The 277211-nt window shown below is 46.6% G+C and overlaps 18 protein-coding genes and 3 long non-coding RNA genes across 51 annotated transcripts; 13 read left to right on the top strand and 8 right to left on the bottom strand.

Moving 5' to 3' along the window:
- Window positions 1-2915: 2915 nt before the first annotated feature.
- Window positions 2916-22014, top strand: LOC133155338 (uncharacterized). Its single transcript, XM_061280564.1, has 4 exons — window positions 2916-3055; window positions 11336-11429; window positions 12793-12894; window positions 21778-22014. Exons 1-4 carry the CDS (start codon window positions 2916-2918, stop codon window positions 22012-22014), a joined length of 573 nt encoding a protein of 190 aa, XP_061136548.1.
- A 51685-nt stretch (window positions 22015-73699) lies between these two features.
- On the top strand, window positions 73700-81769 carry prdm10 (PR domain containing 10). 8 transcript variants are annotated; one of them, XR_009714599.1, is made up of 24 exons: window positions 73787-73910; window positions 74895-75077; window positions 75251-75424; window positions 75517-75576; window positions 75656-75760; window positions 75908-76079; window positions 76151-76392; window positions 76609-76809; window positions 76889-76961; window positions 77062-77179; window positions 77262-77385; window positions 77538-77789; window positions 78198-78542; window positions 78687-78842; window positions 78950-79129; window positions 79205-79315; window positions 79390-79590; window positions 79696-79839; window positions 79966-80136; window positions 80351-80488; window positions 80583-80626; window positions 80709-80948; window positions 81044-81141; window positions 81257-81274. XR_009714599.1 is itself a non-coding variant. In XM_061280230.1 (23 exons), the coding sequence occupies exons 2-23, from the start codon at window positions 75006-75008 to the stop codon at window positions 81440-81442; spliced, it is 3528 nt and encodes a 1175-aa protein (XP_061136214.1). In that variant the 5' UTR covers window positions 73700-73833; window positions 74895-75005; the 3' UTR covers window positions 81443-81769. The 8 variants fall into 8 exon arrangements, 4 of the variants coding, with proteins under 4 accessions (XP_061136214.1, XP_061136215.1, XP_061136213.1 ...); XM_061280230.1 differs by lacking the exon at window positions 80583-80626 and having other exon boundaries at window positions 73700-73833; window positions 75911-76079; window positions 80747-80954; window positions 81257-81769; XM_061280231.1 differs by lacking the exon at window positions 80583-80626 and having other exon boundaries at window positions 73700-73833; window positions 75911-76079; window positions 80747-80954; window positions 81041-81141; window positions 81257-81769.
- A 202-nt stretch (window positions 81770-81971) lies between these two features.
- Window positions 81972-85145, top strand: si:ch211-151h10.2 (uncharacterized protein LOC567699 homolog). Its single transcript, XM_061280247.1, has 8 exons — window positions 81972-82382; window positions 82837-83166; window positions 83422-83551; window positions 83612-83706; window positions 83804-83984; window positions 84167-84250; window positions 84312-84410; window positions 84485-85145. Exons 1-8 carry the CDS (start codon window positions 82126-82128, stop codon window positions 84770-84772), a joined length of 1464 nt encoding a protein of 487 aa, XP_061136231.1. The 5' UTR covers window positions 81972-82125; the 3' UTR covers window positions 84773-85145.
- A 314-nt stretch (window positions 85146-85459) lies between these two features.
- Window positions 85460-130928, top strand: cdon (cell adhesion associated, oncogene regulated). Of its 10 annotated transcripts, XM_061280238.1 has the most exons (26): window positions 85460-91227; window positions 91747-91819; window positions 92665-92797; window positions 96487-96558; window positions 100605-100892; window positions 103485-103593; window positions 106615-106757; window positions 109389-110406; window positions 118755-118894; window positions 118976-119254; window positions 119551-119697; window positions 119768-119911; window positions 119987-120280; window positions 120352-120621; window positions 125026-125273; window positions 125354-125528; window positions 125916-126035; window positions 126501-126704; window positions 126775-126956; window positions 127298-127403; window positions 128229-128351; window positions 128425-128616; window positions 128717-128991; window positions 129085-129164; window positions 129981-130255; window positions 130374-130928. In XM_061280238.1, exons 9-26 carry the CDS (start codon window positions 118822-118824, stop codon window positions 130517-130519), a joined length of 3333 nt encoding a protein of 1110 aa, XP_061136222.1. In that variant the 5' UTR covers window positions 85460-91227; window positions 91747-91819; window positions 92665-92797; window positions 96487-96558; window positions 100605-100892; window positions 103485-103593; window positions 106615-106757; window positions 109389-110406; window positions 118755-118821; the 3' UTR covers window positions 130520-130928. The 10 variants fall into 10 exon arrangements, 9 of the variants coding, with proteins under 9 accessions (XP_061136222.1, XP_061136217.1, XP_061136219.1 ...); XM_061280233.1 differs by having other exon boundaries at window positions 85460-91819; XM_061280235.1 differs by having other exon boundaries at window positions 85460-92311.
- On the bottom strand, window positions 91407-95384 carry LOC133155166 (uncharacterized). The gene is made up of 2 exons (XR_009714601.1): window positions 95049-95384; window positions 91407-92831 (listed from the first exon to the last, which is right to left on the bottom strand). It is a non-coding gene; the product is annotated as an uncharacterized LOC133155166 (long non-coding RNA).
- LOC133155165 (V-set and immunoglobulin domain-containing protein 10-like 2) lies at window positions 130581-131583 on the bottom strand. The gene is made up of 2 exons (XM_061280249.1): window positions 131412-131583; window positions 130581-131354 (listed from the first exon to the last, which is right to left on the bottom strand). The coding sequence occupies exons 1-2, from the start codon at window positions 131581-131583 to the stop codon at window positions 131005-131007; spliced, it is 522 nt and encodes a 173-aa protein (XP_061136233.1). The 3' UTR covers window positions 130581-131004.
- A 1077-nt stretch (window positions 131584-132660) lies between these two features.
- LOC133155167 (uncharacterized) lies at window positions 132661-137211 on the top strand. Its single transcript, XR_009714602.1, has 3 exons — window positions 132661-132749; window positions 135284-135362; window positions 137110-137211. It is a non-coding gene; the product is annotated as an uncharacterized LOC133155167 (long non-coding RNA).
- Window positions 137212-138170: 959 nt separating this feature from the next.
- On the top strand, window positions 138171-151471 carry bcl9l (bcl9 like). The gene is made up of 9 exons (XM_061280226.1): window positions 138171-138695; window positions 143908-144002; window positions 144117-144511; window positions 145877-146002; window positions 146197-146371; window positions 146460-146544; window positions 146645-148967; window positions 149047-149301; window positions 149403-151471. The coding sequence occupies exons 3-9, from the start codon at window positions 144226-144228 to the stop codon at window positions 150479-150481; spliced, it is 4329 nt and encodes a 1442-aa protein (XP_061136210.1). The 5' UTR covers window positions 138171-138695; window positions 143908-144002; window positions 144117-144225; the 3' UTR covers window positions 150482-151471.
- A 966-nt stretch (window positions 151472-152437) lies between these two features.
- Window positions 152438-158956, top strand: ddx6 (DEAD (Asp-Glu-Ala-Asp) box helicase 6). The gene is made up of 14 exons (XM_061280248.1): window positions 152438-152596; window positions 153345-153931; window positions 154030-154093; window positions 154191-154295; window positions 154377-154506; window positions 154684-154830; window positions 154912-155006; window positions 155101-155223; window positions 155311-155439; window positions 155513-155629; window positions 155729-155792; window positions 156049-156150; window positions 156231-156410; window positions 156525-158956. The coding sequence occupies exons 2-13, from the start codon at window positions 153738-153740 to the stop codon at window positions 156404-156406; spliced, it is 1446 nt and encodes a 481-aa protein (XP_061136232.1). The 5' UTR covers window positions 152438-152596; window positions 153345-153737; the 3' UTR covers window positions 156407-156410; window positions 156525-158956.
- A 578-nt stretch (window positions 158957-159534) lies between these two features.
- Window positions 159535-180551, top strand: aplp2 (amyloid beta (A4) precursor-like protein 2). 4 transcript variants are annotated; one of them, XM_061280242.1, is made up of 17 exons: window positions 159535-159852; window positions 169101-169274; window positions 169384-169513; window positions 171946-172058; window positions 172143-172357; window positions 172502-172698; window positions 172803-172970; window positions 173232-173440; window positions 173550-173708; window positions 173798-173926; window positions 174509-174608; window positions 176371-176547; window positions 176802-176837; window positions 177370-177452; window positions 178183-178260; window positions 178676-178831; window positions 178924-180551. In XM_061280242.1, exons 1-17 carry the CDS (start codon window positions 159781-159783, stop codon window positions 179023-179025), a joined length of 2298 nt encoding a protein of 765 aa, XP_061136226.1. In that variant the 5' UTR covers window positions 159535-159780; the 3' UTR covers window positions 179026-180551. The 4 variants fall into 4 exon arrangements, with proteins under 4 accessions (XP_061136226.1, XP_061136228.1, XP_061136229.1 ...); XM_061280244.1 differs by lacking the exon at window positions 178183-178260; XM_061280243.1 differs by lacking the exon at window positions 176802-176837 and having other exon boundaries at window positions 159537-159852.
- An 845-nt stretch (window positions 180552-181396) lies between these two features.
- On the top strand, window positions 181397-189070 carry st14a (ST14 transmembrane serine protease matriptase a). The gene is made up of 19 exons (XM_061280082.1): window positions 181397-181784; window positions 183308-183467; window positions 183934-184064; window positions 184149-184219; window positions 184292-184458; window positions 184538-184573; window positions 184785-185019; window positions 185235-185377; window positions 185464-185567; window positions 185784-185896; window positions 185966-186102; window positions 186216-186320; window positions 186398-186505; window positions 186608-186724; window positions 186849-186986; window positions 187104-187287; window positions 187437-187708; window positions 187830-187966; window positions 188175-189070. The coding sequence occupies exons 1-19, from the start codon at window positions 181743-181745 to the stop codon at window positions 188331-188333; spliced, it is 2559 nt and encodes an 852-aa protein (XP_061136066.1). The 5' UTR covers window positions 181397-181742; the 3' UTR covers window positions 188334-189070.
- Window positions 189071-189442: 372 nt separating this feature from the next.
- dhx34 (DEAH (Asp-Glu-Ala-His) box polypeptide 34) lies at window positions 189443-203683 on the top strand. Of its 3 annotated transcripts, XR_009714570.1 has the most exons (19): window positions 189443-190540; window positions 190627-190941; window positions 191106-191363; window positions 191786-191888; window positions 191981-192198; window positions 192317-192491; window positions 192558-192751; window positions 192916-193017; window positions 193094-193360; window positions 193446-193619; window positions 193697-193799; window positions 193934-194031; window positions 194211-194462; window positions 194539-194730; window positions 194860-195007; window positions 195127-195289; window positions 199789-199917; window positions 200252-200425; window positions 202341-203683. XR_009714570.1 is itself a non-coding variant. In XM_061280081.1 (16 exons), exons 1-16 carry the CDS (start codon window positions 189854-189856, stop codon window positions 195270-195272), a joined length of 3390 nt encoding a protein of 1129 aa, XP_061136065.1. In that variant the 5' UTR covers window positions 189443-189853; the 3' UTR covers window positions 195273-195517. The 3 variants fall into 3 exon arrangements, 2 of the variants coding, with proteins under 2 accessions (XP_061136065.1, XP_061136064.1); XM_061280081.1 differs by lacking the exons at window positions 199789-199917; window positions 200252-200425; window positions 202341-203683 and having other exon boundaries at window positions 194581-194730; window positions 195127-195517; XM_061280080.1 differs by lacking the exons at window positions 199789-199917; window positions 200252-200425; window positions 202341-203683 and having other exon boundaries at window positions 195127-195517.
- spred3 (sprouty related EVH1 domain containing 3) lies at window positions 197906-202215 on the bottom strand. The gene is made up of 6 exons (XM_061280087.1): window positions 202002-202215; window positions 200237-200393; window positions 199559-199727; window positions 199395-199456; window positions 199160-199312; window positions 197906-198907 (listed from the first exon to the last, which is right to left on the bottom strand). Exons 1-6 carry the CDS (start codon window positions 202010-202012, stop codon window positions 197906-197908), a joined length of 1554 nt encoding a protein of 517 aa, XP_061136071.1. The 5' UTR covers window positions 202013-202215.
- On the bottom strand, window positions 203097-204973 carry psmd8 (proteasome 26S subunit, non-ATPase 8). The gene is made up of 7 exons (XM_061280085.1): window positions 204841-204973; window positions 204389-204461; window positions 204205-204307; window positions 203947-204112; window positions 203762-203862; window positions 203574-203685; window positions 203097-203406 (listed from the first exon to the last, which is right to left on the bottom strand). Exons 1-7 carry the CDS (start codon window positions 204943-204945, stop codon window positions 203269-203271), a joined length of 798 nt encoding a protein of 265 aa, XP_061136069.1. The 5' UTR covers window positions 204946-204973; the 3' UTR covers window positions 203097-203268.
- Window positions 204914-208154, top strand: nup88 (nucleoporin 88). 2 transcript variants are annotated; one of them, XM_061280084.1, is made up of 4 exons: window positions 204914-205037; window positions 205718-206380; window positions 206576-207155; window positions 207393-208154. In XM_061280084.1, the coding sequence occupies exons 1-4, from the start codon at window positions 204985-204987 to the stop codon at window positions 208014-208016; spliced, it is 1920 nt and encodes a 639-aa protein (XP_061136068.1). In that variant the 5' UTR covers window positions 204914-204984; the 3' UTR covers window positions 208017-208154. The 2 variants fall into 2 exon arrangements, with proteins under 2 accessions (XP_061136068.1, XP_061136067.1); XM_061280083.1 differs by lacking the exon at window positions 204914-205037 and having other exon boundaries at window positions 205393-206380.
- Window positions 208155-210531: 2377 nt separating this feature from the next.
- Window positions 210532-216503, bottom strand: ehd2b (EH-domain containing 2b). Its single transcript, XM_061281783.1, has 7 exons — window positions 216322-216503; window positions 215101-215332; window positions 214513-214689; window positions 213104-213201; window positions 212253-212665; window positions 211999-212163; window positions 210532-211925 (listed from the first exon to the last, which is right to left on the bottom strand). The coding sequence occupies exons 2-7, from the start codon at window positions 215319-215321 to the stop codon at window positions 211365-211367; spliced, it is 1635 nt and encodes a 544-aa protein (XP_061137767.1). The 5' UTR covers window positions 215322-215332; window positions 216322-216503; the 3' UTR covers window positions 210532-211364.
- Window positions 213078-214767, top strand: LOC133156058 (uncharacterized). The gene is made up of 2 exons (XR_009714774.1): window positions 213078-214311; window positions 214442-214767. It is a non-coding gene; the product is annotated as an uncharacterized LOC133156058 (long non-coding RNA).
- Window positions 216504-216715: 212 nt separating the features above from the next.
- Window positions 216716-227326, bottom strand: bicra (BRD4 interacting chromatin remodeling complex associated protein). 5 transcript variants are annotated; one of them, XM_061281769.1, is made up of 15 exons: window positions 227020-227326; window positions 225795-225840; window positions 225660-225705; window positions 224883-224948; window positions 222572-224668; window positions 221919-222071; window positions 220924-221526; window positions 220629-220845; window positions 220453-220550; window positions 220182-220310; window positions 219953-219999; window positions 219722-219870; window positions 219557-219651; window positions 219385-219490; window positions 216716-219171 (listed from the first exon to the last, which is right to left on the bottom strand). In XM_061281769.1, the coding sequence occupies exons 2-15, from the start codon at window positions 225833-225835 to the stop codon at window positions 217712-217714; spliced, it is 5307 nt and encodes a 1768-aa protein (XP_061137753.1). In that variant the 5' UTR covers window positions 225836-225840; window positions 227020-227326; the 3' UTR covers window positions 216716-217711. The 5 variants fall into 5 exon arrangements, with proteins under 5 accessions (XP_061137753.1, XP_061137754.1, XP_061137758.1 ...); XM_061281770.1 differs by lacking the exon at window positions 227020-227326 and adding an exon at window positions 226319-227009; XM_061281774.1 differs by lacking the exon at window positions 221919-222071.
- A 4617-nt stretch (window positions 227327-231943) lies between these two features.
- napab (N-ethylmaleimide-sensitive factor attachment protein, alpha b) lies at window positions 231944-235572 on the top strand. The gene is made up of 11 exons (XM_061281800.1): window positions 231944-232177; window positions 233090-233169; window positions 233254-233370; window positions 233451-233497; window positions 233570-233647; window positions 233735-233790; window positions 233879-233963; window positions 234038-234142; window positions 234205-234273; window positions 234346-234396; window positions 234640-235572. The coding sequence occupies exons 1-11, from the start codon at window positions 232080-232082 to the stop codon at window positions 234739-234741; spliced, it is 888 nt and encodes a 295-aa protein (XP_061137784.1). The 5' UTR covers window positions 231944-232079; the 3' UTR covers window positions 234742-235572.
- Window positions 234769-239022, bottom strand: LOC133156048 (galectin-4-like). The gene is made up of 12 exons (XM_061281799.1): window positions 238335-239022; window positions 238105-238193; window positions 237665-237869; window positions 237490-237603; window positions 237399-237419; window positions 237239-237289; window positions 237023-237058; window positions 236885-236911; window positions 236768-236797; window positions 236514-236602; window positions 236100-236265; window positions 234769-235966 (listed from the first exon to the last, which is right to left on the bottom strand). Exons 1-12 carry the CDS (start codon window positions 238377-238379, stop codon window positions 235820-235822), a joined length of 1020 nt encoding a protein of 339 aa, XP_061137783.1. The 5' UTR covers window positions 238380-239022; the 3' UTR covers window positions 234769-235819.
- A 132-nt stretch (window positions 239023-239154) lies between these two features.
- ryr1b (ryanodine receptor 1b (skeletal)) lies at window positions 239155-274962 on the bottom strand. Of its 5 annotated transcripts, none has more exons than XM_061281766.1 (105): window positions 274741-274962; window positions 271397-271519; window positions 271220-271321; window positions 270070-270144; window positions 269917-269995; window positions 269680-269792; window positions 269517-269616; window positions 269336-269432; window positions 269041-269115; window positions 268780-268936; window positions 268340-268504; window positions 268155-268276; window positions 267885-268071; window positions 267689-267824; window positions 267521-267616; window positions 267304-267422; window positions 267109-267242; window positions 266784-267025; window positions 266519-266711; window positions 266222-266438; window positions 266048-266152; window positions 265796-265899; window positions 265622-265705; window positions 265380-265539; window positions 265162-265309; window positions 264894-265099; window positions 264664-264838; window positions 264344-264552; window positions 263871-264217; window positions 263652-263787; window positions 263402-263562; window positions 263169-263331; window positions 262965-263051; window positions 262661-262887; window positions 262032-262476; window positions 261398-261931; window positions 261101-261301; window positions 260923-261034; window positions 260710-260853; window positions 260224-260497; window positions 260002-260119; window positions 259747-259879; window positions 259452-259682; window positions 259207-259390; window positions 259035-259146; window positions 258845-258965; window positions 258590-258759; window positions 258301-258521; window positions 258140-258230; window positions 257498-257638; window positions 257253-257416; window positions 257100-257178; window positions 256929-257018; window positions 256722-256859; window positions 256576-256653; window positions 256437-256512; window positions 256256-256379; window positions 255818-255933; window positions 255682-255749; window positions 255414-255535; window positions 255184-255233; window positions 254454-254514; window positions 254245-254371; window positions 254070-254178; window positions 253908-253989; window positions 253692-253822; window positions 253274-253594; window positions 252962-253202; window positions 252796-252883; window positions 252590-252682; window positions 251450-251464; window positions 249611-249781; window positions 249477-249536; window positions 249165-249299; window positions 248980-249092; window positions 248822-248918; window positions 248643-248749; window positions 248511-248562; window positions 248359-248439; window positions 246899-246998; window positions 246709-246788; window positions 246502-246578; window positions 246264-246337; window positions 246128-246145; window positions 245918-245998; window positions 245614-245702; window positions 245312-245440; window positions 244976-245080; window positions 244749-244830; window positions 243379-244685; window positions 243205-243293; window positions 242939-243104; window positions 242780-242866; window positions 242449-242706; window positions 242064-242194; window positions 241891-241933; window positions 241673-241806; window positions 241537-241597; window positions 241320-241466; window positions 241117-241251; window positions 240875-241031; window positions 240656-240720; window positions 240472-240572; window positions 240210-240261; window positions 239155-240120 (listed from the first exon to the last, which is right to left on the bottom strand). In XM_061281766.1, the coding sequence occupies exons 1-105, from the start codon at window positions 274786-274788 to the stop codon at window positions 240025-240027; spliced, it is 15177 nt and encodes a 5058-aa protein (XP_061137750.1). In that variant the 5' UTR covers window positions 274789-274962; the 3' UTR covers window positions 239155-240024. The 5 variants fall into 5 exon arrangements, with proteins under 5 accessions (XP_061137750.1, XP_061137751.1, XP_061137748.1 ...); XM_061281767.1 differs by having other exon boundaries at window positions 248377-248439; XM_061281764.1 differs by having other exon boundaries at window positions 241537-241806.
- Window positions 274963-277211: the final 2249 nt, after the last annotated feature.

Here is a 277211-nt window from a genome sequence, read left to right as displayed (position 1 = left end):
GCGAGAGCTCCTACTAACGGTGACCACCTCCTGCTGGGAACGTGTAGCAGCATGGGGCTGATCAGAAAAGAAGTGGAACGGTGTGTTTGTGCTGCCTGAAATGCGGCAAATCTCTTACTCCAAAGTGGAAATACAATCATTTGAAAATGACGGCTGGCCCCCCCAACACTGATTTGACATGTTATTTCATTCTGAAAGATTTATTCATAGGCAATTTTGTATTAAGAAGTCATGCTTCCTGTTCCAGCAGCTAACTCAGTGGTCAATATTTGTGCGGGTGAGTTCTATTGCCGAGGCATTCATTCTGTGGTGACCCAACCCTGAATTCTTCTTTAGTATATTTATATTTAGATGCTTAATCGTTATGGTTGGACATGCACTACAGTTATCCAACTGTTTACATATATGGGTGGTTCTCTGGAAGTGTGGTCCGCAAATATGAGCCAAAAAGGAATCTTATTCAAAACCAGTTTTATGTCACCTTCGGCCCATAGGACTCAAACAGAATAGCAACAAGGGAGTCCCGGCGGAGTTGACGGGAAGTGAGCGGGCGCTCGGGAAGACACGGATGTTTGCCGAGCAACAATTGCTCATACATCAAGCGCGGCCGCGAATAACAGCAGGCGAGTCCGTGCGCAGCGGGATGAAGGTTGATGCCACCTTCCAGGGGGTTGCGAAAAATAATCACAGTAACTGCTGGATGCAAATTCTGTAGAAATTGAATGTGGAATGTGCGGAAATGCCCGGCCCCAGAGAAGAATCGTGAGAACGTGGGGGTTTACAATAAAAAAAAAAAATTGGAGTACATAACCTGCTCAAAGGATGAGGCTGGTGGCAAACAAGCCAAGGTCAGATGCAGCACAAGCTCGGCCGCGTCACGCTTATTGTAAATCAATTGCAATGTCTCAGCGGTCGGTGGTGGCCAGACATATTTGGACATTAGCCAGATGAAGGTATGAAGGAGTTATTTTAGACCAAACTTGCTGACATTTGAAATGAACTTGCGGGTCGCTTTTATTTGCTGCTAGCTAATAAGAGCCAATGCGGGGAGCTTGAGCTGTTTGTGTATTTGTCATTTGCTTCATCATTATTTCCAGAGCTACCGACATAAACACAATGGTGTTGTTTCGTGTCATGTCCTTGAAAAACACGGCGGTAGGAAAACAATGACCTGACTCGGTCCAGTCACGCCAGCTCACGTCCGCCTCATTGAACGTGAAGCCAAGGTGTGTGTCTTGTTGAGGAAAAAAAAAAAAATGAAGCTCTTCATCAAGAGCCCGCAGCCATATTTGTGTGAGGATTTGTGATGTCGGATGCGGTTCATGTACGCAGGATGAGGTGTTAAATTTTTGATGGCACCTGTGAAGCGCAATGGCGGCCGCCACCGCGCTCCTTCTATTCCAGGTCCAAAATTCTCCGTGCCAGCTGCCGGCGGGCTCGGCTCCATTCCGATCCAGTCGCTGCGTGCGCATGTGCGCGTTGCTTACACAACAGACTATTGTGTCTGGCATTTGCATCAGCCCACTGGCTGGCGCAGAGCGTGGCGCCGTGAGACAACAGTAGCGGCTTCGGCTGAGCTGTTGCCATGCTGCAGCTAGATCACATGCTTCAAAGCTGATCACATTTGGGGGGGGAAATAGCAGCACAAAAACAACAAGTGTGAGGTTATGAGGAAGACTTTTTGATTTGAGTTTAAGTTTACGGTCAAGTCACATCAAGTGGTTTGCCGTAAAATGGGCCAAGCCTTGCCATACAAATCAAATATTAAAAATTATGCAGAGTAAAATTGCTTATGATGCCAGGCCATATAATTGACTTTTGGGTACTTTCAAATTTTGATTCCCAGACACACACATTTCCCTCAGTCCCCTGTAGTGAACATATATTGAATCTTTAATCAGTGTTTTTTGCAGAATTTTGGGGGTTTGTTTATGTTTCGTTGTTGTTTCATAGCTCCCCAGAACACCCCGGGGAAATATCCTATCTCCGCTAGCCTGACTTTTTCTTCCTGACTGTACACACACACAGGGGGACAAAAAAGGTCTGCAATCAGGTGTCTGTGAAGATCAAAATAGGCTCAAAATGGTGAGCTCCGTGGCGGCCATTGTTGTGTCCAAGGACTCGTTATCACGGTATCATGCGCTCATATTTGAGGTAGTCCTTTGAGGATGCGCCATTATGGGCGGTGAATCAAAGCGGCGGATGAACGAGGCCTTGTATTGTCACTGCGGGGACGGATAGCCACGTAATAATGGAGTCATCACGAGGGCAGCTCTCCCTTTCGGAGTGGTGACGGTGAGAATTTGCTGCCCTCAGCCTTTGATTGGTCCCTGGCGAGCCCGCTCACACAGACAGCTTGGACACATCGTTGCAGAGCATCGCGAATCCTCGCCGATAAGCCAAGGAAACAGATGGCCGTGACCATTTCGCTCACGGCTGTAAATTGTCATTTTTATCTGCAACACATTGCGGTTCAAGAGTTCCTGTCACGTCATCTCGGGGGTTTTCCAAGCTTGGTGTGAGGCAGATCTGCTAGCGTCCAGATAAACGCAAACAACTTTTTGGTCAAATATTTTTAGCTTTGTCCTATTGTTAGCATTAGCATTGTCTTATTCTTAACATGAGCATTCATCCTATTGTTAGCATTGTCTTATCGTTACGTTATGCAAGGACGACGTGCAAAAATTGACAAATATTCTCAAACATCCCTTGATCTTAAACTCCCAATCATTTTCCTTCGACAGCAGGTGGCGAATTAGCCGCTTACATCGTCAATTTGTCGACACCGGGTATAGTTTGCCAAATTAATCTTTGAACCCTTTTCAAGTGTATCCGACAAATCCTGCCACATGTCGCTCGGCAACAATTGACAGCTGACACTGTGATTTTTCTTTCCCGCCCACGTAGAGAAACCGATGGCGCGGGGCCCCCCAGGCGGCGTTATCGGGATCCTCGGAGGCATCGTGGCCATCGGCCTCATCATCGGCGTGGCCGTCACCGTGGTCATGGTCCACCGCCGCCAGCAGAAGACCCGCACGGAGACAGATAATGACCTGTGAGTAGCGAGTGCCTTTTGCCAAAAGAGTGTTGTCGAGCAGGTGAGGTCGGCGGGAGATTAGATGTGAACTCATGTCGTCTCTCCAGAGAGACGAAGGCTTTGAAAGGCACCAAAACACCATTCGCTCTGAGTTAATAGTGCAAAAAGGCAACTGCCTGCCTCCCTCCCATTCATTCCGAGAAGCCCGCTGTTAGTCAGGCTGACGGCGGACAAAATGGACGGGCGTTTTTTTTTTGCAGGATGTAAATGAACGAGACAGCTTGTTTTTGAGGCGAGCGAGAAATCGTCCAATTTAATTGAATAATGAATTGAAATGTCGTTTTTACAAATTATGTTTCTTTGTTTTTTTGTGTATTGGATGTCAGTAAGGTGTAGCAACAGATAGATAAATTAAATGCTCATCCGCCATATAATATATTCACCTGGTACCGCATCAGGACGGCTTTGTGTTCAACAAAACATTTGTGAGTACATTGAGATGTATCATTTGAGCCAGCCAAGCAGCAGTTGGCTGATGCATGCATAAGACTTCATTCATGTGAAAACAACAATCAAGGGCACCCGGTTGAGACATGGGGAGAAAAGAAAAGAAAGTGCAGCAAAGAATTGGAGATGAGGCGCTCACGCCTGGAAAAAGATCAATATCCATCTGGACTTGATTTTCCTGATTTGTATTTTTTTATTATTATTTATTCTAAAATTGGAAATTATCAGCACGCTTATATTGTCATTTAGCCATGATTATGCTAACAGAAATGAGCATAGTGGCGCTAATGTTTCAATCAACAGTCAATCGATATTTAAATAGAAAAATATGCTTCGGTATTCCACCGAAAGGGGCATCCTCCTCTTTTTTTCTTTTGTTCTGGCACAACGTGCAACTCTGAATTTTGACCTACTTGTACAATTTAAAAATGTACAAACGGCCATTTGAAAATGTGTGAGTCAAAAAATAATACAAGCTGTTTTATTTGATCAAAGTGGCCTTAAAATCTTAAATGCGACCCTGCGTTAGAAATGCCGCCTTGACAAAGATGTATCTAATGTTGTGGAAAATTGTTTCCCAATGCAAACAGGTCTTTAAAAAGCCAACAAGTGAATCAATTTGCTATTTATCAGTAGTGTCGCGCTGTGAGACTTTTAAGACAGCCAGCTTGCTTTTAAAATTGATCAGCTAATCTGCCTCTTTACAAAGCCAGCTCCATAAACGTGGCCAGCTGCCGCACAGCCCAAGCCACCGAGTTGAAATCATTTGAAATGTCTTTGCAAAAGTGGAAGGAACAAAGAAAGCCATCTGTTGGTTGCAGGAAGAATCGCAAAAAGCCACGCTGCACATAAACGTGAGTGCCGGCGTGGCGTCCCGCTGATTCCCCCTGTCGCAGGCACCTGGTTTAGGCAGAGTGCTCGGTTGCCGAGGTTACCGCCACACTCTCGGGAAGAAAAGATGCGAAGAGCAATCGTGGAGGAAAGTGTCACGCTTGGGCGTAGGGGTCAGCCTCTCCGGGAATATTAACAAAACGAGTCACGAAACAGAAGGCTTATTAAGATAGTGGGAGAAGGAAACGAAAATGTAGTCCAGGTTGAAAATAAAAGAATCACCGAAGAGTTCAAATCTGCCGGGGATTACTCAACCTGCCGTGAGAAACGACCCAATTTTACTTAACTCATTCACTGCCCGTTGAACTTGTCAGCCATTTTGATAACCACCATTTATTCTTCATCTTCTACTCAAACTGTTTTTCATTGCAGCGCGTCCACAAAATTGAATTTGGCAGCCGTGCTGGGCGAATCGCCGAAAACGTACTTGACAAATATACAGTAGGTGACGGTGAACGGTTGGATTCCAATTAACGGATAAAATCGTCCGCGACAGTGAATGAGTTTGTGAGATTTTCTTGAGTGTCAAATATGTTTCTTGGCTCTCAACCGCGCTAGCCTCTTAACACTCCCCCCCCCTAACACACACCATTGCTTTTGGTCTCCCACCCCCCACCCTCTGCTAATCTGTCTTTCTTTCTCACTCTGACATGGAAGTAACAGCTGTCTGTCTGCCTGTCTGTCTGTCTCCCTCCCGCTCTCGCCTTCCTTCAGCATCGCCGTCGCGGCCGTAACTGACAGTTGCGTGACACAGGCTGCGGAGAAGCCAGAGTCGGCCACAAGGAAAGTAGAGGCACCCGACCCCAGTCTGTCCCCCGCCGAGCCCTGCCCCCCCGGATCCTCTATTCTCTTGCCCGCCTCCAACGGCGGCCTGCAAGTGACGTACTTGAGCACGCCGCTGTGAGGGGGATAAAAATAATTGGGTCACCTAGTCTTAAAAAAAAAAAAAAAAAAAAAGCAGCGCACGTTGGATATCAAACTTTGTTCAAATGAATCTGTCTCGTTTGATAAACTTCGATAAATCAGACTCCATTAAAAGCCTTAAGAGGGACTATCAAGTTTTTATCTGATTGGGCCAGCTCAGTGGCAAACATATCAAATCAAATTGCTAATCAGAAGCAAATCATCCGTGATCTGATAGAGGATTTGGCTGCTGTTATCATCTTCTTCTTTTCCGATAAAGTCATTTAAGAGTAGTGCAACCTCCTCTCCTTTTGTCTGCCGGTCTGAAAGCCCTTCCCGGTCACCTCCGTGCATGATTGTCGTCGCCCGCGCATGACGAGCGTTGTGTCCGTGCCGTGTAACTTGTGCATGCGCTGTCGTTAAAAATGTGACTTAGAGCTTCAAGTGTCCGCTTTGTTCAGTGTCTTAAGATGAAAATGTGTTTGGAGCTTTCATCCAGCGAATGAACGATGTTCTTTGGTTTTATCGGTGCGTACGGCGGGGACTTGATCTGGGGGATTTATGGCACCGTTATCATCTTGCAATTATAAAGCCCGTCAATACTGCAATATGGCGGCACGCAACTGTGTCAAGAACTTTATCTGGAGCGCTACAGGATCAATTTTCATTTCATAACATGACAACATTTTTGAAAATGATCAAGAATATATGATACTTCCCAGAGGTGCTGATTAGCAAATGTATTCAAGGGGGAGTTTGCAGTGTTAAAGCTGCTAGCAAGATTTAAAAGTGAGCCTCACTTCACACATATCGAGCCTGACAGGGAAGCTGCGACTCTCGCTAAGGAGCACGGGTGCGATTCACAAAAACTCATAACAGCAGACGTGATAAAAAGTCACGCAGGCCGTATGTCCTATTTCAACGTAAATAGTAGCGCTAGCAATACTAAGCTAGCCTTAGCACTGAAGACAAGCTGACGTTAGCCGTGACGGCTACATTGGAAGCGTGAATTATTTGTCAAATAAATTTGTTTTCTGATCTAATTAGAAGTAATTAGAAAAAAAGTCAGAACGAAAATAAAAAGTAACTTTAAGAAATTCAAAAAAGGACACAACTAGCATAACCATGCCAGGATTCCACATAGACTCAACAATGCTACGAAATGAAGACAATAGTCTACAATTTTATGAAAGAAAGATCAGAGTTTTGGTTGTAAATAAAGGGCAGTGCACGGATTGTGTTTAGACCATCGCTAATTTTCCAAACATCGGGATACAGAACGGAACGCTAACCGCTCAACGTCGACACAAACATTACTGATTGTTTTTGCCCCTGCCAAGCGGCACACTGCGGGACTCGCCCGTCGGTCAAGGCTAATAAATCACACGGCCGTTTAGCGGCCCCAGCGTCTAATGATTATCAAAACAGACGGGCGTTTGTCAAAAGCGATAGTCTGGCAAGAACGTGTTCATCGCTCTTGCTCACCCCCGCCGTGATTTATGACCCCCCGCCTGAAAATGCGGCCGCAATCGTAAGTGCGGTGAAGCGGCGGCGGCGCACCCCCTCGCCAAATGAATTTGTTCACTGGCGTTCCTGACATTGACACAGTTGCAAACATTCACCGGGATAAATCACTTTGGCACCGACCGCCGTCTCTTCTGATGCGGGAAACCCGTTGACGCTGGACGTCGTCAACGCCTTGCTACAATTGGGACTGAAAAGACATTTGACTTGAGCGGGAATGTTGAATATATCGTTTAAAATTTTGTGGAATAAGCAAAAGTTCTTCTGTGGAGATGTTCACACCTGGTGTAGAATTTTGCACGTGGTCTGATCGTTATCCACCGTCCCGTAGGACTTTAGTACGCCGCAAATGTTTATCATTGCCGTTATTAATAATTACCATAAATATAACATTGAAAAAATAACCTTATGTATTTCTAACTTTGCAACCCATAGAAAAGTTTTTGGGTCATTCAGCAGAGCAAAAACATGCGACAGAAGCTTTCCGCTAACAACCCAAGCTAAACTCTTCAAACTATTCAAATGTAAACCAGAGGAACAAAAAGCTTCCGCGAGTACCTTAAAATAAGTCCTGATATCGGTTCGATATCGATACCTAGTCTCGGTACTCTCTTAACCCTACTTCACTCAAAGCAAGTCATCAGAATCTTTTTAATCGAGTTCTAATCAAACTTCTAATCAGTTGCATGATTTCGACACGGTGTCTGAGAGCGCCGGTTTAAATCTGCCAATCTGTTGCCAAATGTACATTCACGCCACGGTTTCCCCGTCGTAGCGGCTTTATCGAACACAGCTGGAGTTTTCCGCTTGTGTCGCTACAGATGCTAACTTGCTAACGCCAGGTGTGAATGACCGATGCAAAGTGTGCGTCGTTGATCTCCGCTAGCTGGAAAATGTCCACCGAAGCGTCACTGTTGTTGTTTATTGCTCCTAAACTGCTTCTGGAATGTGAAATTCTGTACAATGCGGTGTTTATCGTCTTGTCGTCGCGGTGGATGTCTCATCCCTCAATGCCTGAGGTCTGGATGTATAATTGTAAAAGTGAAGTGTTCCGCGCTACCACCAGAATTATTTTTTGATAAACTTGTCCAAGAACAAAAGACATTTGTTGCATTCTTGTGTTTTCAATTTTTTTTCCCCCCCTCATCGCCATCCGCGAGACAAAACGAAAAAGTAATTGCCTCCCGAAGATCACATCGCTTTCATTCCCTGAGCGCAATTAAAAGTATCATTAGCATTTAAATTGCCAAATAAGATTGTGATCAGCGCAAATCAATGAGAGCGACGAGGGTCAAGTCCAGCGTTCCGCCGAGTTGTTTCAGACTAGTCGAACAGCGGCATTGTGATCCCAACAGGCTTCGTCCTGATTGGCTAAAAATTGCTCCTGCGGGTTTGGAAGTGACGGTCAAGAGTGGCGGTCGCCTCTTTGTGAGTGTGTCGTAGGTCCTGACCCATAAATCTCCCGCCCAGATTACTCCTCTCACTTTGGGGATTAGCAATGTTTTCCCGCTCGCTATCCCCCTTAAATCTCCCTTTAAGCTGCCCTGAGCTTTTGGTGTCCGGCTGAGCGTGCTGGGCGAAACATCCTCAAGGTGGACGCCTGAGTGCAAACCTGGTAGCTTCGCCCCCCCCTGCTCAACACATCCTTGCATCCTTGCGGGCGTGCGGCACTTGTCAGCTTCCATTAGCGTCAGTCGCCCCGAATGGCCGCCACCTTCATTACTGCATCGTGCCACAGCTGAGGTACGAAAGTTGGCCAGTGACAACGACGCCACACGCGGCACGCACGCCGGTTAGCTCGATTAGCTTTGTGACTGCAAAGACGACACATGTCCCGAATATCTAAATTCACATTTATATATTTATTTATTTATTAGCATTGCGATGGGATTTTGTCTTTAAGGAAGACGTTTTCAAAATGGAGTCTGGGAACCCACGAGTATGCAAAATACAGTCATGTCATTTAGGGAGTTTTATGGAAACTTGAACTAATTATTCCCCAGCTCAATTTTGCGACAGCAGAGCCCAAAAGGGAAGACTCGGCACATATTGCCGCAGCTGTCTCACAAGTCAAGTTTTGAGCCGGAATAATGAGGAGTGAGGTGGTCGACCCCCAAGATGTCCAAATGACCCTTGCAAAATACGAGGAGCTTCTAATGGACCATTTCCTCCCTTGATATCAAAAGGACCCAGTCTCTGTTACAGCTTTGCGTCTCAGAGGGCAGAGAATTGTTGATTTGGTCCCCGCGGCCATTCATTGTCAGTGTCGTTTTTTGAAAACCCAAATGCCATCTTGTACCGTAAAAGGGTTCCCAACTTCCCGGGATGGGACGTCCTTTAGGCAGCCTGTGAGGCAAGCATTCCCCGGAGTGATGCCGACAGCTGTCGTTTTGAAGCCTTGAGAGGCGTACAAATTGAAACTGATGACTTTTTAATCCGACAGCATCGGTTATTATATTCTCCCGTGAGCTTTTTTTTTTTTCCAAACTTGCGCAAGTTTTGCCCAAACAAATTTGCGTCGTCGACTCGTGCAAACAGCGACGTCGCGGACGTTAGCGGACGCCAGCTGTTCAACCGGGAGAGCGCAAATATTTGGCATACGTATTAACCTCTGTCTGAACCGCATCACCATTTTGAATATTAATAACTGTTTTGAACAAATTCCCAACTCCACAGAGTTTAGAGTCTTTAGAAAAATCTATTTACCCCCCCCCCCCCCTCACTCCGTCGCCTCTTTCCTTTCATTCTCTCATTTTGACATGTGATGGTCGAGGAGGAAAAGAAGATGCGACGGGAAGGAAAGAGTGGGTCTTTGCGTGCGTGCGCGCGCCCCGTGAAACGTGACCCCCCCACCCCCTCACCCCGAGCCGCCTCTGCCAATTGAATGTCATCATGAGAAGGGCCCTGCAGGTTTGGAGGAAAGATCTCACCGCAAAACGTGCGCATATTCGGGCCATTCATCCCAACATGGAGCCGGATGTTACAAAGTGTCAAACGTTAGCTGATGTTATTGAAAAGGAGCGACATGTAGGTCGGCAGCTCCTCTCGTTGCGCTTCGATGTCACGCTGCGTTGGCGGTGGCTGGAAATGAGATTTTTTTTTTTTTCCTTCCAAGGCAGCTGTCAAAGCTTTTGTGTTCATGACTGCATCAAGTGAGCGAGATCACAATGTCGTCTAATGAGCCCGCCGTCTCACCTCTGCGAGCTGATGCACGTCCTTGCGCGTTTGTTTTTTTTTCTGTAAAAATAATCCCAACATTCTTCCATCCTGCATATTCTATTCCCCACGTGTTGCTATGTTTCTTCTCACTCCTTTGCGACATTGAAAGAAGAAATTCCAAAATGTGTCAGAAGCAAAATTTATGTGCGGTGTTCTGTGTCGAGTTGTGCTATCCTGAAATATACCGCACACTCCGATAAAAACGATTTTCTTATTTTCATGTCAGTTAAAAAAAAACATGTTTCCATTTCTCCTCGTTTTATGAAGCGAAGAGAAACACGACTTTGGTGACAACGTCGTTTCAGACGCGAGCGCTCAAGTTGCTTAAGTGAGCATCGCTGTCTCGTCTCGCTCCCGTGTCAGGGCTTTTTGGCAGAGCGGAAATAATGAGCGTGAAAAAAAGAGTTAAGGGGTGCGCTCATGCACAAATTTTCTACGCATTAAAACGCCGGCTTGGCCTTGCCGAGAAAGGTCGTGTTATTCAATAAGGACGTGAACCAGCGCGAATGGGAGGTGGCGGATGGCGCAGATAAGGCCCGTCGTCTTCGTTATCCGCGACGGCTGGTGATGTCGTGTCAGGATGTGAGACGTGACTTGTGACACGGCGCGAAGGTTTTTGCACTGTGACAACCGGATGGCGGTGAACTGATTATTTCGGTATACGTTAAACACTTGGGAACTTTATATCATGACACGTTTACAGTGCTCGGTTCACCGTAATGCTCAGTCACATTTTCACTAATTAATTGTCATCCATCCAGTCGATCAAAATTTCAAAGCGGTGTGTGGTTGCTGCTTTTGAAGACGTTGCCGCTATCATCAGGGTTAAAAGTTCCTGTTCCGTTCTCGGAGGCGGCCTTGAGGTCGATGATGTCACGTCAAGCGAGCATGACAGGCCGGTCGGCCAGACTGACCTGGAGCACCTGACTCACAATTCTCCTTGCCCCCCTCATATACCCGACCCCTCTAACCCCCCCTCCATCCCACCCCCCTCACCTCAGTGTCCAATTACAGCCTACTCTCGTTAGCACAGTGTCTGTCTGCAGCCTTTGAAAGGGCAGGCCGCACGGCCGCCGCCGTCACGCAACCGCCAAGTCCCGATCTATCAAAAGCCAAGAGTGCAAAAAAAGGCAAGTGCAGGCAGGCCTTCTCGTTAGAGAGCGTTGTGGAAGGTGACGGAGATGTGACGGGGCGGCCGGCGCTGACGTTGCCCGAGTGTCACGTTGTTTTTGCGCTCTGTCTCCCTCTCAACAGGACCGACCTCCCGCCGGCCCACAAGCCCGCCCCGCCGCCGCCCAAGAAGAAGAACAACGACATGAAGGGACACTTGACATCCGATGACATCCAGGTAGGACGGCAAAAACAAACGTCTGCGATTGCTAGCATTAGCCATTAGCTCATTTAAGCGCTAGCGGTGTACACATTAGCAGGACCGCATAAACCGTAGCAAATTTGGAAAGGCCTCGTGTAGAAGAAGAGGAATGTTGAGGCCATTCAATTCATCTTGTGGAGGACGCCGCCTACAAATGTGGACACACCGTTCGCTGACCTCTGCCAGCTAGAACATATTGCAAAACCCACACCAAGTGGTGAAGGACAGATACAGCCGCCGCTGCATTTTCAATTACTTTATTGAATAGCATAATAATCACGTTCATACACTGGCTTGAGCATCCTACAAGTGAGGCTAACGGTTAGCCGTCCCTGTCGCTAACCAGAGCCTTCCATCCATCCATTCAAATGGACACTTAGGTATAACTTCATGTTCCTTGGTGGACCAAGCACATGATAGTCAAAATGTTTCTATTCTCCATGTGCTTGCATACTTTTGGACCCGGCAGCCAAAAACGGCCATATTCGGTTCACAGAGGATTCTAAATTGTCCAGAAGTGTGAACATGAGTGTGACCGGTTGTTTGTCCATAAGTGCCCTGCAATTGGCTGCGATCAGTCAAGAGCGGAGCCGGTTGCATCTCACCTAAAGTCACTTGAGAAAGGCTTCAGCGCACCCTAATGAGACTATGCGCGAAGGCAACGGATGGACGCATGCTAATAAGCGGGGCTCATTCTGCGTGTTGAATTTCTCGCTCTGCGAGCCCGACGCTTCTTTCAGCATCGGCATCTCGCTATTTCCACAGTTTGCATCATGTGGCACGCGCGAGCCGTTAATTGGATGCAAAATGCCAAGTTCAGCCGAGCGGCGAAAGTTGAAACCGCTGTCAAGCAAGCAATCCCTTCTGGAAGTTTAGACGAAAAGAAAAACACATATGAGCGTGAAAGAATCCACTTTGAAAGGACATAATTTGACATAATTTAGGACAATGATTTTTTCGTGGTTTATTACACAGTGAATGAAATTATTCAATATCTTCATAAAGAAATTGTGTGCATGTATATATGAGCCAATGTGATAAAAAAAATTATAAAAAATTATAAATTAAAAAAACATTGTGCATGTACATGATCCAATGTGATTAAAAATATTAGATTATTATTAATTACATTAATTAATATTAAAAATGACATTTTTTATTTTTTTCTAATTAACACATCGATTTTTTTTGTGGTTTATTACACAATAAATTAAATTATTCAATATTTTCATAAAAAAATGGTGTCCATTCAAACATGTACATGATCCAATGTGATTAAAAAATAGAATTCATTGTTGTGACATCATCATATGATGATGTGCTTTGTATTCTTCCACAGGTGGTCCATCTGGACAAAGACGAGGAGATGCAGAAGCTTCCTCTCCAGCCGCCTTATTACGACATGGCGCCCTCCGAGTCGACCCCCTTCACCGATAAGCCGGTGAGTACCCGTACGCGGCGAGGGCGCGTCCTCGCCTGCCGCCTTCGGCCGCTCGTAATTGCCTGTGAGAAACCGAGCGGGCTGGAGAATTGATTTTGATCGGAGGCGTGTCGGCGTGCGATGACCTCCGCCCCCGGCGGTGAAAGACAAAGGGTGAGCTGGACGAAGCGTTTTGACTCACGCTTTACATCGGTACCGCCTGTCAGGGGGTCCGTAGAACTTGAAAATGTTGGATTTTCACAAATCAAGGATTTATATAATTCAAAGTTCTGTTTCCGATGCCAGTGTAGGTTTTAGATTTGATGCAAGCGGCATTCCAAAAGGTCTTAAAAAGCCTTAATATAATTTTTCTAGGAGCCCCTTTGAGAACCCCCGCAGAGCTTCCTATGCTAACCTAGCCGCCGCGCATCTGACCCTTTGCACGCCGCCTCACCTCCACTCTGCCTTTCCACTAATCCTCCGTAATGACTTGCCGTTTGTGTGGCTGGCACGTGAAGATAAGTGTAGCATCATGGCGCCGAGTGTTGACCATGAAACGGCTGCCTTGTTGCATCAGGCGCTCCCCACCCCTGGGAACGCTCCAGTCCCCCCTCGCAGCTTTAGTTTGCTTTGGCTGCAGTCCCCGGTTTCAGTTACACAAAGTCTTTTGGGGCATTCAAACAATGAGCCTGAATTGTGTGCGTGTGTGGAGTGCGTCTCGCTGAGTTTTATGCAAATATTTGCAGGAACTATCCAACTATAGCCGAGTTCAAAGGCGCACAACGCTGATCCGCTGCCGAGGGCATTCAGCACGCAAGGGTCGGGATGTGAACAGCGTGCTAACCTACTAGCGCTTACCTTTGTTCACTGGTTCTTTTATTTTAGCTTGTTAATTTTGTTTAACGCGCAGGCTGGCTAGCTAGTTAACGCTTGCCTTTGTTTACTGGTTCTTTTTTTTTAGCTTGTTAATTTTGTTTAACGCGCGGGTTGGCTAGCTAGCTAGCTGGCTACAGTGGCCAAATATAGTCAACACACTCCTGTAGCTATTATTTACTCTCTATCCCCGTCTAACTTAGCTTTATCTTTTGCTAGCTTCATCTATGTCGCATTTTGCGTCTGCCTAGCTGCCCGGTCATAGGGGCGCTGAATATTTAAATTAGCAAAGAGCAGACAAGAAGAAGCTTGGTGTGATCATGAAGATTGACTCTGTTCCAGCGACAAACATAAGAAATATGCAGCGATGAAATGATGCTAACCGAGCTCACTCGCACGCACACATTAAATACATATTCATCACAAGCTGATGGAAGTTACCTGCCTCCGCAGCTGTTGCTTCGGAACAACTTTTTTTTTTCTTTATTTTGCACTAATATACTGTACATTATTTGTGACATATTAGCACCTCACAAACAAAGTAAAATAAGTTAAGTTATGAAGTCGAGAGAGAACATTTCCTCAATCGCAGCCTTGACGGCAGATGGTGTTGATGTGGACGCCAAAGACGATACGAGGAGAGAAAGAAATAAGTTAACCTCAACGACGCAACCCCAGAGTGACACTCAGTTCGGGCAGACCTCCTCCAAGGCCAAATAGGCTCCATCTTGACGCCCACCTGCAGCAGATGTCTGAATTCATTTCTGCGTTTGCCCTAGGAAATTTTTTTCTCAACACAGATAAACAAAATGAGCCATTGAAAAAGTTCCCGGGTCACTAAAATGAACTATGACCCATTTATTTATTCAACATTTTTTTTAGCAAGTGACCTACGGAGCTGGAAGCATACCACCTCATCCTCGAGCCATATGGCTCTTCGATAAACAGCGCAGTCTACTTGTGTGTAGAATTAAACAAGAACTATCTTTTCAGAAATTACCTTGAGCAAGAGCCCGCCGGTTACTACCAAGCAGCAGCAATAGTTCATATCTTGCTTTTTACAGTGATATGTTTACAATATTTATCATTTCGTATGTGCCTGTGGCAAAAAAAACAAAAAACAAGGTGAAGCGTGGAGAGTCTTCGATTGCTGTTAAGGATTGCTGACAGTTTCTCAAACATCTACATTCTCTGCTTTATTTCTTACCCATTTATGTTATTATTATGAAGCTGCAGGAGAAAATTTAATCGTGTTTTGGGTTCAGTATAAAATGATACATTTCAGTATAATGTTGGTATGTTTGTGGGTCGCCGACTAATTTGTTATCCAATTGGTGTCGAGTGGGCTAAACAGTCTCTCAAGCTTCTGGGCATTTGTTGTTTTTTTTTTTTTTGCAGTCAAGGCTTGCATTGGTGGAAACGTTTTCCCAATAGCGAGCATCTTTCACATTTTTTCACTTTGCTACTTTGAATAGACAACAGGGGAAAGTGCCAAGTCAAAGCTCTCGGTGCTCTCAGGCATCATCTAAAATGGAAAAGCGAGCTCCGCTGTTGATGCATTTCTCAGATGTCAGCATAGTTTATTTTTTTAACTGCTGCTTCGGCATTTTTTATTTTTTATTTTTTTAAAGGCTCGTCTGAACTTGGAGGGTTTCATTCAGTGACTAAATACTCCCTTTTTCCCTCGGAGGGCTTCACTTATGGTACACGAGTTATTGACTGTATTAAATTAAGGCCTCAGAGGAGGTAAAAAAAAGAACCTGACCATTCTTGCCTCATGTAAGATTCCATTTTGGGAAATTGTGATTTTGCCTAACGCGACTTGGGAGCAACACGGCGAGCTCCAGCTGTTGCTAATGACGATTCACCGGGGGCAAAACACTATCCGCCAATTCCCAAAGCGAAGCGGCTGTAATTTTCCCCCTGATTGCACCCTGCTCGTGACAAATATTCGAGATATTTAAATAGGCAGCCGGCGAGGAACGACAACGCGGAGGAGGAGAGAGTTGAATTATTAACATCCCTTTCTGTAAAAGCCCCCATCTTATTTTGTAATCCCGCCATGGGTGCGGATGGAGAGCAAGCGAGTTGGCATTGCATCACCTCGCCCGCCATCTAAAGACTGGATGCAAAATTCATATCTGGCTTTAATTTTATTGATCGCTTTCATAATTTATTGCATTCCTCCAACGCACTGAGGAGGCGGAAGTTGTTTTTTTTAATCAATTGTCAGAGGTTTTCCTTTTTTTCTTTTTGCACTCTGATTGCAGTTTGACAGCAAATGGAACCTGCATTTGCATTTTATTAAAACTTGTTCAGCTTTCATTGAACTTTTTTAATATGTTGACATTTCCGGCTGCACTTTGTGCAGTAACAATTATCACGGATGGATGGATGGATGGATGGATGGATGGATGGATGGATGGATGGATGGATGGATGGATGGATGGATGGATTTGTCACTTTTGCAACCCTTATTACCTCACGAGTGGCCTATTTAGGAAAAAAAAAATACATGATCCATGTTACATTTCTTTTCTATTTCAATTTTTAAGGATCATTGACAGGCCAGGCCGCCTTCAAGTGTCCACTCGAGCGACGGACGCTAATACTGCGGACGGTGGAGGGGAAAAAAAAGTCTTTTTAGAGTCAATGCTGAAGGCTTTTATTGTCCATTGATTAGCTCGCCAAAGTCATTTACGCAGTCATCCACTCGGACCAATTGCTCACCGGGTCAATTGGTGGCTCAATCACACGAACGTTAACATTCTCGTCTCAGCATCTCTGAGGACAATGAAATCAACACTTTATCGCTGCCTAAATGGGAAGCGATTTGAGGCTGTTTTCCGAAAGAAAAAAGGAAGGGCATCTTGTTATCTGCATGCAAAGAATCTGAGGTTAACTAAAAACAGCATTTTTTTTTTTGTCCACTGTTCAGGTTTATGACGATGGAAAAAAACAGTGATTCAAGCTTGCTGAAATTGTTAACATCTATCTAATATCTGCTTGTTTGTTTTTGTTTTCCATTACTTCAATTTAGCAATCCGGGCCTACATTAGTGTTTCATAAAAAGCTCGTGCCTCAATCAAGATGCATTAGTTGAGCAGCCGTCCTTGATCCCAATTGCTACTCTCCTATTAGCCTATTTGTCGTTGACATTTAAAGCAAGTAGAAAAATACAAATAGGCAGAAAAGAGCTAAGGAGCGCCATAATGGAGGTCAAGTTTTTAAAAATACCAGTGTCTACAAACAACCTCAGCATTTTTCCATCTCATCTGTCATTTGTGTTGATTTCAGCATCGGTGGTCGTGCGCCGGCCGCCGCTCTCGGTGACCCCCCCCCCCCCCCCCCCTGCGTCCACTCCTCACTCGCCTCTCGCCCTCTCTTGTCTCCAGAACTCAGGCCACAAAGACTGCGAGGTCCAGTACGCGGAGCTGGATACTGCAGCCTTGGCCTCCTCCCCCAGTCGGCGAAGCTCGGCTCACTCTGGCCCCGGGGACCTTGTCGAGTACGCAACCATCCAGCCTAGCTCACACTAGCGCATGCCATTATAGGCCTTTCCCCTCAGACTTTGGCCTCCAGGTACACAGACCGATGCACTCCTCTTTCTCATCCACCGACTACCCTTTTGAATAATACACCCCCCCCCCACCTACTTTGCCTCCAACCCCGCTATCCAGCTCCTCCTGTGGTCTTGGCCGACGATTCTTTCATGGCCTCTGCAGAGAAATGCTATTTCAGCGCTCGTGGCTCAGACGCATACTTTAGCGGCGTACAAAACGAGCCCGTTAAACTAGGCGAGAGCTCGTAAGATGTTGGTTTTGCTCGCAGGAGGTCACGCCGAAAGTATGCTGTACTTGCATAAAATCTCAAATCATAAAAAGTTTCTTTTTTAGCTTTTTTATTCTTTGTTAATCACCGGTCCGATATGGTTTCTGAGCAAAAAGCGGAGAAAACAAGCTTTTTTTTGTGAAAGGATACACGTCAAGCAGAGCATATCTTTAACACTTTTTTTTTTGTGAACAGATAACAATAGAAATTGCCTTTTAGTCTTCGGACATTGTTTTCAACACGTCTTATTTCAAAAGACTTTGCCGCTAAGCACACGTTAGCGTGCATCGTGTCTATGCGGCACTCGACAACATCCCGCCGGTGAGGAACAAAGCCGTCGATCAATTGAAGTCACTTTGGATTACGGCTACGCAGCCGAGCGGTCTTTGTTGCCAGAGCGGTCTCCATGGCAACCCCTTGCCATTTAGGTGCCGATGGGTCGAGCCAGAGTCAAGGGGCTCATTGAAACAGTGCGCCGGCGGCGGCTGTTCTGTTTACTCTTAAGTGGCATGTTTACTCGGGTATTCATGCTAGATGGATATTGATTTTATGATGTTTATTTTATTACAGCTGTACTGTCATGCTGCTCCCACTTGGAAGCTATGCAACTAGACACGACAACACCAAACCGATGGTTAAATCGATACTTATCAGACTAAATTAAGTGTTGGAATGATTTACTCAAATCGTATTAGTTTGTGCAAGTGGAAGAACATTGTGACAGGACCATCAGCCAACTCCATTTTGGTGGACGGAGGCAGGGATGCATTTGTTCCAATATTCAAATTAAGGTCAGATTAAGGTCAAAATTCCAATTTCTGAAACATTCAGAATACAGAATACGATTTAAAGCCGATAAATCGTCAAAACGATGGACGGGCTAATAGAAAATAAATCGACTGCAGTATGGTAGATATCGGCTGTTCCGTCAGCAGCTCAGGTAGTTGCGCCTGCAACATCAAAGTCCTCCCGGGAATGGCCCGTCGAAATTCCCTCCCCCCCCCCTACCAACCCCCACCCCGCGTTGCGCCGCTCGATAAATCCGCCGTCCAGCGCTTGATTGAACCTCTCGTTCATCCCGCCCGACATCTCACCGATTCTAGTAAATGCTTTTAAGTTCATCCATTTTGGGAGTCTACAATAATCTATAAAATGAATCAGTCGCCTTTTAATCGCAGCCTGTGTGTTTTCTTTTTTTTCCCGAGTGTCGCTTTGACAGAGTTATTACATTATCAGATATTTGGGGGCCCCTCGACTTTAAACTACTACAAAATGACTTCAAGGTGAGCCAGATTTCATTTAGATTAGTACCCTGGTTCAAATGTATGCGCTTGATAAAGTTCCCCTCGTCCCCCCCGGTCCTCCTGTTTGCTCAAAGTTCCAAAGAACTTTAATTGGAGTAGGGGAAGAGAGGAAGGAACTGATCGTTGAGCTCGAAAAGGCGACGTAGTGAGGATGGACTCTGCAAATATTACGATAGTTTGGTCAAGTGTTGAAGAGACGGCATTTGACCTTTATCCACACTAAACAATGCCAGGAATTTAAAAACTGAAAAATCGATTGGGGCTCCGGATTCTGGTTGCGCAATCCCGGGTCCATACAATGTTTGATCCAGATGTCTGTAAACTTGACTATGACCCAAAAAAAAAATGATCGAATGTGCAAGGCATCAAAAGTGACAGCCTAATGTTGTCGTTCAACGTGTCGCAATGTTAAAGGGTAGTCAAGGCCGGGTCGGGTTTCTGTCCACTTTTCTCTGGAAAATCGATGGCAATCAAACTCTGGCCTCCATGTTTGCCAATGTAAGTTCTTGCCTCTCAGTCCATCATTTTACTGCCAGAGAAGTAATAACCTTTGACAGCCGAGCGAGTTGCGTTGAGTTGTGTTGCTCCAGCCGCCCGCGGGAGGTGAATACACTGTAAAACGTGACATTTGCCAGAAAGATTTGAGCCACCGTTTGACCTGATCAATTCCTCCGGAGCCAATCTGGAAATATGTTTTCATCCCTGCTACACAACCAACTTTTTGTGATTTTTGGATTCCGCAACCATTTCGGGTTGACTAGCATGTGAAATCAATACAACTGTCGGTTTGGTACGGTGATGTAATCCATCAGGCGTTTTTGGAAGAATGGTGGTTGGTGATTGGTCCAAGTGGTTACTGAGTGTTTGCTGATGAGTTGGAAAAAGTAGCAGAAGAATTGAAAAGTTTGAGTGACGGGTCCTGAAAATCTAGATTAGTTGTGTATTTGTGCTTTGACGCTTTCACCTGATTGATCTGCCTAACATGAACGCTCCTTCTGTTTTGCCCTTCAAAATTAATTCTTTGCTAAGCTTTTGTGCATTTTTTTTTTTTTAATCCTCAAATGCAAACAGTTGTTGTGAGATTCATTTGAAGTCTGTTTGTGGTTTTGTCGCCAAAACCTTTTCAGAGCGGGGATCGTCGTTTTCGTAGATGTAGAGATGTGTGACGAATATTCGTAAGTTTTCTTTTTCCACTCTTATTGTTTCTTTTTTTTGATGCATGGTTGTTTGTGTAATTTGACCACTTTTTTTCCCCTCAGTGCCCCGCCCCCTCACTAGTGTTGTTTGAAATATTCTAGAAAATATATTTTATTTTTTATTTATTCATGAGACAAGTTTTTTTTGTTTTAATATTCTAGAAAATTTACTTTGCCAAAATATTTAACTAAACAAACATGTCGCATTCATGAGACAATGTTTTTTTTTTTCCAAGTTTTCATTACACGTTTTGCCAATTGGCATCAAAAATATTACATGCATGCAATTTTAAATTCAATTAATTCCAAAGGTCAAACAAACACAAAACACGTTCCCGTCAGAACAAATGTCGCTCGTCTCCTCTGATTAATGAGCTGCGGCGACTCCGAATCTCCCAAATCGGACTCACACAAATTCCTTTCTAATGGAAAACGAGTGTTTCCATGCTGTGTGTGTTTGATTTGCCAGCCACACAAATGTAAAAACGGCGGGGGACCATCGTCGCATTTCTGAAATCATTCCAGAATTTTTTCCAAGTGCCGCCAGCGACCGCAAACTTGATTTGTTTAGTCAACTTTGTTCATTTTACTTGTTCATTTTTATGCCCTTCATTACCCATTAATGGCCCCCTTGGTAGGCCCGCCCACTTCCTCCGTGTCCAACCAATCAGCTCCTTCCCTTCCAGACTCTTTCCCACCTGTCTCATTTCTTCAGTCTTATTTCTTTTCTTGTTGTGTCTAATGTTTTGCTTATCATTTGTAATTAATTAAAAGAGACGGGGGTGGGGGGTGTATTTGCTCATATGAGGGACACTTATTAGATTTATAGCATTGTTTTTGTTCACTTGAAACTTCCCATCATGAATTCAGTTTTTCCCCTTCTCACTACAGACCACGGAATGCCAAAAACATGATTGTAAACAAATGGGCCACCAAAATAATCGCCACATTGTGGCTTTTATTTGCGTAAGTGAGCACTGTAACATGATGAATTGCAGAATCTTTTTCCAATTATTTTTTTTTCCCTGCCATTGCTGGAGCGCATTTGTGTAACTTCCTGTGTTTTTATTTCAGCCCGCAATACAGGCAGGACAAAGTCTCATTTACAGGCGAACTGTCCCATGACTTTTGAGTAGACTTGTTTTCACATTACATTGCTGTTTTCCATCCGGTATGACCTCGGGCTTGCTGCTTCATAATAACTGATCCCCGTGCTGAGCAAGAATCAAGTCTTGCTCCGGTGTGGAATTGCAACCGCATTCCTCTGGTGCCAAACAAAAATGGAGGACTAATAAATCTTCCGGGCAGGTGAACGGAGATGCGCCCAGAGACGGAAAAAAATGTTATTTTAACAGTCGAGAGTGTGTGTATGTGTGTGTGAGACACTGACAAATACACTGCTCACAAAAATGTTCGCCATATTCTGCTTTGGGGTGAAAGTTCAGGATGACCCAGTGTCCATCCTGAAATTTCGGAGCGGCCCAAACTTTTAGCGAGTTTGGGAGTTTTCGTGTAGTTTATTTCTGTGCTTTTGAGTTTTGTTTCTTTACTTTAGTCTTGATGAGTTATCGAAACGGCTTTGTTGGCTTTTAGTGGTTGCATCACATCCGGGATGGCTTTCCATCTCGTTTGCCGAGTTGTCGTGGGAACATGCCCCGCCCCCTCCCGCCTGACAACCCCTCTTCTCCTCCCCTCGACAGGACTCCGGGAACCATCCGGCAGAGCCGTTGAACCCGACCGAATACATGAGCCACCAGCGTGACATGGACCTGCAGCCCGAGTGTCAGCCGGCCGCCCCCCCAACCCACCCGCCCATCAGCTTCCTGCCGCAGCACGCCTACGCCCAGCCGCCCTCCAACGAGCCCATGTACTCCAACACCGGTTTCTCGGCCACCGGCGCCCCACGAGCACAATTCCCTAAGGAGCAATCCGTGTGAACCCCCCCAAACAGCAAAACCACCTTATACCCCCACCCGCCCCCACCGGTTTCCAGCTTTGCGTCGTTTTCTACTGTGTTAAAAAAAAAGGGAAAAAAAAGTATTTTTTCTTGGCACTTGGCTAGCTTGTTGTCACTTTTTCCCTCACCGCCGTTACTTACTCCCCCCTTTGTCTGCCAATCAAATTTCTCGCTTGCTCTCCCCTCTAATACACTGCAAAAATGGGTCTGAAAAAAAAGAGGCAAACAGACATTAAATAAAGAATATATTAGTATGTTAATGAAAGTTATTTGCCAGTGCATTAGGAACATTGATTCTGTAAAAAGGAAAAATGCAAAGTCTCTTCAAAAAAATGCCATCAATGTCTTAGTAGCTCTGCACTAATAAATAAAATATCTTAGTTTGAGCTCAACTTTTTGCAGTGTATAGGGAGCATAAGTTTTCCTTGGTGAAAAGTTCCGCGAAAACCTTACGACCGCCGCAGGACCGTTACGTGATGGTGAACCTTCTCGTCGTTTTGACCTTTTGGCTTGTTAAGGGTGAACGTTAGCACGTATAGTTATGAGGAAACACACAGAATTAAATTAAAAAATAAAACAAGGGCTTGCGATACGAGAGTATGCTTTCGTATTTCTCTAGTTCCATCCGCGCAAGGCATTCTTTGTTTTTTGTAAATACATATTTGCTAGTCGTAGTTGCCAAAGACATATACAGTAACTCCATTTTTTTTTCAACGCGAGATATACAATCACTGATTGGCTACATGTGCTATTTTCACAGCTCATGAGGGTCGTTTTATTTGTTTCGATGATAAAAAGGCTTCACAAGTCACCAATCGATGCATTCTTGTTTTAAGCTAGCAGGGAAGAACAACATCCAGGTGTTCCGTGCGTTCTTGTTTTGGTCGTACTTTTAATTAGGATAGGACGACGGCTACGACATTTCACAAGGACGGACAACACTGCCGGTTGAGGAACAGCTAATGACTTTGAAATTGTTTTGCTAGTTAGGAACATAATTAGCATTAGCTTCGGGAGTATAATTGGGCTAAAACGTCATTATCGCTGTCTTTGAAATTCAACAACAATTTGAAAGGCAAATTAGCGACATGTACCAGTCAAGTTTGTGACTATTTTTACTTTTATTTCCTGACAAAACCTGCGACTGTACAAAAGCACTTAGCGTCACTTGTTTTGACGCTACATTGGAAACCATACATAAGCTAATAAATACATCACAAACAAAACACATGAACTCTCGACATGGCAAATTTTCATCGTTTTTTTTTGCTTTTATTTACAGTTTTTTTGCTCGCTCCTTTTTTTTGCCATATCGGATGTATACGAAAAATATATATATTTGTGTTTGTGCTGATGTGATAAAAAAAAAAAGGTGTTGAAAGTGAATTTTCTTTAAGTGGGTGTTCCTAAAAGAGCGAGTATGAATTCCTGCTGAGGAGCTTGTTAGCGTACCACCGAAACACATTGTTGTCTTCTATTTGTGACACAATTATTATAGCATTGATGATGATTATGTATGTATATGTAAGTATAAGGGTTAAGTCTGCTTCAAGTGGCATTTATTTGTTTGTCATTGTGTCAAAACTTTAGTTTTCTTGTCACGTTCAGTGCTCAAAACCTTTTGACTGCACTTCCCGTTGTGTGTATTTTTTTTTTGTAAGACTGTAACTTTTATTTTTCTAAATATGTATATTTATTTTTAGACCTGACACACCTTCCTCTTACTCTGTATTTTTTTTTTTTTTTTTGCATTTATGCAAGGGTAGCACCCAAGTAGCATCTTACTGGAATGATGACGTCATGTGAAGTTAAAAAGAAAAAAAAATAATCAGTTTTTCTTTTTTTATTATCATGTTTGCTGTAAATATTAACAATGTATCTGATGTGTGTAAAAAAAAAAAATACTAAAGTCATGCAGTTTAAAATTAAACCTCACAAATTACCCTATGTTTAATTTGGCGCTGGTGATTTTTCATTTTGGGAACACTTTTTGCAAAAAAAATTATTTGGAGGATTTTCTGGGCCCATGTTCAAATTGGCTTGGTGCAAATGGACAACAAGCAGTATGTAAGGGCTAAGTAGGTAATTGGGAGAAAATGGAAGCAGAGAGCAAACGGAGTGGCGCAAATGGAACAAATTCCCGATGGTGCTGCTTCTGTTCTCTTCTCGAGAGAAGCAAGCTTCCGTGCTTCCATGCTTCCATGCATCAAGCCCACGGCGACACGTTTTGGTCCTTAATGGCGAATTGCCGGCAGCGGATACGCCCGACCGGCTTCAGCTCACGTTTATTGAGGTTGTGAGTTTGCGTTTTGCAGAACAATTCATAATGTTGTGTCCCTGCTTGGCTGGGGGGAAGAGGGATTTGGGCTGGGTATTGATTAGGTGTACTTTGCCCAGCTCCAGAAAGTCAATATAGGCCAAAGATTCACATTTCATTTAGATTTAAAATCTTTTTTATATATAGAAGGAAAAACTTTTGCTGTCTTTTAAAAAAAAATAACAGTCAGAGTTTGGGGGAAATTCTCATTTTTATATATTTGTTTTTAATTACAAAAAATATAGTATATATCTTTTTTTTTTAATTCCAGAATGGTGCTAAGGAATGTTACTGTTCATATTGTTAGTGTGTGAGAAGCACAGTGTGTCAAGGTCACCCCACCATCAGACTCCAAAGTTTGGCCGCGGTGATTCCCGCTGACAACTGAGCTTTAGGGGCTGCAGAGGAAAAAGAAGAAGATGATGAGAAAGTCATTTTGGAGCAAAGCAGAAGAATGAGCCAGCGTCTCTGCGGAGCCACGATAAGCCTGCGGGATGCTGCCAGCAGCCTTGGAAACAACAAGCTGACTCCATCAACGTCCTGCGCGTGATTCACCTGCAACACACAAAACTCACAAAAGCACTCACACACAAAAATACAGTCAACATGACGCTGCCGAGTTGGCGCCAGGTTACGCAAACTTGATTAGTGTCATTCATTTGTTTGTTCTTTCGTTCACGCCAGGATGTCATGTACCAATGAAACCATCCTTCTATCTGCCGTCATCTTGCATCCATCTGTCCACAGTTATTACGTTCGTATATGTTGGATATTCTTCTCTTCCTCTGTCATCATCCATCCATCCATCCATCCATCCATCCATCCATCCATCCATCCATCCATCCATCCATCCATCCATCCATCCATCCATCCATCCATCCATCCATCCATCCATCCATCCATCCATTTGATGTGAGTGCTTTTGTGTGAGAGTTAAAAGAGTCGATTGAATTTGACTCATAGAAGTGCCGAGCGAACTCATTAAAATGAAAGAAGGCGCTATCATTACTCTTTCACTTTGACTTCACACTGCGCCTCAAAGTTTGAACACTATTCAGTCGGATTGTGTGCCGTCCCAATCAATAATTTACTAAGGAGCAAACTCAAGAAACTATCGTGATTGCCGTAAGTAACAAAAGTACCTTAGGTCCTAGCAAACATCAATCACACAACTTGTGTGCGCCAGTGTAACGGTTTACGGTGATATTGCTGCTATGCACACGTTGGCCTCTTGGGGCGGTATGGTGCATGCATGCAGGTAACACGTCGAGTATACAAAAAAAAAAAAAGAAAAAAAACACCAACGAAGAAGAAATTTATCGACTTTGGCGCGAAGAGAAATTAAAACGGAAAAAACGGAAAAAAAACGTACAAGGAAGTCGTCGGTTGTCAAATACTCAAAATTCAAACTGTTCAGTAGAATAAATATGAACAGAATCACAGCGGCGATGAAATATGAAATGAAAAATAAACAGGAACACCGAGCGAGGAGAAGAGCTTCTGAACGTAAGTGAAATGACTTGAACCGACTGCCATTAATTGAGCACGGTTGAAATATTGTACTTCCAATGGCGAGGGACTGAAACATAAAAATATTAGTGTGTTAAAGATTTGTTTGTCAGCATTTATTCGACGATATGTGTTGTATTTAAAAGTACAACGTGAGTGTAATTGTTTTTGTTGTGTTCTTCATTTTACTGATACCCTTAGGATATTTGTCCACTCGTGTTGATGAGAATATGAAAAACTTCTATCGATATTAACTTACATCAGCTAATTCAGTCGTAATTTACATTTTCCCCCAGTATGAAAAAGGCTCAAATGACTGAACCGATTTAAAATGTTTTTTTGTCGTTGTTGACCTGATGAGGTCAAAAGTGGCTTTCTGTGCTTTTTTGAAGGCTTTGTTTCCGCCCCCAGGGTGTGTTCATTTGAATGGAGGCAACCAGGGGGCCTTGGGAGAGTTCATTTGACATTTCCATAATGCCAGGCCCGTTGTGAGCTTCCTCTGGTTCTGCTCCAGGTAGGCTCCTGCCCTAATTCACACTTCTCGTTACCACCATCCACACACTTTTAAAATATGCACATGCCTGCACATTAGCAGATAATTTATGGAAGTAAGCGGTGGTGTTATTGATCACTGAGGCAATGCAGACTTTTTATGACTTGTGCGTGTTTTATTGATTAATGCGGCGTGAACATGTCGCCACTTCCATATTGAAGGTAGGTGCAAATAACAGGCTGACATCTATTTTGAGTCATGTTGACATTCATGTTATCTGTTGTACAGCTGTGTAGCACAGTGACACTATTTTCAAAAGCACTTTTATAAAAGTAGAATTGAAATCTGTTGTGAATGAAATGAAAAGTCAACAGAGAAAAGGTAAGTGTGTGGAGAGAAAAGGTAAGTGCACGGAGAGAAAAGGTAAGTGCACGGAGAGAAAAGGTAAGTGCTGGGGCGAATGCAAGGGGAAAAGTCAAAAACAAATCATGACTCATTTCAAAATTATACTGAAAAAGTAGTAAAGAATGCAAAATGAAAATAAGTTTATTTACTAGATAAAATAAGTCTACCACACACTACAATTAAAATTCTGTTATCAAATACTTTACTTGGATGATTAAAGGCTCATTTTAAAAAAGAATAATCATATTGAGAAAGACTAATACAATTTTAAAATCAATTGCATGCAACACAATTAAAAAAAACATTCATATAGATACAAATTCACCATATAACTCTTGAAATTGATTCTAAATTGAATAGACACCACCAAAGTCATGTACAAAATATTCATTTCCAACCCAAAATATGATATATATAAAATATATTATAATTATTATTATTGTACATGTAATTATGAAATATAATTATTAAAATGTGATCCCCCCCCCCATTTTAATAAAAATATTCAATATTAAAATTGAAATACCAGAGTGATCCATAGTGACTAATGTCTCATGTCTATGAGGAAAAGACTTCACAGCTCTTCGGCGCTACAATAATAAAGACCATCTCTCCCTCGTGCTCTTTCTTACGAGGCCATACATTTAATTCCTAAACACACTGTATGCATTTATTTTTATTTACCGCCACCTCCACGATGCTAACTCACGGCCACGTCCGCCAGAGCCGTGATTAATTTTTCAGCATTCCACACGCTTTCTGCTGAATAACCCGTGTCGTATTTTAGTAAAAGGGGCACTCGCCCGCACACATATATCCCGAATCAATATTTCACGGCCATTAATAATTCTGTTTGTTTCCCCGCGGCCTACTGGCCACCTCGATGGAGGCGACACGACGGGCTGCATGTCAACTACGGTGCACCGGTACAGCACAATCGGAAATATCAGGAGTGTGGCGCGACCACCCGGCCGCTCTTAGGACAAATGAATTCAATTTGGGTTAACTCCCCAGTCACATACTGTAACGGCATCAACTATCAAATATTTCATTTGCTACCTTTTTACATATTGGCCTGTTGAAGTTTTTTTGTTGGGGGGATGCTGCATTGGAAACTTCGATTTACATTGACAGCAACGCAACCTAATGTCTTAAACCTTATCAGGAAAGCAAAATAACTAGAAATAATCATCAAAACAGTGTATAGCTCCAGTGAATAATCTTCATCCTCATCCTCGTCCAAATAATAGCAAAATAAATGTGATTCCCGCAATGCCCAGCATATCAGATCTTAAATATGAAGGCAGTCTGCCAGCCAGCAGCAGCTTGAAGTCGCACACATTCCAATCATTTGTTAGGGGTAATTGCGTATTGCAAGCGCATGTGTTTTTTATTCTGATCCACCACTGGTTCCCTCAATTTTGACTAAAATAGAAAGAGCATGAGTAAATATGAAGATTAGATGGGTAGTAAGCTGCAATATCGCTTCATTCATTTGCCCGTGTTTATTGTGTTGTTATTTTCACAGTTAATCTTATTTTTTTAATATGCAACATTAAATAAATGTCGACATAGTCCACAATGAATTTATGTATGCTTGGAGTTGCTGCTGTTAGTCATACTATGGACAAATTGTGTCAAATGGGAAATTAATTATTTATTTAGCTTGCTAGTGAGATAGTTAGCTAGCTGCATATGATGCTGCCACAAACTACGAATACAATATTAATGATACGAATACATATTCCTTTTTTAATGTAATTAATAATAATAATGAAAAATCCCAGGGTAGTGTTACCATCTCTTAAAGTGCCATATGTTGGAGTATGACTTCAGTAAATTGTTCTTGTCAGAAAGAATACAAAACAAAACGGAACTGTCCTTGGTCCTGAACGCAGCCTCCACTCTCTATTGGATTTCATATACGGCTGTTTTAATGAAGAACACACTCGCACAGGCATGCACACAATAACTGAATGTCATTTGATAAAAAAATTGAATGGATCCGGCGCCTCTTGTTTTAAATTGACTTCTTTATTCATTGAAATTAGCGCCAGCTGCATCTCCAATTACACATTGTTTGCTTACAGTTATTCAAGCGCACATGTAAACATTTGCACTATATTATATCTACTCAAGATAATATGGATGTGTGCAACTGCTAGCAGGTTTTTAATGCAATTAAACAAACGTAGTAGGCCTTTAAGTGACCAAGTGTGTGAAGACCGGTAAACCATAAATGATACTAACATAGAAAATAAAATATCACAAGGCTCGAATATTTGGACTTGACTTTTTCTATGTATACAAAAAGATCCTACTCAAATCATCTTTCCCCTTTGATAAGGATGGAAAAAATAATTCATTGTATTTATAAAAGGAGGCAATTAAATGATGAATTTCACTGTTTGCGAGCTGGCTGGGACCCAATACCCCATGTGAAGCGGGGTCCATTGTATAGTTTAAAAAAAAAAAATCCAATTTTTAAGCACAGTGTTAACAAACATTCTGAGCAAACTGTCAACATTCTCTCCGACGTTCGTCACGTGGTGCCGGCCTGATTTTTCCAGGCCAGTTGCCTATCAAAATATCCTCTGTGTCTAATCTGCATCCAGTATTTGCCCGCCACTAAAGAGGCGCGGGGGCGCAGCTGGGAATGTTTAACCTGACGTTCTGGTCCAATTGTTATGCTCCGCTCCCGGTTTTCTCAGCTGTGTTTGGAGAAGAGAGATGAGCGTGGACATGCACCGTGTAGCTGCGGGCACTCATTTGCATTTTACTGCGGGGGAAACAAATCCCTTTTGTAATGGAGTCACCCTGTCTTTTTTATTTATTTTTTGCATGAAGGAATGAAGGATAAAATGCATTCCATGCGTTAGAGGTTCTCAAAGTGAGAAAAAAATGTCAAGGACCCTCTCATAATGCAAATGTCAACCAATATGTGCACCCTCTAAATGCCAGCGGGATTGGAAAGTGTTTTCCGGACAGTCCGTCTGAGATGTGCGTGTGTCACGATTAAAGTGAGGCCATTTTCAAAGATGGCAAAAATATGGCGGCTTTGCGCTCATTCGCAAAATTACCAGCACCCAGCATAACATTTGCGCGACACGTCATTCCCAATTTGTTCCAGTCAAATTTTTAACCGGGTGGCATGGTGTGTAAGTGTTTAGCACAGCTGCCTCGTGGCTCTCAGGTCTGGGTTCAGATTTCCTAGCAACATAGCAGCCGCGGCTACACCGTCTTGTTTACAGTAGATTGAAGTGAGGCCACATTCCAATCTTGCCAGTAGTTTTGAATTTATTTATTTATTTATTCCCTCCCACAGCTAAGAAAGGGTGGAGTATTTGGTTTATCATGTCGGTTTTATTCTCACATGTACGTTGGTATGCATTCTTATATAATTATATGATGTTATTTATTGCAAATTATTTTGCCGAACCCCAAGCTACACCTTGCGGCACCCCAGTTTAAGAACTGCTGATTTATGCTGCATATAAAGCGGCATGTGACACTGCACAGAGTCTCTGCTTCTTCCCGAGATTCATTCCTGAAGGGCGCATTTGCCCACAGGAGACTTTTCCACTGCAGTGGTGCGGATTTACTGCATAGAGATGGATGAGCGTCGGAATTGAGGATTGTTCCTGCTGCGCTCGGAGGAAAGCAAAAAGCAACCAGGGAGGGAGGATTTTTCTTGATTCTGCTTCCTGTCAAAGGAAGGAAGGAAGGGAGAAAGGAGAGAGTAGCAAGGGAGGAAATAAGGAAACCGGGAGGAAGGAAGAATTACACATGGAAGGATGGAAGTACAAAGAAGGATGACAGGTAGGTAGAATGGGAGGAAAAAGGAATGGAAGAAAAGGAAGAAGACGTAATCTGGGGTCCTCATTGAAGCTAACAAGCTCCAGCGTGCCGTCTCACGTGTGTCCACTCCTCAATAGCATCATGTTGTTAACGTATTGTCTTTATGCCATCCGGCCAATGAAAATGTGACATTTGCTTTGTGTCCTGCCCTCTAATGAGCCTGTTAACATTCCGTTGCTGCGCCCCTAATTGAGTCCACGGCTCGCCGGATGGAAGCGCGTAGGTCCCACCATAATTACTACACTCCCTCCATCCTCGCCGACGCCTAATGAACTTAAGCGGCATATTTACCACTCAGGCGGCCGTGTGGTGAACAGATGGCAACGAGTCAGATAAAAGTGAGGCGCACTGCTGCTTTGTTTGATACAAAAAGCTCAGTGGTGGTCACAGCTCGCTTACGTCACACTTGTTTGCAGAAGCTAACATGGTGACGCCTTCTCAGCTGCTCTCAGGCAGAAACTAAATACAATCAATTTTCTATTGTGTTTTTCAGAAATCGGTACAATTTGTCAGTCGGCGGGAAGCCAAGACGAAAGGTAGCAAGTGTGTATGAAAGGAAATAGTTGATAGTTGTCTGAACGATTGAACATATCTTGCAAGTTATTGTGTGGACCCTTAAGCTACAGCTTGCGGATGTCCAGGAGTCCAGGGACCCCAGTTTGGGAACCCATGATCTCAAGTATAAACTCCAAATGTATCACGTATGAGCATTCTACACATGCTAACGTGCAATATGGCTGTGAAAGCGCCACCCTCCCCTAGTGGAGGCCGTGTTGGAATGTGGCAGGATTCCCACCGCTAATTCCTCAGTGGATATCCACTGTACCGATCCGACTCGACCCCTCGTCCACACAAGAAGAGGTCAACAATTCCCCGCCTGACCGATGGTAGCTAAAAGCTCATTAGGTTCCCTAGAGGGCCGACTGTTATCACTTCTATTGATCCACTGCCAATTGTCGTATGTGTCAACATTGAAAAACACCTTTTGGGGAGTAAAATTATGGACTTACTCTTTGCTCATTACTATTCCAGCCAGAAAAGTACAGAGTGACGCGAGTACAGCAGAAGAGTGGCAACGTGAAGACTCTCTGTCTTCAATCACTTCTCAATGCTTCATAAACATCCTAATTTCTGCTGGATTTCAAGACAGAAAAACAACAACAAAGGGCAGTGCAGTATTTATGATAATAAAGGACTTTATGGTGAAAGGTACCAAGAAAGACTACTTCATAATTGTTAGCATTCCAGCATTTTATACAAGTGTTTGGACTTTTATATGCTCCTGAAGGCAGAGATCACTGAAATGAGAAATAATGACCTCGGAATCAACTTTTGTTGCTTAATGTATTCCCGTGGGAATGGCTTCTTCCTTATCCACGAGTTGAGTCAAACTGTTGTTTTCCTAATAGTCAAAAAGTTCAACCACAGCAGCAACAGACTTAAACAAAAAAAAAAAAAATCAATCTTACAACTATACTTGGTCCAGAATCCTGCTGCTATCTTGGATCACATCACAGTGGTCCTAAATACTCCACAACAGTTGGACCTTCAAGATAAGGCTGTATCTACCTACGTTAGCCAGTAAAGGTTACGGGTCAGACAATCGATCCCTGCGGGACTCCACGAGCAGCTTGAGATGGTTGTAATGTATTACTAGTAGCAGACAGAAAACAGGCTCCATCCTGTCATTCCAACCTAACCCTGGAGGGTTTAGAAGTCAGACACATCAAATGCTCGTCATCTGATGAAATTGACAAGACACAAGACTCTCAATCTCACTAATGGCTGCCAATTCAGACATGGGTCGATACCGGTCAGCTTTAAGGGGGAAAGCTGTGTTGTTGTCAGGCAAATTAACTTAAAAAAGGCAGAGACTCAAGGTGTTCCATTAAGACTCTGAGGAGAAATCCAATGGCGGCAAATTGAGTCATCGTCACCTGAGTGACTCTGACTGCACGTCTTCATGTGTTTAAGTGACGTGAATTTACATTCATGCTTTGCTGAATCTTCCCCCTTTTTCACTCTGCTAAAAACGGAGCAGAGTAATTACTCTGTCGGCCTAATTAAATTAATTTTGGAAGTGCTGATGAATGACTCCATCATCTGCAGCAGACTGGTTATTTTCCAAGTTAATAACATGAGACCCAGATCACTTCCTTGAATTTTTACCACAAATTTAGCAGCTTTGAAGTTGTCTGCTTCTGCGGCGAGGTTAGTTGGGTGACTTGACCCAAATGTGGTTTGCTGATTGATTGATGCTTCGAGCAGACATCTTAAACAAAACAATACTGCAAAAATATTTGAGGCCATTTAAAAACATTTTCTTTTAACACACATCATTTATACACTTGTTTATTTTCACTCATGTACTTCTACTTTGGTAGCGGGTGTGAGTACTTTTGCTGCCACCAAATGAGGTTAATCAAGGGAAAAAAAAGGTGCTAGGTATTACTTTCTGCCAAAAATCATTCCCTCACTTCATGAACCATTCGTCCTTGGTGGAGGTTTTCGCTCTTCTGTTTGTTAAATCTTTTGTCAGACGGCTCGCGGTTTTAAATCCAGATGATGTTGGGCTTAAAGCGCCGGTCGCTGAAAAGAAAAAAAGACACAAGGATCTGATTGAATCTCACTCTTTGTTAGCTTGGAGAATACGTTCCCATCGATTGTGTTCTTTTATTCCTTTGCGGCCGCTTGGAATATCTGCTAAAAGACCCCGCCAGTGTGAAATTTTGCCTTGTGCAGATTCCACAACGCAGCTCAAAGGCTCCAGCGGCTCTTTCAACAGCGACCCCGCCGTTGTCGTACTTCCAGGTCGGTCGCTAACCAAGCCGCCGCCATCTAGCAGGTTGATAGGCCAAAACTAATTGGAGAGTTGGCGGAGGCCATTAATGCGCGGTTCGGGGTGACTGCCTCTCAGTCCTGCGTGAACTTCAAATGTCATCCGCCTCCCAATTACAGCCTAAATAGCAATTTACCTCAGTTAATTACCTCAATTATTATTCAATGGAATGCCAAAAAGACTCCCCCTCGATTCGTCACGGCTTTAATTTACACATCACGGCTCATAATCCGCTCAAATATGGACGTCCTGCGCCAGAGGCCACCTTCACATTTCCTCGGGGGGTTTGGGGGGGGAGGGACACGGCGACGTAAAAAGAGAAATAAGTCAAAGCTTCTTAATGAGTACACAGAAGCACAAGGGACGTAATTTGAGCTTTAAGGGCCTTAATACATAACCACTCTTGAGACGGGCGGGGATTTAGGAGGGTTACTCTGAGATTTACAAGATTCTGATTAAAGAGCAGCACAATTGAAAGAAAATAAGGGAGGAGGTGGCCAAAGGAAAGCCAAGGCGTTTTGTGCTTTACCTTCAGCCTTTTTCATCAAAATGTATATTTAGGAATACACAAGCCAAAAAGAAAAGGAACATTTTCGATCAGGAATGTCTGATGTTGACAAATACTTAGTCTTATGTCACCCTACTTTGAGCATAATATAAAAGTTGAACGCTAGCTTTAAAAAAGTATTTTTTTTTTATCTCCGCCTTTGTATGTCAGTGTGGAAAAAAACCCAAATCAAATATCAGAAAGCCATCAAAAGAATCTTTGCCATTTGGTCCCTGGCGACTGTTCCGATCCACTGTGATGCATTGACAAGCAGTTCATTTATCGCTTTGGCATTTCAGCTCCGTGAAAAATCTTCACCGAGCGTTCTCCCGCCAGGAAATCGTCATTTCTACTTTAAAGCTTGTTGGCAGAGAGCGCCTTGTCCTCTTTCTCACTTTCACAACAAACTTCTCTCTCCGTGACGTCGGGAAATTTGTCTTTGTGCCCTGATCCTGCTCCCAACAGGGGGCGGGGCTCTCTGCTTTGCTGAAAAAGAGTCTGCGGTGTAGCAAGAATCAACTTGGCCATTATTGACGTATCTGAGTCCTGTAGTCAGCTTGGCTTGACCTTATCGGATTGTGCAAAGGAAGAAAAGCCACACAGAAAGCTTCTGGAAAGAAAAAATGATCCTTGTCTTGGTTTCACTTGGACTGACACTAAAACAGGATGAGATCTCATCTTCTAAATAAGTCATCAATTGTACGTGACCTTCGTCTCCACCGGCGACTGGCGTGTCAAACATCGTACTTGACGAGGACGCCGATCCGTAGCGGTCACCGGGCTGATCTTGAAATCGCCGTCCGCCCGTGTATACCCGCCCGAGCCGGCCGGGGCTGTCAGTCAGCTGTCGATTTCATGCCCAAGTGTGACAAAGCCAAACGTCCCATGTGGCGCCCGTTCGCTCCGCCGTGTCCTTGACCAAAGTCGAGCCAGCCGCTGAGGTGGACGGACCACAGTCATACATCTTTGGATTTTAAATCCCTATAAAATGGAGATCGAGAAATACGATTAGTCGTGACTATCAGATCCAAGTACTTTTAAATCGCTGCTTTGCTTGTGTATGTATTTTTTGGAAGTCACTTGGAAGGTGGTTGCAAAAGTATATCAAGCGTCTTGAGTAATTTCTTGTATTTTTTTTCCCCCTCTGGAATCTCTTGACGACCTTTTGTAAACGCAAACAGTAATTTGCATCGGACACTGAATGTTCCACAGCGGCAAAGATCCATCTCTGACACAAATACATTTTTTATTTTTGGATTGACATCTCTGATGGGCTTTCCACTACTTTAAAAAATTCCCTGCCGGAGTTCCAGCAAGCGCTCACGCCCACCTCTGGGAATTCTACGCCTTCTGCTAAGGGCATCTTCCTGCAGAAGGTCAGCGGGGAGGGCCTTGCGCTGAGAGAGGCGCCTCGGGGCAAAACGGGGATGATGCTGGAATATGTTGACACATGACGGACGAATTACCAAGCATAGATGGCCGTGATACCATATGGGAGTGCGATACAGCCACGCTCGGCTAGGACTAAAGTACTCACTTGTGTAAAACGAAAAGGAACAGTCCGTACTGTAAGATCATAAAGTCGGTGGCATCTCATTGATTCCAATCCACAATGGGAAGGAAAAGAAGCATTAATGAGAATCGATGCTCACCTTTTTTTTCCCCCAGTTCCTGCTTTGAGGGCTAAATAAATGAGAGCAATTAGTGAAAGAGATGCGATCCTTTAAGCAAGGCTTGACAAAAGGCCTCGTTCGCTCTAATGGCAAAAAACGCTTTCACTCCCGCTCTTTGTTCAAAACGGTGGTTTTGTGTGACTTCAGATCATCGGGTGTGCTACGGGAGATCCAGAAGCGATTATTGATTTGAAACGATGCGTCTTTGTTCGTTTATCCACGCCGGTCAATGAAATGGTTTTTGAAGGTACAATTAATCATCACATCTTTGTCTTGTTGTAAAAAAAGCCAGAATTCACCCAGAGTAAGTCAGTTGGATGGTTTCGAAGGGGGCCTAAAGTACCGCGTAGATTTGGAACTGTGATTATGGACCCTCGCCGCTCTCAACACCGCTGCCGATAACGTCCGTGTTGCTCCCGAGGACGTATCAGGACCTTCCGTCAGATTCCTGCGAATAATCTCAGCACAGACGCCGGCGAGCTCGCCACCGGGCTCCCGCGAGGGCATTTGCGTCGCCCGCGAGTGAAAACATCTTAAGCGCTTTCCATTCGCGGCTCTGCGGGGGAGAGTAAGGGATTCGTCGTCGAGGACATTCAGTCCATTCAGTCCAAGCATCAATACTGACGCCCAAGTCGCCGAAACCTTGTCATCTTTCTAATTATCAAGTGGCGAGAAGAAACTAAAGTAAAAATCCTCGAATGGATGAATGATTCATGGCGAGTGCACCGCATAAAGATTCGCCACTCGTTCAATATGATCGCATGCTTATATACTTTTTTTTTTTTTCAATGTGCAGACATGAAAGCAAAAGCAGACGTTTTAAAGTATTCCATTGAGATCCGCTCGAGTGTTTATATTCCCGTCGAGGGCCTTTCGTTTTAACATTTCAGCGTCCATTGTGTCCGAGGAGCCCGTCAAGCAGCATCCCCACGGCTTCCTTCCTCAAACATTTATCCAATACGTTTTGTCTGATATTAACAAGCTTTTATTTTTTATTTTTTCAAACGTATCGCTTCCGAGCAGACGTCTCTCGTAACAACTCTGTTCTGCATTCCTTTTTTGTCTTGACATCCCAGATGATTGCTTTTTTTTTTTTTTTTACTTCTTTCCTTGGTAAGCAACATACTTGATATGAAATTCAAATTAAGATGTTTATTGTCATTGCTCAGTTGATGACAAAATTGGGTTACGACAATTTGTAGTTCTTTCTTGCGCGCCGACGTGCAGCTGGCTAACTACGCCGAGATGTAACCACGCTCTTGACGCTAAAAGAAGGTCAGCAGCTCCTCCTCAGGTCCACTCTCTCGAGTGTCCTTGGGAAGTGAAGACGCTGTTTTATCAGCAAAGAAGTATTTAAGCCCCTCCTCCAAGGGTGTTGCCAGACGTGGAGTGTGTAAGGTGCTAGACTCACCGCAAAACATGGTTGGACGAATCCAGATTTGTTTCGGGGCTGCTGTAATCTACTGTATAGATGTTGCTGCAGGTTTTGTATTCTTCACCTTGTTGCACATTCCATGAAAATTGGGGAGGGCTGATTTTTAAATCGACGTGATTGAATTATAATGTGCAGGATGCGAGTTGCGTTGGGTGTTTGTTGCTTTTGTGTGACTCATTCATGGCAACGGTATCATTAGCAATAGGTGGTGCGAAAACGGCCGTTACCATGGCGACGCTAATCTCACCAGGCAAGCGAATGTAACAGCGTAATGGTAAATAAACATGCTTTGCATGTTACTGTAAATGGAAAAAGCTCAAGCCTGCTGCGGCAGAATCAGACTGAACTACATTCGGCATTTAACTTCATAGAGGCTCATATCATTTTTAATTAGTACTCAGTAATTGAATGATTACAGATCCAAATGGACACCGCATTGTAATCCATTCCCAGCCATACGTGTCGACGAGATACTCAGGCTTGATTTAATTCACTGTATGGTCTCGAAGGCCACGTTGCGAGCTTTGGAGATTCGCAATGAAATAAAATGGCCAAAAGGCATCGTTGAAGAGCATCCCTCTTGAAAGCAATTTCACCTCAACTGTGGCACAAACGGCCGGCATGTGGATACGCCCCGAACGGCCCTTGTTCAAATATATCAAACGCCTTACAAAATACCTTTATTTCTTTTAAAGCCACGGTGAAAATCACATTTTCAATCACTCTCGCGGGCTCTCTGTAAAGCGCACGCTCAGGTGGGATGCAGGGCAGGGGGGGGCTGATGAAAATGGCAAAAAGAGTTATCAGAAGGCTCTTGAGTACCATTTAAACTTGGTGCATTTGGCCATTGGGGGTAAACGTGGAGAAAGTCAGCTTGGTTAAAGTGTATAAAGAGAGAGCGAGAGAGACTCAGCACATGGTAACCTCATAAATTAAGTTTAGTATGGCATCAACCGCTAATGTCACCCAGTCATCCATTTTTTTTTTTTTTTAAAGCGCTCATTAGTTCTCCTCGGGGTCACGGATGGGATGAAAGCTATCCGAGCTAAAATTGGGTGAAAAGCGCTGTTGACCCTGTTACTACACTTGCAGTTACGATATTGCACCAGTTAGTGTGTGTATATATATATATATGCAATTTTAATTTACAACATAAAATCCGTTGGTTGACTCAAACCTTTTCAATCAATTTGTATACGTGTGTATGATAACCATGCGACCATATCTATCTTTTTACGGTTGCACAAATTCTATTTACCCGTCTGAATGTTGCCTCTCGGTCACAGGTTACGCGAGCTTCATCCGGAGCGCGACACACTTAAAATGTAAGCTGCTCGGCAGGTGCCCATTGGCCCGGGCGCTCGCGCTCCGGTGAAGCGAGAACAGACATCAACTCGGGCGAGTTCTGAGGGGCCACTAGCGGTGGTGGGCTTGAAAAATGAACCCTATTTGCAATGATAACGAGGGCGGCGAGGATTTTGAGCCATGAACCCCACTGAGCTCTGCTTCATACCTCGCAGCATTTCTCTGACTTCTTATGCGTTTTTTCTTGGCAACGACTTATAATTGTCAACCGTCTTAATTCGTCGAGCTTTGTAGTGTTGCGCGAGCTCTTAGCAACAATAAACAAGGCATCTTGGAGACGCTTGCAGAAATAAATTAAGCCCTGAATAAATTAAGTCTTTATGTGATCATTAAAAGCCAGCAGAAGAGTGGAAAATAGCTTAATATTTTTTTTTCCCGGTGCCCCCTGCGTCCGACTGTACAGCTCAGATAGAGAGCGCTCATGTTTGCTAGCGATGCAAACGGAATATCTTTAAAATACACAAACAAAAACACGGCTGACCGCTTTCGGGTTTCAAAGCCTTCAAATCGTAACAGCTCTCACTTTGAGAAAGTTGGTCACTCTTGATTTCAATTGTCTTTGTCGTTTGGCCACCGAGGAAGCCAAAACCATAAAAATGACATGCTGCGAGGTGAAATTTGCTTTAGATGGCGGGAAAAAAAAGCACTAACAATAAAACTCGTGTGTTGTTTTTGATGGGTTCGAGAACAATGGGATGGGCTTCGTCTTATCTCTGCTTTGCAGCATGACTCCAACTGTTCAGCTAGCACGCGCGTGCCTTCATCCTAGCTGTCCTACTCCGGCTTCATTTTTCAACAAACGGCAAAACAGTACATTGAAGCGTATCCTGAAGGGATCATTAACCGTGTGCGGTGGACAGCTTGTGGAAAAAAAAGTCCAACCACTCGCCTTGGTCATAAAATGTGAAAAAAAAAAACAGAGGCCAGGGCTACCACTACCACAGCAATTGTTTTTTTAATGGATCCCATTTGATGCCAGTTTATCAAAATTCTCCAAAACAAAATAGATTGTAGACCGCTTCGGGCATTCTGGAATATGACACGACGGGAACCTGTTTCTGTTCGAGTCTGGAAAAACGGCTGTGTTAATCGCAGACGTTGAATAAGTAATACGAGCGTTGCGGCTGAGTGACAGGCCGGTAACCTTACCTGTCCGCATCCCGGGTGTGCCGCTGCCGATCAATCGCATCAATCAGCGGTGGCCTGACACCACCCCGTCGTCGTCTAAATGGGAATCTGTCAAGAAGAGGCTCGCAGGCAGATAAAAAAGACTGAAAAGAACCATCCAAATAGGATCGGCTGCTTTTGGTTAGGTTGTGATTTTATTGTGGTCGTTTAATGAAAAGGACTCGTAAAGTTATCGGCATTCAAAAAGCAAAATAATACGGTTTATAACCTCGTTAAACTGTTTGGATTTTGAAAGACTGGCTCAGTTGTGATATCACATATGGAATCTTGGTTCTTCCTGTAATCCTGTTAGAATTTTAGCGAGTAGAGTTATGCGGAAAATATCAGTGCCACCTCGATATGTAAAATAGATCAGCGTTCCTGCTGCGCTTAACATTTAATCAAGGCCTCATTAGTGATCCATATTTCATCTGTAGCAACCGCCGCTTTGAACACGTCAGATAGCAACTGATCTTGGAATCTAAAGTCGTAGCAGGGCTGGAATTGAAGCTCTGAGTTTTTCTCTGGGAAAGAGAAATAAGTTCACGACACAAGAAGCTTTTCAAGGTCATGTCGTCAATAACACTGCGGGTGACCGCGTGTGCGCTGTTCGACCCTTCAGCCCAGCTAAAATATGATCTCACCCGCCGTAGCGTCCGCTTGAGGACTTCAGCCTCTGCAAAGTCGATTAATATCGATTGTGCGTTTGAGCGAGCATCTGCGTCTCCTCAGGTGGAACCAAATTACTCTGAAAACATCCCGGGAGGGCCGCACTTCTGGGGGAACGTTGAAGACCATTAGCTGAGTGGCGTGGCAATGTAAAATTGAATTAAGGCAAATAAACGAGAATAAAAACAGCTGGCAAAAGGAGGCAAAAGACAGAATCCCTCCGTAGTGTAACACAACGGATCGATGGCACTATTGGATTTGGCCCTGTGACTTTCACTTCAGAACATGAGCGCAATCTCTGGAAAAAGATGAATGTGACAGCACTTTTGTTCACAGAGCTGTTCGCCAACGTGTCAGTGTGTGTTCCCAAGAGTGCTGAACCAGTGCTGAAACATCACTTTGATATGCTCCATTGTTTTTATTTGGATCTTGTTATTTTGTTGTTGTTGTTGCGTGTGCTGCTAGCTGGAGTTCACTATTAGTCAGCACTTGACATGAAATCCATAGAACACAAAGATGTACATGTTCTCACCCAGAACCGAGGCTATAATTGTTTCTTTTTTCCTCAAATCTTTTATGTCGTATGCCGACTTCAGATATAGGGGTAGAAACTAGTTATTGGACTCTGCTTGGATCGAGTTAATTTTCGGACGCTTGTTATTCCGCTTCCACAAATTCGCCGCTGCATTCAACTTATCATCAAACAAGCCACAGTTTGTTGCCTGTTACGTACTCTGTGGTGTTCTGACAACAGAACTGTACTTTTGGATTTATTGATTCACTTAACCCATATTATATTACATGATTCGAACCCAATCTGACCAAGTACTATAATAAGTACCTGAAGGTCAAACGTAATCACTTCCAAAAAGGCACGTTTTATGTTCAAAGTTGTAAAAGTCAAATGCCAAAGGTACATAATCAGTTTAGTTCTCCACCCTCCAATTTTCATCCAATCTACTTGTTCAATGTCAGCGATAGATCTTGATTGATATTAAATGATATTCGAGCCAAGATATTGAAGTGCGGAGGTCTGGAACCCTGATTACAAGATGATTGGATACTTCTCTGTCTGTAGTCGTGATCATTTATAGAAGACTAAAGTGAATAATTCTTCAGGTTATACTACTATCCTCTATGGTGTACCGAGAACACCGCATATCCGGCCGGGCGCTCTTGCAATCCAAGGGCTTTTGTTGAGCGGGTTGATTGTGATTGTGTTTTGCTCGCAAGGTGACTTTGGGCTTTGGTTATAAGCTGAGGAGGAATGAAGGAATGACTTCAGGAGTCTACCTCTTTATCAGAGGCCAGACATTAGGCTCTCTCCAAATGTTGTGTGCAGAACGCCGCGGATGTTGGAACACCACCAGGGTTGTGAATCTGGATTTTCCTAAGGAACTGGAGCCACCAGATGACCAGTATTCCAAAATTTCTAGACATGTTGATTTCCATGTGTTGCTGTCCTGTTTTTTTAAACACGACAGGTGAGATAGTTCATATCTTAAGTCCAAGGCCACTTCCAGAACCTGTGCAGTAACTGGGGCCTGAACTCTGTCATGAGCAGAAACTCTTAAATGGATTCCTTGCCGCCCAGACTCTGCCCCCTTTCAACCATTTATTTATTTTTATTGATCCTGTACAGTCACTTTAGCAGCTGTCACTTGTGCTTTGCTGTTAAGCTCTTAGTATCTCTCTTTCTGGGAAAGCAGCGGGTCATCAGTAAGCACCTGGCTTTGGCACTTGGAAGGACAAGGATCGTGGACATGACCTGGGCACAAAATAAAGACATCCAACATGGACGGACACTTGTGAATATTTTTGTTTGGGGTGAGATTTCAGGATGATCCTGAAATCCAAGTACTGAAATATTCAACAATGGTTTTTGAGTCTGAGACAAAGAATTTTGGTGAAAAATCTGTAAGGACGACAGGAACCACAAAACATCCCTTCTGTGCTTGAGACACCCACATTTCTGAAAAATCTGATTTCACATCCCGCTCAGCAATTAGACGTTGCGGGTATTTACCGTCAAAACGACAGCGCTTTTTGTCCCGGTGTAATCAATGTCCGCTTTTAGACATAAATCAGACACACTTCTTCACCTAAAGCTAATGCAAGCTAAGTGCTTTTTGAGCCGGCGCTCAGATCTGATTTGGTTGAAAAGGATGGGATTTAAATGCGGTTTTGTGTGGCCCCACCAAAGGAGACGGTGCACTGAGACGGGGGAGAAAGCCGCTACTGATTGGGTTTCTTTTTTCAGACAAACTCTGCAGCATGACAGTGAGATAATGAGCTTCCTTTGATCAGAGGAGCATTGTCGTATACGGCGATGATCATCTCCGAATGTGTGTGTGTGGCAGCCCAATGAATATTAACATCGGGTATGTTGCGGTGGCGTCCCGAAGGGGCGGGTCGCTTGTCGCTACATGCTCAAAGGGCCTTGCCGTGCAACCGTGACGACCGCCACATGACGTTTGGCAATGCCGCCTGTTTTGTGGCCCTTTTAAAAAAAAATTAAAAAAATGGCAAAGCTGTTGTGTACCACAAAAGCAACGGAATAATGGAGCCCAGGCTCTCACTGGGATGTAATAGCTTAATATCACTCTGATTTGTTTTGGATGGCAGACACAGAAAATGATTGTTGCATGCTAATTGTGTAATAGTCGATCAAATCGTCATTTACGCAGCGACGGCACTCATAAACATTCTAAAACGTGCAGCGGTTAATGTTTTGTATTTGTTTGTGCTAATTGAGGAAAAATGTGTCCAATTGTGCCGCTCCTGTTTGTTTTATTAATACACTAAAGGAGCCTGCACTCATTTCTCTTGCCCTCCTCGAGGGGAGTAACGTTAGTTATCTGCTAAATGCAGCTTCTTACTTCCTTTTCTCAGGCCATCTTTATTCCCTCGTTTATTTGGGAGAAATAGAGCTACATCAAAGGTCTTGAGGTTATTTGGCCGGTCGCCGTGCAAAAGTTTCTTAATTGTGACATGAGCCTTGGCGGAAAAACAACTTTGCGGCGCGATCACGCTCCACGGATCCAATCAAAGTTTCCCGTTTATGAATACTGAATGGTCATCACTTAGGAAGACTGTGGTCCGCCGAGTCCGAGGACCAAAAGTCTTTGCTAAGCGCCAAGTCCACTCGAGCAAGACCATCCATCTCCACTTTTAATGTGCATTTAATAAGAATGAAATTGGCGGGCGCATAGATGCGGTCGGAACGGCACGATAATGACACTTTGGCTTCCCGGGGCGGTGATATGTGGATGACAGCCGCCCCCCCACCCCCCAATTCCTAATGGAGCCGTTCCACTGGCATCTGTTAAGAATGCTTCATTGACTTTACAATTAGTAAAGGCCACGCTTCGGTGGCAGTCTACGAGACCACCGAGTGGGCGAGGCCACGTTGCTTTTTATCGCGTTTAGTACGGGACAGGAAGTTTGGAAGTCTGCCTGACTTAAATTAGATAAAGAAAAAAAACGTGTTGGTTGAAAAGAACATATCCATCTCTTTGAGATCCCTGAAATTATTCAAATTATTACTGCCTGCTTTTTTTTTTATATGAATAATAAGATTGTAATGGAGTCTGAGATTACTTGTAGTGTCGTCAGATTAAGACCAAAACAAGGCGTTTTGATGGCATATTAATCCATTTGACTGGGATGGTGTCCGCTGTAGTACTTCATTAAATCCTCTCAGTCTCCATTAAGGCAAACACATCTGATAAATCTCGAGCCCGAGTGTTATGTGAAGAGCCAAGAGTGGCGCCATTACGCCGCCATTACCACTGTCCGGCATGTCTGCCTTCATTATATCACCGGCGAATGACACCGGGCTGCTGCTGCCTTGACCACACACACACATACACACACTCATTAACGCGGTGTTTCGCTGGTGGATTTTTTTTTAAAATTCCGTTCAATCTTTCCATTTCAAACTTTCTTCAGGAAAACTGCTGGCGACTTCACCGTGTGTCACATTAAAAGTTTTAATTGCAGCTTGTTTTGCAAACTTTTTGACATTTAAATTTCAGCAGGGGGGGGGGGTTAAAGATCTGCCAAATCCGCTTCGGGTGTCCCAGTAATGTTAGTCGGCAGTCGGTTCCCATCCTTCTGAAGGATGCCGTGCACCAATTAGTGGCGTTAGAATAACGTACTAAACAGTCTGACTTGCAGTCTTAAGTGTTCACTACCACAACGTCCTCTCATCTCAGCTGTTTAGTACGGCACTAATATTCTTTACAGAAGATAAGAAGTATGACTCGGAATGTTCTAGTGTCTCTTGACACCATTTCTGTTCAAGTTGCCGCTTCAGGGGTTAGCATAAAGCGCAACATACATGAATGTCCGTACTTGTATTTATTGTCTTTTATTTGTAAATTCACGCCAGAATTGCGTCAACAGAGGCGTCGTACGCAACTCATCAGCCCGTTTGTGGAAAGCGGCGCACCGGTACGTCATCGCTCAACTCAAAAATCATTATTACCTGATTAAATGTGATTAAGAGAAGATCATTAGCAGCCGCATGTCCTGTCCGTAATGATTACGCTGATGGGTGCGTTACGCCCGATGAACTTTTCCGATGCCGACGCTAATGGTGGGCGGGCGGTGCATTGTTTGGCTCCAAGATGGAAGCTTGACTTGCTCTCGTCCGCTGGAGCGGAGCGTCGTCCCACAGCTGCGCACCATAATGCGCTAAAGAACTCGACAAGAGATGACATTGGGCATGTTTAGCAACAATTCCTCTGCATTATGAACTCGTTGCAGAAGTTAATTCTATTACTTAGACTGTTCATTATCTGGTTATTTTCTCCTTAATGGGAAAAGAGACCCATTTTGATAAGTCTTAACGTCGTAATCGCTTGTCGGGCTGTGATGATGAGGCGTGACTTGACTGCGGCACGGATCTATTTTTGGAGCGCAGTCTTTTGGGCAAAAAAAAAAAAAAAAGATCTGCGGTCTGAGCTCAAACATGCAAAGACTTGGATTTTGTTTTGATTAATATACATATATTTGTTGTAATAATATGAAGGATAATTCCACAGAAATTAAAAGAAAAATATTTGGTTTGTAGTTGACTACTACTAATATGATAGTCACAGTTGTCGATGATGTCATAGATTAGCAATGTAACTAGAGATCCCAGAAAAACACAAACTTTGGTAAGAATGGTCACTTCAACCTTTTCAAAATTTAAAAAATTTGATGGAAAATTGAAAATTAGATTCGCATCCCAAAAAAAAAAGGTTCCACTATGCTAATTGAAATTATTATTATAAAGTTTTTCCTTTTTACTGCTGCGCATTGTCGTTTGTTTCAGGATATTGTCTGGGTTTTTTGTCAGGGTGTTTGTTATTCACGGGAGCAAGTTTTTTTTTCCCAGGCGGAGCAGGTTTTGTCAGATTAAATCACAAATTTCATCAAAAGCGTCTCTGAGTCTCCCGGCGGGCACAAAGAAAACGTCATTTCACATCAGCCGAGCCAACATGCAAAAAGCTCCCCTTTTTATTTTATTTTTAAATTGCTTGTAAATCCTATGTAAATGTCCTCCTAATGTTTTCTTCATATTTGTCTGAGCCCCTGCTTCTGTTCTTTTATGAAATGCAAATTTTAATGTCTGGCTTATTTACAGCACTTGTATGCAGACGCAGCAATAAAAAAAAAAAAAAACACATTTGCCTCAGCTTGCCGTGCTGTGGAAAATAAGAATTACTCAGTCCGAACTGGGGGCCTCATTCATCACTACTTTCACCGCAGTATCCAATTTAATCTCAGAGAGAGTTACTGCTAATAGATGAACACAAGACACACACACAAATGTTCAACTAATATACAAGTGGACGTGAATGTAGGAGTCCCGAATCTCCGTTCTCTTGCATTTCTCATGTTTAGGTTAGAATCGCATCCAAACCGAACATAATTTCCTTTTGAAAGGTGGCAAGTCGTGTCCAGAGTGTCATATCGCGGTCCACAAAAAGTACATCTCAGCACAATTCATAGAATTGCGCAACAGCAGCAGTATTTTGGATCTCAACCATCTCGCAATCAATCGAGGGAAAACGTCTCCAAGACCTCCCTCCCGTCAGACAAACGGAGCGAGGCGGCCGATTATTCCCACTGCCAATTAACCTCGCGAGCAGCCCCTGCCAAATTTCCTTCCCACCTGCCCGTCAAGTCGACAGCGCTGATTAAAACGGACAGAAGCACTCGGAAGGAGACAGATATTGTCCGCTAATCCACGTTGAAGCCACCCGAGGGCTGAGATGGAGAACTGACTCAACTTGAGAGAGCCACTCTTAAACAAAATGGCATTGATGTGCATTGTCTTGTTTGACCTGTCCAAAAACCCAAATACAGTAAAAAAAACAACATTTGAGTGCGAGTAACTTTGCCACGATCTAATGCAGGCGTGCGAGCGTTGTCTCTGTCGTCGTTTTGTCGTCAAAGCCGGCTAATAAAGTGATCCGGAGGCCGCGGGTGCGCCGCGATGCGACGAGAAATCAGATTTGTGCTTTTCATGCCCTAAGCCTCTTGTCACTAATCTCGCCCACTTGTCGCGTAGGTGTGTTTCAGTGTGAAATGCGCTTTTCCACGGCTTGGCCAGCGATCGGAGAACGGGCTCGGCGAGATCTGGCAACATGTTGTAAACCCCTCAGGCGCTGGCAAAGCCGCTTCCCAATAACAGATGTTGCCGTGAGAAATCGGCAGCGACGTAGGCGCCGTGACATCGCCGTTTTGCGGCCGGGGACAACGACAGAGACGACAATGGACGTTCTGTCATGCCACTTAGATAATTGTTGAGTCCCTGGGAGAAAAGAAAAAAAAAATTCAAGTCCGCTCAACACCAGTTTTCACTTAGCAATATGAAGTTTTGGTAGCATGATAGACCCACACATTTTTCTGATGGCTGACATCCATCTGGTCACACAGCATTTGCCGGCAAAAAATATTTTGATGCCCCTTGGGTGCTGAGGTTAAGTTTCACAAAGAATAAATTACAGTATCATGCAGATTGCCTTCTCTTAGATTTAATTGCAGTTCGCAACCTCCACGTGGGCGAACAGAAAGGAAGTGGCGTGCAACGTGGCTCTTAACTTCACAGGAGACATAGGAAGAAGAAAAACGCTTTGAAAGACTTTCGCCTGTTAATTTTTTTTCCTGCCTTTGTAACTTTTTGCAGCAGACTTGACAAGGATGATGGCTGCCACCAAAAGCGGAGGGAGTAAATGTTAATTTCTTTCCTATCATACTTCTCCACAGAATCCAATTTCAGTTCAGTGTCATGTTGAAGAGTAACGTGTATTTTCTTTTTTCTTGCCTTTCATATACTTTCGCACTGTAGCGGACGAAACAAATTAAACTCTGCACAGAAGCATTTCAGATTTATTTATTTTTTGCTAGCGTTGAGGTTTTCTGTTCTTTTGCGAGAACATCAGACTCTGTATAAATCACATTTTTATCAGAAATGTCCAATAAGGACTTTTCCTTTGATGGATAGCTAGATTGATAGACAATATTGACATGACGTGATTGCCCAACGGATTGGCAGGCGTGGAGGAAGAAATGGACGAGAGCAGGTGTAGCGGGTCGACAAAGATGTTAACACGAGTCAGTCAGACGCGCCGCCCACCTGTGACGGAGAGACGATTCATTACTATTTAACAAAAGTTCATCGAGCAATATTGCCGTCGAGACCAGCCAGATGGGATGACTTTTAAAAATAGCCACGCCCGGGAGGAAAAAATGAGAATTAGTAGGCAGATTGGAATACAAATAAAAGGAGCGATGCAACGATAATAAGTATGTGAGATTACTTTTGTTTAACCTTCCTTTAACCTCCGATTCAACACTTACATTTCGATTAAAAATCAAATTATCTTTGTTTTTCCCAAAAGCGTTCCGCCAAACCAATCACACATGAGATTGTCCTGGAGGCGGCGATGGTCAGTATTTAATTAACAGTGAATTAATTTCAGAGAAAAAGAGGTTATTTTTCCCAAAAATATTTTACAACAGTCTTCAACTAACATCGACGGAAAAAAGCCAATACCACAGGAGGTGCTTAAATGGCGCCTATAGAACCTTGGCTTTTGATAACTGTAAACATAATGAGCCTTTAGTTACATGCAAACGGTTCCCGTTGGATGTAAATGATGGTAATTATCGCGGCGGATTCAGCCGCTTGGAAGGATGCAGCACAATGTGCCGGTTACAATTGCCTACTAACTTGTTCCATTTGCATTCACAACTTGAAATGGCACGCGGCTCGGCATTTCAGTGAATAGTAGCTGATTAGCAGCGGAACATCGTGAACTGCTTCAGCCTGACCTGTGACCGCAGTCAACTTAAAGTTATATTGCCTCAGACTTTATTCAAAATTAATTGGCTTCTTGCTTCCTCCTTTCAGTTCTTTTGGCAAAAATAAATTGAAATTAACTTTGTGGTTTGATTTATTTCTGTGAGTCTAGACTGGACCGGGCTGTGTATCAAGATGTCTCTTCATGAAAGGTCAGCTCCTGGTTTACCAAACTACAAATATGCTTTAGGCCCTTACGGTAGAATCCAAATTCACAATCTTTGTTCACACACTGATTGAATGGCCCCTGCATTAATTTGGATGCCCCCAGGCCTCTCATTTCAATGCTCAGGGCAACCACCCCGTCGCTGCCACTTGCTAGGAAAGTGGCAGCCATCATTCAAAATAAGTCGGATTTTGACTTCCTTTATTTTGTAGTCCTGTCATGGACTACAATGACAACCAAAATAGTCCCTGGGTGTGCACAGCCACCCTCCTCACTCTTGCTTTCGCATTGTATCAGCCTAAAATCTCGTCTTGTGTTGTTATGACAGCCAGAGAAGCAAAACACCGAGTCTCTGTGTACATCTCCCTGTTTGTATAAGGGAGGAAAAAAGAACTGCAAAATCAAATCAAACAGAACTCTCAAAGCTTCTGGGAGGCGAGATGTGGACATGTGATTGCAATCACAGCCAACAGTGTTGGGGAGTAATAACTGCTTGGATAGCTTCTGTTGCTCGTAAGATGCTTCTCGGCGTGATGGAGTCTCGGTCTCGGAGATGGATGCGGGGGGGGGGGGGGAGACGAGTGTGACGTCTAACGGCACTACAGGTGACGATTAGGCTGTCATGTGGGTAAACATCAGGACTTGAGGGGCCCCGCTCTTTGTGCTGCTGATGGCAGCTTATCTGGAGTCTGCCCAAGATGGCCCAAACTGAGCTCTCCACCCGAGATTTGTCAACGGGGAGCCTGAAAGTTAGCAACGCCGAGTTGTCCGATTCACTTTTTGCAATCAGATGATGAAGACAGCTAAAACGTCGACTTCGTTTGTCGTCAACCTTTGAAATGCACACTACATTGTAGTGTCAAACTTAAAATCAGAGACTAGTAAAAACTGTTCAAATTTCTTACAAAGATTAATGGTAATAAAAATTGCAAGCAATATCTCTGTTTTTTTAAAAGTGGCCTGGAGGTTGACACCTATAGATTACATGTCACCGCGTCACTTTGCGACTCTTTCGAAGCTGCCAAAGTAAATCCGAATGAGTGAATTATGAAACGAAAAACACGTATGGGTTAATTTCCCATTCTTGACACGTTTGACCAAGGTACTGCCAATCCAAACCCCAGGAGGTGGTTTCTCAACAGGGGAGGGTTTTATATGGAGAATAAATGGCTCTGTACAAAGAACCTTTTCTCTGTTATGGAACATATGGAGGCCAATTTCGACCACTCGTACTTTGAATGTTCGGTCGCCTTCAGTGTACAATAAAAAGAAATGTCACATCAAAGTGTTTGAATGCAAACTGGTGAGAACACAAAGCTTGGTAATATAATGGTCACATAACGACCTAAACCCAAACGTCAAAGACGTTTCATTAGGTTGCGTCTGACCTTTTTTTTTTATTTAATTTTTTTATTTCCATTGTCCAACCTTTAATGCCAGCAGCGCCAGCAGCGTGTGCGCTAAGTGAACCAGTCATCGGAACAAGTGTCAACACTGCCTTTAATGTGCTTCTAAGCTTGGCACACTTCCCAATCGTCTGCATGTACTTCATTAGTTCTTGCATGGTACAATTGATTTTCACGATAATGGCTCATATACTGTCTATTTTTCCCTCGCATTCATCCAAGTATAATTAATGTGTGTAATTAAGAATCCCATTACACGCGCGCAGCTGTTGTTAGCATCACGCCGATAATGGACTCGGATCGGACGGAGATAAATTTGCTTTGTTGATTAGGTTAGAAACTGCTCAGATGTTTGGTTATGACTGCCATCCTCTTGATTTATTGAAGCAAGCCGCCAGTGTATGAAAGCCCCCGCCCCCCGGTGACAACATGACAGCAGAAGTTGTCCAACAGCCGCGCAATCGGCTAACTTCACAAGCGCAGTGACCCGGCTGACTCTTGCGATTATTGTCATCAAATAAAAACTTGACACTGCCAACTGCTCTGAAAGTGTCTGACGTTTTAGCAAAATGAAACAAAAGCAGACCCAACGAGTGACTTCCGCCTCAAAAAAAAAAACGTCACTTTTGATTGACAGCAGTGAGAAATTCGCAAAAAGCAAACATGTCAATTTGCCCTGGGGCGTGATGTCCTTTCCAAAAAAAAAAAAAAAAAAAATCAAAAGCAATAAAGCCAGTGTCAAAATGCACACACCCACACGAGTATTCTGCATGTGATGAAACATTTTCTATTTGATCGCATTCCAGCTGAACTATCCCCACAGCGCACGCCGGCCAATTGTATGCAAATCGAAAATGTTTGTGTGTGTGTCGACTCATGAAAAGGTTTGCCGGCGCTGTCGCGTTCTGCCACATCGCAGCTTACGCGCAGGAGTTTATTTCCGGCGCTGACGGCGGCCACAAATCTGCGCACGAATACAATTACGCCGACTTCGAACAGACAGCGGGAGTCGGGAATGGCGTCGTACTGTTTTCAGCGCTCTGCTCTTGCTACTGCTCAGATGCGCTCTTCATAATTGTGGCAAATGACGGGGAGTAAGATGGAAAAGATGGCAAATATTAATTGGATTGTTCTGTTCACATCTGGCAATTATTTTGAATCAAATGGCTGAGTCAGGTTGGAAGGTCGACCTGTATATAACCCGTCAAGAATTTTGAAAATTTAATCACGTGTTCCGGCAAAATTTCGACCCACCGATGAGCTCCTACGGGCTGAAATTCTGGTGGGTTCTCCAAGTCGATACGTCAGAAGCGCTTCGACATTTTCTCTCATGTACTTGTGTAATATATCGTTTTGCATGCAATTTATTCGTCAGTAAAGATTTGACAGCTTCAAAATAGTTTTATTTTAATCCCACAAAAACTGTGGCAAGTAGTCATGTTTCTAATTTAAATATTCCAAGAGCCAGCCCATATGGGAGCCAGAGACCAAAACATTTTAAGTGGTTTGTGCTGCTATCAACCATGAATCCACTAAGAAGTTAATGTCCGCATGTATTTTTTTGGAGGCGGGGGGGCGTTAAAAGTGAAATATGTGCAGGAGACGTAACATATAATCAAAGAAATGTCAGTGAAAGGCAGCTAATTAAGAGCACGTGAGATTTTCTTAATTGCACATGAAGTGCTGAGCGGCCTTGTTCGCTTATCTAAATCCCACCTGCTCTATGAATATTTGCCTTTTTTGTGAACTGCCTCTTTCTATAGAACGCTTGACAGTCGTCGGTCTTTGGAGAAACGCAACCCTGTCCTCCAGGGATGCTTACGGCGCTCGCCAAATAAAAACGTTTTCTCAGGTCTTTAAAAATTCCCTGTCATGAATCTTTGAAGAGTCTCTCCGCTGAAATATTCATTGAGTGCGTCCACTCGAATGTCTAGTAAGTAAATATTTTCACTTGACGTTACGTCGGAGTTGCCGTGTTTATATATGGACATATTTATGTGGATTAATAACGCAGAAATGGAGCAGGTTTTTTTTTTTTTGTTTAGCACTGCCCAAGTTCTAAGTTCTGTCAATAATAAAAACATATTTCCTGGAAAAAATGTTTTTTTATTACAGTAATCCTAATATTAAAAAACCCAGAGTCATTGTTGACTGGATGTAAAACTGTCCAGTGGATTCTGCAGACCTTTACGGGCGAATTATTATTTCAACAAACAGAATTTTTGAGAAAGATTCTTCCGTTAAGATCCACGGTAAAAAAACAACAACTGCTCAGGCGCTGCCATTCCAAGCCGGCCGGCCCCGAATAATTATTCCAATGACATTTGCTCTCTCCCATGAAGATAAACACTGTCGGAAGATGAGCCAATGTAAGCTCGAGGTGAGGACGAGTTTGAATGAGACCCGCAACATTCCGCCGCTGACCTTTTTCTAATTGAGTGATTCCAAACCTTATGAAGAAATAGTGACGCTGGAAGAGTCACATTTCCATATGCTACTTTTAATGGGTGAAGTGGGCACTGGCTCCAACTGCATATTGTCCGAATAGATTTCTTTTTGTCTTCAAAGCAAAGAGAAAATCACATTTGTTTTGGATATTGTAAAGCGTAAAACTTTGAGTGGACGGGTGGAGACCGCTGAAAGTTGCATTCCAGCATCAAACGGAAGCAAATTCTTATCTGCGTCAAACCTCTTGGCTATGTACTACATTTGATGGATTGCTGCATTGTCCAAAGCAAAGAGAATATTTTTTTTTTACCCAGAGAACGCTCTAATAATAACACCTAAGAATAAATGAAATGCAGTGATATTTACAGTTTACTCTAAAACTCAGACGAGATCGGAGGTTAGCGGACACCTGCAGTGCACAACGGGCTGCAACAGATCCGCTGCCTCCCCCTGATCTCATTTACAAGATTGATTCTGTGTGACGCCTGAAATTCACACTCCGACTGACACCTCCTTTTGCAGCAATCTTGTTGCGACGGCTTTCATTTTAGGAAAGTGAATGACAGCGCGGAAAATGAAAAGAGAATTCGGAACTATCACTGAGTCTGTAAAGACGTAAAGTGTGTCGTCGTGACTTTGGCTTGTTCCTCGTCGAGACACAAATGGGACTTGTTTATATTTGTCTGTTTTTACAGAAAATTTACATTTGGGTCAATGTAGGCTCAAAATTGTCTCTAAATTGGTGAAAATGTCCTGCCAATTAAAAAATACTAGAAATACAGATTTCAAGGATTATCTCTCAAATTGACTCGTGTGTGCGTGTGTGTATTTCTCAATGCGTGTATTTCCAGCTTACTTTTTCTTCCGTCTCATTTTATAGAAAATAAACGGTTTGAAGTGGAGACAATCCAATCCGCCGCAGGGCCCTCGCTTGTCTGTGACCTTTTTTTCAAGGCCTCCACTCGCAGATTGTATCGACTCCATGGGTAGCAGGGAGCTTAAATATGATGTGGAATTGTTTCAATATTGTCTCTGCGTATATAGTATATTAATATATATGCGGGTGTGTTGTGAATGTTCTATTCAAGAAGTGGAGTTGGTTTCATCAGTTTCATTTAGCGCATTGCATTTTGGGGTCAGTAATCAATGGCAAGCGGGACGTGACTCGAGACTTAAAGCTTCTTGCCGGAGCAAAAGGTTGCTGTCAAATGGAGATTTAAAGTCAAGGTAAATAAGTAAGCCGCATTTGACAATCAGACACGAAGAAGCCGATCTCCATCACGATAAGCACTACTTGAGCGCAATTAGCCGCATTATGCTCTGAGCCGTTTTGATTGTAATCGGCCCTTTTCTCTGTCTAGTGCCTCAACTTGTTGTGGATCTGGAGCGCTGGTAATATTAGCAAAGCGTGTTGACTCGATGTTGAGTTTACCATCATCGGTGTTGCTAACATAAAAGTAGCGTTAGGTCACAGAAATGTTTCACTTTAGGGAGACTGTGCATGGTCAGTGAAAGTAATGAACAGTAGGTGGCGATAATTCCGCTCACTAAATTGCTATTGAAGAAAGCGAAGAAGTAACTCTGTTTTCGTGTCTGCACTGCGTGAATTTGCCCTCATTCAAACTGCATTATTGACTACTCTGAAAGGAAGTTTTGGAGTGTGGGAAAGACAATCATAATGCTCTAAATTTGCAAAATGAGTTGGAGGAATTTATTCACAGTGTGTTTGTCAAGTCTGTGAAAGGCCAACCTACAAACACTGAATGGAATAAATTTCGCTTCGGATTCAACGTCGTTAGCGAGTAACTGGAATACAAACACGACTTTGCATTAAGGAATGATGATTTATATCATATTGTCACATTTTAAAATGCTCCTTTGGCCTCAATGTATCTACGTCAGGATGACGTGTTATAAAATAAAAAAAAGGGAGAATTCAGGCTCTGAGATGAATAAATGGCATCCATTTTTCCCCTCTCGAAGAGAACAATTTACTGTCATTGTTATCAGTTACTCCGAGTGGTTTAGTTGTGGTTTTTTTCCATTTAAATTGTAAGCAAAAGGAGGACATGAAGCAGAAAATAAGCAGCCAGATGAGAAATAAACAGCATTTGAGGAACACGCTGAAAGAAGCCCAGGGATTTTTTTTTTTCCCTGCCTCAAAGTGATTGGCTGTCTTTTGTGGCCCCAGGTTTTGATTATCCCGCCGTCTTAATCTCCCCTTTCTTTTGTGCCGAGTAAACACCTTCATTACACGGACCAGAGCGGGCCACTTCCTTATAAAAATGGAAATGAAAGGCCTAAGAGAAGCCGCGCTCGAAACAAGCGTCTCGGTGTCCGCCCATGATTGCTGTGTGGGGGATCACCTCGACACGGGCACGCTGGCTCTTATGTGGAGCTGTAGGTCAAAACGAAATTTTAGTCTTGAAAGATGCTTTTATATGTGCTGTAATTTATCCATTGTTGAATATTTCATTGCCGTGATTCTGAGCTGCAGGCTGTTTTCAAATGACTATTTGGATTGTCAACATTGGTGTCATAGGTGGAAAATGAATACATGCGGTAGGAGTATTTGTATGTAGTTGAGAATGAAAAAGTAAGCAGCAAGTGATAATGTCACGTATCTTCCGGCCTGCTCCGTAGCAAGTTGTTGTTGAGTTGTGTTTACATCCTTGTGACTCGCAAACTCTAGCAAAGCAATTAGTAAAAAAAATATTTTAAAAAGTAGCGTCTGATCATCAAACGAGAGCATAGAGCGGGTGGCATTAGTCACCATTAAGGATCGCCTCCTTTTCCACTCACGGGCCGGGCGATGCGGAACGTCGCCATCGCGCTCGGCGACTCTGCATTAATCCTCATGGAGCCGAGGCGGACTCTAATCAATATCCCGCCGATAGCCCCCCCCCCATGTGATACAGTGTCGCGCGGGATTTGATTATCAATACAAGTCGCCGGCGCGGTTCCGCTTTATTAGCGTCGCCTCCGACGCGGCGCTCGTACATCAGAAGGTGTAACGTTCAATTTGCGCTGCTCGGCTTCACGGTGAGTGGGATTAATGTTCCTGTTGCACTCTTTTTAAGGCATTGCCCGGCCCGTACAATACAAAATCCAGTCAATACAATATTATTATTCTAACGAAGAATCCTGCCACGGCAAATAACTCCCATCTGCCGACTTTATTGAAACTCACACTTATTCATATGAGATCATGCTCCGGGAAAGCATCGCTAGATAATGACCTCTTCAGAGAGCACAATCTTAACACGATTCCCACTCGTTGCACGTGTTGTTTGAAGATATCTGAAAATGAAAGACGCGGGTAGCTGAGAAATCAACCTCATCACCGTTCTTTTCTAATCTCCACCTCTGGCGGGGGAGGCCGCGTCGCTCGCTGCAAACTTTTATGAACTTTTCATAGCTCATTAAAAGCTAGCGCGGCGTTATATACACAACGCTTCCTCGAAAATTTCGCGCCGTAAGAAGCGTCAGCTGTCGTTCAGGCGCAGCGACGGAATAAATCACAGCGGCCGTGTTCGACTCCCCGAAGCTGGGAGGCTTCGTGTCCTCTTAGGGGGGGTTGGCCCATAAAGGCGGGCCCGTATTAGCTGTCTATATTCATGATGCCAACGGCTGAGTGTATTCACGGTGCTAGCGTAGCAAAGAGCAAGACACTTTAAAGAGGATCCGCTATCTCCCGGAGTCCATAACTGCCGACCGCAATGGAAGAAAGACTGTTGCATAACAGTGGAAGAAGAAAAAAAAACATACGATGTCACCATATTTGAAATTCATTTATTTAACAGAGATGCACATAGGTTCCGATGAGAGTGTGTGGGTTTGTGGGGTGCGCATGTGTGGCCGTGATGGCCCGGGAGGGGTGCGTTTATCTAAGCTGACAGAAACAATTTAGAGTAGTGCCGAATAGCAAGGGAGAGTAAAGTGGAGGGGGTAGGCGCTCACAAAAAAAAGAAAAGGAAGAGCAGCGGGGGAGAGTCCAGGTCCACTAATGCACTGGTGTGTGTGCCCTATCTGTAATCAAAATGGTGGACTGCACGCCGCCATCTTGGGCTCCAATCTGATCTGGAGTCATCGCTCATGTGACATTTATTGGCGATATCGACTTGAACCTGTCTCCGTTCAAAAAAATGTCATCATCCATTTGTTTTATTTTCGGAATTGTTTATCCTCCCAAGGGTTGTTTTAGTTATTATTATTGATATTTTTGCTCTGGGTTAGCCTTCACTTTATTAATGGCATACAAGCATGCATCACATGACTCATCTGCTTCCATTGGCGCCGCATCGTCAACACCCACTTTTTTCCTCGCCTCTTGGTCGACCCAGGCTGGAAACCCTATTTTGAACATGACCTTTGACCTTTAAACCATAACCCTGGCCTATAATTCTCTGCTTCCAAATCTTTTTCTGAATTTTAATTTACATTCTAGACATCTAAGTCTGTTTCTCACCCCCAAAAACTTGATTTTGTGGTCAAGTTGGCATGACTTACTTTGTTCCAAGCAATTCTGACAGTGTCATCGTGATTTCCATTTGAGGTGGTTATGAATATAACCACCTCCCTCAAATAAAAGCTGATGGTTTCCCATCAGGGAAGGGGTGATAGAAAATAGCTCAACAACTCGTCTCCATTCTTCCCGTCATTTTCAGACGGAGTGTTTTTTTTCAGAAAAGTGAATGTCCCTTTGCTTTGCCTCCGATAATTCTTTCTCCTTATCAGTATTTTCATTTTTTTCTGATGAAGATAACTCAGTCCTTGTTGCTCCTTGTTGATTTGAGACCAGCTTCTATCTTTGATGGTTTTCCTTTTTTTTTCCCCCTTATGTTTCATCCCAGATGTTACCCCGAGAACAGACGAGACAAACGGCACAAAAGCGAATGTAGACGTAACCCAATGTGGACTTGCTTTAACAAGGCAATTTAAGCGTCGACATTTTTGTGTTCCGCAGTGGAGATGCGGGAGGACCAGCGAGGGGAAAAGGGTTTTATTAATGCGTTTCAGTCGCACACGAGGCCTTTGGGCCGCCGCTTGGAGAACAATCTGGCAGGGATGTCGGCGGGCATCCCGACGGAGGAGCGTGAAAGATGTTTAAATGAACACTTGATGAAATCGCAAATGTGTGAGTGGCAATTTTCTCTCCTCAGTGTGTGTGAGTGTGAGAGCTGAGATTTTTCCTCCTTTTCATTGGCCTCCCTTAGCAGATGTGAATCCTTCGTTAGCGTTTGTTTATCACGAAGCCCAAGGCGGTCGCTAGCCACCACTGGGAAGTGCTGAGAAATGTCTTTTTGTGTGAGAAAGCAACAAACAGCTCTTTTTTTGTTGCAACCAACTAAGTTAGACTGTTAAATATTGTATGATTAAAATTATACACATTTATAAAATACCTCAAATCTATCCAACTGCAATCAAGGGCACTGTTGTTGCTAGGCAGAATGCAGGGGTCAGATTAAATTTTGCCCCAAAGCGCATTTTAAAACCTTTTAAGCCGCCAGTCAAGCTCACTCTCACATTTCCTCAGCAACTTAGGGTAGAGGGTCCCGTCGCCCAACGCAATGTTTACATTGCCACTTGTTGCTAGGCAGAATATGTGGGGCAGATCTATTGTTTGCCCCAAAGCTCATTTTTAGAAAGAAAAAAATGAATATGCTAGTCACAGAATTGAAAACACTTGCACGTGTCACTTGCATCCTCCAAAGGAAAGTGGGCTTGTTGCTCAAAAGCAACATTTGCAGAATGGGGAAACACAAAGCTTCCTCTTTTGCTTGGAAAACATCATACATAAATAAGTCAGTCAAAATACAGTTTTATATCAAAAGAGTGGAGCACCTTTTATTTCCCAACACATCAACACGGAATGCGGTCACGGAGATAAATGGTGGCCACCAACCACAACGGCGATGAACCCAAAGCACGCAGATGACAAACGTCCTCCTTTGTGGTCCCTTTTGGAAATGTCTTCACTCCAAGCCATGTGCTGAGTCGGCATCGCTCACGGCATGTTTATGACTTGTACAATACATCTTACAAGTGCGTTTTTCATTTCAAATCTAAGTCACTTATATCCACTGAAGATCAGCACATAATTGGGAGCCCACTTTCGGAAGCGCTGCAGGAGAACGTTCTGGAAGCACTTTGCGTCCTTTGTTCTCACGGGTGACCGTATGTTTTGATCCCCCTTCCACCTCCGTGCATCCGTTTTTGCCGCAGCGCCCATTTCTCCCTCCCTCCCCAATCTCCCTCCTCCCTCCATCACGGCGTGAGGTGATATGTGGTTGCAGTTGAAAGGTATGATCAAGACCGAGTCTGGTGGCGAGGGACCACGGCAGCCAGGCGTGTTCCATCTTTCCACAGAGCGAGCATGCCATCAACAAACTCCACCTTTTCATTGCACTTTGACTTTTGACAACATTTTTCCATCATTTCTCTGGCGGAAAAAGGGACTCGAGAATAAATAGCCAAAAATGAGACTACTTGACTTTCCACCTACGTTTTTCTGTCAGATTATTATTAAATGTACTCCAAACTATAATCCCAAAATTAGCATTTTACACTACCTGTAAAAAAATGCCAGTTTTATTTTATTTATTTATTTATTTATTTATTTATTTTTAAATGTCCGTAACGTCCACTATTGAGTTGAATCGTAACCCAGTCGAATCAAATCGTGATAATTCCACTTGAAATTATATCGTCAATGAATTGTATCGAGATATATATCAAATTTTATTTTCCCTTGACGATAGTACCATTTTTCATCCCAAACGAAATACAAAACCAAATCACTCTTGACCCTTAGCCTCATTTTATTGATCAGCCGTAACGCTCACATCTGGATCAGTCTAATTCGGCGCAATTTGTGGCTCGATTGGTTATCGAATCGGGAAACTTTTTGTGACTGAAGACATCTCAAAAAAAGGCACGCTTTTATTGACACTGATGTTTCTGCCTTGGTGGTTAAGATCAGCATCAAATAAGGAAACATTTCAAGAACAGAAGAGAGGGCGGGAGAAAAGGGGGGGCAACAGTGGCTGTGGACTTCTAATCCACGTCGACCTCCTCTTATCACACACTGCCAAGGTCAAGAGTCTAATGAGGATGTGCCGCCGTTTGAGTAATTAAGCAGAACTACCTTGTTTCGAGGGCGAGCCGGCGGGAGGGAGGAAGGGAGGGAGAGCTGGAGGATTCTAAGACACCTAAAAGCAAAAAAAAAAAAAAAAAAGGATGTTCTCTCCCTCCTCCCATCCCCGCTCAAATAAACATGCGGAGAGAACGCAAGCAACGCTGCAACAGTGACACTCGCTGGCGAAGACGCTCACACCTTCAAAACATTTTATTATTAACCGCCACTCAACTCCGGACAGTTTTGCGAGCTGAATGATTCATCAGCTCATCAAAAAGTAAGCGCTTCATTAGTATATCTTGTTCATGATTCATCGTAGTGCTAAATATCTACAAAAAAAAAAGGACCACATCAAATGAAGAGCTGCTAATCAAGTTATGCCGCATCATAAATTGTTGAGGGCCCAAACTTCGTTTAGACTAAATGGGATTTTTTTTTTATTACTTTTTTTTTCTTTTTCTATTTGTTGTTGCTTTAGATCTCAGAATTCTCCCAAATCTTTTTCCCCCCCCCTCTCTCCATTGTTGTGCCCATTGACAGATCTATTGATTGGCACCTCAGCAGCGTGTGGCCTGCCTAAATACTAACACCATTTGGAAGCTTAGCGCCTACAAATACAGCAGTTAAAATTCGAATACTTGAGTGGAATTTCAATTTGGATGCTCGCCGCTCAGAAGTATAATTTACCGCTAATCCCTTCCCGTTCTGTCAGTCAAGCTAATCAGCATGGCTCAGGTTTACCTATGAGGAGCTCACCTGGCGTCGTCGTAGCCGAGCCGATGATTTATATTTTCTATTGGTCTTTTAGTGTCGTTATCTGGTAGAACGCCACTCACCGGCGGGAAGTTCTTATTGAATGAGTTGTGGCAGAATTTAAAAGCCTCTGAAGATAAAACGCCTGAAGTAAGTCACATAGTGCAAGTCAAACGTAAGCAATTCTCAAGTTACAAGTGGCGAGATACGGCGGGAAAATCAATCAATGAAGTTGGATGTTGCAAACTTTGCATATTGCCGTTATCTTTTTTATTATTTAATCAAAAACACGATCCTTGAATCCAGATTTGATCAAATCACATCATATCCATCGTTGGTGTTTGTGGCCACTGCCATCCATCCAAACACCCGACGTCTTCCCGTCAAGGCTAACAAATGTCAACGAGCTTGTTTGGCGCTCGTCATTTCATTAAGATTCATCCGCTGGGCTTTGCGAAGGCAAAATGTCATAGTGGTCCTTGTCGCCTGTCCGACAGGGACATCATGACACTTCTTAAAGCAAAGCGGCGTCCACGCTGCTCCTAATACGAAAACAAATCGAAAAAAACAAAATTGGCGTTGTTAGCTTGTGCTTTTTAATCGCTTCCGCCGATGATCATTCACAATTGTGGGTGATAAATCAGAACAGACAGCAGATCCCCCAGCCCGGCAGCCTTCCAACATCTGTGAAGGTGTAAAAATAGGGAGTGAAATGTTCCACAAAGACGTCAGCTCCCAACTTGGAGATTTGATAGCTCAGACTTGACTTGAGCTAGCAGTGCAGTTCGCTACAATCTGGGATCCGTTTCAACACAGTAGACTTTGGTTCCGTTGGAGGTCCAAAAATAGGTCGGCCAGCCTGGATGCTGTTTAATTTGGAGAGCTTGTCCTCCATTGTTGAATGTTCCCTTCCAAAGCTTCAACTGGACCGGACCACTTTTTGGAGTTTAACTGGGTCCATGTTCCCGGAAGATTTGCACTGGCACCGTTCCAGTTTTCGACTTTTGTCTTTGTTTGCCGCTGCCCTTTTATCCGGCAGTCAGGCTTGTTTTGGCAGCTTTTTTTTTTGGGTCTCCCAACGTCACCTCATCAGAATTATACACACCGAGGCTCGCCAGCGAGCAAACAAAGCAAACCGGCACCAAACGCTCGACTAACTCTCCACGCTGCCTCGGGTCCCTTGGCGTCAACCTTGAACCAGTTTGTTAGCGACCCAAATGAGCAGCGGCAGTGTGAGGATTGAGTAAACAAATAAACAAAAGATCCAAACGAAGCCGGCGAGCCGCAGACACGCTTGTTGCGGCAACGGTGGGTCGGCGCCTGCCGCGTAATGATGTGCAAATAGCTGGCTGCCGAGATCAAATTGAAAAGGTACTTTTGCGATGGTCTGTGAGAGTCCAAGCACTTCAAGTTCAAGACCGCATGCTGACAGATGATATTCATAAAGGCCAATTATAAATATGAGCTTTTTAATGAAAGTATTGTGTGGCAGCTCAGCAGGGCGTGTAATTGATGAATGGCTTTTCTGGAGAGTCTCGAGCAGCCTTTTTATTAAACCAAGGCACATATTTTACACTGACCAATCTTACAGCGCACCAACCTTCATAAAAATATCACACAAAATATACTCGATGCGCTGAACGAGTGAGGATAATCGGTTGAGAGAATAGATGAATGGATGTCATCTCAAATTAATTTTCATTTATTTAGTATTTATTTTTATAGTTGCGGTTTGGCATTTGCCTATTTGAATATTTTTGCGGGGAAAGAACATATTGGCACCTGACTGATATATATATATTTGGTAAAAATTACGATAATTGATTAATCGGCTGATTCATTTAAAAAAATAGGTACTTTTCTGGTGGCTTACATAATGGGCAAAATCAGTATCAATAACATTGGCTCTGTCCTGTTTGGACCCAGCACCGGGTTCGTTATTCCACCCAATTTGCATTACAATCGACCCGACAGTGTTTATGGGCGTGTCAGCCCAATTTCGTGTCGATCGCTAACCTGGGGTTTTCTCATTTTCACTGAGTGAGTGTGGCGTGCGTCATGTTAGGATGTGAAAATTGCGGAGTTTCCAGGCATGTTGATACCACCCCTACCACCACCAAAAAGGCAATCAAGTCGTCGGAAGTGACAGACAGGATGAAGCAACGGTGAAAGTGACTGTAGAAATAAGCCAGCCGGTTTCAGCCGGTTTGGAACTTTTCCTCCCTAATGGTTTCCATCATTATCCGCAGCTTGTGACTCATGTCCTGTCCTTGCTGAGACCAGCCGCATGTCAGCACTTCCCCAAAGGTTGTGAAGTTGCGCTTATATAGAGCCGCTCCGTGATTGACATCTATAGCATTTTTTCCTCAGCCCCTAATGGGTTTCATGGCAAAGGTCTTGCCGATTCTATTATTTGCTCAAAACAGAATGTCAAGAAATAAAGTTATTGTGAACGGTTGCTCAAAAGTGAACTCAAAGTATATCATCTTACATTCGTCGAATGAGTCTCAAATTAAACTGGCATTAAAAAAGATTATTTTATGAGTTCCGCTCTGATTCGTAGTGACGACTCTCGTCGTTGCTCGTTTGCAAAGAGATTTATCGTGTCTTCTAATTTGAGGTGTAAAAGAAAGAGGCATCCAATCATTTCAACTGAATATTTGTGGGCTTTAATTAGCACAAAGTTGGCTGTCGGGTCACGAGTATTCTTTGGCAAATTGTGAGCATGAAATGGAGATTAAATTTTAATAAAGGTGGGGATAAGATTACGCTTTATAGCCCTGAATGAAATGAATGGAACGGAGGAATGAAACGCATCATTGTTTGATTTCCTCATCTTTCTTAGCATTGCCTCACACACTTCTTCACTCGTAGTAGAACTCAGTGCTGCCCAGGCATGTTGTGGCCAAACACGGTACTACACCGGAATTGCACACATTTAAATTCACACTTGCCTGTATCATTTAAAAAAAACACACAAACGACAATAGTTTATACTAAACGACGAATCATGACAATGTCAGCAATGAGTCGGAAGCTCTTTCAGGCCTCACAGGAAGACTCCGAGCGATTGTCCGGCCTGCACATTGACGGACACTTCTTCTCCCTCTCCTCTGTCTCACTTAATCTTTATCACCATAAAGCTGCCTGTCATTAATCTTCTTCCTCCTCACTCGCCCAGATCAATGTTTCCTTTTCCAGAGCAAAGACGGTAATTAATCCCCCGTCAGAGAGAGCCTTTCCCGACCTTAATCAATGTTTCTGGCTTCTTCTCCCTCGCCCTCAGAAAATGACAATCCTTTTTCTCTCCCTCTCTCTCAGATCATGTTCTACATTCCATCAGGGCCAATCAATGACTCTCATGAGCCACATAATGAACACTCAGGGGCATTACAGTTGCCAAACTGTTTTTTTAAGAAAACACCTTTTGGTCTCTTGGGAGCTCATAAAAGTTTGTTTGGAAGACACTTCCAACAGACTGTAAATACTGTCTTTTCTGACATTTCTTAGTGTGGAGGGGGTGAAAAGGAAAAATGGATCTTATCACTGATTAGACTCGTCAGTGAGCAAACGGTGCTGGCAAAAGACTGTTAATGGCGGAATGGAGAAGCAGTGACGGGGGTCCGCCATCTATTTATCAAGAGTAGGGTGCATGAAATTGCCTCTTAACCTCAGTTAGAAGGTTTAATTAGAAATAACACGTTTGATACGAGACAGGGTGCGGCCAGTAGCGGAGGTGGGTGTCGAAAGTGGGGGGGCTGGAGATCTGGCGGAGTGGCAGATCAAACCCCCAGAGCTGTGAGGGTGTTGTCAGCTGGGGCGTAAAAAAATAATAACACCTTGAGTTGCCCTGCAAAACAACACGGAATCCTTTTTTGAAATGTTACTTTAACGACCGGAGAGCCTCCTCAACATTGCAATTTAATATGCAAATTTTTTTTAAAGAGTATTTGTTAACAAACATAATAAACATATTTAACAAACAATCCATACAATAAGCTTTATTACGATAAATATATGTGGTATTTCCATAAATCTGTATTATTGGTCATTGAAGATTGTAATGATTATAAAATTACAAGTCGGCATCTTTAATAATTATTGTTCAATTATTGAGAACATTCTGAGGTTTTTTTTCATCATCCATCCCTTTTTGTCTAATACACCAGAGGTCTCCAGGCAAAAAAAAAAAAAAAACTATTTGCATTTTCTTATCATGTCATTTTAAAAGACTTCCCAAGTAAACTTGTCAAGGATTTCACCCGAGTAACCTGAAAAACACCTTCTGAGTCCTTTCATGGAATAACAGTGCACTGCTTTTTGACAATGAGTGCGCGAGAAGGCGGCCTCATTAGTGAGAATAACATCTTGACACGCTAATAAGCTACTCCGCAAGCCTTTCAGATGAATTTCAAGTCATTTTGAGGTGTTTTCATTTTCTGACGATTGTAATGTGATGTGAGGCTCATAAAATTACAATTAACTTTCAGTTCAAGGTATCGGTAGTCATTTATCCTCATTGACTAATATTAGCGCCGTACTGATGAGGCTGATGAAGTTTTTAGATTTTGCATTTGAAACAGAAACACAAAAGTTTCCGATCTACGGCGAAACTTTGCGCTGCCTAGAAGAAAAGAGAAAAATCAAAGTAGCAACACAGAGGCTCCGCCATGTCCGAGCCTCACTAAATTCTTGCTTGGGCTTCAGATTGCCGCGAATAGCGCCGGCTCGCGTCAAACTGATGCGCAGGAAGGGATTAAATGTCTCCTGCAGGAATATCGGAAAGGTCGGTTAAGAAGTGGGTTTTTTTCTTTTCGCATCGGCCGCTTGTTGGAGCAAACAGCTCCGTTTCTGTTGTGAAGGTGGTCAAGCATCTCGCACCGCTGGGTGCGGCTGCGACCTTTGACTCGGGAAAAGGTTGCTGTTGGAAGCGAAAAATGGTGAGGGTGAAAAGGTTACGCCAGTGGAAATGGAGTGAGGACGGGTTTTACAACGCTGCGCTGGCATTTGAACACAGGACTAAATGTGGAAGCGAATAGCACTTCTCAACGTCCACTTTGCGAGACCCGCTCGAAATTGCTTTGTCGCTATTATGCTTTGCTCGTTTAAAAAAATATGTATTCGGCAGCAATCGCTTAAAAAAAAAAAAAAACGGTGGCCTCTGAAGATACTTTTATTTATTTATTATTTTATTTATTTACTTATTTATTTTTATTTCGATTAGTCGGTGGGATTGTTTCATTAGCCAATATGAAATAAAATGGTGTATTCTTTTTTTTGTTGCAATATTCAGTATATTATTTCGCAAAAAAAGCAGAGGGGGATGGGGTGAAATGTTTTTTTTAAAAAATCTGCAATAATGTTGACTGAAACTTGACATGACTATACATTTAGCGCCACCACATGATTTGCTGAAATGCAACTTAGATTTGAAGTGTTGCGAACTTCCACCTTCGAACGATGGCAGGATTAATTAGCTGAGGTGTTATGTGACTCCAGTTAGAAGTGTTAAAGCCTTCCTGGACCGGGCCCAGCCTGTTAATTAGACCTGTGACTCACAAGGCCCGATAGGACGAGGGAACCTGAGGTCAGTTGGACATCGGCCGACCGTATCGCACCAGAGCACATGCCGCTTCCCTATCTCGTCGGGACACGGACGCTCCAGGAACAATTTCCAGCAAGTCCTCGCATGACGCCACAACTAGCAAGATTTGAATGAAGCCTCATTTCACTCCTCTCTCCTCTGGAACAGAAACGCTTCAGCTCGCTAGCACGTTAGCACATTGCTAGCCTGAATTCACGTTGAGTGTAGCTAAGAATGAAACGTTACCGCTTTCGTATTTCATTTAGTTTTTATGTACCATTAACTTCACTGTGTATAAATTAGAACATTGTCAGAATTCCACTGCATGATGATAAACATTTCTGTTCTGTGTGAATTCTCCATCGCTGCCTACCTCCGCCCTGTACAAAATTATTCGCCGCAATGAAGTGCTGCATGAGATCAAGTTCACCAGCTTGTAAGTAACCTTGTCTCGTCTTGCTGCTGGCGGAAAAGTTTAAGCAGCCCCAAAAAGAAGAAACTTGTGTGTGCAAAGTGCAAAGTTGAGAAGGGCAGCAGTCAGTCAGGTGATCAATCTGGGTTGCTTTAAAATTGAATGAGCGCTACTATAGAAGTACATGACTGGCAGCGGCTTAGTTGACTCCCCAAAGACTGTTGTCTTTCTTTCTTATGCTGATGTAAAGCTGCACTTTTAGATGTAAACATATTTTTTACCATCCTCAGAGTAATAGAAAACACAGCATTAAACCCGTATCATCCAATCCCCAAAACAAGCTGAGCTGACAGCTACGCGGCCTCCAGTCAGAACGCTCTTGGGGTGTCAAACGGCCGCAGTGCCTGGGTAGCTTTTCGACTTGATTTTGCGACGATAATCAGCCCCCTGCCGAGGCTCCCCTGATTGTTCCTGGCCGAGCACCCGCTTCTTGATGGCCCCCTCTCCGGCACACCGCAAGCTGACTCGGGTCCCTCGACCTAACCCTTTGTATGTCGCCCCAAAAGTTTTTTTTTTTTTCCTCCACTCGGTTGGAAACGACTCACGTCCATTTGAAAGTTATGAGAGGTTGTTGGAAGTAAATCACATCACGATTCTTAAAAGTAGCATCAGCTGAAATAATGGAGTTGCATAAGTGTGCACACCCGCTTATAATTGGGATGTGGCCGTGTTCAGAACGATCCCATCTCAAACTTATGTTAAATGGTAACCAGTATATGCCCGCCGCCGCCGTTGAAAGTGCCTCTGATGAACAGGGGGTGTAGACTTTTTCTATTCACCATGCGTCAACTTTATGAAGTTGAGTCTGCTGCTTTTGCATCACTTAACATCCCAATTGAGCCTCGGTTTTCGTCTGGTTTCGGGTCGACGCGTCGGTTCAAGTTGTCGTAAGCGTCTGCGTCCCTTTTCCCCCCCCTGCCGTTTGATTGGTCTCGGCTTCCCGCAACATCCCAATGTGACACCAGATAAAAACCAGTGACAGGCCATTACCGCTCATCAGCCGCTATCGTTGTAATCACGCGTGTCAGCGCCTCATCAAAGCGGCGTTCCGGCAAATTGCGACGTCTGTGTCGCCTTGTCAGATGGTAACGTGCGATCCGATGACGCGCGGCTTCTGATACATGAAATCTTTTGACACGGAAAGATGTTTTGAAAACCACCTTTCATTAGCATGCAACAAGGGCACTGCTAAAAGCTAGCTAGCTAAAATCTCCCTTCTCTCCAACTGGATTGACAGTGTAAAAACAATCCTTTGTGTATTTTGTTTGAATCATATTAGAAGACTTGAAAGCATTTTAAATCGTGGGGAGAAAAAGCCTCACTAATCAGTTTCCTTGAGTTAACAGTGTTAAGTTCACTTGCAACGTTTCTTAGTTTGACTTGCCACATTTTGGGAGCAACTTCCCCAAATGACGTTTTGGCATTTTTTTTGCTTCCGTGCGAGCGTTGTGCTCTCAAAGAGCGGCGGCAGCGTCTAATTAAACTTGACATTTTTATTCAATGGCGCTGGAAAACCAGAAGGGAGCGTGTGCGTGGATATATTACGCCGCAGATAGGATGAGTTCTTTAATCAATTGCAACTCGCGGAATCACACTTTTTTTTTCTTTATTTCCGTTCACGGTGACGTGCGGTTATTAAAATGAATGCTATTTTCCAGAAAAACGTTTGGATGTCAACTGTCACAGGAGGTCTAAGGCAAATGGCTTTGCTTTTCAATTATTCTGACAATTTGCCACCGTACATTTGCACTTTTTTTTCATTTTCATTTACATCCATTTTTTTTTTTTGTATTTTGTGACACTTGGCAAGATTTCTCACATTTACTTATTCAGTCTACTTTTTAATCGTTAATATTTTCCTGCTTTTATCTAATTTGAACGCCTAACAGTTTTTTTATTTTAAGACTTTTTTAAGTCCTTTATTTTACATTTTTACTGTAAATTTCTTTCCCACTGCCATCGTAGTGAATTTTATGTGCATTCCACCATGCTGAAATATTTAAAAAAAAAAAAAAAAAACTTGTTTGGTGAAGTGCTTGGAGTCTCTCCGAAGATGATGTGACAGTCTAGTCTGTTGAGGAAGCGTCCATTCAAGTGAACACGAGTGACCATGCATCATTCCCCTTCTGAAAAAAAAAAGAAATAAAACCTGGTCCGTCATTGGCTTCCTGTGGCGAGTTAGCCGGCAAGGCCCCCGGGGGACCGCCGGTGTGGTCGCGAGGGGGCTTCATGCATAATTCACGTGGGCAAATGATTTGATGTAGCGCGGGAAGCTTCATCTCAGGAGCAGGCGTCGGGAAGGGAGAAGCTAATGTGTTTATTATGCTGAGATAATGGCGTGAAATTGAGGCCAGGGGTGCTGGATTTCGAGGAGTGTTTATACTTTATATTCATCGCCGCCATGACGCCAAATGCCTCCTGCTCACGTGTGTGTACGTGCGTGTGTGTACACTCATTAATGAGTAAAGTAGGCATTAAAGGCTCAGCAGATGTTTTCCTGCAATGTGTATTAAGTGTAATGTACACTTTTGCATTTAGAGATCATTTTGCATTAGGAGCAGAAGGAGTAAATACTCCACCAGATGGTGCTGTACTACTTTTCTTTTCCCCACAACTAATGATTGATGGTTCATTTTCCCGAAAGGGATGGCCAAGTGGTGGCCCGGGGGCTGCATATAGGCCGTAATCAATTTTTGCCCCAAATTTAATTTTTTTTTTTTTTTTTTAAGTGCGTGGTCCTCAAATACTGCAACTTAGTCACAAACTTAATGTGTTAAATTATTGTGGCACAGAAAAAATGAATTTACTAGTGGATATTAAGAGAAGCCAAACAATTCATCCATACATTTCAAATGTTTCGTTCTTGTTCTGAATGTCGTAATGCAGGTGTACCTAATGAGATGTCCACTTAGAGAAAGCAATTGCATTGTTGAGTATTGAGTGCGTGTGCACGTACGTGCGTTTGTCACGTCACTCAACCTGACACTTGAGTCAAGTTTTTGCGTGGCGTGCTAATCATATTCATGACGACCTGCCGGTAAATTGAGGTCAGGTGGTATCAGTCACAGCAGAGCGCGTGCTGATATTCAGAGAAATATGAAATAATAATAAAAAATGTAACGAACGGGTGGGCCAGTCTCATAGCAGGAGGAAGAGGAAATGAAATTGCTTCTCCTCTGCTTCTTTTAAGAATGAAAAGTAATCAACTCAATTCACACTGCGGGATTATTTTAAGCGTACGTGCAAGTTTTTTCCTCAAAGTGAGGGGGGGGGGAGAATATAATCACTCCGTCGTGTATAAAACAAAATAAAAGCAAACAAATGCAAAATGAAATCAAGTCACCTAAAATACAGTGGGCCTATCTTTCAGGTCGAAAAAGAAGTGAAGCATTGTGGTGAGTCCGCAGAACGGAACCTTTTTGAGGCTGGCCAAACTGAAGTTTCAGGTGCAACTTTTAAACGAGCCAGAAGCGCTCTAATTCCAAATTTTGCGCATGGGCTCGTGTTAGCTGCTGTTCAGAACCCGTCCGTCAGAATATTCCCACGCCAGTGAGCTCTTTGTTGTTTTTTTGGACTTTCTTCAAGAATCTCCCCTGGTAGCTGAAGCCCTCCAAATAATTAATAACAAAGAAAATCACGCTTGATAAAGCTCAAACTATTCAACATCAAGATGGATTCAAATTAGGCTTTAAAAAAAAAAAGCAAAAGTGATCCAAAATCCAGCCAAAAAGTGAACTTAAGCCAAAAATAAAGTAAAAGCGTAGACAGCGCAGAAAAAAGGGCAAAGTAAACCAAAAATGACTGCAAAGTGATTTTTGAGGATCTGCCCCGCAGCGACGTGCACGGCCGCCACACACTGCGTGACCTCGTCTACGGCAGCGTGACGCGACACGGCGCTAACGGCGGGATGTCGGGACGGGCGCCGCACATCAAGCCACTTAGAGTGTTCCCTGTGCGCTGCGCAATAGCGGGGGGTCGCCCGGGCGTGGTAGCAAGTGTCGTCCCACGGGGTGCGTTTGCACCACTTAACAAGTCCACCCACTGTTGCCTCGGGATTCTCAACCTTCCCCCCTCTGAAGTCCTGACCTCGTGAAAGTTCGTCAAGTGTTGGAAATGAAGCGGCTTCATTAGCGAGGGAACGACTTTGCTCCAGTGTCGCTTATTTGCATTTGTATGTTTGAATATGCACGGCCAACTTTTGCCAACAAGTATTTTAGTTTTGGGTAATGTCTATTTTTTTTGAAAGTTCTGTAACTTATGGCAAAGATGGGATAGGGTTAAAAAATATCTTTTGAAATGGCTTTTTTGTCCCCCAGGTTTTTCTTCCATCCCATACTTCATTTCCTGGGAGGCTGGCAGGCTTGCCTCCGAGGGACGTTTGGGGCTGTTTGGGTCTTGGGCGGAGGAGGTGGCAGGCTGTTGATTTGACAGAGCACTTGTGACAATCCTGAGGACACCACAAGTGCCAGGCTCTCCATTCCGGAGGCCACATTGCAGGAGAGCAGATGAGCCGAGACCCTGGGTGCCAGGCGGGGTGGGGGTGAGGCTGGGGTGGGGGGGGGGCATCAATGTGGATGCACGCTGCCACCCAGAGGACGATCGATGCAATTCTTTTGCTCATTTACACGTGCAGAGGTGTTGAAAAGAGGTGCTCACACTTTTGAAAACCGCTGGTTTTCAACCCCTGCCGTCCCACCCCCGCTGACACATCAGTTTGAACCCAAAAGCAGCGTCACCTAACCTCAGCTCAGCACCACTCTTCCCCTGTGGCTCGCCGTCACGCTGGGCACCGGGCTATTTCCTCCGAGGAATTGTGGCAATAAAAGAAGGCTATTATCACAGTCACCTGGGAGGATGCCATGGCGATTGCGAGTAGCGTGACAGGAAGCCAGCTTCTGGTACTCATTATAATTCATATTCCGGCTCCCGCGCCCAGCAAACCTTTTTTAATATGACTTTGTTATCCTTTTATAGACTAAAAGATTGAAATATTTCCCGCGGCTCTTTTGTCAAAACCATCTGATGAACTTAACTAAGCCATTGACAACTTTACCCGACTGAATAAAACAATGAGTTACAATATTTGTTAACTGTCGGTTGGTTTGTTAGTCATCCAGTTGTTAGTTGATAAGTCAGTTCGTTAAGTTGCTAGTTAGTTGTCAGGCTTCCATGGCAGAACGGCGACGAAAAATAAGCAGCAACCTTACTCGCGCCCGGATCCGTTGAGTAACCTTGACGCCCTTCAAAGAACGACAAACACGTTCGTCCTAAATGCTGCGCAACGCGCCGTCCAAGAAACTTGTCGGTTCCAGTGTTGGTTTGTTCATCCATCTGTGTGTCCGTCTGTTGGTGCCATCAGCCAACTTGGACGATGTTGGGATATCTGTCCGTTTGTCACTGCGCTGACCTGACATCTGTCAATGTGACAACGCTGAGGGGAAAACCACACAATGGGAAAAGCAAAAAGTTGAATTTGTTCCTTGACAATAGTCAATACCAAATAAATTAGCCGCATTAAAATGAATGGAAATGCAGATTGTAAATGAACGGACAGCTCAGAACCTACATACCGACTAAGTGATGGCTAAAAGGAAAATTATTATAAATTGGGGCCGTTGTTTGTCAAGTATCACCTGAAAAAGCAGTCGCCTTTGCTGGGAGCTGTCCAAACAACATTTGTGGATCTTTAAAAGGAGCCAGAGAGGGCGCACCCACCATCTGTCTCTTAATTCCATTTTCTTCCCAGTTTGGAAGTTCAAGGACATCAAGACATTCCATTTGCTCTCTCCTCCTTCTTCTAGATTGGATTTTTTTTCTCTTCTTTAAATCTCCTTCTAAGCAGAAGGAATTGCACGGGAAGGACTGCTGAAGGAAAGCTATTGATTATAGCAAACCCAATGTCTCCACAAGGAGCGGGATCAATAGCGCTAAGCTGGCTCATATCTACTGCGTATATGAGGCTAACACTTCCTATTCAGAGGTCATCTGCACCCACACAAACACACAATCACCATTCTTAACTGTGCTGTCATTAATATTTAATAGACTTCTTGACTAGTGCAGTCCCAGATCTTTTTATGCCACGGACCAGTTTCTCATCAAGCAACGTTTTGAGAGACGGTCAGAGAAACAAATAAAAACAAATGGTTTCAATAATAAAAGGTCTATTTCACACTGATAGGATGGTGCAAACCAAAGCAATTAATTCCGTGTTTGTTTCTTTCTGGGGGAGGTTAAAATCTTTATATTGCCGACAGGCGCCCAGCTGCTCATACACAAACGTCACTCACGAGGCCCCTAAAAGCGCACAGCCAACATCAAGCACAACAATAAATAACTTTATAATACCAGTTTATTCCTACAAATACCAGGTTTAAACATTAACCGTGGCCCTGGGTCAGTATAGCACTGTTGGGCCACCTTTGACACTTGCCAGATTGGGCCGGTACAAATTAAAAAAATTAGATGATTCATATGTTCTATATATATATAAAATATTTTCACTGCTCACCACTCATCATTTTAATCTCAGCGAACAGTGAGCATTTACTGTAGTTTATGTCGTAATTTAAAATCTCTTAATTCTCATGACTCTTTCTAGCAGCTTCTCTTAGAAATGAGTTCAATCAGAGAACACGCACACATTAAATGAGGCATGTGGGGGTTTAAAATGGAAATGTCGCTGTGTAATATCTGCCTGCACGACTCAGCACAATCCACCACTGCAGCAAGGTGTGTGGTTTGACACTAAAATATTTCAAATGTGAAGTACACTATTGCCATCTGCAGGCCTTAGTGTGTAACACAACCTAGCAGTGCGAGTAAGTTAACCATTCTTCTTCGGTGGTCTGGTCCCGTTTGCTTTCACCAGTGCGCCACCTATTGACGATTAAGAATATAATATGGGGGGAGATGATTGGATAACGGCCGTGTTTAACTGATTTGATTGGCTGCCATTGAAGTACGTAAATTGGATCTTTTTTTACAACTGTTAAACATTTTATTGAGAAAACAATTAAGATGCAATAACCATGTTTAATATAACAATACGCAGTTTAATCTAGAGTTTTGAATCGTCCTGTGGTTACGGTTGTTGATGGGTAAATGCCCACCAATCAGAGGGCAAAGAGTGTACGTTGCTAGGCAGATTATGTTAATATATGCAATACGACCATCGCTGCAGCTACCATTCTGAGGTAAGAACAGCTTGCTTTTTTTCCATACAACGTCTTAAAACCAAGGATTTCCTCTACTGAGAAGCGCCGCGCAAGTGGCAAGTAGTCTTTCTTTTGTCGGATGTTCGTCTGCTTTCCAGTGCGTAAACGCCGATAAAGAAGATATTTGTCGCTAGCTCGCTCTTCGTCCATGTCTCCCGACGCTAATAGTCCCACCCAAAATGGAGCCCGTCTTCCTTGTTCCACACTCGCCTTGAAGGGCTGGGATAGACAAACCAACATGGGGGACGGGTGGATCGTCGGAATTAAGGCACTTATCTGCTGGTTCACCCCACGTTTTGTTCATAATGTCAGAAAGAAGTCAATGACCCGTGGAACGAGATGCTATCCGTTCCTTTTATGTCGGCTTTCCAGTGGCCCTAAAAGGCCGAAATGCTAACACCGAACGCCCGCGTTTCTACTGCGCTCTAATTTGTGGTATGGTCCGGTTGGGACCGACAACCTGCGGGGTTAACGTGGGGGGGTAAAGCTCATTTATCGATTAGGCTATTTTGACTGATTAAGTTTACCGTCGGTTCCCCCCCTCCATGCACAGTTGCTATTGCTTCGACATGAATTTGCATCGTGACACCGGTTCCCCGACGGCTTTGCCGGCAAACATTAGCCGACCTTGATGTGCTTTACCCCTGCTTCGAGTGTGCTCCATGACCGCTCTCCGTGTGTATGATGGAGCACGCTGCTGCTTGCTGTTGGTCTATTGACAACCTGTGAACATTCCCTGAACGCGTTTTTTAATTTCCCCAATGGACGTATTCAACATTTATCCTGCAAATGCGCTGCATATTTTTATATTTACGCCAAAAAAAACAACCCATTTTATTGTATGGCAAGCATATTCTTTGTATCTATTTTTAAACTTACAATACAATAACTTCAATAAACTCATCTGACACTAAATGTGACAATGTAATGGAGTCGATATAGTCACAAATATAATACAGTCACACATTTATTTTTTATGAGATCTTTAGTTGAACATGAAGCCTAAAGTTCAGTCTGGTGTTGTTTTCGAAAATTTGTAGTTGCACTTCAGTTTCTTTGTCCGCCATTAATTGATGATGAAGTTGACCGTGGTCATTTCAAGAGGACTGCGGTGACGGTCGACCACCACCACGACGACCATCTGCGTTGCCATGGAAACCAAGTCAAAACCTCCTGCCGTGTGGAGTCAGTCCACGAACACAGATTCGGCCGATGCCACACAGGTTTACACAACGCCGTTTAAACTAGTTGAATTTACCACTCAAACTAGTTTGGTTTTATAGATCACATAATGGTCATCTGCAGTACTCATAATAATATAGCCAAATTGTGCAGTCACATTTGACAAGGGGTAATAATATAGCAGGTATGGTGACTGTCTTGGTTTGAGTTGCAGGTTCACTTTGAAGGTGGCACGGTGGCCCAGATTGTGTACAGCGGTGACTCTGGCGATCAGGCGGAACGCGGGCAGCAGCAACAGGTGGTCTACACGGCCGACGGCAACTCCTACACCTCGGTGGAGTCGGCCGAGCACACGCTGGTTTACATTCACCCTGCGGATGGAACTCAAGTCAGGCTTGTTAAAAATTATAGTGTGTATATATATATTCATTATTTTTTTTATCAGGGCTTTTTTCATCTGTTCTTGTAATTTCCTCTCAGGCAGTGTTTGCAGATCAACCTCAAGTCGCGTACATCCAGCAGGATGGCACGACTCAGCAGGTGCAGATTGTCAATCCATTTTCTTATTTTGAAAGTTTGAACTCTATCATAAATTAAATCTACTGCTGCCCCTCCGCAGGTGGCGGTGTTGCTGCCGAGCGGGCAGAACATGAATGCCGCCAGTCTGCACGTCCTCAGCAATGTGGCCGAGGCACCGCAGGCCACCTTGGAACCGGCATCTCAGGTGAGGGCTTGATTCGTTGCATCATAATAATATTCTAAATGAGGTTGAAGTTTAGATCTTGCTAATTTCCTTCCATAGGCCAAAGAGTGACTGTAAATTCTAGATGTCTGTCTTGACCAACACCATTTTGGATTCCAACCTGTCCAGCAGGAGCAACTGCCCGTGTCCGATTCGCTAGCCGACATGGAGCAGCCCCCATCCAGCCCGCTCGGGGCCATGGACACCACGGATGACTCTGAAGAAGACAACGATGATGAAGACGAGGATTCGGACACAGACGACTGGGAGCCTCGTCAGCGCTTCAACCCTCACAACCTCTGTGCGTCCCTATTTTCAATGTTACCGCTCACATTACAGTTATAGCAAGAAAGTGTGCCTAACCCCTCCCAGGGTGCGAGGAGTGCAACAACACCAATCCCTCGGAGTGTTTGAACCACGGGGCCCTCCACCCGATCCCCAACCGGCCGGTGATGTCCAGGGCCCGCGCCAGTCTGCCTCTGGTCCTCTACATCGACCGCTTCCTGGGCGGGGTCTTCTCCAAGAGGCGCATCCCCAAGCGCACCCAGTTCGGCCCCGTGGACGGAGCCCTGGTGGCCCAGAGCGAGCTGCAGGACAACTACTTTCACCTGAAAGTGAGCCCTAACACGCCGAGACAGGATAGAAACTGTAAAAGACTTTGATTAACTGGACAGGCACATCATTGGAGTTAGTATTTTCTTTGTCTTAATTGAGCCAGGGCACATGTTGCACGGTACATTGCCAACACCGCCACCTACTGGCAAGTTACAGTATTTTCTCAAACAACTGCAGATCGTTTGCCACTCAGCCTTTGTCCATTGCTTCCGCAGCTTTGCGTGCTGGACTCTGAAAAAGACGGCGAGAAGTCAGAAGACACGTGGCTGGACTTGTCTGACGAAGACAGCTGCAACTGGATGATGTTTGTGCGGCCCGCCCAGAACCACCTGGAGCAGAACTTGGTGGCGTACCAGTATGGCGCCGACATCTTCTACACCACCATCAAGAACATCGAACCCAAGCAAGAGCTCAAGGTCGATGCCACGCCGTGTCTTCAGCAGAGTCAACTTTGGTGCGGACATTTGGAAACGTAATTTTTGCATCCTTTTGCAGGTGTGGTATGCAGCGTCCTATGCTGAGTTTGTCAATCAGAAGCTTCACAGCGTTACAGAAGAAGAGAGAAAAGGTGAGCGTCGGCATCATCATGTCGTAATCGTCGAGTGATGGTTTTAATGATGATGATCAATTGCCTCGTGTGCTCTTCGCTCATTCGGTTCTTCCTTCAGTTCTGCGGGAGCAGGAGAAGAACTGGCCGTGTTACGAGTGCAGCCGGCGTTTTGTGAGCTCTGAGCAGCTCCAACAGCATCTCAACCTGCACGACAACATGATCTACTCTGTTGGCAGGTAACGTTCTCCTTCCTGTTGCAGCACCTGGCTTTTGATCACAAAGGACAGATTTTTTTCATTTTGGCTCTTCCTCCTCCAGGTCCAGAGGGCGTGGCCGGGTCAGGGGCAGGAAGCGATTTGGGACAGGGAGAAGGCCGGGGCGACCGCCTAAATTCATACGTTTGGATGCGCCGCTTGAAGATGATGTGGGCAAGACGACGACGGTAAGTAGCTAGCAGTTTTAATACCGTCAGACATGCTCTGCTAGAAATATATACAAGTTGAATTGGTTTTTGTTTTATTTTGTTAAATTATTTTTTTTTTTTAGTTTTGGTTTATAATCATTTGGATTTTTTTTTTTTTACCTTCTTCTCAGGAGATGCCAGAGCTGACCGAGGCGCAGCCACCGGACGAGCCAACGGAGGCGGCTCACAACGGCGTTGAGACGACGGCGTCCGAACCTGACACCGAGGCAGACGGCCAAACGGTCTCCCCGGCGCCGGATCCCGTTTCGACCCTGCCTGCCGATGTGGACGTGCCGCTCCCGACCAAGGAGGACCCTGTGCGGAAGGAGCAGTCGGATGCTCAGCTCTCGTCACCGGAGGTGCGGCGCTTGAAAAAGATGCGGGTGAGCCACAAACGCCGATTACAAGGCGTTTGAGTGTGTGTTTGTTTGTCAACATTGTGTTTCTCTTCCTAATGCGGGCCTCTTTCAAAGACGGATGTCCAGGTAGGAGAGACACTCATGGGTGCATTTTAGCCAAACAAAAAAAGTTGACAAAGCGATTGAATCGGTTGCCTCAGTGTCGATATGCTGTATATTTATTTATTTCACAGTATGTCGCAGGATGTTAACCATAAAGATAATGCTTGTTTGTTTAAATCAAAAGACAATAAATATAATTGTTCACCTGTTAATTATATTAGCTTGTTTAAAAAAAAATAATAACAAATGAAAGCAAGTTTTGAATGATATGGTCATGTATTTGTATAAAAAAAAAAAAAAGCTCACGGGTTTTGCTGTGCGTTTTGTCAGAACGCAGCGCTGCAGCATCACTTCATCCGCAAGAGCTTCCGCCCCTTCAAGTGCAAACACTGTGACAAGGCCTTCCGCGACAAGGACAAGCTGGAGCAGCACTTGCGCGTGCACGGCCGCGACACCTTCGTCTTCCCGTGCCACCTGTGCAGCAAAACCTTTGTGACTGACACGGCACTGGACGACCACCTGCTGGTCCACACCGACAACCGCTCGTACGCTTGTCTGCTGTGCGCCGAGACCTTCGACAGGCTGGACGTGCTCAGGGACCACATCGAGATGCACTCCGTCGACGGCGTCTTCACCTGCCCGTCCTGCAAGAAGACCTTTCCCGACTTCATCCAGGTCAGTTGGTTTTCCCTCGCACGAGACCGTCAGTGTCTCTTGTGAGACTTTGGCTCAGGACTCAGTCATGGACTTTCTGAAACTCTCATCCCGGCTGGAATTTGTACCGTGTTGAGGTCTTTGATATTTTTTTTTTTCCACTAGGTGAAGAAGCACATCCGCTGCTTCCACTCCGAGAAGATCTTCCAGTGCCCCAACTGCGACAAGGCCTTCTGCCGGCCCGACAAGCTGCGCCTGCACATGCTGCGCCACTCTGATCGCAGGGACTTCCTGTGCTCCACCTGTGGCAAGCAGTTTAAGGTCAGGTCAAAGTGCAAGAGGTTTGAATATTCAATCATGGCTTGCTTCTCCAACTGACATCTGCAGTGGCTTGCTTGTTTGCAAAAGATTGTTGTACGTTCCTCCAGAGGAAAGACAAGCTGCGGGAGCACATGCAGCGGATGCACAATCCCGAACGGGAGGCCAAGAAAGCCGAGCGCAATCAGCGCTCCAAAAGCCACAAAATGAAGACGCCCACCACCGACTTTGAGAGCTTTATGTTCAAATGCAGACTATGCATGATGGGATTCCGGCGCAGAGGAATGCTGGTGAGCCCGCGAAAGCTCGCCGTCGCCCGTAATGAGAGCCGGCCGGCCGTGAATGTTGATGATATGTCGTGGCAGGTGAATCATTTGTCCAAGCGTCACCCCGAGATGCGCGTCAACGACGTCCCCGAGTTGACGCTGCCCATCATCAAGCCCAACCGGGACTACTTCTGCCAGTATTGTGACAAGGTGACCCGACCATCACACGCTAAATAATAACAAATGTTTATAAAGAAAGTGACATTCTATCAACTTGTTGGCAGGTGTACAAGAGCGCCAGTAAGAGAAAATCGCATATACTGAAGAACCACCCGGGAGCCGAGTTGCCGCCCAGCATCCGCAAGTTGCGCCCGGCCGCTCCCGGCGAGCCCGACCCCATGCTGACCACGCACACTCAACTGGCCGGCACCATCGCCTTCGCGCCCGTCTGCTGCCCGCACTGCGACAAGCAGTACAGCAGCAAGGTCAGTGTGAGGTCAAAGGATTGGAGTCATACGTTCAACAGAACTCTCTGGAAAACCTGCCAAGTCACTCATATGTCAAGGGATCGTTGCGTTTGTGTGTCTCAGACGAAGATGGTGCAGCACATCCGGAAGAAGCATCCAGAGTTTGCTCAGCTCACCAACACCATCCAAGCGCCCCTGGCAACGGCCGTCATCACCAGCACGCCTGCCGTCATCAGCACGGACAGCGCCTCCGCTGAGGCGGTCGTGGTAAGTTGTCGACGTTGCAGTATAGCAGATGACAATTTCAAATATCATAAATCTAATATTGTTGATTGTAGCACAGATGAATTGATTGCTTGTGTTTATTAAGACAAATACGTTTTTGTCTGGCAGACCACCGACTTGCTAACGCAGGCCATGACGGAGCTCTCCCAGACGCTGACTACCGACTACAGAACACCGCAAGGAGACTACCAGAGGATCCAGTACATCCCCGTGTCCCAGGCAGGAAGCACCTTGTCCCAGCCGCAGCACATTCAGCTGCAGGTGGTCCAGGTGGCGCCGGTAACAACCATGACTTTTCTTTCTCGACTTGAGTAGGTTTATAGTTAAGGGAGGAAGCTCAGTTTAGCCTCGTAGCAATTTTGAAGATCAGGAAATTTAGGTTTTGGTTTTGTTCAGTGGGACGGAAAAAAGGCTCTGGTTTCAAAGAAGTGTAACTTTCCCTCTTGGCGAGTATTGAAAGGACCCGGTGGTCACCATGTTTGTGTTTGGCCAGGCTTCCTCCCCGCACTCTCAGCAGCAGACGGTGGATGTGGGCCAACTGCACGACCCGCACGGCTACAGCCAGCACTCCATCCAGGTGCAGCACATCCAAGTCACCGAGCCCTCGGCTTCTGGGCAAGCTGTCGCCCAGGTACGAGTCCATTCAACATTTGTTCCTTCACGAAAATAAAAACATGATACTGCTGCATTGTTTGGGCTTTAATTCCAACCACATACTCGCTCAGGGCTAACTCACGGAACAATACAGATTAGACATCTATTTGAGAGGGTAAGTTAAAATAAAATGAGGTTGTGGTTCCAAAAGTGTGCACACCCTCTGATAATTTCAGATTTTTCTGTCCCGTTAAAAGGTTCATCTCCCTGCTAGACTCTCTAACTTGTCTCCCAGGTGAGTGGTCAGCCACAAAGCCCCAATTCCCAACAGACAAATCAGGAGCTGAGCCCGGCCCAGCTGACCCCTGTGACGCTGGCTCAGAACCACAGTCTTCAGGGCAGCGGGACGCCTCAGCAACAACAGCAGCAGCAGCAACAACAGCAGCAGCAGGGAGCAGTGCAGCACGCCTACATACCTGGGAACTGGAACTATCGAGGTTATCGTGAGTCCAGCCTGCTGTACACACTCGCAGCTTCCTGCCATGTGACCAATGAGCCCTTCTTTTAACTACCTGTACTTTAACCCAAGCAGCCTCCGAGATCCAAATGATGACACTGCCCCACGCTCAGTACGTCATTGCCGAGGCCGCTACGCCGGTGACTGGAGCCACCAGCAACCAGGTGAAAACGGTGAGTGGACCTCAAACCCGGCTCGAGATCCTTTGTGCATATTATGATTTGTTCTGGTATCTTTCATTTAATATTTTGACACAAATGAATGCGATTCTCCTCTGGGTCCCTCCAGACGCATTACGTCATCTCCGAAGGTCAGACGGAGCTGGACGGCAAAGCTTCAGGTGCCGTCAGCTCAGGTCCGAACCATGGCGAACACTTGGAGCCGTCGGCGCGTCAGCAAGCCTCCACACAGTATATTATCACCGCCACCACCAATGGGAGCGGCGCCAGCGAGCTCCACATCACCAAACCCTAAACCCCCCCCCCCCTGAACTTTGACCCCCTCGCTTCTAATCCACTAATCCTGCCCATTGGCAGTTTTGGAGCAAATGAAGACTCGATGAATTTAGGAGGCAAGATGAAGACCAGCACAGTTTTATGTGTTTGTAAAGTGTAATGTTGTTGTCGATGTGTCATACGCTGCTAGAAAAGTCAACAAATGACAAGTCTCAAAATTATTTTCAGCTTTCCAAACATCAACTCCCGCCTAAGTAGGGGGAAAAAAGAACTTATGTTTTTGGAATACCCCAAAAAAGTCACTTATTTGTAAACGAAAACAGAAAATGAAGACCTTCCAATTTAATAGCGCAGGCGTCACGTTTTTGTCCCCAAATGATTAACAGCGTTCGACAACCTTATGGTAGAAGCAAATGGGTTTTTACAGTACACCAGAAATATTAGTATGTAACAAAAACTAGAAAAATAAATAAAAATCCATGACCAAATAAAAGAAAATCAAAAACTTTTAATCAAACCCTTGTATAAAATAAACCAATGCTATTCACAGGGGTAGGTTAGTCTAATTGCAAAATTTCCTAAAGTTTACAGAAATTTTGACAAAGGGGCCAACTCATGTTTAATGCAAGCATTCGTAATGTTGTATTATGAGCTAATCCTTGAGAGGACAGGAAGTGGCTGTGTTGCTTTCCGAGGCGGGGCATGTCCATCAATCTCACGGTTAGTACCTGTTCTACAAGATCGGCAGGTAAATCGAAAGTCTCTCGTCATGCTGCTCTAGTGCTTTTCCCCACTTTCTCGAAGCATGTCAACTGGCCGCACATGACGCTCAGCGGTGCCGGAGGTCACGATGGCCCGGGTTCTGGCGCGAGGGTGGTTCTGGATCGGGCCCTGGACCGAGCCAGCCGCGGGGGGTGGGAAGGGGAACCTGTCCGGGAGTGTTTGGGAAAGGCACACAGGTGAGATCTGCTGACACCTCAACGATGATTTGAAGCACAAATCTTTTGTTGACACTAGCAAATATGACTTTTGTTTCAAGGAAGCAACTTTTTTGTTTGCCAAATAGCAATCCTCTGGAATGCTGTTGTTTTCCCATGCCTGATTATCTTTGACATTTTGCTCATGGTAAATGGAATGAGGTAGCTCGGATTTGCAGAATAGTGAACTCTACATAGAATTGACATGGAATATTTTTATTTGATGCCGATTTTGGTATTTGGCTGAATAAAACTGATTAATCAGGTGAGTCACAAATATAAAGTGTATATATATATTTTTTAACAATAACTGTAGGTGTAAGATTTAACAGTTTTGCGGTACTTCGTACCTTTAAAGTACTTTTAGCATTTAAATTGACAACAGAAAGAGAAATTAGTGGGGGGACAGTTTGCTGAAATTGTTTACTTTCTGCAGCTCAGAGCACCCATCACGTGATCTTCAAATGCTGTCGACCTCATCAGCCACGCAAAGGTGGAGGAAGAGAAGCTGGAAGAAGCTCTTCTCCAGCACAGGATGTGTCACATTCCCGCCAGTGGCTGCGGTGTGGTCAGTTTGCCACCTGGGGCCACCACCATCTCTAGGAGATATGTGTTGGCGAGGGGCACTCCTGTGCCTTTTGTGGGGAACCCTGGGGGCCTGCGTCTACGCGCTGCTGTGCTACTTGAAGTCGTCCCTGAGACAGGAACCCGCTCCCGTGATCAAAGAGGAAGTTGTCACTCAAATCAAGCTGATGACAAATGAGCGGTGACCTTTTTTTTTTAATTATTATTGGCTATATTCTTTATCATCTTTATCACTTATTTGTGAAACCTTTTGGTATATTATGATTATATAACACTGCCCTCTGGTGGGCAAGGAATGCATTAAGAAGGCATCACTACTACGGCCTGAGCAGAAAAAAAGTGACTATTTTCAGCCCCCAACAAAATAACCTACAGAGCGCATCTAATTTCACAAAATTAGATGCGCTCTGTTGAATATGTCACCTTGTGTCACTAGGTCCTCAAGTTCAGGTGTCCCAATACCTCTGGCTCTTGCCTTGGCTGAGAGCCTGCTACTGAGCGTCCTTCAGGAACCTCTGACAGACCCTAGCGGCCCTCACATGCAAGATCTCCTCTCCAGGTTGGAGGTGAGTCTTCATTTTCTCAGGTGACATGCGAAGGCCTCGTTCATTCTCCCCCATTCGCAGTCCTTGTTCCACACGCTTGAGAGCGTTGACCCGGGGTCAGACTTCACGGAGCTGACTGAAAAAGTGACGCTCATTCAGAGCTACTTACGGAAAAGGTCAGTGCAGGCTTTCACTGCAGAAATAGAAAGTCTGGAATCAGATTTGATTTGACATTGCCATGGACGTTTCTCAGACGCTTCTCTCCGTGTGCAGGAGCAGCTCACTGAGAAGGTTGCTTCAAATCCAGGCTGAGTTTGAAGCCGGCATAAAAGAACTGCAGGAGGGCGTGGAGGTTCGCTGGGGCCGACTGGAAGAGCTCCACACCGGAGTCACGCTTACGAAAGAGGGCGGTCAAGAGCATGAAGACGTGGCCTCGGCCCACCAGGACGCCGAGGTAAACAATATGTTGTCTGGAGGGCTTGAGTTGCTTCTCACACAACCTTTGGGAATGCTTCAAAATTCTTGCAAGTGTACATCACTGATGAAATTGTTTTTTATTAAATTAAAATGAGCTCATATTTTTTTCACAATGTTTGCTTTTTCCCTTCTCAATTAACATTTCATGCATCTGCAAAGACCTTATCTGCAGTCTTGAGCCACCACAGGAAGCAACTAGGTGACTGCCAAGCTCTCCTGAAAGACTGCACACAGCTCCTTCAGGTAAACATCATCTGAGGAACTGCCGGGATGTTATCCAGCTCAGTCTTGACTGGTCCTCTAGGAGTTGATTTGGAGTCACAGCCATGCAGGCAGCACGCTCAGAAATTGCGAGAGTGAGTCCGTGTGGCCCGAGATGCTGCTTCAGTCCAACATGGAGCAGGTAGTCATTCTTTGCGATTGTTTCTTGGTTCTTCATACAGAATTGAAAAAGGTTCGGCTTGTGTTCATTCACAGTTTGACAAGGTGCAGGAGAGCTTCCTGTCCTTGGAACAGCAGACCGCCACCTTCCAGGCTCATCTGGAGGGGCTGTCCACAGGTAAGGAAAGGGAGCATGCCAGCGGGGTCTCCTCGCCGGACCTCAACGGCGGACTCTCCAGTGAAGTTTCCTCAGAGCATCTCAACTCAGACGACGAGTCGGACGGTCGCCTCTCCTTGTGTCAGAGGTCGGCGCAGCACTTGTCATCCACGATTGGACGCTTGCGGAAATCACAAAAAAAGAAAAAAGAATTGATTGGAAATTAGAAAGAAAGGTGATGAATATTCCAAAACCCCCAAAAGTTGCAGGTAAGACTCGCCCATGGCTGAGAATGTGAATATGGATGCATGACACAAGGGGGCGCCCTAACGCCAGTTATCATCATGCATCTCAGTATTATTCTGCCATGCCTTCCAAACTGATTTCTAGTCTGTTAGCTATGTTGCTGCACTTGTCTGTTCAAATTGAGGATGCAGATGAGCAAAAAGTGGGGGATAATTTGAAAAAATAGTAGTTAGAGCTGCAGGCAGCCATGTACGTGCCTTGTTTTTCATGGCAAATATTTTAAATGATTTCTGATCTGAATTTTTTGCTGAATTAACCCAATATAGCTGCTTAAAACCATAAATGGCTGATTTACTATTTAATCCAGTGCTTCTCAAATAGTGGGGCGCGCCCCCCTTGGGGGGCGCGGTGCTATTCCTGGGGGGGCGCGTGTGACCCTGGGGAACAGGCTTTTTTTTTGGCAGTACTAGAATAAAGTGTAATTGCGCGTTTACTACAGCAGGGGGCAGTGGCGCTCTCATTGTTACTTCTGTCACGTTTGCGACAGTGCAACATTTTACGACTTACAAGACAAGTTAGGATAGTCACGGTGGGGAGGGGGGGCGCGAATAGTTTTCTTCTTGCTAGGGGGGGGCGTAACAGAAAATAATTGAGAAGCACTGATTTAATCTCAGGCATGAGTCCTTGAGACTTTTGTGGGTCCACCCTACGGAGTGTCCATCTGTGAAACTGTTGTCGGGATGTTTTTTTGTTCGAACTTTCTTACAAAGTTTGAGCCTTTGAACTAGCCCAAAATGGTTGCGCAAAACAAAAATGGCTGTCTTCCTTTTCGATAGACTACAAGCGTGTTGCGTAATCAATTTGTCATAATAATAAACTCGTACTTTTGCACTGTCCTGTATGATAAGGGTTTGTCTTTCACTCAAGATTATCCGATTTATTTATTTTTTTATGGTAGGGGGGGGCACAAGGAGCAGAATGAAGGTATCCAAAGGGGGATGGAGGTCAACGCCGGAAGTATTTTTGTTATTATTATAAACGACGCAGCCCTCTTGACCTGAACGTCTTTGATCCCAAATTCAATTACGTCTCTGAAGGTTCGCCGCGCTCCTTCTGGACAAGTTTGAAGAAAAGTCATTTGAAAGTAAACACAGATGCCATTCGACTACAGAGGTCGGCGGCATTGTCAATTTTCTTGGGTTGTGTTTGCTCCTCGGGGGGATTTGGATGAAAGGAACGTTATCGCGCAAGTCAGATGACTGAAGCACATTGGACGGAGTTCATGCAGAAATGCGTTTGTTAATGGTAAATGAAAAAAGCGTGTACATTTTGCGAGTTATACACAAAAGTAACTTTAATTTGTATTTTGGATTTCACATCGCAAAACAAAAACAGAACACAGTCGAACGGCACCTGTTTGAATGCGATCCGTGAATTAGCCTGTATTCCATTAGCATTAGCAAACATTTAGCTAGCTACTTCTTATCTTAACTCTTTTCAGTCAGGTAGCCATCAGAACAAATAACAGTTCTTGTTTTGACATCCCCGAAAGATGTATTGAGAAACTGTGACAAGTTGGCTAGCTAGTTGGACGCTAATCCTCACTGATGGCGTCCTCCACTTGCTGTTTTGTTTGTCACAGCACCTGCACTCTGTTCAATGAGAAAACAATGTTTGGAAACATCATAAAAATCAGCCAACAGCTTTTATTTCTATTCTGATATTGCGTGTTTGTTCATTAATGATGTGTTTTTGCCCGCTTGAGCACCGCTGCCAGCGGACACGTGCGTCACATCAAAAAGGCCACGCGCAGATGTACGCAATTAGCAACATGGCAGACATTTAGGGGAAGCAAAGGTCCATAAAGTGGCAGATTATTATGTTTCAACCTAATGTGGCTGGAGGGGCCGTGCGACATTAATGGAAGCGTTCCTTGAAGTCCGCGCTAAAACTTTACACCCCCCCCCCCTTTGGCGCTCGCACGAGACAATTAGCGGGGGGTAGAATAATGTTGGAGTTTTTTCGTTTAATAGTTGGCATCCCACAAGAACAAAGTCATATCTTTGCCAGAATATATGAGAGACTCAATGAAGGACTTTTATTTTACAAGCAAAAGGTCATAGGGTTTGCTTTAAGAATTGTTTTAAGTCAATCTTAAGAGATTTTTAGCAAAACTTTGGGTAGTTATCTTATAAATATAAAAGGTAGAATCAACTCGTATTTCGCCAAGAGATTAAACGGAACTAATCAAATGATAAATTGGACTTTTAAATGCAAATCTGTGACGGGCATCCCATTCAAGCTTACGGTCAAATGGACAGTTAAGCAAAACGTGGCCTGATAAACACTGATAAAGCGTCTAATCCCTTATGGAAGCTGAATGTTTTATAATGGCAGCACCTGTCTTTTATCTTTCAGTCATGCTCTTTGTGTCCTGCCAAACATGTGGAGCGCTTAATATCTCCAAATCCCTGCAAAGTAATCTTTTCTTTTCTTCATCTCTCAATGTGCAGATGTAGCTGCTGCAAAGATGCTGCTTTAGACTAATAGAAAAGTACTGTAGCCTTTCACAGTGTATGACGGAAAACCCTGAAACAAAAAGAATGAAAAATAATCAAATGAATGGACAGAAAAACATTTTAATATGCCAAAATATGAATGTAGATTCATGTAAAATGGGTTTACAGTAAAGGTCAAGTGGGTGGTAATAAACAGCCTGAAGCAAACATACTTGGCCTCTTTTTGGGAATAATAGTTGCCAAACTGTGACGGCTTGTAGTGCAAAAAAAAAATCTAAAAGTGGGGCCCTCGTAAGTCAAGGCACCGGTTTGCATACATTTTTATCTGGCGACAAACAACCCACCTGCCCCGGCGTGTGAGGCTAAACCAACACGGTGTGTCTCCTGCACAAAAGATGCCGACGTGTGGCGGCAGAAGCCCCTCAGTCCACGTCCACACCCCCAAATGGGAAAAAATGGAGGAGGAGGGGCAGAAAATTGTGATTCCCATTCAGGGAGTGTCAGCATTGCACAAAGAGCCACCGCATAACACTGGCGCTAAATCACTCTTAATGGACTTCTTTCTTTCTCACTAGATGACAGGAGAGTGCGTGTGCATGCCTTTTAAAACACAATGTTAAGTAAAAGCAAATGTAGACTATTAGTTTCATGCATTTTGTTTTCTTCCCATGAAATCGCGACATTTTCTTTTATATATGTATGTATATATATATTTTTTTCTGTCCAAAAACATGACCTCATAAAATCCAAGCGCCGCACCAAAGTTGCGTCACCCTGCTTCCTTATTGGCAATCATCATGTCGCGTGTGCCGACTATATGTTGATCATGCTCTTTTTTTTTTTTTTTTGAAGTTGTGGCTAACCCCGTTGACTCAGTCAAGTCGTGAACACCCCCCACCATCAGCCTGTCTTATTCTTGGCACGGGTCGGCCTTCAATTTGAGTTCACTGCTGCTGGGTGGAGTATGTTTATGTCGCAGCGTCAGAGTTGAAGGTGGAGGCACAGGAGGCCGATGAGATGCCTGTTTATCCTTTATTTATTTTATTCCTGGTGTGGACAATTATTTGTTGATCTGATCTAATCGAGGGGAGGCCTTTTTTAGTTGTGATTTATTTTAGTCGTCGTCTTATTTTCTGACAGGAAAAGTAAGGTTGTCTAGTTGAGAGTCATTTATTTGTCTCCCTGATATATTAGAGGGGAGACCTTGATTGTTTGTGATTCTCCAATGCGCTGTTAAAATGAGATATGAATATTTGAAACAACTGCCAGTGAGCTGCTGACTGAGCAGAGGCGTGCACTCTGTCATAATTGAAGCCAGTGTTGCGTGTTGGATGGAGGCTTGTCCTCACGGTGTCCCTCCCCGAGCGCCGTGTTGTTGTTGCGAGACCTCCCACCAGAAACCCCCTCCCCAAAAACAACAACACTAATCCAAGTAGATTATTGTCTGTGATATCATCTAAGTAAAATTGTACAAAGTCAAACTTGAAGCCCTTTTATCAAAATCGTTGTAGTTTGAAATTTCACACATCCCCGTGTCCATAAAAAACAATCTATTACTTATATACTGTCATTCCAATCAATAAAAATATTAATTATACTAGACATTAATACATTTGAAATAATGCAAGTAAATTTTTCATCGTCTCACACATGAGAGGCCAATAAATTAGCTTTTCTTTTAAAAATAAAAAAAACCTTGAATATTTTCTGTTGCCGACAAACTTCAGTTTAATCTATCAGTAATATCATAAAAGGAAGGCTAGGAAATGTGAATATTGACTTTCCAAGTTCATTTCCAGTGTGCGGCCCTAAATTTTCTACTTGAGTTAAAAAACAAAAAAAAGTAACCCCAAAACTGCTTCCCTTCTTCTGCCTCTTCTTCGCCGCTCTCCTTGTGTGGTCCACCGTCATTCCCAAACAATCGGCATTAATCCAGGGAGGCAGTGAAGGGGGGCTGGCTGGAGTGTACAGTACACACACACACACAGCCCGAGCAAGGACTTTAATGGCGCTTTATTGTCTTGTTCAAAATGTAGCATCCATCAAAGACTGCCATTAATGTGTTGAAGCCTTGGAAAAAAAACAACTTCATCACTGAAATGATTTTGCTGAGTCCACATTTGAGTCATTAAAGCTTCATATAGCAAAATGATTTTGAAAGCTTGTTGCCTCCACCAAAATCTAATTATGCTTTGCCTGGTTTTCATAAAGGCTAATCAAGCGGCCTGAGCAGCCATTAGCGAATCACCGCATACACTTTTTTGACGCCACATCTGCTAACACCCCCCTCGTCTCCCCCCCCCCTTCCGTCCGCCCTGGTGAAGTTGTGGAGAAGAAGCGGGTCACTTGCTGCCTTACGGCCATTACCGTAATGAACATTGGCATTGTTAATTGTTTTCCGTTGGGCCTAATGAGGTGAGGAGCCGTACGATGCAATTAAGGAAAGGTCGAGGAAGAAGCCCAGGGGGAGAGAAAAAAAAAAAAAAGTGCAATAAGGCGCTGGAGTGGAGAGGCTGGATTGTCAGTGCAAGTTATGATTAGGAGGCACAGAAGCAGCCATGTGAAGAAATGAATTTCATGCCTGTTGATTCCGTAAATTCTCTTGGAATGTTGGGATTCCTCTGGAAAGCGCTGGGATATGGGAGGACAGATGAGCGGGAGAAGATAAACATCATCCCCTGACGTAAATGATTTATTTTTCAAATGAAATGAGGCAAACTTTAGCAAAGAGCAAAACTCTCTCCAACAATGTCTGACATGTCAATCCAGGCTGCTTGTTGTGTTCATTGAGCGCCACCATGTTCTTTTTCCTGTTCAATGAACCAACTCAATACCAGTGCTGCCTGAGCCAACACGTCACCACAATGGCGACGAGAACGAGGCCAGGCCTCTCAAGCGACCACAAAAGCGCTGACACACAAGGAGCACACGTGGAGCGGGGGGCTGAAAGCGGGACGGCCGCGCCCTCGCCCGGGCTGCCCTCCTCGTTCGCCTTCCCCCCTCGTGCCTCCGCTGGGCTATTGTGGGCGCCGGCCATGACCTCCCCGTCTTTTCCGGCTGAGGCCGGAGTGCTCCCTGATGGCCCCAAACAGGATTAGTCCCCCCGCTCATTCTCTGTGGATTTGCTGGCGTTACCGCCGCTCGGCTGGACCGTGGTGCTTTAATTACCTCGCCACCAGGGGGCCTCGCAACGGCCCTGTGGGCAACAAGCTCAGAGCGGGGAAAAAGCTTCTGTCGGCATGGGAATAATCCTGAAATACCGCGGGGCTACACGAAAGGCCGAGAAGGTTTTGACCCTGATGTTGCTTCAGTAGCCAGCTAACATTGATCCATTTTCTATTTTACTTTTTAAAAATATCGTTGACTTGAGTTCTTGCCACTGATTTTGCGATATTGTAGCACATCATGCGGTATGAAATCATCTGATTGGTGTCACGGCGCAGTTTATTATGATGTATTGCGTCAATACGTACCGCTACGTAGATGCTAATTGTTAGCCTGTGTTAGCGGGTGACCACGCGGGGCTCCACCACAAAATATACAGTTGGCTAAATTTTTCTTTGATGTCGTGCCACTTTTTTTTTTATATGTGCCTTTGCTCCATAAATGTTGGCAAACACCTATTTAGTGCTTCCACATGCTTAACAACAGCAAACCTGTATCTTGCATTCATCTTTTTGTGCTACACCTGCCAAATATTTAATCACAAAAAAGGCAGCGATGACGTCAGCGACACCAAAGCCCAGCTGGACGAGTCCACCACTCCCATTTATACGGCACCTTTTGCCACAAAAGCTCGCTAAGTGCTTCCCGCTTACAATTCACATGCGGGGCGGCGATATTAAACGCAGCTTGAGGCCAAGCTAGACAGCGTGGGCCAGTTTTCAACATCTGGACTTGGCTTCATGACGCTGTTTGTGAGTCAGTGTATGTTGGCATATTGTGCGCGTGTGTGTGTGTGTGTGTGTGTCGGGCCCAGAGAGAGCACGGGTACACACAAAGGTAGGCCTGTGAGTGTGACGTGTGGAAAATTCCGGTGGGTGTCATGCCAAGACGTCCTGAGCTTGTGAGGCGGGCGGGATCCGCCAGGAATGTGAGATGATGCAGTGCACTGCCCACATATATAAAGATGATCTATGTTGTTTTACATCATGTTGTAAATGCAAAATAAGCTACTTGATGTGTCGCGTGAGCTGTTGAGTTATGGCTGCTATTCGGAGCATGTTAAACTTCTTCGTGCCGGTCCAAGATGCCTCATCGGGCCTGACGATGTCCTCGGGCTGTTCACCTGCTTGGCCTCTCCGTGTGACCTTTCGGAAAGATGCCAAAATAGTCGGCCCCACCTGCATTCCCTGCACAACTTCCAGGAAGTCGCTCGATTAATGATGCCCATTTTTTTCTGAATCATCAACTTGTCGTGTGCGTTTATTCAACAGGCTCAACGGCGTGTGAAAACACATTGGGGCGGCTGCCATTTTGCGCCTCACTTGGTACTTTGACGGCCACGCGGTGAGACTTGAATATTTCATTTCTTGTGGGAAGAATAGCATCTAAAAAAAAATGACAGGTTATCTCTGGCGTCTATTTGAGGGAAGCGTTTACTTCTCACAAATCTGCTCGGATCCAACAGGGCTACCGACTCTCCCACCAGGAGCTGGAGAGAGACCCCCTTTGCATCTGGTCCTGCTTAGAAGCCCCAAATACCCACCCCGGACCGGCTGCTCCCAATTCCTTATCCCCAAAAAGCAGCAATCATTAGCTTGTCTTGAGCGCCGCAAAGACAAATGGCGACTCGTTTGACGTGCAACTCGAGTGTGCAAAGAGGAAGCACATGCACAAATACATAAATAAACGGCGTACACGTTTGGAGGCATTCCTGCAGCACCTGCAGCCACTTATATTTAGCTGCGAGGGGGAAAGAAGAAAAAAATAAAGCCTGTCATGTTTGTTCACTGAAGGAAACAAGTTTGGTTTTAATTAGAGCGCCTGCCAAATGTTGAGGTAACCGCCCGCCTTTCTTTTGGCGTTGCTTTTTATTTTTGGTCATATATATTCTTTAAAGCAATCAGGAGGGGAAAAAAAAACATGAAGGATCAGTATGGACGGTGTCATGTGGCTCGGTAGTGTCATGTGATTTCAGCGCCGTTTTTGACTTTTTGTCATTAGATTAACAGCGATCTAAAAAAAAAAAAGGACAACAAATTATTTTACTTTCAAACAGTCATTAAATGCACGTCTCCCGATATTAATGTTGCTTTTTTTTGTAGGTCTTTTCATGGTAGATAGCCCCACCAAATGTTATGATGCAAAATCAATGTTGTGTTTTCATGATTGACATGCCTTTTGTTCTCCAGGATGGAGAGCCAGGATAGAGCGCTAGCGGGATGATCTTGATGAAAAGCAGAGATGGGAGAACACGATAATGTCCACGCCAACTCGACTCGGGTCCAAAGTTGAGCAGAGCTCCGGCAGAGTAATTGTGCTCAGGTGGGTGACTCAAGTTGAAATCTTGAAGAGATGACTAAAAAAAAAAGTACACAACATGCTCTCATGTCCAAAATGAGATCATTGCAGCCTTTAGCAACATTTAGAGGCAATTTTCCAAAATACTGTACAAGAAAAGAAATATGGACGACATTTGAAATATAAGCCCACTTGTTAGGGGGAAAAAAAACAAACCTCTTGCTCAACATTGACCCTAAGCTCCTTTGTGACCCTTTTGAGGACAATCGTTATTGAAAATATGCTCTCCATTTGCATTTTTCGACCTTGACCAGGTGGAGCGCAACTCTGGATTGCTGCCGTCGCCCTGATTGGCGCAGCAGAAATGTCCACAGCAGGTGTTCGCACAAATGTTTTCGCCATTTCCCGTCATATTAAATTGAAAATACAAACACACGCGGACCGCAGTCCCGGGACGCAAACGAGCGGAAAAACATTTGACAGCATCAGCGAGTCAGTCAGGGCCGTTGGGTGGGCTCCGCTCCCCGCGTAGGGGGTGGCCTGGCCTTGTGAGCCCCCGTTGTGGCGCAAATTGTAAACGGCCCCCAAAGTCCAGTGATCCCCGACCCCCTCTCTCCTGCCAAGTCCCCGGGACACAGAAGGTGAGCTGGACGGCGGCCCGGGTAAACTCCAGCTGGCTTCGGGTTGGGATCTCCCAGGAGCGCCATGCGGACAGGCCCGTCTTTGTCGCTGATTGGCCGTTTCACAGCGCTTTCAAAGTACGGCATGTTGGGGAAACAAATTTGGATTCATGATTCAAAATATTCAGATTTCCTGATTAATCTATTTGGGACAATCTTTTGATGCCTTCTGTTGCATTGTTTGATTTCCTAACCTGGTACACCCAAAAACTACTCATAGCAATTTCTTTTTTTAATGTTTCGCTACTAATACAACCATCAGCCGTCATCGCAGCACCCGGCTGTCCTCTCCTTGCACCCTTAACCAAAACAAATCATCGACTTTAAATACACTCGGAAACATTCCCTCCGCACCCGCGAGATGTTGGGATGCGCCGAGGGGGCGACCCAAAAATAGGCCCGAGTTTTTCCAAAGGGGACCTGGATGCTGCATTGCAGGGAATTCTGTTTATGAGGTGCATTCAAGTAGCGCCTGTCCAGAGCTGATTCATGGGCAGGCAGGGTCAGGCCTTGCGAGTATAGATCAGGTTCACAGTTTGCCTCTTCCAGCAGCTGCTATTACATTTAAACTCACCCAGCTGCTCCCCTCCTCCCCTCCCTGACTAGAGGTAGCGGGGTTGGGCCGGTTGCGCGATGGCATCGGGCAGAGCTGCGGGCTGCCAGGCCCAGCCGGACTTGGTGGTCCGTCCTTGTTTACCCGCTTCCAACATTTAAAAGTATTTACAACATATTCTGAAGACAAATGTGACAAACTGTGGCGTTGTTCTCATGGTGTCACCAATGGCCGTCGGAGCAGAAACGACGGGCTGACTCATTAGCTCACTCGATGGTTTATCAAAGTGTCTTTTAATGGCGGCCAGTGGAGTGAAGCGAGCGGCTCTTTGATCGCGGCCTGTTTTCCGTGGCCCCGCTGGCCTCTGGCGGCCCCCCGTGCGGCCCCGCGGGAGCCGGCCTTTGGAGGGGAAGTGGCGATCTCACATGTCTTGAAAGCTCGGGTTTGATCCCCGATGCTGACATGAAATTTTTGATCGATGATTAGCGCCCCTGACAACCGCCCCTCCCTCCCCTCGCCATCTCCTCCGTCTTCTTCCCTCTCGTCGGCCGACTCCAAATGTCAATGATGTTAGTTTAGCCATTGTACACGGCTGGCCGCATCTGAATGGGGGACTTGTACCCGGGCCAGCCCCCTACAATGGCCTCCTTTCTCACCGCGACTTGTTCTCAGCGTTAGCCTCCTCCGTGAGGACAAGGCTGTCTCTCTCTCGCTCTCATTTTCGCTCTCGCTCTGGGAGTAAATTGGAAGCCAGCAAGTCGGAGTGAGGGAGGAGGCGTGACCGAGCAGTAAGCTCTCTTTTTTTTTTTTTTTCTTCATAAGTACGATTGTTACAGTGTGAGCGGCAGCAGTGCTAAGTCTGCCTTTCACCGCAAAGCTAAGCTTGTTAGCCTCGCTAATCGGACACGAGAAGAGTGTGTCGAGCAGACTGAGGAAATGCGGATGGGATAAACCCGGGAAAAAGTCAAGTCAATTTGAATGTACCGTTGTGGCGGCGTGGCTTCGACGCTACGAGTGCCAAGTCGTCAAATTGGCGACTTACTTGGAGTCAAGTCATGTGACTGGCTGGCTGGAGTCTCCTTTGTCATCTTAAGTTCTATTTGAAAAGTGTGCCGAGTCTTTGATTGCCTGCAGGGTCTTGTGCGCTTCTGGCTCTGCTCAGACACGTCGCTGGCTCCTTCCCTGGCATTCCCTTCTTTCAGAGCGAGGTCGCAGGTCAGGGACCGCGACCCACCCCGGGGCCAGGGTGAAGGACCCCCTTCCCCTCGCCTGTGAAAGAAGGCCCGCTTGGCCTCTGCCGCCTCTTTATTTTGTACACACCTGAGTCCCTTCTTCTTGGGGCCGCAGATCCGGTGACAACGTGCAGAAAGAAAGCTGCGTCTCTCGTTACACCAAACACACACACACACACACTTTTGGATTGTTCACACGGATCAACACGTCATTGCTTTTTTTTTTTGGAGGGTGCTTCAAAAGAACACATGCTTCCAAAAATTGCTTCAAAACAATCATCTTTGTTCCCACTGTCTGTCCCTCTTGTGTTCATTTCCTGTTTTGAGTCTCCACTCAGCATAGTTGTTATTTACGGCCCCTGGGGGGGCTACCTGTCATCCTGGCTGCACCGTTGCCATTGCCATGGCGACTCCCAAATTCCACGGAGCACAGGTCCCGACCCCCCTCCCTCAGTCCCACCATCATAAAGCGATGACCCCTGACCCCCACACCTGCGGACATAGGTCACAACGATCCATTAGAGTGTGTAGGAGATAGCGCACATACTCCCCCCCACAAAAAAAATGTTTATGGGCCCAAGGTCAGCCTATAGCAGCTTTTTGCTTTTCCAAGCGCTTCATTTAACATCACAACACACTTGGCGCACCACCTATCACTCAAAGATTGCTGCTAAAATCCGGAGTTCCGCAAGGATCCATTCTTGCACCACTATAATTAGATCTCATTTATTCATTTGCCTTGCATAATGTTAGTTCAAAACAAACATGCATCCCATCCCACCGCTCTTCTAATGAGGCAGACATTTTTGTTGGCGCGTGCCAGTGAGGCTTCCATGCCAAGATGCCACTCTGGACGCGCTGCCCTCCGTCTGGACACTCCACCTGCCCATCACCGCTTGTTTGGCTTCCCTCGGGAACGCTGCCGACCTGCCAGCTCGCCCTCGGGCCAAACCACACAACCCGTCTGCCCCCGCAGACACGGATCATCCAAATGTTATTCCAGAGCAAACCTTCACAGAAGTGGAGCCCCGCAGTTTGACGCACACTCAGACTGTCTCCATGACGACAACAGGAGGGGATATTTGAAGGGAAGACGGTTTTTCCTCAGCGGGAGTCCTGGAACAGACTCTTCGGGACAATCTGTTCTTGATCAAATAATGATGAATTCATTTATTGATTGGCTCCCAATTTATTATTTTCCACGACATCCTCATTGGGTTCTCATGCATTGCATTTGTCTCCTCTTAGATGTCACCTGTCCAACTTCTCATTAGCCCCGCCCCCTCCTCTTGTGTGAACATCTCAGCAATGGAATAGAAGGTATGTGTATTTTTACTTCACACTATCCACCCAAACGTTTAAAAATCCTCGTTTGGTAAATGTTAGCGGCCATTAAACGACCAATTAGGTACGACTATGTTAATTGCGTGTGACATCACGTCACGATTAACAACGTCAATGCTACACGTTGCAGGTGGGGCAATTTTAAGCGCAAAGCAAACACAAATGTGTTTTCAGTTTTCACTCGGTGATTCGTTGGATCACCGCTTGAGCGTGAGCCATGTGACGTGTTTGGGAAAGGGAAAGAACGGAGCGCTCGTGAAGCCGCTGACAACTTGTTACAAAAAAACACTGAGTTGATTTTTGTAATGCGGCCTCTTTTAAAAACATGTGACTTTAGTGTGAAATGTGTCAAAGTGAGCTAACCTGGAACACAAAGGGAGAAATGGTCCCAAGACGTGAGTGGATGTTGGCTTCAGACAGGGTTGAGGGGGGGTCACACCCGTACATGCTCCTTGTCACTTGGCCGTCAGTCACACTGCAAACTCCATTCTGTGAAAATGTGACTTTTTAATGTGTGATGCCGTCTGCCCACTTCATTATTTGTGTTTAAGTGGTTTTAAACTGGCTTAAGTGGAGAGGATAGACAAGAGGGAGCAGTGACCCCTGTCCACCTCTCCCTCCATCAAGCCTGCCGCCCTCTTGTCTCTCTTTCTCTGGCCACTGTGACTGTACTCCTTTCTCCTCCCGGCTTTGTTTGAAAACAGCTTTCAATTTCCTGGGTAGCCATCTTCAAAGGGAGCATTGGTGAGGGGGGTCGGAGTGGGCTGCCAGAGGCGCAGTGACAGCTGGGAGGCAGAGATCACATCAGAGAAGTCCACGTTGTGAGCGCCAACTGACGCCCCCGCCGCCACGCCATCCTCCGAAAGCTGAGCGATGACCGCCTCTCGTATTCCCCTCGCACAGCAGCGCACCCTCGAGGACAAATACGCAAGAGGGAAGCCCGGGATTGGAGGATGGGAAAAATAAGACAGTTAACTGGGTAACTGGGGGGGGGGGGGGAGTCAGGGGTCTTTGCTAATCCCTCCACATCTGGCTTCTATTGGGATGCGGAGGCCGCTAAAATAATGTTTTTCACCCGACAAGCCTTTCTGTGCTATAAATTACCCGGCAGCCACTCAGTGAAAGCCATTGGGAGGAGGGGGCCACTTTGTGTTCCTGCTGAAGACAACTCAACTAACCCACCCCCCCCCCCCCTCGCCCAGCAGTTAAAATGTGCCTTCCTTCCTGTCGTCCATCAACAGACGACAACGTGCAGGCAAGAGGTGGCTTCCCCAATCAATGACTGCATTTGGACTCTGTTGATAACCAAAACAGCAGCACCTAGACACATAAAACAGACCTGAGAAGATTAATTCAAAGAATGAACGGCGAAGATTAGCGTTCCCTCCAATGACTTGCCACTCAGACAAAAATTCACATCCTAATAGATGTGGTGGCATTCCGCAAGTCTCGATACTAGGTCCCCTCTACATCAAAATGAGGTATTTGGCATTCCAGCAAAAAAGCAAGATAAGATATAGCAAAACAGGGGTCCCTGTTTTCCATCTGCAGTGGAGATGAATGCAGAAACGCAAAGCAGATTTATTACGTTTAGTCAAGCCGCTTTTGTCCCATCAGTGACCTCTCACAGCCACAAACCATAAACCAGGTCCAGATTCCTCCCCCCAACAACAACCTTCCATCTCCTCTTTTGGCAGGAGTTTTTTTTTTTTTTTATATGGACACGGCCTCGGGTATTGGAAGGTGATTGGTTCATAACAAAAACAAATATGGAATTTGTGTCCTTGAGCAAGGCAACAAATTCCCAAGTGACATCATAGATTTGCTTTAATAGACATGGAATTATTCTGGGATTCCAACGTCTCTGTCGTTCTGCGCCACATTTTATGCACACGTGTCCAAACCGCCATTATTTGTGCGATATTAGCACGGCCAGGAAGGTTGTTCGTTCAAACTGAAACGCGAGACAAGAGTTCACTTGTAGGTAAATAAAACACGTCGCTAATAGAAAGCAGCGCTAAGTCCTAATCGGAGGCAGACAACAAAAGCTTGTCAGCGTATGTGGGAAGGTCGGGAAAGAAATCAAACTCATTGTGATGTTTACTGGAGAGATTGGAGGCAAATGTCTTCTGGTAACATTTTGGCCTCTTTATGGCCCCATCATATTTCATCTTGTGCACAGCACCTGTAGGAATGCGGGCCCCCGCACCCCCAGCAGCGGTGAGACGGTCCGCCCGGCCGGGCCTGTCACCCGTGATGAGCCCAGGCTCATCATTGTCGGGGGGCAAGCCGAGTTCAACGCGCATAAAAGCGCCGCGTGGACAGTCGAGCCCTTGCCGAGGAGGGAGGTGCGAGGTCACCGCCTCTTCGCCGCTAACACCAATTAGATGAATACGAGCTGACAGGTCGTAGGATGAAAGGCAGAAGGTTGACTAATGCGACCATCCCGCCGCTAACGTCCGAGCGAGCCAACTTGATTTTACAACCATTAGGCACCTGTCGGAGGCCGGCGCAGGTGATCCCCACACTCTGGAATTACATCTGGGACGAAACTAGAGCCTTGCGGGATGCCGAGCGGCAAACGGCTTGATGGCCATCTGTCCCGGCTTTCCTCTTCTGTGTAGCTCGAGACGTTGACTGCGTGTCCGTCCGTTTTCTGTTACCGTCATGGGTGAGCCGGAACCCGTTCTGGCTGATGGTGAGGAAGAACCCAATGAAACCGGTTTTGGCCACGTCGGCCATCTCGACTATGCTATGCGAGGGCACTTCAGCATGAGAAAAATATTTTACATGTCGACTGGGGCTTCTGTTTGAAGAGAGACAACAGCAGAAGTGGGGGGGCGTTGTTGGCGCTGACATATTTCATCGCTGTGTAATTCTAGCCGGCCGTGGCCCATCATGTGTCATCCTCGTGTCAATGGGGCCTTTGCCACATACTTTCGCCTCCCCCCTCCCCAAAGTCCGTCTCACCATTACTCCATCCCATAATTACCCTGCGCTCACACAATCCTTCCCGGCCTTCCCGTTCATCCTTTTGCCCGACTGCCAACTCCTCACATGTTGTCATCGTCCTGCTGAGAAGAGGGCCGGTCCGGTGCTGATCCGCTGTCGAGACGGGTCTTACTGAGCCGTCTGCTCGCGCATCTGCTTTCACGCAAGAAAGCGACCCGACTCTGTACCGCTAAGATCACTGGGCCTTAAGGCTAACGGGCTAACGATTAGCATCAACTTGAAACGGTTTCATGAATGTTGAGCATTTATTTGATTTCCTGCACTTAAGCGGGCTGACGTCCTCCAGCGCGGTGCCAGAGTGGCCTCTGGAGTTGATCTCCACCAGGGTCAAAAAGATAAGACGTGACCCTGGAATTCCACTGAGGGAGCTTCTCCCTTCCTGATGAAGGATGGACACTTTTCATGGAGATGTTGATGTAAATCTTCCATACTTGGGGTTGTGGAACTTTCTGGAGGGTGGGGGTGGGGGGTCTTCTCCATGCAGGGGTCTAACATATCAAAGAGCAAGGATGCAGCAAGAAGCGGGGGGTGGGTGGCGCTGTTTGAAGCTCTACTTTAGGGGGGGGGTGAGTTGGCTTTTGTTCCCACTCCTCCAGCAAGATCCCCTGAAAAGATCACCGAGTGGGCCCGATTGGTCACGGACGAGATCGCCCCCCTCTGATTGGACACGGCGGAGCGGCAGATGTTGGATCTCCAGCAGGGGGGCTCGGATGCTTGTCGCCAACTCCCGTCCGTTCACGCCGCTGTCATGTTAACGGGATCGTCTGATTGGAGAAATAAATTGAGTTTCAAACGTTTCCAATCTGACAATATTTCATTCGAAACGAAAAAAGTTCAAAGCTGGTCGTCTCGTTTTTACAAACAATCGAGAAGAAGATACGGTGAAAGCTAATTACAGATGAGATTCCACGTGTGCTGATTCTGTTTCCTCTCCTCGTTTCCAGATAAGAAGAAACTCGCGTTTACACAGTCCACTAAGTAAGTTTGATTGCTTGACTTTGTCTCACCAGACGCTCTGAAAAGAAAAAACGCCTCCGTGACCGAGGAGTCCGAGGAACCAGATATGTTATCTGGAGGAATCTGGAGGGGAAAAGCATTTCCCAATCTGGCCCGCCTCGCCTTGGCCCGTCCTGCCTGCGGAGGAACGAACCATTTGGACCGCAGGCCTCTTCCTGACATCTGACAATCCCCCCAAAAAAAAGATCTGACGAAGGAAAAAGGGAGATAAGATATGCTGACGCGGCCAACTGAGTGCGAGCCACAAGAGAACAGCCGTGGTCAGCCAGAGGTTATTTCAGGTCAGGTCACTGATTCATTTCCAAACTTTTTCAACATATGCGTTGACGCAAATGATTTCTAAACGTACGTATCAGCCAAAAGTGTCATCAGGCGTGTAGCCATCATTTCAAACATGGATCATTCCAATTTCTCAACCGGCCAGGATAGTTTATTGACATGAATTCTTCAACACAACTGTGACTTGATCATGGTTTTTTTTGTGGCTCACAAAAAAAACAGCAGACCAGAATTGAAAAAGAAAAAACAGTTTTCAGTCGATGCGCAACTTCAGCAATTTTCCATTGCAAAATAGTTTTTTGTGCCTTGGTGACCAGAAGGGACCATTTAGGGACCACATCCAAAGTCCGGATGTGAGTCCAAAAGTGACACATATCCGGAAGTGGATTTGATCAAACGTCAAGTAATGAGCATCAGCTCCTATTTTGCTGGTGATGGTCCTCCTCAAGGTCATGACGCTCTGCGCCTGTGCCTGCGTCTGGATGCAGTCAGCCCGAGGCCTGCGTTTCTTCCGCACGTCCCGTTGCCCGATGGATGGATAGTGACGGCCGGCCAGTTGGTTCTCATTACGTCCTCTGCACTTCAAAACTACTCACAAATCAGCCAGACCCCCGCCCCCTTCCTCCGCTCCCCCTTCCTCACCCTGCGCCGTTAGTCTTTTTCATCTCGATGTCCAAAATTGTTCCTGAAAGTGAAAAACATTGCCAGAGGCGACTTTTTCCTAGGGTGTAATTTTTTTAATATCCTCTTCAGACTTCTTTTCAATTCTTCCATCCACTGTGACTCCTTTTCTTCTGGATAAAGTCCCACCTCCCTTCCAAGTCTTTTTAGGCATTCCTACACCCAAAGTCTGGGATAATAGGAAAGTAGTAATTGGCGTTAAGAAAATACAGTTACATTTAACACGTGGAGAGTGTTTGGGGAATCACAGTTTACTCTGAGATTCTGTCCCGCTTCCTCCTGCCCCCGCTTTGGTTTTCTTTTTCATCCCGAGGTACCGAATCGTTCCTGAAAGTGAAAAAAAGATTTGCCTCCGGAGTATTTTTCTAATATCCTCTTCAGACTGCACGTCTCCCCCTCCCTCCTTCATGCCTCCTCTCTTTTAAGTAAAAGCCTGTCATCCACCCCGCGGGGGCTCCGCTGGAATGCCGCCGCAATATAGAAGAGCCGTACCTTTGCATTCCCGCTAATGTCAGAGTGGGTCTCCAAGCGTGGGGTGAGGGAGGGGGGAGGAGACGGGGGGGCAGGCTGGATATGGAAACAAGGTGGAACTGTGCTTTGTTTGTTGCCCTCCGCGCATACCAGCGCAACATTTGAACAGCAACAAAATAAGGCACAGATGTGCTTTTCTGGCTCCCGCTTGGCTTGTCCAAGGCCCCGCATGGAGGTCACATGGTTTGGAAAGCGAGACGTTCTCCCAGGCCTCGTCCGTGCACACACACAAAAGGTATTTGTCCAGCCACGTTTTTGACTACTTTTTAGCTCAGGTTTTTCAAAAAGAATTGTATCTTAAAAAAAAAAAAAAAAAAACAGGATTCCAAATTAATTACAAAAATTATAAGGATAAAATAACTTCCTTTTTGTTCTCTTAATACTTGCAGTCATGAAAATATGGCAGAACATTTGATTGCTTTATAATAGTTTGTCCTTTAATATTCAAGTGGGTGTACGGTGACATGGCCGCCATGAAACGGGCCCCATTTTGGTACCGGCCCCTTAGTTTGAGAACCCCCGTTCTGAAGGCCAGCGCTGAGTCTTTCCAAGGCATGGTAACATCTCCACGTTGCCAAGTTTCACACGCAAAACACTCCCGTCTGCTCTCCGAAACTCCCTCGCACACTCGAGGGTTGATTATTTCAATCAGTCAGACGTGTCGGCCTTCGTGCGGCTGCTTTAAATCAAGGCCGAGATGGGAGCGCTGGAGAAAGTCATGGAAAGAGAACACACCTTGGTACTGTGGTACTCCGAGGCCCTGCCAGGCTGCTCTTCATCCACCAAGTGGCGCACGGCCAGATTTCTTCTCGTCTGGAAGGGGTTTTTTCTCAGCTCGCAGGCGCCCGATATTTCAATAAAATCCTCCCGAGGAGTCCCGGCGTGATGGACTTCCATCTGTTTTCTGTCTCCTGGACAAGAGTGAACTCAACAGAACATCAATCCCTCAGGGTGTCTGACTGCTATTTTGTTTACAACATTTTTTGGTGGGATGGCTTTGGGTTCATCTTTTTGTCCACTTGCTGGAGCCTGTAAAATATTTTGCCAGGATGAAAAAAAAAAAAAAGGAATTTCAATACCCGGTCCAATTCTTGCAGTTTTAACGAAGCGTATTCACTGATGTTGTTAGGATGAGATAAAGTATGGCAGGTTTTTGTGCAGCGCACGGCTTTTTTGACCCCTGGCGCACTTAAGCGTTAGTTAACACTCCATCCGGCCTTTTTGCTCCTCATCAGTCATTAACCAAGTGTGACAGGCTTGTCTTATTAGCCTCCGTGCTTCTCTGCACATGTTCTTGCCGGCCCCTTTAATGAGCACTTTAGACCATCTCACCTCTTCTTGATTTATGACTTTTTTTTTTTTGGTTCATATTTTTTTTGCAGCCTTGAGGCCGCCAGCGACTCGGGCAGCTGCGGGCAACATGACGAGAGGTGTGAACTCCCCCGAGCTTAATGAGCCCACGGCGCAGGCGGATTACACGGCGGGTCAAAGGTGAGGGGATGGCGGCCGGAGAGGCTGCTCCTAATATCCGTGAGGCCGATTAACCGAGAGGATTAAGTGTGTCAGTGTCCATGAGAATTCCATCTGCTCATCCGGAGAGGAGCTCAAAAAAAGAAATCAGGAATTGAAGTTGAACAAAAAATGGTTTTGGAAATTCGGATTCAAACTCCGGAACTTCAAATTCAGATGGCACAAATATACTTCAAGAGGAAAGTAGAGTACATAAAAAGTCAAGACTTTAAAAAGCCTCCCGCCCTTCCTAAGTCAAATTCCCAGAAGGAGCACAGCACAAATTATAAATCTGCAGTCAGATGCCTATGAAAGTATGAAATCAAACTCACCACAAAGGAGTCCAAGGAGCCAAGTTAGGCCATAACTCTTCCTCTCTGTCGGGGAACATTTCTCTCTCGCTCGCGCTCTCTCTCCCTATCTCTCTTCTCTTCAAATGGAATAGCAGTTGTCTTTAAAAGTCAAACTGTGCAAGGTGAGGTTGCCAAAGTTATCCTTCTTTGGAGCTATCATTATAGACAGAATAAAATTATATTACATTATTTTACCGCATTTTTCTTCCAAGACCCTGACAGACTTTTTCTGAGTTCATTTGGCTATCACGTGTTGCATCAATCAAGATTAGTGGGCCCGTCCCAGAAGAGGTTCTGCAAGCACAAAAAAAGCCACGACTTTATCATTTCTTGTCTCTCTGCTCTTTGTCAAAGTCCAGCCTGGCCTCCAAATTTGCGTCTTCATCGGCAAAATGTTCCCATAGGCTAAAATGAATGCATTGGCTTCACTGTCCCAATATTTTTGGAGAGCCGTGTCATGAAGCTAATGACCCTCCAATTATTTTCAATGAATGGAGCCATTGATTGTGTTGCAAGTATTTTCCTCTTTGGAAACTGTTTGCTCTGCGCGGTTACTCGCTTTAGTCTTTTCTGGAGCGGCGACCACGCAGGCATTAGACGCCGACTCTGAGAGTCGGGACAAAAGGAGAGCAGACACGGATCCTCTTCCCTTTGTCCAGAGCGCTTCGTATGAAACAGAAGCCACTCGGATGGCTCCTTGCAGGAGTCCCGGGCAGGCTTGAGAGATTTATGGCCCTCGGAGAACAGATTGTTCGGGGAGCTCTGTCGTCGTCTCAGTGGCGCGAGGACGGGTTGGAGGGAGAACGAGAGATTATGAAGACATCGCTTGTCTCTGTCTTCGCCTCACATCTGCCTCCGAATCTCCCCACAAAGCTCATCCTGTTCCGGGAGGAAATCACACCTCTGGGATTAGACGAGCTCCGGCACATATCTTGTGTCTTGTCACTGACTTCTGCTTTGGCCTATTGTCAGCAATGTGTACGCACAGACAAAACACAGCGCACCACCCCGAGCCCCCCATCATGATCCCGGCAACCTGCGAGAATTAAAAAAACAACAACTATCTTTCTTTGTTGACATTTTCCTCTGGCTCCACACTGATTATCTGCCGCCGATTACGATTCCCGCCTCGTGTCACATGTGAAGGAGCGCACAAACAAACTGTTTCAATGAGGGCAAAGACTTTGTTGCTGACTTTTTTTTTTTTTAAACTAAAACAAAACATTTTCCCAACATATGATAAACCAATAAACCCGCTCTACAAAAATATATATATGTATCATGACAAAATCAACAACTATTATAACTTTGGTGGGCAAGGGTGTGGCTTTTTGAAACTGGCAAATTCAAATCACATTTGGGAAGGGGGAAAAAAAAATGTGTAAATGCATCGTTATGATTCCAGAATGTATCTTTAAAGTTTTATTATTGTGAAAGCCCTGCGGGTGTGCACAATTTGGCAGTGTCACAAAAACTTAGCATGATTTTAGTTGCAGATGAAATGGTTTTAAAGAGGCGGACATTTTGGGAATGCTGGATGTGCGCAAACGGCTTCTGGAAATCTTGTTTACTGGAATGCCTGCTGACAGCTTCACGGCATGTGTGCCTGCATGGAGTAGACACCCCAGAGCAGAGATTCCGTCCTGGACCTCGACTCGAGCAGATGCGTTCTCAAGAGCCGAGCGCACATCCGCGAGATTTTATGACGAAGATATATCCCGTCGCTTTTATTCCTTCTCTGCGACAGCTTTCTGTCGACGTCGAACGCTTGGGTTTCAATTTTATGACGCGTCATCCTGACAGGAATGCACGCTGCACTTTTAAACCTCCGCTCAAGCTCACCTCGCGGTTGACCTTTTGAATTTGATTGACAATCCTCTATTTTAGAGTTGCATCGTGATTATTTTTCTTGCGCTGGATGAGGGAGTGTTACCACGGCAACGGGATGCAAAAGCCAAACTTCCAAGATGGCCGTCTGCCTGTGAATAGACGCATTCCTCAACGGCGGGGTATCTGCTTGTTGGGGTGCATGGGGGGAGGTTGGGGGGGTTGCTGGGGGTGTTGATGGTGGTCAGGAGGGTGTTTACTCCCAAAGGGGACTGTCTAAATAGTAGCCGCGGCTGTTTTAAGGACTTCCTGTGACTTGCTATTCCATAAAAGCCTAGTTAAATAAACAATCGCTTTCCCATTGGGGGCCGGCCGGGTGTCTGCGAGGGCCAGGGTTCATTCCGGGACCCCCGACATGTGGCTTTTTTTAAAAGAGTCTTGGCGCTCTCACAGGTCACCACACTCGCTTTCATTCACAAGTGCACGCGGTTGCGACAAATTACTTCCGAGGACAATAAGACTTTTATTCTCCGCTCACCTGAATGTACTTTTACACAAATCTTTGTCTTTGCCAGTTTCAGGATGAGACTAATGTTAGCTTATTTCATGAGACCAGCTAACTGCTAGCCGGACGTGAGAGATGAACTAGCATAGTGCTAGCAACATAGATGGAGTACAATTTGCGTATGAAGTGAAAAAATGTCACTCATTAAAAAAAAAAAAGCACTTTAGCTCAAATTGCCTTTTTCATTTGTTGGATTATGATCATATCCACTGACCGCACTCTAATGAGATCTATTTCACAACTTGTCACCTTCCAAAGACAATCGTGCTCTCATCTGATGGAGTGCAAACGAGTGAGACCTTACACACATTGATGGAATTCCCGGGGGGGACCACGACGGAAAGAGAGAGAGAGAGAGAAAGAGATCCCACGCCAGTGATGCAGAAAGCAGATGGAGAGAGGTGCGAGCACACACACACATATGCACACACACACACGTGTCTGTATCATGATATACAATATACACATTCAGCTTTTGTGTTGAGGGATTTGTTGAGTGTACGTTATGAAAGAGTGACATTTTCACACTACCGCTTTATGTCTTCACTTGCATTGAGTCAAATTGGAAAAACATTTGTCAACTTTGAACCCCGCTCACACGCAAAAGTAACGAGACACTCAGTAGAAAATGGAAAAATATTTGTCTCTTGAACCAGGGACGTGCAGAGGTGGGGGGGGGGGGGCAAGGGGGCTGTGGCTATCTAAAAATTGGTTTGTGTTTGTTATCTCTCTCCGCGTTTTAAAAGTTTTGGAGTTGAGAGCGTGCCTCTGGCAGAGTCGACCGTGGGCTACAACTGCTTTGCTCTACTCATAAACACTCCGTTGACACTTTTTGCCAGGTCGTTATCCTCACGCCAAAGGACGGCAGGGTCGCATGCATCCGCCGCAAACCACAAGAACCTCAATTGGACTCGTGCGTGTTCCAAGTATTCGTAAAATGTGCAAAATAATGCCAATTTTAATGACGAACGACAAAGACAAATGATTAACGTGGCCACTCTTCATGGTGGGACTTTTTTTTTTTCATTACTTGGTTCCCCCGCCTCGCTCGCCCACTTTTCTGTCTGTGACACGCATGCACTCACAGCGGACAACGAGGCGCTCTAAATCAGCCACGTCTACGGATGATTCGAAGGGAAGCTGTATTTTAGCGATGCAGGCGTAGCTAGCTAACTGTTTGTGATGAGTACAAAGGTCTTAAGAAAAATAGATGCCAGTTTAGCATTTTCCCGTTTTCAACATGAAAGTGTTGTAATCTGTTGACATGGAGCAAACAAGCCTCTATCGGTTAAATGTGGGTCAGAGGTCCTAGCACTTATACGTGAGTAAATACCGCTGAGATTGGGGGGGGGGGGGGACGAGGGCGGTGTTTGTGCTGTCAGCTTTGGTTCCCAGCGGTGGCCCCTCCCGCACGGCCGGCCCCTCCCTAGCCCTTTTGTGTGCGGAGCCCTGCTCCCCCGTGGACTCTCTGGCCTTTCACATGCGACTGTGTCCAATCACCGCCACCCCCTCGTTCCCCAAAACTTCAGACGTCTCCAAGCGGCCCGTCACTTCGAGAGAGGGACGAAAAGATGAAGCTCTCATAAAACACGCCCCCCTCGTAAGCTATTACAAACTAGCTGATAATGGCCGCTCGTGTTTTGTGGAAACTTCCTTGAATGCATCACACGGAAAAATCTTGTTCAAGGTCCAGAGTGAGCTGGAATTGAGTTGGGTGACGGAGGAATGTGGTTTCTCTCCGTGCCATGCTGGACGTCTGCTTTCACGTGCACTTGGCGCACCTGACATTTTAGTAGGCTAAATTTTTGCCTGCCGGAAGCACGTCTGAGTAGTGTAACGCAATTTCGATAAATACTTGTGTTCACACCCACAACGGTCTAAACACCCCTTTTTAAATGTGCCACGCCGCAGCAGCTTGCATGTACGGAAGAGGATTAGGGCCAGTGAAGAAAAAAAAAACGAGGGGTGAAAGGATTCTGACTTTATTCTCAGAATTCTGACTTTAAAGTGGGAATTCTGACTTTATTCTCAGAATTCTGAGAATAAAGTCAGAATTCTGAGAATAAAGTCAGAATTCCCACTTTAAAGTCAGAATTCTGAGAAAAAAAGTCAGAATTCTGACTTTAAAGTCAGAAATTGGGAATTCTGACTTTAAAGTCAGAATTCTGACTTTATTCTCAGAATTCTGACTTTAAAGTGGGAATTCTGACTTTAAAGTCAGAATTCTGACTTTATTCTCAGAATTCTGACTTTATTCTCAGAATTCTGACTTTATTCTCAGAATTCTGACTTTATTCAGAATTCTGAGAATAAAGTCAGAATTCTGACTTTAAAGTCAGAATTCCCACTTTAAAGTCAGAATTCTGAGAATAAAGTCAGAATTCTGAGAATAAAGTCAGAATTCTGAGAATAAAGTCAGAATTCTGACTTTAAAGTCAGAATTCCCAATTTCTGACTTTAAACTCAGAATTCTGACTTTATTCTCAGAATTCTGAGAATAAAGTCAGAATTCTGAGAATAAAGTCAGAATTCTGACTTTAAAGTCAGAATTCCCAATTTCTGACTTTAAACTCAGAATTCTGACTTTATTCTCAGAATTCTGACTTTAAAGTCGGAATTCTGACTTTATTCTCAGAATTCTGACTTTATTCTCAGAATTCTGAGAATAAAGTCAGAATTCCCACTTTAAAGTCAGAATTCTGAGAAAAAAAGTCAGAATCCTGTCACCCCTCGTTTTTTTTTTCTTCACTGGCCCTAATCCTCTTCCGTATGCATGGGTCTGTGAAGATACCAAAACTTAGTCTAGCCCGCCCCTGCGCAGATTTAGTCCACACATCCCGCCATAGTCACACTTGGCATGAAAATCGAGCTCGAACTTGGAATGAATTATGTATAAAAATTTGACCTGTCAAGGGAGCTTTATGGACAAAATCCTGTTTCGTTTGGTTGCCACGGAAATGAGATCATAGCAGAATTTGGGCAAATTGAAGTCTTCTTCCTCCTCCTTTGCTGTTTCTCTTTCTTTCCGTCAGACGTTTGCCGTTCTGTTGCCTTTGGACCGGCTCGCACCTGGCGAGGCTTCACCTGCCGTCTGAGACGTGTCGTGGCCTATGTGATCATCTTGTTGACTCACATCCACATGCACAACACATGGTTGTGTCGCAGCCCCAGCCGACTGACCAACATTTAGAATGGGTGCCAAAAAACGACCCTCTCGCCACACCCACATAGACTTTAATAAGCCTGGTTAAGAACACTATTTGATTGTGTGTTTTTCTGACTGCCGATTTACACACTTTTAACGACTCATTAAATATTAACAATAACAACGTGACTAAATGACCTTCACTAAATGACCTTTGTAATCTTTTTAATGAATGTAAATCAGACATCTAGGTCATCCTTGTGTGTTTTTCGGCCACATTCCGTCAAAGTGTTAATGCGATGCATACAATCCATTCGGGCAACAAAGTCCCTCCTAGGCCACCTCCTCCTTGCCGTCTTCCAAGATTCCACCTCCTGTCTCCGCCTCCTTCTTTCTCTCCCTCCCTCCCTCTCTCCGGTTCCCGGTGGGAGCAGCGTGCAAGCGAGCAGGGTTGGGACATTCCAGCCTGGCCGCTGCTGCTATGATCCACGGAGCGACCAGACACTGGCTCCAGAGGTGCGAGTGCAGCCCCAAACCGCCTCCCTCTGCTCGGCGGCTCCTGACAAGTGAGCGTGTGTAGTGGATTTTTTCTTCTTCTCCCGGTATGTTTTTGTTGATCGATACCAAATCCACGCAAGTGGAATAAGGTCCACACCTGTGAGAAGTGCTCCAGCGTCCACCAGCAACTGAGCGCCGTTTTTTTTTTTTTCTCCAATTTCTCTATTCATCGCACTTTGGTCCCGAAGTTTACGGACTCTTCTGCGGGACTGAAAGTCTCCACACTCTCCGGTGCGGTGGTCTCCGTGTCTTCCGCGTGGAATGGAGGGCCCCGCGCGGATTTTGCACCGTGAGAATGCGTTTGGCTGCTGATACGGCCCACGGCAACCAGCGCTCCTGGAAACAAGGTAAGAACATCGGCGAGAAGGTCGCACTGATTGTCCTCGGGGGCTCGAAGGACGGATGGGCGTCTGGCTAGCAGGCATGTTTGGAGAATAGTCGGGGAAGGAGGCTTGCTGAGTGACCGGAGAGTGTTGCTAAATCGCCGTGGAAAGTTCGGAGAGGGACCGCGGGGAAAACTCGCTGAGTGGCCGATGAAGGCTGCACGGAGAGCCGTGGAAAGTTCAGAGCCTTGTTGAATGAGAGCGAGACCGGAGGATGTTTGCAGTGGCCGACAAAGATTCACTATGAGGACCCGAGGAAGGCTTGCTGAGTGACCTAAAAGAGGCCGGGCAAGGTGCATTAGATCCCGGGGAAAGTTCTGACACCTAGCGGGGCAAGGCTCCCGAAACGATGTGTGGCTGGATTTGATAGAACTTTGTGATTCAACAAGTTTTTGCTCCTCACATTGACTACTTGCAAGACACCTTCAGGTGACTGCACGCAGGAAAAAATATTTCTGCACCGGAGAATATGACTAAAAATGGTTATTATGTCCTCAGTTGGCGTGCCGTGTCAACAACATTAATTCAGAAAAAAAAAAAGAGTCCAAACATGGAGCGTTGAATCATCACTTTGTACCAAAAGAAAACTTGCAGTTACACTTTGGGGAGCCATATTTCCGCCACATTAATTCTGCTGAGAAGTTTTTCTCTCAGCTCAGAGAGTTTTGATTGTTTTAAATCGAGTGTGGCGTGATACAGCGCCCAAAGACTACTTTTGAATCTGCATGGATTAAAGTAGATTTAGGTTTGTCATCATAATTAGAAGACTGATTTGTACTTGTAAAGCTCTATAAATCTACACAGTACTACTGATATCCCCCCCCCCCCTAAGACAGGAATAATTTCTTGGGCTTTTAATTTGACAACTGTGCTAGAATCATTAGGAAAAAATATTAAATCATGTTTTGTCTTATTTTTTGTTGTTGCTGATTAATATGTCACATTCGCATAATTGCTGTTGTAGTGTAAGTACATTGCAAGGTAGTTGATGAATGGCTATCCACTTTCATGTTTTTTGTCAGTAAACTGAACACTCCAAACAAGTGATGGGGAACAAAGGATCCAATGGAGGCGCAGCATCGGGGTGACACACATGGGCGCCCGCGCATAAAAAACGCCTCCAAGTTCAAACGCCGGCCGCCGCTTTGTGGTGTCAATGGGCGACAAGCAGACACTTCCGACGCCTTTCAAATCCTTTCAGGGATCGCTGATATCGACGGGTTGCTCTTTTGTTGCACCGAATCACGTGGAAATCCTCATTACGGTGTTTTCTTTCAATTCTGGCCCCCCAAATTTGTATAACAGCAGTTTTTTTTGCACAAATTCCCTCCTAGTGTCGTCATTGTTGAGTTGTCCTTTATCCCGCGCAAATTATCAGAAACAAAACAAAATTAAAACGTGGTATACCGAAAAATGATACCATACCACATCAAGGTCAAGCACCAGTGTATTTAATCACAATTTTTATTTTTTTTGTTTGTGTTGCGATGCTAACACCACTGTTAGCCGCCCTGTCTTGATTCCTGGTTTTGTTTCCACGAATGCAGGGACATTAATTAGCCATTAGCGGGCCCAACTCATTTCGGACAGGCCATGAACAAAGCACAACGGTGCGATTAAGCCACTTTTTTTACTATTAGTGTGCCCGCTAATGACAAACACATGTTGCCGTAGCAAAGCTATGTTAAGTGGGTAATTTTCAATGGGAGCGTGTAATGGTACCAAGCTCACACAGGCAACACATGCGCTATTAGAACCACACAAGAACTTTAAAGTCCACCCGCCGGGTTTCCATAGCAATGAGGACAAGTACTGATACACCGTGCGATAGCTATTAGCATTACACCCCCACCCCCCCAGCTTTTACTGTACCTGCTAGCAAAATATGCTAATCATGCTTGTGTGTTGTGCTGACAACCTGCCTGTTAGTCTACCATTCAGTTGCGGCTTTCTAATCAGGTTAGTTATTATTTGCGAGCCTGTTTATTAAAACGATTGATTTTAGTTAATAATAGTCGGACGGAATTTTCCTTGACTGTTGTTTGCTGTCCAACCAGACGACTAGCAGCGAGGGGTTAACATCGCTTCTTCTCCGCTAGCAAGGCGTTACAAGAATAGCCCCGAATAGGTATGTTTTTCACAAGAATGTTTTTTAAATATTTCATTAACAGATCACTGTGGGCCTCATTTTGTAAATCAAAGCATGGTTTGCTTGTTTATTTGAGCTCGCACTTCATTCTGTCACTGAGTTGACCTCTGCCTGAGAGAAGTCCCAAGAGCCATAAAAACACCGATTTTTTTTCTTCACTGTCACAATATTTTGACGTAGGGAATGACCGTCTCTCCAAATCGCCTTCTGTATCCTAAATAGCCAAATGATTCAAAATTAGCTTCCGGGCATTTTGACCTCAACTTCTCCATCAAGCCTGTTAGCGAACGCCGGCAGCCATTTATCAAGGCCCGGGCCCCCGTCGGGAGGAAGTTGGAGGGGAGGTGGCGGAGTGCCAAAAAAGCCCCCATGATCATGGACTCTCCGAGTGCTGATTGACAACACCCAGCAGTCAGGAGTAGCTGAGGGAGAGCGTCAAGGAATGACGAGCTATACTCAAAATTGAGTCCATGTGATGGTTTCCAGGTAATAATAGAGATTCAGACATTTAAATACTACATTTACACCATCTTGTAAAGTGGGAAAAATTGGCCAGTAGATTAGCATCAAGACAAGTAGCTATGCTATGCTATGTCTATTTACTATTCATAGAGGCAATCATAAACATTTTCAATCAATCAGCAACTGTCAGTTTTTCTTTATTTGTGCATTACTGCAACACTTAAATGACAAATATAGACTGGAGTGATTGCAAAGGCAAACAAGCAACTTTTTTTTCAAGCAGATGTTCCACAACGGCCGCTGGGCAAGGGCGAGGCGGTACCGGCTGGATGCGAGCCCGGCTCAGAGGTCTGCTTCTTCTCTGAGGTTTTGCATGTTGGTGTCATGAAAATACAGACTGGCTCGAAATATACCCCGAGAACGATAAGAGGACGCAAACCACAAACGCGCAACTCAAGAAATGACCGTCGAAGTCGACGTCAAACGGGGTCTTCTTCAACTCGTCTGTGCTGCTGCGTGAAGCCGCCTCCTTAAGCCACGCTATTTGAAGTGACTATAAATACCCTTTATTATGTACTTGGAACCATCTGAGGGAGCGCCTTTTGGCGAGCTGTGACGTGCGGCAAACATGTTGCAGAGCGCCACGTGGGCTTTGACATAAAACAAAAATACCTTGTTGGGGTTCATTGTGTCTGGTGTGAACTTAAATCCTCAGCATCTTCCTGTTTGCGAGATTCCCGAAAGCCAGCCGACTAAATATGCCTCGGCGGCGGGGCCCCTAGTGAGCTTTTTTTTTTTTTTTTTCTATAGACCGCAGCTTTCTATTTCAAATGTTTCGAAAGCCATCAAGTCACATCTGACTTCGGTTTCGGTGCGGACTATATTAAGGCCGAAACGAGCGGCCATCGGGGACTTTGTTGTCCCGCCGATCGGCGGCTTGGCGGATTCGGGCTAAACTGCGGCTTCCATCGGCCCCAAGGCGTTGTTTGGCACCGATCTGTGGAATATTGGCCTTCTGTGATAATCATTCACTGTCTTCTCTATTGCGGTCCACGGTAGCAGTTTCTAAGCGACACAAACCCAGAGCTTCTCCATTAAGCTACCAAAAGTGCTAGAATTTCAAACGCATTGATGTGGATATTTTTTCCAGCCACTCATTTTCTACTGCGCTGTTTATTATTTCTTTATACAGTTTTGTCATTTTCGCATCAATCACTCCGTCGAGTCCGCTTACGAAAGATGGCACACGCGACATGAGACCACGCCCTCTCGGTTGCTGACAGGAGGTCTTGTTATCCTTGGCCTCGGCTGTTGGATTTTTCGAGACGTTCTGAGCCAGTGCCAGGAAATTGAGACTCGGCCGACACGTTTGTTTATTGACGCCAGACGGTTTGTTTTGTGATCTCCTGTTTGGCGCGCAACAAGCAAGAGTAGCGAGGATAAACATTTTGACAAACTATAAGGAGCATTTGCGGACGCTGCATATTTGTCTTTGAGTGCTGGTTTGTTTGGGTTTTTGCAAGAGATTTGTACGTCGGTGAGGAAGACTGATTATATTTAACCTCTTCACAAATGTTTGTTTTTATTCTGGCGGGCCAACCGGAGCAGTTGCAGAGAAGGTTCTTCATCCTGTAAATCGTCGCCATGCCCCCGCAACGTGAGGAACACCACATAGACCCATTTATCACGAGTTTCTCCCAAAGTCTGCTTTCCTTTGACTTTCTTAAAAGAAAACACATTAATATTTGGTTTTCAAGTTTTTGGGCATTGGCCATGGATCTATCAGGAGGAGGCTGACCAGAGAATGTTGTCTACCGCTTGTTGCCGTGGAGACATGTACACTGATGGAATCCAGGAGCGTCGGGAGGGGGGGGGGGGTGGCAGCTGGATCAGATCACTGCATGCCCGACACAACAGATTCCAACTCCCTTCGGAGAAGGTGAACTTTCTGGCAAACTTGATCCTCCCCTTGCATCAACGCCTTTTCGCCATCATCTGTGTAGTCCAAACTGACTCGGAGGAATGTCTCACCTGGTGCGGGGAGTCAGACTCTTGGCACATGTCGGGGGTATTATAACACTCCCCACGGGCATAAAGCCCCCCTCGGGCATTCCTCTCTTCCATCGAAATTACCTTTTGGTCGGAGCAGACGTCCCGTTGTGGGTTGAAAGGCCTGTGAAGTCAGCTGGAAGGACCCGAGCGCTCCCACAAAGGCGTCGGGTTGTTAGTTACTTTGCAAAAGGTCCGGAGGTGGCCTTGTATGGCGGCGATACCCTGGGATCCGTTTCCCGTGTCCGAGGCCCTTATTGAGTTTCGTCACTGTTGGCTAATCCGGCTCTGAGGACCTTGGGAAACGAGTGGACCTCCCACTGGCCCCCGCCCCCTCCCTCGCAGATTCCCAAGGGAAACAAGACAATGCAGAACAAACTCCAATTAAGAGCAGCCGAACATACTGTACCATTCAGCCACGGTCTCATCGGCCTCCTCCCCTTCTTTTGCCTCTGCTTTCGCGGCCAAAAAGCCTCAGGGTGGAATTAGCGTCATCTCCCGAGTCTCGGCCGTGCCACTTTGAGGAGGGGGGGGGCAGTGTGTGTCCTTGGTAAACAAGGCTTTGTGGGATGTGACTGTCTGATCCCCCAAGGCCTCCCATTTTCATTCCTGATCCTGCATCGCAGCCACGGCGTCACGGCCGCGGCGTCTCGAGACCTGTCTGACCTCGTCATCACCCCAGCGCCCCCTCAACGGTCCACTTTCTATCCTCTTGCGGCCGAGACCATCCAAGTTTAACGACTCCCCTCTCTTCTTCCTCTGGAGCTAATTCCTTGCGCTGATTCCAAATCACGCCTCTTTCTTTGAATGGGTGAAGCAGATGGTGTTAGCCCGATGCCTCCACTCATTAGTTTCCGTCGTGGCCCCAGACTGCATCGGCCAGTTCATTCTGACGAATAATGGACCCCCTGGAGTTTCTTTCCGCAAGGAGACTCTTTCTGGAAGTTCAGAGATACAACGACTCACGAAGGCCATACCCAATGAGTTAATGGGTCTTGATTTGAGGTATGAGCAAGCTTCAGATAGCCGTTGAGGCTTGGCAAATGGAGACCTTTTTGTACCCTCACCCCCCTTCTCCGTCTTCTTGTTTTTGCGTTTATCTCCTATCGTTGCGTCTGTCCTGTCCGCCGGCTTTGCCTCCCTGTTGAGTTTAGGAATGCAGACTCCCTTCGCGGATCCGAGGGGGCGAGTGCGGGCAGGTTCGGGGTATAGCATGCCGGTCGGCTTCCGTTAGCAGGTCAGATCAGTCGACCGGCGCACCAGGATTGACCTGAAAAGATCATCGTCTTTACATCGTCCTTTCTCGCAGCGCCTAATTGCCTCGTGGAGTTTTCTGGATTTGGTTTCTGTGTCGGTGTCAGTGCGGTGAGGAGATTTGATCTTCCCACTGGCTTACATTGTTTGTCATTGGCTTCCACTCAGCTGTGCCGTCTTGTGAAGCTGAGTCGAGAGCGCCAGTTGCGACGTGTTGTGCCTCTGCCCCACAGCTCTTTGATGCTCCAGCGCATCCCTTTTACCCAATGAGAAAGGGGTATGGGCCGGGCCCACATGGGGGCTTAAAGGAGTTCCTGCAGGTGCTCCGACACACGGTACACTTGAACCCCCTTCCCCCCCTGATCCTCCTTTGCTTTCCCTGAGGGCAACCTGTCACTGTGTTTATTTTCTCTTGTGTCAGGACCTTCACTCCCTCTTTATCCACCAGTTGTGGAGATGGATGACTCTATCCCCGTGTTAGAGTTGTGCATCACAGTGAATAGAAGGTGCTAGCCTACCTCCCTTATAGTGGGAACGTAATTTCGATCTCTTTGTGTGTCTTGACATGTGAAGAAATTGACAATAAAGATCTAGTGTGTTCCTTGAGAAAAAAAATGGATGATTTCAATTTTTAGTACTTTTCAGTCGAATACTTTTTAAACCTGTCTGCACACTTCTTCTCTGGTTTTAGCATTTAGCGGTTATGCTAACGATCAGAATAAAATACAGTATCTGGAGCATTAAATTGCAGCTAATTAGTTAGTTATAAATAAAATAAAGTGACTTTGGTCTAGAATACTTTTTGTAGCAGCCTGGACACCTCTTCTGTGGCGCTATCCCTTAGCATTGTTGCTAGCGCTACGTTTCAGAGTTGTATGCAGTATCTGGAACATTAAATTACAGATAGTTACAAATTAAGTGACTCTTTTGATGTCAGAACATCTGCTTTTCAGTTTATTATAGTGTTTGGACCAGCCTGGATACTTCTAATGCTGCTTTTTGCGTCCAAAAAAAGTGTTGACGGGACAGGTAGCCGCACCCTCAGCAATGCCTTGCCGCCAGCATGGGTCGGAGCCTCGCTAATGGGATTTTGGGTTTGACACCAGATATCCTAGCGGCGTGTGTGTCTTCATGGTGGCGGATGTCAGCGAAAAGTCAAGCAGATAAGCGGGAAGATGGATGCCCTCGTGCGTTTCCTCACAGCGCCAGATGGACGGGGCCGATAGGCAGCTGTGTGTGTGTTTATACAAGGGCGACCGGTCGCCATAGCGCCGGAAGGAACGGATGGCAGGCGGTTAGCGTATAGCGCAAAGGGGGGGGGGGTGCAGACTTTTGTGCTCAAGGGCCACTTATTAATTTCATGAAACGGACAGATTTGTAGATATAGACAAAAATAATATGTACTGTTTAATAGTTTGACATGTATTTGAAAAAAGAAATCAATAAAATGACCATTTTAAAGGACCAAATTAGGATAACCTGCAAATTTTATGTAAATGCTCGAAGGGCCAGACTAGAGAACAACCCATTCCTGGTATACAGTAGACTTAGGGACGGGGTCCCGTGTTTTGTCGACCCCCCCCCCCCCTTATTATTGTAATTATATATCATGAATCCAGCAAGCCTGGGGCCTGTCGCAGCATGTGGCGTGGCGATGCGGTTTTGATGTGAGATGCCACAAAGTATACGTGACGCCAGATTACACAGAAGCCCGCTGAAATCCAAACTCTGTTGCCTTAGTGCTTTCATTGTTTCTTTAAGCACTTAAACACCTGTTTTTCCAGGATGTGTGCGAGTGTGTGTGTGCGCTCAAGTGTGTGTGTGACAATAATATTGGACTCTGACTGATTCCTTTTGAATCACAGTCAGACAAGATTGATACTGAACAGCTTACATTTGGCCAAAAGTGGCTTTCAAATAGCATGACATAAATAGCATTAGCTTTAGCCCGAGCCTCGCACTCCCTGCGGTGCCCCCATCCCGACACTCGTCATCTTTTTTAATTTGCCCCCTCGGCTTGGCTCTTCCGCTGAAGCACGGCCATCAATATCACAGCTGGGCGGCCATTGTGGTTTTCTCGAGCCCTGGTTACCGAGCAGGAACCCCGGGATCAAAGCCCGGCCTGGATTACTCTTGGAAAGAGAAGGATGAGGAGAAAGGGGGATGAGATGTGGGCGGGGGCTGCTTGTAAAGGATGGAGGAATGCTTCTTAATACGCCCCCCCCCCCCCCTCTTTTTTTGGGGCTGGTCCAGCGGGGACCGCTGAGGGACGTCAGGCTAGAGTGAATCTATGAGGACGCAGAGCCGTGTGACAGTGCTATAAAGAGTGACTGCATACTTCCCCCCCCCCATATTGGTGTCAAGGAAGTACAGTGAGATGCTCCTTCTCTTCTTTCAGGTCGGTCAATCGAAGGAGGGCGTGCACGCCGAGCGATCACGGCTGCGGGTAGGGGTTCGAGGGCGCCATGGACGGTGGCCTCAGGGTCTTCCTGTCCACTCTGCTCTGTCTCAGTCAAGACCTGCTTGTCACCTGCACACGTCAGTTACCTTTGCTTGTCTGTCTGTCTGGTTTCCATCTGGTTCTCCTCCATTCATCACCCACTCTCTTTCCATCCTCAGTTCACTGTCCATCTTTCCGCTCTGAGCCAGCCTCGTTGGTCCAGAGTCCGGGTTCCCCGGCCCGCCTGCGCTGCGCCACCAACCCCCAGTCGGCGGAGCTCTCCTGGCGCTTCCGGGGCGAACCTCTGCTCAGTGACACCCTGCCCGGCGTGGAGCTGAATGACGGGACGCTCACCATCGCTAATCTGCAGCGCGCCCACGTCGGCGTCTACCAGTGCGTGGCGCGCTCAGGACACGGGCTGGCCGTCGCCAGCCGCTACGCACGTGTGGACTTGGCAGGTACGTGGAAGTACCGGGGGCCATCGCCCTGTCGGTCCCCCCCTTTGCTCACCACTGCTCATAAGACTTGAAAAATCTAGTCTTTGTCGTTTGTTCCTTGCCGCCACCGCATTAAAGTAGCGAGGCAGCAAGCCAGGAAGTTGCTTTTGAAAAGGGCGAGGACGCCTGCCGCCGAGCGGCGACGGGAAGGAAGCAGAAGGAGTTTTGACATCCTTAATGAGCCTTTGGGTTTTCCTTTGCTCAGTCATTACAGCACTCGCCGCTTCCTAATGTTCCGTCTGTGTCGGGCCTCGCAGAAATCTCCCAGTACGAAGACAGCCGGCGCCGCTCGCTGTCCGTCCAGGTCGGCGATGCGGCAATCGTCGAGTGTCCTCTGCCCCGTAGCGTGCCGCCGGCCTTCCCCCGGTTACGAGTGCGGGGCGAGCGCGTCGAGGCGTCCACAGGTTCTTTTTTCAGACTTTATTTTATTCTTTTTTTGAAACCTTGTTGTTGACCGACTGTCTCTCTTATTAGACGACTACTTAGTCCTTCCGTCCGGCAACCTTCAGATCCCGTCCGCCTCGTTGCACCATCGGGGCGTCTACAAGTGCGGCTCGTACAATCCGGTCACCGGGGAAACCGTCATGCAGACCCACGGTACCAAAATCTCTGTCCGACGTAAGTCCCGCTAGAATTTTTTTAGTTTATTTTTTTATAAGTACAGTATTTGATGTCTTTATGTGTTGTTTTTAGATGCAGATTCCCCCTCTTCTCCAGCGAGGATAGTTTATCCCACCAGCCCCAAGAATGTGACACTGCAGCGGTCCCAGTCGTACACGCTGGAGTGCGTAGTTTCCGGAAGTCCGGCGCCGTCGTCCACGTGGTTCAAGAACGGCGAGCGGGTCCGACTGGGGCCTTCGTTGCGACACCTGCGTGACAATTTGGAATTTGTCTCCGTGACGACAGACGACAACGGAGTATACGTTTGCGCCGTTGAGAGCGAGCAAGGGACGGTGATGAGCGCCAACTACACTGTGAACATCCTCGGTGAGGACTCGGAAGCTTTTTTATTTTGAGAACCGTTGTTCTAAAAGTCTGATGGGGAAACCGATTCGTAGAACCCGCTTCCATCCTGGTGGGCCTCGCCGACCAGCGCGTCGCTGTCGGCTCAACCGCACGTTTCAGCTGCGTGGCCGCGGGCAGCCCCGCCCCCGACATCACCTGGCTGTTCAACGCTGAGCCCGTGCCCGCCTCGCACCGGGTACGGATTTCAGAAGGCCAGCTGGTCATCTCGGGTGTGGTGCCGCGGGATCAAGGCGTGTACCAATGTCTGCTGGACAACGATATCGGGTCGGCGCAGTCGTCGGGAATGCTGAGTGTGCAGTCAGGTATGTCAGAAAAAACAAAAAAAAAATGTTGTGAAATCGGTGCTTAAGGTTACTTCAGGTCACTTGTACAGTGACGTAGTCGGCGAAAGTAAACATCTCAACAGAAACCGTGCTGTAAAGAGTTAAGCTGTCCACGTCTGGAGGCGGTCCTCACGCTTGGGGGTGGCGTATCGCGCCAAGGCCGCCCTCCTTCTCCCCGAGCTGGATCGTGAGAGTGAGCTTTGTGCACGCCGCCCGGGGATAAGCCCCCGCGGATGCTGGAATGCGAGGAGTAGCTGTGAAGGGTTAGGACGGGGGGCAGACCACCCCGGCTGTCAACGTGCTACACAACCGCCTTGTATTTACGTGGTGGCGTCCTTCCACCCCTCCGTTCCATCCACTCCTCCCTCCCTCCATCCCTGCGTGGTGTTTCCCCTGGAAGATGCAAGCAGAAAGAATGCAAAGATGATAAGAGCGTTTGTGTTGGGAGGTACCGGCCAGTCAGTTTTAACCAGTGATCCAAAACATTCCGCTTGTACGTTGCAAAAACTCATTTGACAATCCAAATATTTCTTCTCCATCGATGCACTGACCAATCAAAGCTGCATTACGTATAGCTAGTTCCGCCTTGAATCCCTCGTGGCTTTGTTCTCCCTTTCTGCCTTGAAAGACTTCCTTTAACGTATGGGATCACTTCCTTGACATCTTTCCTCTGGCGGGGCAGCCTCAGGGCTACATAGAGAATTTCTCTCCGCTATTTTAATGGCCCCCTCCATGAGTCGTCACCTTATCGTGGTGGAGGGGTTTGCGTGCCCCTATGATCCTAGGAGCCATGTTGTCTGGGGCTTCATGCTCCTGGTAGGGTCACCCATGGCAAACGGGTCCTAGGTGAGGGGCCAGACAAAGCACGGCTCAAAAAGCCCCTTATGATGAAGAAGAGATATGGAAACAGATTTCCCTCGCCCGGACGCGGGTCACCGGGGCCCCCCTCTGGAGCCAGGCCTGGAGGCGGGGCTCGAAGGCGAGCGTCTGGTGGCCGGGCCTGCGCCCATGGGGCCCGGCCGGGCAAAGCCCGAAAAGGAAATGTGGGTCCCCCTTCCCATGGGCTCACCACCTGTGGGAGGGGCCAAAGGGGTCGGGTGCAGTGCGAGCTGGGCGGCGGCCAAAGGCAGGGACCTTGGCGGTCTGATCCCCGGCTGCAGAAGCTGGCTCTTGGGACATGGAATGTCACCTCTCTGGCTGGAAAGGAGCCCGAGCTGGTGTGCGAGGCAGAAAAGTTCCGACTAGATATAGTCGGACTTGCCTCCACGCACAGTTTGGGTTCCGGTTCAAGCCCTCTCGAGAGGGGCTGGACTCTCTTCCACTCTGGAGTTGCCCACAGTGAGAGGCGTCGAGCAGGTGTGGGTATACTTATTGCCCCCCGGCTGGGCGCCTGCACATTGGGGTTCACCCCGGTGAACGAGAGGGTAGCCTCCCTCCGCCTTCGGGTGGGGGGACGGGTCCTGACTGTTGTTTGTGTCTATGCACCAAACGGCAGTTCAGAGTACCCACCCTTTTTGGAGTCCCTGGAGGAGGTGCTGGAGAGCGCTCCTTCTGGGGACTCCATCGTTCTACTGGGTGACTTCAATGCTCACGTGGGCAATGACAGTGAGACCTGGAAGGGCGTGATTGGGAGGAACGGCCCCCCCGATCTGAACCCGAGCGGTGTTCTATTATTGGAATTCTGTGCTCGACACGGATTTTCTATAATGAACACCATGTTCAAACATAAGGGTGTCCATGTGTGCACTTGGCACCAGGACACCCTAGGCCGCAGTTCGATGATCGACTTTGTAGTCGTGTCATCGGATTTGCGGCCGCATGTTTTGGACACTCGGGCGAAGAGAGGGGCGGAGCTGTCAACTGATCACCACCTGGTGGTGGGTTGGCTCCGATGGTGGGGGAAGATGCCGGTCCGACCTGGCAGACCCAAACGTTCTGTGAGGGTCTGCTGGGAACGTCTGGCGGAATCCCCTGTCAGGAAGAGCTTCAACTCCCACCTCCGGCAGAACTTTTCCCAGGTCCCGGGGGAGGCGGGGGACATTGAGTCCGAGTGGACCTTGTTCCGCGCCTCCATTGTTGAGGCGGCCGACCGGAGCTGCGGCCGTAAGGTCATTGGTGCCTGTCGTGGCGGCAATCCCCGAACCCGCTGGTGGACACCGGCGGTAAGGGATGCCGTCAAGCTGAAGAAGGAGTCCTATCGGGCCGTTTTGGCCTGCGGGACTCCCGAGGCAGCTGACAGGTACCGGATGGCCAAGCGGAACGCGGCTTCGGCGGTTGCTGAGGCAAAAACCCGGGCGTGGGAGGAGTTTGGCGAGGCCATGGAGAATGACTTCCGGACGGCTTCGAGGAAATTCTGGTCCACCATCCGGCGTCTCAGGAGGGGGAAGCAGTGCAACGTCAACACTGTTTACAGTGGAGATGGCGTGCTGCTGACCTCGACTAGGGACGTCGTGTGTCGGTGGGGAGAATACTTCGAAGACCTCCTCAATTCCACCGACACGCCTTCCATTGTGGAGGCAGGGCATGGGGACTCTGAGGCGGACTCTCCAATCTCTGGGGTTGAAGTCACTGAGGTAGTTAAAAAACTCCTCGGTGGCAAGGCCCCGGGGGTGGATGAGATCCGCCCGGATTTCTTAAGGGCTCTGGATGTTGTGGGGCTGTCATGGCTGACACGTCTCTACAGCATCGCGTGGACATCGGGGACAGTGCCTCTGGATTGGCAGACTGGGGTGGTGGTTCCCCTCTTTAAGAAGGGGGACCGGAGGGTGTGTTCCAATTACAGGGGAATTACACTCCTCAGCCTCCCTGGGAAGGTCTATTCAGGGGTGCTGGAGAGGAGGGTCCGTCGGGAGGTCGAACCTCGGATTCAGGAGGAACAGTGTGGCTTTCGTCCTGGCCGTGGAACAGTGGACCAGCTCTTCACCCTCAGCAGGATCCTCGAGGGTGCATGGGAGTTCGCCCAACCAGTCCACATGTGTTTTGTGGACTTGGAGAAGGCGTTCGACCGTGTCCCTCGGGAGGTTCTCTGGGGGGTGCTTCGGGAGTACGGGGTACCGAGCCAACTGATAAGGGCGGTTCGGTCCCTGTATCATCGATGCCAGAGTTTGGTCCGCATTTCCGGCAGTAAGTCGGATTCGTTCTCAGTGAGGGTTGGACTCCGCCAAGGCTGCCCTTTGTCACCGATTCTGTTCATAGTTTTTATGGACAGAATTTCTAGGCGCAGCCGAGGCGTTGAGGGTGTCCGGTTTGGGGACCTCAGCATCGCGTCTCTGCTTTTTGCAGACGACGTGGTGCTGTTGGCTTCTTCAGGCCGTGATCTCCAGCTCTCACTGGAGCGGTTCGCAGCCGAGTGTGAAGCGGTCGGGATGAGGGTCAGCACCTCCAAATCCGAGTCCATGGTCCTCGATCGGAAAAGGGTGGAATGCCCTCTCCGGATCGGGGATGAGATCCTGCCCCAAGTGGAGGAGTTTAAGTATCTTGGGGTCTTGTTCACGAGTGAGGGGAGGATGGAGCGCGAGATCGACAGGCGGATCGGTGCAGCGTCGGCAGTAATGCGGACTTTGTACCGGTCCGTCGTGGTAAAGAGAGAGCTGAGCCAAAAGGCAAAGCTCTCAATTTACCGGTCGATTTACGCTCCTACCCTCACCTATGGTCACGAGCTATGGGTCGTGACTGAAAGAACGAGATCCCGGATACAAGCGGCCGAAATGAGTTTTCTCCGCAGGATGTCCGGGCTCTCCCTTAGAGATAGGGTGAGAAGTTCGGTCATCCGGGAGAGACTCGGAGTAGAGCCGCTGCTCCTCCACGTAGAGAGGAGCCAGATGAGGTGGCTCGGGCATATCATCAGGATGCCTCCTGGACGCCTCCCTGGGGAGGTGTTCCGGGCATGTCCCACCGGTAGGAGACCCCGGGGACGACCCAGGACGTGCTGGAGAGACTATGTCTCTCAGCTGGCCTGGGAACGCCTTGGGATCCCCCGGGATGAGCTAGATGACGTGGCTGGGGAGAGGGAAGTCTGGGAGTCCCTCCTGAAGCTGCTGCCCCCGCGACCCGACCCCGGATAAGCGGAAGAAGATGGATGGATGGATGGATATTTTAATGGCCCGTGTGGGGAATGCGTGGCAGCTGGCGACGTTCCCGGAATCAGGTTTAGTCTTACCAGCTCCCGGCTTGTTTACTTTTGCAAAGTGCAGCCGCGCCGTGCTCACGCGTGCGTTTCTGACAATGTCAGAAGGTGCCATGATCCAAATGTTTGGATCGTAACGGACTGTTGTTCTTTACTTTTAGCACGCGTGACAAAGTCTTGGCGGTTAGCGCTGAGCCGCCATCACAAAGCAAAAACAAAGTGCGCTATGGTTCTACAAGAAACACTTTCTCTCCCAGATTTGAACCCCGGCGTGGACGTTTGGCCCTCACTGCCCCCCATGCAGAGCGATGAGGGCGGCGAGCGCTTTCTGACGGAAGAGGAAGACGAGCCGCCGTCCGATGGTGGCGCCCTCCGTCTCACGCCCGACGCGCCCATCATCACCAGCCCGCCCCAGACGTACAAACCCGACATTTACGACCTGGAGTGGAGGGCGGGGCCTGACGGCGGGAGCCCCATCAACGCCTATTTTGTCAAATATCGAAAGGTGAGCTTCTTGACTGATCCACACAAAAAAAAAGCAAAACACCACAGCGGCGTTACTAAAAGGTTGCCGTTGTCGCTCAGGTGGACGAGATGGCCACCTTGATGGAGAGCTGGCTGACGGTGCGAGTGCCCGGCAGCGAGCGCTCGCTGCGTCTCTCCGAACTGGAGGCGTCCAGCCTGTACGAAGTCCTCATGGTGGCCCGCAGCTCGGCGGGTGAGGGCCAGCCGGCCATGCTCACCTTTCGCACTGGAAAAGGTTTGTACTAGTAAAATTGCCCCTACCAACATGGCCGTCAGAACTGGTCACTGGCACAAGTTTCGGACCATTCTGCAACAAACAAAGTTTTGCAGTTACTGTACAAATGAACGAAGACACTTTTCTGTCCTTTAAAGCCAGAGTCTGTTGGGTCCGGTTCTGTTAAATCCAGGTTGCACTCTACGTACATGGTCACTGAGCTTTTCATAAAGCAAGACGTTTATTAGCAAGGAAAAACAGTGGCGGAAACCCGAGCCGGCTCCTGATCAAACGAGAGAGGCTCAGGGGCGGTGTCAAAGTGCTTTGGCTGGTGGGGATGGGGGCAACAACTGGGAACATGTGTGGGACTTTGTTTGGCTTCCTCCTTATAAGTCCCTTCTCCTCCAGAAAAGAGCGCCTCGTCCAACAAGAATCCGTCCCACAAGCCTCCAGTCGTCCTGATGCCGCCCAAAGTCCCTGAGGACAAAATGCCCAACACGCACTTTGGAGTGGTGATCCACGACAGAGGTAAAGTGCGGAATGTTCCATCTTTATTTTATTATTTGTTACTGATGCGCTGACAATTATTATGATTATAAAGTGTTTTTATTTTTGTTAAATACATTCCAAAAAATCATTTTTGGGGTGGCCTTTTCAATCATTTCAATTGGGGCGGTGGACTTTTCTGGCTTCATTCATTTTTTTCAGGAGCTATTGGGAAGAAAATATTTTGATGATCTTTAACATTCAATTTCAGTATGAATGTGGCGATATGACTAACAACACTTTCTTAATCTTCCACTAACCATTGTCTCCGTCTTCCTCTGCCGCTTCTTTAAGTGCGTGCCGCTCAGCTGCTGCCGTAAGTACGCATTCCTCCCGTGATTTATCCTTTCCGCTTCCTCCTCTCCGAATTCCTTCCATCCTTTCCGCCAAGTCGGGATGCGGCGACACTGTTCAAAGGTTAACCCGTCTTCTCGCCTTCACTCATAGTGCCCGAGGCGCCCGACCGGCCCACCATCTCCATGGCGACGGAGAGCTCCGTCTACGTGACGTGGATCCCCAGAGCCAACGGCGGCTCGCCCATCACAGCCTTCCGCGTGGAGTACAAACGCAGCCGCAACACCGAGTGGGGCGTGGCGGCCGACAACATCTCGCCGCTCAAGCTGTCGGTGGAAGTTCGCAATCTGGAGCCCGGTGAGCCTCGACTCCATTTTTATTGCTTAACCGTCGGTGGCGGGGTCGTTGAACTCCGTCCGTCCTTCAGGCGCCACCTACAGGTTCCGAGTGACCGCCATGAACTTGTACGGCGAGAGTCCCCGCAGCGTGGCGTCAAGGCCGTACCAGGTGCCCCAAGCCAGCCCCCGCATGGCCGACCGGCCGGTGGTGGGACCGCACATCTCCGCCACCGACGCCATCAGCGACACACAGATCATGCTGCGCTGGACTGTGAGTATGTTACAAATTACTTACCATGAGAAGCAGGACCTGCAAACGTACGGAAAGGTTGAATAGAGGCCATTACCAGATGACAACAAGTACAGGGACTTTTTTTGTCGTTCTCATGGTGATTAATTCATATCGTGCAAACGTTGGAGCGCCGACGGGCGCAGATAATTGCCGCCCTTTCCGTAACCTCCGACTCTCATTATCTCTGGTCGACTTCCGCGCAATCAGAGAGCGGACGGCTGATAGCGAGCCGCTCCATTAGCTGATAGGGGAGGGGGAAAAAAGGGTAATTGTGGGCTAATGTAACCATTTTGTTTTTCCCCGTTTTCTTCCGCTTTCAGTACAGTCCCTCGAGTAACAACAACACTCCCATCCAAGGCTTCTACATCTACTATCGGCCCACCGACAGCGACAACGACAGCGACTACAAGCGCGACGTGGTCGAAGGTGCGTGTGCATGTCAAAAACAGACAAACGCGACAGCGTTGGCTTCTTTACTGTGAATGGCTTTCGACTTAATTGGCCGGGGTTAAAATACGAGAGCGGGCAGCAGAGCTACGCAGCGGCTCGGGTTGCTGTCTGGAATGCTAACTGGTCATCGCGCCACAGGAAAGGAAAGGAAAGGCAAGGAAGTGGTGGTGCTGGTATCTTTGGGCTCCTCCCCTTTTACCGCAGGTCAAACTTCAGTCAAGGTTTCCATGTAAATGTTGGTTACTTTCGCAACTCGGGTCAGCCAGTCTGCGGATTCCAAAGCCTATTGGAATAATAGCAGAAAAATATATTTAAAAAAATACAATAATAATTAAAAAATATATAACAAAAATGCAAAAGTATGTGATTTTTTTTCTTGTGTGTGTGTGTGTTTTATATGTAACGTGTGTGTCTTTGTGCGTCTGTGTTAATACTGGACTTAAGCCAGCACAAACATAAGCTGCCATATATGGAGCTGAACCAGAGTGCAGCAACTGTGTGAAGGCCCCCGGGACTGACACGAGAATGTGTGTCTGTGTGCGTATTTGTGTTTTTGTGTCGCTCCTACAGTGGCTGTGTTTGTCAAGTTTGCATGTGCTTTCAGATTGCGACTGCGAGAGTGTGATTACATGTTTGTGTCTTTGTGTGAGTGGGGGGGGGGGCAAAAGAGCACATGAAAGAACATGACCTCAGCCAAGTGAGGAAAAAAAAAAAAAGAAAGCCACGGCTGCCGTGATCTTTCCAGGAAGTCGACGCTCACTTTTTTTTCCTCTAGTCACACCCACCTGCTTCTCTTCTCAGGTGGGAAAGACTGGCACATGATCGGTCACCTACAGGCGGAGACGTCGTACGACATCAAGATGCAGTGCTTCAACGACGGCGGCGAGAGCGACTACAGCAACGTCATGATCTGCGAGACCAGAGGTAAGGAGAGACCCAACAAACAAGCAAGTATCACAAAAAATTCTTGAAAACATCACCTGTTCCTTTACTGCAGCACGCCAGTCTCCAGGCTCGCCAAGCCAGCGTCCCGTCACGCCGCCGTGGCCCCACCCGCAGGAGCCCTCCGGGCCACCCGGGGGTCTGCTGTATCTCATCGTGGGCTGCGTGTTGGGCGTGATGGTCCTCATCCTGCTGGCCTTCATCGCCATGTGCCTGTGGAGGAACCGACAGCACAACAACATGCACAGTGGGTGTTGATGCTCGCCTCGAATAAACAGAATAGCAATTTGAAAATCTAACGGGATGGGAATTGAGCCTTGTGGTATGCCTTGTGTTTCCTCCTGCAGAATACGACCCTCCGGGTTATTTGTACCAGCCGGCTGACATCAACGGACACGTTCTAGAGTACACCGCTTTGGCCGGCACCGGCCGCATGAACGGCGGCGTCCACGGGGGCTTCGGGCACGGCGGGGGTGGCGCCATGTTGCCCTCGGGGTGCCACCACTTGCACCACAAACACCCCAACGGCCTGCCACTGCACAACAGCAACGGCGGCCTCTACCCGGGCGGACACTCCCACGGCCACGATGGCACCCTGCCCCACCCTCACCACCACCACAATGTGAGTGCAGGGGGTACTTGTTTTTTTTTTGGCCCAGTTGGTAACCGACTTAATGTCTTCATCCGCGCTAAACAATGTTGTTTTTAATTCTAGGGAGGCGGCATGTACACGGCTCTTCCCCAATCGGAATCCTCAGACTGTGTGAATTGTCAGAACCTGTGCAACAATAACAGGTAACGCTTCCGAGTTTTGGTGGGGTCATGCAAGTACACAAATGATACGCAGATGCACCTGAGGGCAAATTATTTGGATGCAGGAATGGAAAGAGAACAGAGCCTTGTGGAATGCCTTGTATTTATTTGACTGAATTCACAAAAAATTGAAATGTCTAGTAAATAGTATATTAGGGATATGACTAAGTTGTTAATATTGTCAAGCACCAAAGAAGAACCTTCTTAAAAAGACCGATTTCGTTTTTTATTTCCCTCGCGATGGCTTTTCCATCAAGTCAACTTACGATGGTTTGTTTAGGACTTTGTCACACAGCGTGTCGTTGGGAAGAAGGCCAGCTACTTTTTTTTTTTTTGCGCTCCACATTCACATGCTGCTCCTGTTTATGTCCTCAAGGCTCAGCGGCATCACAGTTTACCCTCTGTGCAACCAGCCAACACACGGGCTACTCTAATGAGCCTCCTGTTTATTTATTTGCGCTGGCGGGAACGAAAACGAGGATCGCGGTTCCGATAGCACGGAAACACGATGTTGCGCTTTTGAATGGGATTCGGAAAATTCCTTTGAGGGCTTACTGAGTGTCGTACTATGCTAGGACGCTCCTGTGAATTTGAATATAAACACAATGGCTACTGGTTAGAAAGCCACAGACTGACAGTCGGTTATTTTTTTTCCCTTTGTACAGTTCTTCAGAAAAGTTATTTAACACCACTCCTAGCTTATGTCAAACTAAAAACATAAAACACAAACATCTACACTGTATAAAACAACGGACCAAAAAAAGCTAACACTAATAGCATCTCTGCTACCTATTTCAGGTGTTACAAGCCTAACGGCGTCCTTACGGGCGGGACGCTTCCCCTCATGCACCGAGCGGCGCCCTGTCAGCAGGACGGTCTGGAGATGGTTCCTCTGAAGCAGGCGGCGACCTCCCCGTGCCGCCACCGCTGCTCCCCCGCGGGCGAGCTGCGTGCCGATGACCTCGACAATCGCCAAGTCCCACACCCGCCCGATGAGCAGCGAGATTCGTCGCCTTCGCAACGCTCGTGTTGTCTCGAGGGAGATGACACGGAATGTCCGGGGGATGGCACTGGTGAGTCGATCATTATTCCAATTTTTTTTAAATAAATAAATGAACAGATGAACTAATTTCTGATTTATTAAAATCATCCTCCAATGACTAACGTGTTGTTTGGTTGTTGCTTGCGCAGCGGAGGAGGATCTGGACTGCGTGGATCAGGACTGTCCAATCCCGTGCTGGGAAAATCTGGGCCTTCCGGACTCGGACTGTGATGAAAAGCCCTGCTGGATGTCCGGCGGGGGTGAGCTGATCCAGGCCAGTCTCCAGGAAGTCTGAGGTCCCTGCGACGTGACAGCTGGACAGTCAGAGCTGCTGTGGTGATGTCACAAAGGACCTAAGAGAGGACAGCCGGAGGACCTGAGAAAAGACAGTCAATGGACCTAGTACTTTGTCCGACAAGGACGGCAAACTTTCCCAGACTGAGGCGGAACTCCCAAAGACTCCTTCAGATGACTTATTTATTTTTTTCTAGTAGAAAACTATCAATTCATATGAATGTATCTGTGTCAAAGAACAAAGTTGTCAGTTTTATATTATTTATGCTTTTTTTTGTTTGGTTTTGGCCTGAGAACTGTTTTGTGTTACGGAGATTTAGCGACTTGTAAAGTTTTGTAATAATATAAAGAGACGATAAGGAAGAGTAAGTCAGCACACTGTTAGCTTCCTTCCTCACGGTTAAAAAACACGAGTGAGTCTGTGAGTGAGTTTGTTAGAAAGCGAGTAACACAACAAGGAACTTCTCAGAGTTTATTTGTGCGTCATTAGTCATCGTCCACATCCAGCCTGGTGTAGTAGAAGGTCACCCTAGCCGCGTGGTACAAAGCCTGGCAGGTGTACGTCCCCTCCGCCTCCCGCCGGACTTTCTCCAGAACCAGGGCGGAGGTGTTGACGGGCACGCGCACGCCAACCACGCCGTCCGGCCGAGCCTGCAGCTTGAGACCATGACCGTAGTCGTAGGCCAGAGCCACGTTGCTGTCCGAACCGGCTCTGGTGAAGCCCCAGATGAAGATAGAGGGCGGGTCGGTGCCGCAGTCCAAGCGGACCGAGCCCCCCGCGGTCACGGTCGCGTTGAGGGTCACGTACTTCACCTCCTCACCTCGAAGATCTAAAGCTGAGGGTACGACACGGTTGGCGAGTAACCGACTGAGCGACCGGGTCGAACGCTCACCTTGGAGTGGAAGAAGAAGAAGAACCCAAGTGGCCAGCAGGCAGACTGAAGGAAACATCTTGTCACACCGTGGTCGCAATTTCTCTCTACCGCTGATTCTTTCTGGCTCGTGTTTGAACTGCCTTCTTGAAATATTTAACAGCGCTGCAGGTTGCTCTAGTGGGCGGAACATGTTGTGTGCCTTCATGTTTTATTTAATCAGCTGCTGCAAGTTGTTGTCATGAGAGAACACCAGTTGACACATTCATGTATTTTTATTTGTTGAAGTGGTTGCGGTGTGAGGAGGAGAGCCTTGAAGGCGCCCCAGGCTCAAAAGTTGCGAGTGCCCTGTAAAGTTGCTCTCATGGAGGTGAGCCCAGACACAAGAGAAGGCTCTAATTAGTCGGTACTCACAGTTGGACTCGCTTGGGCCGGGGGAGCCACCGCGCTCACTATTTATAGACAAACATGCTGTAAACCTTAGCCAACTGATAATACAAACGTTTTTACCTGCAGCACGGCACAGTGAGGGAGTTAGTTTATACACTTGTAGCACAGTTAAATGGACTCAAATCAACGGCAAACATCTTTGCACGATGCCTTTGTGACACAGCATATGACTAAAAGTTAAGAATGCCAAACTGTCTTTATCTCATACTCGTACAGTTAATCATGCTTTTATGATGGCCTGCAACAAATTATTTCCATTGCCAGTCCTTCTTGTGAGAGGAAATTTAAGTAAGAATATATTGGCAGATTTGCTTGCCCAGCAGCGGCTAATGAGTTGAGTGTCAAGGGTGGAAAAGTAGAACCAGTTGAGGATACCACCCCCTACGACAAAACTTTGTACCCCAACGGGCACAATGGCTAATAAAGGTACTTCTTGATGTGTGGTCCCTTGATATGGAGCAGAAGCTTGCCAGCTGCAAGCAGCATTGCATGCCATTTAAGTAGTTTGGCTTGGTGGGGAAGGAAGAAAGGATGGGGGTAGAGAGGTTCGGTGAGGCCACACTAAAAGAAAAGTCTGCAAAATCATTTGGGGGGGAAAAAAGGCATTTGTCAATTTTGAGTTTAATATCAGAAACAGTACAAATATTTTGTGAACAAATAGTTTGTTCTGTCTAGTTATGATTTTTTTATCTTGACAAAATAAATATCTGCTGTGCATCATGATTTTAATGCTATGATCCAATTCATTGTGCTGCTCCTTCCAGTATGCCCGCATTGGCCACCAGGGGGCAGTGTCTCCGTCGGACATCCGCGCAGACACAAACGAAGAAGAAATAAAACTTCTTCAGTAAGTGTAAGTTGTCGTAAAGTTCGTTTTATTTTCTCTCAGAGCTCAGAGGATAAAGAAATGTGAGTATTGATATTATCATCTCTCTAAATGTCTTATTCCAACATTAATGTTCAAATACACGTTGTCTAAACGGGTTTGTTGTCTAAACTGCGACTGGGTAAGGTAGTTTGGTTGTTGAAAATGCTGTTTTTATGTTTAGTTTGACAGTAAACTTCGTCTGGGGTGGTATTAGTCAACTTCGGGTCTCTTAAATTGAATTTAGTGCCAACATAAGTCTTAACATCCCAAATTTGCGCTGAAAAGTTAAAAAAAAATAAAAATAAACGGCTCGTATCTCAGAAACTCGTATGTTGGGTCACTTAACCTCCGCTACTCTGGTCCCATCATAAAATAAAATGAAAAAATACATTCAATTTACTTTTTTTTAAAAAAAGCGAGATTCAAATTTAAAATCTGTGATTTAGATGTTGAAACTACTCTTCAAACGTGCTGCCCAAATGTAAACTGACCTGTTGTAAATTGTAATTGATTTTCCATCATTTGCATTGAACCAGTGACTCAAAACAGTAAGTAACGTGATTGTCTTAAGTTTCCTGCCCTTTTTTTCTTTTTAAAATTAGTTTCATCCGTTCCGTAGGATGCTCCCCCCCCCCCAAAAAAAGTGATCGTTTTACATTTTATTTGCATGCTTCAAGACTGCTGTGTCGAATTTGCCTAATAAAGACATCAGTGTGAATGCAGAGCATGAACGTCAGAAATGGAGCAGGAACAACAAACGTATTGTTTCGTATTGTCTCAATGAAAATGAATCATCAGTCCCACTGGCTCATTTATTGTTATTAGATGTCAACAGTCAAAATAAGTTCCAGATGACAACAAACTGGGTTTGCTCGCCTAAAGTCAACACAAACAAGCGCCGAGGCCTTTCCAAATACTTTTCTTTGGCGTCAAAGCACTTTTGGCTATGAAAAGTCTGACGCAGGACCAATTACAAGTCTCCCAGTCATTTCCAATTCATTTAATCGTAGTCTTATCTCTTCTTTATAGCCAATAAAAATTGAGAAAATATTATCGGGGTCATGTGATCATAGAATACCAACTCGATTTAAACGCATTTTATTTTACAATCACGTCATTTGCTCATTAGCACTCACAAGTCACAAATTTTAATTAACATAGAAATCCACACCCTCTATATTAGGAACAAAGTAACGCACGCCCGCTAGCATGCTAACTAACTCTCACCAATTAACTTGCTAAATTAGCAACTCCAAGTTACAATACAACTCTAATTATGTGGCGCATTTCACAACAGCTAATAAAACAATTTACATAAACAAACAAACAAACCGTAACATACACGGAAACTCATACGCTTACTAGCTAGCTAACTAACTTTTTATGGAGACCCTGTGTAGGCTTTCAAGTACTTTCCCACTGAGTGTCTCAAAGTCGAAATGGAGGTTTTTGTTTTTGGCAGCAGATGAGAGAGCAGACTGAGACTGTATCTGCGAAACACATCACGGCCCCCCAACACGTGCGATGCGCTAGTGCCCCGCTAGGCTCCCACATGGCCCAGGCATGGACCACCTGTACAGTAAAAGGCGCGGGACGAGTTCAAGTGCGGCTGTCGTTACTGCCGGTAGCGTTAACAGCACTGTAACGCTAATCGGTGGTTTTCAAACTTTGGCGGTACTTAAAGCGGGGAAATATTTATAAGACCCCGTCGTAGTCCTTATACCAATTAAATATAATGACCCCGAATTGGCGCACTGGTCCCCATATGTCGCTTTGCACTTTATTGTGATATCCCGTAATATCGTAGATACAAAATAAGAAAGAGGAAGTTGCGGACGTCCAAGCGCGGTCTCGTCCAGGGACCCCATTTCGCAAACCGCACATTTAGCGCTTTATGATCCTTGCCGGTCAAAGTAAATGTTGCTCTTGTTCCCACTCTCATCGTTCGGGTCGTAAAGATAGTTTGAGTAAAAGCCAATTGTGTTGCTCCAATTGAGCTCGGGAGGATTTGCGAGGGTTGCAACGCTGCGCTTTTTATTTGTGGCGTTCCCCCACTCGGGCGTGATCGCTGAATGAGTGCTGGAGGGAGTTGGGTCAGTGTGACCCAAATTGGGTGATTTTTGACCCAGCAGTGTGTTTTGTTTTTGTCATTTATATTAAATACACAGCAGTGAATGTAATGGGCTAACAAATGTATTTGACGTTTTTGAAACAGCCAAATTTGGGACAGTGTGATTGAGGCCTAAGATTTCTGCCTAGTAACAAGCGACTATATGAACGTCTGACTTGGCTTGGGAAGTAAAAAAAATATATATTTGTATTCTGTTGATTTACGCTGTGGCATCTGCTAGTGACATATTGATTTAGTCCACTTGTTTTCTGATAAACGGTAAACATTTTTGGTTGTTTGTTGCTGTTGGAAGAGAATTTGGAACAATAAAACGAAGACAGTAAAAGCAGGTTCTCAGATATGCGCTCTACCTCTGCTTGCGTCGGCTACTCGTCTTGCTTCCAGCTTTTTTTGGACGTTGAAGACATTAAAGCAGCACTTTTTTTCTTCTTCCCCCCCCCCCAGGAAAACTGACTTGAACTTTTGAGTTCTCAAGAGTGGTGTCGGCATCTGGAAGCAGTAGAAATCTTGTCTGGAAGATAAAGTAAGGAAGATATGAATGCCAATGTCCAGTCTGGGATCAATTACAGAGAAACTGAGGGGGCGGGGGCATGATGGGGGGGGGGGGGGGTGAGATTCATGTAGATCCTCACACACTAAACAAACTGCTTGTGTGGAAGTGTGTGTAAAAGAGCGAGAGAGTGTTCGTGAGACTGTCACTGTACATCTGGTCTTTGGATGGCCTCGCTGCCTCCTCGGCTATTTAACGAGAAGCTTGTGGCAGCTCCAGATGTGAATGCCTGCCCGCTGCCAGCCGCCCGCTGCCTGAGCTGCTGGCTCACGGGACCTTGGCTTGGAGCAATGGCCAGCGAGCCATCTTCACTGTTAGGTTGCTCCAGAGTAAGTTCAGGAGTAAAATTGTTGTGGGACTTGGGTTAGTGTGTGAGAGAGGTAATTAGTTAGTTAGCCAGATAGTCTTTTTCTTTTTGTGGTTGTGAAGGTTCAAATGAAATCAAGAGCCCATAGCAGTCGTGTGACCTGTACTGCAAAAAAAAAAACTCTGCTGCTATCTAGTGGCCACTTGCATTTTCGCAGCTAACCAATTGGACACGTTCATTTTTCCTCGTCTTTTTTAATTGATTTGGTTTTTTTTATGGACCGAGTGTATGCGCGTGTTTCTTTGTCTGTGTGTTGTGGAGAGAGTTGCTGAGTGTCTTGGTTTTCATTTGGAAGGCTGAAGAGCTCATATTTAATAGCCTGCAAGATTAATCAATTTCTTGATTAGCTTTCAGAAAAAGAACGTTTTTCCTTTCTGGAGACACTGCTTAACACTCAGCCAGCATTTACAAATATGTGACAGGAATAGAAAATTGTCATTTGATAGAATGTGGAAATGGCCATCTTAAATTATGCAGTACGCACCGAATGTGAGCAGAGAGGTTTGAGCAGGTAAAGTGGCTCCACACACAAAAGCAACAAAAGTGCAGCGCGTGTCACCATGGAAACCATCATTATCATCTGGAGCAAACACTCACTCGGCCACTTGAACATTCTTAAGGAGTCGTCCAAACAAATCCTTTCGCATACTCAACTGCCCATGCATTTTTGAATTTAACGTTTTAAAAGCGTCCTTGAATTCGAAAATGCGTTTCATGGCGTAAGGCTGCAATTTGGCTGCTTTCGTGACCGATGTTATCATAATACATCAACAAGGCAGAGGTTTTATTCCCAAAAAGTGTATTTACCTGTAACACACTTTTAATTCCAGTAAAATGTGAGCACATGAAACTTGAGTAAAACTTGGACCTAGACATAAAAGCAAGCGCTTCAGAAATGTAGTTTAATTTATTTACAACAATTAGTGAAAACTAAAGCCGAGCATTTGAGAAGACATCAAAAACCAGTCAAATAAATGGATGGGCACGTATTGATGAATAGTCTGGATAATTTTCTCTACATGACGCACATCGTTTAAAATGGACGCACCTCAACGCTTATTTCCCGCAGCGTGCCCCACTGACATTCTTGTTTGTCTCCTCACATCCTTGCCAGTTTCCATGACAACATGACTTCGCTCTCTCATCCTCTGCCACCATGCATTCTTCTGACCTTGCATCGCTCTTTTCATTTTCTTCGCCCTCTCCACCCCCCCACAAAGAAAAAAAAAAGCACGCGGCCCGCCCTCGTCCTTCCCCGACTCTAATTGGTGCTCGCCGGATAGCGGCAGGAAAAGTGATGGGCGCGCATAAAGTGGATGACATGTTTATGATGACAAAGAAATCTGCCTGCAGGCCATCTACATCCTTCTGCTGAGGCATAAATTTCCATTCCATCTATCTAATGCATTGGGCACAGTTCGATCTTGGTCGGTCTTCCACCTCATTCAGGTGTTCGTAAGTATAAGACAATGGCTTTTTTTTTTTTCCGTTCTGGAGACACAGCTCCTCTCAGCTTCTCAGTGTGGCATTAATATTCGTTGTTCTTCGCAGAGGATAAAGAATATATCCCTGTGATGCCATTTGAGCCACCCGTTAACCAAACAGCGCTTGTATCTCAAGTCAAAGTAAAAAAATCAGCCCATCAATGGGAAAAAAAATGTAGGTCAGGTTACTTGGAACTGCAGTAAATACAAATGCAAAAAAAAAAAATGTCAGTGTAAAAGAAAAAAAACTGTTTCAGTGCTTTTTTGTTGTCTGTACTTTCAAAATATGTCACGATGGGCTAATGTTAATCGATTTAAGCAATGATTTGACCATATGTTTGCTGTTGTGGTTGTGTGCGACTGCTCTGCATCACAGCAACAGCTGCTTCTAATATTTTGGTAAGCATATTTAGCCACATTTTGCTCTCAGCACGATGCGGCGCAGCCCTCCACAACCGCAATAATAATCATGGACACATTGTTGAATGACTACTTGTCAATCAAACGTGGGCGATCGACCAGAGATGGGCAAAACCTTCCATCCAGATCTTATTATTCATTTATCTCATTCATAATCTCATAAAAGATTGATTGTGAATAACATGATCAAACTAATTCCATTTAATAATGAAAGTGAATTTTAATGTTTAGATTTCGAAAACTTTTATCACGTGGGGCATAAACAATTGAAATTATAGTGTGAAAATATGTATTTTTAATTGTACACCTTTTCACTTTATTGACCGCAAATAGTGGACTAGGAGAACAATTAAATGCTTATCCACTAGATGGCAGAAGGTACAATTAATATTCACCTGTTGCCACGCATACAGAGTATGTTCAACGAAACGGATCCAGATTTAATACATAAATTTGGGAATGCATTGAGAGAAGGCCGTCATTATTTCAGAACATTTATTCGTGACATTTTTGTTGGATGGAGTACAGTGAGATTTTTCAAAATATGTGCCTTGTTCAAGCCCGTTTTTACTGTTGTTGATTTTATTTTTTTATTTTTTATGCAGTGCGGGTGTACCTAATGAAGTGTCCAGAGAGTGTCACTGTGGGACGTCCACGCAGTGACACTCGTCAGTGACTGACTTACGGATGCCCGTGTGGACACTCGCGTGATTGTCAGCTCGTCGATGGCGACTCGTCTTGCTTGGAAGGCATGAACTGCGGCGAGGCGACGCGTCTCCTGATTTCAGCCCAAACTTCCAGCGAGACGTGCCACGCCACGCTTTGCTAGCTGAAAGCTCCGTGGTGGGCGAGACTACCGTGCGCTCCCTCCTCACCCCCTACTGCCGCTCTCTACTCCAGCGAGTGTGGAAGCGGCTGTGGCTGCTACCCGAGCCGGCTCAGCGAGCGCTGTCGGCGGCTTCCACCCCCGGGGAATGTCGGCCCCTGACGTCGGCCTCCTCCTCCTCCACGAGTGTCACACAGCAGCCAGATGGGGTAGAGTACGCCGCATGTTTAACCTCTAACCGTTACGCACACACCACTGTCTTGTGTAAATGAAAACTTTGCTGGTTTTTGTTATATTTAATTAAATGTTTGCTGGTGGTTTCAAAAGTTGAGTTAGCCAGCGCAGACGTCAATTAGCATGCTAGCTAAGATAGCATCTGACGCATCCAGCTCGCCTGAGTGAGCTTCCATGCCACCGGCCAGCGTCCTTTGCACAAAAGCCCCACACACCCTCCTCGGGCAACACAAGTGTCCCTCGGCCGATCTCACGCCGAGTCCGACGGATGCAGTGCTCCGTAACCGCTGCTTCGTATTAGCCTGTCGGCTAGCTAATTAGGGAGACGGCGGAAGCGGAGGTGCCCGAGCCGTGTGTGGTGACAGGCGCCTGACACTTGCACGCACAGCCGGTGTGGGCACACGATGACTTGTCATATTAACCATCCGACTGTGACATTTTAAGGCAATACTACTTGACATTTTATTTCACTTTTTGGGGGGGAATCGTCCATTCAAAATGTTCCACGCAGCCACGGTAAGCAATCACCGATGAGGCGTGTTCGCTCGTCCGGCTCTCGGCTCGTCTTCCCCGCCATGCGTGTGCGTGCATGCGTGGTTCGTCGACGATGACAACAAGCCCGGAGCCTGTTGCATGCATGGTTGCCATAACGCCGCTGCTACGGCTTTAAGTACACACACACGCACACGCAGCCTGCATGCGTGTTGGAGCTCCCATATCCCGGCTAGCTATATTTAGTCCACTAACAGAGTTTGCAACTCGATCCGAAGTGTCTTGCACAACTCAGTGGCGGCCAGTGCATTTGCCATTTACCCTTTAGTGGAGACTTACCCGACTTAATTCCATTCCTTAATAGCACCACTATCACGTTGCAATTATAGAAATCATCAATAATAAACCAAAACAGTACGTCATGATGAGTATAGAAAACTACAAATAGGCGGTGAATTGCATGCTTGGAGTCAGTTTCCAAACAATCACAAGTATCTTTATGTTCTGTCTTAAATTGTGGCGGTTGTTGGACTTGATCCACGCAGTATAAAATATACGTCAGAATTGTTGATGTGGCCAAATATTTCATATTGACTAGGTTTGACCTCATTTGGTTGCATTTGTAGCGACAGAAGGTGGTGTACATGAAAAATGCAAGTCGGATCACGTGTGGTGCTGACTCAGCTTCCTGTATTTTCCGTCTACAATAGCGACAAATTAATTGATTTTGAAAGGAAAAGCATGTGACAGTCATGATGAAATGAAATCCTATCGGTAGAACATTACATAGAATAGTTTTCCGAACTAAAAGCAGCATATGTCGACTTTAGGTTAAACACAAACTTTCACCTCCAAAATCTGACTATTTGTTGTTGAGACTTAAATTCAAAGGATTGAACATTTTTTTATTTTAATGTCTCCAAGCAATCAATTATCAAAGTCGTCACTTAATTTGACAATTGCCGATTAATTGTTGCACCTAAATACGTTTTTCATTTTGTCATCAATAACAGTTTTTTTTTTTTTTAATTAAATGTGTTTAACTGCTAAGTGTACGACAACCTGCAGCATATCGCAAATGTGAAGTTCCATTTTTCTGTTTGTGGCCCTCTGGAAGCAGTTTAGACATCCTAAAGTAAACAATGTTTATTTGTTGTAGTCATGCGCTTGTGCCGTGTCTCTGGTGTGAGCTTAAAGGAGCGACCAGTGAGGCAGCCAAACTGGCCTCGGGTGACACCGGCAGGTATGTTCGCACACCACTTAGCGCTAATTGGTCACCCGCCGTCGTTAGCCACGTCCCTCCTCTCGTCCCCAGTTGCGTTCTTCCCGTCATTGTTGTCGTGCCGACCGACGCTGCGGTGTGACCATCCCCTCTCCGGTGTCACTTGACGCGCTTCGCCGCACGAAAATGAAATTCTCCGGCTGTGGCGGCAAACGGCCGCCTGCTAGCTCATCAAATTAACGCTAGCGGTGAGGGAGGGAGATATACATCCCGAAACTGGGGCGATTACAAAACATTCTTTGGGGAGGTTTGTTGTCAGTTGATGAGGTTGCATTTTCAGACATTCCCTTGCTCTAATTGGCAGGCTTCCAAGAATGGCTTCCGAAGAATGTAACCGTTTAGCCGCCGAGCAAAAAAATCACCCGCTACTCCGCCGGTGCCTGGTCCGCGTGAGTTTGAACTTCTTGACCCGGTTATTAAATGTGGGAAAGCACACGCGTGACAAGGACAAGCTCACAGTGTGTTTACTCATCTCCCTTTGTCATTCCATGAAAAATGTACCTATTTGCTGGCTCCGTGTGCCAAAATGCTACAAGATGGCGCCCAAACACTTTTGTCCACACAATCACATCAATTTTCTTTTTTGTAGTCTCCCGACGTGTTGTGTGCTCTGCCGACGCTCGCGGAGCTTGTCGGAGGACACGGTGAGAGTTTACTTGAGGTCGCCGGCCGTGAGCGCAAACATCTGACACGTCGTTGCGCTTTTATCAGTTCCATCCTCTGCAAATTACTCGGCTCGCGTCTCTCATCTGCGACGCCGCCATCCCGCCGAGCCTGTCGGGGGTAAAGTGCACCGAGCGGCGGCGGCGGGCAAACAACAGCCTTCGCGTCAGAGGCTTTGGAAGCAGGTTGCCGTGGCAACACAACAAGCCGAGGCCAACCGGCGGGTCGAGGGCTCGCGATAGGCGGACGGCCTCCTTTCATTTGATGTTGCTGAGCCGTGACGTCCTTTCCCGTTACACCGTCAGCGGCAAACGCGGGGGCTGGCAGGGGAGGAGGAGGCGTGTGAAGAACGCGCACATAATGCTGCCTTTGCTTTCCTGCCAGCGAGTCGCAACTTGCCCGAGACGTTAATTCCTCGCAAGCTTAAACGTTACACAACCACATTGATGATTGAATTAATCATTTATCTTCATAAAAAGCAGCCAAGATGTTGTTTGAAATGATTTCTCTGACTTCTTTCTGTCACCTTTTTGTCATAGCGGCTTCTTCTCCGTGAAAGTCGACACAGGCTTGCTTGCTCATTCAAAAAAACTTGCGGAGCTTGCACTGGAAAAATCATTTCGCAGACAGCAACAGCTGGCGTTGTGAAAAATATTTGTGTCACGCGCATAGCGGCAACATTTTTGTACTAAATGTTTTTTTTTAACGTCATATTACATCACCGCAGCAATTAATCGCACAGATTAAGTAAAGCTCAACATTTTCCACGGAGAGGGAAGAAAAACACTTGGTGGTTTTTATGTCGTCAAGGGTCGTACATGTTGTTTTGGCCTCTGACTTATTTTTCCTCCGGAGTCCCATGTTTGGTAATGGGCTAATTCTTCAGGGGGGGGGGAAGACCGCCACTTTCTATGAATGCCCTCCGCTGTGTTCCAAATATATTGGGAGCACCAAATATTTTTGGAGACCAGTGACAATTTTACGTTTGGCAAAAAAAATAGGATAATCGATGAGTTTATTAAACTCTGGTCCAGCAGAAACAATCTGCTTGTTTACCTCACGCTACTCAGAACTTGCATGAGTTGTTTTCTTTTCCTCGCGTCTGTTCCAAGATTAGCGCGAGTGACAGCGACCAATCAGACCACGCAATCTGATTGGCCTCGGCTACTTTGCATAACAAGCTCGACTGGTATGAGTGAGTCAGCGAAATGAAATTTGATATTCAGTCTGAGGAAATTTAGACTTGAATTGAAGTCACTTAAATGGTAAAGCATAAAAAGATTTTTGATCATTTATGTGTTTTAATTAGCCATTACCGATTACACTGATTAGCTGCACAATTTTCATTTTAAAGCTGATTGTTTTAACTAATAACCCAGTAATCTGGCAATTGTTCTAAATTGAGAAATCCATTTAAAAAAAAAAATCTATCAAAGTACCTGCGCCAGATTTGTGTTTCATACGAGTCTTATAAAAAAGGGGGCGTGTCTGCAGCATGGGCTCCCTCTCCTCCGTGATGTCATTTCTCGTTTTGTGTTTTTGCCTCTTTTAGAGACGTGGTAGATAAACCAAGTTTTGAATTATTTTTTTTCTCAACCCAAAATGCATCAGCGAAAGCGCTGGCACATTGCTGGCGACAACCTCGACAGACTCTCCTTGAAGCCAGCGCCTGGTTGCTATCGCCCCAGGTCGGCATTCACTCCCAGATAGGCCCTATCTCATCTTGGCCGTCTACTCGAAGGTCGGCAGCCCGTTGTGTGATTAGTCTGCCCCCCCATCACCCCACGCACCCTCCGGCTGTGTGATGCACAAAGCCAGTGAGTCACATTTGTAAACAGGGGCGACATCTAACCAGCCCCTCTAGGTTAATGAGTGATGAGGTCCTGGCCCCGGCGCACAAGGCGTGTCCCGGTTCTTGACTTTAGTTGGTGAGTTAATGACTAATGGCGGCATTGTGTTTTCATTTCGGGGCCGTTTAGCAACCGGGTGTTACGAAAAGACTGAACAAAAGATCGTTTATTCATCATTGGAGTCTGAAAGACTTTTGAGTGGGGGGGATGGCCTTTTGAAAGGCACCCCCCCCCCCATCATTTGTTTCACTCTATCTGTCAAACATTAAAGTCCGAAGCAGGTTCCTTGAGATTTGAGTCAAGGGTTCCACCGTTTTTATCTAAGGCGCCAGTTGGTTAGCTCTTGCCTCACAGTTCTGAAGCAACTTCCACGCACAGCCCACGCCTAACCCCCTCCTCCCATACATGCAAAAATTTTAGTTTCGATGTCTTGAACATAATTTTGACCATTTGAAGGTCTGTTTTAGGTTCAGTGTATTTTAACTCGGCTGGCTTCCGTGTGAAAGCGACAGGGGAATAAAAGCGGCGTCTGCCGTTATGCCCCTTGCAGGTCATGTGTGCAAAAAGGGCTCACAGCAAAACACGTCACGAGTCAGGCATGTTTGTTTCGTGAGGCGGCGGTTGAGTCAGGTATCGCTACACAAAGTGTTGTGGAATGTGCTGTGAAGATCTTTACCGACCCAGAATGCTGCTGGGCTACTTGGACCGCGGAGAACTGCAACCCCCCTCCCCCCTTAGTCCAAACAACTGTCGGCTGGCTCACCGTTAAAGACGCAGTGCGATGACCGTGCGAGGCTCTTATCACTGTTCTTGTCCAACTCCCTCGCCGAGTCCATGTTGACACCGAGGCAGAGGAACAGGGCAATGATTGTCGAGATGACTCTCTCTCCCTGTGTCCAGGTCTGAGCCCGTCCACTGAAGCATGAAGCGGGAGAGCCGCAATGGCGATGTCGGGCCTCATCCGCAAACCCGAGTGTGTTTACAATCATTGACAGGTTGGATGTTCACTTCATTAAGATTTTTAAGATTGCAATAGTTCATGGTTCATCTGTGAATAAAGCTAACATTGAGATCTAAAATAATGTTGTTTTTTCTATTTTTATTTCTAGCGTTGCCCGATCGCAATGTGAACCCCGGCCGGCCGACATCTTCTCCACGCCGCTCCTAAGCCTCACTCAGCAGCCAATCAAATGCACACGAACAATAAGCCGGCCAATCATGGCGAGCAAGGTCACTGGTGACGGACGAGCTCAAATGGCCGCCGTAAACCTGCAGGCTCAGCAGCAGCAGGGACCCGCCGGCCACCCGGGCCCCAAGAGCCGCCTCGGGGCCGGCGGCCATGGCGTCAACAAGAGCAACCCCGGGCCCAAGTGCGCCGGCCAATCGGCGAGCAGCGTCGGAGGACTGCTCAAAACCAAAAGTAAGCGGGAGAGGAGCGTGTCTGTGGACTCTGGTGAACCGCGACATGCTGCTCCTAAAAACCTGGAAGCTGATGCCAAAGCAGGTGAGACCTCTTTTTCTTTTTTTCCTTTCAGCATCTCCTGCAATTTTAAAGTTTTATATTTTTCTTTATGGTGAAGGGGATTCATTTGTAGTCTGGACCAGGAATGGTGAACATCACATGCATACAATTTCCCGATAACACAAAAACTTTTATACTCTGCTTGTTGCTTTTTATTTAAACAAAGTTATCAAATAAGTCAGGCATAAGTTGGCATCACTAGCTCGTCCTCGCTACGTCGCCCACCCCCCCAAGGTTATCAAAACCCGTGCTCTGCAAACAGTCATTTTAACTTGTAAATATCAGTGTTAATACTTAAAAAAACTAAACATCAACCCTCCTTTAAGAATGTCAAAGGTCACTACCTTTCCCCTCTGCTGTCAGTTTCAATCTGTGAAAAAACTCTCGATGACATGCCTTCTTGACATCCTCCACGACAGGAAGTAAACGTAATAGCAGAGAAAATGCCCCGACCTTTCAGTGAAGCGGCAGAATTTCCTCCCTTGACTCACCCAAGGCTTCTGATAGCAGCAATGACGTGTTACACACGAAAAGGCGTTCGTTGCATGTCCTCCGCTGGTAAGGTCATGGGCCTGTTTGAGTAACCCTTGTTGAAAAAAAAAGATGACTATTTTGTGTATTTGGTGCATCACCTATCCAAGTGAGACGTCCTCATTAACACAAACATTACAGAAAGTACCATCGGTATATTTTTGTTTGTTTTTTTTCTGTACCATTGTCATTTTTTAAAATTTTAAAAGTGTTTGAATTGAAACAAAGGTCAAACCTGCATTCATCTGTGCTGCACACCACTGAGCTGGCCCGTGACCAAGACAAACAAATTGGCTCAATGACTGACTTTATTGTGAAAAGAATCCGGTCGCCCTTGGCAACATAACATTGGCAGGAAAATAAGCAATCGTTGCCGTTGAATTGTCAGGGGCGCCCCCTGCTGCCTTGCGGGTGTATTTACACTGATTGATTTAGTTAAAAAAAAAAAGGCCTCCACGAGTGGCGAGATAGTCCAAGAATGATGTGTTTATGAAGTCATCGGAAAATGGTACTTTCTTGCCCCGCTGAACTTTGACTGCGATATCGTATTACTTTTTTATCTTGAGAAAATGACAACATTTTATGCCAACAGAATACGACTCGATTCTCCTCTTTATCGCCAAAAAATAAATTTTGTGAAGGTTGTTGTTTTTTTGGGGTCATGAAATGTTTGTTTTTTTAACCTTCCCATTTTTTCAAGAAAATGGCCAACTTTCTAAATCCAAAGGCCCAAAAAGTTTGAGAACTTCTCTTTAAAAAAGAAAAAAAAAGAAAAAGGACAATATCCTCACAAGTTTTTGTGTATGTGTGTTGAAGAGGGAGTCACACGCAGTAAGCGTCGTTGCGTTCTGGAGAAGAAGCAGCCATACAGTGGAGACGAGTGGTGCTCCGGACCCGACACGGAGGACGACGAAGACAAGCCGCGCTTGTCAACAACTCAACGTGAGTCAGAACTCACTGTGTGTGCTTTACGATCTCATGAAGAAATATTAGTCCCCTTATATATATACATTTATTTATTTATTTATTTATTTATTTATTTATTTTTATTGTTAGTGGATGGCCTCCTCCAGTTAATTTTACGTGTGGTTTAACTAGTGTTTGCATAATATGCTTCAATGTTTTTATTTTTTTAGGGGAGCGAGTGCTGCCGGGACCCAGGCAGGCGCAACCAGATCATCCGCCTGCGGGGCCAGCCACGTCGGAGCCTGTAATGGCTTGCGGACCAGCACCTGGACCGAAGCCAGGACCGCCTCCACCTCAGTCCTCGCAGCAGCTGTTGTATGTCTTCACAACCAGCATGGCCAACAGGTAAGCTTCCATTTACAAATGTCAAATAGACCTTCAAGCACTTAAATGTAGTTTGGGGTTTACCACTTTTTTTTTTTGGCTTCAACAGTGCTGCAGAATCAGTCATGAAAGGAAACACTGATTCCATTCTTCAGTTTCATCAGCAAAATATTCCACGAACCACGTTAGAGCAGGTCAGCCAATAACAAATGAGATAATTATACTTTATACGTCCATTTTGGTGGGAGTCTAGCAAATCATAACCATCAAAATGTTTGTTTCTTTTTACCGCAGGGCTACGCAAGGCTCGTCGAGAAGGCGAACTCCAGCGCCTCTCCTCCCGCAGCCGCCCCTAAATCCAAAAGCGGAACTCCGAGGCCGAGCTCGGCGGGAGGTGGCGTCCCCGCACTTGCGGCGGGAACGCCGACATCGGGTGGCCACTCTGACAACGATTCCCCTCGGAGCAGACATGGGGGCCTCTCCATTCCCTCCCGTAGGCCAGAGGGCGATGGCAGAGGCACGCCTTTAGGCTCGGTCCCTGTACACAGTGAGGGTGTTCCCATTGCTAGTCTCTCTCCGTCGGGGAGTCCTTCCATCCTGTCTGCGCATTTACAAAGCGACACGGGACAGAGAAGCGGCCCCGGCAACCCAGGCGGTCTTTCCAAGGAGCAGCTGGAACACCGCGAGCGTTCTTTGCAGACACTGAGGGACATCGAGAGGTTGTTACTACGCACTGGAGCGAGAGGGAGCCCTCACGGTGACGCGGGGGTTCCCGCCGGTAACCTCGCAAATAACGTTTCCCACGTCATGAGCAACAGTAGCGGCGATCGAGGTGCTATTCTGGAGGACGGCGACAACGGTACAAACACTGGAGATTGCGGTAGCATGGCGCTGTCGGCGTTGGCGTCTCTGGGAACCATGAAGAAGTTTGAAGAGCCACTGCAGTCCATCATGTCACAAACGCAGTCGCTCGGCGCCGCCGCTCACAGCCCCGAAATGGACCCTCGCCATCATCTAGCGCAGCATCCTCACCAGCAGCTATCCTCGCCTGGCTTGGACATGGGCCCCTTGCTTGGACCAGAGGGGCTGACCCAAGAGCAAATCGCCTGGCGGAAACTCCAAGAAGAGTACTACCAGGAGAAAAGGAGGCAACAGGAAATGCAAAGTCCACAGGACTTTAGGATGATGACTGAAACGGGCTTGCACGGAGGTCCCGTGATGATCAGGGGACCCCCTCCCCCATATCACAGCAAGCCTGGAGATCAACAGTGGGTTTCTGCAAATATGATGGGGGGAGGAGCAATGCCTGGACATTTACGAATGGCCGCCATGCACCAAGAAGGACCTGGACGTCCGAGGTTCCTAGCACACGTGCAGCGAGGCCCACCGGGTGGAGCGGGCTTTCCCGGCAGTCCAGGCGGGATGTTACCCGTCGACGGTCTCGGACCCCAAAGACCGACCAGGCCGGGGATTTGGCTCGATAATATGCCCAACAACATGGACGGCGGAGGTCAATTCCACGGTCGCTACCCACCTCAACACTTGCTGGATGAGCCAGAACATCTTTTAGCCCGCGAGGAATTATTTCGCATTTCCGACAAGCGGCAGTTGCAGGGTCTTTCTAGGTTTGAGTTTGACCGGATTATGGCGCAGCAGCAACAGGGCAATATGGCTTCAAGAATTATGGAAAATCCTGGAGTCCCAGACTTCTCCAATGTGGGTATGGGCAGGGGTCCCCCTTCCAATCAAGGAGATCCTATGGACTTTCTCGGTTCACGTGATATGGTGGGCTCTCCCGGAGGAGGGCCTCAGATTAGAGACTTAATCGATTGTCCTCTGGGGAGCAACCTTTCCATCAACATGAACCCACAGATGAATATGCAGCAGCAGCAGCATATGGCTCTCCAGCAAAAACTCCATAGAGGCCCAGGAAGAGTGGGGACTTTAAGTGAGTTCTTCACTCCTGGCGAGATTGCAAGAATACGAGCGTCACAAAATGAAAGAAGACATATGGGAATGGTCTCGGGACCCGATGGATCCTTTCGTTTTCAGACGCAAGGCCCTTACGGTGGTGGAGCGGGCGAAGGGCCGTATCCTCCGCAGCCCGGTCCGGAGATGTTTGGGCCCGAACTGGAGGCTCGTAATCAGATGGGAAGTACGCCGCGGCTCAGTCATATGCCGATCGCCGGAGACCTCCGAGGAGTCGCTGCCGGTCCTCGGCATCCCCCCGACCTATCGGTCAACGTTCACCCGATGACCTCTCCTACGGTCCAGCGCAATTCGCCATCTCTTCACCGAGAGCCGTCGGCGCTTCTTCCTTCTCCGTCGGCCCCGGGGCAGAAGTCACCCTCCGTGATGGCCCCCGCGGGCTCTCACCCCCCTCTTCCCCCTGCATCTGGTGCGGGGACACCTTGCTCTTCTTCCGTGAAATCACCCCAGATAATGGGCTCTTCGAACCATGACTTGCACTCCCCATCCATCTCACCTGGGCGACTCAAGTCCCCGGCTGTGGCGATGGGCTCTCCTGCGTGGATGTCTCCCAAAACAGATCCTTCAAGTCCGGCCGGTCTCACCGCCGTGAGGGCGGCGGGCAATGGTGGAAGTCATTCAGAGACAGGTACATTCAAAATGATGTTTTCTGAAGTCCTCATTCATACTTTTGGTGACCTTTACTCTGATCTTTTTTTTTTTTGCAGGGCGATCAATCCCCCCCAGGAGTTCCAACTCCACCCCGAGTACCCAACCAGGCTCGATGAATCCCGGTATGACATTTGCAACTTCGCCCGACGGCTCAAAAGCAAAGAATCCGTTGTCGCTGATCATGTCTCAGCTCTCCAAGTACACCCTGCCCAGTTCCACTCCTCTTTACCACGACGCAATTAAGACAATAGCCACTTCTGATGACGAGATGCTGCCCGATCGACCTCTTCTGCCCGGTGTTAGCATCGGAGGTACGAAGCCAAAAACACAACGGGTGTCACGTTTTCATCTGCTTGGTGTGATTTTTGTTTTACACTCTGATCGTAACATGGCGGTTTTGCTACGCCAACAGGAAACCCGGCGGCATCTCAGATCCTGGTCTCCCAGAGTTCCATCGGTGGCCAAAGTGATTCCCAAAGCCCCGTGAGAATCCCGAGCCAAAGTCAGCAGCAACTCTCCCACGAAGCCTCGGAACACATGCTGTCTTCCCCAAACCTTCTGAGTTCCAACATGATGGTTGGAGGAAGCGATGACCTCGGTCCTTGCAACGTCTCACCCATGTCTCAAAACCAGATGGCGGCTTTCCCCCGCATGCAGCCGTCGTCTCACGGCCGTATTCGCTCACCCATGGGCCGAATGTCGCAGAATTTCTCTCAGTCCGGCGAGGACATCCTCCCACCTCAACGGCTGCACCAACGCCGCCGTCATCCCTCAGAGTCCTTCCCAGCCCTTTCCATGGGCGATGGCCCAGATCTGAGCGAAGTCATACGACCGACCCACTCGGGGATTCCCGAGTTCGACCTGTCCCGCATCATTCCCTCCGACAAGCCCAGCAGCACTCTGCAGTATTTCCCCAAGAGCAAACCAAACCAGGGGCCCGGGTCACAGCAGCCGACTTCTCAGCAGCTTCTCAAACACTTGTCTTCCTCTGGTTCTCCGCACATCTCGTCATCCAACCCCCACTTGGCCAATTTGCAGAACATGATGGGGGAGCCGCCGCCGCTGCCGCCGCCTCACCAGGGGCACGGCGGACTCGGCCAAAACATGGCCGTTCTCCAGGGGGACGCCAGGGGAATGGTGTCTAACGCAGACATGGGACACATGTTGGGAAGGACAGGGATGGTTCCCCAACAACAGCAAGCCATGATGCCCAACAGTCTTCTCCACCACCCTTACCCGGGAATGATGTCGCCTCAGCAGCACCAGCACAATTTGATGGTGAGGCAAAACATGATGATGATGCAGGCCAAGCAGCGCAACATGCCGGGAGACCCCTTTGGCCCCCAGGCTGCTTTAATGTCCCCTCAGGGTCCCTTGATGGCTCACGCACAGACTGGAATGATGGGACCCCAGTCGCTCAGACAGCGGGGGATGTCTCTGGACAGCCCCATCGGTTACGGCCCCGACGGTATGGCCAACATGCCTTTTTGATCGGTCCCACGCAGCCCGGACAAGTGTCTCTTTTACGTTACTGTGGCAATCCAGGTATCAGTCCTTCCTTCCATTTTAATTGGCAATCGAAAATCAAAAGGCACTCGTTGGACATTTTTTTTAGTATAACAGAACAAATGTACGTCATTGTGATGGTTAACAGGCGAATGGATCTTTTCCAAGTCACGCTTGTTACCAAATTTCCAGGTCACGGAAAGGCAACCAATTACATATGTAAATCGTATTCAGTCCTGCGCCCTGTTTTACATTTTCTATTTTTAATTGAACGTTGAAGAATCAGGTTGTTGTCTCCCGCTCTTTTATATTACATAAAAAAAAAAAAAGTGACGATTAGATAATCATTGTTTTTTTTTTTTTTAAGTTTCGGATTGCCATTTGAAGACAAATGGAACAGGTTTTGCACGGCTTAGCGTGTCAACACTTTTTTGAGGGGAGAAGAGAAATTACGAATTATCAGTAACGAGCTTTGCTACTGATTTATACATTGAAATATTTAAGAGCTCTGTAAAATGGTTCAATATAAAAAATCTTCAAGAGCTTTTTTTTAAAAAAAATGCAAAAAAACGGACAACTGTCATGTACTTTTCTGAGATGTGCTTGTTTGTCAGAATCACATGGCAGTTAAGAGGAGTGCCTAAAATGTGTTTGTTTTTCCTAGATTTTATTTCTCCAGCTACCAAAACTGTTGCGCAAAGGAAAATATAAATATATAAATATATATATATATTTATATATATATTTATATATATATATATATAAATGATAAAATAATATATACCTGCTGTATATAAGATGCAATTTGTGATTGTTTGCACTCTTGTTCTGTATAACTGTGTTTTAATAGGAGTCTAAAAGAAATGAAAAAGTGAGAATCTCTATGGTGGGTTTTACTTGGGATGGCAGTGGCTGTTTGATAAACAGACTATGGGACATGATTGTAGTCAAATAAATGAAAGCCTTAACAATTTATATTGTGTGTGAAGACTCTTCTGACCACATCTGAATTTGAACAAATTCAAATAGTATCCAATATCATGTAGCTTTTTTTTAAGACGACCATTTAAGTGACTGTCTGAGGACTATTAATTTAACAATATGTTGCATCGTATGAAGTTTAAGACCACTCACAAATTTCGTTTCAATGTAACTTGAAAGGCAGGTTCATAGGTTTAAAAAAAAGATTATAATTATATTACAGAGATAAAAGCAATGAGATTAAAAGCAATCTACCCATTTATTAAAAGGCCACGACACGTGTAATAGGAACCCATCACTGCTATTTAATGACTTGATACAAAGACAAAAAGGAATGCTTTTTCATGATGTGACCATGATGGATTTCATACAGGCTAAATGGACACAAAGACAGAAAGAGGAAAGCAACAGTGTGAGTACCTCTGATACCGGCGATCATTTTAACTCAAACTGTGATATTATTGGTACGAGGCTCCCTCTAGTGGTAAGTGGACGCATTACTCAAATGTGCAAACCGCATGTTGCTAGGTAGCTGAATTCATTTAGTTGGACATTTTTGTTTCGTGCTGTGTGCGTGGTATTTCTAATATAAACAAAGATTGGGAAACACTAAGTTAGGGTACCCACTGAAGTGTCTCAAGGGGCATTTTGACAGATACGAACGCAGGCACGCCCATACAACTTTTATGGGGGCACCTTGAACAAAACAGTTTAGAAAGGTTAATAATCACGTGTATGTGAGAGGTTTAAGAGTTAAAACCAATTGGAAAACGGTATTCGTTAACCTGGCTCGGTGACGTCTCAGCGGTGACGTCAGATTCAGGTCAAAGTGTAAATAAAAACCCCGACGGCTACATTCGATGCAGTACATTTACGCTTATTAAAAAAAGGGGAAGAAACTATTAACGATACCATACTTATGGAAGACATTCATTATTATTTTTATTGAGATCAGAAATGAAATCAGCTGATCGTGGCGGTGGGAGGCGGGCTCAAATACGAGTGGACGCCATCTTGCAGGCTCGGATGAGAAGAAGCCTCATTCGTGCTCTCGGCTACCATTTGAGAAAGCTTAAAAAAGGAAAAACACAAAAAGACGATTTATTTCGCTAATCTGAGGTAACGATGGGTTCACCTCGGACGTTATGTGTGTGCTGAATTCTCCGTTGTAAGCCTGAGTCACCCGCGTCGCGTTGTTTGAGACAAGTTACGTCGTATTTAGCCGTCGTTAGCCAACTAGCTAGTTGGCGAGCTAACACTCCGTGACGTTGAACGTTAGTGATACTTAAAGGAAATAAACTATAAAAGCGGAATCGTGATCATTGCCAACATTTTATAATACGCATTGCCGAGTTATTGTTGATGGTAGTTAAGTAAAAGAAGAGTGTAAAAGGTTCGTCTTCTGGCCACTTCTCGGCCAAGCTAATTTTCTGGTGCTAGCAACCTCTACGTCATCGTTTTTATCCGAACTCCACTCCAGCTAAACATTTTTTTGTTGACAAAGCCAATTTTGTGTCGTCTGAGAATTATTCAGTTTTTACCTTTAAAGTCTTATTGGACGCGACCTTGTGTATTTTTCCCGAGTTAACGTTATGAGGTATTCGCGTTAGCTGCTAACTGTGTGGCATTTATCATAGATACTCTTTTCGGTCAAACTCTTGTTTACGGTAGTTTGAATAAGCAAAATACAGATTGTCAAGGTGGAATTTCCCCAGGTTTATTTTGGTTCGCCCCTTCATCAGTGAATGTTTAAAAGCTTGTTTTGACAATACCATCCAAACTGTCCTCCAACTAATTAGCCAAACCTCCAGTTGATTTTGATTCTTTTTTTTAACATGCAGTTAGACTAACTACTTTTGTTTTTTAGGGTTCATATAAATCCGAAGAAGACGACACAGCGGCTTGGACCTCCCCGAGATGACCAGCCATCTTAGCCCTTCTGGAGTTTGGATTTCGGACAACTGAGTTTGGATTTCAGACAACTGTTGTGAACCTCCAACCTCACCCAAACTGAACTGCTCAAGCGGCCACTTATTCCAAGAGTAATCTGTTGAAAAACACTGAAAAGAAGTTATCGCTTCATGTCCCAGAAACGGCAATATAGTGTAGCTAGTGGCAGGGATAAATATTTGGACGCATTGTACAGTAAACACAGCCCCGAGTGGGTAGGACTACTTTCATTTGTGAGTGTTTCCAGCTGAGTGGATTCACTCCTCACTTGTGGTTCATCTTTATTGGACTGAAAAGCTAAAGAGGAAACATGAGCACTGCCAGGACAGAGAACCCGGTTATCTTGGGCTTGTCGAATCAGAACGGGCAGCTCCGAGGCTCGGTGAGGCCGGCCGGAGCGCCGGGTGGAGGCGGAGGAGGCCCCCACCAGCCACTCAACCAGATGAAAGGCACAATCAACAATGGCAATGCCCAGACAGCCCCCACGACTAACGCTGTCATCAAGTAAGTTGTGTGCTGGAGAAATGGAAAAAAAAAGTTGACAGAATGACAAATGTGTGCTTTCGTTAAATGGTTTCTCATGAGCGTTTGGACTTTTGCAGGCCTGGAGATGACTGGAAGAAAAATTTAAAGTTACCCCCAAAGGACATGAGGATGAGAACTTCGGTCTGTATTTTTATTCATATATATTTTTTAGTCTATAAAACCACTGACGAGCTTCTAATTGCTAATGGTCACTTTTAACGCCCCCCACCCCCTGCAGGATGTGACTGCGACAAAGGGCAACGAGTTTGAAGATTACTGCCTCAAGAGGGAACTGCTTATGGGCATCTTTGAGATGGGCTGGGAAAAGCCGTCTCCCATTCAGGTGCCTTTCCTGCTTCCGTTGCATAACTTCACGCCACAATGGCGAGCAACTCACCAAAGTATCAATTGCTGCTGCTCGTAGGAGGAAAGCATTCCCATCGCGTTGTCAGGCAGGGATATCTTGGCCAGGGCCAAGAACGGCACAGGGAAGAGCGGAGCCTACCTCATTCCCTTACTTGAACGCATCGACCTGAAGAGGGACTACATACAAGGTGGGCATGTTTGGAATCTGCTTCAGTTACATTACTTTTAAAATCCAATGAGCCGTCCCATCTTAACATCAAACTTGCCCTCGAGTGCAAATATTTGCTCACTGTGCCAGAGCTAATGATGCATCTTGGATATTTTGTCAACTAGCAAAATGTGACTGTAATATTTCCTTCCCCCAGCGCTGGTGGTCGTGCCCACCAGAGAACTGGCTCTGCAAGTAAGCCAAATATGCATCCAGGTCAGCAAACACATGGGAGGAGTGAAGGTGATGGCGACCACAGGTGGAACCAACCTACGCGATGACATCATGAGACTGGATGAAACTGGTAATGCTTTGGGCGGCCGGGCGAGACTCGTGTGATTGCATTTGTGTGAGCTCAACGTTTGTTTTTTGTTCTCCTCCCCAGTTCATGTGGTCATCGCAACCCCAGGGAGGATTTTAGACCTCATCAAGAAAGGAGTGGCCAAAGTCAGTCAAGTGCAGATGATTGTTCTCGATGAGGTGGGGTGTGCTCTTTGTTATTCGGTCAGGCCGCAATTCTTCTTCTACTTGTTGTTGTTGCACCAACTCTGTTCTTCGTCTCATTTTCCACCAGGCTGACAAACTCCTGTCTCAGGACTTTGTGGTCATGATGGAAGAGATTCTGGGCTTCCTTTCCAAACAGAGACAGATTTTGCTTTACTCTGCTACGTTCCCGCTCAGTGTGCAGAAGTTCATGGTACGTTGTAGTTCAACCTTTCTTGTGGCTGTTAATGATTTGACAAAGGAGGCCTCTCTTACGAACCGGTTTTCACTGCGGTTCTAGAACTCGTACCTGCAGAAGCCCTACGAGATCAACCTCATGGAGGAGCTCACGCTGAAGGGTGTGACTCAGTATTATGCTTACGTCACGGAAAGGCAGAAAGTGCATTGCCTCAACACTTTGTTCTCCAGGGTAAGACGATTTATTTCAGGAATAAAAGAAAACAAATAGACTCCTAACGCCATCTATGTGACTTGTCTTCTAGCTCCAGATCAACCAGTCTATAATCTTCTGCAACTCCTCTCAGAGAGTTGAGCTCCTTGCCAAGAAGATCTCCCAGCTTGGTTATTCGTGTTTCTACATTCATGCCAAGATGAGACAGGTTGGGACAAAAGTTCTCCCTCGTGCACACTTGATGAAGCGTGGCTGTCAGTCTTAAAATGCTCAGTGAAAGTAACGTTGGACTCTCCTTTCTCCCCAGGAACATCGCAATCGCGTGTTCCACGACTTCCGGAACGGTCTGTGTCGAAATCTCGTCTGCACCGGTGAGTCACGCACCCTCTCGGAGTGTTCAATATCCAATTTTGCAGCTCGTGTTGAAGGCGGATTCTCGTTCCAGCTTTCTTCTCGGGAGATAACAAGTGCTAGTCGTATTTCTTGACTCGCACCTGCTGCATTATCAGTTAGTTGTGTGCAGCATAGTTGTCGCACGACTGCTTTCTTTGTTAGCACAAAAGCACTTTTGCTGGACAAATGTTTGCTTTCGAGTTGAGAATGTTCATTGCGTGTGTTTTCTTCCAGACCTCTTCACAAGAGGAATAGACATTCAAGCTGTGAATGTTGTGATCAATTTTGACTTCCCGAAGCTGGGAGAGACGTACCTCCATCGCATTGGCAGATCTGGTGAGACTTGCTCTTGTGACGTTCGCTCACTGTATGCAAGCGAAGACAAACGAGCGTTAACGCTCCTCCCCGTGTTTTAGGCCGCTTCGGACACTTGGGTCTGGCCATCAACCTGATCACGTACGACGATCGCTTCAACCTGAAAGGCATCGAAGAGCAGCTGGGAACGGAGATCAAGCCCATACCGGGGATCATTGACAAGAGCTTGTATGTGGCCGAGTACCACAGCGAGAGCGGCGAAGAAGTGAAGCCATGAGCCAGTGAGTCGTTTTCGGGATGTTTGACTTCCAAGAACTTGAAGCTTTGTCGTATGTACCCTTGAGATTCAAAGTACACCTTTTGGCTAATATTGTTTTTCTTTTTGTCATTCACAGATGAGCCCATCCTCCATTCCCCTTTGGACCCCACCACCCCAGCCTGGATTTTTTTTTCTTTCTTTTTTCTTTTTCTTAAATCATCAGGAATGTGAAAGTTGCGTTTTGGAAGAACTCTTCCCCTTTTCACAGGGCTCAATGCTGCACCGCCTGCACTGAAGACACCCCCACGGGACCGAAAACCTGGCGCGCAGATCTAACGTGAAGCCAGCCCCTCGCAATCCCCCTGCCCCTCCAAAAAAAGAAGCCCCACCTTCATTTCTGTTCTTGTTTTGGACCCATTTTGTATGAAGTGCCTTAAGAAGCAGTCCAACTCGTTGTGAAGTAATAACCCTCGTCGTCATGGAGCATAACCACTTTTTTCATTTCTGTCAGGTCCTGCCGCGCTTTCAGTCTGGCTTCACATTGCAGGACAAACATGGATCCACGCAGCCCCGCGCCCCCAGTGGACAAATATGCTGGAGTTTTTTTTTTTTTTGTAACTGAAGGAAAGCCAGACTATCCATGATTTTTTTTTCCAGTTGCTTCAAGAAGAACCCGACACTTTCCTGTCTTCAGCAGCAGAGTAAAATTCAAATGATGGTGCAGCCAATCAACAGCTAGAGTCATGAGGATTCCTCAAAAAGTGGACATATATATTTTTTTTCTTCCCAGTTCCCCACCCTGCTCACCTTCCTATGGATGGCCGTACTTAACTCTGTGAGCCTGTGTATATACCTTAATTTTAAGATTGTTTTAAGGCAGTTGACAAGAAGTCTGGCTGCAACACAATATGCCAACCCTTGCCACACACACACGCAAACTTGTTGGCACTGGAGAGACTGTTTTACTGCCTATTGGCCTGTGAGTTTATTTATAATTTTAGAAAAAGCAGAATGATTGAGAATCAAAACAAAACCCTAGTGCATGAAGTGGCATCAAGTGTCATAATTGAAAATTGCACTTAAATTGAAGTCGTGCCAGTTTCGACGCCACCATCCGACCGCATTGTCCGACGCGCTGCGGATTTGCTTTGCCCATTCTTTGCCCCCCCCCCCCCCTTCACCTGTTACAACGAAGACGACAGCGGCCAATTTTGATTTCAAGCAGAATGTCGTGTGGAAAAGCATCAGTGATGGACACATCCTACCTGGGATGAAATGTAGCAGGAATTCACTCTCGCCACGACGACACGGAGGAGAAAAGAAAAGCAACGCAGGTTGGCACTTGACAACGCACAGAGTTGAGTTTAGGCAATAACATGGACGGCTTTTTGGATCCGCCACGCCAACATGAACATGTTGCTCTTGAAGATTCCTTATAATCCAAAAAAAAAAAAAAGACTAAGGGGAATGGCTACGACGGATGACGACATGGCCTGGACTGCAAACTCGGACTGAGTTACTGGTTTATATTTCTGCCCTTTTTTTTTTTTTATTTTATTTTATTTTGGTGTTACTTTCTATGTGGGGATTGGTTATACTTAGTCACAAAAACCTGATTTTGCATAAAAGTTCCTCGGAGCCTTTTTGGAAAAATCTGGTTCCCCCAAGTGGTGAGATGCTCCTACAACTGTTTTGACCAAGAGCGACTGTTTCAAAATGTTCCCTTCAAGTCCTCATTGTTTCAGAACGGCGCTTTCCCCTGCCCGCTCGCATCACGTCGGCCCCTGAAGAGTTCAGTCATCCAATTCGGCTATTTGGTGGGGTGGGAGGGTATTGTGTCCAAAGAAAATATTCAAGTTGAACAAATTGCGAGCGAGCAGGGGTGGCAAAATTTTTGCAGACACTCGGCAGCCGTCTGCGGCCTGGCGGCCAGTCGGCAGTACTCCAGCTTGGTTTGGTTTTCAGGACCGGTCCAACAGGACGAGCGGATGTAACGGGATGCTGCCTACTGCCGGCGGCCGCCATGTTGAGAACCTTAGAGACTGAGACAAAAGCATCTTGCCCAACTCTACAATTGGATTTGTTTCGTAACCCAATTGTCTCATTCTTTAAGGTCATTTTAAATTGGGGGGGGGGGGGTGAATTGGCTCACTTGCTGCCCTGATGCACACAAATCCTCCTTGATAGTGGTGACAAATTTAAAGCAAACTACACACCTTTTGTGTCCAATTGGGCTCGGTGTCACTTTCTGTCCAGGAGGATGCTGCTGATGCATTAGTACACTTTGGGAGGGGGGGCTGTTTACAAATTTATGGAAAGGGTTAACAAAAAAAAGTTTCCCTTATTTTGAATTATGTTCTGTTTTTGCCCAAAAAAAAATGTTCAAGTGGAAAACTCAAGAGTTTTAAGTTCTCTTTGTTTTTATTTTCATAAAAATTTGGTCCTAATTCAATTGGCAGAATTTTCAGTGATGCAAATTTTACAAAGTTGAGTTAAGAAAAACACAAAAAATGTCTATTAGGCTTAAAGATTGAAAGTTTGGTTCAAAATAAAGCTCACTGAATTTAATTTTTGGTCTCCTATTTTGTGTGACTTTGAAGGTAAATCGAGGCATAAATTGCGTTTCATTTCAATGTGCTTTAGTTTTGTTAGCTCACTGTACCAACTTCAACCATGGTGTTAGGGCGCCCTCTACTGGGATTATGTGGGACTGTTACCCACCCCATTCATTTCAATGTAGACTACTTTGAACCACAAATTTGGAACTCTTGCTTAGCCCAAGACACTCGGAACCACCGTCTACTCTCTACTTCCCAGACTCCAACACAAACGAGCTTCCGTTTGCTCCAATTAAAAATGTAAAAGAAAACGCCAGCAAGCTTGGGCTTGAGTTTTGAGGCAAGAACAGCGTTTCCACCCGACCCTCCATTTTTTTAAATGGAAAAAAAAAAAGGCATTGTCAATGGTATGGACTTCGAACACAAATTCTACATTTTCTTTCAAAAATATCCATCACTCGGCTTCGCCGTGGTTGTCCTGCAGTTCTCCTTGGATGCCCCCAGGAGGCGCGCTGCGTCCAGACGAATGGATGCCGACCAGCCAAGCGAGAGAGAGGAGGGAGGACATCTATGAGGGAGGAGGCACCATCCACGGAGCAGCCTTCCCAATAATCTCTACCCACATTTCCACGACGGAGCCACTCCGTAACTCGGTGCCCTCCCTGCTTTTTTTTCTCCTTCCCTCCACTCGTCCAAACAAGCAGAAGCAGGATTCGCTCCCGCTCGTCGTGTGGCGAAGAGCAGATATCGTCGTTGCATTTCCCTGGGACGTTTTAAGCGTGTCTTCTTGACGCCGGAGAGCTCCGTGAAGGAGTTATTTCCCGCCCGTGGAAGATGGGTTCCGTCCCAGTGATATCAGCTCTGCTTTTGGCCGTCGTGGTGCCATCGTTGGCCGGATACATCGAGGTACGTTTATTTTTATTTTTTTGTGTTGTTTTGCACCGACATACCACCTTATATAGTTATGTCAACACTGTTCTGTGGTTTTATTGGCGCTGGAACATGTCTGCTCGTTTTTTGTTGTTGTTGTTGTATTAGGAGGAACGGTAATATCAGCCAGACATCAAACAGTGAGTAATAAGAGATATATCTATCCCCCCCCGCCACCTGGTAGTTTCATTCGAGAAGGTTCGTGGTGCAGAGATCAAATGAAAGACGAGTGGCTTTGTCAGGCCTCGGGGACCACGCAGATAACACACAGTAACCTCTCTCCCTCCGCGCTGCCTGTTAACAGTCTATCTTTAACACACAGGAGGACGTTTTCTAATCTACTTGGAGCCTTTTTGACCACCCTCCCTTTCCGTAGCCACATGCTGTTTTGCCAGGTGTCGTGCGGTCATCCCTCGGTTATATCGCGGTTTGACTGTATCGCTGATTTTGTGTTAAAAGTCATTTTGGGGATGTGTTGATGTAACGTTCGGTGTTACCGAATGCGGGAGCTAGGTGTACAACTGTTTTCTTTTCATTATTCCTGCTAATGTTCTTTGGATTATATTTGCAGTTAAATGTTTTTATAATGTGAAGGATGGGGACCTTAATGTGGGCATTATTGTTGCGCACCATAGAAGAAGAAATAATGTTCGCCAAGAACCTGATTCTGCCAGGGGTTACACTGGCATCTCCTCCTCTCAAATTTAGGCTCGTTTGTTCTGGCATAGCAGCAACCTCATTGATTTTGGCCCAGGACGAGAACACTACTGATTTTTCTTTTTACGTAAGCTGATGGTCATAGTTGTTAGAAACCATCTCAATAAGTGAGATGGCGAAGTGGCAAATTTGTCAGTTGCAGAATTTCTTATGTAGTTTTTCTAACACTATGCTGTGGATTAAAAAAAAAAAAAGAAAGTACAGAAAGATAGCTGGTGGGTGAGGTTGGGAAACTGTGGTTGGTGGTCTGGCGCCTTTGCCTGTCCAAACAAAACTAACTTGCTCCCCCCCCCTTAATCTTCACACCCACCTGGAAGTCCACTTTCACACCTCGCTCTGGATCGCACATGTGTGACAACAACCCAGACGTCTCCACCTGACCAGCTGTTTCTAGCCATTTGGCAGCCGGCCCACCCGGCAGGCTCCCTCCCCCATGAGGCCTAAAAATGCCGAGCCGAGCGAAATCGATGCCGCCAAGCGGCGGTCAATACAGGACAGACTCCCCCCGGGGGAGATTAATGGAGGAAACGCACTTCTCCTCCTGATCAGTCAGCGTGATTAAAATGGTGGAATGACTTGCACTTTGGGGGGGGGGGGGGGATGCTGAATGTTGCTGCTTGGAATTTATTTACAGCACTAAACACATACAACTTTTAAAAACATGCATAGATGTCACGTGGCGGATGCTGCCACGCCACGCTGCGCCGGCCTTGACCTTTTGATTTATGGGCTCCCGAGAGACTCGCTCGCTTCTCGTGTCAGGCGTGTTTTTATTCCCCGCTCGCCTTCTTGTTGTTCACGGCCGCCGCTCGAGCACTCAGCTGAGTGCAAACTCCTTCGTTGTGCGTCGGCTACCCACCTGCTCTGCAAAAATGCAAGATAAAATCTAAAACCAAAGCAAACTGTACAGAATTATAATATTAAAACAACTCTTTTGGTTTGAAGTTGGAACGGAAAAATGGCGTTTCCATTCATTTCAATGGGGAAATGTGATTTGAGATACAGTTGTACAACTTGCTAAAAAGGATTGTTGCTACATTGTGATAAAAAATGATTACGGACTGCAACTTGAACGTCAGCATATTGTGTCAAGTTCATATCGGTGCATTTTTTTCAAGAGTGGGGGCGGGCGGGGGCACAGCCAAGTGGAATGCTACCAGCACTTTTGTTTTGGGACCGACCCAAGGCTTTGTTTTGTTGTGTGAGCTGTCTTGGTGGCAGATAAATCAATTCACCCTCCCTCCAAAGAGCTTTTTAGATTGCTAATCATGTTCTCGGGCTGCCTTCTGTCGTGTCAATCATCTGCCGCCCCCGTTGCCCTTTGCTGGTGGATTAGCAGGTAAAAGCTTGTTTTCATTGTTGCGAATCCTCTTAAGTGAAAAGAAGAAGAAGAAAAAACACTCGAGTGTGCCAGTAGGAAGGACAAAGTATCAGTTGCACTCGGCGGTTCAATAGGCTGAAAATGTTGCCCTTTTTTTTTGGTCAGGGTTTGGGTGCGCCCCCAAGAGCCTGCCCCCAAATTTTTTGTAAGAATACATTTTAGCAACAATGGCCTGTGACCGACAACGGGGAAGGAATTATTCTTCCTTCCCTCAAAGCCTCCTCGGCGAGCCTCCCGCCTCCCTTCCTTCCGGCACTCGTCTTCCCGCAGCGACTGCGCCGTCAGATACGCTCATAAAAGCTCATCGTGCGGATTTCGAGGCAAGAGGCTCATCAGGCGAGCCTTGTTCTCGCTGCGCTTGCCTTTGTCTCCCTCGGCTGGGGTTTCATTACCCGCTAGGAGAACGGATCGCAACTGCTGGACTGCACACATGGATCAACAAACCATAGTTTGTTATCGTGAGAGCTTGAACAGGGAAATTTTGATTAGCTTTGGAAAATGATTCTGATTTTTCAATAAAATGACACGAAGGACATCTGGAGGCCTCTGCCATACCAAACAAGCTTTTCATTGAAACATGAAGCTTTTTGGTCATATGTAGGACAAGATGGCCGCCGAGCACACCTGTGTGTCCTTGCAACAGCTGTGCAGCCATATTCTTTGTGTGGCCGGGCGTGCAGGAATGCGGCGCTTTGTGCTCATATTGTGCTGCGAGCGAGCGCTCTTCCTGCCATGGAGCCAGTCACTAGACAAAACCTACCCCCCCCCCCCCCCCCCCCCCCCCGCTCTCCCCCATTGCCCCCTCCCACCACCAATAAGGTCGCTGGAAGCAGGACCGCCTCCCCCCGACTTTATTATTTCATGCTTTCGCCGTCGGGGGACGCGAGGCAACGCCGGCGGTTTAAACCCGCTCACCCTTCCGTGTGTGTGCGCACGCTTTTACTCCATTAATAAAACATCAAGTGAGTGATAGAGCTCTTGTCAAGCCCGCCTCAGGTCCATCTGTCCCCAAATAGTCCCCGCCTGTCCGCTCGTGAGGACATCCGTCCCCTGCGGGTCCGCCACACTGATTGGCTCGCCCTCCCTAGCTTGGATGGCGCTCACAGACATGTTTGCTTTCAAGAAGGTGACAGGAAAAAAAGAATGTGGAATGAAAGTGTCCACCTAAAGGAAGAGGAACCTGACACGGCAATATGAGAAGATGTAAGGGGGGGTAAATGAGGTGAAAGGCCATTGATACCGTTGGAAGCGGTGATGTCACAAGTAGACGCAAGGGAAACGGAAATATGGAGAATATGCTGGTTGGAGGAACAAAAGGGGGACTTGGAGATGGGGAGCAGAATCAGGCGAGGAGGGGGGGGTAGAAAGAATGAAGCAGGATGTGAGAATGTGAAAGATGGAAGCAGCAATAAAAGAGAAGGCGGCAGGAATAGGAAAGGAGGAAATGTGAAGGCGCGTTCCTTGCTTAATGGGTGATGAGGACGTCACGTGACTTCCTAACAAAAGGGACTGTACTAAACTGTTTGTTACCTGACATCTCCTGTCCCATCAGTGTCACTGCTGATACGCTGTGTCTTACTTTCGAACCGATACGGCTATATCGTGATTCGCTCTCTCCAAATAGCATTTTTTATTTCAGTCCACGCGACCACCATTTTGATCCCCGTGTGAGGCAGAAGGTGGTCCGCTGGGAAGCGTAAATGCCCCCCCCCCTCTGGAGATTGCGTTAGGCCGGCGCCGCCTGATACAGCCTTTCTCAAGGAGAAGGTGCCCAAGGACAAACCCCCACCCGTGTGAGACATGTGGGGGCGGTTGGCGGGGTGTTTATCATCTTCTAAACCGCTCACGCCACGGATTCAATCCCACACAGGAAGACACAAAAGCGTCAGATTTGTGTGTGTAATCTGGCACGCGTTAATGACAGTCCGTCTGCGCTCTTCTTTAATGTCGCTCGGATGCCTGACGGGGAACCCGGGAAATACAAGAAAGATGCACGGGCGTGTCCTCCCCGTCTTAATCGTTCCCCCATCGTGTCGAATTGCACTTCAAATAAGCTTTTAGCTGCGTTGGCGGGCATGTTGATGGTTCCCCTGGCTCGTAAAAAGAGGAATAGCGTCGCCACGGTTGCCATGGTAATCCCACATTGTTTACTTGAGTGCTTTGTAATTAATTTGACACCGGTAATTCTCAGACACAAGTTTGAATCACTTGTGACAAACCATCGCTTGGGTTACGCAAGGCATCATCGAGTCATCCAGTCTTGTATTATTCACGCAGGCGTGTCAGGTTGATCTTTTCGAGCTCCGGATTTTATTTTCTTGAAAGCCCGCGGCCGCATTTCTAAAATATCAATTAGCCGAGTCGTCAACATTTAGCGGATTCGATTCACTTTCAATTGATTCTTTTCCGATATCTGCTCGCTTCCTCTGCTCGCACTTTTTATGGCCCGTCGAGATGATACATGTCTGGTATTTTGGATCTGGGATAAAAAGCAATCAAGCTCGGACCAGAATTCCATTACCGAGATGAATTTTAGCCGCGGGCGCCAAACGTGAAATAGTCCGACGAAGCCATTAAAAGTCATTTGATCTTCCGTGGCTAATTTTAGCACCCTCAGAGCAGCCTTTCCTCTTCTCTGTCCGACTGCAAATGTGTCGGATGGGGCCAATTTTGTCAATTTATTTATTGATCCCTCTAATGATCTATCTGTTCCGTGATCGTGCAAACAAGCTCGCTTCTCTCACGCCTTTGTGCTGTTCCACGCTTGCGTCTTGCGAAACAGCGGGAGTGATGTAAGGCTGCGTGCAGAGATAAATAATTTAGTCATCCTATGAGAGAAGTGCCATTTTCATCGCCGCAATATCGACACGCAAACAACCAACAAAGTCCAAATTAAAACCAAGAGCCGCATTTTGGAGGAAATAAAAGATGACCTCGTTGTTACGTGTTAAGCAATTGTCACATTTTGCTCCAGTAATAATTGTACAATTTGTTCTTTTTCGCAATGAACTGACTTTGAAATGTAAACGTGGAAAATTCGGATCATTACAAAACTGTTTGGAGTTTACTTTTGGCTCAGAGGACGGGAGAAAGTGAGACGAGCGCCTCTCATCCGTCCCCAAATCCTCCTCCTGAGCGCCGGAGATTAGCCGGCCGACCTCATGGAGGCCCCCACTCCTGCGGCTAATCCCGCTCTTTTTAAACTGCCGAGTTTGCGCAACGCTCTGGACAGACGAGGGGATTTAACTGTTGCCCAAAACGCAGCGAGCCGCCCTCGCTTCAATCTCGAGACAAGCGCCGTCACCTCGTTTCAGTCCATAACAGGCCTTCGTTGACCGGACGCGTTGGCGTTGGTCGCCCCATCCACCTCGCACAGCTAATTTAATCAGTCTAATGCCTGCGTTACAGAACGACTGCTTATCGACCGGTCAATCCCTCGCAGCGGCGGCGGCCGCTCGCCACGCGGATGAAAAAGTAAGACAGGACAAAGCCTGTCAATTTAGCTTAGCTTTAACGTCACGAAGACGTCAAAGGAAGCGTATGGAACTAACGTGAACAATGAGCTCTGCGGTTCGTTTCGGTTCGACGGATGTGAGACTTAGCGCGTGCTAGCTCTATTTTAGCCCGAAACATCTGGTGATGTCAGGTGCGTAATCCTCTGCAGGACACATGGACGCTAAGCTGGGATGGACGGCTCACATGGGGAGTCACAGGTGGAGAGTATTCTCATGAGGTTAAGCCAACGATCATGACGTGACTCCAAGTGTCTGTCATGACAAGCAATTATCTCGCTTTTTGTGGGAAGTAGTTGTTGCCGATTGATTGATCTTATCAAACATCTGCGTAGCCTAGCAAAACCTTAGCTGGCTCTAATTAGGAATTTCTTTATCTCCACATCGCACTCCACAAATAAAAACACTGAGCAATTACGTTAAAATTACATAGTTAGCTAGCTAGCTCATTTGTTTGTTCATTTATTTTGGATGACCCGAGAGAAATTATTTTAATTTACTTTGAATGTTGAAATGGCTTCCGAGGAAATTACTTTGTCGGTCCGTCAGTCCGTTGTAGTAATAACTAATACGTTAGCTGGTGATTGGCGAACTGGTGGGGGAAATTACTGAGAACTGCAACAATATAACTGTGAGCTGCACTGTTTGATTTTATATCCAAACAGCTTTTTTTTTTCATGGCGCTCCTGGCGCCATTTCAAAGAAAACCGTATTTCTCCTTTAGCTTTATACTTTGCACAATATTTAGCCGATATCCGTATTAAGGAAAATCCTAAATCCCGCTGCTGTGCGTTGAGGCTCTGCGGGCGGGAAGACGAAACCCCAGTGGAAGCTTATAAATAGTCCAGACGGAACTTCTCCTTCCCAAATGGGACCCGCCGCGGCGTGCCAGAGGAAAGAAGAGCTTTGCTCCAATTAACAGTCCTCCCTTGCCCTAGTCGCTTGTCTTTCGCATTTTGAAGTGTACTTTGAAAAAAAGAATCAGATATTAAATCACAATCATAATATTGAAGAGACAAAAATATTTTTTTTCCAACTTGTTTTGTAGCTTAAGTTTGCTCAGGAATGTTTCGGCGTAGCTAGGGACCAAACGTCGTTCCCACTTTTTTGTTGCGTTGGCAGGGAAAGTGTGCAGCGGCCGTGAGGACAAAAGAGAGTTTCAGTGGGACGGACAAGCTTATTTGCATTCCAGCGAGGCTTTGCCCTTCGGATTCAGAGCATGACGTCTCTTTTTTTTTTTCCTCCTTTTATGACTCTGTTCTTACTGTCCACCCTTTGCCACAGGGAAGGAAGGGCTTGTCCTGTGTGTGTGTGTGCGTGTGAGGTTGGGTGTCATTGAATGGCGTCCTTCCACCCTATCCTGGTGTCCAAGTGATGTTTGTGGAGTGTCTCAGGTCTCGGCCTTCCCACGGCTTCACTGTCCCCGTGAATCATGTCACTGTGTTAACGTGTGTGTTTTTGTGTATGTGTGTGTCTGTGCATGTGTGTGGATGCCAGGATTCTGTTGGCCTGTTTACAGCTACTGCGGAATTTGACGATACGTTCAAAAGGTTGCGCCAGAATCTGTCGGCATACAGTGAGTGCGTGAGTGAGTTTGTGTGTGTGAGTGTGTGTGTGTGGTTTCACACCAGACTACCTTTTTTAAGCGTCTAGTCACCACGGGGAAGGATTAGGCGGATTTCACCATACCAGGCATTTCTCTGCAGTCACATGGCCCCTAAGCATTCTGGGAAAAGTCCTAAACCGCGACGGTCCGGGAGGCGCGGGGTGCCAGGCCCAACATTTTGGAAAGTTCACACACAGTCCACAAAGTCCAGATACTTTGAGCGTCCGTTCGTCTTTCCTGTTTACTTCCTCCCGGGATGGGTGGGTGCCGAGTGTGACATCATCGCGCATCCCGGTGGGCATTGCTGTGCGTTTATGGGTCAGCTGTTTTTCTGTCACACTCACGCAAAACTGGACTTCTTTATTTGGGGATATAAAAAAATAGTTTTTGGGGAATCAGTTGTAGGACCAAAAAGAAATCCCCGATTCAGCTTTTGTTTTGGATGGCTTGCTAAGATTCCATCTTCATGTGTCACGATAACAGCGCAGTTACTGATTAAACGTTAATTCAGCTTCAGCGTGACCTTTGAATCCTGGTTTTGTCCCACAATGTTAATTAGTGCCAAGAGCCATCTACACCTAGTAATGGACACCTGCTATTGTGTTTGCATTTGCATTACACCCCCCAAAAAAATAATCACTCGGTGTTGTCAAACTTGAGCATGTTGAGTTGAAGGCAACAGTTTAGTTGTTTGACTGGCAGCAGGTTGACAGAGGTTAGCCATTGCGTCTTCTGCCACCTAGTGGAAAAACATTGTATTGTTCTGCCGTCTTGCAGATAGCGTTATTTGTACGTAATTAATTTAAAATTGGATAGTTTCATGCAGATTTGGAATGGCCGTTTGGATATGGGCAGGAAGTAAAAAGCAAGCATGGCTGAGAGAATGTTATTCTGTATCCAAAAACAAAAAATCCAAATCGGTCAGGCCCTGGTTTGGAGGCACTGGGCTAACACACAAAGCTTTTTTTTTTTTCCAGGCAGGAAAAACAATAGAACCAAAAGTGTAATTTGGTGTGTGGTGACATTTCGGGAGAAAAAATGAATGCAAGTCTCATTTAGTTTTCCTCAGCGTGAGTTCCTGACTCATATTTTATTTTTTTTGCTTTGAACTTCATTTTGCCTCTTGGAACGGCGCTAATCCTCCCGCAATGATGCGTGACGATGATGCAGCCTCTCTTGACTGCTTGACTTCTTCCCCTGCCACAAAAAATTCAAACGAAAATGTCACTTTCGGTATGAGAGCGAAGAGCTACCCGCTCTCAGATGTTACTACCGCTATCAATACGCCAATGAGTTGGCGCTATTTCTCTGATTCTGCATTTGATTTCCCCTCTAGTGCTCGTCCCCCAAATTGCCCGTCGCCATCTCTGGAGAGCAAATGAGGATGTGTGTGTGTTTGTCTGTGTGTGTATGTCAACTGCAGCCATTCTGATGTTGATGTTGGCGCAGCACTTGCTTTGTTATGACTCTGTACTGGTCTGCACTTGCCATCAGCACGAGGTGGGGGTATGGCTAGAATATCGAATATTCGCGAAAAAGCTTTGCAAGAACATGCCAACTCCACACAAGAGGGCCAGAGTCAAGATTCAAACCCAGAACCTCAGAACTGTGAGACAGGCACGCTAACCACTCCACCACGGTGTACTGCGAAAAGAATCTTGTGGCCACAGCCTTTACTTAATTTAACCTCGCAGGAGAAGTGAATGATCCGTCTGAGGAGCAAGAAAGAAATGTTCTGGTCGGTGAGGCGTTTCCTCCCACCAGACCAAAACCTCGCCCAAACAAAACGCTCCCTTATCAACAGTAGCTAGCTGCGTGTTTGGTAAAAAAAAAAAAGACACTGCTGATTTATAAGACAACCATTGCAAAAACATTCACACTATGTAGCAAATGCATTCAAGGGACAGTGTGTGGAATTTAACGCCCTCTAGTGGTGAACTCATAGAATGCAGTAGGTTTATGTAACAACCATGACTATTGTACTGTACTTCCTATCTTGATCTTGCAGGCGCTGGCAGCCAACGCGGGCACCGGGTTTGCCGTGGCCGAGCCACAGGTGGCCATGTTCTGCGGCAAGCTCAACATGCACGTCAACATCCAAACGGGCCGCTGGGAGCCGGATCCGTCCGGGACCAAGAGCTGCGTGGGCACCAAGGAGGGCGTGTTGCATTACTGCCAGGAGGTGAGTCACCAAGCAAAAGCAACCTGATGAAAACATTCACAGGATCGTCTGTGTTTTTTTTTTTTTTTTTTTTGATGAACCCTTGCCGGGGTTTTTTTTTTTTTGGCAGATGTACCCAGAGCTCCAGATCACCAACGTGGTGGAGGCCAACCAGCCGCTGCGCATCGAGAACTGGTGCCAGAAGGAGAAGAAGGTGTGCAAGGGGCACGCCCACACCGTGGTGCCTTACAAATGCCTCGGTAAGTCCATGCAAGATTAAAAAAAAATAGAATTATTAGTAATATTACAACACTAGTTACTAAATTACACAAGATGTTTTTTCCTGAGAAAAAAAAAATTGACTGGAATAATGTAACCGGAAACAAAGTCCTCATCACGTTGCCGTCCGAGTGGTCGCTAAGAGCTCGTCTCAAGTGTCCTTATTTTGTCTTTCTGTGTGAGAGTTTCGTCTGTCGCAATATTGAACCTGGATGTGAGGTGACTAATGTTATCCCGGACGGAGCTGCAGGCCACTTCCATCCGTCACGGTGGAGGATTCCGGGGGCTACGATCGTTATTTATTATTGCCGAGGAGGCTTGTTAAGCAATAAAGCACAATCGGATTTTTTTCCTCCCCCCCTCCGTCTCAGGCAAAGATCGTAAAGTCCTGCAGGGGCAGCGCCCAGGAGGTCTGCTGCATCTTGGCCTGGCGCCTTTTGACTTTTGCAAGGGTGGGCAACCTTTGGCACTGGGGCAGCCTGATATGTCGCACGCTTCTGATTCAATCGCTTGCTAAGCAGTTTGAGAAACAAAAAGGACTCTGTTGTTAAAAAGTTGTATTTTAGATTAAATGGGTTTTCTTTATTTTTAGATTTTTTCCCCCCAAAACCTCCAATAGTAAAGAAAAAAATATTTTGTCACATTTTAACTAACACTACTTTTTATGTAAAAAGAAAATCTTATAATAGTTTGATAGTAATTGATTACATTTGTTTCGGAACTACATATGACGATAACATAAAATGTGCAACCGGTGAAAGCGCTGAGAATAACAAATACGATGTCACGTGACTGTCCTGGTTTGTGCGTGCAATTTGGAGCAAGACGACACACGCCTGACTGGCGAGAATCGCAAACAAAAGTGAGGTTGGGGGGGTCAAATCATCTGCTCTTGCGCTGCACCAGCTTTCCGCCACTTTTCCGGAAGCCTTTTTTGCTGATTGAGTCGTGCCGCTGTCGGCGATTGAAAAAATCCATTAGCGTTTGCGCCGGACTGTGAAATGGGCGACAATTCATGAGCATTCTTGGCAGTAGGCAAGGGCTAGTGAGATTTTTTTTTTAATGTTCACACGGCAAACATCGCGGCTGGAGAGAGGCCTAGTCTAGAATACAAATGAAGACAATTTCAGGCTGAATTTTTCCACTTGATGACAGATAAAGATCCAAAGCAGAGCTGGAGACGTGCTGTGTGGCGGTCGTCAAGCGCGAGTTGTCAAACAAACATCGATTCTTTTATTGCTTGTGTGTGTTTAAAAATAATACATTAAAAATAATACATAATAAAAATAATAAATATATAGCATTATGTACTATATATATTTGTATTTATATATATTATATATATATATATATATATATATATATATATATATATATATATATATATATATATATATATATATATATATATATATATATATATATATATATATATATATATATATATATATATATATATAGTATATATAAGTATATATTTGTATTTATATATATATATATATATATATATATATAAATGAATACATATTAAAAAATAATACACACAGTGACCTTGGAAAAGATAATTGCAGTTGTGATTTATTTATTTATTTTTTTTATTCAATGCAAACGACATCAATAAACATTGTTCAACCAATGAAATGACTTGTCAAGTTAACGTTATAAGCTAACAGGTTGCAATTTAGCCAACAAAATGAGTCAAGCTTCAGATTCATTCGGCTGTCGACTTTGATTTCGATTTCAAAAGCCTCAACGGCGCCGCCGTTTGTCGTCACGGACGCTAATCCGCCGCGTGTGCGTGATTCAGCGTGGGGTTACGTGATTCAGAGCCTCGCTCTTGTAAGCACCGGAGAGAACAGTGAGCGGCCCGTCGAGCGGCGCGCATGACAGGCGCCGATTTAATTGCCTCAAACTGGAAGCGCCCGTTTGTCTATCTCTGCACGCAGTTGTACTTTTTAGAAGCTAGCGAGTCGGACCTGAAGCGCTGGAGGGGGGGGGGGGGGGAGCAGCAGCTGCAGAGCGCCCTGCTATTTGCAGCTCTCCTTCCATCCTACCCTCTCATTTTCCAAAACAGCCCCTTCCATGCTGGACACACCACCAAACGAGCTGTTATCAGAGCGCTGCCTCCCTGGTTACGAAACCTCCCAGACCCCTTTTTTTTTCCGGGAAGGGGGAGGGGGGGCGTCCTCACTCTCTTCAACAGAACCCTTTCTATTCCCACTTCTTTCCAACTGTTGTCCATTATTTTCTTCATAATGGCCTTGCTTGGCGGCATACTTGCTTGCTTAGTCACGGGCCTTTACATTAGGTACACTCTCGACGCACTTAAAAGTCACGCTGACCAATCAAGAAGGGGAAAACCAATACAACGCGACATCGGCGGCGCTAAGATGTTTTCTCTGTGACGTTGCAGTGGGCGAGTTTGTGAGCGACGTGCTGTTGGTTCCAGAGAAGTGCAAGTTCTTCCATAAGGAGCGTATGGACCTGTGCGCCAGCCACCAGCAGTGGCACGGCGTGGCCAAGGAGGTAAGACGGAAAACACGTGACTTGTTGTCGCCTTTGGGTTTGATTGCGTAATCTGAAGTGACTGGTTCCCGCCGCGCTCCTCAGGCGTGCTCCACCAGCAAGACGGTGCTGCACAGCTACGGCATGCTGCTCCCGTGCGGCACCGACAAGTTCCACGGCACCGAGTTCGTTTGCTGCCCGGCCTCCCGTGCCGAGGAGTCGGCCGACTCCACCCAAGAGGAGGAGGAAGAAGACATGGAGGATGAGGAGATCGACGAGGCCGAGTTGGATGAAGAGGACGACACCCTCCGCGAGGACAGGTTCTTTGAGTTCTGTGTTTCCGAAATGTGTCTGAGTCTGTGAACATTTTTGTTTTCTTCTTCTTTGCTTATCAACCCTCCTCTTTTACTCTAAACAATTGTCACCACAAAAATATCTTAGTCGATTTTGTGTCCGTATCGCAGCGAGGCCCTGTCCAACGAGCAACCCACGCAGAAAGAGGAACCCCTGGATGAGGAGGATGAGGACGAGGAAGAAGAGGAGGATTACCACTATGTGTACGAGGATGAGGAGGCTGATAAGGAGGAAGACGATAAGCGAGACAGCAGCAGAATGTCGGACAGCCGCGAGGACCAAGACAAGACTCTGCAAGAAGTCAAAGGTTTGTTTGTTTTTTTTGTATTTTTCTATTCTCCCAACGGCAATTAGTGTGTGCAGACACTTGATTCAATTGCAACCCCAATATAACATGTAACCGCCCCTCAGCCGTGTGCACCCTGGAGGCGGACACGGGCCCCTGCAGGGCCTCCATGCCCCGCTGGCACTTTGACCTGAGCCAGAGGAAATGTGTGCGCTTCATCTACGGAGGCTGCGCCGGAAATCGCAACAACTTTGACTCGGAGGAATACTGCATGGCCGTCTGCAAGCGACTCGGTGAGCCGTGAATGAATGTTTCTTACTCATGGTCATTTCAGAATCACTCAAAATAATTATTATTATATTAGTAATTATTAACAGCATTTATTTATTTATGTTTTTATTTATTTTTAGTATTCATTTATTTTGGTTTTTATTTATTTTTATTATTTATTTATTTATTTTATTTGTTTATTTGGAAACGCTATATCAAGCATAGTATATATTCCACTCCTTTGATTTTTTCAAACTGATTTGATGGTTGTTTGGTTCGGGCAGCCACACCCCCGACGCCTCAGCCCGCCGACGACGTGGACATCTACTTTGAGACGCCGGCAGACGACAAGGAGCACAGTCGCTTCCAGAAGGCCAAGGAGCAGCTGGAGATCAGGCACCGCAACCGCATGGAGAGGGTGAGGAAGGAGTGGGAGGAGGCCGACCACCAGGCCAAGAATCTGCCCAAGGCCGAGAGACAAACTTTGGTCCAGGTTAGTCCGTTTTTTTAAATCAACTATTTTTTTTATCAGGTGGCCCTTGAGTCCAAAAATGTGCCCCGCCCAACAACCACCCGTAGACAACGTTCTGTTTTTTGCCCAGCACTTCCAGGCTATGGTGGAGTCACTGGAGGAGGAAGCCGCCAGCGAGAAGCAGCAGCTGGTGGAGACCCACCTGGCCCGAGTGGAGGCCATGCTGAACGACCGGCGCCGTCTGGCCCTGGAGAACTACCTGGCGGCCCTGCAGGCGGACCCACCCAGGGTGAGGGTTTATGCGCAGACCCCCGAGTCGCAGCCACCGGGGAACCGCGGCTGTGACGTCAGCAGCTAACCGCTGTTTGTGACCCGCAGCCGCACCGCATCCTGCAGGCCCTGCGCCGCTACGTGCGTGCCGAGAACAAGGACCGCCAGCACACCATCCGCCACTACCAGCACGTCCTGGCCGTCGACCCCGAGAAGGCAGCTCAGATGAAGTCGCAGGTGGGTGGGTGTTGTTGAGCGACAGATGGATGGATAGACGTACACACAGTAAACAGACACTTTTTAATCATAATTTCAGGTGGCGTGCCATGTCGGTAAAATATGCGCCTTGGCTGAATAAAGCTTGGCAAAAACTTGATTACATAAGTGTGAATTCAAGTGGAGACACGTGTCTGTAAAACAAGCAGTACCTTGAAACTGCTGACTCACTAGTGACAAATCATTGTGAAGAAGATAGCCAACAATATTGCCAGCATTTTTATTTCCACGCAACAGCTTGGAGTGGGGGTGAAGTGAGGAGGCCACCATCAGGTTTAGACTTGCTGGGCTTGTGTACAGAATAGGGAGTGAAGACCAGGCCTCATATTGAAAAGTATTGGCACATTATCGCCACCTGTTGGCTGTGTTGTTTCCTGCATGCACCTTTGAATATTTTGCGTGTGTGCATGATTCATATTAGGACTGACAGGATAAAGGACGTTGCAGTGTGATTCAGACGTGGCGCTAATTTGCATTATGCGACTTACTGTCACAACATGTCCAAGTGTGTCGTACTTGACTTCCTGTCTCCTTATTTGTTAGGTGATGACTCACCTCCATGTGATCGAGGAGAGGATGAACCAGAGTCTGTCCCTACTCTACAAGGTCCCCTACGTGGCCGAGGAGATCCAGGATGAAATCGGTGAGTTCTTTTGAAGGGACCGGTATCATCACGGAATTTCTTCTACCACTGCAATGTACACGCCAGTGAGTTATTTGTCTACATGTGTTGCTCCACCTTTTGTGTTTAAATGGTTAAAGCAGGGGTCACCAAACTACGGCCCGCGGGCCGGATACGGCCCGCGGGACCGTTTAATCCGGCCCGCCAACCCTGAATAAATTGTATTATTAAACCTTTTTTTTTTTTTTTTTGCTCATTTTGCCTGCAATGACTGCGTTTCCCCAGTAGATGGGGAAGCGCTCGCCTGCGCATTTACTACCGGAAGCCGTGTCAGAAAGCTCGGTGCACACTCACAAGTGCGTGTACGGACATGGCGCACTCGCGCTCTATTTGTATCAGTCCCGAATTTAGAGCGTGGGCTGTGACGACAGCATTCTTGTAATTTGCGCGCTGAGCTTTCAGATGCAGTTTTGCGCTAAAGCCACCCACAAACCTTCCCCTGGAATCCTTCCGTTAAAATGTCGCCCAAGTAAAGCAGGGTGAACAGTGCCGAGCGTTTAAAAGAGTTGCCAATTTGGCTCGACGTACGCGACGTGACGTTCAGCCACATGAACGTCAACATCTACCCGTCACAGATCGAGGTAAACGGACCAACACCTCGGATCTCGCCTAAGAATTGCCACAACAAATTTTACTCCAGACTATGACGCACTATCAAACTTTAACAAAAAAGACAGCAGTATCTACAAGCCTACTGGAACCTACAAAAGGATTATAAGGAAGGAACACAAGAACTTTAAGAGACTGCTCATATGTGTCAGAGAGGTTCTGCTCTGACAACTGAGCTGAACTTTTATCTGTTAAGATTGTGCATGGCACAACAGAAAGTTAATGTTCCATGGTTTTTTTTCTATGAAGAACCCAGAGAGAGTTATTTAGTTATTTATTTCCTGTTTTTTCTGTGAAGAACTCAGAGAGGGTTTAGTTATTATTTATTTCATTAATAGTGTTATTATTTGTTTCCTGACTTTTTTTCTGTAAAGAACCTGGAAAGGGATATTAAATAACCGTTATTTGGTTATGTGTGGCTTTCTGGAAAACAATAATTTTTTTAAGCTCCCCTACGATCGTCACACTTTTTCTGTTACAAACTGCCACCGGCCCGCCATCAGAGAAGGGAAAGGTTATGTGGCCCTCACAGGAAAAAGTTTGGGGACCCCTGGGTTAAAGGGTTCGATAACGGCAGCTGTCAATGCTGACTTGTCATTTGACCTTTCCATTATATAAACCGCAATATGGCCCATAACAAAAACGTTTAGTGAGGCAAAAACTATTGATCAAATAATGAAGCAGTCGAGGTCAACGGTTAAATGTGTTGTTCTTTCTGAGCGCTGCGAAAGATTGAGCGCTGACGCGTCGATGAAAGTCGCGGCGTGTCGGCATGGAGATGAAAGCCGAGCGAGTGCGCTGACAGAACTGGGTCACGTTTGAGCCGCTTTCCTGCTGGGAGACTCCCTCGGAAAAAACACAGAGACAAATGCTAATTGCTAGTTAGCGGAGAATGGTGAGCAGGTGCTTTGGGTTCTGTGAACATTTTGCTCACACTAATGATGGTGGAAATAAACATCTCCAAACACGAATTGGGAACAGAAAATGTCATTGTGGCCATAATAATCTGCCTATAAAATGCAAATTCATGGCTTCAAAATTGTAGCTAAAAAAACATGTCATGATTGGGGTCGTCTAGAGCCTTTCCATTTATTTTTATTTATTTTTTTGCCAGATGAGCTGCTCCAGGAGCAGAAAGCCGACATGGACCAGTTCCTGTCGTCCATCTCCGAGTCACAACCTGATGTCACCGTGTCGTCGGAGGAGAGCGCCGAGGTGCCCGTCGCGTCCGAGGGGAAACCCTACCGGCCCATCCAGGTCACTTCTTTAGGTTCCCGCCCGGAACCAGAAGGTGCGCATGACTTTATTGTCACCCTCGTAATCCTCATGCCAATTAAACATTACTACCATTGAAAGCCATAGGAATCAAAAAGATGCCTATTTTTATAATAATAAAATTATGACTTTAAAGTCAGTAGCCATCAATAGCCGTCAGTGGCAGTGAATTTTTTTTCATCTGTTTTCTTGCCTTTTCTTTGCTCACTCAACTTTTCCCTCCTTTCCCTCTTCATTATTCTTTATTTTCTGTCTCTTGTTAACAACAAGGCGACCTGTCCGACCCGCCGCGAGCGTTCAAGAAAGGTTGGTGCCAATCGTGGCGACTTCTCTCCCTCCTTATTTCCACATTTTCCTCCATTATGTTTCTCAAAGTTGCTTTTATGCCGCAACTTGGATAAAGCGGCGTGTTCTCGACAGTGGCAATCATATCAGTTTCAAGAACCTGAACGGAGAAAACGTTTTAAATGTTTTCCTGTCAGATGACAGTTGCTCAAATGCTAGCATGCCAACAGTTAGCATCATAGCTTAGCTCTCAGTCATCCAATTTGTGGTAATCTAAAAAGGTTCAATTCATAAAAGGTGTAAATTATTGTTTGTTTGTTTTTCTGAAATCATTCTAAAATGAGCCAAGCATTTGTCGACGAGTATCTTCTGAATGCAGTATTGTTCGACTTTGTGCTAAATGTCAACACAGCACTCGCATTGTGCTGCACCCAAGAAAGAGCTTAATTGTCATCTTCCTCCGTACGCTGCGGAGACAAGCCAAGCATGCGCGTGATGATTTTGAGTCGCGCTTTTATCGATGTGCGCTGAGTCGGCTCTCTCGCCCTCGTAGGCTCTGCCGTGTCCGGCCTGGACGGGCTGATCGGTGCTGAGGAGAGACTGATCAACAGCAAGACCAAGATGGGACCCAACGTGGTAAGAACAACTTTTTTTTTTTTTTTTTCTGACTTAGCACGCACACACGTACAAACATACATAATTAGAAGCGGCCATTTTGATGCCAAACATCATTAGTAAGGATGAGCAAGAACCGTCATTTGTCGTTAATGAGCATTTTTCAGCAATACTTAACTCGCATCCTAACGTCACTTTGATATTTGAAGACAACACACACACACACAGCTTCCTCACAACTCCAAAATGAACTCTGTTGCCATAGTTACAGCAAACTGGCAGCGTGCGGGTCCTGCCGACAATCGGCTCGAGCCTTTGTTCGTGTGCATGCCACCCGTCTCCATGTGCTTGGCTGCTGCATGCGTGTGTGTCGCATGTTAACAAGCCTCAAACTGGGCTTTGCCAAAAAGTATAACTGCTAATCTACAAGCAGTTGGCGTGTTTGCGTCGCCTGCATGCGTGTGTGTCTGTTTTTGTGGCAATGTTTGTACTAAAGACAGAGAACATCAACATCCTAGCACAGGCGGCGCCTCCTCCGAAGGTTTGTGCGCTCAGTCGTGAATAAATGAGTGTGTGCGCCTACCCAGGAGTGTTTTTAACGCTCACACAAAGACACATACACACACACTTTTCTCCTTCCAGCTTGCCCAAGACAGCAGCATCGCCCCCGCACTGATCATCTCTCCACCTGTCTCACACACACACACACACACACACGCAGTAACCTGGGCTGCCCTGTCTGTGTTGACAGGTGATTGATGAGTCTCTGGATGTTAAAGAAGTTGTTTACAGTGCAGAGAGAATCCGCGTTATGCATGATGATGAGCTGGTGAGTATGAGGGCGCCCCCTACAGGCCCCGTTGGGCCCCGATTTAATCGACTGATTGCTCCCACTTGACTTGAGAGCTTCCACTGTAGTCGAAATCCGGTGTACACATCATAAGTCCAGAATTTAAATTCCCACGCCTTCTTATATATTTTGTTAAATTATTATTTTCTTCACGCGTCGTGCTGGTTTGAGCATGTGTGCATGCGTGTTATGCCGTTGGGCCATGTGACGCCACATATGATGACGTCATATGTGTCGGATGATGACTGGAACGAGAGACTTGTAGTTGTGTTGTTGGACGCACGGACACAAAACCACACACACAATTCAGCTGCATCGTGTCCAAACATTTAGTCCAAGCGCATTATTTTGATGTCACTAGACATTAACTTGATTTCCCACCCCCTCCCACCAGGAGACCTACAGGCCCCTGGGCGAGGACTTCAGCTTCAGCAGCAGCGTTCTGATCGGGCTGCTGGTGATCGCGGTCGCCATAGCGACGGTGATCGTAATCAGCCTGGTGCTGCTGCGGAAGAGGCAATACGGCACCATCAGCCACGGCATCGTGGAGGTGAGCCATCGTGTCTCCAAAATGGTTGCCCTTTCTGCTTACACAAATGAATTGCGGGATTTAAAGAGGAACTAAATTCTCCACGTTTAAAGGTGGACCCGATGTTGACGCCGGAGGAACGCCACCTGAACAAGATGCAGAACCATGGCTACGAGAACCCCACCTACAAATATCTGGAGCAGATGCAGATCTGAGCCTACAGGGGGCGCCGTGGCAGCGCATACTACTGACCAAGAATTCCATGATGAGATAATGACCATAACAATGCTGTTGTTCCACTCATTTGCAAATATCCAAAACAACACTTCTTCTTTTTTGCATTGTTGATTACAAGGAGTTCTTTCTCTTGCCGTTTCCACTAGGTTGGATCCATTTTTTTTTTTTTTAGACGTGATTCAAAAGCAGTTTTTTATGCAAACACCGCTGTTTTCTCTGTATTTTTCTCCTTGATAGCTTAATTGTAAATGAAGGTTATTTGTACTGATTCAAATGTATCATGAAACAACGGATGCGAGTGGGGGGGGGGAGACATTTATTTACAGATATAAATATTATAAGATGGCAATATATATCTTGCCATTGGCTGACAGGCCCACAGACAAACACCATAAAAAATGGATGGATTATATAATAGAAAGGTATATTTGCAGCTCTGGGAAAAGGAAATAAACCACTGAAAAATTGCTCTTAAGAATTCAATAATTCAATTAAAAATCAAGTAAATACATTCTTAAAAATTTAATGCAAATATATCGTACTTTGAGGGGGAAAAAAATAAAGACTACTGAACCATACTCGTGCAGTTATTCTTTCGCTTACCACTAGAGGAAGCCTTTGTATCTTTTTTTTTTTGTGGCGGTAGTCTCAACTTTTTCCAGAGCTGTATTTGCAAGCTACTAATGTTGGGGAAGCTCTTAAACATTTTCAACATTAATCATTTCAATTTTTTAATGCAGTGAGGAGAAAAACGTTTTAGCAGGGTTTCCTGCCGTTCTTTCCGAGATTGAATGTAAAATGAAATGTTCCCATTTAGATTGTGATAGGGATTGATTTTAAGCTCATCAGAAGCAAAATTCGGTTGCTTTCAATCATTTCGTTTTTTGCATGGGGATTTGGATTTTTTTTTTTTTTCGGGCTTTTTGCAAACTTTTCCTACTCGAGCCTCCCATTTTACAAACGTGGTTCCTCCCCATTAAAACACAGCATGAACAAATGATGTACATAAACAGAGATCTACGACGACTCGATAATCAAAGCTTAAACATTTGTCACCAAAGCTTCAAAAACCCTGAAAACTAAACTAGGCTTCCTTTTCCCCCTCTGCTCTCTTTGTATAGTTGCTGTTGCAATCATGTTTTTTTCTTTCCAGAGGACTTTTTTCTGTGCTGGTGTGCATTGTTCTGATACATAAAATGATGTTCTACATAGAAATATATATATCTATTTTACATTTCTTTTTCTATTTGTTTGTTCTTCTTCTTGTGACAGTACCGTAGCTCTGTACGTCTCACTATGCACCCCTGAGAAAAAAAAAAAAACAGCTTCGGTCTTGTAACTATACGACTGCCTGTTTGATTGTGTGGCGAGACAACACAGACACACATGGCTAAAATATGCTGTATTTCATTTGTAATATTATTATTAGTCATCAGAGAGTGGCGTTAACAAGCAGTTTTGTGGTAAAGGGGACAACATGTTGTCAATAAAGTCACAACTTCCACTTTCTTGTGTCTTCTTTTCACACAGATCGATATTGATGGAGTTGTGATTTTAATAGTGTCAATGGTGGTTAAGCGCAAACATTTCGACACAATAGTCGTTAAATACAAAAATAATAGTCAGCGTTAAATTGGATGTTTTTCAGTGGCCAAAAAAAAAAGTACATTCTAAAGCAGTTACAACTTGAAACTTTGAATAAAATATCTTACTTTTGGAAATATAATTACCATTTGTGAAATTAAATAATATGCATGTTTACACATCTAAGGCATTTTCCAGAAATAAGAATCCATGGCGTAATCTGTTTTAAAAGTGAAAAGGAGTTGGATAAAGGATTCGAACCCACGAGTACTTGAATTGTGAGGCAGGCGTGCAGACCACTATTGTACTGTGACGCAAGACATTACTCAGCATTCCCACTTGGAAATCTGGGAATTTCAAACTGACATCTGTTATGGCTGGAAGCAGGTGAGTCAGCGCTGGTGGATAGATCCCCTTTACAATTGGAATTAAATCACTCAACCGATACCAAAACAAACAGACCGCACGAAAATTGAATCTATATTTGGCTCATATATCCGCCAATGAACGAGCTTAGCTGTCATTCAAATCGCTACCTTATGTTCAACCGTGGCAAATCCGCACGAAAAAGTAGTCCCTGCGCGTTTTGAAATATCACCTTACAAAATGCAGAAATTTAGCACCATTCGTGTTCTTTTACTATGAACGTATGTTGTCAGTGGTGATTAGTTTGCTTTTTTGACGGGTTATTTTATTTTTAAAAGTATATTTTGAAAAGGTGGAGTTTCGTGAGGGAAGTGCCGACAGGTGCGCGGCCACGCCCACAGAAACCTGCACTTTCCGGAAGACTTTTCCTCCTTGCCTTCTGCTCTTTCGCTTCATTTCTTTTCCTTTGTAGGACACGACCTGTCGACCTATATCTCGGTGACATTTTTGTACATTTTATAAAGCAACTTTTAAAAGGCCTTTACGTCGATAACACAACGTTTAAAGGCGTTTTGACTTGAGTTTGTTGACCACTTTAGGAGGCCTCTGAGTTTGTTGAGCACTTTAGGAGGCCTCAGAGATTGGAAAGCTTTTTAAGAAAGAAGACAAGGAGGAAGAAGCAGCTACAACAACAGCGGCGGAAGCGGCTCAGGTGTTTTCATTTCTCCCTCCTCTTTGCACCTAAATGGACTTCATGGACAGCGGTTTGAAGTACACCCCCAACCAGGTAAGAATTGCAGTAGTGGTTCGGTCCTCGTGTTCAATTAAATGAAAGATGACATTGAACGCACCTCTTGCGTGACATCACGATGCTGATAGAGCGATAGATGATAGTTACAACTGTGCAGCAAGATAGGAAAGAGCCATAGAGATATGTTATATACTAATATCTTGTACGGTATATTAAGTTATCCATCGTGACGTCATTTAAATGTTTCACGTCAGTGTTCATTTAATTGGACATCTCCAGTATTCGTGTGGAAAGTCCTCCAGCCAGCCATTTTCTCGGTTGTGATCCGTCTAGCATGGTGGCGGTTCAGATCCAATTCTAGATTCCTCCCGATCGTCCACCCTGTCTGGACTTGTTTCAGGAGTCCTTTTACTGTCTGTTAGAACCGGGACGCAACAACAAAGTTGACTGGGAAAAGACAAATAAGACACAGTAGCTGCTGTGAGGTGTTCATTTTCGGGACAAAAGTGTGGCAAACTCTTTTTTACTTTTATTTGTTTAGTAATGTGTTATTATAAAATATATGATTTATTTTGAAGAATTGCTAAGTTGTCATTTTCCATTCAATTCAAACATATTGGAGGCACCACTGTATTTTGAGGTGTCAGCCTTATGTGTGTTAGTGAGAGATAGCAATGTGTTGTAACACGTCTCCGTGTTAGTTCATTTTGTTTTCAATTTTGCATCTGCCTCAATTAAGAGTCGCCACCGCCGGCAATGAATGTGCGGCTTGGCAACTCACCAAGATGTACGCAGAAGTACGTTTAAGCAGTGTGTAAAAGTAGTGTGTGAGGGTTTCAACTTGATAATGGGTTTCATTACAATAACAAACATGTAGACAAGTTGAACCGAGTTGCAAATATTGCTTCTGCAAATTGTTTTGTGGTGGTTGGAAGTCATTCGATTGCTCATCGGCAACCTTCCAGCCGGCCGTGTCATTGTGTTGTTGTGCTCCTCAGCTTCTCAGCAGGTTTGACAGGATTTTCCTCTGTGAAATCTTCCTCCTCCCTCTGCCCCCGCTCCTCCTCTTCCTCCTTGCTCACCGTCAAACGCAGCGAGTGGTGACTCGCGCATAAAAGTTACCGTTTGAGTTTATAAGTGAGCAGTGAAACTGTTTGCTATTGTGTGAGTGGCGCTAGGAAAGTGTAATTATTTCCCACCGACGTTGCACGTTTGGTGTCTTTGCACAGGCTAAGCTTGCAGGTCATTAAAGAGACAAAAACATTCCTTGAAAACGCAAGCAGGGACTTGCTGTCACTTACTGTATTATCACTTGAACATCGCTCAGGAGCTGCTTTTAAGTGGAAACATAGAAGCGGATTTTATAGCCCGACGTTTGCAATTGCGGTTGTGACTATAAAAAGCTTCCGCTAGTCTTCCGCTAACCAAAACAGCAGCACCTAGCGAGGCACCTAAACAATCTGGTCAGTGAATTATTACTGCATGTACAGAGAAAATAAATGATATCTTTCTTGTAAGTTCCACGTTATTTGAAGTGCTTACTTGTGTGTGTCTTCCAGAACAAGGAATGGGACACCACTGTCCAGTTCCTGCCAGCGTCGGACAACAAGAAGCTGGAGAAGAAAAAAGGTCCGGGGAAAGTGGGAGCCGTGATCGGAGTGCTGATCTTATGCGCCGTCATAGCGCTGATGGCCGGCCTGCTGATCTGGCACTTCCACTGTAAGCGCGTTCCCATTTTTCCAATGTACACAACACATCTTCATATATTTGGATGCTCAAATGACAAAATAAAATACATCAATAATTGCGCTGTGATATCTTTGGCGGGCTAGAACATTCTATTTTCTCAGTCTCAGAGCTTCTCCAAATGCTGCGAAACAAACGTTAAAAGCAAGAAAGTATCAACAGAAATAAAAGTCGACATCACAGAGAGCGTTCCTCGCTTTGTTTTCCTCGGGCCCCGGGTGTCTCCCGCCAAGCTGCTTTGGATGAAGCGGCAGAAAGTTGCGCTCGTTTTCTTCTTCATGTATTCTTGATGCTCTTTTATGGAGGAGGCGTCAGACTTGACGCGGCGCAATCCGTGGGGGCTTTGAAGGCTTATCAGAAAGAAGAAAAAAAGTCAGGCTAAGACATCAAGGGCTGAAAAAGATGAAAATGTTCCACATTTTGTTTTTTGTCCCGGCAGTCCGTCAAAACGTCCGCGTCAAGAAGATGTACAGCGGCTCCATGCGCATCACCAACCAGGCGTTTGACGAGGCCTACGAGAACGCAAACAGCTCCGAGTTCTTGGCGCTGGCCACGCAGGTCAAGACGCAGGTGCGACCGCAACCGGCGCCACCGTGAGGACATTTGTGTCTTTGCATCTCCTCTTCCCTCACGCTCGTCATCTATCTTTTACAGCTCAAAACGCTCTACAGCAAGAGCCCGCAGCTAGCCAAATACTACGTGGGCTCAACGGTTCAAGCTTTCAGGTACGAAGTGTCGCGATGACGTCGTTATGGCCCCGTGTTCGCACTCACATTTCATTTCCATCTTTCTTGTAGCGAAGGCAGCGTCATCGCTTACTATATCTCCGAGTTTAGCGTTCCCAGCGGCCAGGAGGCGGCGGTGGACGGTGCCATGTCCACCATGGACAAACTGGTGGACAAAGAGCAGCGCAGCATCTACAGGCCGGGCAACTCTTTGCTCCTGGAAGATGTCGTGTCATCGGGTACGACGAGTTGCCCCAAAAGAAAAAAAAAAAAGACTCTCAGTCATGTTGATTAAATGCCAGTGTTTCTGTTTTACAGAGCTTGATTCCCGATTATTTTCTATGGAATTCAGCAGTAAGTAATCTTCGTCTTTGATTCCTTACCAGTTTAATGTACGATGTCAGCAAATGGAAAAATATGTTCAAATTTGATCAGATCACCATATTTATTATATTATGTACGCAAAAAGTATTGAGCTACTCTTTGGCAAATCAAGTTGTGACGTTTGATTGCCTTTGAATATGTTTTGATGCAAATTCTGGTCATTTCAATGTAACCCTCTCAGGATTCTTGAAGTTTAACGAGCACACCAGGACCAACCTCATGAGGCAGATCAGGTCGCCCGGCTTCCCCGACAGCCCGTACCCGGCCAACTCTTTCATCCAGTGGCAGTTGCGGGGCGACCCCAACCATGTGATCGAGCTGAAGTTTGACACCATGAACCTGGAGGAGAACTGCAACAACGACTTTGTCAAGATCTACGACTCCCTGGTCGCCATCGAAGCCAACGTCTTGCAGGAGTGAGTCATACTTGAAGTCGCAGTGCTCAAGAATGACAGTGGTGTGTGGGCGACCCCTGCTGGTTATGTGGCAAAGCTACACTTCAGGGTCAGGGCTAAAGAGCCACATGACATATTGTACATTAGCAAAAAACTCAAATAGTCGATTGGAGAAAATAATTTTCAAGGATTTGTGTGGAGTTGTTTTTTTTATGGACATTCCATTCTGTTTGTAGGATGTGCGGCTACTACTCACCCAGCGAGCCCTTGACCTTTGTGTCCTCTGGCAACGTGATGCTGATCACCATGGCGACCAACCAAGAAAAGAACTACCCGGGTTTCCAAGCACAAGTGTCGCAGGTGCAACGTGGTAGCAAAGGTAGGAAGCCACGCACAGACATGAACACACTTGGAGGTGAAATGTGACTGTTTTTCCTGTTGTAATTTTTTTTTTTTTTTAAATAGGCACAAGATGCGGCGCCCACTTGACCGGAGAAGTAGGGCATTTTAGTTCACCCAACTTCCCAAATTACTACCCGCCTCGCACATCTTGCCAGTGGACCATCACGGTGAGGAGTAGGCACTACATTCTGAAAATAAATAATTATTTATGAGTCTGACTGTGATTCAGATAATATTTTAAAGTCAGTAAATGTCGCACTCCAATGCTGTAGGTGGTGGTAGTGAGCAGATACACAAATTGGCAGGGCTAATAATAATAATGAAGTTGACTTGTAGCTTGTTAGAGTAGCATTACTAACCCCAGCAGTCTGTTCATCTCTTAGGTTCCTGATGAGAAGTCAGTGAAGGTGACCTTCAAAACGTTCTTCATTTTAGAACCAGGCCAGAACGAAAGCAATGGTTGCCGCAAGGACTATGTGGAGATCAACGGCAAGAAGTAAGTCCTGGTGCACATGAACCAAAATCCAGCCCATCTGATGTCTGTTGTTGTTGTTTTTTTTAATAGGTTTTGCGGGGATAAGGCTGAAAATGAGCTCACAGAGACTAGCCGTAACAACAAAATGACAATCAAGTTTTTCTCCGACGGATCCTACGTGGACATAGGCTTCAGCGCTACATATGAGGCAGTCGACATGGCCGACCGTAAGCACCAATAATAATCATGGGCATTCACCCCAAATTTAAAAATTGAGCCACCGTTAAAAAAAAATAATAAATGACATATTGTGATGATTTCCCGACGGTGTGCTCCGCAGCTTGCCCCAAGCAGTTCCAGTGCAAAAGCCAGCGCTGCATCAAACCGGAACTCCAATGCGACGGCTGGAACGACTGCGGCGACATGAGCGACGAGTTGAACTGCAGTAAGGCGTTTTGTCCTCGGCTGACCGTCGGGCTCGCCAGCTAGCGTGTTAAGAGCATTGCTTGTTTCCTCCTCCAGAGTGCAACTCGAGTCACATCCGCTGCGACAACGGACTGTGCAAGCCCCCGTTCTGGAGGTGTGACAGCGTCGACGACTGCGGCGACGGCACCGACGAGAGGAACTGCGGTACGGCGGCTTCATTTGAAGCAATTCAGTAGAATCGGGCTTTCTGGCCACTTTGGAGTCTGAAAAATAATTTGGAATAAATTACGCTTGCTGTCCCGACAGGCGCCTGTTCTACCGGACAGTTCACCTGCGTAAACGGCAAATGCGTATCAGAGAAGAGTCGCTGCGACGGGCGAAACGACTGCGGCGATGGTTCTGATGAGCTCGACTGTGGACGAGGTAATATCAGATCGGGTCACCCCGAGTGAGTACTTTGGCAGAAGTTAGCTTAACTTCTTCATTGCATTTGTCGCTGCATTGTTGGATAACTGCCCAACTCCTCAATCACTGTTTGTGTGTGTAGGTTCTGGTTCTGATTCTAGTTCTATGGCCTGCACTGACCTCACATACAAATGCAAGAACAACAAATGCATTAGCAAAGTCAACCCGGAATGTGACGACACCCAAGACTGCGAGGACGGCTCAGACGAGGAGAACTGCAGTACGTGTTTGGTTTCACTTTGTGTTGCCGGTGCATGCGGCATTTTTTGTGTGTATGTTTTTTTTTTTTTCGTTTCACCACACATATTTGTTTGACTATCCTACGTTGCTTTGGCAGATTGCGGACGCAGCAAGTTCAAGTCGTCGCGTATCGTCGGCGGCCAGGACGCGTTAGCAGGAGAGTTCCCGTGGCAAGTCAGCCTGCACGTCAAACGTTTCGGACACGTGTGTGGCGCCAGCCTCATCAGCTCCCGCTGGCTGGTCACCGCCGCCCACTGCGTGCAGGACGACGCCAAGACCAGGTAGAGTTCACTTTGGCTCGCTCGACAGAAGGGGACACAACTGTGATAATAGTCTGCTGAGCCAAGTAATTTGTGGGAGCCGACTAAACTTTTTCCACTCCCGCCGTACGTCATCTGCTAACAATGAAAGGAAATCGTCTCCCAAACAGGTTTTCCCAACCGGGCACCTGGGAGGCCTACATGGGTCTTCACACGCAGCGCGACATCGGCACGTCAGTGGTGAAGCGAAACTTGAAGAGGATCATTCCGCATCCCAACTACAACGACTACACCTTTGACAACGACATCGCTCTGATGGAGCTGGACGCTCCCGTGACGTACAGCGACTACATCGAGCCAGTCTGCCTGCCCTCCGCGCAGCACCAGTTCCCCGTCGGCGAAGTCGTCTGGATCACTGGCTGGGGCGCCACTCGGGAAGGAGGTGAGTTTCCCCGAAAAGCGCCGACAGCGGCCGCTTTGGCAAGGTTGGGCGCGACGTCGGAGGCTTCCACCATTTTGATGGTTCCCATCTGAAACGGGTCTTCCACTTGTGTACCCTTCAGGATTCGCAGCCACGGTGTTGCAAAAAGCGCAGGTGCGCTCTATTAACCACACGGTGTGTAACTCGCTCATGGGTGGCTCGCTGACCACCAGGATGACGTGTGCCGGCATTCTGAGCGGAGGTGTCGACGCTTGTCAGGTAGTTGCTCCTGGCAATCATTTCTTATTTAGGTTGGGTATACGCATGATCAAATTAGGCCAAATTCGGCCAATTTTTTTAACTTTGTAAAAAAAAAATGTATAAAAAAAAGCAGCAATCAAATCATCCATTTAATGGATTGGGCCCTAATTTTAACAATGGGAGTAAAATTCAAATTTTAACTATGTTGTGCGTTGGTCTGCGTCAGGGAGACTCCGGGGGCCCGCTCTCCATTCAGTCAGGCGTCCGCATGTTCCTGGGCGGTGTGGTCAGTTGGGGCGACGGCTGCGCTCGTCGCAACAAGCCGGGCATCTACACGAAGGTCACCAAATTTCGCGGCTGGATCAATGAGAAGACGGGTGTGTAAAACAAAAAAAGGCCACACGGAAGGCCTTGGACAAAAATATGGACTGTGACTCAGTGTCTGCAGTGTGGATTTTTCATGTCCCAGAAGAAGCACCACCGCCGCTGCATGCGATGCTGAAAGACCACTGTGATTTTATTATTCTTGTCTTAATAAATTGTAAATAGTTCTTTTCTCGTGGTTTTGTTTTGATGTTTTGCATATTAGAATTGAGATGACATATATTGTTAACATGTGAAATATTGATCCTTTTGTTTCATTGCAATTGTCTTTCTCGTTGCTGTATTTCCTCACAAACTTCAACAACTGTAAAATCAAATCCATCCTACCTCTTATCCAAGTGTAGTGTGTCCCAGAATTTACCTTACTCAGAAATGGTTTTGTTATCATTGTTCATATACTTATAGTTCCAATCAACGTGTAAATAATACCATAAAACAAAACTGTCTATTAGTTGAGAGTCTAGATAAAAATGTCTCTCCTTAGCTTCTTTCAAAGTAAAGGAGGGAGATTTTTATCTTGACACTTAACATTAACGGAGTTCCCTGAATGTATTATTGTAGCTTTTAAATAGTTTCTGCGCTGTATAGTATTTTTTCCTGAGATATTGATTTTTATTTTGCTTGCTTCAATGGCGTAGTGATACAAATATAGTATGTATATTATATAATATATATATTATATTATATCTTAGTTCATTTTCTGGACCTTTTTTCTTAAATAAAATATTTCTAATATAATCCCTGATTTGATTTATGTTTGTATATCTACTAAATTTCTATTGGAGATGGTGGGCGTAAACTATGAGATTTAAGGTTTATGATTGGCCCAGTAAGTAAAATTATTAAAGTGGATTTTTGTATGGCATCCCTGGGTCATAATCTTGTGCCACCTAACTGCACTTGTAATCACGTCAAACCGCTAATATTTTGGGTCGCGTTTTGCTCCTAAACTGATAGCTTTGATTAAACGTTTCTTCGTTCTTTTTATTTTTTAATTTTTTTACGGTTATGCCGTACAGTCGTGATTGTTTTTTTTTCAGGAAAGTAATTCAATCAAGAACATTTGTAAGACTATGTTCTCTGTCGGACGATTTTAGAGTCGGACCGGAAGTTAATCCGTTGTTCATTTTCTTCCGTCCGGATTTCAAAGAATTTCGACTTTCTCTGCCGTAAGAATTTGATGTTTTCACGGTTGTTGTTGAGATATATTTAACGTAGATGTTAAAATGGCCGGTTAGTCGTGTTAGTTTTCATCAAGTGTGTTTAAAACGGGAGGGTCTTGTTAATTGCTGGTGGTGAAGTTTCTCTTTTAGGTGGGGTGGAAGCATAGCGACTATGTTTGATACAATCTTCCAGTTTAACTCGAGAATAACAATATAATGTGCTATATTTTCGCCGTTAGTTAAAGTATTGCAGAAAAAACATTGTAGCAAAATGTGTATGTAGAGCATTAAGCCAAATTTAAGAAGTGCAGATAGTCTAAGGTGCACTGGCGAGAAGTAAGGGACTGAAACTGGGACCATGGATATAGATGGGAGGTCCCACAATCGGACTTGGGACTGGGACAGTCCATACTGCCGGGCCCAGCTGGACGAAATTTTCTTCCGTCAGAACGACTATATCCAAGCCGGCAGCCAGGAACACAAAGACTTCTGGGCCTTTTTTGACCGCTTCCAGAGGTTCAAGCTAAAGAAGGACATGTGTGGACATGATCCGAGCTTTGATGAGGGCAGTCACTCAGACCAAACGGGGTCGTTAGACCTCCCTAAGGAGTATGACGCCCGGTACCGCATCAATGTGTCCCTAGTTACCAAAGACATCGAGGAGCGTCTGGGACGATCCCACCCGAGTCACGGCAGGCGCGACTCTTCGGGTCCGAACGCTCAAGTAATCTCGGATTTCCGTCTGTCCTTGCTGCACTACCTGGACTTCAGCCAGCGGCAGAGTTTCGGCAAGTTGGCCAAGCTGCAGCGCGACCAGAAGAACCTGCCCATCTTCCAATACCGAGACCGCATCGTGGACCTGGTCAAGAAACACTCGGTTGTCGTGGTGGCAGGAGATACCGGCTGTGGCAAGTCCACTCAGGTGCCCCAGTATCTCCTCTCGGCCGGGTTCACGCAGATAGCCTGCACCCAACCCCGACGTATCGCCTGCATTTCCCTGGCCAAGAGGGTCAGCTTTGAGAGTCTGAACCAGTATGGCTCAAAGGTTTGTCTTCGACTGCATCCCCTACCTTTAAGACTATCACTGGCACATCTATGACTTACTCCCAACACGCAACCGTGTTTCTACAGGTGGGCTACCAGATCCGCTTTGAGACCACGCGCACCCTCGCCACTAAGCTCATCTTCCTGACCGAGGGTCTCCTGCTGAGGCAGATCCAGCAGGAAAAGATGCTGGAGCAGTACCAGGTGCTGATCGTAGACGAGGTGCACGAGCGCCACCTTCACGGCGACTTCCTGTTGGGCGTGCTGCGCTCTCTGCTGGCCGACCGACCCGCCGACCTGCGGCTCATCCTCATGTCGGCCACCATCAACATCAAGCTGTTCTCGGACTACTTCGGCGGCGCTCCCGTGCTGCAGGTGCCGGGCAGACTCTTCCCCATACAGGTAAGCCTACACGTATAAGGCGGACGCTCAAAAATCTTTTGGTCTCTAATAGCAGAAAATAGGCAAAAAACATCTTTTTTTTTTCTCTGCGAATTATCCATGTCTGGCTCCCGAGAAAGTGAAACGTTCACGATTAAGTGTTGAAATGTGCATCCATCCTTCAGGTGCTCTATCAGCCCATCCCCCCTGAAGAGCAGGCGTCGTCCCGCATGGAGAAGCTTGAGCCCCGGCCGTACCTGCGCATCCTGCAGACCATCGACCAGCGCTACCCGCCAGAGGAGCGTGGCGACCTGCTGATCTTCCTGAGCGGCGTAGCTGAGATCGGCGCCATCCAGGAGGCGTGTCAGGTGTACGCCACTCACACACGGCGCTGGATTGTGCTGCCGCTGCACAGCACGCTCTCGCTGGCCCAGCAGGACAAGGTACCCACACCATTTTTGAGACTGTTCGTCCATGGCCGACCAATATGGATTTTGGTTTTTTTTAGGCTGATTGCGATTCTGATATTTAGTATCATGTTCGGCCTAATTAAAAAAATATATATACAATGAATACAATTAATATGATATATATTAATACCGATACAATGAATAAAATTAATTATTTTTCAATAATATTTTTCAGACTAATGTTAGGCATATTTTCATTTGTCTTTTTTTCATGTACACTGTTGTATACTATTGCCCCCTGCTGGCCAAAGTGCGCACACCAAAAGTGGCAACTCAATGCCCACTGAATTTAATTTAATGTTGCAAAATCATGACATTTACTCGCTCTTTTTATTCAGTACAGTGCTTATAGAGTGCTGTTTGTCATTGTATTTCACCTTGTGTTACTGCTGTAGGTGTTTGACATCGCGCCTCCTGGTGTGAGGAAGTGCATCATTTCCACCAACATCGCAGAGACCTCAGTCACTATAGATGGCGTACGCTTTGTCGTCGACTCAGGTGGGCAGAAGTGGAAAAAGTACTCACAATCGAGGCTGCAGTAATTATTCACAAAATTAAAATGACTCCTCATTTGTGATTATTTTTTGCAGGCAAGGTGAAGGAGATGAGTTTTGACCCCAAGGCCAAGATGCAGCGTCTTCAGGAGTTCTGGATCAGCCGGGCCAGTTCGGAGCAGAGGAAGGGCCGCGCCGGTCGCACGGGTCCCGGCGTGTGCTACCGCCTCTATGCCGAGTCCGACTACGATGCCTTCGCCTCCTACCCTGTACCTGAAATCCACCGAGTGGCGCTGGACTCCCTGGTTCTGCAGGTATGTTAAACTTCCTGTTTTCACCTTTCAAATTTAGTGTGCTGCCCTCCAGTGGCCGACAATGGGATTACACTTAAAACCAACATGTTTATTCCAAGTGTGTTCGTTTCCCCCGCAGATGAAGAGCATGGGACTCGGAGATCCGCTTTCGTTTGTCTTCATCGATCCCCCGCCGGCCGCCAGCATCCAGACCGCCATTACCTACCTCAAGGAGCAGGGGGCGCTGGACCAACAGTGCGAGCTGACCACCATTGGGAGTGTGCTGGCCCAGCTTCCCGTCGACGTCGTAATCGGTAGCAACATCTCCTCTTTAGGCCATCCTGTAGACTCCCACTGAACCGTTTTGTGTGTTCGCCCAGGAAAGATGCTGGTGCTGGGCTCCTTGTTCAACCTGGTGGAGCCCATGCTGACGGTGGCCGCCGCGCTCAGCGTGCAGTCGCCGTTCCTGCGCAGCTCGCAGCACAACCCCGACTGCGCCACCGCTCGCCAGCCGCTGCACTGCAACCAGGGGGACCCCTTCACGCTGCTCAACACCTTCAACGCCTGGGTGCAGGTCAGCAGAGAGAGAGATTGACAAAAGGGAAATTCACTGCTTGGGTGTACCTCATCGAGTGACCTGTGAATTTGGATTAGATGATGTTTTTCACATCTTTTGTCACTCCACGGCCGTGCCTGAAGAATCGCTCTCATTGTGTCGTTTGTTTTGGATGTCCACAGGTAAAGGGCGAGCGAGGCGGCGGTTCCAGGAAGTGGTGCCGTCGGCGAGGCCTGGAGGAGCAGCGGCTCTACGAGATGGTCAACCTGCGCAGACAATTTAAGGTAAGACCATGCTTACCTACAATTTTAGGGAACTTTTTTGCTCTCCGTTGAAGTCACGGTTCGTTGTGGAGAACAGGAGCTGCTGAGGAGCCACAGCCTGCTGGAGGCGGAGGCCGACGACGACAAACGCGGCGACCGGCAGCAGCGGCGTCAGCATTTGACGGAGAGGAGGAAGCTCCATCAGATGAAGAGAGCTCACGAGCAGCAGGAGGGCACCAAACGCAAAGTCCTCAAAATGGAAGAGGGCCAGGAAGGGGAGTTCTCCTCCGGATCCGACACAGAGCAAGCGGGACGAGGACGGAGCAGGAAGAAGGACAAGAATGGAGCTCAGGTGGACATCCAGGTAACAGCCCTCCGCCAAAGCCTAATAAGGAAGAAGAAATTTGGCTTAAAGTCCAGACGTTAATTGTTTGCTTTTCCTCCACCAGGAAGTGAAATTCAAACTGCGCCACAACGTATCAGAGCTGCAGGACGCCGTCGGCGCCAGCCAGGATTTGTCATCCCGCCAGCAATCTCTCCTCAAGCTTCTTCTCTGCCGGGGTCTTTACCCTCAGCTGGCGCTGCCCGACGAGCACAACGGCACCCGCAAAGACACCGAGCAGGTCGGGATCTCCTCTCACACCGCCATCTTGCTTATCGTGAGCCGTCTTTAACGTTGCTGCTGGTCCGTTACTTTCAGGTGTTCCACACCAAGAATAAGCAGGGAATCGTCATCCATCCCACCAGTGTGTTTGCCAGCGACCCCGAGGTGCTACATGTGCGGGACGACATCCGCGATACGGGTAAGCCTTGTTTTCTAAACTGCTAAAGTGTTAAGTGTCCCAGTCGGTTCCATTTCCAGTTCTGTGATTCTGTAATTATAAACAAAAGTGATGCCTGACTTTGTGTTGACTGTTTGTGTGCGCCGACAAAAAAGGACGGGAAAGCGGCAAACATCAGCTGCTGGCCTTCGTCACCTTGCTGGAGACCAACAGGCCCTATTTGTCCAACTGTGTGCGTGTTCCCGCACTGCAGGTGAGTTCTCACTCTCACCACAAATTTTCCGCACAAAAGTAATGCAGAGGATTCGAGCGCCGTGAGCGACGTTGCAATAATTAGCGCTTTCTTTTTGTAACGAGCTAACATTAGACAAATGTCGTCAAACTTCTTTGGTTTGTATTCTTTGGATATTTGAGAGAAGATTGCGTCCGCAGGCTCTGCTGCTGGTGGCCAACTCTTTGGACAGCAATGCCGACTGCTCCCGTCTGGTGGTGGACGGTTGGTTGGAGCTGCAGCTGAAGGTCCCCGAGGAAGCCCTCAAGGCCCTGTCCACGGCGCTCTCCCTCCGGGCCGAGTGGGAGCGCCTCCTGCAGGCCCACTTGGGCCAGAGTCCCACCGCCGAGGGGTCCCGCAAGGCCACTCAGAAGCTAAGCGAGCGCTTGGTCCGCTTCTTGCTTTACACCGAGGTATGGTCGTCTCTGCAAATTGGCCTTGTGTCATATGGATCATTTTCCCAGCAACGTTTGCTGTTGGCGTTTTTAGATCAACTACAGCCTGCAGCGTCTCTCCGCCCTCCACATTCAGAACCTGTACGTCGGACCCCAGGCCGAGGCTGAACTTTCTCACGGCACCAGCGCCGGTCTCACGCCGCTGTTTCCAGGCACTGAGGCCAAGCCGGACCCAATCAAGGGAGGACTGCGCGTCGCCAACTTTTTCACCTACAACTGCCTGACCGTAAGTAACGTACAGTTTTGCCATACCGGTGTTAATCTGTCTGATTTGCTTTTCATGCTTTTTCATTTAGACAAAAATAGCACTTTGCCATCTCGCATGAATAAAGATATTTTTTCCACTCCTCTTCAGGATTCCAGGGACCTGTACAGCGAGTGCCTGCGTACTTTCTGGAACTGTCCCAACTGCGAGCTCTACATGCCGCTGACGCCGCTGGAGCGAATGCAGCACGAGACCACCTGCAGGCTGGCAGGGGAACAACAAGAGCAGGATGGTGAAGGTGGGGGCACTTCCTTGTTTCAACACAAAGCTGCATTAGTCGTAAAAGTAAAAAAAAAAAAAAGTCTTATCTAATTTCTTCTGTCCCTGTTTTGAAATCCGATTTTTTTTTTTCTTTAGGGACGGATGTCGGGAAGCCAATCTCGTCGTCTTCCTCCTCCAGTCTGTGCCGAGTCTACCACTGCGACGTTTGCAACCAGGACTTGACGCTGACGTCCACGGAGATCCTCAAGCACAAAAGGCAACACATGTACTCCACTAAGTAACATCACATTACATTGAAGTAAGTGTCATTGAGGTGAAGAAATGAACTTCAAGTCAAAGGAAGGAGTGTTTTAAAATATAGAGTGAGGGTTTAATAATGATACAAACCCACGATATGTAACACCTCAAAGCAGCACATTGGCACAAAGTCAGAAGTAAGACAGCACGGAAGATAAAAACCTGCCTCGAGGGAGAGGAAAAAAAAAAAAAGAATCAGAATAAATATCGCAATAAATAAATAATAAAACAGGTCATATCTCATTAATTACTTTGAAACTCAGAATCATAAATACATTTGGAAATATGCACATTGGCAGAAATGAAACAAGGTAAACAGTACTGAATATACAGAGTTACTCAGGTAAATCATAAGGTATTGATTACTCAAATCAAAAGGCACATTTATTAAGATGTAAGAACGGGCGGGGGGGGGGGGCCTGCCGGTGTGTGTGGATGGGAACGCGTGTGTGAAGCGGAAGTAACAAACGTGTGTGTGTGTGTGCGGGTGCACGATGGCTTCTTTTTACGGCTTTGGTCCATCTGCGTCTTCAAGTCGGCCAGTGGACGTGTGTGTGTGTGAGTGTGCGTGTGTGTGTGTGGGACAGTTGGGGAAAATGGCAGTTTACTTTCCTGGAGCTATTTGTTATGGTGGTGGTGAGTTGATTCACAACTGTATCATGGCGGGTCTCAACTAATTCCACTTGAAGCGAAATATTTCCATTTTGATCGAGAGAGAACTTTGCGTAACCGTCTCGGTTGTCATTTTCAAAACTTGGCAGCTGCAGAGGAGATCATATAAGGGAAAGAAATGCACAATATTTACGTGACTGTTTAGGGGCAGGGCATACGTTTCTGTGTAGAAGGTGGGGATTCACAAATTTGGGGACTCAAAGTTCGTATTATATTCCATCGTCATTGTCCACTTTTCAGTACTGCTTGGCAAAAACATGGCGAGAATATAAATCTCAATACGACGGAAAAAAACGAATTGTGAAAGATTAATTCATTACACTGACTTAATTATTTTATGGTTTTATACTTTCCAGAAACCAATTCCGATCGAATTACTGTATTTTCTTGTTTACTAGAGAATCTATATAAATGTCACTTTTTTTTTGTTTAAATTGACTTAATGTAATAAATTAACTTTAATATAATAATATTCCAGTTTATTGACATGCACCTGTATATGAGAGCAGAAAAATAAGGGAAAAAATTTGGTTATAAAGTTATGTCACACAACTACAGGGGAAGTGGAACTTTAATTGTTCACGGCCTTGAAGCCGTTTTTGCACTCATTGGAAGAAAAAGAAAAATCTCTCAAGTAGATCTGTTGCCTATCGTCTTTTACGTGAGCAAACAAATAATTGCTTTGGCGCCATCCTGAAGCATCTCGGTGCCAAAACAATGATGTTAAAGTGATTTTTTATTTGGACAAAAGTGGCGCTTTGCCGCCATCTCATAGGGAAATTCTAAGGAAGGGCCCCGTCCTTCTCCGTTGGAAGGCTAGCTCTAATTTTTGTGCCGTTTTTGTTTCATGGTGCGCCGCGAGATTGTCGTGCCTTTGCTCTTGCACTTGATCTGGTTGGATTCTGCGGGCGTAGCTAATGTTGCGGCCTCTTCCGATTGCTCACGATAACACGACTTCACTTTTTTCCCCTAACGTGACGTACAAAAATACTCTTTGAATACATTGTTCATTGCACTTTTTTCTTTCAATTTTCCGGGTGGAGGTATTGACACGTTAGTAGTTTTTTTTTTAACACGTGTTCCTTATCGTCATTACTGCTAGTGGTTGGCATTGCAACTTTCCCCTTACTAATAATTGTCCTCATGCATTTGTTGACATTTTCTCTAAGGCTCGCGCTCTCATATTTATTATTTATGTATTTATTTTTCCCGCCGTGAGGTAAATTCGGAGGTAAAGGGCGACCGACGTCTCTACTACAGGGGTACTACAGGAGCTAACACCAAACCCCTGGAGGACCTCCTGGGAGTTTGTGTGTGCCTTTGGGAGGGGAGGGGAGGGGGGGCTACTCATTGTGACAAGTAATAAAATAGACCAATTACAGACACTCCCCGACTTATGAACAATTCGAACTCTTCCGTAAAAAGGAAAAATAAAAATTTCAAGTCGGAATCTGGAGTTGCGCAACTCCAGTGTAAAGAGATGTGTATAGTTTTGGTGAGTTAGTTTGGTGTGCCATGAGATTTTGTAGTACAATAAAATATGTGCCTTGGCATGATAAAGGTTGAAAACACAGGCGTGACAATCAATTTAAAAAAAAATAAAAAATTATGACCAGCAAAGTATGAGCCACCTTTCACTTGTTCATAAGTTGGGGAGTGTCAAAAAAATGTTTTTCCCTCTTGACGGACATTTCAAAACCTTAACGCACCCTTGTTCTTGCGTTAAGTTTCGGGGTCGGCGTAGATCTGCAATGAAAGGCTCCATGAAAGGTGGTCCCCCCAGTACAAGAAGGCCCCCCGGGTTGAAAAGAGAAAGAGCAGAATGCAGCGGAAGGCTTTGGGGAGGGGGGGGGGGCTTTGGAGGCTCGGCTCACGTTGAGGGGACGACCCCCCCCCCCCTACCAACCCCCCACCCCCCCCATCGCTTCCCGCCTCACACCCGGTCTCATCGTACCGCCTTGTGCTTTCCCCCGCAGCAGCCGCACCTCTCGCCACAACGCAGGCAGGCGCGCAAAGGCAGGTAGCAGCACATGCAGGGCACGAAGAGCGACAGGGCCACCAGAGCCAGCCAGCGAGCGCAACACAGGGGGTGCGGGTGGCCCCCCATGGAGTCGTCGCACGAGCACGGCTCCCAAAACTCGCCCTCGGAGTCCGACATGCAGTGGTAGAGCAGGCTCTCGGCGCACCAGACGCAGGTCCACTGGCGCAGGCAGTGCAGGGCCGGGTCGGGGGCGTCCCTGCAGCGGCCCCGACCGTTCTCCGAGGCGCTGAACACAGAGCGGCAGTACACGCAGCGGGACGAGCACGACGACGACGCCTGCGGGCACGGGCTGTCGTCGTCGGGGGAGATGGCACCCGGGTCCCCGCAGGCCCCGGCGCCGCCCCTCTTCCGAGTCCGCGAGCGGGGCGTGGCCAGGGAGGTGTGGATGCAGCAGGGCGAGGGGGAGCCTTTGCCGGTCTCCTGGGGGGAGCCGGCCCCTGAGGACACGCCCGACACAGCGTTGGGGATGGACACGTTGGTGGGCGAAGGCGAGGACAGACGCTGGGCCGCCTTGCTGTCCAGACTCACTGTGACGTCGCAGCCCGCCGTACCCAACCCGGACATCTCCTTCTCAAAGCGGACCACGCACAGCTCCGACTTGTCCTGCAGGCTCCCCCCGCTACCTACGACCACGCCCCCGGTCAGCCCCCCGACCATAGTCCTAGTGGCTCCCGCTCGTCGATAGTCCTCGTATCCTCGGGACCCCCACAGGTCCTTGCAGGGGTCCACGCTGCGCAGGTCGCCCTCCTCCAGGAGGGAAATGGTGGGCGAAAGGGGGGACAGAGGTGACGAGGCCGGCGGGCCCGCGGGAGGGGACGGTGGCGCCGGAGGCGGGGGCGGCGGTGACGGGGGATTCAAGGCGCTGGTCATTTGCGAGAGCTGGTATTGCCCCGGCCTGGCGTGGATCTGCAGAGAGGGTGTCGAGTTACAGAGTCAGGAAGACAACAGCCCGCCGCTAGCACCTCTCAATTGGCATCACATTTCACTTGAGTAGAGGTCACTTTCATCTTCATTTCACTTCCTGCACGGCCGCAACGAACGCAGCACTTTCAGGTGTAAAGTTACCCCACTTCCCCACTGCCTGCCCTGAACCTACTTAGATCCTTTTCTTTCTTTTTTGCTTGCCGTTTGACCCTCCCAAACGGAGCTGCGTCCTACCTGAGCCGGCGTCTGCGTGGTTCCGCCGGACGTAAAAGCAAATTCGTCGGCCCGCACGAAGCAGGTGGAGGACGACTCGCTGGTCACGATGGTGATGGGCTTGGGTAGCATCTCCTTCCTGCTGTTTGACGACGACTCGCTGCCTGTATGGGACTGACGGAAGTCGCGCATCATTGCGTGATTCCACCAAATGTGTCGCAAGACATGAACTGGAACCAAAACAAAAAACACTCACAGCTTGTCCGTCGTCCTCTGTGTCCGCCTCCTCCGGCGTTGATGACGAGGGCGAGTCTGAGCCTAAAACATATCAGTGACTTTTCAACTGCCCCCCCCCCCACCTCTTTGAACTTCAAATAAAAAGAATACTAGAGACTAAAGCTTGGCGGGGTGCACGCCCACCTCGGTCCAGCTTGTCGATGACTGCCTGCAGACCCTTCTCGAAGGAGATGGCGTCTGCGGGACTCTGGAAGGTCAGACCAAACTTGCGCTCGTCCACCCGCCAGTGATGGAAGATGGGATTCACCTTGTTGTAGACCAGCCCCCTTTGCACAGAACACTCCAGCACCGGCTAAACACATACAGGCAAGCAAGTGATCTCAACATGTCTGTGTCGTTTCTCGTTCATGAAGGTCTCTCTGTAACGTGCAAGGAGACGTGGAAACATCTGCTAGGAGCTGCTGTAAGCCACAACTCCCATCCAGATGCTCCTGCTGAAATAACCTGGCTCCAGATGTCACCACTAGGCCCCGCCTCTTTTGGTATATATTTCAATTCATAAAACCACTTCGTTTCCTTACAGTCTCTTCTAGTTTTGTACAATACGATGATATTCTGTCACAACGAAACATTTCTTTTTTTTGGGGGGGGGGGGGGGCTGGAATGACATCGCTCAGGGGAAATCTGGTAAACCTCCCGGAATTATTTAAGTAGATGTATTAAAGGTGTAGAGTGACCTTAGACAACCAACAAGAGCGCAGTTGGCCTCCATTCAAAACTTTTTGCATAACAATATTCCAAGCCCACCCCAAAATGACCAAATCCTCCTCCACCATCACCACCTCCTCATATTGTGCTCACCGCTCGGTCCCGCAGCCTCTCCCCGCGGATGACGTACTCTCTCCGCTTGTGGCTTCGCCCCTTGCATATCACCACGTGACTGAGGCCACCCCCGCCAAGGGGCACCCAGCCGCCGCTGGAGTCGTCACGTGTCATCACCACGGCTCGAACACGCACGCTGGAGGAGGCCGGAAAAGACAACGTGAGATGGTGAGAGCGTGACCACGGCCGCGTTCTCGAATCATTTAAAAACATAATGCTCGAGGAATTGTTTTGTCCACCCCGGGTTGCCATTTATTTGGTGAGCAGTGTCAACAGTTGCCCGTGCTATGAATGATGGGAATACGCCACCAATTAAAAAAAAAATCTTAACGAATAATGCTGGAATTTTAATGCCCGGGCAGGCTTTTATTTTCAATTTGGCCCTTAATTGTAGCGAGGGTTGGCTAGACTTAAGTCTGAGCCCTTTCCGACTTAATTGACATCACATAGTGATGGCACCAACATCTCGACAATTGCAAATTAAATATGCTAATTTATTACGCTGTCCGAGCGATCCATTTTCAACAAAGCAGGTATACTCGGAGTCCTGTTTTAGCTGCCAAAGAGATTTTGAGCATGCAGTCCACTATAGTGATGAAGAATATTCAAATCGACTTTGCAATGTAGTAGAATGCAATTTTCAAATCCCATGGGTGACTTCTATAAAACCAAAACATTTATGTGTAATACATTTGATTATTGTGATATAGAATATTTAAAAAAAAAAACAGGACGAAGACCTTGAATAAAATCACGATTCACAATCGTATTATTGGGCGGGTCAATATCAGATTATTTTTCTAAATCGTTCAGCCCAATGTAGTCTTTTATACGTGAAATTTCATAATGAACTATAGAGTCCATTGGTAAAGCGCGTATGAATGAATGATTCCGAACACAGGCCGCGCATATATGCGACGTTCAAGTGCCAAGTAAGAAAATGGGAAAAATCACAAGGAGGAAGAATAAGCGTTTCCCCAGCTACACATCAATGAACGCCGTGTGCGCGCGCACGTTTTTTTTTTTTTCGTCAGAAAACATCGCGATAATTCCATCAGACGACGCTTCCCCCCCTTCCCTCCTCCCTTCCTTTCTCCCTCCTCTTTTCCATCCCGCCCCTGCCCCTGCAAGCCATTAACAAGACATATATGTTGTTTTTTTATGAATGGCGAGGTTGCTGCTGGTTTTTTGTAATAAGAAAAGGCGCGATGGGGAGAAGGAGAGATCATGATGAGGATGTGTGGTGGCGGAGGGGGAGGGAAGAAAGGGGAGGGGGGAAATCACATTTCATTCATAAAGTTTGGCTTTAAAAAATCATAATGAAAGGCTGAGACACGTTGATAAGAAAAAAAATCACGACTCCTCTCGCCTTGAATGGCGCGACGCTCCCTCCCTCCTCCTCATCCTCCCCTCCTGGAAAGACAAACTCGCTATTTTTGCTGTTTTCTTTGTACCTCCTTCCTTTTATCCTTCCTTTCTATCACGTCAAGCCACGTAGTTGTTCACCTTATGGTTATGATTTATTTTGCCTGCTAGTGCTGCATGCATGTCCCTTTTCATTCATGTATAGATGACGTGTTAATGAACATGTAGGCGGCTTTCGGAACACCAAATAATAGGAAGAATGCATCGGCAGACATGAATGCACTTAGGTTTGCTTGTTTGCTGTTGTTTTTAGTCATCATGATGATAATAATTCAAAAGAAAAAAAATCACATCGCGCTCTTCATTCCGGGGGACTTACTCGCCCTCCATGGCTCGCCGTTGCCCGCTCGCCAGAGCCCACCGCGGGCTCTCCTCTCGCTGTGCTCAGCCTCCTCGCAGCAAACACACGCCGATGGGGCTCACATCGTCCCCGCATCCGCTCGCTCACCTCCCCGCAGTCGGCCTCTTCTCCGCCGGGGCCTCCTCGACGTCGTCTCGGCCGATCAGGACAGGCTGGAGGTTGCAGCAGCCATTTTCCGCTGGCAGCATCCTCCCTCCCTCCCTCGGTCCCTTCCTTCCTCCCTCCCTCCCTCCCTCCTTCCGTCCTTCTCTCTCTCTCCCGCGCTACCTGCTGCACATCCGCACTAATCATTGACAGGCTCGTGCACGCGGCGCGGCCATGTGAGGCACAGTGGGATGGCTACGCGTGGAGCGGGCGGGCGGGCGTGTGCGCGCGACGGGATCGAAGCAAAGGCAGCAGCACCATGGACAGCGCCGGCCATTCACACAAGACTAAGGTGGGGATTTGGACAAAAGTAGGTATACGGTACACTGTGAGATCATTCCTCCCCTCAAGTCCGCTTTTGATTCATGCTTTTTTCTTTCCGTAATACCTGCTGTTTATTCATTCATGTGTCTATGCTTCCTTTACTTTCAAGCATCCTTGCACTGCTTTCTTTTCTGCCTTCTTCAGACCTTCTTATTCAAGCATCCTTAGATCGCTTTCCATTGCTTGAACCAACTTTCTACCCTGATTCCTTACTTCCCTCAGACCCACCTTGATTCATGCCGCCTAGTATTTTTCTGACATCCTCTTTTTCCTCCTTTGTTCATTTCATGTTGTCCTTTGATAATTCATGTCTCCTTCCATTGCTTTTTTTCCCCCCACTTTTCTATCTTCTTTGTTGGTTGCATCCTACCTTCCTCACTCAGACCTACTTTTTAGTCATGTATCCTTAAACCTTTCCTGTGCTTGGAATGACTTTTCTGTTGCCCTTCTCCACACTTTTGATCTATGAATCCTTCAAAATATCTTGATGGACAGAACAAGCATTTTTCCTTCATTTGACATAACCATGGTGGAATTTTAATTTATGCAGTAAAAGGTGTGGCATCAAGAAGCAAGTAAAACCAGCAATTTTGTTTCTTTTTAATGAAGTTAATTACAATTAGGAGGGGTTCTGTTTAGATTTTACAAGACAGACATCAGATGTCATTGTAGAAAGACAATAAACATCAGTAAGTTTGGGGTAAAAAAAAAAAGAAGGCAATAACAATCTGAACGTATTACACTTTGTCCTGTTTGCTCAAACGATCATCTCCAGCTGCCTGGCGTACTCGATGACCTGCTGCGCCAACTCCGTGGACGGGATGCTGACCTCCTCCGTGCGCTGTTGCTGACTGCTGAATGAGTAGCAACCATCCGTGTTCAAGATCCAGCCTCGCTGAAGGACAACGGCAGAGCAGAGTTTTTCAGAAGGTTCAGTTCCCAGAAAATTGACAAATCAGGAAATGGAATCGAGTCGTGAGCGTGGTGCTGGGAGTTGTGGTTCACGAGTTCCTGGTGAGTGTGTATGTTTATTTTTTCTTGTCGGAATAAAAGCACAGGTACCTTTTTAGCATACTCTGTCATCTTTTTTGATGACGTGAAGAAAAGCACGCGTGTGGCCTCGGTAAATTGAATCTGCTCGTAGGCTTTCTCGATGCAGCCGGCGATCTCGTCCCTGCATGGGAAAAAGAAACAAGTGGACAAACGCTGAAGTTGGGGCACCTCTGTCTGGTTAGTACAGCTTTCCTTACCGAATGGTGTCGAGCAGGATGTCGATAAAGAAGGTATAGCTCTCTGCCGGAATGTTGCCTTTGGCCAGGAACACCTTGTTGTAGCTTCCCTCCATTAAATACTAGAAGAGACCGACGTCATTATACAGATCATTTCCGCCGGTTATTTAAAAGAACATACAGTGAATAAAATCCTTTGATCTTACCTGCTCTAAGGACACAGGATGCCTGATATACACGTTGGTCTGAATGTCACGTGCACTAAGCCGTTCCAGCTCCGTGTGGAACTCGGACACACGATTCTGCGAGAGCAGGAAGAGCAGGTTGAGTCCCAAAATCTGGTGCATGTAGGCCGCATCCGGTAGCTCCTCCCTGGACAGCAAATCAAATGGAGGTAAGTGTCAGTCATTTTCTTCATAAAAAACACTGATTTAAGAATTTAAAACAAAAATGGAAAGCATTACTTGTAGTCGAAGTAGTAGCACTTGAGCTGGGCCATGTATCTCTCAAAGGAGGGGATGTCTTTTTTCAGGATACTCCACAAGGCTCCAATTTCAAGGACATCACCTGTGGGGGGGAATAATGACATGTTCAGGATAAATCTTAATTCATAATAATTATAGGTATAAATCATAAGGAATAACTCACGCGCTAAAATAAGCTGCTGCTTAGTGAACGTGGAGCCACTTGTGGGTAGAAAGTTCAGCTCTAGTAATGACACCTGTAAAAATGTAAACATGAATATGCCACATTGCTAAATATAGTTAATGGGGAATAAATAATCAACGAATGCTTGAATATGAAAAATCATCGAACAATACGAGAAACGTATACACGAACGTCAACTGGATATTACACACATTTGGCAAACATTTGAACCCTAACAACAACACCTTTAGTACGTTTTAAACATATCCTTGCAGAATAACGTATCAAATAAGTACCAATTGGCAAGTTTTAATCAAGTCAAGACTCAACAAATACCAGCTAGCAAGCTTAGCCTTCCGATAGCTCACCACACTGGTAACATGGTAGCCGTAAATAAACAGACGTTACAGGTTCCACTGCAAGTATTAACAGTCCTGATCGCAGAGCTCTACCTTGAGTCTAGTGAGTAGTTCGCCACATTTACTAAGATTGGGGCTTTTCTTGTCCCACTCTGCTTTAAGCGTAACATACAGCCCCGCTGTCTCTCTCAACGCCATGGTGATTCTGCAAATAACAGCACGACACCGGCCGACGGAATGCGGCAGACGTGTGTCGTAAAACTACGAGCTTCCCACAAGCAACGTTTCAGGTGACGAAACAGGCGTCAATTTCGTTGCCATATTGGATGTGGAAAAGTGGCCTTAGTTCTTGTCGTTATGTGCGTCGAAGCAAGCACCATACGTTCAGAGGACAGCAGTTTAATAAACTCACACGAGGATTCAGAGAACAAGATCTATCACTTGGTTGCGTTACATCCGGGGAGCGAGAGCAGCTTCTTTGTCTTGGCTACGGTAGCCGTGCGGGACATTCTTTTAGCACAGTACACAATCATGCAATTATCTACAGTTCTGATATTTTGGCAGATCTGACACATCAAATATGGCGGATGTATCTCAGCACCCGAGCAACTACTAGTGGATGTCTCTATGTACATCCGACATGTATGAAGCTCCGCCCCTTTCTGCTTTGAAAACTTATCAAAATGGCGGCGTTCGGTACGGACCGCTGGCTCAATAGTTTGGCAAACCACGATATTTTCAAGAAAATACGCGACGGGTTGGACTCGGAGCCCAAAACTTCAGAGCGAGCGCTCGCTAAGAACCTCACCTTTTGTTTGGGGGCCGATTTTTTCTTATGGGATGACGTGGAGCGCGTCTTTTACACGACCAACCTACGCCAGTTGAACGTCGCGGAGGAGCACGGCGAGAGCTTCCAGACGCTGCTGTGCCTCAACCCGCCTCGCTTCCCTGTGTGCCAACTTCTCCTTAGCCCCACGCATGGCCACGTTGCGCTGGTGGGCCAGCGTGGCGCCACGGTGCTGGAGCTCCCGCAGCGGTGGGGCAAGAGGTCAGAGTTCGAGGGCGGAAGCAGCCGCGTCAACTGCAGGACTACCCCGGTGGCCGAACGCTTCTTTACCAGCTCGCCGTCAGTGAGTCTGCGCCAGGCGGCCTGGTACCCGAGCGAGACCGGGGAACCGATGCTAGTGCTCCTGACGTCCGACAACACCATCCGCTTTTATGGCTTGCGGGCCCCCCTGGCCCCTGTCAAAGTGGTGCAAGTGTCTGATGACGACGGTGGCAACGTTTGCGCAACTGCCCGCTCCTACGCGGCCTCGCTGGGGGAGATCGCCGTGGCCTTTGATTTTGGCCCGGTGACCCATGTCAGGGAGAGGCCCGTATACCCACTCTACATCCTCTACGAGAACGGCGAGACGTACCTGTGCCACACCAGCCAGACGAATAGGGTGAGCGTGAGCAAGCGCGTTGGTCCCCTGCCCATGTACCCGGCAGCCGAGGACAACTACGGCTACGACGCCTGCGCAATCCTCTGCCTGCCATGCGTGCCCAGCATCCTGGTCATCGCCACGGAGACGGGCAAGGTCTACCACTGTGTGGTGCTGGAGTCTGAGGACGAGGATGACACGGCGCCCAGGTGGGGGCAAACGGCTTGCGATGGGGGTGGAGCATGGCTGGAAAGTTTCGGCTGGATTTCCATGGCATGTACTCCCCCCCCCAACTGTTTTATATCGATTTATTCCTTCAATTTAGTAAATTCCTATCGATTTAATTTTATCTCATTAATTCCCATCAATTGAAAATTGCTGTATTTTATTTTTCGCAATTCTAGATGGATAGCAGGCGGGGTGCCAGCCCTCTACGTATTTGAGTGCGTGGAGCTGGAGCTCACCCTGAGGGTGGCACCGGGTGACGATGCTGAGGAAGAGTCTGACTTTTCCTGCCCCATCCGACTACACCGGGACCCGCTGTGCCCGCGGCGCTACCACTGCACCCACGAGGCGGGCGTGCACAGCGTGGGCCTCATCTGGCTGGACAAGCTGCAGACGTTCCTGCACACGGGCGACGACGACAAGGACGGCCTGCCCGAGCTGGCAGCCGAGCGCCGTTGCGCCGTGGAGCACATCGTGTGCACGCGGCCCCTGGCCAGCAGCCGCCCGGCGCCGGTGCAGGGCTTCCTCATCGTGGCGGACCTGGCACTGGGCGCCACCATGATCTGCGTCAGCGCCTCCTACGAGTGCATCCTGCTGCCGTTGCTGAGCTCTGTACGGGCACCTTCGCCTCCGCTGCTGTGCACGCAGTCCAACCCGGGCTCGGGCAGCTCGCCCCTGCGCGGCCTGGCGGGGAGCTCCTTTGAGCAGCATGTCCGCAACATCCTGGCGAGGGGCTCCGCCAACCCACTACTGCTCAAGGCAAGTCTTTTGTTGAGGGGGCCGTGCACTATTTGGTGCATGACCCTTTCTCTTCTCAGCTTATTCAAATAATTAAAAAATAATAATTGATATGGGAGCTATCTCCAGTGGTGTAATAACATTCCAAATTTGCACTTACTATTGCGTTTTATTGCTGGTCATGGCTCACTGTACTTGGTGCCAAATGTTTGACAACCACAAATGTTCTGTGACTGAGTGAAATTTTTCTTCTTTCAGGCCGGCGATGGGGAGCCGTCACCTCAGGAACGCCTTCAACTCCTGAGCCGAGCCACGCAGGTGTTCCGTGAGGAGTACATCCTAAAGCAGGACATGGCGCGCGAGGAGCTCCAGAAGCGCGTCAAGCTGCTGCGAGGGCAGCGGGCCAAGCAGCTGGAGGAGATGGCCCAGTGCCGAGAGGAGCGCCGGAGCCTGCGCGAGACAGCCGAGCGGCTGGCTGACAAATACGAGGACGCCAAGTACCGGCAAGAGGCCTTGGCCGAGCGCGTCAAGCGCATGCTGGCCGGCCAGCAGAGCCGCCTGCCCATCCTGTCCAACAGCGAGAAGGACATGCGCAAGGAGCTGCAGGCCATGAGCGAGCAACTGCGCCACCTGGACATCTGCATCAAGCAGGTGAAGATGAAGATGGAGTACCAGAAGACACAGGTGGACAAGGACGCGCCCTTGGCTGCTGGTGAAGCCCCCGGGCGGGCCTCCATCTTGCTGAGTGGCCCACAGAAGAAGGTGGTGCAGGACGTGCTTCGAGAAGAAGGCCAGCAGATCGTGGACATGATGAAGAGAGTCAAGGAGATGTCCTGCCTCATCGCCATGAGAAGCTCCGACTTGTATTTGGACCTCAAGTGAAACGTAGTCCATGTCACCGACTCTACTTTTGACAGCACTCTATTTTCTAATGCCGCAACATTTTGGAAGCGTCTTTCAAATGGTTGGATTTGTTATATGTTGGTTAAAATATGTTGAATAAATTTTTTTCTAGGTTCACTGTCCTTTCTTTTTTGTGACAAATTAGATTAGATACATACATACATACATACATACATTCATACATTCATTCATTCATTCATACATTCATACATTCATACATTCATTCATTCATACATTCATTCATTCATACATTCATTCATACATACATACATTCATTCATACATTCATACATTCATACATACATTCATACATACATTCATTCATTCATACATACATTCATTCATTCATTCGTACATTCATTCATTCATACATACGTACATACATAATTTTGTCCGTGTTGTATTTTTTTTTGCCCAGTAGAGGTCACTTCTGTCCCACATTCCTCTCATTACGATTTCCCAGGCAGCGAGGAATTCCCCATGAGGACGCCCACAGAGGAGCTTTCGCCTTTTTTTGTAGTGATGTGCATTCCAGTTCGTTTAAGTGAACTGACTCTTTATAATCAGTTCACTCAAAAGATTCGTTCAAACGAATCGTTCAATAATTCGCCCCCCCCCACACACATGCACCTTTTAAAAATTATTATTTATTTTTTTTATAAATCAAAAATCATGGTCAAAGCTTCACGGAAAGTGAAAAGTGCCACACCCACCCTCACTCCCACTTTCGGATTGGCTGTTTGATCTGTGATGTCACTTGGACACTCCGCGTGTCGTTAAGTCAGTGCTTCTCAAATAGTGGGGCGCAGTGGCGCTCTCATTGTTACTTCTGTCACGTTTGCGACAGTGCAACATTTTACGACTTACAAGACAAGTTAGGATAGTCACGCGAATAGTTTTCTTCTTGCTAGGGGGGGGCGTAACAGAAAATAATTGAGAAGCACTGGGTTAAATAAAGGTTAACCTAAAAAAAAAAAAAAAAAAAAAAAAAAAAAAAGTGAACCCTGAACTTTGAACCCGCGGTGACCCCGCGGTGACCCCGTGGTGACCCCGTGGTGACCCCTGGGTGACCTTTGAACCCTGAACTTTCAACTCTAGTTAAAAATCGAAAATGTGCACATGACCCCGTGAACTTTGAACCGACCTTTGACCCCTGGGTGAACTTTGAACCGTAAACTTTGACCTTTGACCCCTAGCTAATTACGTTTTTTTTTTTTTTTTTAAACCGGCATAGCAGAACGATCCATGGTCTTCAGATGCCGCGCTGTCGCCATCTCCTGGTCAGTTAGTGAAATGCTTTTGCTGATGTTTTTTTTTCTCTCAATTAAAACAAATCAATTAGCCAGTTGGTTTTCTTTATTTAATATCTATTAGCAGACAAAACCAAATTGTGAATCAGTCACCTAGGCTATAGCAGAACAAACAATCCATGGTCTTCAGATGCCACGCAAGGAATAATGAAATGAATGAAATAAGGAATTGGTGACACAGCTGGGTGATTATGTAACAAGCTCCAACAGGGATTCTTCACAAACTGATAAGCAGAAACCCTTATTTGAAACCCTAATCCTAGTTTAAAACCTTACTTTGAAACATTACCGCCATTTTAAAGCCATACATTGAAGTTTGAATCCCTAACCCAAGTTTCAAACCTTAGTTTGAATACACTTTGAAGCCGTGCTTTGAACCCAAGGTTAAAACCTTACATTGTTTTTAATCGAATAAAATCTAACTTTGAAACCCATACCGTACATAATCATGATAAGTCATCAGACCTACTGGAACTCACAGGCCCAAAAGAAGGCCGGGAGGGAGGCATGTTGGTTTTTCTCTTAAAGATACAGCACGTCAACCCTGTGAAAGAAAACTTAACAGAGGCTAGGAAAAGAGATATTAATAACTCGTGGCTCGGCCCTCCGCATTCTTCACATGTGAGTCAGCTAAAGAGCCAGCGAGTCACCAAGTCAGGAGGATGGCTTCTGTTTCTCATTTGCCTCCCTTTTCCATGGAGGAGTGGAATTATCTGTCCTCCTCGGGATAAGATGGAAAACTTTATGCACGCACACACGCAGCTCCCAAGGCGTAGTGTACACAAATAGTGATGTGGATAGACTCCACTTTGTGCAGCTGATGTTGTGATTTGTGGGGGTTGGAATAAAGGCGCTATGCACACTTGGGCTGGTCGGCACCACTGAGTCACGGAGTGTTTATCAGGACGGCCTGTTAGAGAACATGACACACGTTGCTGTATATTCCAAAGCCAGATTCTTCCCATATTAGCCCACGTAAAGATGGTTCCTGTGTAGTTTGTATGTCGTGTTAATCCAGGTATGCATTTTGATATCAATCACTCTTCAATTGTCATTTGGCTGAATTAACAAACAGATTTGAGCTGTGGGAATAGAACCAAAAGGGCGTGTTCAAAACAAAATGGCCGACGTCCTGTTGAACAAAACACACTTGTGAGAGGAAAATACCGATTGGCTAAGACGAGCTACATTCAAGTAACTTTATTGCTGTATAACCAGCCAGGCGGTGGCGCTGTGCACAGTAGTAGTAGTAGTAAATTCTCGGTCTTTGTGGACGCTTTTAACACAATCGTGTGAAGACATGCAGCAAATGAGACACAGCCACACAGCAAAACACATGAAAACAAAACAATATAGCAAAATATATGCTAATAGAAGCCTCAAAATACACAACAGGTGAGCTAAGGAAGCAGCGTGCACGCCAAATGGCTATATTACATTACGCTTTGGAGTTAAATAAGATAGATTGTATGTAGTTCACGATTCGGAAACTTAATTTTTTTTTTCAACGTAGCCAAAGTTATTTGAAAAAACAAACAAATAAAAACGATCCGATTTGTTGCCAGTATCGTGACGTAACTCACCGCATCCTTATAAGATATTTGTGTTTTGGAAAATAAAATCATCTGTAAAACTAAGTATTTTGAATTGAAATAAAGAGTTTTGATGTCAAAAGCTTTTAGCCTTAGCAATGCGGTCAGCCACCAGGTGTGGCACTTACGTGTCTGTGAAATGAACCTTTCTTTTGATTCTTGGGCAAAGGTGCTTGTGTCTGACTAGCTAACATCCATTAGCCCGCCCATGTTCATGTAAGTTCATTCGACATCGATCTATTCATTCCCCAAGAATTGGCTCGCAAGTAGTAATCGGCATCAAGGAAGTATTATAAAGAAACTTGTCTGAACTTTGCCCGTCCCCCACAAATCTTGTCTAGCTGTCATCCGTTGTCTTTTTGTCGATAAGTTCATCCACCCAATACACCCAACCAATCCATGCATCCATCCATGCATGCATCCCGTTCAGGCATCGGAGCCTTTCTGCCTGCGCTTGGAAGGCGGCACCAGACGGTTGGGCAACTCCGGTGGCAGACCGTGGCCCTCCAGCTTGACTTCGATCAAGTGGCTGGCCAGGGCAAACTCCTCCTCGTCCAGCATGCCGTCCCGGTCCACGTCGGACAGCTTCCAGATGCGGCCCAGCACGGAGTTGGGTAGGCGGGAGCTGACCATCCAGTTCTTAGCCTTAGTGCCGCTCAGCTTGCCCTCGTTGGGCGCCAGGTTGTAGAAGATCTCGTCGTATTTGGGCTTGTCCTTGGTCACCACCCACCTGTCGGGCTCGTCCTCGCAGCCCTCGCCCGGCTCCTCGTCCTCGTCGCCGTAGGGATCGCCCTCGCCGAAGGGTCCGGCTCGGTTGCCCAGGAAGGCACCTCCCTGGACACCGGGCTGCTCGCCGGCCTCCAGCTCCTCCTGGCGCAGAAGCGGCATCAGCTTGGCAATGTCCACCGACAGCAGCTCGTCCAAGGCCGCCATCAGGTTGGGCTTCAGGGTTTTGAACTTGGTGAAGTCGTGGACCATCAGTTGCTCCTGACAACCACAATGAAGAATAGATCATTTTCATATCCATCCATCCGTCCGTCCGTCCGTCCGTCCATCCCACCTGCATCTTGGCACAGTCGGGGAAGTCTCCGGCGGAGATGTTGTGCTGCAGTTGTATCTTGGAGAAGATGACGGGCAGCTGGTAGATGAGGTTCTTCTTCTTGTTGTCCTTCCTGAACACTGACGGCATCTCCTGCTTCAAGTAGCTGATGATGTGAGCGTGCACCTGAACATGAAACGCGCAGTTATTTTCTTGCCATCCTTCACGTGTTTTTAACTCAATCAGGCGAGTTCCCGTGAATTCCATAGACTCACCCGGACCAGGCGTGCCCTCTTCACCAGGTCGTTGAGCTTGCGTAGAGCGGCATTGCGAGGAAGGTTCTGGATGTCTGCGAACAGATCCTCCTCCTCCAATTCGAACAGCTTGCGGTTGTCTGACACCATGAGCGGCTCGGACCAGAAGGATCCGATGTAGACCCTCAGAACCTCAGGGGTGTTGAACACCTTGCCCAGGGACCACATGAGGGCACCGTAGACTCTCATGAGCTGCTGGGTGCCCACCATGTCGGCCTTGTTGAGGACAACCCGCAGCTTGTCCTCATTGCCCTTGAGCGCGCCGATGGCCTCCGAGAACTCGTCCGAGATCTCCAGCTTGTGGGCGTCAAAAAGCAGGATGATGAGGTCCACGCGCTCGGCGAACCAGCGCAGCACGGCGGGGAAGTCGTAGCCTGTGGGCAAGGACAGACAGGTTCACCAATCAGACGACTATAGACATAAAAAATTCACTATATATAAAATTCAAAATCGGTCATGTAATTTGATATGTACAAACTACATTGCAGCCCATAAGAACAAATAATGATTTATGTTTGACTTTAGTTTACTTGACAAAGAGTCAAAGTCATGTAATGCTCTTGATGAAAACCATTTTTGGTTATGCCACCAGATGGAACATTTGACTCACGCATACTGCCATTCACTATGTGGAAACAACATGTCATATTTTTGGACCAAAGGCTTGTGTGCCAATGTGTGGAGTAATGATGTGCACGTGCGACTTTTTGCAATCGTTTCTCAACGTGTTACTTTTTGCACTCGTTTCTTAACACATTTTTGCTCATTATTAAAGCTGCACCCATCCCATCCTTGAATTCCACATTTCTCACCTCGGCTCACTCTCTGTTTGGCTCCTGAGAGGATTCCGGGCGTGTCGATGATGCTGATGCTCTCCAGCACCTGGTTAGACATCTGGGCGCATTGGAACCTGCAGCGCAACAGAAATGCATATCAGCTAAAAAAATTTTAAAAAAAGGAGGGGGGAGGGCAGTGACGATACAGGTATCGATATTGAAACGATATCAGGCTGATTTCTAGCTATCGAATATTTGTGGAGACTGCCTATATCAGACACCGATACTTAAGTCAAAAGTTGTGAGTTAGCCAGCAAGCTAGATTTTTGCAAGTTGCAACGTGGCCCGACCCCGCCTGAGCTCAAGCCACGACGGACGGGCTGAGACTGGAATGGAAAACGCCTGCTCCATTGTGTCGGCTCATGGCTTCCCACTTCCTGAATGGAAAAAAGCCATCGCCGCTGCCAGAATCAAACAATAAGGCTCGCTAATGATGTCGCGCCTCTGGAACAACAACAACGACACTTCCCGTGGCCCGCCAACTTAACGAGCGCCCCGCTTCCCGACCCTCGCCCGGATGGGAAGACAAACAAAGAACAACATCGGTGCGGGAGTTCTGGGATTTCTTCGACGCATAACTCGCAGCTGGTATTTGTGCTCGTTAAGAACGTAAAAAAAAAAAAAAAAATGTCTTGGCTTGCGCGTGACTCAAGTGTGTTATTGTTTTTACATCTCAACATTAATAGTTTTTACATTTAGTTGAAAATAGGGAAAACGCTGAGTCGTGCGAAACATCAAAGGTGAGAGTGCATGATGGTTTCTGCTTGGCAATATTTATATTATTAATTGGCTTCATGTCAAAATCAAGCGAACAAAAAAATCGCCCGCATCCTTGAATGAATTCAATGAAAGCGTTTATGATAGTGACGGTATGAGATTAACGAGCGCGCCGCTTTCCAATCAAAGACAGGATGTCAAAGACAAACACGAAAGTGGGAGTCCCGGGATTTCTTTGCTCGTCTTCCTGTGACGTCACCAAGTGAAAAGAAAAAACAACGAGGATTTCTGCTTCGGGTTCTCGGAGACTCACAAGTCTGTCACCGGGCTCGTTTGTCCCGACCTCACTGCCCTCCTCCCTTCTGACCTTATCGGCCTCCGTTTGCATGTGACTCGAGAAGTGCATTGCCTCCACTCCAGAAGAAAAAATGTTGTTCACTACTTGAGCGTTTGACATCCGGACGTAGGTATGAGGTCATGGCGAAAAGGTTTATACAAATAAACTTTGCCTCGCCGCCAACCATTACACTTCCCCTCCATGCTTTCATCACACTCCCTTTTGACAATGTTCCCTTTCTCCTCTTTTCCGCAAATAAGGCAAGGAGGCGGAGCCAAGATTCCAAAGGCCTTACAACATACGCACTCGCCGCCTTCCACGTGAGGCTCACCTGTTGAGGAAGGTGTTGCCGAAAGGGTTGAGCTTGCGGAAGGGCTTGTTGGGGTCCACGATGAGGGCGTTTCCGGGAATGAGACTCTCCACGTCGCCGTGCATGATGGCGGTGAAGCAGTCAGTGGTGGGTTCGGGCCCCACGCGGCTGCCGGGAATCTCCTGCTCCAGCAGGTACCTGTCAATCAATGTAAATAAATGTGGTAATGTAATTAAAAACGATTAATCGGCCAGCTGATTTAATCGACAGAAATGAGTATTTTTTGCATATTTTTCAAATGATATTCTACCTATAATTCATATCATTATTATTTAAAAAAAAAAAGCAAAAATCACAGCTAATAAGAATTGTGGGTAAAAATCACGGGTTGGCTTTTAATATAAAAAATATGCAAAATTAAATCAATATTGAAACAAGTTTACGAATAGGTGAATCTGCGGGTGCAGAACTAATTTAACTGGCATATCATGAAAAATGATTTAATTGTCACTGTGTATCATTGGAATAGATGATTAATGAAGAAACAAAGGAACCTAATTTGTAGTCCAGTAAACACATTTTTGGCCCAGGGAAGTGAAAGTGGCTTACTTGATGAAGGTGGTCTTGCCAGTGGAGTACTGGCCCACCACCAGCACCATGGGCTTGTTGTCAAAATCGGCATCCTCCAGGCTGAGGGAGTGGAAGTCGTGGAAGCCGTAGTATTGCTCCAGCGGCAGCAGCTTCTTCCGGTACAGCGACTTGAGACCCTCGGTCACCGTGCGGATCACCTCCGGTGCCTTCTTCACATTCTTACGCCCCCAGCGAGACATCTCGACGGGATCTTGAGCAGGAAAAAGGACACTTTGGAGTAATCACTTTTTAGCTTCAATCATTTTCTATAGAAGAAAAAATGAAAAAGAATAAAAGGAAAAAAATATATATCTACTTGAAGATAACATTTGAAGACTGACGCGCCTGAGACAGGCAGCTGCTTATTAAGGTGTGCTGCACCTCGAGTGCAGATGTGGAATTTTTTTTTGAGCCCTCCAGGAGGTTGCCTAACATTGTCAGTGCATGCCTGGAAAAAGCTGGTGCTCCAAGCTGGAATCCTTTCAAACCCAGCCCATGACTCCCGTGCAAAAGTGAGTAAGACATTCCTTTTCGGCCCCTTCTGCTTTTTTTTTTTTTTGCCTCACAGCGTCCACTCTGTTCATGTAAGGGAGGGAGGGAGGGAGGGGTGTGTGTGTGTGTGTGCAAGTTCCATTTGGGAATCCTCATTTTGACTGAAAAGGCGCTAAGTAGAGTGGCAGTGGCTGATTTTTCCATTTTTGGAGTCATTGGTCGGGTAGAGGGGGAGGAAAAAAAATGCAATCCAAACATGTCACAAGGTCCGTGCAAGAAAATAAAGTTGGTGTTGAAATGGCCAAAGCAATAACAGGAGACTTGTGGGAACGTTTTACGGCTGGGCAATTCACTCGTGGCATTTAAAAGAAGCTTAATTCTGTAATACTTTTACATACCATTAGGGGGGGGCACACCCTATTAATATCAAACATTTATACGTACAAAGTAATATTTTCTTTTTATTATGACAGTGAAGCAAGACTTCCAATTTACCTGAAACATTTACACGGCAGGTAATTTTTTTCGTCACTGTCGTATATGAAACACAACTAGTATGACATTCTTCGAAAAAAAACACCAACATTTGTAAAACAGACTTTTAAGCCCAATTGTGTGTTTTAAGACTTTTTAAGCTTCATGCAATCATTTATATTACATTTAAAAAAAAAAGGGGGTAAGGATTGCAAAGTATGTGAAAGCACTTACATGTATGGGTGTACCCCTGGTAGAAGAAAACAGGCCGTAGGTGGAGGTAAAAGGTTGCTTGCTTCTCCTGCAAGGTTTGATGTCGTTCTCAGCTTTTCTTTTTTCTCTCTCTTCCTCGCTCCTACTTGGATGCTCCTCCTCCTCCTCCTCCTCCCGTTTTCTGCATGTAAGCGGGGATGCCTGGCAACGCTGTGGGCAGCACAAAACACTCCGACAGAGGGTGTGATTAAAGTATTTGGGCGGAGCGGAACAGCCTTTTTATCTTTTGATGAACTGACACGAGGACTTCACATGACATCTTGCTACTTGTGATACAAACGTTTTTAGTCTGACCACGGAATGCCTTACCGTCATTTCCCGAAACATTTAATACCGCCACAAACAAGGAACATGATTAATAAAAGAAGCAAGGTTTAATTTACAGTTTTAGTAAATGTACATTTCTTTTTAAAAAGTATCCTTATACACAATAAATACAATACAAAATTAATCTGTAATACTATACTTCAAATTCTCTCGCGGTCTTTTGTACATTATTATTGTTCCGTTTTTTTTTGTTTGTTTTTCCCCTCTCCGCCTCCCCGCCGTTTCCGTACGCTTGTGCTGTGTTTCAGTTGGATTTGTCCGGCGGGCCTACACTTAAAAACACCAAAAAAAAGACACACAGGGAAGGATGGGACAGAGGTGAAAGTTGAGGGATGAGCCTGGCCTGCCCCCTGCTGACCGAAAGAAATCAGAACCGAATGAGTTTAGAGGTCAAACAAGGTCAGAAACTAAGTAAAAAAAAATAAATAAATAAGGATTGGTATTTGAATGTTTTTATAACCACAATTGTAGGCCTTGAACTTTATTTTGTTGTCTTGGTCATCATTCGGCTTGTGCTATGTGCTCGTCACGCAATCCAATGTGCGCTTTGGGTTGTTCAATGTTTCTGGCCTTTTTGTGGGGAATTTTAAAGGATCAATTATGGCGTGAATTTTGCCGTTTAACTTGCTGCTACATACCTTGGAGCGACATACATTCATCATCCTCTTCAACATTGACCTTGCCGTTCCAAGGTATACATAGTAACACTCGTCATAGTATTTGCAGTTTGTTATTGTGCCGTGAGAGTTTTGCCTCGTAAAGTATGTGCCTTGGCTCAATGGAAGTTGGGAAACACTGACAAGAAGGGAATGTGGGGGGCGGGAGTTTGGTCGGGGGAAGGAGGGAGGGGCATGAGCATGTGACAACACAAGAAGAAGCCCGGACGGGACAAGACCACAAAAACGTGACTCGAGGATACCGTGGACAAACTTGGCAGAGTCTTCAAGACTCGCTTCCTATTTTCCGGGGCGCCACCCGGCCCCCTTCAGTCCATGCGGCCGGGGCCGGGGGCGGGGGGGGGCCGTTATCTGCTCTGAGTCTGCGGCACCAGGCTGCCATTGTGGCCGCGGCCGCCGACCTGAGGATGCTGGGCCAGGGAGGACGAGGCGGAGGAAGACGACGGGGGCACCGAGGGTCTGTGCGGGGGGGCCGAGCGTGAATGCGTCCGGCCGTTGCCCCCCTTGCGGTGGTGGTGCCCCCGTAGCGTGGGCTCCTGCTGTAGGTTGAGGATGCTGTCGATGGCGCATTGCAAATGTTCGTTGAGGGAGTCGTCGGGGGGGCTGCCGCTGGAGAAGCTGGCGTTGTCCATGTCGGGCGAATCAGACTTACTGCGCTTGGCGGGGAGCGAAGGGAACTCCGGCGAAGGGGGCCCCGGCGCGTGCTGGTCCATCCTAAAAGTTCCCGCTTGTCTCTGTTTGGTTTTCCCACCGGTCCGCTTGTATTTGGGGAAGTCGGCGTCCTGCTCCGAGCGATCCTCCCCGATTCCTTTCACCCCCTTGACGGCGTGGTTGAACACGTCAGCCACGTGGTCCAAGCCCGAGTCGGGGTCCTGACCTCGTTTCTCCACCTTCACGCTGGCTATGACTGTCCTCTCGTGGGTGGGGGTGGGGTAGGGCGCCGAGTCGTCGTCCCCGCCGCCGCCCGGGACCCCCGGCCGAACCCGAGGGCTGACGTTTTCCCGGTAAGTCTTTCGGAGGGGGAGGCGGCAGGTGGTTTGCGAGGGCGCGGGGGTGGCGGAGGCCGGGTTGTGGTGCTCCAGGGTGCCGTTCATTTGCACGGAGGACGAGCTCTGGGATGGGTTGGACTGTGTGGTCGTCGTGGTGACCGACACGGGAGACTGGGTCCTGATGACCCCGGCGGGCGTGGGAGTGGACGGGGGTTGGGATTTGGGAGTGTTGGGCTGAGACGTGTGCACGGGGTCTAAGGCTGTGTTGTGGACCACCTTACCGAAGCCCGTTTGGTCCTGCTTGATCTTCAGCTTCAAGCCGATCCTTCTCCGAGCCTCGTAGGTTTTGATGGGCGGCTTGCTGGTCCTCTGCGGGAGCGCGTCGTCGTCATCGTCGTCCATTTTAGAGTTGGAGGAGGAAAAGAACGACGACGACGACGACGCAGGGGTACGCGATAAGTAAGGGCTCTGGCTTGTCGGTTCAGACCCACTCGGAGGAGGGGCGCAGCTACTGGACCACGACACCGAGGCCCCCCCCCCACCCTGCTTTATGACCAATTTTGTCGGAGGGAAGGAGGCGGTAGGGGGGCCAGCGACAGGAGCGGGAGTCGGCGCTGGAGACACGCTCGGGGCGGGAGGGAGTTTCGGTGGGACGTGGGAAGCTACAGCCGGAATGGGAGGTGCGGATTCCGGCGGCGGTGGCTGGGCAGCGGCGGCCACGGTGACACCAGTGACGTTGGAGGTGGGCTCGGCCGGAGGGGACTTGTGTTGGGACGCAGCTAAACTCTCCAACAGACGAGCATTAGCCACAAACTCCTCTGCAATCACACACAATCAACTTCAGTTAGCACAGAATTTCAAGTAAGCTTGCCGCATGTTCTCAGGACAAAACTAAACGATGCCAAACTAAACAGCTCGTGAAAAAAAAGAAAAAAAATTCAGGATAGAATATTGGTAGTTTTTGTAAGGGTCCACTTATTGTTAAAAGTTTTAAAACCACCGAGCATTTTTTTCCAATGGGCAACGCCTACCTGGTCTCTCCTTGGCCAAAATCCGGTCCTGGCTCAAGGCCAGCTTTTCCTCCTGGATGAACATGCGGTCGATCATCACCATCTCTGCCGAGGGGCCAAGTCTCTGCTGCAATTCAAACGTCAGTTCAGTTTCCGGGCGGGGGGATTTTCGGGACTCAACGGCTTGACTCACCTTTGACTCGGAAAAGAGCAGGTATCGATATTTATCAAGCATGGCTTGCGTTCTCTTCAGCAGCTGGGAGGAGACGCTCTCAAATTCATCATCCACTGTGGACAACAAATTGATCACATCCGTTTTGCGACTCAGCTTTTCTGATGTATTGAGTCTGAAAATTACCTTTCTGATAATCTTGAGAGGAAATGGCCGTTCCCTGGTAGAGATGGTAAGGCAGCAGTCGGTTTAGCGTGTCCCCGAAGGAGACGAAGGGAGCGCTGTAATTTGGGTGAAGCACCAAGCCTTGATGTTTCCTCAGCTGCTCCAGCAACCTGAAAAAAAAAAATGTCAACATGTTGAGCGCAAGTGGAATTGAGAGGAAACGTGTTATCGGCGCGAGTGTCACCAACCAACCTGGCTTCTTTGCTTGGCTCTGCAGTGAAAGGCATCTTTGCTGTTGTCTGCAACGTGACACAAAAATAAGTCATATCATTTTAATATTAATATATAATCAATGTAATTTATATTAATTGAATTAGGTAACCGCAGCTGTAATGCTGCCAAAATTCTGATTTGTCTGCAATGTGTGCTTGTATCAAACAATTCTACAAGGGTCTATCAGAATACAGATTTTGAAACTTACTTGAGGTTGTAGAAGAGCTGGAGGTTGTGGAGCAGGCATTTGGGTGACATTGGTACCTAACACGTGGATCTGCATGCCACCTTTACCATGAGACATTCCTCCACCCGAGCCGATCACTCCAGGCTTTGGCTGAATGTGTGGAATAAAAAAATAAAAGGAAAACAGATTCTGTGATATAGCAGGGAAATTTGTAAAATAAAATAAAAATGTATGCGAGATTTTGAGTGGGTATATATATATAAATATATAAAATAAAATAAAACCAGCTGACCTGTGCAGGCTGTGTAAGGCTCACGGGAGCGATACTCTGATTCACCTTGGCTCCAGCTTGTCCCGGGACTCCTGAGACTACCTGTAAGTCACTTGAGGCTGCAAACAAGACAAGCGAATCTTTCATTAGGGCGAAACGCTACGGTCTCGCATGGCGAGGGCGTGACGGAGGCTTACCTGTAGCGGGACTTGTAATGAGCACAGAGGTGGGCTGCAGCGCCGAGGACAGCTGAGCGGGTGTGGCTGCACTGGCCGATGATGCGATCGCCGCTTTATCCACAGGCACGTCTTGCTGCAAGCTGAACTGGCTGCCGGCTGGAGGAAGAGCCTGGGCCTGAGCTTGCACTTGAGCCTGAGCCGGCTGCTTGACCTGCAGCAGGATGCTTTGCTGGATCTGGAAGCACGCAAAGACAGCAGAAGAGTGTGAGCCAAATTTGTCTGGAAGGTAGGAACTTGGAAGGTCAGCACATACCTGGTGGAGCTTATCCAGCAGCTGCTTCTGCTGCAGCGAGGGCTGGCTGATGGCCGACAGCGTCTGGATTTGCGATCCCAACAGCGCCAGGTGCTGCTGCTGATCCGCCGTCAGGCTGTGGACGGGGACGTGGGCTTTTAACACGGCCGGTGGCACCGCGCCAGCGGGAGGGGCGGAGAAAGAGTGCACTAGCTGGGGCTTGGGCGACTGCGACATGGGAGGCTGCTCCTGTTGATGGTAAGGTGCCGGCTGGGAAGCGGGCCGCGGCTGAGGGAGGAGCTGGACTTGGATCTGGGTCGGTTGCGGCTGGGCCACCTGAGGCTGCGAGGGGGCCTCGGCGACTTGGTTGTGGACGATGAAGAGGGGCGGCGGGTGTGACGAGGGCGTGCAGGAGCGGGAGGGCGTTTGCGACGCCGGCTGGGGCTGCGAGGGAGGACGCGACTGCTGGTGGTGCGGCGACTGGATGTGTTGGCTGAGAGTCAGCGGCGACTGCGAGGGCTGCGGGCTGTCGGCCACAGGGGGCGCCGTGGCGTGACCGCTCAAGGCTGGCGAGGGGGACATACTCTGGATCTTTAAGGGCTGCTGATGTCCACTGGAGGGCACCTGGCGAGATGACATATGAAAAGTTAACATGCAATTTGGAGCACACAAAAATAACAAATTCCAAATTGTGTCAAAAGCTGAAGCGGAACTGAAATGCTGCAGAATGAATTGAACTGTTGAACGGAAAACGCTGGATTTGCTTCAATCAGTCAAGAAATCTGGAAATAGCTAAAATTGTCTCTTGATTTGATTGTGAATGAGGGACTATATACACACACACAAACACACACACACAAGCTGCAAGCACGTTAGCTATTTTCGCACCGCAGTACAGCGACATGGAAGCAAGCCTACAAATAGCATGGCAGCGAGTGGGGGGGATAACGTCTAAGGGCTGTGGCGGCAGCAGCAAGTGGACGGGGGGGGGCGCTTGACATAGAGGGCATGTCTACCTGCTTTAACACTGGGGGGCTGCGACCCACCAACGAATCACTTAATTGGCTGTCACGGACAGTGTGGGGTGGAGCTGTGACGCCGAGGCCGCTGACGATTACGGACGCAGGGACCCCCACCGAGGGGGTCGATTCGCCCTCTCTGTTCTCCGGCTAATAGTTTACCGTTCCCGGGGTGATGGAAGAGAGAGGGAATGACAGGGGGGGGGAAGTTGGATGAGAAGCAGAATGGTGAGCCAGAAAGGTCAGACCAGGGCTGTGTTTGGAATCTTTCACTTAATCATGACTCCCTAACCAGAATCTATGAATTGTTACATAAGAAAATGAAAAACTATTTTCAGAAAATACTCCACCGCGCCGTTATGGAATTACATCTTCACTTTTGCATAATTACACCGTACAGGATCAACATCAGCTGCTTTACCTCCCCCCCCCCCCAGAAAATACTGATGTTAACCTTTTCGAGCAAGCGTCTGTTTTTTCAAGATGATTGAGGGCACTATATGTGGGATTGCGCACCTCATATCTGAAGAGCGCTGCAAAAATTGCAAAATGGCCATACGGACTCGGGAGTGATTCCCAACACAGCCCACTCGGTGACAATGTTAATGAATGTTTTTCAGGGCGAGGTGAGTCGAGAGGAAAACACTGACCTGCTGAAGGAACATCTGCAGAGACTCCTGGCTCAGGATCATGCTGGAGCCCTGGTTGGTGAACAAAAGCCTCCCCGGGCTGTGCTGAGCCTGGTGCGAGACCAGCCCGACCGCAGTCACTGGCGAAGACAGGGACATGGACGGAGCGGAGGACGATACGGCGGTGATTGCGGGAGGAGCTTGCTGCATGGAGAGGATCGAGGCCTGCTGGGCGGCCTGGTCGGTGGCGCTCCCCAGAACTGTGATGCACTCTGCCGGCTGCCCTTGCGTGATGGTGGCTGCCATGGTGGCCGCTCCGCTTACGCTACTGCTGCTACTACAACTGCTGCTGCTAGGGACTCCACCTGGCTGGGCTTGCAGAGCCGGCTGAAGGCTGACCGCCGGGCTCAAGCCCTCCACCTGACCGAGCATGGTCAGGGAGTTCTGGATAGGCATGCCCTGGATGACCGTTGGACCGTGCCCCGAGACGGTGTGGGTCTGCGTCTGGGCCTGCGTCTGAGCCAACGAGACGGGCATCTGAAACAGGGTGGGTGTGCCCATCTGACCAGGCTGAAGCTGAATGGGTCCGGATAGAATGTGGGCTGCTCCGGGATGTCCCTGGGAAGTCAAAACCTGACCCAAGTTGATGTTCTGGTTGGCTGTTAAAATCTGGTTAGCAATGAGCTGGCCACCAGGGCCCTGACTGGTTATGATGTGGCCCCCGGGGTGCTGGGTCAGGATCTGCCCGCCCGCTTGCAACTGTGGCAGGAGGAACTGATGATTCTGACCTTGCAGAACCGTCTGGGAGGGAATAACGATGCTGCCCGATTGGTTTAACAAGTGTACGCTGAGCGGTTTGCCGGCCGCTTGCGCCGCCTGTTGCTTGAACAAGGTTTGCTGGAACTGCGAGCCTTGTGTGGCGGCTTGGGTGCTGAGTACGACATTTGAGCCTGGTTTTCCAGTCAGAAACGTTACATTCTGAGCTGCAGAAACAGGAATTTGTTGCAGCCCGAGGGCCTTGGTGGTGTCGTTCTGCAGGTTTTGGGACGTCGGCTGCTGCTGTTGCTGCTGCAGCTGTTGTTGCTGCTGCGGCTTGAAAAGTTTTGTTTGGAGGGCTCCTCCTTGAGGAGGTTTAGGCTGAATGGGAGTCGGTGTGCGCTGGATAATCACGTTGTGCATGATTTGGCCTTGAGTTTGAGATTGGGGCGGCATTCCTGAACTTAGGGATGTACTTCCAAAGCCCAGAAGTCCAGCAGGTGCGGTCATGGTGCCGCTACTGGTACTGTTTGTACTGCTAACAACCGTGGGCGGTCCATTTAAAGATGGCGAACCCAACGTGGTTTTGTTGCTTTGGATGAGAAGTCCACCTCCCGATGCCCCGAGCCCAGTCTGAGTCGTCGCCCCTGAAACCTCCGGCCCGGACTGGTGCAGCTGGTAGCTTCCCATCGCTTTGGCCAGAATGGGCTGCCCGGACTGATTGATAGTCATGACGGTGGGTTGGCCCACAACCTGAATCTGTCCAATCCCCAAATGTCCAGACTGGCTCCCGTTCGGGAGAGTTTGAAGACTCGAAATGGACTGAAGCGTCACGTTCCCGAGGCCCACGGGCTGCATGAAGGGCTGAACGCTGATAGCCTTGTTCATAACCTGCGGTTGGAGCTGAAGACCTTGCTGAGCCAGCACAGAGCCCAGCATGTCGGCGGTGGCGTTCGGGGGAGTGGACGTGGCACTTTGGGCCGAGCCAGGGAATATGGCCGTCGTCGCCCCCCCGACGCTGATGCCTACGCCGACAGTCGCGCCCGCCGCTCCAGAGAGGCCGGCGTTGGGCAGCGTCTGAACCACCTGCGGAAGAGCGGAAATGCCAAACGATTCCAGGTCCAGCTCCGCATTGGCTTCTTGTAAACTCTGCTCGGTGATGTTAGCTTCGGCCAAGCTCTGCTGCAGGATGTCGCAGGGCTCGTGGTTGGTCCCGATGCCGTTGCTCCCGCCTTCCCCGTCGGGGGATCCGCCCAGGATGTCGTCATCCTCCAGGAAGTCCAGGTCAACGCTGACTCTGGGCAGACCCGTGGCCTCATTGGCCGAGAGCTGAACTGTAGGCTGGACCTCTGGAACGTGGCCCTTAAATCGAACAGTAAACAAGAGCATAATGGAATTTAGGAGCGAGACTGGACACTGAGCCCAACATATTTGGCAGAGACCTAAATTAATATACATATTGTCAGACGTCAATACCCACAAACAAGAAAATCAAACCTAGGTGTGTTAGTGGAGGGGGGAGGGGTTGGTGCATGCGCTGCTACACAGATAAGGGGATTGGGGGAATTTTACTCACCCCGGTGGCGGAGAAGAATGAGCTGGCGGGATCACCCGAACCATCCAAAAGGTCGTCAGTGTCCAACTACAGACACGCGCACCCGGGATGGGACAGACAGAACCCCCACGGCCCCCCAAAACCAGCAGGCAAAAGCCACCAGGACAGGGAAACGGAACAGGAGAGGAGGTTGTGGTGGGGAGGCGGTGGAGAGGAAGAGGACAGAACATAGAAAAGAGAACCAAGATTGTAAGGAACCAGCCAAAAGTTGAGGGAAAGACAGGCACATCCACAGGGTTTGGCAGACTTGGGAAGCGTTAGTTTCTCGTTCTTTTTTTTGGTGAGTAAAAAGAGAAAGGACAGGCTGAACCTACAAACAGTGCATTCAAAAAGCAAACGCAGCCAAAACAGTGGGAGGGAAAAAGAGTAAGCAAAAAAGGACGCGACGCTGGAAGGCGCACCAATCGATAGCCTGCTACCCGCAGATTTATAGTTTAACGCTTGAAACGATGGGTGGCCATACAAAGCCGGCAAACACGCAAACGTTTATATTTGTATCAATGGTAGTGAGACCCAACCATTGCGCTGGTTACGTTCCATAGTAACCATAAGTCCATAAAATACAGAGACCATATAAAACCCCTCCATATACATATAAACTCGTGAAAACAATTTTATATAGATTGTAAACATATTAGAACAGAGGAAAAAAAAAAAGAAAATCCAGCAATTGCCTCACGACTATCTACCAGCACCGTCATTATCCAATAAAAAGCTATCACCACTTGATCTACTTACATGGGTCTCAGATCCATGAAGAAAGTCATTGAGAGCTTCCGGGTCACTGCCGGTGAAAACAAAACATTGCATGACGAAAGAAAAAAAACACGAGACACACAATTGTAATTTCGCATCTTATTTGAGACAACTTACCAAATCACATCGAGAAGGCACCTGCCGTCTTCATCATCCATGACAACTGTTTAGGATGACATGAAATGGCATCAAATAAACACACCAAGAAATTAGCTCAACTATTCCATAACATGCAAGAACAAGACTGTGATAAGAGTTTTTCAAGACTGTGGTAAAAAAAAAGAAAAATCAAGAATAAAGTTGTATTTTTTTTAGCAAGTATTGCAACTAAATTAAAGTTCAGAAACTGGAAAACTCAGATGAACGAAAGAGCTCACCAGATATTTCGACTTCGATGGTTTTTAGATTATGACATTGAACATTTGGTAAAAAATAAAATCGTTTTGTGTGATTTAAACACAAAACAGCTGCATTGTGTAATAATTTTTTGACAAATTGAAAACGCGCGGGTTCCACACATCCTGAGCAGCTTTGCTTGCGGTCTCTCGCAATCTTTCCCCCGGACGATCCCAGCATATGCACACAAATACACTATCCACACGGTACACACAAAACCCAAAAGACAACACACAAACACTTACTTTAATTCTCTGCAAAAGACAGCGGATACTTGCCATTTAGCGGCGCCACTGCGCAGGATATGAATGGGAGACGCTGCGGGCTAAATGCTAACGAGTCTAACACCAACATCTACGCCTGCGTAATAACACTTATCCCGTCACGTTCCGATTACAATAACAACCCCAAAACCAGCACAAGGTGTTCGTGTGACGAAAAAGACGGCCAGCCTGCAGCTGTAACACCCGCAATTTGTCATATTGCCCGGGCTCCGTTTGGCTAGCCTTAGCTTGTTAGCCTGCTAACCACAGCTAGGCTACCAACAATATTCGGACGTGTATCGCTAGCTCGACAGCCTTTGACATTCAAAACAAACCGCCAGTAGAGGCGGTTTAAATGCCCGTGCTTGCACGTCCACACTCGGCCCGAGACGCTGCTCTTAGCTGGGACGTGGAAGATGGCAAACCCGCCGAGAGACAACATATGTCTTCTGGCGAGCAAAAAAATATGAGTTAATGTTGGAATAATCTTGGATGGAGGGGGGTATGCTTGGGAATTCGCAGGGAAAAAGGAGCCCCTCATTTTTGGCGGGCCGTGCAGCAGCATGGCGAGTCGACGCCACCCGCCATGCACTAAGCTGTAGCACACGCGGTGCGTGAATAAATGCAGCTTTGTTGCAGTTATTGCGATTAATAGAGAAATTGCTACATTGTAACAAACTCACCCGAGACGATAGAGGTGCAGGCAGCGCGGGGTCTCCAGGACAGCCTCGCACGGGCTGCTGCACAGGACCCAACTACGGGCAAGGAACTTAGGCCACTGACGCTTTGCCTGATGGAAAATCAACACTCGCTTAATTGGTGATTTCACAACAGCGAATTCGTTTTTGCCTCTCAGTAGAGTTCTGCTGAAAGTGTTTATTTTTTTAAAGGAAATTCTTCAAACAATAAACAAACATGATGATTATATGTCAAGACGGCAGCACAGTGGACGAGTGCAGTGTTTCCCAACCTTTCTGTTGCCAAGGCAGGCACATTATTTTTACATGACCAAAAGAACAACAACACTGAGCCCTCATAATGCAAAAAGTACTTTCTCCTGGAATATCGATTACTGAGAATCAATTTTCCTACATTTTCTAGGGGCAAGTAATAGAAATAGAATCGAGACATTCATGTACATAACTTAAGTTCCATGTAATTCTCAAGTTCGGTGATATTAATAAGAAACTGATATATGGGAGATGAAGAACTCGAGATCATGTGTAAAGGCAACAGTGATCGGGGCACTGGGGGCAGATAGCCCCTAACAGGGTTGGGTGGTTCCAGCAGAGACCATCAACAACATCCGACACGGTAATACTGGGAACAGCGAAGCTCCTGCGCAGAACCCTCAAGCTCCCTGACCCGAGCTTGAAGGAGATACCGCCTGAGTGGGCGAAAAAAAGGAAAAGGAAGAAATGTAAATCCAACCATTTGAGAGAACAGAGAGAACATTTTGTGGACCGAGAGGAAATATTTTTATTTTCTACTTGCAACCGAAGTTCGACGACGCCGAAGATAATCATGAAGACCAAATGTGCTAAATGTGCTCGTGGAGTAACCACAAAGTCGAAGGCCGTCCAGTGCAGTCTGTGCGACGGATGGATTCACATCGCCTGTTGCGGTATTGAGAAGGCGGAATATGAATGCCTACGGATGGTAACCTCCTCGGCTGTGAACTTCCTCTGTGACCACTGTCAGTGTGTATTTAGCGATATGCGCGTAAAGTCAGGACTTCCACCACTCACTCCCCAAAACGCTCCCGTAACTCAAGTTTTGCGCTCTGCAGACTGCTCCCCGGTTCGGGTCACCTTTCCTACCTCATCCTGCTCTACGACAACGCCATTGACAAAGTGTAACTCAGAGCCGGATATCTCCACCCTGACAGCACCCACAGTCCTAAAACAGCCTGCTCCAAAGGCAACCTACGCCGCTGTTGCTGCAAGCCCAGATCCCGACGCGCCCAAAGAAGAAGAAGAAGAAGAAGAAGAAGAAGAAGAAGAAGAAGATGATTTTATTCCTGTACGGAACAAGAAACACAAACCAAAAGCTCCGAATGTCAGCTCTCAGATGCAAACTGTCTTAGACAAACTCTCAGCGCTACAAAAACAGGTGACTGAAAACTCCAAGCATCAGGCAGCCGAAAACTGCAGAGCCAACCCGTCTATTCCACCTCGTGAAAGATGTTTGATAATTGTGAATGCCCCGGAATCTTTGAAAGAATCTTCGGCCGAGAGAATTGTTGACGATCAAACATTTCTCCAACGTATGGTGTCACTCATGTTTGACGAAGGTGAAGAAGGGATACACGTTATCTCAGCTTACAGGCTTGGACGCAAATCGGAGGACTGCTCAAAAACGCGCCCGCTGAAACTCGTACTTAACAACGAAGCGGAATGCCACCGCGTTCTCAAAAGAACCTTTCGCCTGAAAGGTGAAAAGTTCTATGTGCTGCGTGACCTATCGCCGGAGGATCGAATCAAAATGAAAGATGCAGTCACTGAACTTCGTACTCGCCGTGCAGCCGGTGAAACTGATCTACGCATTGTGGATTTTCGCGTTGTTCAGAAGAGGACCAGAGAGACCTGGAGACCGATTACCTTTATCCCGAAGCATTAACATCGCCTCTGGGATTAAGGGTGATCACGGCCAACGTTAGAAGCATTCGTAACAAACTAGATGACATTGAATTCCTTGTAGAGGAACAACATCCTGACCTGCTTGCTTTCACGGAAACGTGGTTAACCCCAGAGATCGCTGATTCTGAGATCCAGCTTCCAGGTTACCTCCTAACCCGGTCCGATCGTCCCGAACACCGAACTGGTGGCGGTGTCATCCTTTACTGGAAAGCGGAACTTCGTGTCCACTCGATAGTAACCAACTGCGATGCTGACAACGGAATTGAAACCCTATGGTGCCGCGTCAACAATGGGCGCAAATCAGTTACAGTTGGCGTCATCTATAGAAGCCCGTCTGCTCAAGGAACTGAGCTTGAGCTACTAGATCAACTTCGATGTCACGGGAGAGGCAGAGACTGTCTGATTGTCGGTGACTTTAATGCGCCCGCTATTGAATGGGACAGCCTCCACTGTAACCTAGATCAAGGAACTTTCGATGCCCAACTGCTTGATACAATCCTCGACTGCAATTTGACCCAGCATGTCATGTCTCCAACCCGTATGTTTCCTGGTCAAACCTCAAACATCCTGGATCTTGTTTTAACAGCGTCCCCAACTGACATCGACAAATTGCAATGTTCGCTGCCAATCGGGAGAAGTGATCACTGTACAATTTCCTTTCACTGGAGCGGTTGTGCATCAATTAACGATTCTGGTAGACCTCGTCGAAATTATTGGCGTACAAATCAACCCACTCTTCAGGAAGCTGCTGCTCAAACAGACTGGAGTATTCCGTCTCATCTCGAACTCGAAGATGCCTGGACCCTGTTTCGTTCCAAACTTGAACTTCTTGTGGAGGAGCATGTGCCAATTTCTCGGAAACGAACCTTCACCAAAGGTCCTCCTTGGTTTGATGGTGAACTAAGACTCTTGCTGAAAAGTCGTCGTAAACTATGGGATCGATTCAAACTGTCTCAATCTCCCGTGGACTATGATCGCTACAAAATAGTTCGAAATCGGTGCACACAAATGAAGCGGAAAAAACGAACCGAATATGAACTGCGTCTGGCGGAGACATCCAAGACTTCCCCAAAGCTCCTGTTCGCTTATTTGAAGAGAAGGACCAAGGCAGGAAGCGGCATACCTCCCCTTCGTTCCCCGGGTTCTGAGGATCTCCTTCTCCAGGATGCCGAAAAAGCTGAATCACTCGGCTCACAATACGCCTCTGTGTATACCGTCGAGCCGCAGATCCTGGATTCCCATATTCCTGTTCCTGACTCAGGCTTCCACCATCTTGTATTTGAGCGAGAAAATGTTATGAAAGCACTTCTGGAGTTACGGCCGGACTCCTCTCCTGGGCCAGATGAGATGCACCCAGCTTTCCTCAGAACTATTGTCGAGCATATTGCAGAACCCGTCCGACACATACTCCAGCTTTCCTTGGAAACCGGACGTCTACCTGTCGACTGGAAAATCGGCACAGTCAAACCAATATTCAAGGGAGGAGCTCGCCATGATCCGACAAATTACAGACCCATATGTCTGACCTCGATCGTTTGTAAGGTCATGGAAAAACTACTAAAGCGGGCTCTACAAAATCACCTGAACGAGCTTGACGTGCTAACTGCTGCTCAGCATGGTTTCCAGGAAGGACGTTCCTGTGTATCGAATCTCTTAGTAGCCAGAGAGAAGTGGGTAGCTGCCGTCGACGCTGGTAAATGCCTTGATGTCATTTTCGTGGACTTTAGCAAAGCCTTTGACAGAGTACCTCACATGCGTCTCCTGCTTAAACTCCAAAGGGTTGGTGTAACTGGGAAGATCTTATCCTGGATTGCTGACTTTCTGGAAGGACGTTATATGCGAGTGAAAGTCAACGACGCATACTCAGCGCCTGTGCTTATGTCTAGTGGAGTGCCACAAGGATCGGTCCTTGGACCCGAACTCTTCAAGCTCTATGTCAACGATCTCCCGCAAGAACTGAACATTGAGTGTTTACTGTACGCGGATGATTTAAAACTTTGGGCTGAAGTTACTAGCGTCGAGGATGCTGACCGTTTCCAAGACGTGTTAGATAGGCTCCAAAGTTGGACGGAAAAATGGCTGCTTCCAATAAACCATGCCAAATGTTCAGTGCTCTCCATGGGAACTCAGAATCCACTCGGGGCGTACCATATTGGAGGATATCTCCTTAAAAACACCACAAGTGAGAAGGACCTTGGTGTCATAGTGTCGTCAGACCTAAAGACTAGTCTTGACACCACGAAGAAGGTCACCGCTGCCACCAGGATGTTTGGATCCATCAGACGGTCTTTTGCCCGTATGACTCCTGCGATTTTCAGACCCCTGTTTATCTCTCACGTGCGTCCCATTCTTGAGTACGGACTGCCTGCAGTATTCCCATTGACCAAGTACGAATCCGATATGCTGGAGCGAGTTCAACGTCGCGGTACGAAAACAGTTGCAAAACTTCACCAGCTTTCCTACGAAGATCGACTGGAACAGCTGAATCTCTTCTCTCTGGCCTACCGTCGTCACCGAGGAGATCTGATATATACCCGGCGCATTCTCCGAGGCGAACTTGGTGAAGACCTGAGGGAGTATTTCATCTTAAATAATGATACATCGACACGTGGTCACAGTTTGAAGCTATACAAACCGAGGAGGTTACGCATCCATGGTGACGCCACTCTCTCTACCCGTGTAGTTAATAGCTGGAACCGCCTACCCGAATCATGTATCACAGCCCAGTCAGAGGAAAGTTTCAAGAGAAGTATTGACGCAGTGTTTAAAGTCTGAAAGGTGATGCTTGGTAGCATCCCTTCAACGTCCGGGAAGTGAAGGAGCTGACAAGGGATTCTTCCCTCTGCTTTCTACCTCTCAATGAAGAAGTATTAATGAAGAACCATTGACGTATACGTAAATTGTCTTTTTGACAACTCCGTTTTACGGACAGTCAGCGAACGCACCGAGGGAGTGCGTTTCTCGTGTTTCTGGCGTACCCATGTCACGTGACGAGGGAGCTGGTGACGAGTGACAAATCAACGGCTGCGGTTTAGGCTACAAGTTTGTTGACTTTTTGCCTTTTTGTCATCTCCTCTCTTTAAACCGTGAGACTCGCTACCGACATGGACAACAGCGGTAAAGAGAAAGAAGCGGCGGCTTTGGTGGCCGAGGCCGAAAAGAAGCTGAAGTCCTCGCACTCGTTTTTAGGGGCGCTTTTCGGGTGAGTCGCACCACTGTAGCCGCGTTAGCTAAAGGGCCAACTAAGCGGAAAAGGCAGCTGGCGAGACTTGACCAGTGTATCAGATTAAATCCCTCTCTATTCATCTTACTGTATATATATTATGTGTGCATTGGTCGTTGATGGCCATTTTAGGAGCCTTATGTAGTTAAGACTGGTTAGGACTTAAAAGTGCGTATACGCTGAATTGAGCATTCTAATGACAAATATGCACGACATGGTGAATTTTTTGTTCCGAGGATGTTTATGTTTACAAAAAGCTCATCACAAGAATAGCGAATGATGAATTATTTCGTTAATAAACCGAATAACATTAATCAGATTGCGCCATCTATTGGAGAAGGTCGTCAGGATGTATCAGGCCACAACACCGGTCAACATTTGTTTACAGTCGTGTTAACCAATCAGATTGAATTGTTCTATTGCATGAACATGAACAGGCGTGTTCAAGGGCCGATTGCGGTTCGGAAGATGAATGAAAGAAGGAATGGACCTTCAGCCATCCAGGGGAATAGCATGAAATTGTTCTGGGGGAAACTACAACAAAATCCGCATTTAGAATATATACATACAAATGAATATAGTATAGATGAACCAATACTATTTTTATTCAGCCCGACTACAAGTAACATTTATATTTGTATCAGTGGTAGTGTCAAGCCATAAGTACTTGACAATAAAGAGTACTAATATTTGATAATGACATGATGTTTTATAATTGTGTTTTATTTATCCAAATGCCAAATGGCATGTTTACCAACACAAAAAAAAGTGCGTAGAAAGAAATGCAAAACGTCTTGACAATGCTACAGAAATGTGCAAAATATCTAATATGAAATTACGAGCCGTTGAAGAAGATAACGACAAACATTACTAAGTTTGTGTCACGCGCAGGGGCTCCTCCAAACAGGAAGAGGCCTGTGACATGTACGTGAGGGCCGCCAACATGTTCAAGATGGCCAAGAACTGGTGTGGTATGTAGATTTACCTGATTATCAACTCGTCCGCTGCTCCTCTATTTCTGATTAAACATGGAATGTCCTTTTTTTATTTTGCAGCGGCAGGAAACGCCTTCTCCCAAGCGGCTCGCCTCCACCTGCAGATGCAGAGCAAACACGACGCAGCTACCAACTTCATAGACGCCGGGAACGCCTTCAAAAAAGCCGACCCGCAAGGTAAAACGGGATGACTCTATTGGATCTCATTACATCGTGGTTGTTGAATGTTCTTGATTTTTTTTTTCCTGTCTCAACAGAGGCCATAAACTGTCTAAACCGAGCAATTGAGATATATACAGACATGGTGAGTTTGGATTTCTTGTTTGATGTTCCGCTTGTATGTGATTGATTGATGTATATATTTGGGTCATTTCAGGGCCGCTTCACTATTGCAGCCAAACATCACATTAGCATCGCTGAGATCTACGAGACAGAGATGGTGGATATCGATAAGGTGCCACAAGTCAAAGCATGGAATTAAAATGGACCATTTTCGTGCATGTTTGGGGTAAATCAAACGTGGTGTGTTTTCTCGCCGCAGGCCATCGCCCACTACGAACAAGCTGCAGATTATTACAAAGGCGAAGAGTCCACCAGGTGAAAAAATTCCCTTGTAAAACCAGACAGCGGTCTGTCTTCATGAGGTTCCTTTTTTTGCTGAGCAGCTCTTTGCTTCTTCTCACAGTTCGGCTAACAAGTGCCTCCTGAAGGTCGCCACCTATGCCGCCCAGCTGGAGCAGTACCCCAAAGCCATTGAAATCTACGAGCAGGTCAGATTGAAACTCTCATTTACTTACTTGCGGGGGAGTTTGAGTCCCTGAAGCGTTGCGATTGTTGTTTGAAGGTGGCCACTCACGCCATGGACAGCACGCTGCTCAAATACAGCGCCAAAGATCATTTCTTCAAGGCGGCGCTTTGTCATTTCTGCGTGGACATGCTGAACGCTAAAGTGAGTAGCGGCTGCCCCGACGCGTATAACCTCCCGTCACACTAACAATAATCATCGTTTAGCTGGCGGTGCAGAAGTATGAAGAAATGTTCCCGGCCTTTTCCGACTCTCGAGAGTGCAAGCTGGTAAAGGTAAGTTTTGTCTACGCTTGTCATTGCAACGTGAACTTTTTGTATTTGTGACACCGTTTTTTTGTTGACCAGAAACTCTTAGACGCATATGACGAACAGAACGTGGACGCCTACACCGACTCGGTGAGTGGACACGTTTGCGGCTCAGCCAGGGTTATAAAGGTTATTTCATTCTAAGTGCTTTAATTTTTTTTTTCACCTATGGTTTATAAATGTAAGATAGGTTCAGATCTCCCCCCCCAAAGAAATTATTTTGTTTTTCAATTTTAGTTGTTTTATTTTTTGTTAACTATATAATAAGCTTTGTCTCAACTAAAGTGTGTTTTATTCATGGATTGATCTTTTTTTTTTCCCAAATTTGAACAGGTTAAGGAATTTGACACCATCTCACGGCTTGACCAATGGCTCACCACCATGCTCCTGCGCATCAAGAAGACAATACAGGAGGAGGAGAGCGACCTACGCTGACTTCCCCTCTCGCGTTTTTGCCTTGACTTTCTCTCTCGCCATCTTCTTTACCTTTAAGCCCTTGTATGCTCGTTCTGTAACATCTCCAGGATCTGATCTCTCAATATGAACACTAGCCTTCCGAGTACATTAAATGGTTATTAGTTTGTCGTATTGAGTAGAGACTGATCCCTACCCAAATAGTGAAAAACCCCAAGTGAAGCCCTCAACATCTTGTCTATACTTAAAAAACCTCTCTGCCATAAGTTGATCCCTCGTCTGATATTCAGTGCTGGTCTCTTAGATCCATTATTTCACACCACACATCCCAAAACTCTTGTAACATCTTTTCAAACTTAACTTGCGTTCCCAATAAATGTCTCACAAGTGATTTGATTTAGAAAAAAAAAAAAGTGCCCTATGTGGCAAAGACTTGATAACAACCCAGGCTAAACTTAGCTCCTGACCTCGATGACATCCAATTCCCCTGCCTTCCCCCCACCCCCCACAGGAAACTATTTAATGTCAAGTAAAACAGGCAATGTTTTAAGTCACATTTTAACATTCGCCACTCTCATGCGAGTGCAACATTTAAGTTAACTACTGTATAATGAAACACAAAACTCCAAAGTACAACTACTCTTATCATACATAGAGGGGACAGTAAAGTTTTTGCAAAGCAATACTGACACCTAGTGGCCTTTTCCAGGCACTGACTGATGAGTGAACGAGCATTGTGTTGTCCTGTTTCTCAAATTGCATTTTAAAATAAAATGTCAAATAGCAGTTAGCAGATTTTGCTAATATATATATATATCCTACTGATAATACAATAAAATTAAAGATTCTAAATGACGGGCTCCCTGGTTTATTCACTGTTGTCACAATCATGAAAGAATGTGGACACAAAGAATATTTGGCTTCCCGTTGAAAAGTGGTACTCTGACTTTACAAGTGACGTTTTTTCCATTGGTTTTATTAATCAAGCTTTGATAAAGTATCTCCAGTATTTTGAACGAAAAATAAATCTTTGGTCCTGATGTTGGTTACCATGGAGATACCGCACAAGTGTGGTGCTGAGTACAAACCGAGCGTGCTTTTAGAAGTGGATGTAGGAAATCTGCACGTCACCCGCCACCTCCAGCTTGTCGATTTCGGTGACGGCGCGCGTGCGGTGAGTGAAATCGAACAGCGGATGCCCGTTGAGGAACACCTTGAAGCGGTCGCTTCCGCAACGGATGGACATCTTGACAAAAACGGAAAATCAGTTTTTCTTCTGTTAAATGAAGTGTAATTCCACTATCGACCACACCATGATCATTTTTATTTAACAAGCTATGACTCGGAAACACCCCAGTCGGATTTTGCCAAATACTCACGTCAAAGTACTGGCCCTCCTCGAAGGGGTTGGCCCCAAGCTGGCGTTCCTCTTGGCCCCAGCATCCACCCTCCATGTTGTTGCGCACCACCACATCGTCCTTCACGCGGGGGTTCATATGGAAGGGGACGTCACCAGATCTACTCACCATGAAGTTAATGCTGAACCTAAGACAAGACAATTTGCACGTCTAGCCAAATTGTTATGATTGATGCAAAAATCTGCAGCCTCAATTGTCTTCCGCCCTCTAGTGGAAGAGAATTTAGTCGTCCTGCCTGTCATTACACATCATTAGCACAGATAGTTAAAACTACATTAGTTTTAGTAAATTAATAATTTTTGGGCCAATTAGATCAAATTGGATGATTTTATCGAGCATATCTGCCACAATAATTGGGTAAGACGGCAAATGTACCTCTTTGAATGGCGGGGAACCATGCCTCGGATGACGACTGTCCTCTTTGGGAACATTCCTCCTGGAATCATGCCCGAGAACGGGATCGGCTGCGGGTGCACAGCACAGACAACACCACATGATGGACTGCAAGAAAACTGGCCAGACTAACATGTATTAGGGTATTTAATTTTTTATTTATTTTGGGGGTTAAGGTTTTTTTTTTGGGGGGGGGGGGGGGGGCTTTGACTTTTTTGTTTACAATAAATACTCACAGGGTTGTAAATCGGCTGGCCGCTCATGCTCTGCAGTAAAATTAACATGAGAGATAAGGTAAACATAATAATAATAATAATAATAATAATAATAACAATAATAAGACATATCCTCACCGGTAGATTTGATCCTGGGAATCCACCCTGATAGGGCAAAAAAGAACAGAATTGACTGAGGAGTTGTACCTAATGAAGTGGGCTACGCACACACGTCTAGCAATCAAATGGTTGAAAAATAGTCAAACAGATAAATACCCCGATGATGCCTCCTATGCCCCCGGGATAGCCACCCTGCCAGAAAGAAAAAGCATCACAATAAATCTATTTTGGCATCAAACTAATTCACTGCAATAGGATTTAGCGCCCGACTGAAATGATAAAATTAATCTTAACCCTTCACAATCTGGAAAAAAAGTGTTTCATGACTGCATCGTTGAATAATCACATGAAGAATAAATGAAAATGTCTCACAGGGCCTGCAGCCCCGCATCCTGGCATGCCTCCCATGCCGCCTCCCTGCTGCTGCATGTGGGAAAAATTTCAATTCGAAAGATATTTCATGCCATGGCAGTAAAAAAACTAAATCAGTGAGGGGAAAAAAAAAAAAAAAAGGTAATGTTAATGGACTTACCCCCATTCCCGAGCCACCAGCCTAAAAAAAGAATTACAAAAAGGTTTTACTGCAATTAGTATCGATGTAAACGAAGAGAAATTCATCTCACCCCAATGACGTTAATGGTCTGAATGGAAACATCTCCTGCAATCTCCATGCCGCGCACTCTGGCCAAAGGGAGGCGATGCTTGAAGGTGTAGAAGTCCTTCCCATTAATTTTGAACTGCCAAGACATTTACTGTCAGGTCAAAGGTCACGGCCACGCCGGCCCAAAACGCTCAGACCTGGTAGCCCTCCAGGGAGCACACGATGACCATCTCGAAGGCCTTGCCCTTGCTGAAGGGCATGTCACGGATCTTCTCCTCCGCATCCCACGCGGCGTTCTGCCGGCTGTTGAAGACCACCTTGTCCCAGCCGTCGAAGCGTGGGTTGAAGTGCAGGGCCACGTCGCTGGAATCGGACTGTCCGCATAGCAGATTCACAGAGAACCTGATGGAGACGGACGGACGGGTGTCCGTCAATTATTGAGCTCGGGGGGGGGGGGGTACAGTTTGGGTTGGGCCACCTGGAAAAGTGCTTTGCTATGTTTGCTCTGCCTGCTAATGACCACGCACACGTTGAGAAGGGAGGAGCATGCCGTAAAGGCTCCTTTCATTTCCTTCAATGGGGAAAAAAAAACCGATCCACCCAGTCATGGTGTGACAAGCCAGTGAGCTGAACTCACCTGGTAATTTTGTCCGGAACCGAGCCCTGGATGTAGATGGAAGCTCCCTCCCGCAGACCTCCGTAGATGGGCCCCAGATACGGAATGCTCTGTACAAAACATTGGAGAAAGCATACAAAAGGTTTACACACCTTAGGTTTTTGATAAGAGATAAACTGAGCTTGCATAAGTCCGCACACCCTGTTGTGACAAGAGTGTGTTTAAAGAAAAGTCAAATTGAGGATACTCACGGGGGAGTAGACAGGCTGGTAACCAGGAGGAGCCAAGAAGGACATGGTGGAGGTCGTTGAGACGTGCGAGAGGGCGGGTGAAAAGGTCGCTGCCGGATGTTTTATACCGACCGACCGGGCGGAAGGGAGGGGCGACCAAGGAGGACGTGCGCTGTTTACTTTGGAGCAGGGCTGGGCTAAAGTTTGCACCGCAAGGCCGCACCTGATTTTGAATTAATTCGTTTACTCTTCATTAAGTATGATAATTAATTTTCCAATGATGTATTAAAAACTATAAACAGTTATGTTTTTTTTGTGCTAAACACACATTTTTGAAATTTTATTTTAATTGTGCCTCAAATAAAATGAATCAATTGACTATGACTTCAGTTTTATTTGATTTTGCAATCAGTTTAAAAAAGCCCCGTAATATTGGTTAGATTAAATTTGCCACTTTTTGTTGTTGCCATTTTAGTTTAAAACAGCGTTCTTATTCATGCACCTCTTGCAGATTTTGAATTTGTCACAAATCTGCCATCAACTCTGGCTTGATTACAACTAATAATTTTACATTGTTAATGTGAATACTCTATAGGCTGAAGTAAAGAACCGAGACGTGAGATACGAATTAATCATTGACCCGGCAGAAGATAAATATTCCGTGTGAACTATAAGGTGCTGTAAAAAAATAACCCCATAATGGTTCCTTCCAGTGCAGGAATGTGGCCCACCCAAGGCAAACACAAAAACTCTTATCTTGCTTGTGTGTTCCATCTAAGTTTCAAATTTCGCTACAAGCCGAAAGTACGATTTTGTATACGAACGAGGACACTTGCTGGCATAGTTGCTGAGTGAACCCATTTATTGTGAGCGCAAAACAGAGTTCAGTCAACGTGTCGGCTTGGAAGGCCGCCAAAAATGCTGTGTGGCAGCGCCTTCACACCTGAGAGTCAACACGCACTCCAAAATCGTCTTCCTCCACGCGTCACACACACACACACACGCACATCACAGACAACATCTGACATGTTGGAATCCTCCAAAGAAAAAAATAAATATCGTATGTAAAATAAGCTTCCTATTCAAAATGGCCGCTTTTAAATACGTACATTCATTCGCTCCTGCTCGCCGTTAGCTGGAAGGTTCAAAAACAGTCGTTGGCAGAGAAACAATAAATAAATTGGTAAGACTTCAAAATGTCTGTACATACAGAATGGCGTCGCACGCTGATAATTCTCTGCTCATTCCTCCGTGAGTCTTCTTCTCAAAATGGCGGTCTGCAAAATTGCAGCCAGATTATGCTCTTTTATTTAAATAATAAAAATAAAATAAAAATGCAGACCTCCATCAAAACATATTAAACATACCTTTGCCGACCTTACGTACTTGGCACTCGGATGCCACCAGATGGCGCTAAAACGGTTCGTAAGCGTTCCCGCGATAAACAAAGCATCTTCCCTCTCAGCTAAACAAAACGAAGAAAGCAGCCACTTTGCTCTAGGCACTAAAAGTCCGTTCAATGAACATGATGCGTTCAGGCACAGTTCGGAGTGGAGACGAGCCGTGACGCCGACGTTTATACAAGCAAGGCAATTTAGAAAAAAATCCCGTCACGTGATTATCGTTTGATCGAATTGGATGCCGCAGCTAAAGTGTGCATAGTGTGACTTGTCGATTCAGATCGATCGGCCAATCGTCTTTGTCACCCGTGTTACCCCAGCTGATCCTCATACTGCTTTCGGAAGCAGTCCCCGGCGGGGAAAAAGTCCCAGCAGCGCTCCTGGTACATCTTCCACACGTACGACTCCTAAGAAAATAAAAAGACAGGTCCAAATTCAGTTGCTGGTCTGAAAATTCTCGATTTAAGTGAGAGCGAGTGGAAAGACTTGACATGACCTGGCCGGTGTGCTCCGTTTCATCTTTGTTGATGAGATACATCAGGAAAAACCTGCAAGACAACAAAGACTCATAAGTATAAAATAAAATAAAATAAAATAAAATAAAATAAAATAAAATAAAATAAAATAAAATAAAATAAAATAAAATAAAATAAAATAAAATAAAATAAAATAAAATAAAATAAAATAAAATAAAATAAAATAAAATAAAATAAAATAAAATAAAATAAAATAAAATAAAATAAAATAAAGAGGCTCACATATAGTTGGCCAAGTTGTGTTCCTCTAAAGTGTGCGTCTCAAAGCCATGGGGCGTCGTGTCAAAATAGTCGCTGCCGATCCCGCAGATGAAGCATTTTGTCTGCGGGAGGGACGAGAGACGAGAACGTCAAAGGGGAAGAACGCGGACGAAGGGAAGCGAGCGTTGCGACCGGGGAAACTCACCTCCATGTCCTCCCTGACCTGCTCCTGCTGGTCTCTCAGCTCGCCGAAAGCATCAATGATCAAACCTGAAAGCCCACAATTGCTCAAAACAACAACATGACAATCTGCCAGTCCCAAATCAACACTAAGACATTTTTTTGTCAAGCAAAAGGCACAGAAATTAAACATTCAATGAATGGGCTTGCTAAGTGCAGTGTGAAAAGTGCCACAAGTTTGTACCCTGAATGATGGCCAGCAGGATGACGATGACAAAGAAGAAGAAGGTGATATCGAAAACCACTCGGTAGAGCTCGTATTCGTCTCCGGCCGGGTCCTCGATCTCGTCTCCGATGCCGCCGCCGGCCCGGACGCCGACGTACATGTGGAACAAGTAGCACTGCAAGGGAGGGGGAGGAGCCTTAATCTACATCCACACTAAAAGTCGGGCGATGATGATCAAACGACATTTTGGCACTACGCACTGTCATCATGTCGTCGCACTTCATGTCGGGCTCGTCCTCGTCCTCGCTCTTGTTGTAGAACTTGCGGAAGAAGTTGAAGGCCACCACGGTGTAGAGGTACACCACCACGGCCAGCAGACCCACCGTCATCATCAGCTAGGGACGACACAACCCCAAGAAGTCTTCCACAGGCTCCAGGTTTTGTTTTTTGACGTCGCGCTCACCTGCTTTCCGTTGTGGGTGACCGAGGACAGGATGGTGCGCAGGGTTTTGACTCCCATGGCGATGTCCAGCAGGTGAGCGGCGAAGAAGAAGTTGTTATAGTGGCCCAGCATGGACATGAGCATGTACCAGACCAGGTACAGGAAGGTCTACGAGGAGACCAAAGAGTCAGACACTGATATAGATTCCAAAACAGACGCTTTAGTTTCCTGATCTCACATTGTCCGTGAACACAACACCAAATTTCCAGATCTGGTACTTGATGTCTATGGATGTTATCCTGCAGAGAAAGAATGTCACATATGCAGGTGAGAAGAAGAAGTTCAAATTTAAGTCAAGTGGGCCGCAAACATACCAGCTGAAGACTGAGTTGTCGGGCTCCGGCTTCTTGTCGTGCGTCATGGCACTGACGTCCAGGGAAGCCAAGTCCATGCCCAGCAACTCGGCGATCCTCTCCCTTCCGTAGATGTCGCCGTATTTATCCAACACCTAACAACAACAACAACAACAAAATGAACCAATGAAAATGCTTTTTGATGACAGTCTCCAATGAAAACAGTCGGAAGAACTCACCTTCCTTTTCACAAACTTGTCCCAGTAGTTGTTGGGGAAAGATCTGAAGTCACAGAAAATATTCAATGACAATTTTACATTTTCTACATAATGTCATTACTGAAATAGACGGATTTAGATTTTTGCCAGAGTCAAATTCCCAACCCATCTTGTTGGGTGAGACAATCGCTTACGGAGTGTTGAGCACCAGTCGGTCCCACTGTCCCTTGATATCGTCGTCTTCCGGCTGCTCCGTCACGTAAACGCCGTCGAACTCCAGTTTCCGGGCCAGCTCTTTTTCTCGCTTGAAGATAACCAGAGGAACCTGCAGGGTGAGACGAGGTTATTTCAAATGGAGGATAAACAATATATACACGTGGGTAGTGCCCGACCAGTTAATCGGTCAATTTAATCAGCCGATATTAGATTGTTTAATATTGGCAGATTTTGAAATTAAAATACAAGACAAAGATATTGACGTTCAAACATCCCCCAGAAATAATATTCCATTTTGTAAGAATCGATTAAATGGGCTATCCGGTTAATCGGTGTGGCCTAAGAGAGGACAGAGTTCTTCACCTTGAGGCAATTGTAGCCGATGATACAGAGGAAGGAGATGATGGTGTGGACGATGCTGAGGAAGGCCAACGCCGGCTCCATGTACCCGGTGCTCTCCTCCAGGAAGTAGTACAGGGGGCCCTCGTCTTCGTCGTCCTCGCCGCCGTCTTCGAAACCGGATCCTTCCTCATCAGCGCCGGAGCCTTCGAACAGTCCCGAGCCGCCCTCGAAAAGACCCGATCCTTCGAATTCCTCCTCGCCTGGCGGGCTGTCCGACACCTGAGGAGGTCATCGGACTCGTGATATTTTGTTGGATGATTTTTTTTTCCAAGTCTGTCCTCCAAAAGCAAACCTTGTAGAAGAGCAGGATGAAGTTGAGGGCAAAAGCGATGAAGAGGGCCAGGAAGCGCAGGTTGTAGAAGTTTCTAGAGAGGTAGTTCTGCAAGCAGATTTCAGGAGACATGAGCGGAGGAGCATGCGAGAACCCGTTTGAGAAGTGTAAATTGCTCACCATGAATTTATTCCTCTGGACCTCCAGTTCGTTCCACAACTCAAAACCTTCCTCTACCGCTTTCTTCTCCTTCACCTTTGTCTTCACCGTCGGCTTCTCGGGTTCTTCCTCCTTGACCTCGGGCTCGGGCTCAACCTTCTCGGGCTTCTTTTCGTCGGCCTCGGTGCTGCGAAGGCGACAAATGAGACTCGCTAGCCACTAGCAGCATGTAGCTTGAATCCAAATCTACAGCACAAAATGGCCGACACAATCGGTCCACAACTCACTCTGCTTTCTCTGTCTCCGGAGGGGCCTCTTCTTCAGGTTCGACAATTTCTCCTTTTGCCTCTTCTTGACCTTCACCCTCTTCGGGCAACTGCGGCAGCCGACGCATATAAGATATGTATAAATATATACATATGTAACTAGGTCATACGAATAAAGTTGTTCCATTGACGTACCGGTTTCCTCTTGAGCAGCGGCGTGCCCTCAGGAGTGGGCGGTTCTTCCGGTGTGGTCTCCCCAAAGTCTCCGAGTCCGCCGGGAGCGTTGAAACCGGGCAAGCGTCCCCCTTCCCGTTCCTCGCCGTCCTCCTCTTCTTCCTCGCCCCCTCCCGCATCCATGTCAGCCGCTCCTTCCGCATCTTGAATCTCTCTTGCTCCCGGTTCGGGCGGCAGGTCGCCGTGAACTTCGTCCTGCGTTGGGTCCGGCATGCTGGCCAGGATCTCGGTCACCGTCATCTTCTTGGCGCCTTCCACCAGGCCTCCGCCGAAGAGCACTTTCCAAATGAGCATGAAGAAGCCCTTGCAGACGCTGTAGACGAACATCAGGACGCCCATGAGGACGGTGTAGACGAAGGTGGCCAGGCCGATCACCATCTCCTTCACCGTCATCTTGCGTAGCTTGCGGTAACGCCGCCGCAGGTTACGGAAGGTGAACATGTTGAAGAAATTGACCACGCTGGTCAGGAAGTCGGCAAAGGCCGAGGCGGATTCCGGAGGCGGAGTTTCGCCGTTGCCTTCCTCGCCTTCGCCGCCGTCGCCCTCTTTGGCCGCCTCTTCTTCCTCTTCCTCGTCATCTTCCTCTTCGGGGCCGTCTCCCTCGGGCTCGGAGATGGAGGCGGCGATGTTCATTTCAAAGATGGTGTCCTCGCAGAAGTTGACAAAGAGCTCCATCTTCTCGCTCTCGCCGCCCTCGTTGACCACGTCGAAGATGAACTGGCGCTTGGACTCGCGCACCTGCGGCATCTCCCACTGGTTGCGGTTGGCCTCACTGATCTCGAAGTAGATTCGCTCGATCTTGCGGCTGGCGCCCATGATCTCGATGCGGCCCAGGAAGGGGCGGAAGTAGTTGAGCACGCTCTCCGCCTGCTCCAAGAAGTTCTGCAGCCGCGTGTCGTGCGGCACGTGCTCGGACAGGTTGGTGAGGAGGACGGCGATGTTGAAACCAATGTCCTTGGCCGGCTCCTGGAAGCGGTCGGCGAACTCCTCAAAGTTGATCATTTCATTCTCGTCGGCTTCCGAGCAGGACAGGAGGAACTGGATTTCCGTGGGCGAGTACTGCTTCTGGCTGTCCATGGCCTTGGAGAAGTCCTTCTTGGAGATGAGCCCTCGCGGATCGCTAACGTAGTCGCGGAAGGCGTCGGATGCGACGATGTCCTTCAGCTTGAGGAACATGTCGAAGAACTTGAGGATCATCTCCACGTTGCTGGAGGACTCCACCAGCATGTCCACCATCTGCTTGGCGATGGTCCCGTTCACAACGTTGCCTGGAAGGAGCGCAGAGGAGAGGCCAATGTGCTTTCATTGACTCTTTAGCGTAAAGTTCTTACCTTCCAGAAGAGACAGAAGCATCACCACCATGTCCTTCTGCAGATCCAACAGTTCCTTCAACAGCCCGATTTGACTCGAGTCCTGAGGAGAAGCCGAACCACGGAGAAAAACAAATAGTCGAGAAAATATTCTTTGGAGATGAAGACACCAGGCCCTTCCAAAGGTTCCTCCAAAAACGATCCTAGGTTCGCAGTTATTAGGAAAAAGAATACGTGACGTGTCTCACCTGAGCCAGCTTCATCATCATGTGAGCAAAGACATGGAGGAAGCCCACCACGGCGTCCCACAGCCTGCTGTGCGCCAACGATTGCTGGTTGCCCGTGCACGGACCCTGAAAGACAAAACGCAACTTTTGAACTTTGACCTCTTGTGGCAAAAGTAGTACACACACCTGCCTTCAATAAGAAAAAAAAAAGTAAAAAGGAATTTGCATACACGCTTTGATAACATGAAAAAAAAATTTAGGAATTAAAAAATACTCAGGCATAGAACGGACACCTAATAAACTGCTTAGGTGTAGCGGCAACATTTTTGAATGTTGCAACCAGCGAATGTTTGTCACCTGGATGTACTCGGTTAAGCTGTTGAAGACTTGCTTGGCCACAGTCATGGCTTTGGAGAAGTTCCTCTTGCCGGGCTCGTCCATGATGTCCTTGCCCGAGTAGTACCAGTAGAAGTCACTGATGGATTCCTGCCCGACGACAATTCTTTTATTACACCATGACAGTTTTTCAGATTTTAAATTTCCAATTTAATTGATTTTGTTTGTATTACTTTATTTTTTATTTTTTCCTTTTTACCCACTCTTTAAAAAAAAAATTACCCCTTGGGGGAATTTTAGAAAACTTAATCCAGGCTGCTCACCTGTAGTCGTAGCAGGTAGTCCACCGTGCAAATGATGACATTAATGGTGGTGGTGCTGCCGGTCTGGGTCCTCAGGTAGTTCTGGAAGTCTAGTGAATGACAGGAGATGACCTTTAGATGCATTTATTGATTGACTTTGTGTTTTTCGGAGTTATTTACATGCAATTTCGTCAAAGGTGTCAAAAAGACCATGGAAATAATCCATTAAAAAATAATATAATAATAAAAAAAAAAAACATTACATTGGAACTGGCAACTTTGTTTAATAGTTCCAATCCAGAATTTGGACAAGATGTTGACTCACCGTTATTGTGACCCTCACAGAGCAGCTGCAGGAAGCGGAAGAGGTCGCACGTGAACTCGTCGTCCGCCATCACTTTCTCATCTAAACGGACAAATTGGATGCAAGTGAACACACCACGTTGAGCGACTTTTGAGCATTTGCTTGAATGACTCAGATTTGAGAGAAAAGAATATTGACTAGCGTGCAACAAAACTAGCGACGCCCATTTACCACGTTCGAGCTTCTTGTCTGACAGCGCCGACGGGAGGAGAGAGAAGACAAGAGATGCGGTGAGTGCACAAACCTCGGAGAATTCTCACCGAGTCATATTTCCTTCATAAGTCATTTTTCGTGCGCGTGTACTCACTGGTGCCCTCTTCTGACACCATTCCGAGTCCTTCGGCCTTGTTCTGTCTCTCGAAAGCATTCAGGTCCAAAACGCTGCTCACAAAGCGCACACAGTCAAACAATAATTCACCATATTTGTGCTGCTGTTTTGCTTAGCAACACATTCCAGCAGGGGATTTTTGATGGAGCTGCAACTTATCAATTTCACATCTGAGAGCTCCAACAAATAGTCAAAGTAACATGGATGTGTTGGAGACCTGCAGCTTTGCATCAGAGCTTGCACGCTCAGGAAGAAGCCCACGTCCTTTTTGTCCTTCAGGTAGTCCAGCATTCTCTGCATGGAGACAAAAAAATCAAAAACTATGATATGCCATAACAGCGTTGCTTTTCTATTATGATGTTGCATTTTTGGACTTAAAAAAAAAAGTTAGAGCGGCATGACTGCTTGCTAGGTATTGACTGACCTGCTGCACGTCGCAGTTGCCTCCATTGAGGATGGAGATTCCCAGTTTGAGAGTGGAAGAAACCATGACTCCCGGCTCACCTGGAACAAACTGACTTAGTTGTATGCCCACATTAAACTTTTAATTCTGTGCCCCCACGTCCCCCCCTTAGCACCGCCACTGTATGTGGAGGCCCCATGAGACAGCCCACCTTTGCAGGCGCTGATCATCTGCAGAACCATCTCGGCGGCCCCGCGGCCGTGCAGGCGGGACTGCTGGTAGAGGAGCCTCTGCTTCTCCATCTCCTTTTCCTGATGGGGAGGAGAGCAGGAGGGAAGCGGCTGTAACCACGCCCACGCAGATTGCACCACACACACTCGCTTCTACTGTGTGCATTAGTTTCGGAAGCTATCCCAGCAGCTTGATAACTTCCACAAGCTCCGAGCAGCACCCAACAACTCCTTTCGAGCGTGCAACTTAAGCTAGTGCAACATTTGTACCATTCATTAGCGTTGGCGGAGTAAAAGGGACATTGTGTCAAATCTGATGATTGTGCTTCAATGTTAAAAATGAGCCTCTTAACTTGTTAAGGTCAATTGGATGTACTGTCAACGTATCATAGTTCCTCAAATAGTGGCTGTACCTCCAATAAAGGCTTGTCATATATATCATACTAAAAAATATAGAAATAATATATACCTATATAATAAAAAAATAAGATCCTGTGCCACAATATGCGGAAATATGGTAGTTCAAAACATTCTTGCGTCATATTTCACTACTCAAAGCAGCCCTAACGTACAGCGGTGCCTTGAGATAGTAATGTGTGCCTTCTGCTATGCACACCATGGCCAGATGGGGGCAGTATAAATCAGCCTGCAATATTAGCATAACAATAATAATAATAGTTATTGTTTTTTCTTGCTGTTACAGACTTGGCCTGAATGAATTTTTACAGCAGCTATGCTAGTTGTGTCGTGTCACTCGTATTTCAAGGCATCCCTGTGTGCTATTATTCAAATGCGGCTATTGTCAATCACATGACTAGTCTGGAACACATGACTCATTTATCCAACAACCCACCCACACTCCCACCCAACTTCCATCCTGTCCCTCCCTATCACACACCTGCCTGCTTTGTAAATGTCCCGAATCTATTCTCCAATTACATAATGTGAAGTGTGTGCGGGACCATGCACGAGGGCTGAACAATGCAACGAACTAAAAATCGTTTAAAATGCAATTATCCAATCACAAAGGCTGATTTTTGGAATCGGGGGACAAACAAAATCAAACCAATATCACGGTTAGTTTCCTAGTTATCAAGTGAGACACGTTCCAATAAGGTGGTGAGTAAAAGAGGTAGGGGAGGGGGTGAGTCGGGCCAGGGAGATCCACTTGGGGGATGGAAATAAAAACTCTGCGATGTTCCGAATCCACCAAAGGCATGCACAGCTCAGTCCGCCATCGCAGGATATGTTGTGAGAGAGACCACACGAAGATTAAAAAAAATAATAATTAAAAAAAAAAGACGAATGATTGTTGTGGGGTGTGCTGAGTTTGGGGGGGGGGGGCAGGTGCGAGTGTGTTGATGCCGTATGGTCACTGGTGGCACGGGGAGCTGCTTCTGCGCTGACTCCCCTGTCTCCCCTTCCCCTGGTCCCCCCATACCATCTCTGTCTGCCGCACCTCAAAGGCTGGCTCCTCCCCCTCCTGTTCGCCCTCCTCGTCATCCTCACCCATATGGCAACTCTGCAACGAGACCAAAACGGGAATAAGGCGAGAAAAGACGTGCCGCGATACTCTTTGGATTTTCTGCATACCTTTGCCATGATGTCAGCGTACGACATATAGAGGTGGTCGACATCCAGTTTTCTGCGGCGGGAAAAAAAAAAAAATAATCAATGAGTCTTGGTTCAAAGGAGGACGAGAAGAAGTAGCCGGCCCGCTCTTACGTTTTCTCGGTGAGAGCGGTTCGGCTGAAATGCAGGATGAGCTGATGAAGCGGGTCGGGCTTGGTCTCGGTCTCTTCTTCCTCCTCTTCCTCTTCCTCCAGGGCTTTCTATCAAACGGACACACGGGTTAGACCTTCACGTTTATTTGGAAAGACGGCGAGAAGGGGAAGAGGACAGACCGATAAGTCGTCAATCATCTTGTCCTCGAAGGAGTAGCCCTCCGTCTCCAGCCAGTTGCGCTTGTAGGCGTCCAGAAACATGTTGGTGGCTCGGTGCCTGCGGAAAAAATATTTTGCCGAGCCCGGAATGAGAGTGACCGTCGTCGGGGAGTAATTACGTGGGGATGTTGTAGAGGGGCGTCATCCTGAAGCAGGCCACCACAGCTCTTCGCCGCTGTTTGGACAACAACTTGTGCCACACCATCTTCTTGGACTTGAAGGGATGCTCTGTCTAGAAGACGAAGAGCGAGGCTTTCCTTCACGCACATCTACCCGGCAGATTTTTTGTAATCTTGGTGCTCACCACTTCAATGTGGTAGAGGACAGCAGACACCTCTTGGACCCTTTTGACCACCTTCTCTTGGTCCTCGGCATCTTCCGCCTTCCCAGACATCTCCTTGTAGAGGGACATCTGCCAGCGCATGGCCGGGTCCTCCACCTGCAAGTTGCACAGTTCACAACCTTAATGTGTATACCGTAGACCAGGGATTGTCAACAGTCTGTGGCCCTCTAGTGGTCCAAGACGGCATTGCAGGCCAAAGCAGTGGTCCCCAAGTTGCTTCTTGGATAATGGTGGTGAAAAACCCCTGCCCTAGACAGACATTAACTGACTTACTTTGCCTTGGAGATGAAAATTGTTGTGTAGAAACTCCCTCACTTCTTCATCGGTATCTTTCTACAAGAGAGAAGAAAGTTTTTGCATAATTATTTCCACCACCTGACCATCAAAAATTCCACGTGTGACAGTACCAGCGAGTATCTGATTTTGGCTAGGTTGATGAGCTCCTGATCGGCGGGTGAGCACATGTTGAGGCCGATGGGGAGCATCTTCTTTAGCGCCGCCACGATGAGCGAGGTCTGCACCGAGTAGCGGTCCCCCCGCCGCTTCTTCTTGGTACGCTCCTGCTCGGAGCCTCCGGACTAGAAGGGGCAACAAAAAGAAACGTTCACGCCCGCCTCAGAACTGTGCTCGCTGTAGACGCTTTTCAGTCATGTCATACCAATGTTGCTCAATAGCACAGCCACTGCTAGCCATTGGGGTGTGTATACTTTTGCAACTGCATTATCTTTTACTATTTTTACTTCCCCCGCTTGTAAAGTTTTAGGTTTGCAACTGAATTTCAAGGTTCTAGATCACATTAATGGGGGGGAAAGGTTTTTTTTTTTAAAGACAGAAGCTTGGCATTTGAAAACAGGGGTGTGTAGACTTTCTAGAAGCACTATAGATGAACAAAAATGATAGACATGGTTTCTTTAGCTTACCAAATGCATAATTGTTTTTTTTATTTGAACGTGCTGTTTTGATTCTACAGTTGCCTTGAGTAGTCTGACATCACATGAAAAGGGTCCACCATATAAAAATTCACCAAATACGATCAGTGGCAAGGCTTGAAAAGGGAACAAGAAACATATGCAATGTGATGGCCAGATGCACATCATGCGCAGTGAGTGACACGGCATGCGCACAAAATGACTCGACAGGAAATAGAAATGGCGTTCCTCAGAGCAACAAGCACACTTTCTTGTCCACGCAAGATTCGGTCGGGCTCAAGTACACACAATGCAACCTCGCCGTTAGTCGCACGCACGGATTGCATCTGGAAAGAATTGTCGGTGCTTCACTATGTTCACAATTTTTTTTAAAAATCCTTTGACAGAACAAAAACTGTTTGTATAGCTTTAGAAAGTGGGTCTCGAACGAAGCCCCCGCAATAAACGGGGGTTCACTGTCAGCCATTTTGTGATAAGATTATGGAAAACATGAAGCGCTGTTAATACTTTCCGGACACCCCGCACACACACGAGGTTCTGGCTTTGGCTCCGGGATCGAGGAGCTCTTCTCACGCAAACACATAATCAATGGTTGATCGAGTTTAATAGTGTCAATGAATTAGACGTGAAAGGGGGGGGGGAGGGTCCGGTTAGTAAGTGTATTGGAGGCTACCTGCTACCGTCGCTAGCATTTAAATCCCGTTGACGTGTCTAGCTTGCGCAGATCCATCGGTGACAGCAAAGGAGGAGGATGCGGCTTTTCATTGCAAACACAACAGAGGTGTCCAAAGTTCCCCGATGCTAAAAAAAACATTTGACTCAGCCCGTAAGTTTGAAGATGGCACTGCAGTCCTCTACTCCCCATTCATGCTTTTTTTTTTTTCATGCGGGCCTTAGAGGAAAAGTTTGGACACCCCTGGAATAGTAACAACGCAGGTGACTCGGGACCCAACGTCACCCCCCATCCCACCACAACTATCTACAAACAAACGTTTTCATGAATCAAACAAAGTGGGAGGATGGCGCTCGGCTGCAGGCGATCACGTTTCAAAATGGCGTGAAACTGCTAAGCCGAGCGCCATCGCACCCGTCAGGCCACTACAGTCTACAACAGCGCAGAAATGTCATCAAGCCACTGCCGACCCCGGCTCGCTAAGACAAACACGCACGCACACACTGACTTGGGCTGAACAATTTTGGAAAATAATCAAATTGTGATTCTTTTTTGCCGTCCAGGAAGCGTGACGAGAAGCCTGGCTTAAAGCCAGGAGGTGCCCATGCGGTCAGCCCAGCGCTCGTGCACAAACACAGTCTAACCTCTCCGTCTCCGGTCTAGCGGCCCGCCGTCCGACCCCGACCCAGGATACAAGGAGAGAGCACAGTTAGCCACACGCCAGCGTCTGGCCTCAACCACCACAAAGTGCCTCTGAACAACGCTCCTGGGAGTTTGCCGTGTCAATGGCGGCTCAAGAGTTACAGAGTAGCTGGAAAATATTCACACTGCATCTCACACATTTGCTAAGTTCCAGATTATTTATTTATTTAATTAATTTATTTAAATTGTATTTATTTATTGAGTGATTTATTTATTTTGATTCGATTGATTTAAATTGTATTTACTTATTGAGTGATTTATTTATAGATTTATTTATTTTTATTCAATTTATTCCACATTTATATTGTTTAAATCCATTTTTCCCTTAAAGAAATCTACCCAACACACCATAATGACGATGAATGAAAGGCACAGTGGAGCCATGTTGATGTGAGTTGAGGAGCTTCATTAAGACAAGACAGATTACTTTGCCGCCATCCTGTGGCCACTATAAGCAATTACATGTCAGAGGGAGCCGTGTCAATGATTTCCGGCTGCACTGTCGGTTGTGGCTGGTTCGGTTTCAAATGACCAAACAGAGGAAAAGACGCACGAGGCTCACATGAGCATGTTTTGCAACGTCTGCAAATGTTAGTTAGTTGATCAGAGATTAGTTCCTTAATGCGTTATTTTACAAATGGAGCGAATGAAATGTCTGACTGGATTTACACCGCGCGTGTCCAATAATGACCAAGCTCAGCACGTAGGTTCACAATAACACAAACGCGGCCATTTTGTTTTTTTTAATAAAAGTAATGGCCACATTACTTCGCTTCAATTTTCCTTCCATATTGATCGACTACACTAGACGGCGTCTCCTTTAAATCCAATTTAAGCGTACCAGGTTGTCATTCTATTCAGTGTTTAACAAAAATGCAAATCCAAATTTAGAAGTAAAACAAATATAATGTAAAATAAATATATAAGTAATATAAAATAAAACACAGAAATAATGTAAATATAAAATAAATAACATTCTGGATTTGTGGGACACCCATATAGTGTAAATCCATATTAATGGTGAATAAACGTTGATGGCTGTGGACATGAGGTTGTGTGTTTGTGTGCGTGTCCTCTCTCACCTTGCTCATCTTGCTCTTACTATCGGCGGTGAGGAAGGACATGTTGTTGATCTCGTTCATCACCACAAAGTTCTGCTCCTCGCGTTTGAAATTCTGCAAGGGGTAGTAACGGCACAAGCGTCACACGTGCACGCTCGCACGTGATTGGCTCACCTCAAAAAGTATCAAGTTTGGGATTGACAGAAGATTACAAAAGAAAAACTCACGTGGGATTTGGACCAGAAAATGAAGACCTCGCCCACCATCCTAAAGAGCTCCTCAGCGTCGGGATCGGGACACGTCAGCCACCTCGCCCTGTGGACGAAGCGGGATGACATCACGGGAACCTCGCCTCCTCCTCTTTGCGACATTTCGGAACATGGGCTCGTCTACCTGTTGTTGTCCACGTAGCGGATGAGCAAAGGGTAGAGGGCGTAAAGGTCGCGGCACAGCACGGCAAACTCGTCCCGGATGGTCCCGTCCTCGTTGTCCACCTCCGTCTTGCCTTCCATACGCAGATGGTCCTCCTCGGCCACCACCTTGCCCGAGCGCTTCTTCAGTTTCTCCATGGTGGGGATGAAGTGGGACTTGAGCATCTCCGGCTTGGCCCGGCTCACGATGGGCTGAGCGAACACTGCCGACCAGATCGGACATCTCGCTCTCTTCTCGGATTTCAAAAGACATTTCAAGATGGCTGCCACCGACCTGCCAACCTCTTCATCCAGGAGGCCTCGTCGATGCCCAGGTTGTTGACCACGATCTTCATGATGCTACCCAGGAGCTGGTTGAGGTGCTCCGAGGTGACGGCGGTGCAGATCTGGCCCTCCAGATCGGGGAAGTTCTCCAGGCCCCTCTCCCACCAGCGTGGCAGGTAATTGCACAGCATGGGCAGCGTGATCTCAATCACGTGGGGCATTTCCGTGTAGCGTGCCCCCGACTCGGCCAGGTCGTGGATCTCCTTCATGAGGATGTCTAGCTCGGGGATGTCGGGACACAGCTCCTGCACTTGGCTGGGGAGACCAAGAACTGAAGAAGACAAAAAAAAAATTGGGATGTTATTTTTTTTTTTTTTTGGGGCAAACCAACTTTACGTAGGGGTCTTGAAATTGAACTTTGGACTCACTGGTTCTTTCTCGGGGCGTCTTGGTGGTGTAAACTGAAAAAGCATTGAACTCATTCAGCTCGGGCTCAAGGAAGGCAACAGGCATGGCGGCTGCCAAGTGCGCCAAACATTCGCCAAGAGCGGGACGCTGTCTGCACGGGAGGGGGGGTGAAGAAGGGAGGATAATGAATATCTTGAAGGGGGGGGGGGGGGGGGGTGAAGATGAAGGTTACTTACTTCTCCACATGCGGCGTCTTGACTGTCCCCAGCGAGTAGATGCTGCACATGATCCGATAACAGGAGATTTGCAAGTCGTCCACTGAGGAGAAGGAAAGCCATAGTCTTACTCCGGAGAGCTAACAAACATATGGCGTGGACTATTAGCAGACCCGGACTCACTCATGACGTCGTCTCCAAACTGGTGCTGAGCGATGTGGTCGAAGAGCGACGTGAGGACTGGCAGGAGAGCGTTAGTGGTGTAGTTGATGTTTTGGGCCACACCTTTCACCTACGGCAAGTGGCAAGGTTCAGTTGAGTCGTTTTTGATGACCCGATTATCAGGTCGGCTTCTGACCTGGTTGCGGCTGGAAACCTTGCCCAGCTTGAGATTCTCCACCATCTTCTCAATGTCGTCGGCAGCACTCTCAAAGAACTGACGCAAGCCGGCCTTGACGATCTCGGGCCCCGACTTCATTACGGTCCTGAGAAGGCGACCCAAAAGAAAGATTTTTTTTTTTCCCCAGAACTGGAAGCATACATTGAAGACGTCAGGCCGAAACGCACCTGGCATCCAGCGAGCGGGACAGAATGTGAAGGCAGTTGACAATGGCACTTGCATCCGTTCCTAGAAGGAGGTCAAGGGGACTTTAGTTTTAAAAAAAATATTATTTCCATTCTTGTGATTTAGCAAATTTACCAAAATTCCGTGCTCTACTTTTTTTAAATATTTGTTTTCAGGATGCGGATTGCTACTCAATTTCTATATGAAAAATTTGCAAAATCATCCAATTAAAATAAACAATAAAAAAAAAAATTCACGATTTAGTTTTGCATTGATATGGATTTTTTTTTTTAGACCACCAATTTCAAAATTTGGCAGAATATAGCTGATAAGCAATTAATCAATAAAAAAATAAACATCATAATCCATCACAAATACAGTCCTACACAACAAACGATTGCAAAACGTCAAATGTTCTTTCTGCTTGTAATTCATATCTTCATTGTTGTAAGGACCCAAAAAGTCATTTTATTCACGATAAAAGCATTAAATATTTATTTATTGGCCAATTAATCAGCTATCTGCATTTTATTTTGCCAAATATCATAATTGGCATGGCAACAACATTTTGACAAACTCACATTCAAATCACACTCAGGCTGTTAGTGGGGAAAACAAACAAACAAACAAAAAAGACTTGTGTTAGATGAGAGCACGAGAGGGCAAAGAAAACGGGAAAAAAAGGAAGATGCGGAGGAGGACAGACACACCCGCGCCGTGCAGATCGCTTACCAAAAAGAGAAACTCTGTGCCTCACCAAAGCAGCCAACTTACAGAAGATACTGACACGGAGGAGAAAATAAGAGGAAGAGGACGATGAGGAGACAACCGGGGAAGGAAAGAAGGTTGAGGTGACGTGGAAAGCCGACAGTGGGAGGGGCGAGAGGGCAGAGGACAGACGCATCACACACCAGTTGCTTGAAATATTAGATAGATATTTAAAAATGAAAATTAAGCTCCACCTTGCGATCATTTCCTTTTCCTTGTTGGAGGAATGTCCTCCACTTCCCAGAACTTTAGCAGGGGTGGAGAGGAAGTAGAGGCAGTGGTTCTTGAAGTACTGATTCACAAGTGGCAAGAGAATCTGTGGGCAAAAACAAATTAGTCCGATACAGGCTGTGTGACCTTCGGGCCCAGCAGGCAGGGGCGGAGCTACGTGGGGGCCAAGCAAGGGCCCGCGAACCCAGGTTTGACAATGACAGCTTATAAAGTCACATTTCTTTGCCGCACCTTGGCAAAAAATTTGATTTCTTGCTCATGTGGTGACTTCTCCACTCGCCCACTGCTAACGACGGCCTCTGTGGAAAGAAACATGGTGAACCAATGTGACCTCACGGTTCAGGTAGTGAGGTTGTGTCTTGCTCACCCAGATGAGCGATGAACTCCTGGGCAATGTCCATCCATTTGAGAAGCTTCTGGAGGAAGCCGTAGGCAAAGCGCTTCTCGATGGATGAGATGTCCTGCTCCATGTCCTTCATGCCCCTGACCGTGGAGAAAGCAGGGAGAAAAAAAAAAAGAATGATAGTTTTATTCATTATTTTAATTATAGTATATTTATGTATATAGAATATATTGATGTATAACTATATATTATTATATAAATATTATTACCAATATTATATAATAATTAATCATAAAATTATATAAATTAATTCTATATTCAGTCATAATTATATTCATTTTATCAATATTTATATCTATTAAATAGATATAAAAAAAAATGTGTGTTTTGATGAATGGAAAAAGATATCACTTTACTTGCAAATGATGTCATGTCATAGGTGGGAAACATTTTAACACCGACCTGGTGACGGCGTATCCGTTGAGTTGGAGGAACTTGAGGACATCCTGTGCTTTTTCTCGGTCTCTGGCCTTCTCCTTAGCCGTCAAGGTGTCGTAGGGCACCAGCAGAGGATGCGTGCCGCCACCTGAAAGGAGACGTCCCTCAGCAACTTTCCACTGGTGACGGAAAAAACCTCGCTCACCTTTAGACTGAAGCTCCAGCTTCTTCTTCCGGCCCCACGTGTTGTGGTAGTTTTCAGCCAGCTGCTCGGCCATGGACTGCAAAAAGAGAGAGATGAAATCAGCATCTGGTGGAGGTCAAAGGGCGAGACAGAAACAAACCTGCAACTCTCTGGACAAAGCCATTCCGGTGATGTCTATTGGTTGAGGGCTGTAACCGTGGCTGGGATCATACGTAGCCTTGGAAACACAGATTTATATATATATTTTTTTTCTTCTTGACTAAGTACAAGCCTGAACGACAGTACCTGAGCAGTTTGGGAGAGTTTGCGTGTGGCAGCCTTTTCAATGTCTCCCTCGCCATCTCGGGCTTTCTCCAAGGTCCACTCCCATGCCAGCATGGCTTTGATGGACTCTTTGATTGGCCAGCGGTAGATCTCTTTGTCCTGAGAAGCAAGCGGGATCAATGAAAATGAAAATATCTTCGCATCGAAGAACGTAAAAAGGACCGTCACCTTTTCTGAGAATGTTTTGTACGGCCTGAGCATTGGGTGAGTCTTGCCGTTCTCGTCCAGCACCTCTCCGTAGGTCCAGTTGTTCTGAATCTGTAAATAAACCAGTTGAAGTAACATTCGTGAACATGAAGAAGGAAAAAATAAATATATATATATTTTTTTAGAACGAACCTTTTCAAATGCCCATTTGTCATGAGTGTGCTCCGCGTACTTGTTGATAAAGACGTCCAACCTCTCGGGGATGATGGTGCTGTCGACAAATGGATACATTTTTTTTCTCCCAATTTCATTTTTTTCAATCGTCTATTGTTTTGTAAATCTCACTTGGTGGTCTCCACCGGTTTGGGATCAAAGTTGCCCTCGGCATCCACAGACGCTTTCTTTTCCATGTGAGAGGAGTAGCTGGCATCCACGTAGTCGGGCGGGATGGCTCCCGCGATGCCGCACAGGCAGGGCATGGCGATTTTGAAGAGCTCCGCGTCGAATTTCTACAACGTAGGGGATGGATGCAGGAGAGCAGAGTTATGAAAAGCACTTGGAGGAACAAGGTTGGTGTGCTCTGCTCTTACTTTGTGGGCCAATGACTCAAAGATTCCCCAGAAGAGTTTGCGGGAAAGATGGAGCTCCTCCTCCGAGGTCACGCCGAAGTTGGCCCAGCCGTTCGGCAAGCAGTAATACTTCCAGCAGCGCTCGTAGTGATTGGTCAGAAGCTGCAGGGTAATCGTTTATCTCAGTGGTGTCAAACTTTGGCCTGCGGGCCAAACTTGGTCCGCAGTGTAAATTATATTTGGCCCGTGAATTGTGCATCGACTTTATGTGCCAATACTAAAATTATTTAAAAAAAATAGAGGTGTTGCTAACAATATTTATTACCATTCATCTTTTTTTTTTTTTTTTTTAATTTGAACAGTTTTAATGTTCATGCCCCTGACCGTGGAGAAAGCAGGGAAAAAGTTATTTATATTAATTTAAATTATAGTATATTTATATCAAGATAATATATTAATATATAATTCTATATTAACATATATTAGTAATATTACTAATATAATAATTTCAATTTTAAAATTAATAATTGTGATTTCAAAATTATTTACATGACATTTATTTGGGTTGACAGTCATAACAAACGATGCGGCCCGCGACAAAAAGGAGTTTGACATCTTATACCCAACAGAGTTAAAAAAAATAAAATAAACGATGAGGCAAACCTTGAGCGACATCTTTGCATATTCGTTGAGGATGGGCACGTCAAACACCAGCCGCCTGAGCAGATGCTGAAGCATGGACGGCCGGAGGTACCTGCCGACGATAGGTCACAAATAAGCAACACGGGCCACGTTGACCCGGCCCGCTTGGCGACCCGACTGACTTGCAGAGCCACATGAGGCACTCCTCGATGACGTCTCGCTGGGCCTTGGTGAGGGCTCGGCCGCGGGACAGCCGGTAGATGGTGTGCAGCATGGAGTCGATCATGATGGCGCGGTGGTCGGTGCCGGCGAACAGCGGGGCGCATTTGGTGAGCAGAGGTAGGACGGCCGAGCAGAGGTAGCGGTTCAGCGCCAGCGCCATTTCCGTGGTGCTGAAAGCCGGCTGGAAGACGAGAGCTCAGAGTTTGCGGTTTGCCGCTCGACCAACGGTCGGTCCGCCGAAGGACTCACGGTGTCGAGAGAAGCCGCAGCTCGCATGTCGGGCAGGAAGCCGACCTCCAGCACGTGCAGCAGGAAGTCCTGGTTCTCGATACCGTAGACTCTGTCCAGGAAGAGCACCATGGAGGCTTTGTGGTCGGGCACGAAGCTTCCGGACATCTTGGGCTCTACAACCTGACCGTCTGCAACACGGAAACGAAAAAAAAAAAATGAAATCAAACAAACGCGTCACCCAAATCAAAACAAAGTCTAGAATTTGTACTTGACCTTTTCCGTGCGAAGGAATCTGTACGGGCAAACTGATGACTCCAACAAGATCTTCGATGGGCACCAGAGACCTCAGGATGGCTCGGATCCTCAGAGCTTCGCCCTTGCCTGCTTCGATCAGCTGGCGGATGAATAAAGACGCATTAGTTTCTACATCTGGAGAAGTGAGAGGACTAAGATCTCCACCCACGTGCATCTCCGGGGCGCAGCGGCCCAGCAGGTCAATGAGGGCCGAGTAGAAGGACATGATGGCGTTCCCCAGATGCACGCGGCTCTCTTCCTGTTGCTCCTCACCACCGAACCTGACGAGAAAAAAAAAAAAGAGTTTTCTGGACCCAAAAAGGTTTGAGATGGTCACCTACATGAAGCGTCTGTCTTTTTTAACAGTGGGTCCGTCCCTCGCCGGGTCCTCTGAGATCTTGATGGCCTCCTCCATGGCGGCCAGCAGACCGTTGCCGCCCTCACCTCGCAACGCCGGGCCGAAGCACTCGGGCCGGCGGATGAGAAGACGCACCACCACGTTGGCGTTCTCCTCCACGCTCTCTCCTAAAGAGGGACGGGAAGGATAAAGAGAGTGGCCGGTCCAAGATGGAGTCGGCACCGTTACCATTCACAAAGACGGCGAAGCGCAGGAAGTCCAAATATCGTTCCCCTCCGCAGGGGTTCCAGCCAATGTCGGGGTAGCCCTTGGACAGCAGCATGGGGCACATCTGCAGGCCGCAGCCCGCCAAGTACGTCACCACCATCTCCAGGTCCTGCTCCTGCAGCGCCAAAGCCAGCTCGTTGTTGTCGATGCAAGAGGCCGCCGCAACGTCCAGAGGAGTGGAGCCCCGCATGCCTACAAATATTTTGGTTCATTATCAGAACAAGATCTAGAGTCTCGATTTGGACAGATAACCGACCCAGTCCAATGCCACTGTTCTGGAGCAGGTAGCCCAGATGGTCAAACATGGAGCGCTGGTTCTGTCGGCTGATTCGGCAGAAGTAGCACAAGAAGCGGCAGCAGTTGGTCACCATTTGGGGGAAGCGGATCTCCTGCCGAGCAAAATGTGGAATAGTGAGTCAACACAGCGTGATGGAGTTTTTAAAAAAAAAAAAAATTTTACCTTTGATGCAAATTTTTTTATTTTTTTTTATTTGTTTGTTTATTTATTTACCTTTGAATCTCCTCCGCCACCCAACACGTTGACCATCACCTCCATGACCGTCTCGTGCATACCAAGAGCTCTCATCAAATTGGGGTGTTGGTAGAACACCTTGTTGTTCATGATATTCCTGAGAAAAAAAAAAGTTCAATTTAGTTTTTATCAAATATTTGTTATAGTTGTTTTTTTTTTTTTTAGGACTTTGGATGTGGACCAAGTGCACTCAATTCAGACCCGATGCTCTGGATCATGAGGCGCTCCTCTTCCGGGCCCATCTGGACGATGAGCAACGATCGGATCTGGCCCAGACACTCCAGCAGGTCCATGGTGTCCTGGTAGGACACAGCGTTGATGGCGTACGCTTTGGGCAGCGCCCGGATCAGCTCGCCCAGGCCGTCGTACTGCCGGTGGAGCAGGCTGAACATCAGGCGAACCAGCTCCGGGTTCTGGATGAACGATTCCTGGGCCCAGTGGATCATGGTGTGGGAGATCAGCTCCTGAAGGGTGCCTGCGTGGTGAGAAACTTTGAAAGGACTTTTCCGCATGGAGTACGATTGGCCGCTTCACTTTTTCTTCTCTCCTTCTCGGCAGAGCAGAGAGGGGAGGGGTGAGCAGTTATGGGACATTGTGACTTACTAAGAAGAATTAAAAGTCTTGCCGATATTTCCTTCCTTCCACATTTCTCCAATAATTCACCTTTTTCTATGTGTGGGATCTTACTGGGTTTAGGCTCCTCCTCCACCTCGGGCTTCTCTTCCTCTTCCTTCTTTCGCAAGTTTGTCACTTTGTCCACCAGACTGAGAAGTCTTCCACTCAGCGAGGTGTCCACCTCCTCTTCCTCCGTCTCCTCTTCGATATGTACGCCTTCGGGAGGGGCATGAAGAGCGGTTTAGAACAAGAAGCAGAACGGGAGATGTTTGCGGGTGTCCTCACCGCAGTGAAGGAGGAGTTCATTGTGAAACTCTCCCAGAGTGTCCCGAACATCCTCGGGCACAGGACAATCTTCATCCTCAGGACTGTGTTTGAAATTGGTCAGCAGAAGAACCTGAAAGTCGTGAAAAAGAAATCAATTTGACATATTTTTGCTCATGTTCCTGCGTTCTCACTGTACCTGGTCCTGCGGCGGCGAGCGGAACTCGCGAGTCTTGCGCGCCGTCTCGGCGGCCGACATGGTGAAGGCTCTCATGAGCTCGCTGTAACGGACGCGCTGGTTGCTCTGAATTTCGTGCACAAAGTTGTCCGAGTAGGCCACGATGGCCTCCACGCGATGGCGTAGCTCGCAGTCGCAGAAGTACTGCAGGAGCGTGCACATCTGAGAAAGATTTCACAAAAGAAAAAAATATTCAGGTGGTGTTCCCAAACAAGTCTCGGAGCCGATCTTTTCAAAGCAGTCTCAGGAATGTCCAACCTGCAGTTTGACAGATTCCGGCAACTTCATCTGGAGCAATCCCTCCTCCAGACCTTCTTCTTCTTCCTTCAATTCTGCCTCCAGCAACTCAGCCTCCTTCTTCGCCTCCTCTTCTGCTTTATCCCCTTTGGCCTCATCTTCCTCTTTGGTCTCTTCTGCCTCCTCCTTGGGCTCTTTGTCCTCCCGGTGCTCTCCTTTCTCCAAAGCTTTCAGCTCTTCTTCCTCCTCCCCCACACCCTCGTCCTCCAGCTCGGCTTCATCCTCTTCCTCCTTCTCCCCGTCCGCTCGGCCTTTGGCTTCCTCCGTTGGCGCCTCTTCCTCCTCTTCCTTCCCGCTGAACACGTTGGGATCGATCATCTTCAGGATGTGCTTGGTGTCCTCGTCGTTGAAGATGCCCATGATGAGCAGTGTGCTGATCAGCTTGAGGATGGGAACAAAGTGGAACTCCACGCTACCTCCCACCGGGTCACGCATGGCCTGGCTACCGTCTAGCACGGCTTCCGTTAGCATGCTAATGGCTAGCGTCTTTAGCTCCTGAAGTGGGCGGGAAGAAATAAAAAAAACGTTACAAAGCCCCAAAAATCATCAAGTCATTTTGGTGGGCCACGTTCATGAACTTCTTCATGACTCTCACCTGCAGTGGGAAAATTGGACTCAGCGTATACAAATCCGGATCCATGCCCACAAAATTGATGGAGGAGAAATGAAGTTTCGGTCGCAAGCAGGTGTTGAGACCCACGCCGGGAAGGGAATGGGCCTTCTTGGTGTCCGGATAGAGGCTGATGCTGAGCGTTTCTTCCGTCATGGGCACGATGAACTCCTTGTTGGTGCCCAGGCGCGCCCGCTTGGCCGACTCCAGGTGGATACTGATGAGGAGGTCGTAGTAGCCGCTGCGGAGAGGACCGGGCAAGTAGGTGTTCTCGATGGCGTAGAAGAGCTGCGATTCGTCCACGTGGCTGCAAAGAGCGTGGGCCACGCGGTTGTTGCCCAGGGCGCATACGGCGCAGTAGAGCATCAGGGTGTGGTAGTGGAACTTCATCAGGTCCTGGCGCTCCGACAGCTCCAGGATGTCAATACACCTGAACGCAGAAACATTTGCTTCCAAATAGCGCTGAACAATTCACTGATTTCAACTTGACATTTTGATATAGTAGACTAAAATTTTCAAATCGACCAAACCTCCCAAAAGAACGGCTTCATTTTCTAGATTAGCTAGCTAAATGGCTAGCTAGATAGCAAGATTGATTATTTTTGCTGTCCTACCTGTTCTCCTCTGGGATGTGCAGAGCCATCATGACAAGAGGTTCGCTGCACTCCACCATCCAGCCCAGCTTCTCATTCACTTTGCCCACCTCGGGGTTGAGGAAGCGATTGGGCATCCGGCTCCAGATGACCGGGGTCAACATTTGGACGTCCAGCCTCGGGGGGCACTGGGGCACCGGGTTCTTGCGCTCGCTGCGGAACATGGCGGCCGAGATGGGCATGATGTTCTGAGGGGCGGAGCGAAGGAGGTTTGAGAGTGTCGGGAGGGAAGCGAAAAGGGGAAATGTGGGCGTCGGGATCGGACCTTGAGTTTTCCCAGCTCCAGTTGGACCATGTTCTGGCTGGAAGGTTGGATGAAGACAGCAGGGAACAGCTTGGTGTTGGGCTCCACCTGAAATGGAAAATTGCTGGTTTTATCTTCCGCACTTAACTCTTTACATCCCAGCGATGAGACTCTCGGACAGCTCTCCCCGAAAATGAAAAGAAATACAATTTCGCAACAACTCACCTGGTAGAAGGTGTTAATTTCCTTTCCGTTGGCCGTGAAGGTCATGAGCCCCGTGGCCAAGTCCACCAGGCAGCCGACCACCATGTCCTCCTGACTGAAGCGGGTCTGCTGAGTGCTGACCAGGTCCCCTCCCCAAACCATGTAACAGTTGCTGTGCTTCATGCTGCACGGAAACAATCACAACCGTCCGCTGAAACTTCACCAACACCAGCAACGACGTGAGACGAACCAACCTGTCGTGGATGTTGCCTTTGTCGTCACCCACAGTGACCGTGACGTTCCGTACTTTGGAGAGATCGAAAGTTGGATCAAACTGGTGGTAGTCGGGAGTAACCCAACCGATCCACACGCCCGTCGGCTCCTGCCCGGCAAAGATCCTTATCGAATAGTAATACTGGAAGCAAAATGCCAGGCAGTTAGAAAAATCCTAAAATGTTTGCGAATTACAATATATGGGCAACTAAAAACCAAAGACCATCTTACAGTGGTGGTGTTCAGAATGATCTCGGGGTCGTCTCGGTCGTCAGGGACCACGTCTTCCACCAAACGGGGCACGGTCGGCGGGGCGGGGGGAGGCGCAAGAGGTGTCATGGCCGCCTTCTTGGCCTTGAAGAAAAATCTAAGGTGTAGAAAGGAGAATTGTTTGCTTTGAGTCTATCAAAACAGAAATAGCACTTAGAATTGATTAGTTATTAATCTTACCCTCTTTTCTTTCCTTTCTCTGACATGGCGTCCTTCTCGTTTTCCACCGAGATCTCTTTGGGTACAGACGGCTCCTTCTTGTCTTCCTCCTGCTCTTTACGGCTGGCCGACTTCTTGAGGACCTCATACTCCGAGTCGGGCTCCACCACCACCACTTCGTCCTCGGGAATGGTGAGCGTTCGAGTGAGCAGCGTGGTGCCCGCCGGGATCTTGAAGATCTCGTGGAACTGGACGGGCATGCTGAGCCTGAGGAACATCATGTCCGTGTTGGCGTTCTGCGAGCCGAAGGTCTTGTGGGTCAGCTTCAGGCAGGGGGCACTGTCCACGGTCCCGTCCACTCGGGAGACCTAAGGAATTGACGACGAGTGATTTTTGGCCAGTCTAGTAGTCTTTATGGAACGGATTAATTGCATTTCCATTCATTTCAATGGGGAAAGATGATTTGAGATAGTCAAAAGACAGTCGAGGGTTACCTCCAGGTGGTTGTGGTCGGTGGGGACGGGCTGAAACTGGGGCAGGCTTTTGCTGAACCACATGGTGATGTCCCGCTTCATGTTGATGGCGAAGGGCTCGAAGCCTTCCTGAAGGCCGCAGATGGCGAAGTAGCGTAGGCTGCTCACATTCTGGCCCAGATTAATTCGTCCGACCTGGGATAAGCCCAAAGTGCAAACTGGGATGAAACCTGAGGAGTTAAAAAAAAAAAAATCCATATTTCAAACCACTTCCAGATCATGTCGAATTGTTGGAACGATAATAATTGATATCAATTTTGGATTCAGCTCTTCTTTCTCACCTTCGCCAATTTCAATATCTTTGAACGCCATCTCCGAGCCAGAGTCGCTGATCAGCATTTCGCCGTTGAGCGTGAACATGATGTTCATCTCGATCAAGTCGATCATGCAGCCCACCACGTCGCCGGACTGCCACTGGCGACCGAAGGGCTCGTTGCCGATGTGCCACCGTTGCGCCTGAAAACGGAAAAATGTGAGGAACCGCAACACTTTTTGATTGAGTCGCCCTCACCTTGTTGCCGTTGAAGACGTACGCGAGCTCATCGGCTCCCAGCTCAGTGTCGGAGTGGACGTTGGGGCGAGCCCAGCCCACTCGCATCTCGCCCGTGGTCACCGCCTCAAACTCAAAGTACCACTTCCCTTGCGTGATGGCGTACGACCTCTCGGCCCTGAAGAGTCGAACCTTATCGCCGCGGATGTTCTCCAGGCCGTGGCCGGCTGGGGCGGAAGAAGATTCTGAGATCTTGGCCCGATTGTCAAAAGCTTGTGTTTGGACTCACTGCTCTCCTGGTCCGGAGGCTCAATGTTGTAGCCGTAGCCGATGAGCGTGCGGACGGCGTTGTTGACGCTGTCCCTGTTGGTCTTCTTGGTTCTCTCGTCCAGCAAGTTGTAAGGCACCAGACGGGGGTTTCGCTTGTTGAGGATGTCCTGAAACAAAAGTCCACAAACAGGTTTTGTCAAAGTGATTCTTCCGAGACGACGCGGTAAATTTGGGTACCTGCACTATGCTGTAAGTCCAGCCCTGTCGGACGCGATCTCTTGCCCAAACATTATGTCCGTTTTCGGCCAGTTTTTCCACTAGCTGGTTCTGGTTGGGTGTCAGCTTGACGTGGTTGAGGTCAAGTGGCGCCGGCTTGTATCCGTTGCTCATTATGTAGCTACACAACAGCACAAATGCGTTTTTTTTTTCACGTCGAATATTTGTGATGAGCGTCAAAACATATTGGAGACCGTACGTACGTCTTTGGCAGCTTGATTTTCTTGAGGTTCTCCTCGGCTTTTTCGTCACCCATGCCCACATGGCAGCCCAGAGCCAGGAGAGTCCTGTGAGACCACGGCGCCAAAACAGACATCAAGCCAAGTCAAACTCGAGTGTTGAGTCCTTTCGAGTTCAAATCCCAACAAGAAGCTCACTTAAGCGTCTCTCCGGACATCTGCAGGTTGTAGTTCCTCTCGGGCTCCGGGAGATTCTGGAAGTCCACCAGGCAGGGATGAAGCTTCTTGTTGTCATCTCTCAACTGTAAAAAATAAAAAAATAAAAAAATAAAAAGTAGCATTTATGTATATATTATTTATTATTTTTATTAATATTTTATTATATTTTTTTATTTTATTTGATTGTTTTTGTTTATTTGAGTTATCACAGTCATCCAATTCCAGACTCACAATCCCGTAGGTCCATCCCTGCTCGATGCGAGTGATCGCCCACAGCTCGTGAATATTCTCCGCCAGCTTCTCTCGGATTCTCTCGAGGTGTGGCGGCAGCACAATCTGCACCCGTAGATAGGTAAGGTCATTAATATTCATATGAATCATTTTGTGCTTTATTTTTTTAATTACCTGAACGGTGTCCACGGGACACGGCGTGAAAGAGGTGTGGGTGAGCGACAGGGTTGGCCCCAGAAGGTTGCGCACGCCGCTGAAGTCGTGCTTGTACTCCTTGATGGGCTCGATGCGCATCCGCTCTCGGGGCAGGAGCGCCTCGTAGCACGGCGCGTAACCCGGCGGCGGCATGAACTTGAAATCGCCGTGGCGACCGCCCAGCAAGAAGCGAGCTCTGGAGAAGAGAGCGGGCGTGGGAAATGTCAATGGACATCCAACAGGTAAGGGAGAGGGGGGGGTAGGCGTTGATCTTACTTGACTCCCGCTGAGAAGCTGATGACGGGGAAGAAAAGGGCGTCCACGTTGAAGTTTTCAAACATGCCCTGAACTGGGTGCCCGTTGATCCGGAAGGAGATACTGGGCACGCTCAGATCCAGACAACAACTGACCACGTCGTCCGCCGCCAAAGTGTGCGCGGCGGGTGACGCCACCTGCCGCGCCACCGTGCCTGGTTGAGAAAAAAAAATGCAACTCCATCGTCGGGAAATCCGGCATGAGTTCCGACGGCCCGCCATCTTACCCGACCACAAGTGGAGGCCGTCGAAGCCGTACGAGTAGAGGTCGTCGCCCACGCCGTTGCCCCCCCAGCCCTCGCCGCCTCCGGGGTAGGGGCTGTAGCCTTCCGTCATGGCCCAGCCCACGCGGAGGTGCGACGCCTGCGCCGTCACGAAGGGTTCCACGAAGTCCACCATCATCTCATAGTACCACTTCTTGTACTGCGTGGAGCCCTCGCACGTGCCCAAGAAGATATTTGGCCGGACGCTGAGCACACATTGTCACAATTAGTATGTATATGTATCTAAAGTGGTGTCGGTGCTTCTTGGTATCGGTACTGGATTGAGTACCTGGTTACATAATTTACAATGTTGGTCTGCAACAGGAGATCTCGGGCCGGAAGCAGGTTCTCAGTGATGCGGTTCTGATTGGACCTCACAGCCACACCGTTACACACGCAGAGAGAGCGCAGGACATCCAGAACCTAAAAAAAAAATACATATATGACTAAAATATCATCTGAGGATAAAATCTCCTAAACGCACCTTGTGGTTCCGTCCATGCTTGTCCAGGAGAGAGATGATGGACTTGATGTGGTTCTCTTGGATGATGTTTAGAACCTCGGGGCTTTCAATGAGCACACAGTAGAGCACCTCCAGAATGCCTAAATAATAAATAAAATATAGATTTAAAAAAAATAAATCAAAAATACAAAATGGAAAAAAATCTACAGTCATGATATTTGTTCAGATGATTTGATACCAGATGAGGCCTCCAGGCGGTCCAGTTTGCTGACCAGCCAGTCCAGGTTGTCGCAGAACAAGGCGCAGTTGGAGCGGTTGCCCCTGATGAGCGAAGCTTTCCAAAAGATGGCAAAGTCATCACGTGACATGCATGCGCTTGTTGATCTTCACGCAGCGGTTGTCGTACCCAGCAGCTCGTAGAGAAGATTGACAATCTCCTTCCAGGACTCTGCCGCTTCCTCGCCTGCAAATTCCGAGAAGTGGGCCGCCGTGTTGTACACGTTGAGCCGGTCGATGCACTCCAGCACGATGGTGATCATCCCCTGACGGAGAAAGACAGAGAAATAGAAGCTCAAGTCCGAAACTCACGCGGCGCTGCCTACCTCCTCCTGGAAGAGATTCTGCCGGTTACGAAGGGAGCGAAGCTTGGTTTGCTTCTCCTCGTGCTCCAGCTCCTCCTCAGGAGGACGGAAGTAGAAGATGAGATCCTGCAGGGAGAGGATGACGCTCTCCAGAGGGAGAGACAAAGGCCCAGGAGATTTGTTCTTGGCGGTCAGAGAGTCCAAACCCCTGTAGACAAGGTGGACAAATCCACCAACCGATGATTTCTGAAGCATTGGTCTGAAGATGAGCAGAAACTTTGATGTGCGTACTTGATGAACTGCCTAAAGAGGCCCATGGTGCTATAAATCATCCGAGCTGCTTGGGACTCCTCCGTCTGGGAGCGAGACACAGTCAGGGCGTCGTCCATGTGTCCTTCTTGGTGCAGGATGACCTGGAAGTAAAGGAGCCATCACGGAACAGCTCCGATATGTGGAGGTTCTTCAAAGAAGCACACCTTCCTCTTCATCATCCCCAGACGCGCCGCTTTGGCGTCCAGCGCGGCGTACGTCAGCCACAGGCCGGTGGACACGTGCTGCACGAAGCACATGGACTCGCCGTACTTGATCTCCGGGATGCCCATCCCCTCCACGTCTCGCTTGTGAGCCACGTCCACCTTCTCCTGCTCGCCGGAGAACAATTAGAAAATAAAGAATGACAGAGCAACACGACTCAGAGAAAAAGATTCAGCCACATCTATGACGAAGTAACCAAATATTGATTTTCAGCTTCGTGAATGCGTGCAATGTTCTCTTTGTCCACTAGGAGTCACTATTGTGACATTTTACAGGGGTGTACTAGCTGTGACTGAATGCGTGTGACTTTAAAAGGCCTGTTGTGGGATGTTGGAGGACATTTTTGTGGAGAAAAAAAAAAAAAAAAAAGCTCTTATCAGACCTTGGAGGCGCGTAAGCAGAAGGCAGACACTTTGGTGTTGGCTTGGTCCGCGTCCGCCACCATCAGGCCCTTCTCCTCATCCAGACACAGGTACCGGCCCGTGGTGATGTGGCGGATGCGGAAAGATTGCCCCCACTTTAAGTGGCTCCCGCTCCAACTGGAGGCAACGGAGAATAAAGAAAAAAGGCGTTTGTGGTTCAGGTAATATTTTTGGGAGAATAAAGAAAAGTCACTTGTTATAGTTGACTTGTTTCTAGTCACCTGATTCGCAAAGGCTCCAACCGCCACAGCGAACGAGCCTGGCTGCAAACGGCACCGCCTTCGTAGTGAGCCATTCTGGAACACGCAAAAGATGACAGGAAGATAATAGACAATACATCTTTTGTTATTTTGTTACATCATAAAGGTTTAAGCTGGAGAAAAAAACAGAAACATGACAAATATGTAAAAGAAACTTATATAATGTAATAATACCAATACAATATCAATAAAAAAATAAAAAAAAATAAACAAACATAAATAAATAAAGAAGGAATTTTACGCTGTTTCTCCTGACCTTCGCTTCTCCTCTCCTTCCTCCGGTGTGGAGATGCTCAGACACTCGTCCATGTGACCGTGGAAGAGCCTGAGAACGTGACCGCCCGTCAGGAACCCTGAAAACAACAACGTAGGAGTTCCCGACACGCTTGGCTTAACAATGCTAATTCTTCTATCTTATTGTTAATGTATGTTTGCACCTTCAGCAAGTTCACATCCAGAACTAATGGGGTTCATATTCCACAGAGTCTGCATGAAGGAGGCGTCCACCATCAGATCTCCACTAGCGTAGGAAAGATGCTGAGGGACAAAGGAGGAAGGTCAACTCGATACAAACCGGTTTGCTTTTACGAGGAGTCTCACCAGGTATCTCTCGGAGGAAACGCTGACAAGGATGAGGTCATCCCCCACGCGCACCTTTTCACCTTCAGACCTTTGCTTGGAAGCGGGATGAATCGTCCACCAACACGCTTCGCCTGCATGGCGAGAACATGGAGGCGGGCGAGCTTAAATGTTACAAGGTAATACAACCAAGGCTTTGGCGCCACCTTCTGGCACTTGAAGGCATTACAGACAGCAGAAAAAATGCAAATAATTTACCGGTGGAATCTTCTTGCAGGCCCACGTCAAAGGCCAGCTTGTCCGTGAGCGAGCGAGATGTGGTCAAACAGCTCAGGTACTGGAGGGAGAGTCTGGATTAAGAAATGTTATACAAAAAAGAAACACACACAAAAAAAAAAAAAATGGACTTACCATGCCCGAGTGGTTGTGCCTGAGAAGGATGGCATGACCGTACAACAAGGTGCGATGGCCGCCACCTTGTGAGGACTGGGGGGAGCAATAAAACAATCAAAACGGATCACAACAGTTAATGGTATCACAACTTTGGCGATACCGTTTTACAATCAGGAACGAGAAATTAGAAGAAAAGAAAATTGCCATTAATTTCATGCAATATTGATCAAAAATCATCTGTCATTATTTTGGGGGAAAGTTTATGTATCAAAAGTACACTAGTGGTATCGGTTCTTGGTATCAGTAGCGTACTAGTATCGGTCTTTAATACATTGATATCGAACAGCCCTACCAATAATAAATCATGATGATACGGGAACGACGATAAAAGGGATTTACTAAATCTGTTGCGGTTTTTCGACATGCCACAAGGACGGATTGTTTCACCAAAACAATTCAGTCAGGGTGACGACAATGGCCTTTTATGCGGGGTTAAGTATTCCTAATCCCCACGGATCACACGGTTCAGGTATGTCAAGTACTACCGTCACACTGTTAGCTCCGGCGCTAACTTTTTCAGGACAGGTGGTCGTGCTTGTGTGTGTCGGGGAGAGGCAGGGGGAGGGGGGGGGGCAATTCGGGTGGTGTCTCGTTGCCCCTCCGACAGAGGTGGGCCGGGCACTCCACTGGGCCGCATGCCATGCTATTCTCAACCTCCCGACTCGCCTTGCTAATCTTCATCTGGGTTGCCCGACATGGAGCTAACGCTGCAAACGGAGCGCTTTCATTTGTTTTGATGTCTATTTTGAATATGCATCATGGCCGTGTCGTGAGCAAAGAATAATAATACTGACATCACGTGAGACATGGTGCCAATGACATCACAGACATTTGTAGATCTCAAATACAATCGACGAAACATGATGACAGCCCTGCTCGAAACAGACACAAATGTGCAAGGACGGGAATATGAAGATGTCAACAGAGAGATCGAGGTTGATGTTCACACACATACCCATTTGTCCAAATCGACTGCCTGAGGGGGAGGGTGTCCACATAGCATTAAAAACCATCGCAAAAAAAAAAAAAAAAATGTAGCAGTAGTTTTGGATGACAAATATTTTGAGACAATCTCTACATCGTTGAAAAATGTTCCCTGGATTCCTACCTCGGTCATCTCCACCGTGTTGGCCAGCATCTCCTGCAGGGCACGCACCGACAGCGACTGCTCCAGAATGAAGCTGCATATTGCCAAATCAGGAGGCACTTTCTGAAAGGGAAAGAAAAAGGAGTTACGGACAATCAGAAATCGGTTAAAAATTGTTGGAGGTGAGTGATGAGTCACCTGGGCGTTGGACGTGGTCTCCAGGAAGCAGAGGCGGTTCCCGAAGCCCTCGCAGGACAGACAAAGTTTGATCTGCTGCTCCTTCAAGATGGAAGCGGTGCACTGCAGAACCACCTGGTCGTCCTGTACAAAAAAAAAAGAAATCCGTCACATGCTTAGACTGCAAAAAATTAACGTTACCGACATCTGTCGTTCAAGACGATAAGTTGTGGAGGAGAACATGTCTCATAGTTCTGTTTTGTTTTGGTGTTGTTTTCATTTGTTTTGGTTTGTGTTGTTTTGTTTTGTGTTATTTTGTTCTGTGTTGTGTTTTGTTTTGGTTTGTATTGTTTTGTTTTGTGTTGTTTGGTTTGTGTTGTTTTAGGTAAAATCTTTTTTTTTTTGCGTCACGTAGGCGAAGAAAGGAAACGAGGTGAGCACACGCCCCGAGCGCTAACAGTCCAGACAGTAATTTGACTGGTGCAAAACACAAGCGATAAACGCCCCCCCCCTCCATCCCCCCACCTGACACTCGCCATTCTCAGCTGTTGCCTGCGCTCAGCTACTACACACGCGAGAAGATCCACCACTTAACCTGACTCATTTTTTCTCGCCCACTTCTGCTCACATGCTTCCAAACGTTCCAATTTTGGGTCCAGGGCCACACGCTGCTGTTTATGAGGCACAGCGGGAAAATGGAAAGTGACGCCGACGGGTGACCTCGTAAAAACTCAGGCCTTTGCCAAACGGTGTCCTCTCGCAAGCACCTGATCATCTATCGTTCCTCAGCCCCAGAATGTCCGCTGGCCTTCACAGCACAGTCTTGCGCTCGCTCAATCATTCGGGATGATTTTGCGCATCGGCACACTCGCTAGCGCAGAGGCCGCGCAAATTTTGCCACTTAACTCAGCGCTTTATTAATAGAGGCCGCCTTCCGCATTTGAAGGTTGACACTTTGCAGCCAGCCAAACACACGCCCTGATTATTTGATAATCTCCCCACGTTCCAAGGAGTCAAGACATTTCTGAATCAAGGTCAGGATGTCCGGTTATCACCTTTGTAATATACTATGACAATTTTGTTTCCTCTTAGTGTGGAAATTAATTTTGTCTATCAACAATCTTTGGGATTTGAAAAATCCCGACGTGTTTAGCAGGTCTTACTCCAATTTCTGCTGGATTGACTCAAACATGTGGACCACGCAGGAGACAATTTGATGAACTGACATCTAAAGCCATGTAAAGCCCTCAAATGGTGTAACAAGCCGGCGCCACGCGCCGCAAGCTATGCCAAATTGTCATGACGCACTACGGGCTGCTCACTCTTAACATAAACACCAATGTCGAGCTCCGGTAGTCCATAAAATGTTGGAATTTTACAGGCATGTCGCTGTTCTGTATTTACAAACAAAGAATGGCGGAGCATTTTTCTGCGAGCTTAATGCTAGTTAGCATCTCTATAGGTATGCTGCTAAGTGACTATTCAAATGTTGAAGCTACCAAAAAAACGATGGAGGAGTTATCATCGGTGGCGCTAGAGTGGGGGGGGGGGTGCTGTGGGAGCCCTGCCGTATATTTGCAGTATATTTGTGGATTAATATACGCAATAACAAACAATTTAAAGGCGGGTGGGGACTGCAGTGGTGCCTCAAATGTGTCACCTGCAAAAAGCATTGAAAAATCCATGACGCGACCGAAACAATGTGAAGACTTCTCTTTTGAAAATGACTCAGCGGGGGGAGCTCCATGCTTTCTCGATCTTTCTTTGCGCCATCGGCTCTTTGACCGCGCTTGAGGCCCGAGCCCTTCGCTCCGCTCCGACTATTTTGGGCGGCTGCACCTGTCGAGATCACGTTGCCTCCTTCTGCTGACCGGCAGATACTTGGGCGCTAGCTTCTGAGTAGACAGCAACACGTTTTAGAAGCAGGACGAGCAATCAAGTCAAATGGACGACAATTGACGAGAAGGAAAATCAATCGATGGGATTGATGGTGGAAATCTTCGATCTGATCAAATCCACCACTAGCTAGCTTTAGTGGGATGGCTCAACAATTAGCTCTCAGCGTGATGCCAGACAAGAGAAGCCCACCTGTTCATTGTGTACATAAGCGGCAACAGGTGTCGTGCGTGTGTGTGTGTGTGTGTGTGTATCTCTGGATGTGTTCGTCCGCTGGGCTCAACACTTATGGAGCCCCGCTTTGCCAGCAAAATCCTTCGGATCAAGGCAGCATCCGCGTCGGAGTCAAATGATTTTTGTTTTGAAAATAGAGTCACGTAAAGATGCAAAGTGATGAAGTTAAAAGTGAGGGAGAGAAGCCACTGATGCCGAGGAAAGATGAAAATGGTCAGAAAATAAAAATCATCCTTCTGCATGACTGCAGAGATGGATTTATTTGAATATTATTAACATTCAAGTCACATAATGACTTTTTAAAAAGCATCTGGGTTTTTTTTCTATGAAAATGTTTTTTGGATTTGTTCGGAGAAAAACCAGCATGTCCCAAAAGATGCTAGCAAGTAGGCCAATGGCTGCTCCGGCTTCTCCCTCCAGGGTGCACATTTATAGTGACACACTATAAAAAGCAGATTCAATTATAGACTGAAACTCAAATACAACTTGAAAGTGTCTTTCTCGGCCACGAGAGGCGCAAACGATGACACAGCTTTTATATTCAGGAGAAGAAGAAGTACGGCTAGCGTTTACAAAATGGCTAATGACTCCATTTTGCCAAATATTGCCCACTTCGTAGAAACATGGCGTCCGGAAACCATGTGATGAGGATTTAACCAAAGCGGCGCAGTGCAGTGAGTTCAAAGTGTCCCGACTTTGTGGTCATTGAACGCATCACCCTCACCATGTCATTGATGTCCATCACTTATTAAAAATTCATAATAAACCTTTGGAAGACCGAGCAGTGAAATACTTGAATGGACAGGTCTTGCTTCCATCCATTACTGTCGATATCAAAAGTCTACACACCCCTGATCAACTGCTTTTGTGGAGAAATGTGTCACGGCCCGATGTAAACAAGATTGAACTATATGGCCATCATTTATGGCCAGATGAATTTGCCCGAAAAAAAAAAAAAAAAAATCTGAAGTCAACCAGCAACTTTGGGGGTTTTCTGTAACTGAGCAACATCTGGACAGCTCCCAGCAACACTTGAGTTCCCTTTCCTCGGGTAAAAATAGATAACTGTGCTAACAGATGCACTGACCACTGTGTGATGCGATTTTTTTTTTTTGCGTGCAATGAGAATTCAGTCTCCGCTGCCCTGTCAATCAAATCCAAACCAGTCTTGGTGACCAATGTAACTTTAACTGGGTCAATATTAACTACATTATAAACTTCTATTGCGGACTCACCGTTCGCAGGAACTGGATCTCCTCCTCTCCCTCGCCCCCTTCCGCCATCCTTCAGTGCGCGTTAGTGGCACCACCTCCAAAGACAAGACAAGATCCTTTAGTTGGCTTTGCGTGATCTCCTCTTTCCCCCCCCCCTCTCTCTCGGTTTCTCTCGGTGTGAGAGTGTGTGGCTGTGCTGGAGGACAGCACCCGTCCGGGTCAACTCTCACAGTGCGAGAGAGGGAGGAAGGAAGGGAGGGAGGGAGGGAGGGGCAGCCACCTTGCCATGCCACCATGTTTGTAGAAGAAGGAGTGCCACTCCTTCACGCTGACACATACTCCTCCCTCCCCTCCTTCGTCATGTCTGAAGCTAAAAAAGGATTGGGGGGGGGGGGGGGGGGCAGCCGCTGTACATGTCCACCACCACATTCAGAAATTCACGTCAATTTCCAATTTGACATTTCCTTTTTTTTAGCCTTTCGACAGAATATTTTTAATGTCTGTAATCCTCAGTGAAAGCAAACTGGTTAGTGATCAGCGGTGTTTGATCAAATAACACAATTGCAATTCCAAAATCGAATTTTTATTTTCTGCATTGTCAGCTTTAAATAAATCCTGTTTTTGAATAAATGAATGGAAATGATTTTTGTTGATCCAATTCACCATTAATCTGCAGAAATATCATAAAAATAACCATTAACAGTGAACCCTCAGAAAACAAAATAACACCTAAAATCCCTTTACACCATAGAAATGGCAAGCAGTAAATTATTTTTATTTTTATTTTTTTAATACACGTGGAATGAGGACTCAAACAATCCAGGCTAAAATTACTAATTATTATTAGAACAGTCAAGGCACATCATGTAAACATACTTTCCTGACACAAATGACCACTTTCCTAATAGTTAGGGCTTTAGCCGCCATCTTGTGGCATCTTATGGTATTAAAGAAAAAGCACAACACAAATTTGCACTAGCTAAGCGCAAATAGGTCGGCTTTTTTATTTTTTATTGGTGGGATATTTCCAAATGTAAAATATGGACTTTGGCTCAGTATAGGTTGGGGAAACACTGGAATTAGCCAAAATCATTTCGGGGGAGGTGGATCTGAATGAGGAACATTCCTCATGCAGATGCAGCACGCGCACACAGTCCCACACATTGGCGTTCTTACCTGCTCGGCATCCATGTGGCGTCGCTCATCCTCTCCTCCATCGCCCACTGCGGCAGGTAAGGGAGAAGGCGTTGGAGGGACAAAACCGCCGCCTGCCGCCGGCAGACCGTAGACAAGCAACCCACTTGGTGACGCGCCACCGAAGACGACCACGTGCGGTGCATTATGGGAATTGAAGTTTCCATTGCGCCCAGCTCCAACCGTGGCTCCATTTTCGCCCGTCATGACTTGGCGTCTACTTGTGTAGTTGCGTTGTTACACCAATAGATGGCGACATTGTGTTAGTATTCGGGCTCAGTGGAGGGATTGCGCTCTTCTATGCAGCCGGGAAGATGCCGAGGAAAGATGGAAGTACTTGTCATGACCACCTAAGAAATAAAAACAACAAACAAATGAAAATGAGTAGAAAAAATAAGAACACAAGAGCGGAATAGGTCAATAGCCAACAAGTAGTGTCAGACTTATGTACCACCTTCCGGAAAAACAGGACGAAGCACTTCCTTCTAGTTCAGGTCACCGGTGGAGCAAAAATATCATCAAATCTCGCATAAATAATCAACAAAAGTACAATTATTTAAAAAAAAAAAAAAAATCCTGATGCTCTGAACCAGAAAAAGTCAAATGCAATACTGAATTCACTTGATTTTGTCTTTAAGATGACTGCAGAATTGCTACTTCACAGCAATATAGTAATAAATTGGCCTTTCTTATCCTCAGAGTCTCCTGATGTGATTTTGTATGCACGGACTGTAGGACGTCTGCTCCCTCACCCGCTCTGCTCTGCATCTTTGCCTGCACCTTCTCCATGCCATATCGCCCCTCCGTGCCAAGCCAGGCAGCTTAGCTTCCTGCAGCAAAAAAAAAAAAAGAGGCCACCTCTGCACACTCGGGGTGCATTAATGTCCTCCTCATGTTCAAACAAGGATGCCATTGAGCTGCCCCTGTCCAGCTGCACGGCCACATTCACAAGTGCAAACACTACGTGGCCTGTCTGCTCGCTTGCCACCCTCACACATGACAGTTCCAGGAGAAGAAAGAAGACATCAGGAGCGGCAACCTGATATGGGGATCGTTTCAAATCAGGGTTCCTGGAAACCCGGGGGTCCGCGAGCCCTAGCTTGATCCCGGCATGACAACTGCTCAACATTTTTTTTTAAACACTGATGATGAACTTTTTTTTTTGCACTTATGCTGACCTTGCCCTCATTTTTTTCCTAGCACATCAGGTGTTCTTGATGATAATAATAATAATAATAATAATAATAATAATAATAATAAATTACTATTATTCATTATTTTTGTACAAACAGATTAGT

The sequence above is a fragment of the Syngnathus typhle genome, linkage group LG6, assembly GCF_033458585.1.
Source record: "Syngnathus typhle isolate RoL2023-S1 ecotype Sweden linkage group LG6, RoL_Styp_1.0, whole genome shotgun sequence".
NCBI lineage: Eukaryota > Metazoa > Chordata > Actinopteri > Syngnathiformes > Syngnathidae > Syngnathus > Syngnathus typhle.
The sequence above is the reverse complement of the archived record's forward strand: the minus strand, read 5'-3'. Positions and strand labels throughout refer to the sequence as shown.

What these genes read in the sequence shown, in the direction of transcription:
- LOC133155165 (XM_061280249.1), bottom strand. Translation starts at nt 131,583, where the DNA reads ATGTTCCGCCCACTAGAGCAACCTGCAGCGCTGTTAAATATTTCAAGA. An exon ending in TCTTCTTCTTCCACTCCAAG is followed by an intron (nt 131,355 to 131,411) that starts GTGAGCGTTCGA and finishes TCGTACCCTCAG; the next exon opens with CTTTAGATCTTCGAGGTGAG.
- bcl9l (XM_061280226.1), top strand. Translation starts at nt 144,226, where the DNA reads ATGGCGAGCAAGGTCACTGGTGACGGACGAGCTCAAATGGCCGCCGTA. An exon ending in TGGAAGTCATTCAGAGACAG is followed by an intron (nt 148,968 to 149,046) that starts GTACATTCAAAA and finishes TTTTTTTTGCAG; the next exon opens with GGCGATCAATCCCCCCCAGG. An exon ending in GCCCGGTGTTAGCATCGGAG is followed by an intron (nt 149,302 to 149,402) that starts GTACGAAGCCAA and finishes CTACGCCAACAG; the next exon opens with GAAACCCGGCGGCATCTCAG.
- psmd8 (XM_061280085.1), bottom strand. Translation starts at nt 204,945, where the DNA reads ATGGCGTTGAGAGAGACAGCGGGGCTGTATGTTACGCTTAAAGCAGAG. An exon ending in GCAGCAGCTTATTTTAGCGC is followed by an intron (nt 204,308 to 204,388) that starts GTGAGTTATTCC and finishes TCCCCCCCACAG; the next exon opens with GTGATGTCCTTGAAATTGGA. An exon ending in TGACAGAGTATGCTAAAAAG is followed by an intron (nt 203,407 to 203,573) that starts GTACCTGTGCTT and finishes GTTGTCCTTCAG; the next exon opens with CGAGGCTGGATCTTGAACAC.
- si:ch211-151h10.2 (XM_061280247.1), top strand. Translation starts at nt 82,126, where the DNA reads ATGTCCATCAATCTCACGGTTAGTACCTGTTCTACAAGATCGGCAGGT. An exon ending in TGTTTGGGAAAGGCACACAG is followed by an intron (nt 82,383 to 82,836) that starts GTGAGATCTGCT and finishes TACTTTCTGCAG; the next exon opens with CTCAGAGCACCCATCACGTG. An exon ending in ACTGCACACAGCTCCTTCAG is followed by an intron (nt 84,251 to 84,311) that starts GTAAACATCATC and finishes CTGGTCCTCTAG; the next exon opens with GAGTTGATTTGGAGTCACAG.
- prdm10 (XM_061280228.1), top strand. Translation starts at nt 75,006, where the DNA reads ATGGAAACCAAGTCAAAACCTCCTGCCGTGTGGAGTCAGTCCACGAAC. An exon ending in ATGATCTACTCTGTTGGCAG is followed by an intron (nt 77,180 to 77,261) that starts GTAACGTTCTCC and finishes TTCCTCCTCCAG; the next exon opens with GTCCAGAGGGCGTGGCCGGG. An exon ending in ACAAGCAGTACAGCAGCAAG is followed by an intron (nt 79,591 to 79,695) that starts GTCAGTGTGAGG and finishes TGTGTGTCTCAG; the next exon opens with ACGAAGATGGTGCAGCACAT.
- nup88 (XM_061280083.1), top strand. Translation starts at nt 205,431, where the DNA reads ATGGCGGCGTTCGGTACGGACCGCTGGCTCAATAGTTTGGCAAACCAC. An exon ending in GAGGATGACACGGCGCCCAG is followed by an intron (nt 206,381 to 206,575) that starts GTGGGGGCAAAC and finishes TCGCAATTCTAG; the next exon opens with ATGGATAGCAGGCGGGGTGC. An exon ending in CCAACCCACTACTGCTCAAG is followed by an intron (nt 207,156 to 207,392) that starts GCAAGTCTTTTG and finishes TTCTTCTTTCAG; the next exon opens with GCCGGCGATGGGGAGCCGTC.
- spred3 (XM_061280087.1), bottom strand. An exon ending in CATCGACAAGCTGGACCGAG is followed by an intron (nt 199,457 to 199,558) that starts GTGGGCGTGCAC and finishes GATATGTTTTAG; the next exon opens with GCTCAGACTCGCCCTCGTCA. An exon ending in CAGAGGACGACGGACAAGCT is followed by an intron (nt 199,313 to 199,394) that starts GTGAGTGTTTTT and finishes GACTTCCGTCAG; the next exon opens with TCCCATACAGGCAGCGAGTC.
- aplp2 (XM_061280242.1), top strand. Translation starts at nt 159,781, where the DNA reads ATGGGTTCCGTCCCAGTGATATCAGCTCTGCTTTTGGCCGTCGTGGTG. An exon ending in TGCAGGCGGACCCACCCAGG is followed by an intron (nt 173,709 to 173,797) that starts GTGAGGGTTTAT and finishes TGTGACCCGCAG; the next exon opens with CCGCACCGCATCCTGCAGGC. An exon ending in GCCGCGAGCGTTCAAGAAAG is followed by an intron (nt 176,838 to 177,369) that starts GTTGGTGCCAAT and finishes TCGCCCTCGTAG; the next exon opens with GCTCTGCCGTGTCCGGCCTG.
- LOC133156048 (XM_061281799.1), bottom strand. Translation starts at nt 238,379, where the DNA reads ATGTCCTTCTTGGCTCCTCCTGGTTACCAGCCTGTCTACTCCCCC. An exon ending in GCTCCCTGGAGGGCTACCAG is followed by an intron (nt 237,604 to 237,664) that starts GTCTGAGCGTTT and finishes ATGTCTTGGCAG; the next exon opens with TTCAAAATTAATGGGAAGGA. An exon ending in GTTCCCCGCCATTCAAAGAG is followed by an intron (nt 236,266 to 236,513) that starts GTACATTTGCCG and finishes GTCTTGTCTTAG; the next exon opens with GTTCAGCATTAACTTCATGG.
- st14a (XM_061280082.1), top strand. Translation starts at nt 181,743, where the DNA reads ATGGACTTCATGGACAGCGGTTTGAAGTACACCCCCAACCAG. An exon ending in TGAAGTACACCCCCAACCAG is followed by an intron (nt 181,785 to 183,307) that starts GTAAGAATTGCA and finishes TGTGTCTTCCAG; the next exon opens with AACAAGGAATGGGACACCAC. An exon ending in CAGGACGACGCCAAGACCAG is followed by an intron (nt 187,288 to 187,436) that starts GTAGAGTTCACT and finishes TCTCCCAAACAG; the next exon opens with GTTTTCCCAACCGGGCACCT.
- ddx6 (XM_061280248.1), top strand. Translation starts at nt 153,738, where the DNA reads ATGAGCACTGCCAGGACAGAGAACCCGGTTATCTTGGGCTTGTCGAAT. An exon ending in ACATGAGGATGAGAACTTCG is followed by an intron (nt 154,094 to 154,190) that starts GTCTGTATTTTT and finishes CACCCCCTGCAG; the next exon opens with GATGTGACTGCGACAAAGGG. An exon ending in TCAACACTTTGTTCTCCAGG is followed by an intron (nt 155,440 to 155,512) that starts GTAAGACGATTT and finishes CTTGTCTTCTAG; the next exon opens with CTCCAGATCAACCAGTCTAT.
- napab (XM_061281800.1), top strand. Translation starts at nt 232,080, where the DNA reads ATGGACAACAGCGGTAAAGAGAAAGAAGCGGCGGCTTTGGTGGCCGAG. An exon ending in TTTTTAGGGGCGCTTTTCGG is followed by an intron (nt 232,178 to 233,089) that starts GTGAGTCGCACC and finishes TGTCACGCGCAG; the next exon opens with GGGCTCCTCCAAACAGGAAG. An exon ending in GAGAGTGCAAGCTGGTAAAG is followed by an intron (nt 234,274 to 234,345) that starts GTAAGTTTTGTC and finishes TTTGTTGACCAG; the next exon opens with AAACTCTTAGACGCATATGA.
- cdon (XM_061280238.1), top strand. Translation starts at nt 118,822, where the DNA reads ATGGACGGTGGCCTCAGGGTCTTCCTGTCCACTCTGCTCTGTCTCAGT. An exon ending in AATGCTGAGTGTGCAGTCAG is followed by an intron (nt 120,622 to 125,025) that starts GTATGTCAGAAA and finishes TTTCTCTCCCAG; the next exon opens with ATTTGAACCCCGGCGTGGAC. An exon ending in AACCTGTGCAACAATAACAG is followed by an intron (nt 129,165 to 129,980) that starts GTAACGCTTCCG and finishes TACCTATTTCAG; the next exon opens with GTGTTACAAGCCTAACGGCG.
- ehd2b (XM_061281783.1), bottom strand. Translation starts at nt 215,321, where the DNA reads ATGTCTCGCTGGGGGCGTAAGAATGTGAAGAAGGCACCGGAGGTGATC. An exon ending in GGCAACACCTTCCTCAACAG is followed by an intron (nt 213,202 to 214,512) that starts GTGAGCCTCACG and finishes GTTGCGCTGCAG; the next exon opens with GTTCCAATGCGCCCAGATGT. An exon ending in CCGACTGTGCCAAGATGCAG is followed by an intron (nt 211,926 to 211,998) that starts GTGGGATGGACG and finishes TGTGGTTGTCAG; the next exon opens with GAGCAACTGATGGTCCACGA.
- dhx34 (XM_061280080.1), top strand. Translation starts at nt 189,854, where the DNA reads ATGGATATAGATGGGAGGTCCCACAATCGGACTTGGGACTGGGACAGT. An exon ending in CGCTGGCCCAGCAGGACAAG is followed by an intron (nt 191,364 to 191,785) that starts GTACCCACACCA and finishes TTACTGCTGTAG; the next exon opens with GTGTTTGACATCGCGCCTCC. An exon ending in TCACCTACAACTGCCTGACC is followed by an intron (nt 194,731 to 194,859) that starts GTAAGTAACGTA and finishes ACTCCTCTTCAG; the next exon opens with GATTCCAGGGACCTGTACAG.
- LOC133155338 (XM_061280564.1), top strand. Translation starts at nt 2,916, where the DNA reads ATGGCGCGGGGCCCCCCAGGCGGCGTTATCGGGATCCTCGGAGGCATC. An exon ending in TGACATCCGATGACATCCAG is followed by an intron (nt 11,430 to 12,792) that starts GTAGGACGGCAA and finishes ATTCTTCCACAG; the next exon opens with GTGGTCCATCTGGACAAAGA. An exon ending in CCCCCTTCACCGATAAGCCG is followed by an intron (nt 12,895 to 21,777) that starts GTGAGTACCCGT and finishes TCCCCTCGACAG; the next exon opens with GACTCCGGGAACCATCCGGC.
- ryr1b (XM_061281764.1), bottom strand. Translation starts at nt 274,788, where the DNA reads ATGGCGGAAGGGGGCGAGGGAGAGGAGGAGATCCAGTTCCTGCGAACG. An exon ending in ATTGTAAATTATGTAACCAG is followed by an intron (nt 267,026 to 267,108) that starts GTACTCAATCCA and finishes ATGTGTGCTCAG; the next exon opens with CGTCCGGCCAAATATCTTCT. An exon ending in ACCGCTCTCACCGAGAAAAC is followed by an intron (nt 248,563 to 248,642) that starts GTAAGAGCGGGC and finishes TTCCCGCCGCAG; the next exon opens with AAAACTGGATGTCGACCACC.
- bicra (XM_061281769.1), bottom strand. Translation starts at nt 225,835, where the DNA reads ATGGATGATGAAGACGGCAGGTGCCTTCTCGATGTGATTTG. An exon ending in GCCCCCCAGTGTTAAAGCAG is followed by an intron (nt 221,527 to 221,918) that starts GTAGACATGCCC and finishes TCATCTCGCCAG; the next exon opens with GTGCCCTCCAGTGGACATCA. An exon ending in TTTGGCCAAGGAGAGACCAG is followed by an intron (nt 219,172 to 219,384) that starts GTAGGCGTTGCC and finishes GTGTGATTGCAG; the next exon opens with AGGAGTTTGTGGCTAATGCT.